General features: G+C 38.4%; 5 protein-coding genes across 23 annotated transcripts in view; 1 reads left to right on the forward strand and 4 right to left on the reverse strand.

The window, feature by feature from the left end:
- The window catches only part of nup188 (nucleoporin 188), a 26090-nt gene extending 2835 nt beyond the window's left edge, over positions 1 to 23255 (forward strand). Inside the window, exons 8-44 of the mRNA XM_089123830.1 lie at positions 7 to 126; positions 217 to 428; positions 513 to 627; positions 1207 to 1407; positions 1914 to 2003; positions 2087 to 2152; positions 2879 to 2998; positions 3476 to 3602; positions 3702 to 3875; positions 3977 to 4103; positions 4186 to 4273; positions 4360 to 4436; positions 4542 to 4656; positions 5940 to 6060; positions 6149 to 6215; positions 6304 to 6429; positions 6512 to 6645; positions 6793 to 6899; positions 7214 to 7420; positions 7521 to 7690; positions 8156 to 8225; positions 8556 to 8623; positions 8845 to 9040; positions 9142 to 9219; positions 9581 to 9666; positions 11577 to 11722; positions 12310 to 12479; positions 13973 to 14173; positions 16590 to 16682; positions 16798 to 16950; positions 18883 to 19020; positions 20304 to 20378; positions 21187 to 21393; positions 21479 to 21610; positions 21693 to 21745; positions 21834 to 21963; positions 22685 to 23255. Of these exons, the coding sequence (XP_088979956.1) occupies positions 7 to 126; positions 217 to 428; positions 513 to 627; positions 1207 to 1407; positions 1914 to 2003; positions 2087 to 2152; positions 2879 to 2998; positions 3476 to 3602; positions 3702 to 3875; positions 3977 to 4103; positions 4186 to 4273; positions 4360 to 4436; positions 4542 to 4656; positions 5940 to 6060; positions 6149 to 6215; positions 6304 to 6429; positions 6512 to 6645; positions 6793 to 6899; positions 7214 to 7420; positions 7521 to 7690; positions 8156 to 8225; positions 8556 to 8623; positions 8845 to 9040; positions 9142 to 9219; positions 9581 to 9666; positions 11577 to 11722; positions 12310 to 12479; positions 13973 to 14173; positions 16590 to 16682; positions 16798 to 16950; positions 18883 to 19020; positions 20304 to 20378; positions 21187 to 21393; positions 21479 to 21610; positions 21693 to 21745; positions 21834 to 21963; positions 22685 to 22864 (4740 nt within the window). The 3' untranslated portion in view covers positions 22865 to 23255. The remainder of the gene's footprint in view (positions 1 to 6; positions 127 to 216; positions 429 to 512; positions 628 to 1206; positions 1408 to 1913; positions 2004 to 2086; positions 2153 to 2878; positions 2999 to 3475; positions 3603 to 3701; positions 3876 to 3976; positions 4104 to 4185; positions 4274 to 4359; positions 4437 to 4541; positions 4657 to 5939; positions 6061 to 6148; positions 6216 to 6303; positions 6430 to 6511; positions 6646 to 6792; positions 6900 to 7213; positions 7421 to 7520; positions 7691 to 8155; positions 8226 to 8555; positions 8624 to 8844; positions 9041 to 9141; positions 9220 to 9580; positions 9667 to 11576; positions 11723 to 12309; positions 12480 to 13972; positions 14174 to 16589; positions 16683 to 16797; positions 16951 to 18882; positions 19021 to 20303; positions 20379 to 21186; positions 21394 to 21478; positions 21611 to 21692; positions 21746 to 21833; positions 21964 to 22684) is intronic.
- Positions 23256 to 121339: 98084 nt separating this feature from the next.
- cdk5rap2 (CDK5 regulatory subunit associated protein 2) lies at positions 121340 to 166121 on the reverse strand. 8 transcript variants are annotated; one of them, XM_089124048.1, is made up of 50 exons: positions 165808 to 166121; positions 158624 to 158682; positions 157943 to 157992; positions 156475 to 156585; positions 155528 to 155604; positions 154450 to 154567; positions 154179 to 154360; positions 153943 to 154084; positions 153768 to 153821; positions 149950 to 150084; positions 149628 to 149747; positions 149377 to 149469; positions 148833 to 149051; positions 148360 to 148530; positions 148163 to 148273; positions 147846 to 147983; positions 147534 to 147713; positions 147238 to 147432; positions 146933 to 147124; positions 146658 to 146790; positions 146380 to 146519; positions 146180 to 146296; positions 145824 to 145970; positions 145609 to 145721; positions 145385 to 145524; positions 143082 to 143213; positions 142841 to 142950; positions 142632 to 142763; positions 142074 to 142139; positions 141753 to 141925; positions 141216 to 141654; positions 139193 to 140783; positions 137861 to 137965; positions 136572 to 136968; positions 135481 to 135701; positions 135026 to 135086; positions 133482 to 133672; positions 131287 to 131577; positions 130380 to 130505; positions 130171 to 130287; positions 129502 to 129628; positions 128847 to 128968; positions 128566 to 128766; positions 128296 to 128355; positions 126945 to 127135; positions 126720 to 126851; positions 125480 to 125618; positions 125345 to 125391; positions 122112 to 122157; positions 121340 to 121818 (listed from the first exon to the last, which is right to left on the reverse strand). In XM_089124048.1, exons 1-50 carry the CDS (start codon positions 165858 to 165860, stop codon positions 121703 to 121705), a joined length of 8523 nt encoding a protein of 2840 aa, XP_088980174.1. In that variant the 5' UTR covers positions 165861 to 166121; the 3' UTR covers positions 121340 to 121702. The 8 variants fall into 8 exon arrangements, with proteins under 8 accessions (XP_088980174.1, XP_088980173.1, XP_039535146.2 ...); XM_089124047.1 differs by having other exon boundaries at positions 130171 to 130284; positions 141753 to 141928; XM_039679212.2 differs by having other exon boundaries at positions 141753 to 141928.
- Positions 166122 to 169886: 3765 nt separating this feature from the next.
- camsap1a (calmodulin regulated spectrin associated protein 1a) lies at positions 169887 to 203604 on the reverse strand. 6 transcript variants are annotated; one of them, XM_089123520.1, is made up of 19 exons: positions 203259 to 203604; positions 201684 to 201841; positions 190027 to 190289; positions 186827 to 186988; positions 186538 to 186618; positions 186261 to 186293; positions 183949 to 184090; positions 183294 to 183433; positions 182721 to 182817; positions 182436 to 182511; positions 178544 to 178626; positions 178299 to 178383; positions 175681 to 177631; positions 174315 to 174451; positions 174049 to 174236; positions 173870 to 173969; positions 173213 to 173328; positions 172984 to 173102; positions 169887 to 171128 (listed from the first exon to the last, which is right to left on the reverse strand). In XM_089123520.1, the coding sequence occupies exons 2-19, from the start codon at positions 201838 to 201840 to the stop codon at positions 170838 to 170840; spliced, it is 4221 nt and encodes a 1406-aa protein (XP_088979646.1). In that variant the 5' UTR covers position 201841; positions 203259 to 203604; the 3' UTR covers positions 169887 to 170837. The 6 variants fall into 6 exon arrangements, with proteins under 6 accessions (XP_088979646.1, XP_088979645.1, XP_039535153.2 ...); XM_089123519.1 differs by having other exon boundaries at positions 178544 to 178629; XM_039679219.2 differs by having other exon boundaries at positions 182436 to 182601.
- A 2323-nt stretch (positions 203605 to 205927) lies between these two features.
- notch1a (notch receptor 1a) lies at positions 205928 to 240310 on the reverse strand. Its single transcript, XM_039679214.2, has 33 exons — positions 239811 to 240310; positions 237189 to 237261; positions 229964 to 230226; positions 229543 to 229881; positions 228162 to 228284; positions 227831 to 228064; positions 226438 to 226593; positions 226165 to 226350; positions 225976 to 226089; positions 225757 to 225870; positions 223504 to 223737; positions 223305 to 223415; positions 220873 to 221211; positions 219870 to 219983; positions 218980 to 219099; positions 218742 to 218894; positions 218002 to 218230; positions 217619 to 217820; positions 217311 to 217464; positions 216154 to 216338; positions 215792 to 215924; positions 215437 to 215694; positions 214879 to 214991; positions 214173 to 214744; positions 213153 to 213566; positions 212838 to 212986; positions 212155 to 212365; positions 211589 to 211670; positions 211328 to 211490; positions 209502 to 209800; positions 208757 to 208904; positions 208541 to 208638; positions 205928 to 208088 (listed from the first exon to the last, which is right to left on the reverse strand). The coding sequence occupies exons 1-33, from the start codon at positions 239872 to 239874 to the stop codon at positions 206904 to 206906; spliced, it is 7332 nt and encodes a 2443-aa protein (XP_039535148.2). The 5' UTR covers positions 239875 to 240310; the 3' UTR covers positions 205928 to 206903.
- Positions 240311 to 251030: 10720 nt separating this feature from the next.
- The window catches only part of kcnt1a (potassium sodium-activated channel subfamily T member 1a), a 32475-nt gene continuing 22165 nt past the window's right edge, over positions 251031 to 261340 (reverse strand). For 5 of the 7 annotated variants that reach the window (XM_039679251.2, XM_039679252.2, XM_039679250.2 and 2 more), the window contains 4 exons: positions 257760 to 258051; positions 256623 to 256685; positions 256211 to 256295; positions 251031 to 254952 (listed from right to left, as the gene is read on the reverse strand). In XM_039679251.2, the coding sequence (XP_039535185.1) occupies positions 254847 to 254952; positions 256211 to 256295; positions 256623 to 256685; positions 257760 to 258051 (546 nt within the window). In that variant the 3' untranslated portion in view covers positions 251031 to 254846. The remainder of the gene's footprint in view (positions 254953 to 256210; positions 256296 to 256622; positions 256686 to 257759; positions 258052 to 261340) is intronic. The other 2 variants (XM_089123975.1, XM_089123976.1) reach the window with 1 other exon arrangement.

The raw sequence follows: 261340 nt of genomic DNA on the forward strand, positions 1-261340 counted from the left end.
CTTTAGGCAGAGTACTCCAACTGTGTTAGTCAGCTGGAGAAAGATCTGGTGTCCAATTACAGGAAGCAGTTTGAGTTGCTGTCCAAATTAGAAGCTCCAACATGGGAGACGCATGGAAACCTGATGGTGAGAAGAAGATGGGTACTCTGATTATATTTAGAGCAGCATCACAATTAATTACTCGTATAGAATTTGACTCATCTCTTCTCTGTGTAGACGGAGAGGCAGGTGTCCCGCTGGTTTGTGCAGTGTCTAAAGGAGCAGGCCCTTCTGTTGGAGATCTTGTTCCTGTATTATGCATACTTCGAGATGCCGCCCAATGACCTTTCCACATTCACACGGCTGTTTAAGGAGCAAGGCTTTGGACTGCGGCAGACTAATCGACACCTTGTGGACAAGAGCATGGATGCACTGGTTGAACGCATTGGGTCAGTCACCTGCTCCTTTTCCTCTCATACACTCGCAAACAGAGTTTTATAATATATTGACTCACTGTGTCATCCTCCCAACAGGTATTTTAGTTCTTTGATTCTTGTGGAGGGGATGGATATCGACTTCCTGCATAAATGTGCTCTGGAGGACCGAACTGAGCAGCATCAGTTTTATGACCAACAGGATGTTTGCAAGGTAATCCTGACCAGGGACAGTTCAGATACAGCAACTAATTGTGGTTGTTTTTTGATCCAAAGTTTGAGGTCCATTTTCTTTTTAAAGATGTAAAAAAAAGGTTTAATGCTTCTGAAATGTCTCTTATGCTCAGCAAGGCTGCATTTATTTTGTATTAAAAATACAGTAAAAACAGCCATTACACCAAGTCAGTTATGTCACATGATCCTTCAGAAGTCATTCTAATATGCTGAAATGTTTATGTTGAAGTATTTCTTATCACTATCAATTTTAAAAAAAATAATTTTTTCAGGATTCTTTGATGAACACAGTTCAAAAGAACAGCATTTATTTGAAATAGAAATATTTTGTAACATTGTAAATGTATCTCTTTGATCAGTTTAATGTCCTTGCTGAAGAAAAGTAATTAAAGAATCGTACTTACCCCAAACTTTTCAATGTTTATTTATATTAAGAAATTACCTTTTAAAAGTGGATAGTTGTTGCTCTGAAATCTTATTAAATCCACAACCTTGTTTTATCCCAAATCTAGAGATTTGCTTAAAAAATTAGTGATTACTGGCTGTTATGTGTGTGCAGGAGATGGATCAGATGCTGTTGACTTTTGGTGACATCTCTCACCACGGGCCGGTTCTGTTGGCGTGGGTTCTGCTGCAACACACACTGCATCCAGAGGAAGTCAGCTCTGTGATCAGACGTCTAGGTCACACTACGCTTCAGCTAGGAGTCTTCCAGTACCTCACCAACACGCTGCAGGCGCTCGGCAATGCTGGAAATAATGTAAGGACAGCTTTCTATCACTGTTGCAGGAACCCTTGAATAACATTAGACCAGTGGTTCTCAACTTTTGACTTGAAGGTCCTGTGTTTTCCAGTACAATACTGAAAGCCCCCATATAGGCTGAGATATTTCTGGTAATTCTGTAATAATTATGAGAAAGCTGATACTTTTCAAACTTTTATTAACAGAATAAAAAAACTTTTATTAACTTTGGGTGTTGGTATTAAATGATGATATTAAATAATGATTAAATTAACCCGATATTTTTTTTTTTTTTTTTCAGAAGTTTCAAGAACTTCAATAATAACAATAGTTATAGTTAAATTTGGTTGTTTTGTGTTAGCTTGATTTACCATTTTAAGTAGATTAGATTCATTTACATTTAAATGCTAGGAAGCTGTAGAACAACAACTTGAGTAATGGGAGCAAATTGCTTAGCTAAAAAAAACTTTTCTCAGATGGTGACATGGACTTAAACATGCTGCCCACTGTCTCTTTCTTTCTAGTGTACGGCGAGCACTGCACGGATGTGTATTTATGGTCTCCTGTCTTTTGTCATCACCTCGTTTGAAGAAGACACACTCGGCAGCCAACAGGTGCAAAAATACACATTTACAGAGTATTAGTTATTAAATTATATGTTCAACTCATTAATTAATTGTGATTATACTGTCTGTAGCACCTGATCAATGCAGCATGTGAAGTTCTTGTTGCACCGAGTCTGGCTGAGCTTTTCTGGGAGTCGGTGAGCAAAACATTTGATGCACATTAAATACATTTCCACTATTTGTATATTCTCTTTCTTTACTGATGGTGCGTCTAAAATCTATTACTACTTTTGAATTTGAATTGACTTCACGATCATTAAAAGAGGCATGAGGACTGCAGATGTGGCCAATAAACTGCAATAAGCAATAAACTGCAATGTCCATTTGGTAAGACGCCTAGACAGACATAGAGACTGTGCCAAACCACCATGTCCCCCAAGACGTGTATTGACGCATTGACAAATGCTGGAAATAAAGCCAGTTGAAAGTGAAAGTGAATACGCCTTATTCACGGCAGCGCCATCTTTGATTTTTAATGAGAATGAAAGCGAGGCTGTGAGGGATAGACTTGCATCTCTTCAATGGGCTCTATTGTTATTTAATGTGTTTTCGGATTGTTCTGCTCTTGAAACACTGGAAAAATATCTTTCCAAGAAATGTCAGTTGACAAAACGTAAGCTGTGGAAAATTGTAAGTAATCTAGGAGCTTTATTCAGCTTTTTACAGCGGATGCCATTGAAAACACGGTAAGTCTATACCTCACAGCCTCACTTTCATACCTGTCATGGTGCTGCTCTGAATAAGGTCTATTTGTATAGAACGAATACATAGTATTGTAGTATGAATGAAAATCAGATGTACTACACCCACCTTGTTTTTTCTGTCACATGGCCTGAACTTTGACCTCTGGTTGTGCCCTACAGAAGCCGAACATGGGCTTGGGTGTGATTCTGGACAGTGCAGTGGGCGTGTTTCCATATAAGACTGGACCTTTACTACAGCTGCTCACTGCACTGCTGTCTGACAAATCTACAGCTAAGAAGGTACCAACTATTTGTAGAAATTCAAAAAATTCCCTAATTCATCTTTGTATGTATATATAATCTGGCCACTTTCATTTTGTATCACACTGATATAAAAATACAAAGAGAAAAAGTATATTTCTTTCTTTATTATCAACAACATGAAGTGCATTTAACATTACAACTGGGGTTTGTGAAGACACTCCTGATCCCAAAGCTAACAATCATAGAAAAAATAAATAACAATAAATCATTTAAAAATAAAAACCCACTTTCTTTTATTACCTGCATAATCATGTGAGAAAAAAGTAACTAATCTGATTATGAGCATTTTAAAATGGAATATATTTTAATTACAACTGCTTAATATTCAGAATATGATTATGTAATTAAGATTACATATATAATCAGTTACTACTCTCACTTTGTGTGTGTTTATAGATGTACACACATATACATGCTTTAATTTTCTTGGGCGTTTCATGGTCTGTCTCTCAGGTGTACACCTTCTTAGATAAGATGTCATTCTACACTGAAGCCTATAAGGACAAACCCAACGACGTGATCTCCAGAGAGGATGGCACTCTGTGGAGGAGACAGACTCACAAACTCCTGTACCCTCTGGGTCAGTGCTGAGCACAAGAAGTCATGCACAATCTGTCCGTTTCTGATTTCTTTTTACTTGATTGATAGATATGTTTTTTTGTATTATCTTTATGTTCAGGGGTTGGGCAGACCAACCTGCGGATGCCTCAGGGATGTTTCGGACAGGTGTGTGAAGTAAAACCGCTGTCAGTGGGTGAACAGAGCGTCCTTGTGCGCTGGGAATATTCCTACAGCTCATGGACTCTCTTCACATGTGAGATTGAGATGCTGCTGCATGTTGTCTCTACTGCAGGTACACGCCCTCAAATCTTATATTATTTTTTTAACTATATTGTTTTGTTGAAAGTATTGACCTGTTTTCACCTGCTATTGACATCTGTCTGGGGTGAATAGATGTGCTGGCACACTGTGAGAGAGTAAAGCCTATCTTGGATCTGGTTCATAAGATCATCAGCACTGATTGGACGGTTTCTGACTGTCTGCTGCCGCTCACATCACGGATCTACATGCTTCTGCAGAGGTGAAATGCACACATAAACATGAAGACCAAACCAAACAGTACATTAACAATGAAAATAACAGGATGTGTTTGATTCTGACAGGTTGACCTCGGTTATTAACCCTCCAGTAGATGTGATTACTTCTTGCGTCAACTGCCTTATTGCTCTGGCTGCTCGGCAGCCCGGGAAGGTAAAAGTTTACCATTGTATGAAAACTAAGTCTGTGTTATGTAGAGCAAGGAACTGCAGACCAAACAACCACTCTTTCTGATGCAGGTTTGGTCCAGTCTGCATCACACCGGCTTTCTTCCGTTCGCCTCCACTCCTCTGACTAACATGGCACAGACCATGAGGTGATACACAGACGCATGCAGAGCCGCTGAACATGGACAGCATCATATTCACTTGTTGAAGTCAGAGAAACCTGAAGAATAACATGTTTGGGGTTTGTGTTTCAGTGCAGAGGGCATGAAAGCGGGTAATTATGGCAACCTGCTGGTGTTGATAGAACAGCCCAGAGGAGAGTACAGTGTAACCATTGCCTTTTTAAGACTGGTGACCACACTCGTCAAGGTAATGCATTTATCAACAATGTGAAAAAAAAATTAACAAGTATCGGTACACTGTATTGTAGATGCGTCACTGAGTTCATTTACACACAAGCAGCTCATAATCTGGTGTTTTCACCGTCTCGGAGCTGTTTGGTTCACAGTAACTTCATTCACATCTTCTCTGAGTCTGGGTCAGATAATGTAATGTGCATTTATAAACACAACATGCACCACCCATCTTCCCAAATTTGATGCTTATAAACTGGCTTTTGTTAACAAAAGAGAACCTTTAAGGGCTACCTGCGTTTTCCAACTAAATTAAAACTTGATGGTTCAACATTAAAAAATTGACAAATTAAGACAGCCAAAGTTTTTTTTTATATATATATATATATAATAATAATAATAATAATAATAAGCATAATAAAAAAATTGAGTCACTGGTATATAACAAGTTTTGACCTGAAGCATTTTTCCAAATTTTAAAATAGAGCTTGACCGATTTATCGGCAGGCCGATTTTATCGGACGATATTAGGCATTTTTCAAACTATCGGTATCGGCAGTTATAATGGCCGATAAATTAATATTTCAAAAATAAATTAAAAACGGACGAAACATGCTTCAACCATGTCTTGAGTGTTGGAGTTGTATAGTTTGTCCACCAGAGGGCACTCTACAATGTTGGCAACACTCGTGTATAATGCGCAACACATTTCTTTTACACGTGTGTGAAATCCAACGACGCCAAGTGTGCGTTGCAGACTGTCATTCTGTAATGGATTTAGAATCGCTAAATAGTAGGTTTTAGAAGGCAATCAGCAACTGATGATTGAAAATGGTTTGTAGCTTGATGGAAAGAATTTAAAATGGATAAGCAAGCTGACATTGTAATTATAAGGTAGCTTATAAGGCAATGTAGGGACTAATTATTATTTTATTTATCACAACTTTAATATATTTTGATGTTCCCCTGTTCTGTTGTTACAATAGAAACAAGTCTCTTTTTAAAATGCATTATCATATTATTTTAGTTAAAACTCATAAATAACTACAAATAACTAATGTTAGGGAAATCTGTTAATATAAAAAAAAATAATAAAATATCGGCCGATATATCGGAATGTCGGATTTTAAAACCAACAAATATTTGAATCGGTATCAGCCTTCAGAATCCTTTATCGGTCGGGCTCTATTTTAAAACACAATCACGTTTAACAGAAAAATTGCAAAAATATTTTTTTCCCTCAAATAGTGAAGCTCCACTTCCGTGGTGGATGTTAACTTGTGATTTTTGTATTTTCAGGGTCAGTTGGGCAGTACTCAGAGCAGAGGACTCATCCCATGTGTGCTACTGGTTCTGAAGGAAATGCTGCCTACTTATCATAAATGGCGGTACAACACGTACGGCGTGCGAGAGACGATCGGTGAGTAACTCGCACAACATTATTGTTTAAAAATTCTACGTTTATTGGTATTTGCTTTACGGTCTGTCTCTTCACTGTCCTGTCTCAGGATGTTTGATTCTAGAGCTGGTTCATGCTATTCTAAATCTGAGTCAGGAGGGGGCGTCCGAGGGCAGGTAAGAGGATAAGAATGATGTCATTATCAGTTATTTCATTTGGTGGTATTATATGTTCTCACATGTCACATGTTTTCTCACATGTCAGTGCCCCCAGTCTGCAGTCGTTGTGTATCTTTAGTCTGGCCAACACAGAGGCAGGACAGGCTGTGGTCAACATCATGGGTGTGGGAGTGGACACAATCAACATGGTGCTAGCAGCACAGCCCAGCAGGTACACACTGATTCAGCCCTTAGTACAAGCTCAGTCTCTACATCCTCTTTACATGAATCAATGAGTTTGTGTCTGTCTGCAGTGGTGGTTCAGAGGGACCTGGTCAAGTTCTGATCCAGACAGTGAAGTTGGCGTTCTCAGTCACCAACAATGTGATCAGACTCAAACCGCAGTCTGATACGGCCTCACCTTTGGAGCAAGCTCTGACACATCACGGTTAGCACACACACTTCAGTGCATGGTTGATATGAAACATCAGACTCTTGTCAGGGTTTGCTCACAATAATAAATATTTCACCTTATTCCAATATTGCTTTGTTATCAACACCAGATTTTCATGCAACCGCTATGTCTTTCTTATAGGTGGTCATGGCAATAACCTGATTGCGGTGTTGGCAAAGTATATTTACCACAAGCATGACCCAGCACTGCCACGACTTGCTATACAGCTGCTGAAGAGACTTGCCACGGTAATGCTCCTGACTCCTCATTGTGGTCCTCATGCGGAAAACGGCTTCATAAAGGGACTAAATAATGTAACTTTAGGGTTAGAGTTACCTAAAACTTTGAAATAAATCTAAAATAACTTTGTAAATATTAAATGAGAAACGTAATTTACAAAATTGAAACTTCCTAAATGTTGCCTTGGCAACTATATGAAATATGTTTAATCTCATATTTATAGTAATTTAAATTGCTATTTTAATTGTATTATAGTGATCTTAATTTAATAACAATAGAAGTCAGTCACCATGTGTTTGTGCTTTGCGTGTGTTGTGTACAGGTGGCTCCCATGTCTGTGTACGCTTGCCTGGGCAGTGACGCCGCTGCCATCCGGGATGCGTTTTTGACCCGACTGCAGAGCAGAACTGAAGACATGCGTATTAAAGTCACCATACTTGAGTTCCTCACCGTAGCTGTGGAAACGCAACCCGGACTCATTGAGCTCTTCCTCAACCTGGAGGCCAAAGATGGCAGCGATGGGGCAAAGGTCTCATAGGGGATACAATTACTCATAGATTTAGTGTGAGATGCTGAATGAGTCTGAGCAGCGTGTGACTGTCTGGTTTTGTCTCTCTCCGTGTGTGTAGGAGTTTTCTCTGGGAGCGTGGAGTTGTTTGTCGGTGGTGCTGGAGTTGTTGGACTCTAAGCAGCAGGGGAAGTACTGGTGTCCTCCTCTCCTGCAGAGGGCGGCACTGGCCTTCCTCCATGCGCTCTGGCAGGACAGACGGGACAGCGCTCTCTCCGTGCTCAGGACCAAGTGAGTGTCTTGCACATAACACAGTTGGGCAACCTTTTTGACTCTAAGATCTCTTGTTGTACAACTCAATTTTTGAAGTCATCTTCCATAATTATGACAAAGCTGCTTTTTATTTTTTTTATTTTTTTTTATAGAAACTAGGAGTAATGGTATATTTAATTAACCACTATTCATTTTGTGATTTGACAAGTTTCAAAAAACTGTATTTTCTTCAATTAAAAGCAACAGTTACTGAGGGGGGAGGGGGATAGTTTTAATGATTTTCATATTTTTTTTTATTTTTAATGTTTTAATGATTTTTGATTCAGCATTTTTATTTTGAGTTAATTTTTTTCAGTTCATTTTATTTCAACATCATTTTAAGCATGTATGTCCACTTGCATTGGTCAAGGATAGCCAGCATCATTTGGTTTAGTTGGTAAAAATGTCAAATTAAACCAAGCATGTTATCATTTGTTGTTGCAGAGAAAAATTCTGGGAAAACCTCACAACTCCTTTATTTGGAAACTTACCTCCCCCATCCGAGACCACCGAGGTACGTGTTTGCATAAATAGTTAATGGTAATAGCTTGAAGACATTTGACACTCTCATGAGTTTTTTTTTCTTCCTGTGTTAACATTAGTAGTTACAATAAAATACTTCTAAAGCATTTACTAATTAACTAAGAATAACAAAGATGAATAAAATATGATAACAAATTAATTGCTCCTTGTTAGTTATTCATTAACTTACAGTAATTACCCAGTTTTCGTTCAAGCCGATAGTAGTAATAGTTTTATATGAAAACAGTATGGTGTGTCCACATGAATAGTTGAGTTCTTGATAACGAAGTATTTTTTTTTCATTGTGTTTGTTTTTGTGTAGCCATGTGTTCTGGAGTCTTGTGCCTTTGTGATGAAGATAATCGCCCTTGAGATCTACTATGTTGTCAGGTATGATATACAAGCTCATCCAAACAGAATGATCTGTTTCATTCAAAAACAGCCAGCCAAAAAGCTGCTTTAAAATAATAAATAAAACAAGCCTTTAGACTGAACACATCCTGTGTACACTCCTCTGTTTTTTATTTGTATCATGTTTATGTTTGCAAACCTCAATACAGTTGCACACTTTAATGCTTCACATCAGCTGTCCATCTGTCTGTCTCTCTCAGTGGCGTGTTGGATCCATCGCTGAAAGCGGCTCTAGAGAGTTTCAGCAGTAAGCGCCGCTATGAGTTCTGGTCAGACTATGTGCGTGATCTGGTGTTTGTGGCGTGTGATGGAGAAGAGGAGGGTCTGCGCTCTCTGTCTGAGTCTCAGATGCTCATCTCTGCCTGGAGAACGTTTTTAATACTCTCCACCAGTCATGTGAGCAGCTACACTCAACTTCACATGCTTCACTATCTGAGTGCAGTTATACTGCTGGTACTGTGTTTATCATAACCAATCTTGTATGTGTGTGTTTGTAGTCTGAGGTGATGCATCTGAAGGATGACACTGTCAGGCAAAAGCTTTTCATGGACGTTTTGGAAGGTACCAAAGCAGCAGTAAGTTCCCTTATAAATACAAGCTCCCACCTATCTAATTAGGGACTTTAATGTTCTTAAATTAAGACGCTTATAATTATTAAAGATTTAGTCCTGACCTTACTGCTAACTAAGAAAACGTAAGACCTTTTTTTAAATGTATAGCTATGTCACAACTCAGTCCTGGAGGTACGCTGTCCAGCAGTGTTTAGCTTTAACTTGCCTCCACACACCTGCCTTGAAGTTTCTAGTATACCTAGTAAGACCTTAATTGGCTTGTTCAGGTGTTTCATTGGGGTTGGAGTTGAACACTGGAGGTCAGTGGCCCTCCAGCAGCAGGATTGGTCACTCCTGGCATAGTGTGATCATCTCTCTCTTTCAGCTGCTGATGTCTCAGTCTGTGTTCTGTCTGCGTCTGGGCTCCATGATGGTCACACTGCTCCTCATCCTACTCAAACAGTGGAAAAGGTGTGTGTTTTTCTTCATGATTTATGTAGTGTAAATGATTTGCTCAAAGCCTCATGTTTAAATTGAATAGCAACAATTCTGCCAAGTTACTGAATCTTAAATAGATGTTGACGTGTAAATCAGGGCTACTATAGTTAACTAAAACCATTAAAAAAAATTTGTTACTTGAAATAAAATAACATTTAAAAAAAACTTTTATTTCAGCTAGTTGTCAAAGCAACATTTCTTATTTTACTTAACTTAAAACTGAAATAATTATGAATAAAAACTATATAGACATTTAAACAAACAGAACAATGAAAAATATAAATGACAAAAAAAATAGGAGTTTTAACTAATTTGCGGGCATCAGCAAGCCGCTATCAATATGCGGGAGACTCCCAGAACTTCTGGGAGACTTGGGTTGTTTGTATTTTGTCTTGAGCATCAGGTTGTCTTCAGCTTTACGTTCACACGGTTGTTTTTAGTCTTTCTATATTTATTTTATCAATTCATCCTTATAATTCAATTAATTTTAAATAAAATTAAAATGAATTATATATTTGAGATGTTTTTAGTTTATATCTTCACATCTGAACTACATGTTTGTGTAAATTTCTTTTAACACAATTGTTAAAACATAATATGTTGGATATCATTATTTTTTTTTTCTACATTAATCATGGTTGTCAACTTTCCATCAGCAATTATCATTAAAAACAATTGATATTAGTAAAACTCTGTGTGGCCTTTGCACTTTTTATAGTACACTTTTACACATAAATACCCTTGTGGCGAGCAGGACGAGGCCGAGGGAGGTGAGAGAGCGGCGTGAGGCCGGTGGTGTGAGTGATAATGAACGACACCTGTGAGACGCACCGGTCTCGCATCTCTCAGGTCCCTCGGCCTCGTCCTGCTCGCCACAACCCCGATTTAGGGTTTTATTTAGTTATAATAAACAAAAGATCTAATTGGATATATCTGATTAATCGATTAACCGAAAAAATAATCGTCCGATTAATCGATTATCAAAAAATTTGTTAGTTGCAGCCCTAATATCAATGATACTAAAATATCTACCAGACTTGGAGTTTGGAGATATTTACGTAAGTTATATCTTATAGAGAATCCTTCACCTTACACCGCACAAAAAATGAAAGCCTACAAAAGTACAGATAGCTATCTTTTTTTGAAGAGTGGATGGGTTAACAACGCTGTCGTATGGGAGCTGAAAAACAGGAATATCTTCATAGTCAAAGCAAAGGTCCGTTTACTAATGTTTGCAGCAATAAGTTACACAGTGACATGATCGTGTGATGTAGTCTTCATCTGAATATGTACACCCTGCCTGCCGGTGAATGACAGCTTGATAAGTAGTACAAAATAAATACGTATGCCAACTGTATCATATAAGGCTTGTAGGATGTCAAACATTGTAGCCTACCTGCTTATCCACTCCACATAGCATCAGACAAGATCAACGATGTGTATAATCCTGTTAGCAATCTGTTCGGCTGTAATGTAGTATAGTAATAAGTGTACAATAGTTGTGCATGCAAGGTAACTGTGAGTAAGTAATAAGTAGACGCAGTACAACAGTAACGTGTCATTCATTCTCCGTGTATTCATCTTCTCATATCATATATCAAGTCACGTACAGATGAACGCGTTCTCGCCACCTACTGGCGAACTATCTGGCATGTCGCTTACACCTCAAAACACCAAGTTTTGTTTATTAATACTGGCAACGTCCTGGCAAGATCCTAGATTGGTTTACTGGGTTTCGTTGCTAGAGAACGACGTTCTTGCCCGCCAGCCCGTACTTGTGACGTCACGTGCAAAGTATGAATATTATATTTAAAACCTTTTTATTTCAAAGGGCAGTAAAGTCCTGTTTTCCATGATAACTCATGATGTTGTTTTTTTGTCAGTGTGTTGGTGTCTGCTCCAGCTCTACTGACGCCCTTGTCTTTGATGATGGAGAGCGTTCTGCACGCTGAACAACAGCTCATGGACCGAACCAAAGCCAAACTCCTGTCAGCTCTCATCTTAGCTCTACATATACAAGGACTCAACGGTCAGTCTGTATGTTGGTTTGGAAAAACCAAGCTCTGTTCCAAAAACCAAGTCAGATTTTTTATCATATCCACTTCCTTCCACTATAGAAAAAAATGAAGGCAAAATATCCCAGAAACAGTTGTTCCCGATGAGAGAGTCTGCCCATTAGTGGTCCTGAGGTGGAGCCGCAGTATTAAGGTCCTGCCCATAGTCCTGCAAATTCAATCGCAATCACAGCTGTCAACCATGACATTACACCCTGGTTTTATAGCATCAATTAAGTAACTAAAACCAAACTTCTTGGAAAAAATGAACATTTGAACATACATCATTATTATTAGAATTACCTATAATGAGACAAATTATCTTCAGGAAAAAATATTTGAAGAGTAATTGGATTTTTTTTTAGTTTGGATCACGTCCCCTTCAATAAAAATAAATAAATAAAAACTATAATAGTATCTCAATGATGCTAAAATAACACTGAACCAATGCAGTCTAAAAATATAGTGTAGGTAGGCGGCTCACTGGCGTTTGGAACAGTTGCCATCGACTGTGTGCATATTGTTTGTTTTGTTAAAAATTGTTTAACAATAATTGGTTCAGGAGGAGAGATTACCCAGCTTCCCCAGCTGCTGTTGTGCATGTGTGAGATGGTTCAGGACGAAGCCCTGGCGTTGATTGACAGCACACGTCACATGATCCAGAGGGGTGACGTTCAGGAGGACAGCATGGAGACAGACAGCCCGCATTTCCAGAAAGACCAGCGAGACTCAGTGAGTGTGTTAAGAAGTGTTGTGTTTCTATTTATAACCTGCACAAATATGCTGTTGACACTCTATCCCTCAATGCACTTCACTTGACCTGATATCAGCAACAGTTTTAACATTTTTTCTGAGACAAGAAATCCGATTAAAAACACAAAGTAGCAGATACCTGAATGCTTCCTGCTAAATTTAAATTAATTTAAATACTATCATTTTAATTAATTATATTTGCTTTATTTTATTTCATTATGGTAAAATTATGTGACAATAATGTAGTATACTACTCAAGTGATTTGAATATAATGTGCTGTTCACATAGTGTTTTATAGGCAGTGTATATAATATTGTGCAGTATGATAGTATACACTAGTGTTGTCAAAAAACTCGGTACTTCGGTACCAAGTCGGTACTAAAAAAAAAAATGTTACGGTACCAGCTTTTCTAGGTACCGAATACCAGGTTAATCCAGTTCTGTTCTAGACGCGATGTCTGAAACGTGCACAGTTGCGTCCTCTTTATAACGCTGATATGGCTCTCTCTCTGAATCCACTTGTTGAAACGAAAGGAGGAAAGAGCCACATATGGAAATATTTTGGATTAGGCTAACGTCACGTTGCCATAAGATGCCGATTACATGCAAATTTGCAATTTCAAATATAGGCGTGATTCAAGCGCGCTCATAATAAAAACTCGTTGGCGTTGCGTAGCAACGACAGACGCCGCGTGAGAGCAAGAGCTTTGGAAAGAATAAGCACGCGCAAAAATATCATTAAAAAACACGTGCGACATGTGAACGGCCTCTAAAGTGCTTTCGGGGTAGTTTTACGAGTACATGAGCACAGTAGTATCCACCCGACACCAGAGTACTACTGGTATTAGTATCGATGCATCCCTATTTATGTCATTTAATGTCAGTGCCAGTTCTAGGCGTATTCTTGCCTTTATAACTCAGCAGGTTTAAAAAGCCTTTTTAAAATTAAATATGAATGCAGTTTTAGATTAAATAAAAGGACAGTCAAGTCAAATAAAACATGTTTTATGGTAATGCTACAAAGATACCATTCATCAACATTACTTAGTTATCAACACATTGAGTGAACAATATATTTTTACAACATTAATTAATGTTTGAAAATGTTATTTATTACAAACACCTGATTGTTCATGTTTGTTCACTTAATTCATTGTGCATTAAATAAATAATGGATTAAAACTTTACAAACAAAAATGTGTTGGTGTATACTATTGTTTATTTTAGGTCATTTTATCTAATCTTTTTCTAAAGTGTTTATAATACAAATGTACAGTTTCCATACTTATAACCGTGATAAACACTTAAATATATGTAAATTTAAACTAAGCTTTGGTACCGAAATTGGTACCGAGAACCGTGAATTTTAACTGGTATTGGTACCGAATACTGAAATTTTGGTACCGTGACAACACTACACCGTATGCAGGTATTCTATTCAGAGCATAACCGGTGTCTCTCTCTGTCTCAGGTGTGTGTGTTAGCTCTTCATCTCTCTAAAGAGTTGTGTCGTGCCGATGAGGATGGTGAGCAGTGGCTGCAGGTGGTCCGGAAGCTGCCAGTTCTGCCGTCGGTTCTGAGCGCTCTAGAACTGAGTCTGCGCTCCAAACAGAACCTTTACTTCACCGAGGCAGCGCTTCATCTGCTGCTCACACTCGCGAGAACACCGCAGGTACAAATCTGACAGTTCAGCCGCTTTACAAACCACAGACCGATGCTTTTATCCTTCATTAATCAGGGATGTGATTTTTCCGGATTAATCCGGAATTCCGGATTTTCCGACCTGAAAATGTGACCTACGTGAATCATGCAGATCTGTAAAAAAAAAAAAAGGGGGGGGGGGGGGGGGTGTAGGGTGTCGGCAGCCGGCAGCCGGAGTGAAAAGGAGAGAATATGAGGACATAACCCATAACTGGCTGACGTGCGTACAGAAAGTTCCTTTCAAAGTATCAACAAGGACGTATTTGCGTTCAGCCAGAGAATGTCTTGGTTCAGCTTCTTGGTTCAGCTTCTTCACCTGCTCAATTTCGTATCTCAGTCGCTCTCGCGCTGGTATCTTTGTCAGTTGACAAGAACATCACAGTTAGGTCACCAGGGCTGGGCGATATATCGATATATTTCAAATTTGCGCTATGATCCTTGCTCCAAGCAAGCTGCAGACTGCAGCTATATCGTGCATTCTGTCAGTTGCAGTCCTCCTGACACCTCCGTCTCAACAGCATTAGTGTACAACGCGACAAATACTCGCAGAGGAACGGCTACATCAGTTCAGCGAGTTCACAAAAGTTAATTTGCATCTGCTTTAAAGCCTTGCCGGTTAAACATGTCATTCACTGCTAATGCGCTGTTCTGAGCGCGAACACCCGACGTGCTCATGCACTAAAAGCTTGTCTAACAGCGCCTGGTTGCTGGACTAAGTTATCTTTCGAGTAGTATTATTTCGCTAATACTCTCAAATATACACAAGGTTTACATAAGAACATTTGGTTATGTCCAGGGGTTAAAGTGGTCCGGAACTGCGTTCCGGCACCTCAGATAAATTAATAAATAAATAGATTAATTAATCTCAACGAATCTTGCTTCTCCCGATATGGACCAACTTCCCTTCCTCCCCGCTGAACACGAGCGATAAACACAAAGTATAAACTATATAAAGTATAAACTGTATAAAGTATAACAGCATAAAGTAAACTATATAAAGTAGCTATAAACGCCTCGTCCGTTTGGAGAGGTGCGCGCGGAGCCCCGCGCTCGTGCGGACGCGTCTAGTTATACACAAGGCTTTACAAATGCTTGAAATGCACTTGCGGTGGTTGAGCGCGGTAAAGTTAGTTTTAGGTCCGAAATATTTCGCCTGACATTTGTTTTCCCTATAGCCGCTGTTTGGGTCTTACAAAGAGATCAATAGCAGGATTAGTTTTAACAAACCATTGTATATCGACATTAATATTCGTTCATTAATATTCAAAAATCACCTGCGTGCATTTAATGCTGCATAGAATCCTGAGAATGCATGAAATTCATGAAACATATAATTATCAATTATTTACTTCACTGACAGATGAAAATGAAAGACTATCAGTCAAAGTTCAGGGGGTTTAGGAGTTTAGGAGGGGAAGAAATAGGGCAGGATAAGGAGACTGAGAAAAATAAAGATGTAGATGAGAAGAGAGCAGGCTATTGACAAAATAATCGAATGCCCACTGACATGGTTTTAAAGCTATTTATTATCCTTTTTTTGGCCTTCAAAAGTCTTAAATGGCACATAATTTGGTCAGAGAAATCAAAATTTTCTCGGGGGAGGCCAACTGAAAGCAAACCGAGAAAATTGAGAGAAATCTGCTTGTCAAATGCTCCGTGTATATTAGACGTGTCGCGTACAGGTCTTAAAGTGACAGTAGCCCTAATAATAAAAATGAAGCCGCTTGTTCTTAAAGGGATAGTTGACCCCAAAATAAAAATTCTGTCATTATTTATTCACTGTAATGTTGTTGTTCCAAACCTGTATTAATTTATTTCTTGTGCTGAACAAAAAAGAAGATGTGGGTAACCAGACAGTTGCTGGTCCCCATTGACTTCCATAGGGAAAAATTTAGTATGGAAATCACTGGGGTACATCAACTGTTTTTTTACCCACATTCTTCCAAATAACTTAAACAGAAGAAAGAAACTTATTCAGGTTTAAAACAACTTGAGTAGTTGGCTCGGTATATTTTCCTGCTTTTTTGTCCTTAGCCAATCACATGCCTGATTAATGAGTGATGCCTGACTCACTGATGAAGCTTGCTTTTGAATCAGTGGTTCTCAACCAGGGAGTCTTCAAAATAAGCATTAAAATAAACTAAAACTAAATAAGATCTTTCTTATTTTAATTCATTACATTTTATTACATGAAACTTTGGGAAGGTTATAACTGTGAGATGGGTGACATCAATTTGAGATCATAAACAAATTAAATGTGTATTTTACTCTAAAATGACACAATAGGACTTTTGGGAACCTGATATACCTGATTAGCTAAAATGATTCTGACTTCTCAGTGCTGTTGTGCATGAAGTGTTTGTGATGATGTTCCTCCTGATCTGTAGGGGGCGGCAGCAGTGGCAGGTGCCGGAGTGATCCAGAGCATCTGTCTTCCTCTCCTCAGTGTGTATGAGGGTCCAGCTAATGGAGCCTCTCAGGTACTGACTTAAACTAAGACTTCAGCTTGATTGTTCTAAAGAGGGTTAGAGGTTGTCTTAAAGCCCTGCTCTCGTTTTCTCTCTCTCTCTCTCTCTCTCTCTCTCTCTCTCTCAGGCGTTTGTGCGTAAGTCTCAGGACGCTCCCAGCTGGCCTGGTGTGTACAGATTGTGTTTGTCTCTGATGGAAAGTCTGCTGAAAACTCTCCGTTACAACTTCATTAATGAGGCGCTCGACTTTGTGGGTGTGCACCAAGAGCGCATCCTTCAGGTTTGTGAGACATCTATCTATCTATCGTTTCATCTATTGCTCTCTGTTGTACTATCATCTATCATTCTATCTATTTTACATTATATATATATATATATATATATATATACACTCACCGGCCACTTTATTAGGTACACCTGTCCAACTGCTCGTTAACACTTAATTTCTAAGCAGCCAATCACATGGCGGCAACTCAGTGCATTTAGGCATGTAGACATGGTCAAGACAATCTCCTGCAGTTCAAACCGAGCATCAGTATGGGGAAGAAAGGTGATTTGAGTAACTTTGAACGTGGCATGATTGTTGGTGGCAGAAGGGCTGGTCTGAGTATTTCAGAAACTGCTAATCTACTGGGATTTTCACGCACAACCATCTCTAGGGTTTACAGAGAATGGTCCGAAAAAGAAAAAAACATCCAGTGAGCGGCAGTTCCGTGGGCGGAAATGCCTTGTTGATGCCAGAGGTCAGAGGAGAATGGCCAGACTGGTTCGAGCTGATAGAAGGTCAACAGTGACTCAAATAACCACCCGTTACAACCAAGGTGGGCAGAAGAGCATCTCTGAACGCACAGTACGTCGAACTTTGAGGCAGATGGGCTACAGCAGCAGAAGACCACACCGGGTGCCACTCCTTTCAGCTAAGAACAGGAAACTGAGGCTACAATTTGCACAAGCTCATCGAAATTGGACAATAGAAGATTGGAAAAACGTTGCCTGGTCTGATGAGTCTCGATTTCTGCTGCGACATTCGGATGGTAGGGTCAGAATTTGGCGTCTACAACATGAAAGCATGGATCCATCCTGCCTTGTATCAACGGTTCAGGCTGGTGGTGGTGGTGTCATGGTGTGGGGAATATTTTCTTGGCACTCTTTGGGCCCCTTGGTACCAATTGAGCATCGTTGCAACGCCACAGCCTACCTGAGTATTGTTGCTGACCATGTCCATCCCTTTATGACCACAATGTACCCAACTTCTGATGGCTACTTTCAGCAGGATAATGCGCCATGTCATAAAGCTGGAATCATCTCAGACTGGTTTCTTGAACATGACAATGAGTTCGCTGTACTCAAATGGCCTCCACAGTCACCAGATCTCAATCCAATAGAGCATCTTTGGGATGTGGTGGAACGGGAGATTCGCATCATGGATGTGCAGCCGACAAATCTGTGGCAACTGTGTGATGCCATCATGTCAATATGGACCAAACTCCCTGAGGAATGCTTCCAGCACCTTGTTGAATCTATGCCACGAAGAATTGAGGCAGTTCTGAAGGCAAAAGGGGGTCCAACCCGTTACTAGCATGGGGTACCTAATAAAGTGGCCGGTGAGTGTATATATATATTACTTGTTCAAACTCCCATTCTGTCAATGCTTCTTAATATCTCTTTATCCATTCTATATCTATTGCTCTGTATCTTTCTATAGATCTATATGTCTATCGTTCTATAAATTTCTCTATCATTCTATCTACCGTTCTTTTGGTCATTCTTTCTATCCATCTTATCGTTTTTGTTTTATTTATTTTTAAATCATTTTTTATCTATTTATATCAGTTTTTTTAATCTATTTTTTATCTATTGAATCTATTGTTCTATAAGTTGTTGTGAAGTCTATTTTCATCTATTGTTCTATTACTCAATCTACAAATGTAATAATAATTAAAAAATAACATTTTATTTCCCATCTACAGGATAGGTACTGTACTGTCTTACAAATATGATAATTAGTATTGTCTAGACCCCCCCACCCCCCCATTATTTTCTTACCGATTATGATTTAGTAATACAACAATGCAACCGTGATGTGTAAAATATTTTTTCAATTCAAATAAAAAAAATGTTCTGCCCTATTCTGTCGTGACAACATGACTGCTCATTGAAAGTGTTGATTAATAAGAATGATGTGATTTGAGTTGTTCTCCTGTTGTTGTAGTGTCTGAATGCGGTGAGGACGGTTCAGTCTCTGGCGTGTCTGGATGAGGCCGATCACACGGTGGGCTTCTTGCTCCAGCTCTCCAACTTCTGCAAGGAGTGGCAGTTCCACCTGCCGCAGCTGCTGAGAGACGTGCAGGTACACAGTCCATCACTACTCTTTCACTACAGCTGGGGGTGTGTGAGTCCATGAAAACATATTTATTCATTCAGTCCAGTGTAACATTAAAATAAACATGGTGCTACACAATCAAAATAAAACTGAAATCGAGATGTTATCAAATCACAATTATCAAATCAAAGGCTTCAATTTTAATTTAAGTATAGAGTCTGTTGCCCTGCATGTGCCAGAGTGAAGAGTGAAGGGGGTCACACAACGCATGAGAAGCACCACGCAGCATCATGTCTTTAAAATTCGAACACATTATGCTCTATGTGTGTACACACTGGTGGCGTCTGTCCACGGCGCCCAGCTACGGCTCAGGACCTTGTTCAAAACCCTGCCGCGCCACAGAGCACCATTTGCATAGTTTTATATTAAATTTACATTTATTTGTCTCAAATCGTCATTAATGTACATGGCTTCACCCTGTGCTGTTTTCACTCGGGCTAGCTAAACGTTAGCTAAATAAATACTATTGTATTATGTGACATAGTTGCCTAGACAAGGGATAACATTACAACAAAATAACAGACTTAACATAATAGACACTTTTACTTGATTAACGTTCAAACATCAGCTATTATTCAATCAGCATTAAAAAAAAAGTTAAAACTCGCACATCGTGCAGCTCTCTACCAGGAGTTGATTCAAAATTGAGCTCGCGTGATTAGAATGTGTGCGCCCGGTGTGCGACACGCGCTTCTCGTCCGGTGTGCGACCCCCTTGACACTATTCATTTACACGCTTTCAATGTAAAATAGTGTTTAACATGCATTTAGGCATTTTATTTACATTTGCATAATTTCTAACGTTTTTGTGGACAAAAAGTTTACAGCTCGAAGATTTCATGTTACAAGTTCAAGAATTCACTTTTTTAAGTGAATGAATTTAATAATAATATGAACTGTAACTTGTCATGTTATTTAGTTCCTATGAAAGTGTGAACACCCTAAAAAGTAACTACTAAGAACAAAGACTACACTGCCACTGGAAATCGCTAAAAACACTATATTTTTTGGCCAGCCCATACAGCCCCATACTGTACATATAATAGAAAAAAACAATCAATTGAACACTGATTTTGTCGGTTTATTTGTAAACATTAGACATCAGAGAATTGTACAATTGTGTTTTTAAATTATTGAAATATTAACTGAAATAAATACTTAACTACCCCCCTGAGGTTTTATGTCCCAGGGCCTTGTTTGTGATCCCCTGGTCTACATGACAATAATGATTCATGTGTGCGTGTGTTTCAGGTGAATCTGTGCTATCTGTGTCAGACGTGTACGTACCTCCTTCACAGCAAGAAGATGCTGCACCATTACCTGCAGGTATGAGACAGGAAGAAGCGAAACACGGATGATCTTTTAGGCTATGTCTGCATTAATAATCCGGATAGATTTGAAGGTTTAGTTGTCGTTTCAAAATGCTCTCCATCGACATTAGCTTTTTGCTAATGCTAAATTCACCTTACTGCGCATGCATAACCCTCATAAAAGCTCACTGAGGTGATACAGACGGAACAAGATTTTATCAAGTCATCACGCAATTTTCCTGGCAGGATCATTTTATTTAGCAAACTATCTCCCCATCCACTGAGCGTCCCTTTCGTGAGTACATTTTCAGTCATCTTTGGAGGACTGTGACCTGAAGAGTGTACAAAGGACATATTTTAGCAACGGTGCGAAAGTGAATTGCACATAACTGGCACAATACAGTATAAACATGAATTTCAATAGGTTCAACATGCGTCCCATGACTAAACTGGTCATCGTTTTCAAATAATTCCAGTTTCACAGTTCAAACTACAATGCGAAAACAGAGGTTTCTAATGCATCTACTTTGGAGCGCGTTTTCAAAAAGCTTAGCTCGTCTCGGTGTGAACGGAAGGCTTAAACTGAGAGAAAAGTATGTGTTTTTAAACAAACACATATCAGACAAGTGTAGACAAGGCCTTAGTGTCTGTGCTGGACAATAACTTTGTTTTGTTTCTAGAATATTCTCTGTTACTCTCTGTCCTATTATCACTGTGAAGCTGCTTTGAAACGATCTATATTGTTAAAAGCGCTATATAAATCAAGGTGACTTGACTCTGTCTGCGCTGAATGTGATCGCTTTAATATGTGTGTGTTTGGCCAGGTTAAGAATGGGGAGGGGCTTCCTCAGGGGCCACACCCCCAGCGTGCCGCTCAGCCCGCCTCTAAAGAGCAGGTGGAGGGCGAGAGAGAAGAGGCGGAGTCTAAAGCCCTGCAGGCGGTGCAGTGCAGCCTGTTAAAAATCCTCAGTAAAACACTGGCCACGTTACAGCACTTCACGCCCGACTGCTGTCAGATATTACTGGACCAGGTACACACACACACACACACACACACATTCATAATCATGCAGAAATATTCATTCATATTCATGTTTTATTGTGTGTGTGTTTTAGTCTATGGACCTTGCGGAGTACAGGACTCTGTTTGTGTTGAGTTTCACCACTCCTGCGTTTGACTCCGATGTGGCGCCGTCGTTTGGCACTCTGATGGCCACTATTAATGTGGCGCTGAGCATGCTGGGAGAGGTAGTGCTGCACTTTTCCCCTTTTCGTCTCTTGTAGATCGTCATGGTATTTAAATTGGTGATTTGAATTGTTTTCTGTTTAGATTGAGAAGAAGAAAGAGCCGGTTGTCTCCTCTGAGGACACGCAAGCACTAAAGTGAGCAGGAAACGCCTGTGATGCTGTCTGTGTGCGTATGGTTCTTCAGTCGGACCGTATCTCATCATCTCTCGGCCTCTGCTTCCAGGTCTTTGCTGATGTTCTCCATGGAGAACTGCTTCTACGTGTTGATCTCTCAGGCTGTCCGTTGTCTGAAGGATCCTTCAGTTTTGCCCCGAGACAAACAGAGACTTAAACAGGAGCTCAGCTCAGAGCTGGTGAGTTATTCACCACAATTACTTAATAAAAAAATATTACATTTTCGTTTTGTGACATTTTCAATTAATTATCTTTTTTTCCCTACATATACCCTTTTATTTATTTGTTATTTAAATAAAAGTAAAATTAATTTGACATCAAAATCTAATTTTCTAACAATAAAGATTTTTTTTGTTTTGTGACATTTCCAATGAATCAACCCCCCCATGCCTTTATTTATCTGCTTTATTATGTATTTATTTAAATTTGTGGGTTATTGTTATTACTGTAAAACCATAATTATCCTGTTTGTATTGTTTTCCCCTTATTTTCCATCAAGTTATGATCAGCATTAATTAAAGGCCAATACATTTTCACTAAAAGTGTCACAGTGTAAAATAGTCCTCAAAAATACAGTAGGTCTTCAGTCTTTACTTGAAAAAACAAAAAGCAAAATGTTCTTTTTATTTATTTATTTTTTTTTTTTTACAATCTACTAATCACTTGCTGTGAAAAATAATCTTAAATTAACACAGTATTTTCCCCAAAATATATACATTAGATTTTTATATATACCGGTTTTTATATATATATATATATATATATAGCCTATTAAAAAAGAATAAATGAATCCTGGCTGAATGTGAACAATGCTTTTCTACAGTGTTTTTGACCTATTTGCTGAAGATATTTGACCTCTCTGTTCAGTCCATTCCATCTGGTCTCTTCTGTTTCTTTCAGAGTACACTATTGTCCACATTATTCCGGTTTTTCCGCCGAGGTTCCCCTTCCTCCCCAGCGAGCGGGCTGCTTCCCTCACCACAAACCAAACCACCCGCACCAGGATCCAAGGGCACGCCGGAGGGCCAGGAGCCCTTCATCCAGCTGGTCCAAGCCTTCGTCCGGCACGTCCAGCGCTGATGCGCGTGGCGCCGCAAACCTTCTGCTCTGAGAAGAGGGCAGTACTTGAAAAAGCTGATTCAGAGATCTGAATCACAGTGTAAGGGAAACTCGACAACAATGAATCAGTTTCAGGGTTTCAGGCTTCATCGTCCTTCTGGTGCCAAAGTTCATTGCGTGACCTGGACTGCACACACAGGGCCTTTTCTGTTTAAAACTGTTACCGTTTCTTGGGCTTCACACTTGGGCTTGACGGCAACTTTGAAAACTCTCAAAATACATTTAAATGTTTTTGGTAGTTACATGTACAGTATATCATTTTGTCATAGCCATTTGTATTAAATCTTTTTATTTCCCAGTTGTCATATACTTGTCTTATAACCATAATAAACTATAATAAAGTAAAGATGAATATGTTCTGGCTTTTTGAATGGGCACTAAATTCTTGTGCTGGATAATAAGGGAATATTGGTATATATATATATATATATATATATATATATATATATATATATAGTAAGGCTATCTAGCTATCTATCTAATCACAACGTCTGTCTGTGTCTGTTCGAATCGAATATCTCTCGAACCGTTAGTCCGATGTCCTGCTGCATTTTATTCTGGTGCGCTTAATGTAATCGTTTTCTCAGAGTTTAGGCTCCTGTGTAATAGTAGCCTAGGCTATTCAGAAACTCAAACATACCAGACCAACAAAAACTGATTTTGTACAAGCATTGCGCTAGTAATATGTAGTAAAATTTTATGCATTAAAAAAATGCACGAGTATATTATAGATTATAACTTCTGATATCTAATAGTGTGGGTTGATTTTCAAATCAAATCATTTTATTCAAATCATTATATTTTTTCTAATGTATATTATTTAGGATAATCCTGAGTGTCACTTTAAGGTTCTTAGCAAATATGCAGTTTTTTTCGAATGAGGAAATTGTTACCAGTGGTGGAGGAAGTACTGAATCTCAGTACTTAAGTAAAAATACAAATAACCAGATAAATATTTACTTTAGTAAAAGTAGAAGTAACACAATAACAACCATACTTAAGTAAAAAGTACCTGATTTTAAATGTACTTTAAGCATTAAAAGTAAAAGTACTTGCGTAATTTATTTTCTTAATGTCTATTTTCTAATGATTAATAAAACATTTAATTCTAACTCATTCAACCTAATACTCCTATAATGATGTTCAATAATGATGGAAAAAAAAAATTCACCATTTCTGAAACAAGCTTGCAATTAGACAATATACACATCATGCTTATCCTTACTATATGTTAATAACTATGGCAGTAAACGCGATTAATTTATGGTGTAATTCTGAACCTCTTGGCTTGCCATAATCCTAACCAAACGTATATTACACACGGTGCATTTCCTATGCATGTAAAAACTAATTTTCGTGTATAAATTGCACTATAAACGCACTGACTCAGGTCTAAGGCCCATGCCCCTCTATCAGAATCCAGAGTTTCAAGAAGATTGGAGAAACTCAAAATTTCGACCCAAAAAAAAAGACAACACTGTTACCACTGTCATTTTTTTTTTCATTTTTGGGCGAAAAATTAAGTTTCTCCAATCTTCTCAAAACTCTGGATTCTAAAAGAGGGCTGTGAGACTTTGACCTGAGTGCAAAAATGGAGGCTCTAGACCCTTCCAGAGCTGAGATATCGAAACTCAAAATTTCGACCCGAAAAAAAAAACGACAGTGTTACCCCTTTCGTTTTTTTTTTTTTTTTTCATTTTTGGGCGAAAAATTAAGTGTCTCCAATCTTCTTAAAACTCTGGATTATGATAGAGGGCTCTGAGACTTTGACCTGAGTGCAAAAATGGATGATCTAGACCCTTCCAGAGCTGAGATATCAAACTTCAAAATTTCGACCCGAAAAAAAAACGACAGTGTTACTCCTTTCGTTTTTTTTTTTTCATTTTTGGGCGAAAAATTAAGTTTCTCCAATCTTCTCTCAACTCTGGATTATGATAGAGGGCTGTGAGACTTTGACCTGAGTGCAAAAATGGAGGCTCTAGACCCATCCAGAGCTGAGATATCGAAACTCAAAATTTCGACCCGAAAAAAAAAACGACAGTGTTACCCCTTTCGTTTTTTTTCATTTTTGGGTGAAAAATTAAGTTTCTCCAATCTTCTCAAAACTCTGGATTCTGAGGGCTGTGAGACTTTGACCCGAGTGCAAAAATGGAGGCTCTAGACCCTTCCAGAGCTGAGATATCGAAACTCAAAATTTCGACCCGAAAAAAAAAACGACAGTGTTACCCCTTTCGTTTTGTTTTTTTTTTCATTTTTGGGCGAAAAATTAAGTGTCTCCAATCTTCTCAAAACTCTGGATTATGATAGAGGGCTCTGAGACTTTGACCTGAGTGCAAAAATGGATGATCTAGACCCTTCCAGAGCTGAGATATCAAACTTCAAAATTTCAAACCGAAAAAAAAACGACAGTGTTACCCCTTTCGTTTTTTTTTTCATTTTTGGGCGAAAAATTAAGTTTCTCCAATCTTCTCAAAACTCTGGATTATGATAGAGGGCTCTGAGACTTTGACCTGAGTGCAAAAATGGAGGCTCTAGACCCTTCCAGAGCTGAGATATCGAAACTCAAAATTTCGACCCGAAAAAAAAAACGACAGTGTTACCCCTTTCGTTTTTTTTCATTTTTGGGTGAAAAATTAAGTTTCTCCAATCTTCTCAAAACTCTGGATTATGATACAGGGCTGTGAGAGTTTGACCTGAGTGCAAAAATGGAGGCTCTAGACCCATCCAGAGCTGAGATATCGAAACTCAAAATTTCGACCCGAAAAAAAAAACTACAGTGTTACCCCTTTCGTTTTTTTTTTCATTTTTGGGGGAAAAATTAAGTGTCTCCAATCTTCTCAAAACTCTGGATTATGATAGAGGGCTCTGAGACTTTGACCTGAGTGCAAAAATGGATGATCTAGACCCTTCCAGAGCTGAGATATCAAACTTCAAAATTTCAAACCGAAAAAAAAACGACAGTGTTACCCCTTTCGTTTTTTTTTCATTTTTGGGCGAAAAATTAAGTTTCTCCAATCTTCTCAAAACTCTGGATTATGATAGAGGGCTGTGAGACTTTGACCTGAGTGCAAAAATGGAGGCTCTAGACCCATCCAGAGCTGAGATATCGAAACTCAAAATTTCGACCCGAAAAAAAAAACGACAGTGTTACCCCTTTCGTTTTTTTTCATTTTTGGGTGAAAAATTAAGTTTCTCCAATCTTCTCAAAACTCTGGATTATGATACAGGGCTGTGAGAGTTTGACCTGAGTGCAAAAATGGAGGCTCTAGACCCATCCAGAGCTGAGATATCGAAACTCAAAATTTCGACCCGAAAAAAAAAACGACAGTGTTACCCCTTTCGTTTTTTTTTCATTTTTGGGCGAAAAATTAAGTTTCTCCAATCTTCTCAAAACTCTGGATTATGATAGAGGGCTGTGAGACTTTGACCTGAGTGCAAAAATGGAGGCTCTAGACCCATCCAGAGCTGAGATATCGAAACTCAAAATTTCGACCCGAAAAAAAAACGACAGTGTTACCCCTTTCGTTTTTTTTTTCATTTTCAGCCGAAAAAAAAAGTTTCTCCAATCTTCTCAAAACTCTGATAGAGGGCTCTGAGAATTTGACCTGAGTGCAAAATTGGATGATCTAGACCCTTCCAGAGCTAAGATATCGAAATTCAAAATTTCGACCCAAAAAAAAAAAACGACAGTGGTACCCCTTTCGTTTTTTTTCATTTTTGGGTGAAAAATTAAGTTTCTCCAATCTTCTCAAAACTCTGGATTATGATAGAGGGCTCTGAGACTTTGACCTGAGTGCAAAATTGGATGATCTAGACCCTTCCAGAGCTAAGATATCGAAATTAAAAATTTCGACCCAAAAAAAAAACGACAGTGGTACCCCTTTCGTTTTTTTTCATTTTTGGGCGAAAAATTAAGTGTCTCCAGTCTTCTCAAAACTCTGGATTATGATAGAGGGCTGTGAGACTTTGACCTGAGTGCAAAAATGGAGGCTCTAGACCCTTCCAGAGCTGAGATATCGAAACTCAAAATTTCGACCCGAAAAAAAAAAACGACAGTGTTACCCCTTTTGTTTTTTTTCATTTTTGGGAGAAAAATTAAGTTTCTCCAATCTTCTCAAAACTCTGGATTCTGATAAAGGGCCACAAGACTTTGACCTGAGTGCAAAAATGGAGAATCTAGACCCTTCCAGAGCTGAGATATCGAAATTCAAAATTTCGACCCAAAAAAAAAAACACAGTGGTACCCCTTTCGTTTTTTTTCATTTTTGGGTGAAAAATTAAGTTTCTCCAATCTTCTCAAAACTCTGGATTATGATAGAGGGCTCTGAGACTTTGACCTGAGTGCAAAATTGGATGATCTAGACCCTTCCAGAGCTAAGATATCGAAATTCAAAATTTCGACCCAAAAAAAAAAAACGACAGTGGTACCCCTTTCGTTTTTTTTCATTTTTGGGCGAAAAATTAAGTGTCTCCAATCTTCTCAAAACTCTGGATTATGATAGAGGGCTGTGAGACTTTGACCTGAGTGCAAAAATGGAGGCTCTAGACCCTTCCAGAGCTGAGATATCGAAACTCAAAATTTCGACCCGAAAAAAAAAACGACAGTGTTACCCCTTTTGTTTTTTTTCATTTTTGGGCGAAAAATTAAGTTTCTCCAATCTTCTCAAAACTCTGGATTATGATAGAGGGCTCTGAGACTTTGACCTGAGTGCAAAAATGGAGGCTCTAGACCCTTCCAGAGCTGAGATATCGAAACTCAAAATTTCGACCCCAAAAAAAAACGACAGTGTTACCCCTTTCGTTTTTTTTTTTCATTTTTGGGCGAAAAATTAAGTTTTTCCAATCTTCTGAAAACTCTGAATTCTGATAGAGGGCCACGAGACTTTGACCTGAGTGCAAAAATGGAGAATCTAGACCCTTCCAGAGCTGAGATATCGAAATTCAAAATTTCGACCCCAAAAAAAACCGACAGTGTTACCCCTTTTGTTTTTTTTCATTTTTGGGCGAAAAATTAAGTGTCTCCAATCTTCTCAAAACTCTGGATTCTGATAGAGGGCTGTGAGACTTTGACCTGAGTGCAAAAATGGAGGCTCTAGACCCTTCCAGAGCTGAGATATCGAAACTCAAAATTTCGACCCGAAAAAAAACGACAGTGTTACCCCTTTCGTTTTTTTTCATTTTTGGGCGAAAAATTAAGTTTTTCCAATCTTCTCAAAACTCTGGATTATGATAGAGGGCTCTGAGACTTTGACCTGAGTGCAAAAATGGAGAATCTAGACCCTTCCAGAGCTGAGATATCGAAATTCAAAATTTCTACCCAAAAAAAAAAAACGACAGTGTTACCCCTTTCGGTTTTTTTTCATTTTTGGGAGAAAAATTAAGTTTCTCCAATCTTCTCAAAACTCTGGATTATGATAGAGGGCTGTGAGACTTTGACCTGAGTGCAAAAATGGAGGCTCTAGACCCTTCCAGAGCTGAGATATCGAAACTCAAAATTTCGACCCGAAAAAAAAAAACGACAGTGTTACCCCTTTCGTATTTTTCATTTTTGGGCGAAAAATTAAGTGTCTCCAATCTTCTCAAAACTCTGGATTATGATATAGGGCTCTGAGACTTTGACCTGAGTGCAAAAATGGAGGCTCTAGACCCTTCCAGAGCTGAGATATCGAAACTCAAAATTTCGACCCGAAAAAAAAAACGACAGTGTTACCCCTTTCGTTTTTTTTCTCATTTTTGGGCGAAAAAATAAGTTTCTCCAATCTTCTCAAAACTCTGGATTCTGATAGAGGGCCACGAGACTTTGACCTGAGTGCAAAAATGGAGAATCTAGACCCTTCCAGAGCTGAGATATCAAAATTCAAAATTTCGACCCCAAAAAAAAAACGACAGTGGTACCCCTTTCGTTTTTTTTCATTTTTGGGCGAAAAATTAAGTGTCTCCAATCTTCTCAAAACTCTGGATTATGATAGAGGGCTCTGAGACTTTGACCTGAGTGCAAAAATGGAGGCTCTAGACCCTTCCAGAGCTGAGATATCGAAACTCAAAATTTCGACCCGAAAAAAAAAACGACAGTGTTACCCCTTTCGTTTTTTTTCATTTTTGGGCGAAAAATTAAGTTTCTCCAATCTTCTCAAAACTCTGGATTCTGATAGAGGGCTCTGAGACTTTGACCTGAGTGCAAAAATGGATGATCTAGACCCTTCCAGAGCTAAGATATCGAAATTCAAAATTTCGACCCAAAAAAAAAATGACAGTGGTACCCCTTTCGTTTTTTTTCATTTTTGGGCGAAAAATTAAGTGTCTCCAATCTTCTCAAAACTCTGGATTATGATAGAGGGCTGTGAGACTTTGACCTGAGTGCAAAAATGGAGGCTCTAGACCCTTCCAGAGCTGAGATATCGAAACTCAAAATTTCGACCCGAAAAAAAAAAACCACAGTGTTACCCCTTTTGTTTTTTTTCATTTTTGGGCGAAAAATTAAGTTTCTCCAAACTTCTCAAAACTCTGGATTATGATAGAGGGCTCTGAGACTTTGACCTGAGTGCAAAAATGGAGGCTCTATACCCTTCCAGAGCTGAGATATCGAAACTCAAAATTTCGACCCGAAAAAAAAAAGACAGTGTTACCCCTTTTGTTTTTTTTCATTTTTGGGCGAAAAATTAAGTTTCTCCAATCTTCTCAAAACTCTGGATTCTGATAGAGGGCCACAAGACTTTGACCTGAGTGCAAAAATGGAGAATCTAGACCCTTCAAGAGCTGAGATATCGAAATTCAAAATTTCGACCCAAAAAAAAAACCGACAGTGGTACCCCTTTCGTTTTTTTTCATTTTTGGGTGAAAAATTAAGTGTCTCCAATCTTCTCAAAACTCTGGATTATGATAGAGGGCTGTGAGACTTTGACCTGAGTGCAAAAATGGAGGCTCTAGACCCTTCCAGAGCTGAGATATCGAAACTCAAAATTTCGACCCGAAAAAAAAAACGACAGTGTTACCCCTTTTGTTTTTTTTCATTTTTGGGCGAAAAATTAAGTTTCTCCAATCTTCTCAAAACTCTGGATTATGATAGAGGGCTGTGAGACTTTGACCTGAGTGCAAAAATGGAGGCTCTAGACCCTTCCAGAGCTGAGATATCGAAACTCAAAATTTCGACCCGAAAAAAAAAACGACAGTGTTACCCCTTTCGTTTTTTTTCATTTTTGGGCGAAAAATTAAGTTTCTCCAATCTTCTCAAAACTCTGGATTCTGATAAAGGGCCACAAGACTTTGACCTGAGTGCAAAAATGGAGAATCTAGACCCTTCCAGAGCTGAGATATCGAAATTCAAAATTTCGACCCAAAAAAAACCCCACAGTGGTACCCCTTTCGTTTTTTTTCATTTTTGGGTGAAAAATTAAGTTTCTCCAATCTTCTCAAAACTCTGGATTATGATAGAGGGCTCTGAGACATTGACCTGAGTGCAAAATTGGATGATCTAGACCCTTCCAGAGCTAAGATATCGAAATTCAAAATTTCGACCCAAAAAAAAAAACGACAGTGGTACGTACCCCTTTCGTTTTTTTCCATTTTTGGGCGAAAAATTAAGTGTCTCCAATCTTCTCAAAACTCTGGATTATGATAGAGGGCTGTGAGACTTTGACCTGAGTGCAAAAATGGAGGCTCTAGACCCTTCCAGAGCTGAGATATCGAAACTCAAAATTTCGACCCGAAAAAAAAACGACAGTGTTACCCCTTTTGTTTTTTTTTTCATTTTTGGGCGAAAAATTAAGTTTCTCCAATCTTCTCAAAACTCTGGATTCTGATAAAGGGCCACAAGACTTTGACCTGAGTGCAAAAATGGAGAATCTAGACCCTTCCAGAGCTGAGATATCGAAATTCAAAATTTCGACCCAAAAAAAACCCCACAGTGGTACCCCTTTCGTTTTTTTTTCATTTTTGGGTGAAAAATTAAGTTTCTCCAATCTTCTCAAAACTCTGGATTATGATAGAGGGCTCTGAGACTTTGACCTGAGTGCAAAATTGGATGATCTAGACCCTTCCAGAGCTAAGATATCGAAATTCAAAATTTCGACCCAAAAAAAAAAAACGACAGTGGTACCCCTTTCGTTTTTTTTCATTTTTGGGCGAAAAATTAAGTGTCTCCAATCTTCTCAAAACTCTGGATTATGATAGAGGGCTGTGAGACTTTGACCTGAGTGCAAAAATGGAGGCTCTAGACCCTTCCAGAGCTGAGATATCGAAACTCAAAATTTCGACCCGAAAAAAAAAACGACAGTGTTACCCCTTTTGTTTTTTTTCATTTTTGGGCGAAAAATTAAGTTTCTCCAATCTTCTCAAAACTCTGGATTATGATAGAGGGCTCTGAGACTTTGACCTGAGTGCAAAAATGGAGGCTCTAGACCCTTCCAGAGCTGAGATATCGAAACTCAAAATTTCGACCCCAAAAAAAAACGACAGTGTTACCCCTTTCGTTTTTTTTTTTCATTTTTGGGCGAAAAATTAAGTTTCTCCAATCTTCTGAAAACTCTGAATTCTGATAGAGGGCCACGAGACTTTGACCTGAGTGCAAAAATGGAGAATCTAGACCCTTCCAGAGCTGAGATATCGAAATTCAAAATTTCGACCCGAAAAAAAAAACGACAGTGTTACCCCTTTCGTTTTTTTTCATTTTTGGGTGAAAAATTAAGTTTCTCCAATCTTCTCAAAACTCTGGATTATGATACAGGGCTGTGAGAGTTTGACCTGAGTGCAAAAATGGAGGCTCTAGACCCATCCAGAGCTGAGATATCGAAACTCAAAATTTCGACCCGAAAAAAAAAACGACAGTGTTACCCCTTTCGTTTTTTTTTCATTTTTGGGCGAAAAATTAAGTTTCTCCAATCTTCTCAAAACTCTGGATTATGATAGAGGGCTGTGAGACTTTGACCTGAGTGCAAAAATGGAGGCTCTAGACCCATCCAGAGCTGAGATATCGAAACTCAAAATTTCGACCCGAAAAAAAAACGACAGTGTTACCCCTTTCGTTTTTTTTTTCATTTTCAGCCGAAAAAAAAAGTTTCTCCAATCTTCTCAAAACTCTGATAGAGGGCTCTGAGAATTTGACCTGAGTGCAAAATTGGATGATCTAGACCCTTCCAGAGCTAAGATATCGAAATTCAAAATTTCGACCCAAAAAAAAAAAACGACAGTGGTACCCCTTTCGTTTTTTTTCATTTTTGGGTGAAAAATTAAGTTTCTCCAATCTTCTCAAAACTCTGGATTATGATAGAGGGCTCTGAGACTTTGACCTGAGTGCAAAATTGGATGATCTAGACCCTTCCAGAGCTAAGATATCGAAATTAAAAATTTCGACCCAAAAAAAAAACGACAGTGGTACCCCTTTCGTTTTTTTTCATTTTTGGGCGAAAAATTAAGTGTCTCCAGTCTTCTCAAAACTCTGGATTATGATAGAGGGCTGTGAGACTTTGACCTGAGTGCAAAAATGGAGGCTCTAGACCCTTCCAGAGCTGAGATATCGAAACTCAAAATTTCGACCCGAAAAAAAAAAACGACAGTGTTACCCCTTTTGTTTTTTTTCATTTTTGGGAGAAAAATTAAGTTTCTCCAATCTTCTCAAAACTCTGGATTCTGATAAAGGGCCACAAGACTTTGACCTGAGTGCAAAAATGGAGAATCTAGACCCTTCCAGAGCTGAGATATCGAAATTCAAAATTTCGACCCAAAAAAAAAAACACAGTGGTACCCCTTTCGTTTTTTTTCATTTTTGGGTGAAAAATTAAGTTTCTCCAATCTTCTCAAAACTCTGGATTATGATAGAGGGCTCTGAGACTTTGACCTGAGTGCAAAATTGGATGATCTAGACCCTTCCAGAGCTAAGATATCGAAATTCAAAATTTCGACCCAAAAAAAAAAAACGACAGTGGTACCCCTTTCGTTTTTTTTCATTTTTGGGCGAAAAATTAAGTGTCTCCAATCTTCTCAAAACTCTGGATTATGATGGAGGGCTGTGAGACTTTGACCTGAGTGCAAAAATGGAGGCTCTAGACCCTTCCAGAGCTGAGATATCGAAACTCAAAATTTCGACCCGAAAAAAAAAACGACAGTGTTACCCCTTTTGTTTTTTTTCATTTTTGGGCGAAAAATTAAGTTTCTCCAATCTTCTCAAAACTCTGGATTATGATAGAGGGCTCTGAGACTTTGACCTGAGTGCAAAAATGGAGGCTCTAGACCCTTCCAGAGCTGAGATATCGAAACTCAAAATTTCGACCCCAAAAAAAAACGACAGTGTTACCCCTTTCGTTTTTTTTTTCATTTTTGGGCGAAAAATTAAGTTTTTCCAATCTTCTGAAAACTCTGAATTCTGATAGAGGGCCACGAGACTTTGACCTGAGTGCAAAAATGGAGAATCTAGACCCTTCCAGAGCTGAGATATCGAAATTCAAAATTTCGACCCCAAAAAAAACCGACAGTGTTACCCCTTTTGTTTTTTTTCATTTTTGGGCGAAAAATTAAGTGTCTCCAATCTTCTCAAAACTCTGGATTCTGATAGAGGGCTGTGAGACTTTGACCTGAGTGCAAAAATGGAGGCTCTAGACCCTTCCAGAGCTGAGATATCGAAACTCAAAATTTCGACCCGAAAAAAAACGACAGTGTTACCCCTTTCGTTTTTTTTCATTTTTGGGCGAAAAATTAAGTTTTTCCAATCTTCTCAAAACTCTGGATTATGATAGAGGGCTCTGAGACTTTGACCTGAGTGCAAAAATGGAGAATCTAGACCCTTCCAGAGCTGAGATATCGAAATTCAAAATTTCTACCCAAAAAAAAAAACGACAGTGTTACCCCTTTCGGTTTTTTTTCATTTTTGGGAGAAAAATTAAGTTTCTCCAATCTTCTCAAAACTCTGGATTATGATAGAGGGCTGTGAGACTTTGACCTGAGTGCAAAAATGGAGGCTCTAGACCCTTCCAGAGCTGAGATATCGAAACTCAAAATTTCGACCCGAAAAAAAAAAACGACAGTGTTACCCCTTTCGTATTTTTCATTTTTGGGCGAAAAATTAAGTGTCTCCAATCTTCTCAAAACTCTGGATTATGATAGAGGGCTCTGAGACTTTGACCTGAGTGCAAAAATGGAGGCTCTAGACCCTTCCAGAGCTGAGATATCGAAACTCAAAATTTCGACCCGAAAAAAAAAACGACAGTGTTACCCCTTTCGTTTTTTTTCTCATTTTTGGGCGAAAAAATAAGTTTCTCCAATCTTCTCAAAACTCTGGATTCTGATAGAGGGCCACGAGACTTTGACCTGAGTGCAAAAATGGAGAATCTAGACCCTTCCAGAGCTGAGATATCAAAATTCAAAATTTCGACCCCAAAAAAAAAACGACAGTGGTACCCCTTTCGTTTTTTTTCATTTTTGGGCGAAAAATTAAGTGTCTCCAATCTTCTCAAAACTCTGGATTATGATAGAGGGCTCTGAGACTTTGACCTGAGTGCAAAAATGGAGGCTCTAGACCCTTCCAGAGCTGAGATATCGAAACTCAAAATTTCGACCCGAAAAAAAAAACGACAGTGTTACCCCTTTCGTTTTTTTTCATTTTTGGGCGAAAAATTAAGTTTCTCCAATCTTCTCAAAACTCTGGATTCTGATAGAGGGCTCTGAGACTTTGACCTGAGTGCAAAAATGGATGATCTAGACCCTTCCAGAGCTAAGATATCGAAATTCAAAATTTCGACCCAAAAAAAAAATGACAGTGGTACCCCTTTCGTTTTTTTTCATTTTTGGGCGAAAAATTAAGTGTCTCCAATCTTCTCAAAACTCTGGATTATGATAGAGGGCTGTGAGACTTTGACCTGAGTGCAAAAATGGAGGCTCTAGACCCTTCCAGAGCTGAGATATCGAAACTCAAAATTTCGACCCGAAAAAAAAAACCCACAGTGTTACCCCTTTTGTTTTTTTTCATTTTTGGGCGAAAAATTAAGTTTCTCCAAACTTCTCAAAACTCTGGATTATGATAGAGAACTCTGAGACTTTGACCTGAGTGCAAAAATGGAGGCTCTATACCCTTCCAGAGCTGAGATATCGAAACTCAAAATTTCGACCCGAAAAAAAAAAGACAGTGTTACCCCTTTTGTTTTTTTTTCATTTTTGGGCGAAAAATTAAGTTTCTCCAATCTTCTCAAAACTCTGGATTCTGATAGAGGGCCACAAGACTTTGACCTGAGTGCAAAAATGGAGAATCTAGACCCTTCAAGAGCTGAGATATCGAAATTCAAAATTTCGACCCAAAAAAAAAAACCGACAGTGGTACCCCTTTCGTTTTTTTTCATTTTTGGGTGAAAAATTAAGTGTCTCCAATCTTCTCAAAACTCTGGATTATGATAGAGGGCTGTGAGACTTTGACCTGAGTGCAAAAATGGAGGCTCTAGACCCTTCCAGAGCTGAGATATCGAAACTCAAAATTTCGACCCGAAAAAAAAAACGACAGTGTTACCCCTTTTGTTTTTTTTCATTTTTGGGCGAAAAATTAAGTTTCTCCAATCTTCTCAAAACTCTGGATTATGATAGAGGGCTGTGAGACTTTGACCTGAGTGCAAAAATGGAGGCTCTAGACCCTTCCAGAGCTGAGATATCGAAACTCAAAATTTCGACCCGAAAAAAAAAACGACAGTGTTACCCCTTTCGTTTTTTTTCATTTTTGGGCGAAAAATTAAGTTTCTCCAATCTTCTCAAAACTCTGGATTCTGATAAAGGGCCACAAGACTTTGACCTGAGTGCAAAAATGGAGAATCTAGACCCTTCCAGAGCTGAGATATCGAAATTCAAAATTTCGACCCAAAAAAAACCCCACAGTGGTACCCCTTTCGTTTTTTTTCATTTTTGGGTGAAAAATTAAGTTTCTCCAATCTTCTCAAAACTCTGGATTATGATAGAGGGCTCTGAGACATTGACCTGAGTGCAAAATTGGATGATCTAGACCCTTCCAGAGCTAAGATATCGAAATTCAAAATTTCGACCCAAAAAAAAAAACGACAGTGGTACGTACCCCTTTCGTTTTTTTTCATTTTTGGGCGAAAAATTAAGTGTCTCCAATCTTCTCAAAACTCTGGATTATGATAGAGGGCTGTGAGACTTTGACCTGAGTGCAAAAATGGAGGCTCTAGACCCTTCCAGAGCTGAGATATCGAAACTCAAAATTTCGACCCGAAAAAAAAACGACAGTGTTACCCCTTTTGTTTTTTTTCATTTTTGGGCGAAAAATTAAGTTTCTCCAATCTTCTCAAAACTCTGGATTCTGATAAAGGGCCACAAGACTTTGACCTGAGTGCAAAAATGGAGAATCTAGACCCTTCCAGAGCTGAGATATCGAAATTCAAAATTTCGACCCAAAAAAAAAACCACAGTGGTACCCCTTTCGTTTTTTTTTCATTTTTGGGTGAAAAATTACGTTTCTCCAATCTTCTCAAAACTCTGGATTATGATAGAGGGCTCTGAGACTTTGACCTGAGTGCAAAATTGGATGATCTAGACCCTTCCAGAGCTAAGATATCGAAATTCAAAATTTCGACCCAAAAAAAAAAACGACAGTGGTACCCCTTTCGTTTTTTTTCATTTTTGGGCGAAAAATTAAGTGTCTCCAATCTTCTCAAAACTCTGGATTATGATAGAGGGCTGTGAGACTTTGACCTGTGTGCAAAAATGGAGGCTCTAGACCCTTCCAGAGCTGAGATATCGAAACTCAAAATTTCGACCCGAAAAAAAAAACGACAGTGTTACCCCTTTTGTTTTTTTTCATTTTTGGGCGAAAAATTAAGTTTCTCCAATCTTCTCAAAACTCTGGATTATGATAGAGGGCTCTGAGACTTTGACCTGAGTGCAAAAATGGAGGCTCTAGACCCTTCCAGAGCTGAGATATCGAAACTCAAAATTTCGACCCCAAAAAAAAACGACAGTGTTACCCCTTTCGTTTTTTTTTTTTCATTTTTGGGCGAAAAATTAAGTTTCTCCAATCTTCTGAAAACTCTGAATTCTGATAGAGGGCCACGAGACTTTGACCTGAGTGCAAAAATGGAGAATCTAGACCCTTCCAGAGCTGAGATATCGAAATTCAAAATTTCGACCCCAAAAAAAAACGACAGTGTTACCCCTTTTGTTTTTTTTCATTTTTGGGCGAAAAATTAAGTGTCTCCAATCTTCTCAAAACTCTGGATTCTGATAGAGGGCTGTGAGACTTTGACCTGAGTGCAAAAATGGAGGCTCTAGACCCTTCCAGAGCTGAGATATCGAAACTCAAAATTTCGACCCGAAAAAAAACGACAGTGTTACCCCTTTTGTTTTTTTTCGTTTTTGGGCGAAAAATTAAGTTTTTCCAATCTTCTCAAAACTCTGGATTATGATAGAGGGCTGTGAGACTTTGACCTGAGTGCAAAAATGGAGGCTCTAGACCCTTCCAGAGCTGAGATATCGAAACTCAAAATTTCGACCCGAAAAAAAAAAACGACAGTGTTACCCCTTTCGTATTTTTCATTTTTGGGCGAAAAATTAAGTGTCTCCAATCTTCTCAAAACGCTGGATTATGATAGAGGGCTCTGAGACTTTGACCTGAGTGCAAAAATGGAGGCTCTAGACCCTTCCAGAGCTGAGATATCGAAACTCAAAATTTCGACCCGAAAGAAAAACGACAGTGTTACCCCTTTCGTTTTTTTTCTCATTTTTGGGCGAAAAAATAAGTTTCTCCAATCTTCTCAAAACTCTGGATTCTGATAGAGGGCCACGAGACTTTGACCTGAGTGCAAAAATGGAGAATCTAGACCCTTCCAGAGCTGAGATATCGAAATTCAAAATTTCGACCCCAAAAAAAAACGACAGTGGTACCCCTTTCGTTTTTTTTCATTTTTGGGCGAAAAATTAAGTGTCTCCAATCTTCTCAAAACTCTGGATTATGATAGAGGGCTCTGAGACTTTGACCTGAGTGCAAAAATGGAGGCTCTAGACCCTTCCAGAGCTGAGATATCGAAATTCAAAATTTCGACCCAAAAAAAAAACGACAGTGGTACCCCTTTCGTTTTTTTTCATTTTTGGGCGAAAAATTAAGTGTCTCCAGTCTTCTCAAAACTCTGGATTATGATAGACGGCTGTGAGACTTTGACCTGAGTGCAAAAATGGAGGCTCTAGACCCTTCCAGAGCTGAGATATCGAAACTCAAAATTTCGACCCGAAAAAAAAAACGACAGTGTTACCCCTTTTGTTTTTTTTCATTTTTGGGCGAAAAATTAAGTTTCTCCAATCTTCTCAAAACTCTGGATTATGATAGAGGGCTCTGAGACTTTGACCTGAGTGCAAAATTGGAGGCTCTAGACCCTTCCAGAGCTGAGATATCGAAACTCAAAATTTCGACCCGAAAAAAAAACGACAGTGTTACCCCTTTTGTTTTTTTTTCATTTTTGGGTGAAAAATTAAGTTTCTCCAATCTTCTCAAAACTCTGGATTATGATAGAGGGCTCTGAGACTTTGACCTGAGTGCAAAATTGGATGATCTAGACCCTTCCAGAGCTAAGATATCGAAATTCAAAATTTCGACCCAAAAAAAAAAACGACAGTGGTACGTACCCCTTTCGTTTTTTTTCATTTTTGGGCGAAAAATTAAGTGTCTCCAGTCTTCTCAAAACTCTGGATTATGATAGACGGCTGTGAGACTTTGACCTGAGTGCAAAAATGGAGGCTCTAGACCCTTCCAGAGCTGAGATATCGAAACTCAAAATTTCGACCCGAAAAAAAAAAAACGACAGTGTTACCCCTTTTGTTTTTTTTTCATTTTTGGGCGAAAAATTAAGTTTCTCCAATCTTCTCAAAACTCTGGATTATGATAGAGGGCTCTGAGACTTTGACCTGAGTGCAAAAATGGAGGCTCTAGACCCTTCCAGAGCTGAGATATATAAACTCAAAATTTCGACCCGAAAAAAAAAACGACAGTGTTACCCCTTTTGTTTTTTTTCATTTTTGGGCGAAAAATTAAGTTTCTCCAATCTTCTCAAAACTCTGGATTATGATAGAGGGCTCTGAGACTTTGACCTGAGTGCAAAAATGGAGGCTCTAGACCCTTCCAGAGCTGAGATATCGAAACTCAAAATTTCGACCCGAAAAAAAAACGACAGTGTTACCCCTTTTGTTTTTTTTTCATTTTTGGGTGAAAAATTAAGTTTCTCCAATCTTCTCAAAACTCTGGATTATGATAGAGGGCTCTGAGACTTTGACCTGAGTGCAAAATTGGATGATCTAGACCCTTCCAGAGCTAAGATATCGAAATTCAAAATTTCGACCCAAAAAAAAAACGACAGTGGTACCCCTTTCGGTTTTTTTTCATTTTTGGGCAAAAATTAAGTGTCTCCAGTCTTCTCAAAACTCTGGATTATGATAGAGGGCTGTGAGACTTTGACCTGAGTGCAAAAATGGAGGCTCTAGACCCTTCCAGAGCTGAGATATCGAAACTCAAAATTTTGACCCGAAAAAAAAACGACAGTGGTTACCCCTTTTGTTTTTTTTCATTTTTGGGCGAAAAATTAAGTTTCTCCAATCTTCTCAAAACTCTGGATTATGATAGAGGGCTCTGAGACTTTGACCTGAGTGCAAAAATGGAGGCTCTAGACCCTTCCAGAGCTGAGATATCGAAACTCAAAATTTCGACCCGAAAAAAAAAAACGACAGTGTTACCCCTTTTGTTTTTTTTCATTTTTGGGGCGAAAAAATAAGTTTCTCCAATCTTCTCAAAACTCTGGATTCTGATAGAGGGCCACGAGACTTTGACCTGAGTGCAAAAATGGAGAATCTAGACCCTTCCAGAGCTGAGATATCGAAACTCAAAATTTCGACCCGAAAAAAAAAAGACAGTGTTACCCCTTTTGTTTTTTTTTCATTTTTGGGCGAAAAATTAAGTTTCTCCAATCTTCTCAAAACTCTGGATTCTGATAGAGGGCCACAAGACTTTGACCTGAGTGCAAAAATGGAGAATCTAGACCCTTCCAGAGCTGAGATATCGAAACTCAAAATTTCGACCCGAAAAAAAAAACGACAGTGTTACCCCTTTTGTTTTTTTTCATTTTTGGGCGAAAAATTAAGTTTCTCCAATCTTCTCAAAACTCTGGATTATGATAGAGGGCTCTGAGACTTTGACCTGAGTGCAAAAATGGAGGCTCTAGACCCTTCCAGAGCTGAGATATCGAAACTCAAAATTTCGACCCCAAAAAAAAACGACAGTGTTACCCCTTTCGTTTTTTTTTTTTCATTTTTGGGCGAAAAATTAAGTTTCTCCAATCTTCTGAAAACTCTGAATTCTGATAGAGGGCCACGAGACTTTGACCTGAGTGCAAAAATGGAGGCTCTAGACCCTTCCAGAGCTGAGATATCGAAACTCAAAATTTCGACCCGAAAAAAAAAACGACAGTGTTACCCCTTTCGTATTTTTCATTTTTGGGCGAAAAATTAAGTGTCTCCAATCTTCTCAAAACTCTGGATTATGATAGAGGGCTCTGAGACTTTGACCTGAGTGCAAAAATGGAGGCTCTAGACCCTTCCAGAGCTGAGATATCGAAACTCAAAATTTCGACCCGAAAGAAAAACGACAGTGTTACCCCTTTCATTTTTTTTCTCATTTTTGGGCGAAAAAATAAGTTTCTCCAATCTTCTCAAAACTCTGGATTCTGATAGAGGGCCACGAGACTTTGACCTGAGTGCAAAAATGGAGAATCTAGACCCTTCCAGAGCTGAGATATCGAAATTCAAAATTTCGACCCCAAAAAAAAACGACAGTGGTACCCCTTTCGTTTTTTTTCATTTTTGGGCGAAAAATTAAGTGTCTCCAATCTTCTCAAAACTCTGGATTATGATAGAGGGCTCTGAGACTTTGACCTGAGTGCAAAAATGGAGGCTCTAGACCCTTCCAGAGCTGAGATATCGAAATTCAAAATTTCGACCCAAAAAAAAAACGACAGTGGTACCCCTTTCGTTTTTTTTCATTTTTGGGCGAAAAATTAAGTGTCTCCAGTCTTCTCAAAACTCTGGATTATGATAGACGGCTGTGAGACTTTGACCTGAGTGCAAAAATGGAGGCTCTAGACCCTTCCAGAGCTGAGATATCGAAACTCAAAATTTCGACCCGAAAAAAAAAAACGACAGTGTTACCCCTTTTGTTTTTTTTCATTTTTGGGCGAAAAATTAAGTTTCTCCAATCTTCTCAAAACTCTGGATTATGATAGAGGGCTCTGAGACTTTGACCTGAGTGCAAAAATGGAGGCTCTAGACCCTTCCAGAGCTGAGATATCGAAACTCAAAATTTCGACCCGAAAAAAAAACGACAGTGTTACCCCTTTTGTTTTTTTTTCATTTTTGGGTGAAAAATTAAGTTTCTCCAATCTTCTCAAAACTCTGGATTATGATAGAGGGCTCTGAGACTTTGACCTGAGTGCAAAATTGGATGATCTAGACCCTTCCAGAGCTAAGATATCGAAATTCAAAATTTCGACCCAAAAAAAAAACGACAGTGGTACGTACCCCTTTCGTTTTTTTTCATTTTTGGGCGAAAAATTAAGTGTCTCCAGTCTTCTCAAAACTCTGGAGTATGATAGACGGCTGTGAGACTTTGACCTGAGTGCAAAAATGGAGGCTCTAGACCCTTCCAGAGCTGAGATATCGAAACTCAAAATTTCGACCCGAAAAAAAAAAAACGACAGTGTTACCCCTTTTGTTTTTTTTTTCATTTTTGGGCGAAAAATTAAGTTTCTCCAATCTTCTCAAAACTCTGGATTATGATAGAGGGCTCTGAGACTTTGACCTGAGTGCAAAAATGGAGGCTCTAGACCCTTCCAGAGCTGAGATATCGAAACTCAAAATTTCGACCCGAAAAAAAAACGACAGTGTTACCCCTTTTGTTTTTTTTTCATTTTTGGGTGAAAAATTAAGTTTCTCCAATCTTCTCAAAACTCTGGATTATGATAGAGGGCTCTGAGACTTTGACCTGAGTGCAAAATTGGATGATCTAGACCCTTCCAGAGCTAAGATATCGAAATTCAAAATTTCGACCCAAAAAAAAAAAACGACAGTGGTACCCCTTTCGTTTTTTTTCATTTTTGGGCGAAAAATTAAGTGTCTCCAATCTTCTCAAAACTCTGGATTATGATAGAGGGCTGTGAGACTTTGACCTGTGTGCAAAAATGGAGGCTCTAGACCCTTCCAGAGCTGAGATATCGAAACTCAAAATTTCGACCCGAAAAAAAAAACGACAGTGTTACCCCTTTTGTTTTTTTTCATTTTTGGGCGAAAAATTAAGTTTCTCCAATCTTCTCAAAACTCTGGATTATGATAGAGGGCTCTGAGACTTTGACCTGAGTGCAAAAATGGAGGCTCTAGACCCTTCCAGAGCTGAGATATCGAAACTCAAAATTTCGACCCCAAAAAAAAACGACAGTGTTACCCCTTTCGTTTTTTTTTTTTCATTTTTGGGCGAAAAATTAAGTTTCTCCAATCTTCTGAAAACTCTGAATTCTGATAGAGGGCCACGAGACTTTGACCTGAGTGCAAAAATGGAGAATCTAGACCCTTCCAGAGCTGAGATATCGAAATTCAAAATTTCGACCCCAAAAAAAAACGACAGTGTTACCCCTTTTGTTTTTTTTCATTTTTGGGCGAAAAATTAAGTGTCTCCAATCTTCTCAAAACTCTGGATTCTGATAGAGGGCTGTGAGACTTTGACCTGAGTGCAAAAATGGAGGCTCTAGACCCTTCCAGAGCTGAGATATCGAAACTCAAAATTTCGACCCGAAAAAAAACGACAGTGTTACCCCTTTTGTTTTTTTTCGTTTTTGGGCGAAAAATTAAGTTTTTCCAATCTTCTCAAAACTCTGGATTATGATAGAGGGCTGTGAGACTTTGACCTGAGTGCAAAAATGGAGGCTCTAGACCCTTCCAGAGCTGAGATATCGAAACTCAAAATTTCGACCCGAAAAAAAAAAACGACAGTGTTACCCCTTTCGTATTTTTCATTTTTGGGCGAAAAATTAAGTGTCTCCAATCTTCTCAAAACGCTGGATTATGATAGAGGGCTCTGAGACTTTGACCTGAGTGCAAAAATGGAGGCTCTAGACCCTTCCAGAGCTGAGATATCGAAACTCAAAATTTCGACCCGAAAGAAAAACGACAGTGTTACCCCTTTCGTTTTTTTTCTCATTTTTGGGCGAAAAAATAAGTTTCTCCAATCTTCTCAAAACTCTGGATTCTGATAGAGGGCCACGAGACTTTGACCTGAGTGCAAAAATGGAGAATCTAGACCCTTCCAGAGCTGAGATATCGAAATTCAAAATTTCGACCCCAAAAAAAAACGACAGTGGTACCCCTTTCGTTTTTTTTCATTTTTGGGCGAAAAATTAAGTGTCTCCAATCTTCTCAAAACTCTGGATTATGATAGAGGGCTCTGAGACTTTGACCTGAGTGCAAAAATGGAGGCTCTAGACCCTTCCAGAGCTGAGATATCGAAATTCAAAATTTCGACCCAAAAAAAAAACGACAGTGGTACCCCTTTCGTTTTTTTTCATTTTTGGGCGAAAAATTAAGTGTCTCCAGTCTTCTCAAAACTCTGGATTATGATAGACGGCTGTGAGACTTTGACCTGAGTGCAAAAATGGAGGCTCTAGACCCTTCCAGAGCTGAGATATCGAAACTCAAAATTTCGACCCGAAAAAAAAAACGACAGTGTTACCCCTTTTGTTTTTTTTCATTTTTGGGCGAAAAATTAAGTTTCTCCAATCTTCTCAAAACTCTGGATTATGATAGAGGGCTCTGAGACTTTGACCTGAGTGCAAAATTGGAGGCTCTAGACCCTTCCAGAGCTGAGATATCGAAACTCAAAATTTCGACCCGAAAAAAAAACGACAGTGTTACCCCTTTTGTTTTTTTTTCATTTTTGGGTGAAAAATTAAGTTTCTCCAATCTTCTCAAAACTCTGGATTATGATAGAGGGCTCTGAGACTTTGACCTGAGTGCAAAATTGGATGATCTAGACCCTTCCAGAGCTAAGATATCGAAATTCAAAATTTCGACCCAAAAAAAAAAACGACAGTGGTACGTACCCCTTTCGTTTTTTTTCATTTTTGGGCGAAAAATTAAGTGTCTCCAGTCTTCTCAAAACTCTGGATTATGATAGACGGCTGTGAGACTTTGACCTGAGTGCAAAAATGGAGGCTCTAGACCCTTCCAGAGCTGAGATATCGAAACTCAAAATTTCGACCCGAAAAAAAAAAAACGACAGTGTTACCCCTTTTGTTTTTTTTTCATTTTTGGGCGAAAAATTAAGTTTCTCCAATCTTCTCAAAACTCTGGATTATGATAGAGGGCTCTGAGACTTTGACCTGAGTGCAAAAATGGAGGCTCTAGACCCTTCCAGAGCTGAGATATATAAACTCAAAATTTCGACCCGAAAAAAAAAACGACAGTGTTACCCCTTTTGTTTTTTTTCATTTTTGGGCGAAAAATTAAGTTTCTCCAATCTTCTCAAAACTCTGGATTATGATAGAGGGCTCTGAGACTTTGACCTGAGTGCAAAAATGGAGGCTCTAGACCCTTCCAGAGCTGAGATATCGAAACTCAAAATTTCGACCCGAAAAAAAAACGACAGTGTTACCCCTTTTGTTTTTTTTTCATTTTTGGGTGAAAAATTAAGTTTCTCCAATCTTCTCAAAACTCTGGATTATGATAGAGGGCTCTGAGACTTTGACCTGAGTGCAAAATTGGATGATCTAGACCCTTCCAGAGCTAAGATATCGAAATTCAAAATTTCGACCCAAAAAAAAAACGACAGTGGTACCCCTTTCGGTTTTTTTTCATTTTTGGGCAAAAATTAAGTGTCTCCAGTCTTCTCAAAACTCTGGATTATGATAGAGGGCTGTGAGACTTTGACCTGAGTGCAAAAATGGAGGCTCTAGACCCTTCCAGAGCTGAGATATCGAAACTCAAAATTTTGACCCGAAAAAAAAACGACAGTGGTTACCCCTTTTGTTTTTTTTCATTTTTGGGCGAAAAATTAAGTTTCTCCAATCTTCTCAAAACTCTGGATTATGATAGAGGGCTCTGAGACTTTGACCTGAGTGCAAAAATGGAGGCTCTAGACCCTTCCAGAGCTGAGATATCGAAACTCAAAATTTCGACCCGAAAAAAAAAAACGACAGTGTTACCCCTTTTGTTTTTTTTCATTTTTGGGGCGAAAAAATAAGTTTCTCCAATCTTCTCAAAACTCTGGATTCTGATAGAGGGCCACGAGACTTTGACCTGAGTGCAAAAATGGAGAATCTAGACCCTTCCAGAGCTGAGATATCGAAACTCAAAATTTCGACCCGAAAAAAAAAGACAGTGTTACCCCTTTTGTTTTTTTTTCATTTTTGGGCGAAAAATTAAGTTTCTCCAATCTTCTCAAAACTCTGGATTCTGATAGAGGGCCACAAGACTTTGACCTGAGTGCAAAAATGGAGAATCTAGACCCTTCCAGAGCTGAGATATCGAAACTCAAAATTTCGACCCGAAAAAAAAAACGACAGTGTTACCCCTTTTGTTTTTTTTCATTTTTGGGCGAAAAATTAAGTTTCTCCAATCTTCTCAAAACTCTGGATTATGATAGAGGGCTCTGAGACTTTGACCTGAGTGCAAAAATGGAGGCTCTAGACCCTTCCAGAGCTGAGATATCGAAACTCAAAATTTCGACCCCAAAAAAAAACGACAGTGTTACCCCTTTCGTTTTTTTTTTTTCATTTTTGGGCGAAAAATTAAGTTTCTCCAATCTTCTGAAAACTCTGAATTCTGATAGAGGGCCACGAGACTTTGACCTGAGTGCAAAAATGGAGGCTCTAGACCCTTCCAGAGCTGAGATATCGAAACTCAAAATTTCGACCCGAAAAAAAAAACGACAGTGTTACCCCTTTCGTATTTTTCATTTTTGGGCGAAAAATTAAGTGTCTCCAATCTTCTCAAAACTCTGGATTATGATAGAGGGCTCTGAGACTTTGACCTGAGTGCAAAAATGGAGGCTCTAGACCCTTCCAGAGCTGAGATATCGAAACTCAAAATTTCGACCCGAAAGAAAAACGACAGTGTTACCCCTTTCATTTTTTTTCTCATTTTTGGGCGAAAAAATAAGTTTCTCCAATCTTCTCAAAACTCTGGATTCTGATAGAGGGCCACGAGACTTTGACCTGAGTGCAAAAATGGAGAATCTAGACCCTTCCAGAGCTGAGATATCGAAATTCAAAATTTCGACCCCAAAAAAAAACGACAGTGGTACCCCTTTCGTTTTTTTTCATTTTTGGGCGAAAAATTAAGTGTCTCCAATCTTCTCAAAACTCTGGATTATGATAGAGGGCTCTGAGACTTTGACCTGAGTGCAAAAATGGAGGCTCTAGACCCTTCCAGAGCTGAGATATCGAAATTCAAAATTTCGACCCAAAAAAAAAACGACAGTGGTACCCCTTTCGTTTTTTTTCATTTTTGGGCGAAAAATTAAGTGTCTCCAGTCTTCTCAAAACTCTGGATTATGATAGACGGCTGTGAGACTTTGACCTGAGTGCAAAAATGGAGGCTCTAGACCCTTCCAGAGCTGAGATATCGAAACTCAAAATTTCGACCCGAAAAAAAAAAACGACAGTGTTACCCCTTTTGTTTTTTTTCATTTTTGGGCGAAAAATTAAGTTTCTCCAATCTTCTCAAAACTCTGGATTATGATAGAGGGCTCTGAGACTTTGACCTGAGTGCAAAAATGGAGGCTCTAGACCCTTCCAGAGCTGAGATATCGAAACTCAAAATTTCGACCCGAAAAAAAAACGACAGTGTTACCCCTTTTGTTTTTTTTTCATTTTTGGGTGAAAAATTAAGTTTCTCCAATCTTCTCAAAACTCTGGATTATGATAGAGGGCTCTGAGACTTTGACCTGAGTGCAAAATTGGATGATCTAGACCCTTCCAGAGCTAAGATATCGAAATTCAAAATTTCGACCCAAAAAAAAAACGACAGTGGTACGTACCCCTTTCGTTTTTTTTCATTTTTGGGCGAAAAATTAAGTGTCTCCAGTCTTCTCAAAACTCTGGAGTATGATAGACGGCTGTGAGACTTTGACCTGAGTGCAAAAATGGAGGCTCTAGACCCTTCCAGAGCTGAGATATCGAAACTCAAAATTTCGACCCGAAAAAAAAAAAACGACAGTGTTACCCCTTTTGTTTTTTTTTTCATTTTTGGGCGAAAAATTAAGTTTCTCCAATCTTCTCAAAACTCTGGATTATGATAGAGGGCTCTGAGACTTTGACCTGAGTGCAAAAATGGAGGCTCTAGACCCTTCCAGAGCTGAGATATCGAAACTCAAAATTTCGACCCGAAAAAAAAACGACAGTGTTACCCCTTTTGTTTTTTTTTCATTTTTGGGTGAAAAATTAAGTTTCTCCAATCTTCTCAAAACTCTGGATTATGATAGAGGGCTCTGAGACTTTGACCTGAGTGCAAAATTGGATGATCTAGACCCTTCCAGAGCTAAGATATCGAAATTCAAAATTTCGACCCAAAAAAAAAACGACAGTGGTACCCCTTTCGTTTTTTTTCATTTTTGGGCAAAAATTAAGTGTCTCCAGTCTTCTCAAAACTCTGGATTATGATAGACGGCTGTGAGACTTTGACCTGAGTGCAAAAATGGAGGCTCTAGACCCTTCCAGAGCTGAGATATCAAAACTCAAAATTTCGACCCGAAAAAAAAAAACGACAGTGTTACCCCTTTTGTTTTTTTTCATTTTTGGGCGAAAAATTAAGTTTCTCCAATCTTCTCAAAACTCTGGATTATGATAGAGGGCTGTGAGACTTTGACCTGAGTGCAAAAATGGAGGCTCTAGACCCTTCCAGAGCTGAGATATCGAAACTCAAAATTTTGACCCGAAAAAAAAACGACAGTGGTTACCCCTTTTGTTTTTTTTCATTTTTGGGCGAAAAATTAAGTTTCTCCAATCTTCTCAAAACTCTGGATTATGATAGAGGGCTCTGAGACTTTGACCTGAGTGCAAAAATGGAGGCTCTAGACCCTTCCAGAGCTGAGATATCGAAACTCAAAATTTCGACCCCAAAAAAAAACGACAGTGTTACCCCTTTCGTTTTTTTTTTTCATTTTTGGGCGAAAAATTAAGTGTCTCCAATCTTCTCAAAACTCTGGATTCTGATAGAGGGCTGTGAGACTTTGACCTGAGTGCAAAAATGGAGGCTCTAGACCCTTCCAGAGCTGAGATATCGAAACTCAAAATTTCGACCCGAAAAAAAAACGACAGTGTTACCCCTTTCAATTTTTTTCATTTTTGGGCGAAAAATTAAGTTTTTCCAATCTTCTCAAAACTCTGGATTCTGATAGAAGGCTACTACACTTTGACCTGAGTGCAAAAATGGAGAATCTAGACCCTTCCAGAGCTGAGATATCGAAATTCAAAATTTCGACCCCAAAAAAAAAACGACAGTGTTACCCCTTTCGGTTTTTTTTCATTTTTGGGAGAAAAATTAAGTTTCTCCAATATTCTCAAAACTCTGGATTATGATTGAGGGCTGTGAGACTTTGACCTGAGTGCAAAAATGGAGGCTCTAGACCCTTCCAGAGCTGAGATATCGAAACTCAAAATTTCGACCCGAAAAAAAAAAACGACAGTGTTACCCCTTTTGTATTTTTCATTTTTGGGCGAAAAATTAAGTGTCTCCAATCTTCTCAAAACTCTGGATTATGATAGAGGGCTCTGAGACTTTGACCTGAGTGCAAAAATGGAGGCTCTAGACCCTTCCAGAGCTGAGATATCGAAACTCAAAATTTCGACCTGAAAAAAAAACGACAGTGTTACCCCTTTCGTTTTTTTTCATTTTTGGGCGAAAAAATAAGTTTCTCCAATCTTCTCAAAACTCTGGATTCTGATAGAGGGCCACGAGACTTTGACCTGAGTGCAAAAATGGAGAATCTAGACCCTTCCAGAGCTGAGATATCGAAATTCAAAATTTCGACCCCAAAAAAAAAACGACAGTGGTACCCCTTTCGTTTTTTTTCATTTTTGGGCGAAAAATTAAGTGTCTCCAATCTTCTCAAAACTCTGGATTATGATAGAGGGCTGTGAGACTTTGACCTGAGTGCAAAAATGGAGGCTCTAGACCCTTCCAGAGCTGAGATATCGAAATTCAAAATTTCGACCCCCCAAAAAAAACGACAGTGTTACCCCTTTCGGTTTTTTTTCATTTTTGGGAGAAAAATTAAGTTTCTCCAATATTCTCAAAACTCTGGATTATGATTGAGGGCTGTGAGACTTTGACCTGAGTGCAAAAATGGAGGCTCTAGACCCTTCCAGAGCTGAGATATCGAAACTCAAAATTTCGACCCGAAAAAAAAAAACGACAGTGTTACCCCTTTCGTATTTTTCATTTTTGGGCGAAAAATTAAGTGTCTCCAATCTTCTCAAAACTCTGGATTATGATAGAGGGCTCTGAGACTTTGACCTGAGTGCAAAAATGGAGGCTCTAGACCCTTCCAGAGCTGAGATATCGAAACTCAAAATTTCGACCTGAAAAAAAAAACGACAGTGTTACCCCTTTCGTTTTTTTTCATTTTTGGGCGAAAAAATAAGTTTCTCCAATCTTCTCAAAACTCTGGATTCTGATAGAGGGCCACGAGACTTTGACCTGAGTGCAAAAATGGAGAATCTAGACCCTTCCAGAGCTGAGATATCGAAATTCAAAATTTCGACCCCAAAAAAAAAACGACAGTGGTACCCCTTTCGTTTTTTTTCATTTTTGGGCGAAAAATTAAGTGTCTCCAATCTTCTCAAAACTCTGGATTATGATAGAGGGCTGTGAGACTTTGACCTGAGTGCAAAAATGGAGGCTCTAGACCCTTCCAGAGCTGAGATATCGAAACTCAAAATTTCGACCCGAAGAAAAAAACGACAGTGTTACCCCTTTTGTTTTTTTTCATTTTTGGGCGAAAAATTAAGTTTCTCCAATCTTCTCAAAACTCTGGATTATGATAGAGGGCTCTGAGACTTTGACCTGAGTGCAAAAATGGAGGCTCTATACCCTTCCAGAGCTGAGATATCGAAACTCAAAATTTCGACCCGAAAAAAAAACGACAGTGTTACCCCTTTCGTTTTTTTTCATTTTTGGGCGAAAAATTAAGTTTCTCCAATCTTCTCAAAACTCTGGATTCTGATAGAGGGCCACAAGACTTTGACCTGAGTGCAAAAATGGAGAATCTAGACCCTTCCAGAGCTGAGATATCGAAATTCAAAATTTCGACCCAAAAAAAAAAACCGACAGTGGTACCCCTTTCGGTTTTTTTTCATTTTTGGGCGAAAAATTAAGTGTCTCCAATCTTCTCAAAACTCTGGATTATGATAGAGGGCTGTGAGACTTTGACTTGAGTGCAAAAATGGAGGCTCTAGACCCTTCCAGAGCTGAGATATCGAAACTCAAAATTTCGACCCGAAAAAAAAACGACAGTGTTACCCCTTTTGTTTTTTTTTCATTTTTGGGTGAAAAATTAAGTTTCTCCAATCTTCTCAAAACTCTGGATTATGATAGAGGGCTCTGAGACTTTGACCTGAGTGCAAAATTGGATGATCTAGACCCTTCCAGAGCTAAGATATCGAAATTCAAAATTTCGACCCAAAAAAAAAACGACAGTGGTACCCCTTTCGTTTTTTTTCATTTTTGGGCGAAAAATTAAGTGTCTCCAGTCTTCTCAAAACTCTGGATTATGATAGACGGCTGTGAGACTTTGACCTGAGTGCAAAAATGGAGGCTCTAGACCCTTCCAGAGCTGAGATATCGAAACTCAAAATTTCGACCCGAAAAAAAAAAACGACAGTGTTACCCCTTTTGTTTTTTTTCGTTTTTGGGCGAAAAATTAAGTTTCTCCAATCTTCTCAAAACTCTGGATTATGATAGAGGGCTCTGAGACTTTGACCTGAGTGCAAAAATGGAGGCTCTAGACCCTTCCGGAGCTGAGATATCGAAACTCAAAATTTCGACCCGAAAAAAAAAAACGACAGTGTTACCCCTTTTGTTTTTTTTCATTTTTGGGCGAAAAATTAAGTTTCTCCAATCTTCTCAAAACTCTGGATTATGATAGAGGGCTCTGAGACTTTGACCTGAGTGCAAAAATGGAGGCTCTAGACCCTTCCAGAGCTGAGATATCGAAACTCAAAATTTCGACCCGAAAAAAAAACGACAGTGTTACCCCTTTTGTTTTTTTTTCATTTTTGGGCGAAAAATTAAGTTTTTCCAATCTTCTCAAAACTCTGGATTCTGATAGAAGGCCACGACACTTTGACCTGAGTGCAAAAATGGAGAATCTAGACCCTTCCAGAGCTGAGATATCGAAATTCAAAATTTCGACCCAAAAAAAAAAAACGACAGTGTTACCCCTTTCGGTTTTTTTTCATTTTTGGGAGAAAAATTAAGTTTCTCCAATCTTCTCAAAACTCTGGATTATGATAGAGGGCTGTGAGACTTTGACCTGAGTGCAAAAATGGAGGCTCTAGACCCTTCCAGAGCTGAGATATCGAAACTCAAAATTTCGACCCGAAAAAAAAAAACGACAGTGTTACCCCTTTCGTATTTTTCATTTTTGGGCGAAAAATTAAGTGTCTCCAATCTTCTCAAAACTCTGGATTATGATAGAGGGCTCTGAGACTTTGACCTGAGTGCAAAATTGGATGATCTAGACCCTTCCAGAGCTAAGATATCGAAATTCAAAATTTCGACCCAAAAAAAAAACGACAGTGGTACCCCTTTCGTTTTTTTTCATTTTTGGGCAAAAATTAAGTGTCTCCAGTCTTCTCAAAACTCTGGATTATGATAGACGGCTGTGAGACTTTGACCTGAGTGCAAAAATGGAGGCTCTAGACCCTTCCAGAGCTGAGATATCAAAACTCAAAATTTCGACCCGAAAAAAAAAAACGACAGTGTTACCCCTTTTGTTTTTTTTCATTTTTGGGCGAAAAATTAAGTTTTTCCAATCTTCTCAAAACTCTGGATTATGATAGAGGGCTGTGAGACTTTGACCTGAGTGCAAAAATGGAGGCTCTAGACCCTTCCAGAGCTGAGATATCGAAACTCAAAATTTTGACCCGAAAAAAAAACGACAGTGGTTACCCCTTTTGTTTTTTTTCATTTTTGGGCGAAAAATTAAGTTTCTCCAATCTTCTCAAAACTCTGGATTATGATAGAGGGCTCTGAGACTTTGACCTGAGTGCAAAAATGGAGGCTCTAGACCCTTCCAGAGCTGAGATATCGAAACTCAAAATTTCGACCCCAAAAAAAAACGACAGTGTTACCCCTTTCAATTTTTTTCATTTTTGGGCGAAAAATTAAGTTTTTCCAATCTTCTCAAAACTCTGGATTCTGATAGAAGGCTACTACACTTTGACCTGAGTGCAAAAATGGAGAATCTAGACCCTTCCAGAGCTGAGATATCGAAATTCAAAATTTCGACCCCAAAAAAAAAACGACAGTGTTACCCCTTTCGGTTTTTTTTCATTTTTGGGAGAAAAATTAAGTTTCTCCAATATTCTCAAAACTCTGGATTATGATTGAGGGCTGTGAGACTTTGACCTGAGTGCAAAAATGGAGGCTCTAGACCCTTCCAGAGCTGAGATATCGAAACTCAAAATTTCGACCCGAAAAAAAAAAAACGACAGTGTTACCCCTTTCGTATTTTTCATTTTTGGGCGAAAAATTAAGTGTCTCCAATCTTCTCAAAACTCTGGATTATGATAGAGGGCTCTGAGACTTTGACCTGAGTGCAAAAATGGAGGCTCTAGACCCTTCCAGAGCTGAGATATCGAAACTCAAAATTTCGACCTGAAAAAAAAACGACAGTGTTACCCCTTTCGTTTTTTTTCATTTTTGGGCGAAAAAATAAGTTTCTCCAATCTTCTCAAAACTCTGGATTCTGATAGAGGGCCACGAGACTTTGACCTGAGTGCAAAAATGGAGAATCTAGACCCTTCCAGAGCTGAGATATCGAAATTCAAAATTTCGACCCCAAAAAAAAAACGACAGTGGTACCCCTTTCGGTTTTTTTCATTTTTGGGCGAAAAATTAAGTGTCTCCAATCTTCTCAAAACTCTGGATTATGATAGAGGGCTGTGAGACTTTGACCTGAGTGCAAAAATGGAGGCTCTAGACCCTTCCAGAGCTGAGATATCGAAACTCAAAATTTCGACCCGAAGAAAAAAACGACAGTGTTACCCCTTTTGTTTTTTTTCATTTTTGGGCGAAAAATTAAGTTTCTCCAATCTTCTCAAAACTCTGGATTATGATAGAGGGCTCTGAGACTTTGACCTGAGTGCAAAAATGGAGGCTCTATACCCTTCCAGAGCTGAGATATCGAAACTCAAAATTTCGACCCGAAAAAAAAACGACAGTGTTACCCCTTTCGTTTTTTTTCATTTTTGGGCGAAAAATTAAGTTTCTCCAATCTTCTCAAAACTCTGGATTATGATAGAGGGCTCTGAGACTTTGACCTGAGTGCAAAAATGGATGATCTAGACCCTTCCAGAGCTAAGATATCGAAATTCAAAATTTCGACCCAAAAAAAAAACGACAGTGGTACCCCTTTCGTTTTTTTTCATTTTTGGGCGAAAAATTAAGTGTCTCCAATCTTCTCAAAACTCTGGATTATGATAGAGGGCTGTGAGACTTTGACCTGAGTGCAAAAATGGAGGCTCTAGACCCTTCCAGAGCTGAGATATCGAAACTCAAAATTTCGACCCGAAGAAAAAAACGACAGTGTTACCCCTTTTGTTTTTTTTTCATTTTTGGGCGAAAAATTAAGTTTCTCCAATCTTCTCAAAACTCTGGATTATGATAGAGGGCTCTGAGACTTTGACCTGAGTGCAAAAATGGAGGCTCTATACCCTTCCAGAGCTGAGATATCGAAACTCAAAATTTCGACCCGAAAAAAAAAAGACAGTGTTACCCCTTTTGTTTTTTTTCATTTTTGGGCGAAAAATTAAGTTTCTCCAATCTTCTCAAAACTCTGGATTCTGATAGAGGGCCACAAGACTTTGACCTGAGTGCAAAAATGGAGAATCTAGACCCTTCCAGAGCTGAGATATCGAAATTCAAAATTTCGACCCAAAAAAAAAAACCGACAGTGGTACCCCTTTCGTTTTTTTTCATTTTTGGGTGAAAAATTAAGTGTCTCCAATCTTCTCAAAACTCTGGATTATGATAGAGGGCTGTGAGACTTTGACCTGAGTGCAAAAATGGAGGCTCTAGACCCTTCCAGAGCTGAGATATCGAAACTCAAAATTTCGACCCGAAAAAAAAACGACAGTGTTACCCCTTTTGTTTTTTTTCATTTTTGGGCGAAAAATTAAATTTCTCCAATCTTCTCAAAACTCTGGATTATGATAGAGGGCCACAAGACTTTGACCTGAGTGCAAAAATGGAGAATCTAGACCCTTCCAGAGCTGAGATATCGAAATTCAAAATTTCGACCCAAAAAAAAAACGACAGTGGTACCCCTTTCGTTTTTTTTTCATTTTTGGGCGAAAAATTAAGTGTCTCCAATCTTCTCAAAACTCTGGATTATGATAGAGGGCTGTGAGACTTTGACTTGAGTGCAAAAATGGAGGCTCTAGACCCTTCCAGAGCTGAGATATCGAAACTCAAAATTTCGACCCGAAAAAAAAAAACGACAGTGTTACCCCTTTTGTTTTTTTTCATTTTTGGGCGAAAAATTAAGTTTCTCCAATCTTCTCAAAACTCTGGATTATGATAGAGGGCTCTGAGACTTTGACCTGAGTGCAAAAATGGAGGCTCTAGACCCTTCCAGAGCTGAGATATCGAAACTCAAAATTTTCGACCCGAAAAAAAAACGACAGTGTTACCCCTTTTGTTTTTTTTTCATTTTTGGGTGAACAATTAAGTTTCTCCAATCTTCTCAAAACTCTGGATTATGATAGAGGGCTCTGAGACTTTGACCTGAGTGCAAAATTGGATGATCTAGACCCTTCCAGAGCTAAGATATCGAAATTCAAAATTTCGACCCAAAAAAAAAACGACAGTGGTACCCCTTTCGTTTTTTTTCATTTTTGGGCGAAAAATTAAGTTTTTCCAATCTTCTCAAAACTCTGGATTCTGATAGAAGGCCACGACACTTTGACCTGAGTGCAAAAATGGAGAATCTAGACCCTTCCAGAGCTGAGATATCGAAATTCAAAATTTCGACCCAAAAAAAAAAAACGACAGTGTTACCCCTTTCGGTTTTTTTTCATTTTTGGGAGAAAAATTAAGTTTCTCCAATCTTCTCAAAACTCTGGATTATGATAGAGGGCTGTGAGACTTTGACCTGAGTGCAAAAATGGAGGCTCTAGACCCTTCCAGAGCTGAGATATCGAAACTCAAAATTTCGACCCGAAAAAAAAAAACGACAGTGTTACCCCTTTCGTATTTTTCATTTTTGGGCGAAAAATTAAGTGTCTCCAATCTTCTCAAAACTCTGGATTATGATAGAGGGCTCTGAGACTTTGACCTGAGTGCAAAAATGGAGGCTCTAGACCCTTCCAGAGCTGAGATATCGAAACTCAAAATTTCGACCCGAAAAAAAAACGACAGTGTTACCCCTTTCGTTTTTTTTTCATTTTTGGGCGAAAAAATAAGTTTCTCCAATCTTCTCAAAACTCTGGATTCTGATAGAGGGCCACGAGACTTTGACCTGAGTGCAAAAATGGAGAATCTAGACCCTTCCAGAGCTGAGATATCGAAATTCAAAATTTCGACCCCAAAAAAAAAACGACAGTGTTACCCCTTTTGTTTTTTTTCATTTTTGGGCGAAAAATTAAGTGTCTCCAGTCTTCTCAAAACTCTGGATTATGATAGACGGCTGTGAGACTTTGACCTGAGTGCAAAAATGGAGGCTCTAGACCCTTCCAGAGCTGAGATATCGAAACTCAAAATTTCGACCCGAAAAAAAAAAACGACAGTGTTACCCCTTTTGTTTTTTTTCGTTTTTGGGCGAAAAATTAAGTTTCTCCAATCTTCTCAAAACTCTGGATTATGATAGAGGGCTCTGAGACTTTGACCTGAGTGCAAAAATGGAGGCTCTAGACCCTTCCAGAGCTGAGATATCGAAACTCAAAATTTCGACCCGAAAAAAAAAAACGACAGTGTTACCCCTTTTGTTTTTTTTCATTTTTGGGCGAAAAATTAAGTTTCTCCAATCTTCTCAAAACTCTGGATTATGATAGAGGGCTCTGAGACTTTGACCTGAGTGCAAAAATGGAGGCTCTAGACCCTTCCAGAGCTGAGATATCGAAACTCAAAATTTCGACCCGAAAAAAAAACGACAGTGTTACCCCTTTTGTTTTTTTTTCATTTTTGGGTGAACAATTAAGTTTCTCCAATCTTCTCAAAACTCTGGATTATGATAGAGGGCTCTGAGACTTTGACCTGAGTGCAAAATTGGATGATCTAGACCCTTCCAGAGCTAAGATATCGAAATTCAAAATTTCGACCCAAAAAAAAAACGACAGTGGTACCCCTTTCGTTTTTTTTCATTTTTGGGCGAAAAATTAAGTTTTTCCAATCTTCTCAAAACTCTGGATTCTGATAGAAGGCCACGACACTTTGACCTGAGTGCAAAAATGGAGAATCTAGACCCTTCCAGAGCTGAGATATCGAAATTCAAAATTTCGACCCAAAAAAAAAAAACGACAGTGTTACCCCTTTCGGTTTTTTTTCATTTTTGGGAGAAAAATTAAGTTTCTCCAATCTTCTCAAAACTCTGGATTATGATAGAGGGCTGTGAGACTTTGACCTGAGTGCAAAAATGGAGGCTCTAGACCCTTCCAGAGCTGAGATATCGAAACTCAAAATTTCGACCCGAAAAAAAAAAACGACAGTGTTACCCCTTTCGTATTTTTCATTTTTGGGCGAAAAATTAAGTGTCTCCAATCTTCTCAAAACTCTGGATTATGATAGAGGGCTCTGAGACTTTGACCTGAGTGCAAAAATGGAGGCTCTAGACCCTTCCAGAGCTGAGATATCGAAACTCAAAATTTCGACCCGAAAAAAAAACGACAGTGTTACCCCTTTCGTTTTTTTTTTCATTTTTGGGCGAAAAAATAAGTTTCTCCAATCTTCTCAAAACTCTGGATTCTGATAGAGGGCCACGAGACTTTGACCTGAGTGCAAAAATGGAGAATCTAGACCCTTCCAGAGCTGAGATATCGAAACTCAAAATTTCGACCCGAAAAAAAAAACGACAGTGTTACCCCTTTCGTTTTTTTTCATTTTTGGGCGAAAAATTAAGTTTTTCCAATCTTCTCAAAACTCTGGATTCTGATAGAAGGCCACGACACTTTGACCTGAGTGCAAAAATGGAGAATCTAGACCCTTCCAGAGCTGAGATATCGAAATTCAAAATTTCGACCCAAAAAAAAAAACGACAGTGTTACCCCTTTCGGTTTTTTTTCATTTTTGGGAGAAAAATTAAGTTTCTCCAATCTTCTCAAAACTCTGGATTATGATAGAGGGCTGTGAGACTTTGACCTGAGTGCAAAAATGGAGGCTCTAGACCCTTCCAGAGCTGAGATATCGAAACTCAAAATTTCGACCCGAAAAAAAAAACGACAGTGTTACCCCTTTCGTATTTTTCATTTTTGGGGCGAAAAAATAAGTTTCTCCAATCTTCTCAAAACTCTGGATTCTGATAGAGGGCCACGAGACTTTGACCTGAGTGCAAAAATGGAGAATCTAGACCCTTCCAGAGCTGAGATATCGAAACTCAAAATTTCGACCCGAGAAAAAAACGACAGTGTTACCCCTTTCGTTTTTTTTCATTTTTGGGCGAAAAATTAAGTTTCTCCAATCTTCTCAAAACTCTGGATTATGATAGAGGGCTCTGAGACTTTGACATGAGTGCAAAAATGGATGATCTAGACCCTTCCAGAGCTAAGATATCGAAATTCAAAATTTCGACCCAAAAAAAAACGACAGTGTTACCCCTTTCGTTTTTTTTCATTTTTGGGCGAAAAATTAAGTTTCTCCAATCTTCTCAAAACTCTGGATTATGATAGAGGGCCACAAGACTTTGACCTGAGTGCAAAAATGGAGAATCTAGACCCTTCCAGAGCTGAGATATCGAAATTCAAAATTTCGACCCAAAAAAAAAACGACAGTGGTACCCCTTTCGTTTTTTTTTCATTTTTGGGCGAAAAATTAAGTGTCTCCAATCTTCTCAAAACTCTGGATTATGATAGAGGGCTGTGAGACTTTGACCTGAGTGCAAAAATGGAGGCTCTAGACCCTTCCAGAGCTGAGATATCGAAACTCAAAATTTCGACCCGAAAAAAAAAACGACAGTGTTACCCCTTTTGTTTTTTTTCATTTTTGGGCGAAAAATTAAGTTTCTCCAATCTTCTCAAAACTCTGGATTATGATAGAGGGCTCTGAGACTTTGACCTGAGTGCAAAAATGGAGGCTCTAGACCCTTCCAGAGCTGAGATATCGAAACTCAAAAGTTCGACCCGAAAAAAAAACGACAGTGTTACCCCTTTTGTTTTTTTTTTCATTTATTGGGCGAAAAATTAAGTGTCTCCAATCTTCTCAAAACTCTGGATTATGATAGAGGGCTCTGAGACTTTGACCTGAGTGCAAAAATGGAGGCTCTAGACCCTTCCAGAGCTGAGATATCGAAACTCAAAATTTCGACCCGAAAAAAAAAAAACGACAGTGTTACCCCTTTTGTTTTTTTTCATTTTTGGGCGAAAAATTAAGTTTCTCCAATCTTCTCAAGACTCTGGATTATGATAGAGGGCTCTGAGACTTTGACCTGAGTGCAAAAATGGAGGCTCTAGACCCTTCCAGAGCTGAGATATCGAAACTCAAAATTTCGACCCGAAAAAAAAACGACAGTGTTACCCCTTTTGTTTTTTTTCATTTTTGGGCGAAAAATTAAGTTTCTCCAATCTTCTCAAAACTCTGGATTATGATAGAGGGCTCTGAGACTTTGACCTGAGTGCAAAAATGGAGGCTCTAGACCCTTCCAGAGCTGAGATATCGAAAACTCAAAATTTCGACCCGAAAAAAAAAAACGACAGTGTTACCCCTTTTGTTTTTTTTTCATTTTTGGGTGAAAAATTAATTTTCTCCAATCTTTTCAAAACTCTGGATTCTGATAGAGGGCCACAAGACTTTTATCTGAGTGCAAAAATGGAGAATCTAGACCATTCCAGAGCTGAGATATCGAAATTCAAAATTTCGACCCAAAAAAAAAACCACAGTGGTACCCCTTTCGGTTTTTTTTCATTTTTGGGCGAAAAATTAAGTGTCTCCAATCTTCTCAAAACTCTGGATTATGATAGAGGGCTGTGAGACTTTGACCTGAGTGCAAAAATGGAGGCTCTAGACCCTTCCAGAGCTGAGATATCGAAACTCAAAATTTCGACCCGAAAAAAAAACGACAGTGTTACCCCTTTCGTTTTTTTTTTTCATTTTTGGGCGAAAAATTAAGTTTCTCCAATCTTCTCAAAACTCTGGATTATGATAGAGGGCTCTGAGACTTTGACCTGAGTGCAAAAATGGAGGCTCTAGACCCTTCCAGAGCTGAGATATCGAAACTCAAAATTTCGACCCGAAAAAAAAACGACAGTGTTACCCCTTTTGTTTTTTTTCATTTTTGGGCGAAAAATTAAGTTTCTCCAATCTTCTCAAAACTCTGGATTATGATAGAGGGCTCTGAGACTTTGACCTGAGTGCAAAAATGGAGGCTCTAGACCCTTCCAGAGCTGAGATATCGAAACTCAAAATTTCGACCCGAAAAAAAAACGACAGTGTTACCCCTTTCGTTTTTTTTCATTTTTGGGCGAAAAAAATAAGTTTCTCCAATCTTCTCAAAACTCTGGATTCTGATAGAGGGCCACGAGACTTCGACCTGAGTGCAAAAATGGAGAATCTAGACCCTTCCAGAGCTGAGATGTCGAAATTCAAAATTTCGACCCCAAAAAAAAACGACAGTGGTACCCCTTTCGTTTTTTTTCATTTTTGGGCGAAAAATTAAGTGTCTCCAATCTTCTCAAAACTCTGGATTATGATAGAGGGCTCTGAGACTTTGACCTGAGTGCAAAAATGGAGGCTCTAGACCCTTCCAGAGCTGAGATATCGAAACTCAAAATTTCGACCCGAAAAAAAAAACGACAGTGTTACCCCTTTTGTTTTTTTTTCATTTTTGGGGCGAAAAAATAAGTTTCTCCAATCTTCTCAAAACTCTGGATTCTGATAGAGGGCCACGAGACTTTGACCTGAGTGCAAAATGGAGAATCTAGACCCTTCCAGAGCTGAGATATCGAAACTCAAAATTTCGACCCGAAAAAAAAACGACAGTGTTACCCCTTTCGTTTTTTTTCATTTTTGGGCGAAAAATTAAGTGTTTCCAATCTTCTCAAAACTATGGATTATGATAGAGGGCTCTGAGACTTTGACCTGAGTGCAAAAATGGAGGCTCTAGACCCTTCCAGAGCTGAGATATCGAAACTCAAAATTTCGACCCGAAAAAAAAAACGACAGTGTTACCCCTTTTGTTTTTTTTTCATTTTTGGGGCGAAAAAATACGTTTCTCCAATCTTCTCAAAACTCTGGATTCTGATAGAGGGCCATGAGACTTTGACCTGAGTGCAAAAATTGAGAATCTAGACCCTTCCAGAGCTGAGATATCGAAACTCAAAATTTCGACCCGAAAAAAAAACGACAGTGTTACCCCTTTCGTTTTTTTTTCATTTTTGGGCGAAAAAATAAGTTTCTCCAATCTTCTCAAAACTCTGGATTCTGATAGAGGGCCACTAGACTTTGACCTGAGTGCAAAAATGGAGAATCTAGACCCTTCCAGAGCTGAGATATCGAAATTCTAAATTTCGACCCAAAAAAAAACCCCACAGTGTTACCCCTTTCGTTTTTTTTTTTCATTTTTGGGCGAAAAATTAAGTTTCTCCAATCTTCTCAAAACTCTGGATTATGATAGAGGGCTCTGAGACTTTGACCTGAGTGCAAAAATGGAGGCTCTAGACCCTTCCAGAGCTGAGATATCGAAACTCAAAATTTCGACCCGAAAAAAAAAACGACAGTGTTACCCCTTTTGTTTTTTTTTTCATTTTTGGGCGAAAAATTAAGTTTCTCCAATCTTCTCAAAACTCTGGATTATGATAGAGGGCTCTGAGACTTTGACCTGAGTGCAAAAATGGAGGCTCTAGACCCTTCCAGAGCTGAAATATCGAAACTCAAAATTTCGACCCGAAAAAAAAACGACAGTGTTACCCCTTTCGGTTTTTTTTTCATTTTTGGGCGAAAAATTAAGTTTCTCCAATCTTCTCAAAACTCTGGATTATGATAGAGGGCTCTGAGACTTTGACCTGAGTGCAAAAATGGAGGCTCTAGACCCTTCCAGAGCTGAGATATCGAAACTCAAAATTTCGACCCGAAAAAAAAACGACAGTGTTACCCCTTTCGTTTTTTTTTTCATTTTTGGGTGAACAATTAAGTTTCTCCAATCTTCTCAAAACTCTGGATTATGATAGAGGGCTCTGAGACTTTGACCTGAGTGCAAAATTGGATGATCTAGACCCTTCCTGAGCTGAGATATCGAAACTCAAAATTTCGACCCAAAAAAAAAACGACAGTGGTACCCCTTTCGTTTTTTTTCATTTTTGGGCGAAAAAATAAGTTTCTCCAATCTTCTCAAAACTCTGGATTCTGATAGAGGGCTGTGAGACTTTGACCTGAGTGCAAAAATGGAGGCTCTAGACCCTTCCAGAGCTGAGATATCGAAACTCAAAATTTCGACCCGAAAAAAAAAACGACAGTGTTACCCCTTTCGTTTTTTTTCATTTTTGGGCGAAAAATTAAGTTTCTCCAATCTTCTCAAAACTCTGGATTCTGATAGAAGGCCACGACACTTTGACCTGAGTGCAAAAATGGAGAATCTAGACCCTTCCAGAGCTGAGATATCGAAATTCAAAATTTCGACCCAAAAAAAAAAAACGACAGTGTTACCCCTTTCGGTTTTTTTTTCATTTTTGGGAGAAAAATTAAGTTTCTCCAATCTTCTCAAAACTCTGGATTATGATAGAGGGCTGTGAGACTTTGACCTGAGTGCAAAAATGGAGGCTCTAGACCCTTCCAGAGCTGAGATATCGAAACTCAAAATTTCGACCCGAAAAAAAAAACGACAGTGTTACCCCTTTCGTATTTTTCATTTTTGGGGCGAAAAAATAAGTTTCTCCAATCTTCTCAAAACTCTGGATTCTGATAGAGGGCCACGAGACTTTGACCTGAGTGCAAAAATGGAGAATCTAGACCCTTCCAGAGCTGAGATATCGAAACTCAAAATTTCGACCCGAGAAAAAAACGACAGTGTTACCCCTTTCGTTTTTTTTCATTTTTGGGCGAAAAATTAAGTTTCTCCAATCTTCTCAAAACTCTGGATTATGATAGAGGGCTCTGAGACTTTGACCTGAGTGCAAAAATGGATGATCTAGACCCTTCCAGAGCTAAGATATCGAAATTCAAAATTTCGACCCAAAAAAAAAACGACAGTGTTACCCCTTTCGTTTTTTTTCATTTTTGGGCGAAAAATTAAGTTTCTCCAATCTTCTCAAAACTCTGGATTATGATAGAGGGCCACAAGACTTTGACCTGAGTGCAAAAATGGAGAATCTAGACCCTTCCAGAGCTGAGATATCGAAATTCAAAATTTCGACCCAAAAAAAAAACGACAGTGGTACCCCTTTCGTTTTTTTTTCATTTTTGGGCGAAAAATTAAGTGTCTCCAATCTTCTCAAAACTCTGGATTATGATAGAGGGCTGTGAGACTTTGACCTGAGTGCAAAAATGGAGGCTCTAGACCCTTCCAGAGCTGAGATATCGAAACTCAAAATTTCGACCCGAAAAAAAAAACGACAGTGTTACCCCTTTTGTTTTTTTTCATTTTTGGGCGAAAAATTAAGTTTCTCCAATCTTCTCAAAACTCTGGATTATGATAGAGGGCTCTGAGACTTTGACCTGAGTGCAAAAATGGAGGCTCTAGACCCTTCCAGAGCTGAGATATCGAAACTCAAAATTTCGACCCGAAAAAAAAAACGACAGTGTTACCCCTTTTGTTTTTTTTCATTTTTGGGCGAAAAATTAATTTTCTCCAATCTTCTCAAAACTCTGGATTATGATAGAGGGCTCTGAGACTTTGACCTGAGTGCAAAAATGGAGGCTCTAGACCCTTCCAGAGCTGAGATATCGAAACTCAAAATTTCGACCCGAAAAAAAAACGACAGTGTTACCCCTTTCGGTTTTTTTTTCATTTTTGGGCGAAAAATTAAGTTTCTCCAATCTTCTGAAAACTCTGGATTCTGATAGAGGGCTGTGAGACTTTGACCTGAGTGCAAAAATGGAGGCTCTAGACCCTTCCAGAGCTGAGATATCGAAACTCAAAATTTCGACCCGAAAAAAAAACGACAGTGTTACCCCTTTTGTTTTTTTTCATTTTTGGGCGAAAAATTAAGTTTCTCCAATCTTCTCAAAACTCTGGATTATGATAGAGGGCTCTGAGACTTTGACCTGAGTGCAAAAATGGAGGCTCTAGACCCTTCCAGAGCTGAGATATCGAAACTCAAAATTTCGACCCCAAAAAAAAACGACAGTGTTACCCCTTTCGTTTTTTTTTTTTTCATTTTTGGGCGAAAAATTAAGTTTCTCCAATCTTCTGAAAACTCTGGATTCTGATAGAGGGCCACGAGACTTTGACCTGAGTGCAAAAATGGAGAATCTAGACCCTTCCAGAGCTGAGATATCGAAATTCAAAATTTCGACCCCAAAAAAAAACGACAGTGTTACCCCTTTTGTTTTTTTTTCATTTTTGGGCGAAAAATTAAGTGTCTCCAATCTTCTCAAAACTCTGGATTATGATAGAGGGCTCTGAGACTTTGACCTGAGTGCAAAAATGGAGGCTCTAGACCCTTCCAGAGCTGAGATATCGAAACTCAAAATTTCGACCCGAAAAAAAAACGACAGTGTTACCCCTTTCGTTTTTTTTTCATTTTTGGGTGAACAATTAAGTTTCTCCAATCTTCTCAAAACTCTGGATTATGATAGAGGGCTCTGAGACTTTGACCTGAGTGCAAAATTGGATGATCTAGACCCTTCCTGAGCTGAGATATCGAAACTCAAAATTTCGACCCCAAAAAAAAAACGACAGTGGTACCCCTTTCGTTTTTTTTCATTTTTGGGCGAAAAAATAAGTTTCTCCAATCTTCTCAAAACTCTGGATTCTGATAGAGGGCTGTGAGACTTTGACCTGAGTGCAAAAATGGAGGCTCTAGACCCTTCCAGAGCTGAGATATCGAAACTCAAAATTTCGACCCGAAAAAAAAAACGACAGTGTTACCCCTTTCGTTTTTTTTCATTTTTGGGCGAAAAATTAAGTTTCTCCAATCTTCTCAAAACTCTGGATTCTGATAGAAGGCCACGACACTTTGACCTGAGTGCAAAAATGGAGAATCTAGACCCTTCCAGAGCTGAGATATCGAAATTCAAAATTTCGACCCAAAAAAAAAAACGACAGTGTTACCCCTTTCGGTTTTTTTTTTTATTTTTGGGAGAAAAATTAAGTTTCTCCAATCTTCTCAAAACTCTGGATTATGATAGAGGGCTGTGAGACTTTGACCTGAGTGCAAAATTGGAGGCTCTAGACCCTTCCAGAGCTGAGATATCGAAACTCAAAATTTCGACCCGAAAAAAAAAACGACAGTGTTACCCCTTTCGTATTTTTCATTTTTGGGGCGAAAAAATAAGTTTCTCCAATCTTCTCAAAACTCTGGATTCTGATAGAGGGCCACGAGACTTTGACCTGAGTGCAAAAATGGAGAATCTAGACCCTTCCAGAGCTGAGATATCGAAACTCAAAATTTCGACCCGAGAAAAAAACGACAGTGTTACCCCTTTCGTTTTTTTTCATTTTTGGGAGAAAAATTAAGTTTCTCCAATCTTCTCAAAACTCTGGATTATGATAGAGGGCTGTGAGACTTTGACCTGAGTGCAAAAATGGAGGCTCTAGACCCTTCCAGAGCTGAGATATCGAAACTCAAAATTTCGACCCGAAAAAAAAAACGACAGTGTTACCCCTTTCGTATTTTTCATTTTTGGGCGAAAAATTAAGTGTCTCCAATCTTCTCAAAACTCTGGATTATGATAGAGGGCTCTGAGACTTTGACCTGAGTGCAAAAATGGAGGCTCTAGACCCTTCCAGAGCTGAGATATCGAAACTCAAAATTTCGACCCGAAAAAAAAAACGACAGTGTTACCCCTTTCGTTTTTTTTCTCATTTTTGGGCGAAAAAATAAGTTTCTCCAATCTTCTCAAAACTCTGGATTCTGATAGAGGGCCACGAGACTTTGACCTGAGTGCAAAAATGGAGAATCTAGACCCTTCCAGAGCTGAGATATCAAAATTCAAAATTTCGACCCCAAAAAAAAAAACGACAGTGGTACCCCTTTCGTTTTTTTTCATTTTTGGGCGAAAAATTAAGTGTCTCCAATCTTCTCAAAACTCTGGATTATGATAGAGGGCTCTGAGACTTTGACCTGAGTGCAAAAATGGAGGCTCTAGACCCTTCCAGAGCTGAGATATCGAAACTCAAAATTTCGACCCGAAAAAAAAAACGACAGTGTTACCCCTTTCGTTTTTTTTCATTTTTGGGCGAAAAATTAAGTTTCTCCAATCTTCTCAAAACTCTGGATTATGATAGAGGGCCACAAGACTTTGACCTGAGTGCAAAAATGGAGAATCTAGACCCTTCCAGAGCTGAGATATCGAAATTCAAAATTTCGACCCAAAAAAAAAACGACAGTGGTACCCCTTTCGTTTTTTTTCATTTTTGGGCGAAAAAATAAGTTTCTCCAATCTTCTCAAAACTCTGGATTATGATAGAGGGCTCTGAGACTTTGACCTGAGTGCAAAAATGGAGGCTCTAGACCCTTCCAGAGCTGAGATATCGAAACTCAAAAGTTCGACCCGAAAAAAAAACGACAGTGTTACCCCTTTTGTTTTTTTTCATTTTTGGGCGAAAAATTAAGTTTCTCCAATCTTCTCAAAACTCTGGATTATGATAGAGGGCCACAAGACTTTGACCTGAGTGCAAAAATGGAGAATCTAGACCCTTCCAGAGCTGAGATATCGAAATTCAAAATTTCGACCCAAAAAAAAAACGACAGTGGTACCCCTTTCGTTTTTTTTCATTTTTGGGCGAAAAAATAAGTTTCTCCAATCTTCTCAAAACTCTGGATTATGATAGAGGGCTCTGAGACTTTGACCTGAGTGCAAAAATGGAGGCTCTAGACCCTTCCAGAGCTGAGATATCGAAACTCAAAAGTTCGACCCGAAAAAAAAACGACAGTGTTACCCCTTTTGTTTTTTTTTTCATTTTTGGGCGAAAAATTAAGTGTCTCCAATCTTCTCAAAACTCTGGATTATGATAGAGGGCTCTGAGACTTTGACCTGAGTGCAAAAATGGAGGCTCTAGACCCTTCCAGAGCTGAGATATCGAAACTCAAAATTTCGACCCGAAAAAAAAAAACGACAGTGTTACCCCTTTTGTTTTTTTTCATTTTTGGGCGAAAAATTAAGTTTCTCCAATCTTCTCAAGACTCTGGATTATGATAGAGGGCTCTGAGACTTTGACCTGAGTGCAAAAATGGAGGCTCTAGACCCTTCCAGAGCTGAGATATCGAAACTCAAAATTTCGACCCGAAAAAAAAACGACAGTGTTACCCCTTTTGTTTTTTTTCATTTTTGGGCGAAAAATTAAGTTTCTCCAATCTTCTCAAAACTCTGGATTATGATAGAGGGCTCTGAGACTTTGACCTGAGTGCAAAAATGGAGGCTCTAGACCCTTCCAGAGCTGAGATATCGAAAACTCAAAATTTCGACCCGAAAAAAAAAAACGACAGTGTTACCCCTTTTGTTTTTTTTTCATTTTTGGGTGAAAAATTAATTTTCTCCAATCTTTTCAAAACTCTGGATTCTGATAGAGGGCCACAAGACTTTTATCTGAGTGCAAAAATGGAGAATCTAGACCATTCCAGAGCTGAGATATCGAAATTCAAAATTTCGACCCAAAAAAAAACCACAGTGGTACCCCTTTCGTTTTTTTTTCATTTTTGGGCGAAAAATTAAGTGTCTCCAATCTTCTCAAAACTCTGGATTATGATAGAGGGCTGTGAGACTTTGACCTGAGTGCAAAAATGGAGGCTCTAGACCCTTCCAGAGCTGAGATATCGAAACTCAAAATTTCGACCCGAAAAAAAAACGACAGTGTTACCCCTTTCGTTTTTTTTTTTCATTTTTGGGCGAAAAATTAAGTTTCTCCAATCTTCTCAAAACTCTGGATTATGATAGAGGGCTCTGAGACTTTGACCTGAGTGCAAAAATGGAGGCTCTAGACCCTTCCAGAGCTGAGATATCGAAACTCAAAATTTCGACCCGAAAAAAAAACGACAGTGTTACCCCTTTTGTTTTTTTTCATTTTTGGGCGAAAAATTAAGTTTCTCCAATCTTCTCAAAACTCTGGATTATGATAGAGGGCTCTGAGACTTTGACCTGAGTGCAAAAATGGAGGCTCTAGACCCTTCCAGAGCTGAGATATCGAAACTCAAAATTTCGACCCGAAAAAAAAAACGACAGTGTTACCCCTTTTGTTTTTTTTTCATTTTTGGGGCGAAAAAATAAGTTTCTCCAATCTTCTCAAAACTCTGGATTCTGATAGAGGGCCACGAGACTTTGACCTGAGTGCAAAATGGAGAATCTAGACCCTTCCAGAGCTGAGATATCGAAACTCAAAATTTCGACCCGAAAAAAAAACGACAGTGTTACCCCTTTCGTTTTTTTTCATTTTTGGGCGAAAAATTAAGTGTTTCCAATCTTCTCAAAACTATGGATTATGATAGAGGGCTCTGAGACTTTGACCTGAGTGCAAAAATGGAGGCTCTAGACCCTTCCAGAGCTGAGATATCGAAACTCAAAATTTCGACCCGAAAAAAAAAACGACAGTGTTACCCCTTTTGTTTTTTTTTCATTTTTGGGGCGAAAAAATACGTTTCTCCAATCTTCTCAAAACTCTGGATTCTGATAGAGGGCCATGAGACTTTGACCTGAGTGCAAAAATTGAGAATCTAGACCCTTCCAGAGCTGAGATATCGAAACTCAAAATTTCGACCCGAAAAAAAAACGACAGTGTTACCCCTTTCGTTTTTTTTTCATTTTTGGGCGAAAAAATAAGTTTCTCCAATCTTCTCAAAACTCTGGATTCTGATAGAGGGCCACTAGACTTTGACCTGAGTGCAAAAATGGAGAATCTAGACCCTTCCAGAGCTGAGATATCGAAATTCTAAATTTCGACCCAAAAAAAAACCCCACAGTGTTACCCCTTTCGTTTTTTTTTTTCATTTTTGGGCGAAAAATTAAGTTTCTCCAATCTTCTCAAAACTCTGGATTATGATAGAGGGCTCTGAGACTTTGACCTGAGTGCAAAAATGGAGGCTCTAGACCCTTCCAGAGCTGAGATATCGAAACTCAAAATTTCGACCCGAAAAAAAAAACGACAGTGTTACCCCTTTTGTTTTTTTTTCATTTTTGGGCGAAAAATTAAGTTTCTCCAATCTTCTCAAAACTCTGGATTATGATAGAGGGCTCTGAGACTTTGACCTGAGTGCAAAAATGGAGGCTCTAGACCCTTCCAGAGCTGAGATATCGAAACTCAAAATTTCGACCCGAAAAAAAAACGACAGTGTTACCCCTTTCGGTTTTTTTTTCATTTTTGGGCGAAAAATTAAGTTTCTCCAATCTTCTGAAAACTCTGGATTCTGATAGAGGGCTGTGAGACTTTGACCTGAGTGCAAAAATGGAGGCTCTAGACCCTTCCAGAGCTGAGATATCGAAACTCAAAATTTCGACCCGAAAAAAAAACGACAGTGTTACCCCTTTTGTTTTTTTTCATTTTTGGGCGAAAAATTAAGTTTCTCCAATCTTCTCAAAACTCTGGATTATGATAGAGGGCTCTGAGACTTTGACCTGAGTGCAAAAATGGAGGCTCTAGACCCTTCCAGAGCTGAGATATCGAAACTCAAAATTTCGACCCGAAAAAAAAACGACAGTGTTACCCCTTTCGTTTTTTTTTTCATTTTTGGGTGAACAATTAAGTTTCTCCAATCTTCTCAAAACTCTGGATTATGATAGAGGGCTCTGAGACTTTGACCTGAGTGCAAAATTGGATGATCTAGACCCTTCCTGAGCTGAGATATCGAAACTCAAAATTTCGACCCAAAAAAAAAACGACAGTGGTACCCCTTTCGTTTTTTTTCATTTTTGGGCGAAAAAATAAGTTTCTCCAATCTTCTCAAAACTCTGGATTCTGATAGAGGGCTGTGAGACTTTGACCTGAGTGCAAAAATGGAGGCTCTAGACCCTTCCAGAGCTGAGATATCGAAACTCAAAATTTCGACCCGAAAAAAAAAACGACAGTGTTACCCCTTTCGTTTTTTTTCATTTTTGGGCGAAAAATTAAGTTTCTCCAATCTTCTCAAAACTCTGGATTCTGATAGAAGGCCACGACACTTTGACCTGAGTGCAAAAATGGAGAATCTAGACCCTTCCAGAGCTGAGATATCGAAATTCAAAATTTCGACCCAAAAAAAAAAAACGACAGTGTTACCCCTTTCGGTTTTTTTTTCATTTTTGGGAGAAAAATTAAGTTTCTCCAATCTTCTCAAAACTCTGGATTATGATAGAGGGCTGTGAGACTTTGACCTGAGTGCAAAAATGGAGGCTCTAGACCCTTCCAGAGCTGAGATATCGAAACTCAAAATTTCGACCCGAAAAAAAAAACGACAGTGTTACCCCTTTCGTATTTTTCATTTTTGGGGCGAAAAAATAAGTTTCTCCAATCTTCTCAAAACTCTGGATTCTGATAGAGGGCCACGAGACTTTGACCTGAGTGCAAAAATGGAGAATCTAGACCCTTCCAGAGCTGAGATATCGAAACTCAAAATTTCGACCCGAGAAAAAAACGACAGTGTTACCCCTTTCGTTTTTTTTCATTTTTGGGCGAAAAATTAAGTTTCTCCAATCTTCTCAAAACTCTGGATTATGATAGAGGGCTCTGAGACTTTGACCTGAGTGCAAAAATGGATGATCTAGACCCTTCCAGAGCTAAGATATCGAAATTCAAAATTTCGACCCAAAAAAAAAACGACAGTGTTACCCCTTTCGTTTTTTTTCATTTTTGGGCGAAAAATTAAGTTTCTCCAATCTTCTCAAAACTCTGGATTATGATAGAGGGCCACAAGACTTTGACCTGAGTGCAAAAATGGAGAATCTAGACCCTTCCAGAGCTGAGATATCGAAATTCAAAATTTCGACCCAAAAAAAAAACGACAGTGGTACCCCTTTCGTTTTTTTTTCATTTTTGGGCGAAAAATTAAGTGTCTCCAATCTTCTCAAAACTCTGGATTATGATAGAGGGCTGTGAGACTTTGACCTGAGTGCAAAAATGGAGGCTCTAGACCCTTCCAGAGCTGAGATATCGAAACTCAAAATTTCGACCCGAAAAAAAAAACGACAGTGTTACCCCTTTTGTTTTTTTTCATTTTTGGGCGAAAAATTAAGTTTCTCCAATCTTCTCAAAACTCTGGATTATGATAGAGGGCTCTGAGACTTTGACCTGAGTGCAAAAATGGAGGCTCTAGACCCTTCCAGAGCTGAGATATCGAAACTCAAAATTTCGACCCGAAAAAAAAAACGACAGTGTTACCCCTTTTGTTTTTTTTCATTTTTGGGCGAAAAATTAATTTTCTCCAATCTTCTCAAAACTCTGGATTATGATAGAGGGCTCTGAGACTTTGACCTGAGTGCAAAAATGGAGGCTCTAGACCCTTCCAGAGCTGAGATATCGAAACTCAAAATTTCGACCCGAAAAAAAAACGACAGTGTTACCCCTTTCGGTTTTTTTTTCATTTTTGGGCGAAAAATTAAGTTTCTCCAATCTTCTGAAAACTCTGGATTCTGATAGAGGGCTGTGAGACTTTGACCTGAGTGCAAAAATGGAGGCTCTAGACCCTTCCAGAGCTGAGATATCGAAACTCAAAATTTCGACCCGAAAAAAAAACGACAGTGTTACCCCTTTTGTTTTTTTTCATTTTTGGGCGAAAAATTAAGTTTCTCCAATCTTCTCAAAACTCTGGATTATGATAGAGGGCTCTGAGACTTTGACCTGAGTGCAAAAATGGAGGCTCTAGACCCTTCCAGAGCTGAGATATCGAAACTCAAAATTTCGACCCCAAAAAAAAACGACAGTGTTACCCCTTTCGTTTTTTTTTTTTTCATTTTTGGGCGAAAAATTAAGTTTCTCCAATCTTCTGAAAACTCTGGATTCTGATAGAGGGCCACGAGACTTTGACCTGAGTGCAAAAATGGAGAATCTAGACCCTTCCAGAGCTGAGATATCGAAATTCAAAATTTCGACCCCAAAAAAAAACGACAGTGTTACCCCTTTTGTTTTTTTTTCATTTTTGGGCGAACAATTAAGTGTCTCCAATCTTCTCAAAACTCTGGATTATGATAGAGGGCTCTGAGACTTTGACCTGAGTGCAAAAATGGAGGCTCTAGACCCTTCCAGAGCTGAGATATCGAAACTCAAAATTTCGACCCGAAAAAAAAACGACAGTGTTACCTCTTTCGTTTTTTTTTCATTTTTGGGTGAACAATTAAGTTTCTCCAATCTTCTCAAAACTCTGGATTATGATAGAGGGCTCTGAGACTTTGACCTGAGTGCAAAATTGGATGATCTAGACCCTTCCTGAGCTGAGATATCGAAACTCAAAATTTCGACCCCAAAAAAAAAACGACAGTGGTACCCCTTTCGTTTTTTTTCATTTTTGGGCGAAAAAATAAGTTTCTCCAATCTTCTCAAAACTCTGGATTCTGATAGAGGGCTGTGAGACTTTGACCTGAGTGCAAAAATGGAGGCTCTAGACCCTTCCAGAGCTGAGATATCGAAACTCAAAATTTCGACCCGAAAAAAAAAACGACAGTGTTACCCCTTTCGTTTTTTTTCATTTTTGGGCGAAAAATTAAGTTTCTCCAATCTTCTCAAAACTCTGGATTCTGATAGAAGGCCACGACACTTTGACCTGAGTGCAAAAATGGAGAATCTAGACCCTTCCAGAGCTGAGATATCGAAATTCAAAATTTCGACCCAAAAAAAAAAACGACAGTGTTACCCCTTTCGGTTTTTTTTTTTATTTTTGGGAGAAAAATTAAGTTTCTCCAATCTTCTCAAAACTCTGGATTATGATAGAGGGCTGTGAGACTTTGACCTGAGTGCAAAATTGGAGGCTCTAGACCCTTCCAGAGCTGAGATATCGAAACTCAAAATTTCGACCCGAAAAAAAAAACGACAGTGTTACCCCTTTCGTATTTTTCATTTTTGGGGCGAAAAAATAAGTTTCTCCAATCTTCTCAAAACTCTGGATTCTGATAGAGGGCCACGAGACTTTGACCTGAGTGCAAAAATGGAGAATCTAGACCCTTCCAGAGCTGAGATATCGAAACTCAAAATTTCGACCCGAGAAAAAAACGACAGTGTTACCCCTTTCGTTTTTTTTCATTTTTGGGCGAAAAATTAAGTTTCTCCAATCTTCTCAAAACTCTGGATTATGATAGAGGGCTCTGAGACTTTGACCTGAGTGCAAAAATGGATGATCTAGACCCTTCCAGAGCTAAGATATCGAAATTCAAAATTTCGACCCAAAAAAAAACGACAGTGTTACCCCTTTCGTTTTTTTTCATTTTTGGGCGAAAAATTAAGTTTCTCCAATCTTCTCAAAACTCTGGATTATGATAGAGGGCCACAAGACTTTGACCTGAGTGCAAAAATGGAGAATCTAGACCCTTCCAGAGCTGAGATATCGAAATTCAAAATTTCGACCCAAAAAAAAAACGACAGTGGTACCCCTTTCGTTTTTTTTTCATTTTTGGGCGAAAAATTAAGTGTCTCCAATCTTCTCAAAACTCTGGATTATGATAGAGGGCTGTGAGACTTTGACCTGAGTGCAAAAATGGAGGCTCTAGACCCTTCCAGAGCTGAGATATCGAAACTCAAAATTTCGACCCGAAAAAAAAAACGACAGTGTTACCCCTTTTGTTTTTTTTCATTTTTGGGCGAAAAATTAAGTTTCTCCAATCTTCTCAAAACTCTGGATTATGATAGAGGGCTCTGAGACTTTGACCTGAGTGCAAAAATGGAGGCTCTAGACCCTTCCAGAGCTGAGATATCGAAACTCAAAATTTCGACCCGAAAAAAAAACGACAGTGTTACCCCTTTTGTTTTTTTTCATTTTTGGGCGAAAAATTAAGTTTCTCCAATCTTCTCAAAACTCTGGATTATGATAGAGGGCTCTGAGACTTTGACCTGAGTGCAAAAATGGAGGCTCTAGACCCTTCCAGAGCTGAGATATCGAAACTCAAAATTTCGACCCGAAAAAAAAAACGACAGTGTTACCCCTTTTGTTTTTTTTCATTTTTGGGCGAAAAATTAAGTTTCTCCAATCTTCTCAAAACTCTGGATTATGATAGAGGGCTCTGAGACTTTGACCTGAGTGCAAAAATGGAGGCTCTAGACCCTTCCAGAGCTGAGATATCGAAACTCAAAATTTCGACCCGAAAAAAAAACGACAGTGTTACCCCTTTCGGTTTTTTATTCATTTTTGGGCGAAAAATTAAGTTTCTCCAATCTTCTGAAAACTCTGGATTATGATAGAGGGCTCTGAGACTTTGACCTGAGTGCAAAAATGGAGGCTCTAGACCCTTCCAGAGCTGAGATATCGAAAACTCAAAATTTCGACCCGAAAAAAAAAAACGACAGTGTTACCCCTTTTGTTTTTTTTTCATTTTTGGGTGAAAAATTAATTTTCTCCAATCTTTTCAAAACTCTGGATTCTGATAGAGGGCCACAAGACTTTTATCTGAGTGCAAAAATGGAGAATCTAGACCATTCCAGAGCTGAGATATCGAAATTCAAAATTTCGACCCAAAAAAAAAACCACAGTGGTACCCCTTTCGTTTTTTTTTCATTTTTGGGCGAAAAATTAAGTGTCTCCAATCTTCTCAAAACTCTGGATTATGATAGAGGGCTGTGAGACTTTGACCTGAGTGCAAAAATGGAGGCTCTAGACCCTTCCAGAGCTGAGATATCGAAACTCAAAATTTCGACCCGAAAAAAAAACGACAGTGTTACCCCTTTCGTTTTTTTTTTTCATTTTTGGGCGAAAAATTACGTTTCTCCAATCTTCTCAAAACTCTGGATTATGATAGAGGGCTCTGAGACTTTGACCTGAGTGCAAAAATGGAGGCTCTAGACCCTTCCAGAGCTGAGATATCGAAACTCAAAATTTCGACCCGAAAAAAAAAACGACAGTGTTACCCCTTTTGTTTTTTTTCATTTTTGGGCGAAAAATTAAGTTTCTCCAATCTTCTCAAAACTCTGGATTATGATAGAGGGCTCTGAGACTTTGACCTGAGTGCAAAAATGGAGGCTCTAGACCCTTCCAGAGCTGAGATATCGAAACTCAAAATTTCGACCCGAAAAAAAAACGACAGTGTTACCCCTTTCGTTTTTTTTCATTTTTGGGCGAAAAAAATAAGTTTCTCCAATCTTCTCAAAACTCTGGATTCTGATAGAGGGCCACGAGACTTCGACCTGAGTGCAAAAATGGAGAATCTAGACCCTTCCAGAGCTGAGATGTCGAAATTCAAAATTTCGACCCCAAAAAAAAACGACAGTGGTACCCCTTTCGTTTTTTTTCATTTTTGGGCGAAAAATTAAGTGTCTCCAATCTTCTCAAAACTCTGGATTATGATAGAGGGCTCTGAGACTTTGACCTGAGTGCAAAAATGGAGGCTCTAGACCCTTCCAGAGCTGAGATATCGAAACTCAAAATTTCGACCCGAAAAAAAAAACGACAGTGTTACCCCTTTTGTTTTTTTTCATTTTTGGGGCGAAAAAATAAGTTTCTCCAATCTTCTCAAAACTCTGGATTCTGATAGAGGGCCACGAGACTTTGACCTGAGTGCAAAATGGAGAATCTAGACCCTTCCAGAGCTGAGATATCGAAACTCAAAATTTCGACCCGAAAAAAAAACGACAGTGTTACCCCTTTCGTTTTTTTTCATTTTTGGGCGAAAAATTAAGTGTCTCCAATCTTCTCAAAACTATGGATTATGATAGAGGGCTCTGAGACTTTGACCTGAGTGCAAAAATGGAGGCTCTAGACCCTTCCAGAGCTGAGATATCGAAACTCAAAATTTCGACCCGAAAAAAAAAACGACAGTGTTACCCCTTTTGTTTTTTTTTCATTTTTGGGGCGAAAAAATACGTTTCTCCAATCTTCTCAAAACTCTGGATTCTGATAGAGGGCCACGAGACTTTGACCTGAGTGCAAAAATTGAGAATCTAGACCCTTCCAGAGCTGAGATATCGAAACTCAAAATTTCGACCCGAAAAAAAAACGACAGTGTTACCCCTTTCGTTTTTTTTTCATTTTTGGGCGAAAAAATAAGTTTCTCCAATCTTCTCAAAACTCTGGATTCTGATAGAGGGCCACTAGACTTTGACCTGAGTGCAAAAATGGAGAATCTAGACCCTTCCAGAGCTGAGATATCGAAATTCTAAATTTCGACCCAAAAAAAAACCCCACAGTGTTACCCCTTTCGTTTTTTTTTTTCATTTTTGGGCGAAAAATTAAGTTTCTCCAATCTTCTCAAAACTCTGGATTATGATAGAGGGCTCTGAGACTTTGACCTGAGTGCAAAAATGGAGGCTCTAGACCCTTCCAGAGCTGAGATATCGAAACTCAAAATTTCGACCCGAAAAAAAAAACGACAGTGTTACCCCTTTTGTTTTTTTTCATTTTTGGGCGAAAAATTAAGTTTCTCCAATCTTCTCAAAACTCTGGATTATGATAGAGGGCTCTGAGACTTTGACCTGAGTGCAAAAATGGAGGCTCTAGACCCTTCCAGAGCTGAGATATCGAAACTCAAAATTTCGACCCGAAAAAAAAACGACAGTGTTACCCCTTTCGGTTTTTTTTTCATTTTTGGGCGAAAAATTAAGTTTCTCCAATCTTCTGAAAACTCTGGATTCTGATAGAGGGCTGTGAGACTTTGACCTGAGTGCAAAAATGGAGGCTCTAGACCCTTCCAGAGCTGAGATATCGAAACTCAAAATTTCGACCCGAAAAAAAAAACGACAGTGTTACCCCTTTCGTTTTTTTTTTTTTCATTTTTGGGCGAAAAATTAAGTTTCTCCAATCTTCTGAAAACTCTGGATTCTGATAGAGGGCCACGAGACTTTGACCTGAGTGCAAAAATGGAGAATCTAGACCCTTCCAGAGCTGAGATATCGAAATTCAAAATTTCGACCCCAAAAAAAAAACGACAGTGTTACCCCTTTTGTTTTTTTTTCATTTTTGGGCGAAAAATTAAGTGTCTCCAATCTTCTCAAAACTCTGGATTCTGATAGAGGGCTGTGAGACTTTGACCTGAGTGCAAAAATGGAGGCTCTAGACCCTTCCAGAGCTGAGATATCGAAACTCAAAATTTCGACCCGAAAAAAAACGACAGTGTTACCCCTTTCGGTTTTTTTTTCATTTTTGGGCGAAAAATTAAGTTTCTCCAATCTTCTCAAAACTCTGGATTATGATAGAGGGCTCTGAGACTTTGACCTGAGTGCAAAAATGGAGGCTCTAGACCCTTCCAGAGCTGAGATATCGAAACTCAAAATTTCGACCCCAAAAAAAAACGACAGTGTTACCCCTTTCGTTTTTTTTTTTTTCATTTTTGGGCGAAAAATTAAGTTTCTCCAATCTTCTGAAAACTCTGGATTCTGATAGAGGGCCACGAGACTTTGACCTGAGTGCAAAAATGGAGAATCTAGACCCTTCCAGAGCTGAGATATCGAAATTCAAAATTTCGACCCCAAAAAAAAACGACAGTGTTACCCCTTTTGTTTTTTTTTCATTTTTGGGCGAAAAATTAAGTGTCTCCAATCTTCTCAAAACTCTGGATTCTGATAGAGGGCTGTGAGACTTTGACCTGAGTGCAAAAATGGAGGCTCTAGACCCTTCCAGAGCTGAGATATCGAAACTCAAAATTTCGACCCGAAAAAAAACGACAGTGTTACCCCTTTCGTTTTTTTTCATTTTTGGGCGAAAAATTAAGTTTTTCCAATCTTCTCAAAACTCTGGATTCTGATAGAAGGCCACGACACTTTGACCTGAGTGCACAAATGGAGAATCTAGACCCTTCCAGAGCTGAGATATCGAAATTCAAAATTTCGACCCAAAAAAAAAAAACGACAGTGTTACCCCTTTCGTTTTTTTTTTCATTTTTGGGAGAAAAATTAAGTTTCTCCAATCTTCTCAAAACTCTGGATTATGATAGAGGGCTCTGAGACTTTGACCTGAGTGCAAAAATGGAGAATCTAGACCCTTCCAGAGCTGAGATATCGAAACTCAAAATTTCGACCCGAAAAAAAAAACGACAGTGTTACCCCTTTCGTATTTTTCATTTTTGGGCGAAAAATTAAGTGTCTCCAATCTTCTCAAAACTCTGGATTATGATAGAGGGCTCTGAGACTTTGACCTGAGTGCAAAAATGGAGGCTCTAGACCCTTCCAGAGCTGAGATATCGAAACTCAAAATTTCGACCCGAAAAAAAAAAACGACAGTGTTACCCCTTTTGTTTTTTTTCATTTTTGGGGCGAAAAAATAAGTTTCTCCAATCTTCTCAAAACTCTGGATTCTGATAGAGGGCCACGAGACTTTGACCTGAGTGCAAAAATGGAGAATCTAGACCCTTCCAGAGCTGAGATATCGAAACTCAAAATTTCGACCCGAAAAAAAAAACGACAGTGTTACCCCTTTCGTTTTTTTTTCATTTTTGGGCGAAAAAATAAGTTTCTCCAATCTTCTCAAAACTCTGGATTCTGATAGAGGGCCACTAGACTTTGACCTGAGTGCAAAAATGGAGAATCTAGACCCTTCCAGAGCTGAGATATCGAAATTCAAAATTTCGACCCAAAAAAAACCCCACAGTGTTACCCCTTTCGTTTTTTTTTTTCATTTTTGGGCGAAAAATTAAGTTTCTCCAATCTTCTCAAAAATCTGGATTATGATAGAGGGCTGTGAGACTTTGACCTGAGTGCAAAAATGGAGGCTCTAGACCCTTCCAGAGCTGAGATATCGAAACTCAAATTTTCGACCCAAAAAAAAAAAACGACAGTGTTACCCCTTTCGTTTTTTTTTCATTTTTGGGCGAAAAATTAAGTTTCTCCAATCTTCTCAAAACTCTGGATTATGATAGAGAACTCTGAGACTTTGACCTGAGTGCAAAAATGGATGATCTAGACCCTTCCAGAGCTGAGATATCAAACTTCAAAATTTCAACTCAAAAAAAAAAAAACGACAGTGTTACCCCTTTCGTTTTTTTTTCATTTTTGGGCGAAAAATTAAGTGTCTCCAATCTTCTCTAAACTCTGGATTCTGATAGAGGGCTCTGAGACTTTGACCTGAGTGCAAAAATTGATGATCTAGACCCTTCCAGAGCTGAGATATCAAAATTCAAAATTTCGACCCGAAAAAAAAACGACAGTGTTACCCTTTTCGTTTTTTTTTCATTTTTGGGCGAAAAATTAAGTTTCTCCAATCTTCTCAAAACTCTGGATTCTGATAGAGGGCCACGAGACTTTGACCTGAGTGCAAAAATGGAGGCTCTAGACCCTTCCAGAGCTGAGATATCGAAACTAAAAATTTCGACCCGAAAAAAAAAACGACAGTGTTACCCCTTTCGTTTTTTTTTTTTTTTCATTTTGTGGGCGAAAAATTAAGTTTCTCCAATCTTCTCAAAACTCTGGATTCTGATAGAGGGCTGTGAGACTTTGACCTGAGTGCAAAAATGGATGATCTAGACCCTTCCAGAGCTGAGATATCAAACTTCAAAATTTCGACCCGAAAAAAAAAAAACGACAGTGTTACCCCTTTCGTTTTTTTTTTTTCGTTTTCGGGCGAAAAATTAAGTTTCTCCAATCTTCTCAAAACTCTGGATTATGATAGAGGGCTTTGGGACTTTGACCTGAGTGCAAAAATGGAGGCTCTAGACCCTTCCAGAGCTGAGATATCGAAACTCAAAATTTCGACCAGAAAAAAAAAACGACAGTGTTACCCCTTTCGGTTTTTTTTTTCATTTTTGGGAGAAAAATTAAGTTTCTCCAATCTTCTCAAAACTCTGGATTATGATAGAGGGCTGTGAGACTTTGACCTGAGTGCAAAAATGGAGGCTCTAGACCCTTCCAGAGCTGAGATATCGAAACTCAAAATTTCGACCCGAAAAAAAAAACGACAGTGTTACCCCTTTCGTATTTTTCATTTTTGGGGCGAAAAAATAAGTTTCTCCAATCTTCTCAAAACTCTGGATTCTGATAGAGGGCCACGAGACTTTGACCTGAGTGCAAAAATGGAGAATCTAGACCCTTCCAGAGCTGAGATATCGAAACTCAAAATTTCGACCCGAGAAAAAAACGACAGTGTTACCCCTTTCGTTTTTTTTCATTTTTGGGCGAAAAATTAAGTTTCTCCAATCTTCTCAAAACTCTGGATTATGATAGAGGGCTCTGAGACTTTGACCTGAGTGCAAAAATGGATGATCTAGACCCTTCCAGAGCTAAGATATCGAAATTCAAAATTTCGACCCAAAAAAAAAACGACAGTGTTACCCCTTTCGTTTTTTTTCATTTTTGGGCGAAAAATTAAGTTTCTCCAATCTTCTCAAAACTCTGGATTATGATAGAGGGCCACAAGACTTTGACCTGAGTGCAAAAATGGAGAATCTAGACCCTTCCAGAGCTGAGATATCGAAATTCAAAATTTCGACCCAAAAAAAAAACGACAGTGGTACCCCTTTCGTTTTTTTTTCATTTTTGGGCGAAAAATTAAGTGTCTCCAATCTTCTCAAAACTCTGGATTATGATAGAGGGCTGTGAGACTTTGACCTGAGTGCAAAAATGGAGGCTCTAGACCCTTCCAGAGCTGAGATATCGAAACTCAAAATTTCGACCCGAAAAAAAAAACGACAGTGTTACCCCTTTTGTTTTTTTTCATTTTTGGGCGAAAAATTAAGTTTCTCCAATCTTCTCAAAACTCTGGATTATGATAGAGGGCTCTGAGACTTTGACCTGAGTGCAAAAATGGAGGCTCTAGACCCTTCCAGAGCTGAGATATCGAAACTCAAAATTTCGACCCGAAAAAAAAACGACAGTGTTACCCCTTTTGTTTTTTTTCATTTTTGGGCGAAAAATTAAGTTTCTCCAATCTTCTCAAAACTCTGGATTATGATAGAGGGCTCTGAGACTTTGACCTGAGTGCAAAAATGGAGGCTCTAGACCCTTCCAGAGCTGAGATATCGAAACTCAAAATTTCGACCCGAAAAAAAAAACGACAGTGTTACCCCTTTTGTTTTTTTTCATTTTTGGGTGAAAAATTAAGTTTCTCCAATCTTCTCAAAACTCTGGATTATGATAGAGGGCTCTGAGACTTTGACCTGAGTGCAAAAATGGAGGCTCTAGACCCTTCCAGAGCTGAGATATCGAAACTCAAAATTTCGACCCGAAAAAAAAACGACAGTGTTACCCCTTTTGTTTTTTTTTCATTTTTGGGCGAAAAATTAAGTGTCTCCAATCTTCTCAAAACTCTGGATTATGATAGAGGGCTCTGAGACTTTGACCTGAGTGCAAAAATGGAGGCTCTAGACCCTTCCAGAGCTGAGATATCGAAACTCAAAATTTCGACCCGAAAAAAAAACGACAGTGTTACCCCTTTTGTTTTTTTTCATTTTTGGGCGAAAAATTAAGTTTCTCCAATCTTCTCAAAACTCTGGATTATGATAGAGGGCTCTGAGACTTTGACCTGAGTGCAAAAATGGAGGCTCTAGACCCTTCCAGAGCTGAGATATCGAAACTCAAAATTTCGACCCGAAAAAAAAACGACAGTGTTACCCCTTTTGTTTTTTTTCATTTTTGGGCGAAAAATTAAGTTTCTCCAATCTTCTCAAAACTCTGGATTATGATAGAGGGCTCTGAGACTTTGACCTGAGTGCAAAAATGGAGGCTCTAGACCCTTCCAGAGCTGAGATATCGAAACTCAAAATTTCGACCCGAAAAAAAAAACGACAGTGTTACCCCTTTTGTTTTTTTTCATTTTTGGGGCGAAAAAATAAGTTTCTCCAATCTTCTCAAAACTCTGGATTCTGATAGAGGGCCACGAGACTTTGACCTGAGTGCAAAATGGAGAATCTAGACCCTTCCAGAGCTGAGATATCGAAACTCAAAATTTCGACCCGAAAAAAAAACGACAGTGTTACCCCTTTCGTTTTTTTTCATTTTTGGGCGAAAAATTAAGTGTCTCCAATCTTCTCAAAACTATGGATTATGATAGAGGGCTCTGAGACTTTGACCTGAGTGCAAAAATGGAGGCTCTAGACCCTTCCAGAGCTGAGATATCGAAACTCAAAATTTCGACCCGAAAAAAAAAACGACAGTGTTACCCCTTTTGTTTTTTTTTCATTTTTGGGGCGAAAAAATACGTTTCTCCAATCTTCTCAAAACTCTGGATTCTGATAGAGGGCCACGAGACTTTGACCTGAGTGCAAAAATTGAGAATCTAGACCCTTCCAGAGCTGAGATATCGAAACTCAAAATTTCGACCCGAAAAAAAAACGACAGTGTTACCCCTTTCGTTTTTTTTTCATTTTTGGGCGAAAAAATAAGTTTCTCCAATCTTCTCAAAACTCTGGATTCTGATAGAGGGCCACTAGACTTTGACCTGAGTGCAAAAATGGAGAATCTAGACCCTTCCAGAGCTGAGATATCGAAATTCTAAATTTCGACCCAAAAAAAAACCCCACAGTGTTACCCCTTTCGTTTTTTTTTTCATTTTTGGGCGAAAAATTAAGTTTCTCCAATCTTCTCAAAACTCTGGATTATGATAGAGGGCTCTGAGACTTTGACCTGAGTGCAAAAATGGAGGCTCTAGACCCTTCCAGAGCTGAGATATCGAAACTCAAAATTTCGACCCGAAAAAAAAAACGACAGTGTTACCCCTTTTGTTTTTTTTCATTTTTGGGCGAAAAATTAAGTTTCTCCAATCTTCTCAAAACTCTGGATTATGATAGAGGGCTCTGAGACTTTGACCTGAGTGCAAAAATGGAGGCTCTAGACCCTTCCAGAGCTGAGATATCGAAACTCAAAATTTCGACCCGAAAAAAAAACGACAGTGTTACCCCTTTCGGTTTTTTTTTCATTTTTGGGCGAAAAATTAAGTTTCTCCAATCTTCTGAAAACTCTGGATTCTGATAGAGGGCTGTGAGACTTTGACCTGAGTGCAAAAATGGAGGCTCTAGACCCTTCCAGAGCTGAGATATCGAAACTCAAAATTTCGACCCGAAAAAAAAAACGACAGTGTTACCCCTTTCGTTTTTTTTTTTTCATTTTTGGGCGAAAAATTAAGTTTCTCCAATCTTCTGAAAACTCTGGATTCTGATAGAGGGCCACGAGACTTTGACCTGAGTGCAAAAATGGAGAATCTAGACCCTTCCAGAGCTGAGATATCGAAATTCAAAATTTCGACCCCAAAAAAAAAACGACAGTGTTACCCCTTTTGTTTTTTTTTCATTTTTGGGCGAAAAATTAAGTGTCTCCAATCTTCTCAAAACTCTGGATTCTGATAGAGGGCTGTGAGACTTTGACCTGAGTGCAAAAATGGAGGCTCTAGACCCTTCCAGAGCTGAGATATCGAAACTCAAAATTTCGACCCGAAAAAAAACGACAGTGTTACCCCTTTCGGTTTTTTTTTCATTTTTGGGCGAAAAATTAAGTTTCTCCAATCTTCTCAAAACTCTGGATTATGATAGAGGGCTCTGAGACTTTGACCTGAGTGCAAAAATGGAGGCTCTAGACCCTTCCAGAGCTGAGATATCGAAACTCAAAATTTCGACCCCAAAAAAAAACGACAGTGTTACCCCTTTCGTTTTTTTTTTTTTCATTTTTGGGCGAAAAATTAAGTTTCTCCAATCTTCTGAAAACTCTGGATTCTGATAGAGGGCCACGAGACTTTGACCTGAGTGCAAAAATGGAGAATCTAGACCCTTCCAGAGCTGAGATATCGAAATTCAAAATTTCGACCCCAAAAAAAAACGACAGTGTTACCCCTTTTGTTTTTTTTTCATTTTTGGGCGAAAAATTAAGTGTCTCCAATCTTCTCAAAACTCTGGATTCTGATAGAGGGCTGTGAGACTTTGACCTGAGTGCAAAAATGGAGGCTCTAGACCCTTCCAGAGCTGAGATATCGAAACTCAAAATTTCGACCCGAAAAAAAACGACAGTGTTACCCCTTTCGTTTTTTTTCATTTTTGGGCGAAAAATTAAGTTTTTCCAATCTTCTCAAAACTCTGGATTCTGATAGAAGGCCACGACACTTTGACCTGAGTGCACAAATGGAGAATCTAGACCCTTCCAGAGCTGAGATATCGAAATTCAAAATTTCGACCCAAAAAAAAAAAACGACAGTGTTACCCCTTTCGTTTTTTTTTTCATTTTTGGGAGAAAAATTAAGTTTCTCCAATCTTCTCAAAACTCTGGATTATGATAGAGGGCTCTGAGACTTTGACCTGAGTGCAAAAATGGAGAATCTAGACCCTTCCAGAGCTGAGATATCGAAACTCAAAATTTCGACCCGAAAAAAAAAACGACAGTGTTACCCCTTTCGTATTTTTCATTTTTGGGCGAAAAATTAAGTGTCTCCAATCTTCTCAAAACTCTGGATTATGATAGAGGGCTCTGAGACTTTGACCTGAGTGCAAAAATGGAGGCTCTAGACCCTTCCAGAGCTGAGATATCGAAACTCAAAATTTCGACCCGAAAAAAAAAAACGACAGTGTTACCCCTTTTGTTTTTTTTCATTTTTGGGGCGAAAAAATAAGTTTCTCCAATCTTCTCAAAACTCTGGATTCTGATAGAGGGCCACGAGACTTTGACCTGAGTGCAAAAATGGAGAATCTAGACCCTTCCAGAGCTGAGATATCGAAACTCAAAATTTCGACCCGAAAAAAAAAACGACAGTGTTACCCCTTTCGTTTTTTTTTCATTTTTGGGCGAAAAAATAAGTTTCTCCAATCTTCTCAAAACTCTGGATTCTGATAGAGGGCCACTAGACTTTGACCTGAGTGCAAAAATGGAGAATCTAGACCCTTCCAGAGCTGAGATATCGAAATTCAAAATTTCGACCCAAAAAAAACCCCACAGTGTTACCCCTTTCGTTTTTTTTTTTCATTTTTGGGCGAAAAATTAAGTTTCTCCAATCTTCTCAAAAATCTGGATTATGATAGAGGGCTGTGAGACTTTGACCTGAGTGCAAAAATGGAGGCTCTAGACCCTTCCAGAGCTGAGATATCGAAACTCAAATTTTCGACCCAAAAAAAAAAAACGACAGTGTTACCCCTTTCGTTTTTTTTTTCATTTTTGGGCGAAAAATTAAGTTTCTCCAATCTTCTCAAAACTCTGGATTATGATAGAGAACTCTGAGACTTTGACCTGAGTGCAAAAATGGATGATCTAGACCCTTCCAGAGCTGAGATATCAAACTTCAAAATTTCAACTCAAAAAAAAAAAACGACAGTGTTACCCCTTTCGTTTTTTTTTCATTTTTGGGCGAAAAATTAAGTGTCTCCAATCTTCTCTAAACTCTGGATTCTGATAGAGGGCTCTGAGACTTTGACCTGAGTGCAAAAATTGATGATCTAGACCCTTCCAGAGCTGAGATATCAAAATTCAAAATTTCGACCCGAAAAAAAAACGACAGTGTTACCCTTTTCGTTTTTTTTTCATTTTTGGGCGAAAAATTAAGTTTCTCCAATCTTCTCAAAACTCTGGATTCTGATAGAGGGCCACGAGACTTTGACCTGAGTGCAAAAATGGAGGCTCTAGACCCTTCCAGAGCTGAGATATCGAAACTAAAAATTTCGACCCGAAAAAAAAAACGACAGTGTTACCCCTTTCGTTTTTTTTTTTTTTTCATTTTGTGGGCGAAAAATTAAGTTTCTCCAATCTTCTCAAAACTCTGGATTCTGATAGAGGGCTGTGAGACTTTGACCTGAGTGCAAAAATGGATGATCTAGACCCTTCCAGAGCTGAGATATCAAACTTCAAAATTTCGACCCGAAAAAAAAAAAACGACAGTGTTACCCCTTTCGTTTTTTTTTTTCGTTTTCGGGCGAAAAATTAAGTTTCTCCAATCTTCTCAAAACTCTGGATTATGATAGAGGGCTTTGGGACTTTGACCTGAGTGCAAAAATGGAGGCTCTAGACCCTTCCAGAGCTGAGATATCGAAACTCAAAATTTCGACCAGAAAAAAAAAACGACAGTGTTACCCCTTTCGGTTTTTTTTTTCATTTTTGGGAGAAAAATTAAGTTTCTCCAATCTTCTCAAAACTCTGGATTATGATAGAGGGCTGTGAGACTTTGACCTGAGTGCAAAAATGGAGGCTCTAGACCCTTCCAGAGCTGAGATATCGAAACTCAAAATTTCGACCCGAAAAAAAAAACGACAGTGTTACCCCTTTCGTATTTTTCATTTTTGGGGCGAAAAAATAAGTTTCTCCAATCTTCTCAAAACTCTGGATTCTGATAGAGGGCCACGAGACTTTGACCTGAGTGCAAAAATGGAGAATCTAGACCCTTCCAGAGCTGAGATATCGAAACTCAAAATTTCGACCCGAGAAAAAAACGACAGTGTTACCCCTTTCGTTTTTTTTCATTTTTGGGCGAAAAATTAAGTTTCTCCAATCTTCTCAAAACTCTGGATTATGATAGAGGGCTCTGAGACTTTGACCTGAGTGCAAAAATGGATGATCTAGACCCTTCCAGAGCTAAGATATCGAAATTCAAAATTTCGACCCAAAAAAAAAACGACAGTGTTACCCCTTTCGTTTTTTTTCATTTTTGGGCGAAAAATTAAGTTTCTCCAATCTTCTCAAAACTCTGGATTATGATAGAGGGCCACAAGACTTTGACCTGAGTGCAAAAATGGAGAATCTAGACCCTTCCAGAGCTGAGATATCGAAATTCAAAATTTCGACCCAAAAAAAAAACGACAGTGGTACCCCTTTCGTTTTTTTTTCATTTTTGGGCGAAAAATTAAGTGTCTCCAATCTTCTCAAAACTCTGGATTATGATAGAGGGCTGTGAGACTTTGACCTGAGTGCAAAAATGGAGGCTCTAGACCCTTCCAGAGCTGAGATATCGAAACTCAAAATTTCGACCCGAAAAAAAAAACGACAGTGTTACCCCTTTTGTTTTTTTTCATTTTTGGGCGAAAAATTAAGTTTCTCCAATCTTCTCAAAACTCTGGATTATGATAGAGGGCTCTGAGACTTTGACCTGAGTGCAAAAATGGAGGCTCTAGACCCTTCCAGAGCTGAGATATCGAAACTCAAAATTTCGACCCGAAAAAAAAACGACAGTGTTACCCCTTTTGTTTTTTTTCATTTTTGGGCGAAAAATTAAGTTTCTCCAATCTTCTCAAAACTCTGGATTATGATAGAGGGCTCTGAGACTTTGACCTGAGTGCAAAAATGGAGGCTCTAGACCCTTCCAGAGCTGAGATATCGAAACTCAAAATTTCGACCCGAAAAAAAAAACGACAGTGTTACCCCTTTTGTTTTTTTTCATTTTTGGGTGAAAAATTAAGTTTCTCCAATCTTCTCAAAACTCTGGATTATGATAGAGGGCTCTGAGACTTTGACCTGAGTGCAAAAATGGAGGCTCTAGACCCTTCCAGAGCTGAGATATCGAAACTCAAAATTTCGACCCGAAAAAAAAACGACAGTGTTACCCCTTTTGTTTTTTTTTCATTTTTGGGCGAAAAATTAAGTGTCTCCAATCTTCTCAAAACTCTGGATTATGATAGAGGGCTCTGAGACTTTGACCTGAGTGCAAAAATGGAGGCTCTAGACCCTTCCAGAGCTGAGATATCGAAACTCAAAATTTCGACCCGAAAAAAAAACGACAGTGTTACCCCTTTTGTTTTTTTTCATTTTTGGGCGAAAAATTAAGTTTCTCCAATCTTCTCAAAACTCTGGATTATGATAGAGGGCTCTGAGACTTTGACCTGAGTGCAAAAATGGAGGCTCTAGACCCTTCCAGAGCTGAGATATCGAAACTCAAAATTTCGACCCGAAAAAAAAACGACAGTGTTACCCCTTTTGTTTTTTTTCATTTTTGGGCGAAAAATTAAGTTTCTCCAATCTTCTCAAAACTCTGGATTATGATAGAGGGCTCTGAGACTTTGACCTGAGTGCAAAAATGGAGGCTCTAGACCCTTCCAGAGCTGAGATATCGAAACTCAAAATTTCGACCCGAAAAAAAAAACGACAGTGTTACCCCTTTTGTTTTTTTTCATTTTTGGGCGAAAAATTAAGTTTCTCCAATCTTCTCAAAACTCTGGATTATGATAGAGGGCTCTGAGACTTTGACCTGAGTGCAAAAATGGAGGCTCTAGACCCTTCCAGAGCTGAGATATCGAAACTCAAAATTTCGACCCGAAAAAAAAACGACAGTGTTACCCCTTTCGGTTTTTTTTTCATTTTTGGGCGAAAAATTAAGTTTCTCCAATCTTCTGAAAACTCTGGATTCTGATAGAGGGCCACGAGACTTTGACCTGAGTGCAAAATTGGATGATCTAGACCCTTCCTGAGCTGAGATATCGAAACTCAAAATTTCGACCCCCAAAAAAAAACGACAGTGGTACCCCTTTCGTTTTTTTTCATTTTTGGGCGAAAAAATAAGTTTCTCCAATCTTCTCAAAACTCTGGATTCTGATAGAGGGCTGTGAGACTTTGACCTGAGTGCAAAAATGGAGGCTCTAGACCCTTCCAGAGCTGAGATATCGAAACTCAAAATTTCGACCCGAAAAAAAAAAACGACAGTGTTACCCCTTTCGTTTTTTTTTCATTTTTGGGCGAAAAATTAAGTTTCTCCAATCTTCTCAAAACTCTGGATTCTGATAGAAGGCCACGACACTTTGACCTGAGTGCAAAAATGGAGAATCTAGACCCTTCCAGAGCTGAGATATCGAAATTCAAAATTTCGACCCAAAAAAAAAAACGACAGTGTTACCCCTTTCGGTTTTTTTTTTTATTTTTGGGAGAAAAATTAAGTTTCTCCAATCTTCTCAAAACTCTGGATTATGATAGAGGGCTGTGAGACTTTGACCTGAGTGCAAAATTGGAGGCTCTAGACCCTTCCAGAGCTGAGATATCGAAACTCAAAATTTCGACCCGAAAAAAAAAACGACAGTGTTACCCCTTTCGTATTTTTCATTTTTGGGGCGAAAAAATAAGTTTCTCCAATCTTCTCAAAACTCTGGATTCTGATAGAGGGCCACGAGACTTTGACCTGAGTGCAAAAATGGAGAATCTAGACCCTTCCAGAGCTGAGATATCGAAATTCAAAATTTCGACCCCAAAAAAAAACGACAGTGTTACCCCTTTTGTTTTTTTTTCATTTTTGGGCGAAAAATTAAGTGTCTCCAATCTTCTCAAAACTCTGGATTATGATAGAGGGCTCTGAGACTTTGACCTGAGTGCAAAAATGGAGGCTCTAGACCCTTCCAGAGCTGAGATATCGAAACTCAAAATTTCGACCCGAAAAAAAAACGACAGTGTTACCCCTTTCGTTTTTTTTTCATTTTTGGGTGAACAATTAAGTTTCTCCAATCTTCTCAAAACTCTGGATTATGATAGAGGGCTCTGAGACTTTGACCTGAGTGCAAAATTGGATGATCTAGACCCTTCCTGAGCTGAGATATCGAAACTCAAAATTTCGACCCAAAAAAAAAACGACAGTGGTACCCCTTTCGTTTTTTTTCATTTTTGGGCGAAAAAATAAGTTTCTCCAATCTTCTCAAAACTCTGGATTCTGATAGAGGGCTGTGAGACTTTGACCTGAGTGCAAAAATGGAGGCTCTAGACCCTTCCAGAGCTGAGATATCGAAACTCAAAATTTCGACCCGAAAAAAAAAACGACAGTGTTACCCCTTTCGTTTTTTTTCATTTTTGGGCGAAAAATTAAGTTTCTCCAATCTTCTCAAAACTCTGGATTCTGATAGAAGGCCACGACACTTTGACCTGAGTGCAAAAATGGAGAATCTAGACCCTTCCAGAGCTGAGATATCGAAATTCAAAATTTCGACCCAAAAAAAAAAACGACAGTGTTACCCCTTTCGGTTTTTTTTTCATTTTTGGGAGAAAAATTAAGTTTCTCCAATCTTCTCAAAACTCTGGATTATGATAGAGGGCTGTGAGACTTTGACCTGAGTGCAAAAATGGAGGCTCTAGACCCTTCCAGAGCTGAGATATCGAAACTCAAAATTTCGACCCGAAAAAAAAAACGACAGTGTTACCCCTTTCGTATTTTTCATTTTTGGGGCGAAAAAATAAGTTTCTCCAATCTTCTCAAAACTCTGGATTCTGATAGAGGGCCACGAGACTTTGACCTGAGTGCAAAAATGGAGAATCTAGACCCTTCCAGAGCTGAGATATCGAAACTCAAAATTTCGACCCGAGAAAAAAACGACAGTGTTACCCCTTTCGTTTTTTTTCATTTTTGGGCGAAAAATTAAGTTTCTCCAATCTTCTCAAAACTCTGGATTATGATAGAGGGCTCTGAGACTTTGACCTGAGTGCAAAAATGGATGATCTAGACCCTTCCAGAGCTAAGATATCGAAATTCAAAATTTCGACCCAAAAAAAAAACGACAGTGTTACCCCTTTCGTTTTTTTTCATTTTTGGGCGAAAAATTAAGTTTCTCCAATCTTCTCAAAACTCTGGATTATGATAGAGGGCCACAAGACTTTGACCTGAGTGCAAAAATGGAGAATCTAGACCCTTCCAGAGCTGAGATATCGAAATTCAAAATTTCGACCCAAAAAAAAAACGACAGTGGTACCCCTTTCGTTTTTTTTTCATTTTTGGGCGAAAAATTAAGTGTCTCCAATCTTCTCAAAACTCTGGATTATGATAGAGGGCTGTGAGACTTTGACCTGAGTGCAAAAATGGAGGCTCTAGACCCTTCCAGAGCTGAGATATCGAAACTCAAAATTTCGACCCGAAAAAAAAAACGACAGTGTTACCCCTTTTGTTTTTTTTCATTTTTGGGCGAAAAATTAAGTTTCTCCAATCTTCTCAAAACTCTGGATTATGATAGAGGGCTCTGAGACTTTGACCTGAGTGCAAAAATGGAGGCTCTAGACCCTTCCAGAGCTGAGATATCGAAACTCAAAATTTCGACCCGAAAAAAAAACGACAGTGTTACCCCTTTTGTTTTTTTTCATTTTTGGGCGAAAAATTAAGTTTCTCCAATCTTCTCAAAACTCTGGATTATGATAGAGGGCTCTGAGACTTTGACCTGAGTGCAAAAATGGAGGCTCTAGACCCTTCCAGAGCTGAGATATCGAAACTCAAAATTTCGACCCGAAAAAAAAAACGACAGTGTTACCCCTTTTGTTTTTTTTCATTTTTGGGCGAAAAATTAAGTTTCTCCAATCTTCTCAAAACTCTGGATTATGATAGAGGGCTCTGAGACTTTGACCTGAGTGCAAAAATGGAGGCTCTAGACCCTTCCAGAGCTGAGATATCGAAACTCAAAATTTCGACCCGAAAAAAAAACGACAGTGTTACCCCTTTCGGTTTTTTATTCATTTTTGGGCGAAAAATTAAGTTTCTCCAATCTTCTGAAAACTCTGGATTATGATAGAGGGCTCTGAGACTTTGACCTGAGTGCAAAAATGGAGGCTCTAGACCCTTCCAGAGCTGAGATATCGAAACTCAAAATTTCGACCCGAAAAAAAAAAACGACAGTGTTACCCCTTTTGTTTTTTTTCATTTTTGGGGCGAAAAAATAAGTTTCTCCAATCTTCTCAAAACTCTGGATTCTGATAGAGGGCCACGAGACTTTGACCTGAGTGCAAAAATGGAGAATCTAGACCCTTCCAGAGCTGAGATATCGAAAACTCAAAATTTCGACCCGAAAAAAAAAACGACAGTGTTACCCCTTTTGTTTTTTTTTCATTTTTGGGTGAAAAATTAATTTTCTCCAATCTTTTCAAAACTCTGGATTCTGATAGAGGGCCACAAGACTTTTATCTGAGTGCAAAAATGGAGAATCTAGACCATTCCAGAGCTGAGATATCGAAATTCAAAATTTCGACCCAAAAAAAAACCCACAGTGGTACCCCTTTCGTTTTTTTTTCATTTTTGGGCGAAAAATTAAGTTTCTCCAATCTTCTGAAAACTCTGGATTATGATAGAGGGCTCTGAGACTTTGACCTGAGTGCAAAAATGGAGGCTCTAGACCCTTCCAGAGCTGAGATATCGAAACTCAAAATTTCGACCCGAAAAAAAAAAACGACAGTGTTACCCCTTTTGTTTTTTTTCATTTTTGGGGCGAAAAAATAAGTTTCTCCAATCTTCTCAAAACTCTGGATTCTGATAGAGGGCCACGAGACTTTGACCTGAGTGCAAAAATGGAGAATCTAGACCCTTCCAGAGCTGAGATATCGAAAACTCAAAATTTCGACCCGAAAAAAAAAACGACAGTGTTACCCCTTTTGTTTTTTTTTCATTTTTGGGTGAAAAATTAATTTTCTCCAATCTTTTCAAAACTCTGGATTCTGATAGAGGGCCACAAGACTTTTATCTGAGTGCAAAAATGGAGAATCTAGACCATTCCAGAGCTGAGATATCGAAATTCAAAATTTCGACCCAAAAAAAAAACCACAGTGGTACCCCTTTCGTTTTTTTTTCATTTTTGGGCGAAAAATTAAGTGTCTCCAATCTTCTCAAAACTCTGGATTATGATAGAGGGCTGTGAGACTTTGACCTGAGTGCAAAAATGGAGGCTCTAGACCCTTCCAGAGCTGAGATATCGAAACTCAAAATTTCGACCCGAAAAAAAAACGACAGTGTTACCCCTTTCGGTTTTTTTTTCATTTTTGGGCGAAAAATTAAGTTTCTCCAATCTTCTGAAAACTCTGGATTCTGATAGAGGGCTGTGAGACTTTGACCTGAGTGCAAAAATGGAGGCTCTAGACCCTTCCAGAGCTGAGATATCGAAACTCAAAATTTCGACCCGAAAAAAAAACGACAGTGTTACCCCTTTTGTTTTTTTTCATTTTTGGGCGAAAAATTAAGTTTCTCCAATCTTCTCAAAACTCTGGATTATGATAGAGGGCTCTGAGACTTTGACCTGAGTGCAAAAATGGAGGCTCTAGACCCTTCCAGAGCTGAGATATCGAAACTCAAAATTTCGACCCCAAAAAAAAACGACAGTGTTACCCCTTTCGTTTTTTTTTTTTTCATTTTTGGGCGAAAAATTAAGTTTCTCCAATCTTCTGAAAACTCTGGATTCTGATAGAGGGCCACGAGACTTTGACCTGAGTGCAAAAATGGAGAATCTAGACCCTTCCAGAGCTGAGATATCGAAATTCAAAATTTCGACCCCAAAAAAAAACGACAGTGTTACCCCTTTTGTTTTTTTTTCATTTTTGGGCGAAAAATTAAGTGTCTCCAATCTTCTCAAAACTCTGGATTCTGATAGAGGGCTGTGAGACTTTGACCTGAGTGCAAAAATGGAGGCTCTAGACCCTTCCAGAGCTGAGATATCGAAACTCAAAATTTCGACCCGAAAAAAAACGACAGTGTTACCCCTTTCGTTTTTTTTCATTTTTGGGCGAAAAATTAAGTTTTTCCAATCTTCTCAAAACTCTGGATTCTGATAGAAGGCCACGACACTTTGACCTGAGTGCACAAATGGAGAATCTAGACCCTTCCAGAGCTGAGATATCGAAATTCAAAATTTCGACCCAAAAAAAAAAAACGACAGTGTTACCCCTTTCGTTTTTTTTTTCATTTTTGGGAGAAAAATTAAGTTTCTCCAATCTTCTCAAAACTCTGGATTATGATAGAGGGCTCTGAGACTTTGACCTGAGTGCAAAAATGGAGAATCTAGACCCTTCCAGAGCTGAGATATCGAAACTCAAAATTTCGACCCGAAAAAAAAAACGACAGTGTTACCCCTTTCGTATTTTTCATTTTTGGGCGAAAAATTAAGTGTCTCCAATCTTCTCAAAACTCTGGATTATGATAGAGGGCTCTGAGACTTTGACCTGAGTGCAAAAATGGAGGCTCTAGACCCTTCCAGAGCTGAGATATCGAAACTCAAAATTTCGACCCGAAAAAAAAAAACGACAGTGTTACCCCTTTTGTTTTTTTTCATTTTTGGGGCGAAAAAATAAGTTTCTCCAATCTTCTCAAAACTCTGGATTCTGATAGAGGGCCACGAGACTTTGACCTGAGTGCAAAAATGGAGAATCTAGACCCTTCCAGAGCTGAGATATCGAAACTCAAAATTTCGACCCGAAAAAAAAAACGACAGTGTTACCCCTTTCGTTTTTTTTTCATTTTTGGGCGAAAAAATAAGTTTCTCCAATCTTCTCAAAACTCTGGATTCTGATAGAGGGCCACTAGACTTTGACCTGAGTGCAAAAATGGAGAATCTAGACCCTTCCAGAGCTGAGATATCGAAATTCAAAATTTCGACCCAAAAAAAACCCCACAGTGTTACCCCTTTCGTTTTTTTTTTTCATTTTTGGGCGAAAAATTAAGTTTCTCCAATCTTCTCAAAAATCTGGATTATGATAGAGGGCTGTGAGACTTTGACCTGAGTGCAAAAATGGAGGCTCTAGACCCTTCCAGAGCTGAGATATCGAAACTCAAATTTTCGACCCAAAAAAAAAAAACGACAGTGTTACCCCTTTCGTTTTTTTTTCATTTTTGGGCGAAAAATTAAGTTTCTCCAATCTTCTCAAAACTCTGGATTATGATAGAGAACTCTGAGACTTTGACCTGAGTGCAAAAATGGATGATCTAGACCCTTCCAGAGCTGAGATATCAAACTTCAAAATTTCAACTCAAAAAAAAAAAACGACAGTGTTACCCCTTTCGTTTTTTTTTCATTTTTGGGCGAAAAATTAAGTGTCTCCAATCTTCTCTAAACTCTGGATTCTGATAGAGGGCTCTGAGACTTTGACCTGAGTGCAAAAATTGATGATCTAGACCCTTCCAGAGCTGAGATATCAAAATTCAAAATTTCGACCCGAAAAAAAAACGACAGTGTTACCCTTTTCGTTTTTTTTTCATTTTTGGGCGAAAAATTAAGTTTCTCCAATCTTCTCAAAACTCTGGATTCTGATAGAGGGCCACGAGACTTTGACCTGAGTGCAAAAATGGAGGCTCTAGACCCTTCCAGAGCTGAGATATCGAAACTAAAAATTTCGACCCGAAAAAAAAAACGACAGTGTTACCCCTTTCGTTTTTTTTTTTTTTCATTTTGTGGGCGAAAAATTAAGTTTCTCCAATCTTCTCAAAACTCTGGATTCTGATAGAGGGCTGTGAGACTTTGACCTGAGTGCAAAAATGGATGATCTAGACCCTTCCAGAGCTGAGATATCAAACTTCAAAATTTCGACCCGAAAAAAAAAAAACGACAGTGTTACCCCTTTCGTTTTTTTTTTTTCGTTTTCGGGCGAAAAATTAAGTTTCTCCAATCTTCTCAAAACTCTGGATTATGATAGAGGGCTTTGGGACTTTGACCTGAGTGCAAAAATGGAGGCTCTAGACCCTTCCAGAGCTGAGATATCGAAACTCAAAATTTCGACCAGAAAAAAAAAACGACAGTGTTACCCCTTTCGGTTTTTTTTTTCATTTTTGGGAGAAAAATTAAGTTTCTCCAATCTTCTCAAAACTCTGGATTATGATAGAGGGCTGTGAGACTTTGACCTGAGTGCAAAAATGGAGGCTCTAGACCCTTCCAGAGCTGAGATATCGAAACTCAAAATTTCGACCCGAAAAAAAAAACGACAGTGTTACCCCTTTCGTATTTTTCATTTTTGGGGCGAAAAAATAAGTTTCTCCAATCTTCTCAAAACTCTGGATTCTGATAGAGGGCCACGAGACTTTGACCTGAGTGCAAAAATGGAGAATCTAGACCCTTCCAGAGCTGAGATATCGAAACTCAAAATTTCGACCCGAGAAAAAAACGACAGTGTTACCCCTTTCGTTTTTTTTCATTTTTGGGCGAAAAATTAAGTTTCTCCAATCTTCTCAAAACTCTGGATTATGATAGAGGGCTCTGAGACTTTGACCTGAGTGCAAAAATGGATGATCTAGACCCTTCCAGAGCTAAGATATCGAAATTCAAAATTTCGACCCAAAAAAAAAACGACAGTGTTACCCCTTTCGTTTTTTTTCATTTTTGGGCGAAAAATTAAGTTTCTCCAATCTTCTCAAAACTCTGGATTATGATAGAGGGCCACAAGACTTTGACCTGAGTGCAAAAATGGAGAATCTAGACCCTTCCAGAGCTGAGATATCGAAATTCAAAATTTCGACCCAAAAAAAAAACGACAGTGGTACCCCTTTCGTTTTTTTTTCATTTTTGGGCGAAAAATTAAGTGTCTCCAATCTTCTCAAAACTCTGGATTATGATAGAGGGCTGTGAGACTTTGACCTGAGTGCAAAAATGGAGGCTCTAGACCCTTCCAGAGCTGAGATATCGAAACTCAAAATTTCGACCCGAAAAAAAAAACGACAGTGTTACCCCTTTTGTTTTTTTTCATTTTTGGGCGAAAAATTAAGTTTCTCCAATCTTCTCAAAACTCTGGATTATGATAGAGGGCTCTGAGACTTTGACCTGAGTGCAAAAATGGAGGCTCTAGACCCTTCCAGAGCTGAGATATCGAAACTCAAAATTTCGACCCGAAAAAAAAACGACAGTGTTACCCCTTTTGTTTTTTTTCATTTTTGGGCGAAAAATTAAGTTTCTCCAATCTTCTCAAAACTCTGGATTATGATAGAGGGCTCTGAGACTTTGACCTGAGTGCAAAAATGGAGGCTCTAGACCCTTCCAGAGCTGAGATATCGAAACTCAAAATTTCGACCCGAAAAAAAAAACGACAGTGTTACCCCTTTTGTTTTTTTTCATTTTTGGGTGAAAAATTAAGTTTCTCCAATCTTCTCAAAACTCTGGATTATGATAGAGGGCTCTGAGACTTTGACCTGAGTGCAAAAATGGAGGCTCTAGACCCTTCCAGAGCTGAGATATCGAAACTCAAAATTTCGACCCGAAAAAAAAAACGACAGTGTTACCCCTTTTGTTTTTTTTTTCATTTTTGGGCGAAAAATTAAGTGTCTCCAATCTTCTCAAAACTCTGGATTATGATAGAGGGCTCTGAGACTTTGACCTGAGTGCAAAAATGGAGGCTCTAGACCCTTCCAGAGCTGAGATATCGAAACTCAAAATTTCGACCCGAAAAAAAAACGACAGTGTTACCCCTTTTGTTTTTTTTCATTTTTGGGCGAAAAATTAAGTTTCTCCAATCTTCTCAAAACTCTGGATTATGATAGAGGGCTCTGAGACTTTGACCTGAGTGCAAAAATGGAGGCTCTAGACCCTTCCAGAGCTGAGATATCGAAACTCAAAATTTCGACCCGAAAAAAAAACGACAGTGTTACCCCTTTTGTTTTTTTTCATTTTTGGGCGAAAAATTAAGTTTCTCCAATCTTCTCAAAACTCTGGATTATGATAGAGGGCTCTGAGACTTTGACCTGAGTGCAAAAATGGAGGCTCTAGACCCTTCCAGAGCTGAGATATCGAAACTCAAAATTTCGACCCGAAAAAAAAAACGACAGTGTTACCCCTTTTGTTTTTTTTCATTTTTGGGCGAAAAATTAAGTTTCTCCAATCTTCTCAAAACTCTGGATTATGATAGAGGGCTCTGAGACTTTGACCTGAGTGCAAAAATGGAGGCTCTAGACCCTTCCAGAGCTGAGATATCGAAACTCAAAATTTCGACCCGAAAAAAAAACGACAGTGTTACCCCTTTCGGTTTTTTTTTCATTTTTGGGCGAAAAATTAAGTTTCTCCAATCTTCTGAAAACTCTGGATTCTGATAGAGGGCCACGAGACTTTGACCTGAGTGCAAAAATGGAGAATCTAGACCCTTCCAGAGCTGAGATATCGAAATTCAAAATTTCGACCCCAAAAAAAAACGACAGTGTTACCCCTTTTGTTTTTTTTTCATTTTTGGGCGAAAAATTAAGTGTCTCCAATCTTCTCAAAACTCTGGATTATGATAGGGGGCTCTGAGACTTTGACCTGAGTGCAAAAATGGAGGCTCTAGACCCTTCCAGAGCTGAGATATCGAAACTCAAAATTTCGACCCGAAAAAAAAACGACAGTGTTACCCCTTTCGTTTTTTTTTCATTTTTGGGTGAACAATTAAGTTTCTCCAATCTTCTCAAAACTCTGGATTATGATAGAGGGCTCTGAGACTTTGACCTGAGTGCAAAATTGGATGATCTAGACCCTTCCTGAGCTGAGATATCGAAACTCAAAATTTCGACCCCAAAAAAAAAACGACAGTGGTACCCCTTTCGTTTTTTTTCATTTTTGGGCGAAAAAATAAGTTTCTCCAATCTTCTCAAAACTCTGGATTCTGATAGAGGGCTGTGAGACTTTGACCTGAGTGCAAAAATGGAGGCTCTAGACCCTTCCAGAGCTGAGATATCGAAACTCAAAATTTCGACCCGAAAAAAAAAACGACAGTGTTACCCCTTTCGTTTTTTTTCATTTTTGGGCGAAAAATTAAGTTTCTCCAATCTTCTCAAAACTCTGGATTCTGATAGAAGGCCACGACACTTTGACCTGAGTGCAAAAATGGAGAATCTAGACCCTTCCAGAGCTGAGATATCGAAATTCAAAATTTCGACCCAAAAAAAAAAACGACAGTGTTACCCCTTTCGGTTTTTTTTTTTATTTTTGGGAGAAAAATTAAGTTTCTCCAATCTTCTCAAAACTCTGGATTATGATAGAGGGCTGTGAGACTTTGACCTGAGTGCAAAATTGGAGGCTCTAGACCCTTCCAGAGCTGAGATATCGAAACTCAAAATTTCGACCCGAAAAAAAAAACGACAGTGTTACCCCTTTCGTATTTTTCATTTTTGGGGCGAAAAAATAAGTTTCTCCAATCTTCTCAAAACTCTGGATTCTGATAGAGGGCCACGAGACTTTGACCTGAGTGCAAAAATGGAGAATCTAGACCCTTCCAGAGCTGAGATATCGAAATTCAAAATTTCGACCCCAAAAAAAAACGACAGTGTTACCCCTTTTGTTTTTTTTTCATTTTTGGGCGAAAAATTAAGTGTCTCCAATCTTCTCAAAACTCTGGATTATGATAGAGGGCTCTGAGACTTTGACCTGAGTGCAAAAATGGAGGCTCTAGACCCTTCCAGAGCTGAGATATCGAAACTCAAAATTTCGACCCGAAAAAAAAACGACAGTGTTACCCCTTTCGTTTTTTTTTCATTTTTGGGTGAACAATTAAGTTTCTCCAATCTTCTCAAAACTCTGGATTATGATAGAGGGCTCTGAGACTTTGACCTGAGTGCAAAATTGGATGATCTAGACCCTTCCTGAGCTGAGATATCGAAACTCAAAATTTCGACCCAAAAAAAAAACGACAGTGGTACCCCTTTCGTTTTTTTTCATTTTTGGGCGAAAAAATAAGTTTCTCCAATCTTCTCAAAACTCTGGATTCTGATAGAGGGCTGTGAGACTTTGACCTGAGTGCAAAAATGGAGGCTCTAGACCCTTCCAGAGCTGAGATATCGAAACTCAAAATTTCGACCCGAAAAAAAAAACGACAGTGTTACCCCTTTCGTTTTTTTTCATTTTTGGGCGAAAAATTAAGTTTCTCCAATCTTCTCAAAACTCTGGATTCTGATAGAAGGCCACGACACTTTGACCTGAGTGCAAAAATGGAGAATCTAGACCCTTCCAGAGCTGAGATATCGAAATTCAAAATTTCGACCCAAAAAAAAAAACGACAGTGTTACCCCTTTCGGTTTTTTTTTCATTTTTGGGAGAAAAATTAAGTTTCTCCAATCTTCTCAAAACTCTGGATTATGATAGAGGGCTGTGAGACTTTGACCTGAGTGCAAAAATGGAGGCTCTAGACCCTTCCAGAGCTGAGATATCGAAACTCAAAATTTCGACCCGAAAAAAAAAACGACAGTGTTACCCCTTTCGTATTTTTCATTTTTGGGGCGAAAAAATAAGTTTCTCCAATCTTCTCAAAACTCTGGATTCTGATAGAGGGCCACGAGACTTTGACCTGAGTGCAAAAATGGAGAATCTAGACCCTTCCAGAGCTGAGATATCGAAACTCAAAATTTCGACCCGAGAAAAAAACGACAGTGTTACCCCTTTCGTTTTTTTTCATTTTTGGGCGAAAAATTAAGTTTCTCCAATCTTCTCAAAACTCTGGATTATGATAGAGGGCTCTGAGACTTTGACCTGAGTGCAAAAATGGATGATCTAGACCCTTCCAGAGCTAAGATATCGAAATTCAAAATTTCGACCCAAAAAAAAAACGACAGTGTTACCCCTTTCGTTTTTTTTCATTTTTGGGCGAAAAATTAAGTTTCTCCAATCTTCTCAAAACTCTGGATTATGATAGAGGGCTCTGAGACTTTGACCTGAGTGCAAAATTGGATGATCTAGACCCTTCCTGAGCTGAGATATCGAAACTCAAAATTTCGACCCAAAAAAAAAACGACAGTGGTACCCCTTTCGTTTTTTTTCATTTTTGGGCGAAAAAATAAGTTTCTCCAATCTTCTCAAAACTCTGGATTCTGATAGAGGGCTGTGAGACTTTGACCTGAGTGCAAAAATGGAGGCTCTAGACCCTTCCAGAGCTGAGATATCGAAACTCAAAATTTCGACCCGAAAAAAAAAACGACAGTGTTACCCCTTTCGTTTTTTTTCATTTTTGGGCGAAAAATTAAGTTTCTCCAATCTTCTCAAAACTCTGGATTCTGATAGAAGGCCACGACACTTTGACCTGAGTGCAAAAATGGAGAATCTAGACCCTTCCAGAGCTGAGATATCGAAATTCAAAATTTCGACCCAAAAAAAAAAACGACAGTGTTACCCCTTTCGGTTTTTTTTTCATTTTTGGGAGAAAAATTAAGTTTCTCCAATCTTCTCAAAACTCTGGATTATGATAGAGGGCTGTGAGACTTTGACCTGAGTGCAAAAATGGAGGCTCTAGACCCTTCCAGAGCTGAGATATCGAAACTCAAAATTTCGACCCGAAAAAAAAAACGACAGTGTTACCCCTTTCGTATTTTTCATTTTTGGGGCGAAAAAATAAGTTTCTCCAATCTTCTCAAAACTCTGGATTCTGATAGAGGGCCACGAGACTTTGACCTGAGTGCAAAAATGGAGAATCTAGACCCTTCCAGAGCTGAGATATCGAAACTCAAAATTTCGACCCGAGAAAAAAACGACAGTGTTACCCCTTTCGTTTTTTTTCATTTTTGGGCGAAAAATTAAGTTTCTCCAATCTTCTCAAAACTCTGGATTATGATAGAGGGCTCTGAGACTTTGACCTGAGTGCAAAAATGGATGATCTAGACCCTTCCAGAGCTAAGATATCGAAATTCAAAATTTCGACCCAAAAAAAAAAACGACAGTGTTACCCCTTTCGTTTTTTTTCATTTTTGGGCGAAAAATTAAGTTTCTCCAATCTTCTCAAAACTCTGGATTATGATAGAGGGCCACAAGACTTTGACCTGAGTGCAAAAATGGAGAATCTAGACCCTTCCAGAGCTGAGATATCGAAATTCAAAATTTCGACCCAAAAAAAAAACGACAGTGGTACCCCTTTCGTTTTTTTTTCATTTTTGGGCGAAAAATTAAGTGTCTCCAATCTTCTCAAAACTCTGGATTATGATAGAGGGCTGTGAGACTTTGACCTGAGTGCAAAAATGGAGGCTCTAGACCCTTCCAGAGCTGAGATATCGAAACTCAAAATTTCGACCCGAAAAAAAAAACGACAGTGTTACCCCTTTTGTTTTTTTTCATTTTTGGGCGAAAAATTAAGTTTCTCCAATCTTCTCAAAACTCTGGATTATGATAGAGGGCTCTGAGACTTTGACCTGAGTGCAAAAATGGAGGCTCTAGACCCTTCCAGAGCTGAGATATCGAAACTCAAAATTTCGACCCGAAAAAAAAACGACAGTGTTACCCCTTTTGTTTTTTTTCATTTTTGGGCGAAAAATTAAGTGTCTCCAATCTTCTCAAAACTCTGGATTATGATAGAGGGCTCTGAGACTTTGACCTGAGTGCAAAAATGGAGGCTCTAGACCCTTCCAGAGCTGAGATATCGAAACTCAAAATTTCGACCCGAAAAAAAAAACGACAGTGTTACCCCTTTTGTTTTTTTTCATTTTTGGGCGAAAAATTAAGTTTCTCCAATCTTCTCAAAACTCTGGATTATGATAGAGGGCTCTGAGACTTTGACCTGAGTGCAAAAATGGAGGCTCTAGACCCTTCCAGAGCTGAGATATCGAAACTCAAAATTTCGACCCGAAAAAAAAACGACAGTGTTACCCCTTTCGGTTTTTTATTCATTTTTGGGCGAAAAATTAAGTTTCTCCAATCTTCTGAAAACTCTGGATTATGATAGAGGGCTCTGAGACTTTGACCTGAGTGCAAAAATGGAGGCTCTAGACCCTTCCAGAGCTGAGATATCGAAAACTCAAAATTTCGACCCGAAAAAAAAAACGACAGTGTTACCCCTTTTGTTTTTTTTTCATTTTTGGGTGAAAAATTAATTTTCTCCAATCTTTTCAAAACTCTGGATTCTGATAGAGGGCCACAAGACTTTTATCTGAGTGCAAAAATGGAGAATCTAGACCATTCCAGAGCTGAGATATCGAAATTCAAAATTTCGACCCAAAAAAAAAACCACAGTGGTACCCCTTTCGTTTTTTTTTCATTTTTGGGCGAAAAATTAAGTGTCTCCAATCTTCTCAAAACTCTGGATTATGATAGAGGGCTGTGAGACTTTGACCTGAGTGCAAAAATGGAGGCTCTAGACCCTTCCAGAGCTGAGATATCGAAACTCAAAATTTCGACCCGAAAAAAAAACGACAGTGTTACCCCTTTCGTTTTTTTTTTTCATTTTTGGGCGAAAAATTAAGTTTCTCCAATCTTCTCAAAACTCTGGATTATGATAGAGGGCTCTGAGACTTTGACCTGAGTGCAAAAATGGAGGCTCTAGACCCTTCCAGAGCTGAGATATCGAAACTCAAAATTTCGACCCCAAAAAAAAACGACAGTGTTACCCCTTTTGTTTTTTTTTCATTTTTGGGCGAAAAATTAAGTGTCTCCAATCTTCTCAAAACTCTGGATTCTGATAGAGGGCTGTGAGACTTTGACCTGAGTGCAAAAATGGAGGCTCTAGACCCTTCCAGAGCTGAGATATCGAAACTCAAAATTTCGACCCGAAAAAAAACGACAGTGTTACCCCTTTCGTTTTTTTTCATTTTTGGGCGAAAAATTAAGTTTTTCCAATCTTCTCAAAACTCTGGATTCTGATAGAAGGCCACGACACTTTGACCTGAGTGCACAAATGGAGAATCTAGACCCTTCCAGAGCTGAGATATCGAAATTCAAAATTTCGACCCAAAAAAAAAAACGACAGTGTTACCCCTTTCGTTTTTTTTTTCATTTTTGGGAGAAAAATTAAGTTTCTCCAATCTTCTCAAAACTCTGGATTATGATAGAGGGCTCTGAGACTTTGACCTGAGTGCAAAAATGGAGAATCTAGACCCTTCCAGAGCTGAGATATCGAAACTCAAAATTTCGACCCGAAAAAAAAAACGACAGTGTTACCCCTTTCGTATTTTTCATTTTTGGGCGAAAAATTAAGTGTCTCCAATCTTCTCAAAACTCTGGATTATGATAGAGGGCTCTGAGACTTTGACCTGAGTGCAAAAATGGAGGCTCTAGACCCTTCCAGAGCTGAGATATCGAAACTCAAAATTTCGACCCGAAAAAAAAACGACAGTGTTACCCCTTTCGTTTTTTTTCATTTTTGGGCGAAAAAATAAGTTTCTCCAATCTTCTCAAAACTCTGGATTCTGATAGAGGGCCACGAGACTTTGACCTGAGTGCAAAAATGGAGAATCTAGACCCTTCCAGAGCTGAGATATCAGAATTCAAAATTTCGACCCCAAAAAAAAACGACAGTGGTACCCCTTTCGTTTTTTTTCATTTTTGGGCGAAAAATTAAGTGTCTCCAATCTTCTCAAAACTCTGGATTATGATAGAGGGCTCTGAGACTTTGACCTGAGTGCAAAAATGGAGGCTCTAGACCCTTCCAGAGCTGAGATATCGAAACTCAAAATTTCGACCCGAAAAAAAAAACGACAGTGTTACCCCTTTTGTTTTTTTTCATTTTTGGGGCGAAAAAATAAGTTTCTCCAATCTTCTCAAAACTCTGGATTCTGATAGAGGGCCACGAGACTTTGACCTGAGTGCAAAAATGGAGAATCTAGACCCTTCCAGAGCTGAGATATCGAAACTCAAAATTTCGACCCGAAAAAAAAACGACAGTGTTACCCCTTTCGTTTTTTTTCATTTTTGGGCGAAAAATTAAGTGTCTCCGATCTTCTCAAAACTCTGGATTATGATAGAGGGCTCTGAGACTTTGACCTGAGTGCAAAAATGGAGGCTCTAGACCCTTCCAGAGCTGAGATATCGAAACTCAAAATTTCGACCCGAAAAAAAAAAACGACAGTGTTACCCCTTTTGTTTTTTTTCATTTTTGGGGCGAAAAAATAAGTTTCTCCAATCTTCTCAAAACTCTGGATTCTGATAGAGGGCCACGAGACTTTGACCTGAGTGCAAAAATGGAGAATCTAGACCCTTCCAGAGCTGAGATATCGAAACTCAAAATTTCGACCCGAAAAAAAAAACGACAGTGTTACCCCTTTCGTTTTTTTTTCATTTTTGGGCGAAAAAATAAGTTTCTCCAATCTTCTCAAAACTCTGGATTCTGATAGAGGGCCACTAGACTTTGACCTGAGTGCAAAAATGGAGAATCTAGACCCTTCCAGAGCTGAGATATCGAAATTCAAAATTTCGACCCAAAAAAAACCCCACAGTGTTACCCCTTTCGTTTTTTTTTTTCATTTTTGGGCGAAAAATTAAGTTTCTCCAATCTTCTCAAAAATCTGGATTATGATAGAGGGCTGTGAGACTTTGACCTGAGTGCAAAAATGGAGGCTCTAGACCCTTCCAGAGCTGAGATATCGAAACTCAAATTTTCGACCCAAAAAAAAAAAAACGACAGTGTTACCCCTTTCGTTTTTTTTTCATTTTTGGGCGAAAAATTAAGTTTCTCCAATCTTCTCAAAACTCTGGATTATGATAGAGAACTCTGAGACTTTGACCTGAGTGCAAAAATGGATGATCTAGACCCTTCCAGAGCTGAGATATCAAACTTCAAAATTTCAACTCAAAAAAAAAAAACGACAGTGTTACCCCTTTCGTTTTTTTTTCATTTTTGGGCGAAAAATTAAGTGTCTCCAATCTTCTCTAAACTCTGGATTCTGATAGAGGGCTCTGAGACTTTGACCTGAGTGCAAAAATTGATGATCTAGACCCTTCCAGAGCTGAGATATCAAAATTCAAAATTTCGACCCGAAAAAAAAACGACAGTGTTACCCTTTTCGTTTTTTTTTCATTTTTGGGCGAAAAATTAAGTTTCTCCAATCTTCTCAAAACTCTGGATTCTGATAGAGGGCCACGAGACTTTGACCTGAGTGCAAAAATGGAGGCTCTAGACCCTTCCAGAGCTGAGATATCGAAACTAAAAATTTCGACCCGAAAAAAAAAACGACAGTGTTACCCCTTTCGTTTTTTTTTTTTTTTCATTTTGTGGGCGAAAAATTAAGTTTCTCCAATCTTCTCAAAACTCTGGATTCTGATAGAGGGCTGTGAGACTTTGACCTGAGTGCAAAAATGGATGATCTAGACCCTTCCAGAGCTGAGATATCAAACTTCAAAATTTCGACCCGAAAAAAAAAAAACGACAGTGTTACCCCTTTCGTTTTTTTTTTTTCGTTTTCGGGCGAAAAATTAAGTTTCTCCAATCTTCTCAAAACTCTGGATTATGATAGAGGGCTTTGGGACTTTGACCTGAGTGCAAAAATGGAGGCTCTAGACCCTTCCAGAGCTGAGATATCGAAACTCAAAATTTCGACCAGAAAAAAAAAACGACAGTGTTACCCCTTTCGGTTTTTTTTTCATTTTTGGGAGAAAAATTAAGTTTCTCCAATCTTCTCAAAACTCTGGATTATGATAGAGGGCTGTGAGACTTTGACCTGAGTGCAAAAATGGAGGCTCTAGACCCTTCCAGAGCTGAGATATCGAAACTCAAAATTTCGACCCGAAAAAAAAAACGACAGTGTTACCCCTTTCGTATTTTTCATTTTTGGGGCGAAAAAATAAGTTTCTCCAATCTTCTCAAAACTCTGGATTCTGATAGAGGGCCACGAGACTTTGACCTGAGTGCAAAAATGGAGAATCTAGACCCTTCCAGAGCTGAGATATCGAAACTCAAAATTTCGACCCGAGAAAAAAACGACAGTGTTACCCCTTTCGTTTTTTTTCATTTTTGGGCGAAAAATTAAGTTTCTCCAATCTTCTCAAAACTCTGGATTATGATAGAGGGCTCTGAGACTTTGACCTGAGTGCAAAAATGGATGATCTAGACCCTTCCAGAGCTAAGATATCGAAATTCAAAATTTCGACCCAAAAAAAAAACGACAGTGTTACCCCTTTCGTTTTTTTTCATTTTTGGGCGAAAAATTAAGTTTCTCCAATCTTCTCAAAACTCTGGATTATGATAGAGGGCCACAAGACTTTGACCTGAGTGCAAAAATGGAGAATCTAGACCCTTCCAGAGCTGAGATATCGAAATTCAAAATTTCGACCCAAAAAAAAAACGACAGTGGTACCCCTTTCGTTTTTTTTTCATTTTTGGGCGAAAAATTAAGTGTCTCCAATCTTCTCAAAACTCTGGATTATGATAGAGGGCTGTGAGACTTTGACCTGAGTGCAAAAATGGAGGCTCTAGACCCTTCCAGAGCTGAGATATCGAAACTCAAAATTTCGACCCGAAAAAAAAAAACGACAGTGTTACCCCTTTTGTTTTTTTTCATTTTTGGGCGAAAAATTAAGTTTCTCCAATCTTCTCAAAACTCTGGATTATGATAGAGGGCTCTGAGACTTTGACCTGAGTGCAAAAATGGAGGCTCTAGACCCTTCCAGAGCTGAGATATCGAAACTCAAAATTTCGACCCGAAAAAAAAACGACAGTGTTACCCCTTTTGTTTTTTTTCATTTTTGGGCGAAAAATTAAGTTTCTCCAATCTTCTCAAAACTCTGGATTATGATAGAGGGCTCTGAGACTTTGACCTGAGTGCAAAAATGGAGGCTCTAGACCCTTCCAGAGCTGAGATATCGAAACTCAAAATTTCGACCCGAAAAAAAAAACGACAGTGTTACCCCTTTTGTTTTTTTTCATTTTTGGGCGAAAAATTAAGTTTCTCCAATCTTCTCAAAACTCTGGATTATGATAGAGGGCTCTGAGACTTTGACCTGAGTGCAAAAATGGAGGCTCTAGACCCTTCCAGAGCTGAGATATCGAAACTCAAAATTTCGACCCGAAAAAAAAACGACAGTGTTACCCCTTTCGGTTTTTTATTCATTTTTGGGCGAAAAATTAAGTTTCTCCAATCTTCTGAAAACTCTGGATTATGATAGAGGGCTCTGAGACTTTGACCTGAGTGCAAAAATGGAGGCTCTAGACCCTTCCAGAGCTGAGATATCGAAAACTCAAAATTTCGACCCGAAAAAAAAAAACGACAGTGTTACCCCTTTTGTTTTTTTTTCATTTTTGGGTGAAAAATTAATTTTCTCCAATCTTTTCAAAACTCTGGATTCTGATAGAGGGCCACAAGACATTTATCTGAGTGCAAAAATGGAGAATCTAGACCATTGGAGAGCTGAGATATCGAAATTCAAAATTTCGACCCAAAAAAAAAACCACAGTGGTACCCCTTTCGTTTTTTTTTCATTTTTGGGCGAAAAATTAAGTGTCTCCAATCTTCTCAAAACTCTGGATTATGATAGAGGGCTGTGAGACTTTGACCTGAGTGCAAAAATGGAGGCTCTAGACCCTTCCAGAGCTGAGATATCGAAACTCAAAATTTCGACCCGAAAAAAAAACGACAGTGTTACCCCTTTCGGTTTTTTTTTTCATTTTTGGGCGAAAAATTAAGTTTCTCCAATCTTCTCAAAACTCTGGATTATGATAGAGGGCTCTGAGACTTTGACCTGAGTGCAAAAATGGAGGCTCTAGACCCTTCCAGAGCTGAGATATCGAAACTCAAAATTTCGACCCGAAAAAAAAACGACAGTGTTACCCCTTTTGTTTTTTTTCATTTTTGGGCGAAAAATTAAGTTTCTCCAATCTTCTCAAAACTCTGGATTATGATAGAGGGCTCTGAGACTTTGACCTGAGTGCAAAAATGGAGGCTCTAGACCCTTCCAGAGCTGAGATATCGAAACTCAAAATTTCGACCCGAAAAAAAACCGACAGTGTTACCCCTTTCGTTTTTTTTCATTTTTGGGCGAAAAAAATAAGTTTCTCCAATCTTCTCAAAACTCTGGATTCTGATAGAGGGCCACGAGACTTCGACCTGAGTGCAAAAATGGAGAATCTAGACCCTTCCAGAGCTGAGATGTCGAAATTCAAAATTTCGACCCCAAAAAAAAAACGACAGTGGTACCCCTTTCGTTTTTTTTCATTTTTGGGCGAAAAATTAAGTGTCTCCAATCTTCTCAAAACTCTGGATTATGATAGAGGGCTCTGAGACTTTGACCTGAGTGCAAAAATGGAGGCTCTAGACCCTTCCAGAGCTGAGATATCGAAACTCAAAATTTCGACCCGAAAAAAAAAACGACAGTGTTACCCCTTTTGTTTTTTTTCATTTTTGGGGCGAAAAAATAAGTTTCTCCAATCTTCTCAAAACTCTGGATTCTGATAGAGGGCCACGAGACTTTGACCTGAGTGCAAAATGGAGAATCTAGACCCTTCCAGAGCTGAGATATCGAAACTCAAAATTTCGACCCGAAAAAAAAAACGACAGTGTTACCCCTTTCGTTTTTTTTCATTTTTGGGCGAAAAATTAAGTGTCTCCAATCTTCTCAAAACTATGGATTATGATAGAGGGCTCTGAGACTTTGACCTGAGTGCAAAAATGGAGGCTCTAGACCCTTCCAGAGCTGAGATATCGAAACTCAAAATTTCGACCCGAAAAAAAAAACGACAGTGTTACCCCTTTTGTTTTTTTTTCATTTTTGGGGCGAAAAAATACGTTTCTCCAATCTTCTCAAAACTCTGGATTCTGATAGAGGGCCACGAGACTTTGACCTGAGTGCAAAAATTGAGAATCTAGACCCTTCCAGAGCTGAGATACCGAAACTCAAAATTTCGACCCGAAAAAAAAACGACAGTGTTACCCCTTTCGTTTTTTTTTCATTTTTGGGCGAAAAAATAAGTTTCTCCAATCTTCTCAAAACTCTGGATTCTGATAGAGGGCCACTAGACTTTGACCTGAGTGCAAAAATGGAGAATCTAGACCCTTCCAGAGCTGAGATATCGAAATTCTAAATTTCGACCCAAAAAAAACCCCCACAGTGTTACCCCTTTCGTTTTTTTTTTTTCATTTTTGGGCGAAAAATTAAGTTTCTCCAATCTTCTCAAAACTCTGGATTATGATAGAGGGCTCTGAGACTTTGACCTGAGTGCAAAAATGGAGGCTCTAGACCCTTCCAGAGCTGAGATATCGAAACTCAAAATTTCGACCCGAAAAAAAAAACGACAGTGTTACCCCTTTTGTTTTTTTTCATTTTTGGGCGAAAAATTAAGTTTCTCCAATCTTCTCAAAACTCTGGATTATGATAGAGGGCTCTGAGACTTTGACCTGAGTGCAAAAATGGAGGCTCTAGACCCTTCCAGAGCTGAGATATCGAAACTCAAAATTTCGACCCGAAAAAAAAACGACAGTGTTACCCCTTTCGGTTTTTTTTTCATTTTTGGGCGAAAAATTAAGTTTCTCCAATCTTCTGAAAACTCTGGATTCTGATAGAGGGCTGTGAGACTTTGACCTGAGTGCAAAAATGGAGGCTCTAGACCCTTCCAGAGCTGAGATATCGAAACTCAAAATTTCGACCCGAAAAAAAAACGACAGTGTTACCCCTTTTGTTTTTTTTCATTTTTGGGCGAAAAATTAAGTTTCTCCAATCTTCTCAAAACTCTGGATTATGATAGAGGGCTCTGAGACTTTGACCTGAGTGCAAAAATGGAGGCTCTAGACCCTTCCAGAGCTGAGATATCGAAACTCAAAATTTCGACCCCAAAAAAAAACGACAGTGTTACCCCTTTCGTTTTTTTTTTTTCATTTTTGGGCGAAAAATTAAGTTTCTCCAATCTTCTGAAAACTCTGGATTCTGATAGAGGGCCACGAGACTTTGACCTGAGTGCAAAAATGGAGAATCTAGACCCTTCCAGAGCTGAGATATCGAAATTCAAAATTTCGACGCCAAAAAAAAACGACAGTGTTACCCCTTTTGTTTTTTTTTCATTTTTGGGCGAAAAATTAAGTGTCTCCAATCTTCTCAAAACTCTGGATTCTGATAGAGGGCTGTGAGACTTTGACCTGAGTGCAAAAATGGAGGCTCTAGACCCTTCCAGAGCTGAGATATCGAAACTCAAAATTTCGACCCGAAAAAAAACGACAGTGTTACCCCTTTCGTTTTTTTTCATTTTTGGGCGAAAAATTAAGTTTTTCCAATCTTCTCAAAACTCTGGATTCTGATAGAAGGCCACGACACTTTGACCTGAGTGCACAAATGGAGAATCTAGACCCTTCCAGAGCTGAGATATCGAAATTCAAAATTTCGACCCAAAAAAAAAAAACGACAGTGTTACCCCTTTCGTTTTTTTTTTCATTTTTGGGAGAAAAATTAAGTTTCTCCAATCTTCTCAAAACTCTGGATTATGATAGAGGGCTCTGAGACTTTGACCTGAGTGCAAAAATGGAGAATCTAGACCCTTCCAGAGCTGAGATATCGAAACTCAAAATTTCGACCCGAAAAAAAAAACGACAGTGTTACCCCTTTCGTATTTTTCATTTTTGGGCGAAAAATTAAGTGTCTCCAATCTTCTCAAAACTCTGGATTATGATAGAGGGCTCTGAGACTTTGACCTGAGTGCAAAAATGGAGGCTCTAGACCCTTCCAGAGCTGAGATATCGAAACTCAAAATTTCGACCCGAAAAAAAAACGACAGTGTTACCCCTTTAGTTTTTTTTTCATTTTTGGGCGAAAAAATAAGTTTCTCCAATCTTCTCAAAACTCTGGATTCTGATAGAGGGCCACGAGACTTTGACCTGAGTGCAAAAATGGAGAATCTAGACCCTTCCAGAGCTGAGATATCAGAATTCAAAATTTCGACCCCAAAAAAAAACGACAGTGGTACCCCTTTCGTTTTTTTTCATTTTTGGGCGAAAAATTAAGTGTCTCCAATCTTCTCAAAACTCTGGATTATGATAGAGGGCTCTGAGACTTTGACCTGAGTGCAAAAATGGAGGCTCTAGACCCTTCCAGAGCTGAGATATCGAAACTCAAAATTTCGACCCGAAAAAAAAAACGACAGTGTTACCCCTTTTGTTTTTTTTCATTTTTGGGGCGAAAAAATAAGTTTCTCCAATCTTCTCAAAACTCTGGATTCTGATAGAGGGCCACGAGACTTTGACCTGAGTGCAAAAATGGAGAATCTAGACCCTTCCAGAGCTGAGATATCGAAACTCAAAATTTCGACCCGAAAAAAAAACGACAGTGTTACCCCTTTCGTTTTTTTTCATTTTTGGGCGAAAAATTAAGTGTCTCCGATCTTCTCAAAACTCTGGATTATGATAGAGGGCTCTGAGACTTTGACCTGAGTGCAAAAATGGAGGCTCTAGACCCTTCCAGAGCTGAGATATCGAAACTCAAAATTTCGACCCGAAAAAAAAAACGACAGTGTTACCCCTTTTGTTTTTTTTCATTTTTGGGGCGAAAAAATAAGTTTCTCCAATCTTCTCAAAACTCTGGATTCTGATAGAGGGCCACGAGACTTTGACCTGAGTGCAAAAATGGAGAATCTAGACCCTTCCAGAGCTGAGATATCGAAACTCAAAATTTCGACCCGAAAAAAAAAACGACAGTGTTACCCCTTTCGTTTTTTTTTCATTTTTGGGCGAAAAAATAAGTTTCTCCAATCTTCTCAAAACTCTGGATTCTGATAGAGGGCCACTAGACTTTGACCTGAGTGCAAAAATGGAGAATCTAGACCCTTCCAGAGCTGAGATATCGAAATTCAAAATTTCGACCCAAAAAAAACCCCACAGTGTTACCCCTTTCGTTTTTTTTTTTCATTTTTGGGCGAAAAATTAAGTTTCTCCAATCTTCTCAAAAATCTGGATTATGATAGAGGGCTGTGAGACTTTGACCTGAGTGCAAAAATGGAGGCTCTAGACCCTTCCAGAGCTGAGATATCGAAACTCAAATTTTCGACCCAAAAAAAAAAAACGACAGTGTTACCCCTTTCGTTTTTTTTTCATTTTTGGGCGAAAAATTAAGTTTCTCCAATCTTCTCAAAACTCTGGATTATGATAGAGAACTCTGAGACTTTGACCTGAGTGCAAAAATGGATGATCTAGACCCTTCCAGAGCTGAGATATCAAACTTCAAAATTTCAACTCAAAAAAAAAAAACGACAGTGTTACCCCTTTCGTTTTTTTTTCATTTTTGGGCGAAAAATTAAGTGTCTCCAATCTTCTCTAAACTCTGGATTCTGATAGAGGGCTCTGAGACTTTGACCTGAGTGCAAAAATTGATGATCTAGACCCTTCCAGAGCTGAGATATCAAAATTCAAAATTTCGACCCGAAAAAAAAACGACAGTGTTACCCTTTTCGTTTTTTTTTCATTTTTGGGCGAAAAATTAAGTTTCTCCAATCTTCTCAAAACTCTGGATTCTGATAGAGGGCCACGAGACTTTGACCTGAGTGCAAAAATGGAGGCTCTAGACCCTTCCAGAGCTGAGATATCGAAACTAAAAATTTCGACCCGAAAAAAAAAACGACAGTGTTACCCCTTTCGTTTTTTTTTTTTTTTCATTTTGTGGGCGAAAAATTAAGTTTCTCCAATCTTCTCAAAACTCTGGATTCTGATAGAGGGCTGTGAGACTTTGACCTGAGTGCAAAAATGGATGATCTAGACCCTTCCAGAGCTGAGATATCAAACTTCAAAATTTCGACCCGAAAAAAAAAAAACGACAGTGTTACCCCTTTCGTTTTTTTTTTTTCGTTTTCGGGCGAAAAATTAAGTTTCTCCAATCTTCTCAAAACTCTGGATTATGATAGAGGGCTTTGGGACTTTGACCTGAGTGCAAAAATGGAGGCTCTAGACCCTTCCAGAGCTGAGATATCGAAACTCAAAATTTCGACCAGAAAAAAAAAACGACAGTGTTACCCCTTTCGGTTTTTTTTTCATTTTTGGGAGAAAAATTAAGTTTCTCCAATCTTCTCAAAACTCTGGATTATGATAGAGGGCTGTGAGACTTTGACCTGAGTGCAAAAATGGAGGCTCTAGACCCTTCCAGAGCTGAGATATCGAAACTCAAAATTTCGACCCGAAAAAAAAAACGACAGTGTTACCCCTTTCGTATTTTTCATTTTTGGGGCGAAAAAATAAGTTTCTCCAATCTTCTCAAAACTCTGGATTCTGATAGAGGGCCACGAGACTTTGACCTGAGTGCAAAAATGGAGAATCTAGACCCTTCCAGAGCTGAGATATCGAAACTCAAAATTTCGACCCGAGAAAAAAACGACAGTGTTACCCCTTTCGTTTTTTTTCATTTTTGGGCGAAAAATTAAGTTTCTCCAATCTTCTCAAAACTCTGGATTATGATAGAGGGCTCTGAGACTTTGACCTGAGTGCAAAAATGGATGATCTAGACCCTTCCAGAGCTAAGATATCGAAATTCAAAATTTCGACCCAAAAAAAAAACGACAGTGTTACCCCTTTCGTTTTTTTTCATTTTTGGGCGAAAAATTAAGTTTCTCCAATCTTCTCAAAACTCTGGATTATGATAGAGGGCCACAAGACTTTGACCTGAGTGCAAAAATGGAGAATCTAGACCCTTCCAGAGCTGAGATATCGAAATTCAAAATTTCGACCCAAAAAAAAAACGACAGTGGTACCCCTTTCGTTTTTTTTTCATTTTTGGGCGAAAAATTAAGTGTCTCCAATCTTCTCAAAACTCTGGATTATGATAGAGGGCTGTGAGACTTTGACCTGAGTGCAAAAATGGAGGCTCTAGACCCTTCCAGAGCTGAGATATCGAAACTCAAAATTTCGACCCGAAAAAAAAAAACGACAGTGTTACCCCTTTTGTTTTTTTTCATTTTTGGGCGAAAAATTAAGTTTCTCCAATCTTCTCAAAACTCTGGATTATGATAGAGGGCTCTGAGACTTTGACCTGAGTGCAAAAATGGAGGCTCTAGACCCTTCCAGAGCTGAGATATCGAAACTCAAAATTTCGACCCGAAAAAAAAACGACAGTGTTACCCCTTTTGTTTTTTTTCATTTTTGGGCGAAAAATTAAGTTTCTCCAATCTTCTCAAAACTCTGGATTATGATAGAGGGCTCTGAGACTTTGACCTGAGTGCAAAAATGGAGGCTCTAGACCCTTCCAGAGCTGAGATATCGAAACTCAAAATTTCGACCCGAAAAAAAAAACGACAGTGTTACCCCTTTTGTTTTTTTTCATTTTTGGGCGAAAAATTAAGTTTCTCCAATCTTCTCAAAACTCTGGATTATGATAGAGGGCTCTGAGACTTTGACCTGAGTGCAAAAATGGAGGCTCTAGACCCTTCCAGAGCTGAGATATCGAAACTCAAAATTTCGACCCGAAAAAAAAACGACAGTGTTACCCCTTTCGGTTTTTTATTCATTTTTGGGCGAAAAATTAAGTTTCTCCAATCTTCTGAAAACTCTGGATTATGATAGAGGGCTCTGAGACTTTGACCTGAGTGCAAAAATGGAGGCTCTAGACCCTTCCAGAGCTGAGATATCGAAAACTCAAAATTTCGACCCGAAAAAAAAAAACGACAGTGTTACCCCTTTTGTTTTTTTTTCATTTTTGGGTGAAAAATTAATTTTCTCCAATCTTTTCAAAACTCTGGATTCTGATAGAGGGCCACAAGACATTTATCTGAGTGCAAAAATGGAGAATCTAGACCATTGGAGAGCTGAGATATCGAAATTCAAAATTTCGACCCAAAAAAAAAACCACAGTGGTACCCCTTTCGTTTTTTTTTCATTTTTGGGCGAAAAATTAAGTGTCTCCAATCTTCTCAAAACTCTGGATTATGATAGAGGGCTGTGAGACTTTGACCTGAGTGCAAAAATGGAGGCTCTAGACCCTTCCAGAGCTGAGATATCGAAACTCAAAATTTCGACCCGAAAAAAAAACGACAGTGTTACCCCTTTCGGTTTTTTTTTTCATTTTTGGGCGAAAAATTAAGTTTCTCCAATCTTCTCAAAACTCTGGATTATGATAGAGGGCTCTGAGACTTTGACCTGAGTGCAAAAATGGAGGCTCTAGACCCTTCCAGAGCTGAGATATCGAAACTCAAAATTTCGACCCGAAAAAAAAACGACAGTGTTACCCCTTTTGTTTTTTTTCATTTTTGGGCGAAAAATTAAGTTTCTCCAATCTTCTCAAAACTCTGGATTATGATAGAGGGCTCTGAGACTTTGACCTGAGTGCAAAAATGGAGGCTCTAGACCCTTCCAGAGCTGAGATATCGAAACTCAAAATTTCGACCCGAAAAAAAAACGACAGTGTTACCCCTTTCGTTTTTTTTCATTTTTGGGCGAAAAAAATAAGTTTCTCCAATCTTCTCAAAACTCTGGATTCTGATAGAGGGCCACGAGACTTCGACCTGAGTGCAAAAATGGAGAATCTAGACCCTTCCAGAGCTGAGATGTCGAAATTCAAAATTTCGACCCCAAAAAAAAAACGACAGTGGTACCCCTTTCGTTTTTTTTCATTTTTGGGCGAAAAATTAAGTGTCTCCAATCTTCTCAAAACTCTGGATTATGATAGAGGGCTCTGAGACTTTGACCTGAGTGCAAAAATGGAGGCTCTAGACCCTTCCAGAGCTGAGATATCGAAACTCAAAATTTCGACCCGAAAAAAAAAACGACAGTGTTACCCCTTTTGTTTTTTTTCATTTTTGGGGCGAAAAAATAAGTTTCTCCAATCTTCTCAAAACTCTGGATTCTGATAGAGGGCCACGAGACTTTGACCTGAGTGCAAAATGGAGAATCTAGACCCTTCCAGAGCTGAGATATCGAAACTCAAAATTTCGACCCGAAAAAAAAACGACAGTGTTACCCCTTTCGTTTTTTTTCATTTTTGGGCGAAAAATTAAGTGTCTCCAATCTTCTCAAAACTATGGATTATGATAGAGGGCTCTGAGACTTTGACCTGAGTGCAAAAATGGAGGCTCTAGACCCTTCCAGAGCTGAGATATCGAAACTCAAAATTTCGACCCGAAAAAAAAAACGACAGTGTTACCCCTTTTGTTTTTTTTTCATTTTTGGGGCGAAAAAATACGTTTCTCCAATCTTCTCAAAACTCTGGATTCTGATAGAGGGCCACGAGACTTTGACCTGAGTGCAAAAATTGAGAATCTAGACCCTTCCAGAGCTGAGATACCGAAACTCAAAATTTCGACCCGAAAAAAAAACGACAGTGTTACCCCTTTCGTTTTTTTTTCATTTTTGGGCGAAAAAATAAGTTTCTCCAATCTTCTCAAAACTCTGGATTCTGATAGAGGGCCACTAGACTTTGACCTGAGTGCAAAAATGGAGAATCTAGACCCTTCCAGAGCTGAGATATCGAAATTCTAAATTTCGACCCAAAAAAAACCCCCACAGTGTTACCCCTTTCGTTTTTTTTTTTTCATTTTTGGGCGAAAAATTAAGTTTCTCCAATCTTCTCAAAACTCTGGATTATGATAGAGGGCTCTGAGACTTTGACCTGAGTGCAAAAATGGAGGCTCTAGACCCTTCCAGAGCTGAGATATCGAAACTCAAAATTTCGACCCGAAAAAAAAAACGACAGTGTTACCCCTTTTGTTTTTTTTCATTTTTGGGCGAAAAATTAAGTTTCTCCAATCTTCTCAAAACTCTGGATTATGATAGAGGGCTCTGAGACTTTGACCTGAGTGCAAAAATGGAGGCTCTAGACCCTTCCAGAGCTGAGATATCGAAACTCAAAATTTCGACCCGAAAAAAAAACGACAGTGTTACCCCTTTCGGTTTTTTTTTCATTTTTGGGCGAAAAATTAAGTTTCTCCAATCTTCTGAAAACTCTGGATTCTGATAGAGGGCTGTGAGACTTTGACCTGAGTGCAAAAATGGAGGCTCTAGACCCTTCCAGAGCTGAGATATCGAAACTCAAAATTTCGACCCGAAAAAAAAACGACAGTGTTACCCCTTTTGTTTTTTTTCATTTTTGGGCGAAAAATTAAGTTTCTCCAATCTTCTCAAAACTCTGGATTATGATAGAGGGCTCTGAGACTTTGACCTGAGTGCAAAAATGGAGGCTCTAGACCCTTCCAGAGCTGAGATATCGAAACTCAAAATTTCGACCCCAAAAAAAAACGACAGTGTTACCCCTTTCGTTTTTTTTTTTTCATTTTTGGGCGAAAAATTAAGTTTCTCCAATCTTCTGAAAACTCTGGATTCTGATAGAGGGCCACGAGACTTTGACCTGAGTGCAAAAATGGAGAATCTAGACCCTTCCAGAGCTGAGATATCGAAATTCAAAATTTCGACGCCAAAAAAAAACGACAGTGTTACCCCTTTTGTTTTTTTTTCATTTTTGGGCGAAAAATTAAGTGTCTCCAATCTTCTCAAAACTCTGGATTCTGATAGAGGGCTGTGAGACTTTGACCTGAGTGCAAAAATGGAGGCTCTAGACCCTTCCAGAGCTGAGATATCGAAACTCAAAATTTCGACCCGAAAAAAAACGACAGTGTTACCCCTTTCGTTTTTTTTCATTTTTGGGCGAAAAATTAAGTTTTTCCAATCTTCTCAAAACTCTGGATTCTGATAGAAGGCCACGACACTTTGACCTGAGTGCACAAATGGAGAATCTAGACCCTTCCAGAGCTGAGATATCGAAATTCAAAATTTCGACCCAAAAAAAAAAACGACAGTGTTACCCCTTTCGTTTTTTTTTTCATTTTTGGGAGAAAAATTAAGTTTCTCCAATCTTCTCAAAACTCTGGATTATGATAGAGGGCTCTGAGACTTTGACCTGAGTGCAAAAATGGAGAATCTAGACCCTTCCAGAGCTGAGATATCGAAACTCAAAATTTCGACCCGAAAAAAAAAACGACAGTGTTACCCCTTTCGTATTTTTCATTTTTGGGCGAAAAATTAAGTGTCTCCAATCTTCTCAAAACTCTGGATTATGATAGAGGGCTCTGAGACTTTGACCTGAGTGCAAAAATGGAGGCTCTAGACCCTTCCAGAGCTGAGATATCGAAACTCAAAATTTCGACCCGAAAAAAAAACGACAGTGTTACCCCTTTAGTTTTTTTTTCATTTTTGGGCGAAAAAATAAGTTTCTCCAATCTTCTCAAAACTCTGGATTCTGATAGAGGGCCACGAGACTTTGACCTGAGTGCAAAAATGGAGAATCTAGACCCTTCCAGAGCTGAGATATCAGAATTCAAAATTTCGACCCCAAAAAAAAACGACAGTGGTACCCCTTTCGTTTTTTTTCATTTTTGGGCGAAAAATTAAGTGTCTCCAATCTTCTCAAAACTCTGGATTATGATAGAGGGCTCTGAGACTTTGACCTGAGTGCAAAAATGGAGGCTCTAGACCCTTCCAGAGCTGAGATATCGAAACTCAAAATTTCGACCCGAAAAAAAAAACGACAGTGTTACCCCTTTTGTTTTTTTTCATTTTTGGGGCGAAAAAATAAGTTTCTCCAATCTTCTCAAAACTCTGGATTCTGATAGAGGGCCACGAGACTTTGACCTGAGTGCAAAAATGGAGAATCTAGACCCTTCCAGAGCTGAGATATCGAAACTCAAAATTTCGACCCGAAAAAAAAACGACAGTGTTACCCCTTTCGTTTTTTTTCATTTTTGGGCGAAAAATTAAGTGTCTCCGATCTTCTCAAAACTCTGGATTATGATAGAGGGCTCTGAGACTTTGACCTGAGTGCAAAAATGGAGGCTCTAGACCCTTCCAGAGCTGAGATATCGAAACTCAAAATTTCGACCCGAAAAAAAAAACGACAGTGTTACCCCTTTTGTTTTTTTTCATTTTTGGGGCGAAAAAATAAGTTTCTCCAATCTTCTCAAAACTCTGGATTCTGATAGAGGGCCACGAGACTTTGACCTGAGTGCAAAAATGGAGAATCTAGACCCTTCCAGAGCTGAGATATCGAAACTCAAAATTTCGACCCGAAAAAAAAAACGACAGTGTTACCCCTTTCGTTTTTTTTTCATTTTTGGGCGAAAAAATAAGTTTCTCCAATCTTCTCAAAACTCTGGATTCTGATAGAGGGCCACTAGACTTTGACCTGAGTGCAAAAATGGAGAATCTAGACCCTTCCAGAGCTGAGATATCGAAATTCAAAATTTCGACCCAAAAAAAACCCCACAGTGTTACCCCTTTCGGTTTTTTTTTTCATTTTTGGGCGAAAAATTAAGTTTCTCCAATCTTCTCAAAAATCTGGATTATGATAGAGGGCTGTGAGACTTTGACCTGAGTGCAAAAATGGAGGCTCTAGACCCTTCCAGAGCTGAGATATCGAAACTCAAATTTTCGACCCAAAAAAAAAAACGACAGTGTTACCCCTTTCGTTTTTTTTTCATTTTTGGGCGAAAAATTAAGTTTCTCCAATCTTCTCAAAACTCTGGATTATGATAGAGAACTCTGAGACTTTGACCTGAGTGCAAAAATGGATGATCTAGACCCTTCCAGAGCTGAGATATCAAACTTCAAAATTTCAACTCAAAAAAAAAAAACGACAGTGTTACCCCTTTCGTTTTTTTTTTCATTTTTGGGCGAAAAATTAAGTGTCTCCAATCTTCTCTAAACTCTGGATTCTGATAGAGGGCTCTGAGACTTTGACCTGAGTGCAAAAATTGATGATCTAGACCCTTCCAGAGCTGAGATATCAAAATTCAAAATTTCGACCCGAAAAAAAAACGACAGTGTTACCCTTTTCGTTTTTTTTTCATTTTTGGGCGAAAAATTAAGTTTCTCCAATCTTCTCAAAACTCTGGATTCTGATAGAGGGCCACGAGACTTTGACCTGAGTGCAAAAATGGAGGCTCTAGACCCTTCCAGAGCTGAGATATCGAAACTAAAAATTTCGACCCGAAAAAAAAAACGACAGTGTTACCCCTTTCTTTTTTTTTTTTTTTCATTTTGTGGGCGAAAAATTAAGTTTCTCCAATCTTCTCAAAACTCTGGATTCTGATAGAGGGCTGTGAGACTTTGACCTGAGTGCAAAAATGGATGATCTAGACCCTTCCAGAGCTGAGATATCAAACTTCAAAATTTCGACCCGAAAAAAAAAAACGACAGTGTTACCCCTTTCGTTTTTTTTTTTTCGTTTTCGGGCGAAAAATTAAGTTTCTCCAATCTTCTCAAAACTCTGGATTATGATAGAGGGCTTTGGGACTTTGACCTGAGTGCAAAAATGGAGGCTCTAGACCCTTCCAGAGCTGAGATATCGAAACTCAAAATTTCGACCCGAAAAAAAAACCGACAGAAACGACCCCTTTCGTTTTTTTTTCATTTTTGGGCGAAAAATTAAGTGTCTCCAATCTTCTCAAAACTCTGGATTCTGATAGAGGGCCTCGAGACTTTGACCTTAGTGCAAAAATGGAGGCTCTAGACCCTCCCAGAGCTGAGATATCGAAACTCAAAATTTCGACCCCAAAAAAAAAACGACAGTGTTACCCCTTTTGTTTTTTTTCATTTTTGGGCGAAAAATTAAGTGTCTCCAATCTTATCAAAACTCTGGATTCTGATAGAGGGCCACGAAACTTTGACCTGAGTGCAAAAATGGAGGCTCTAGACCCTTTCAGAGCTGAGATATCGAAACTCAAAATTTTGACCTGAAAAAAAAAAAACGAAAGGGTTTTTTTTCGGGTCGAAATTTTGATTTTCGATATCTCAGCTCTGGAAGGGTCTAGAGCCTCCATTTTTGCACTCAGGTCTAAGTCTCATGGCCCTCTATCAGAATCCAGAGTTTCAAGAAGATCAGAGCAACTAAAAATTTCGACCCAAAAAAAACCTGACAGTGGTACCCCTTTTGTTTTTTTTCGGGTCGAAATTTTGACTTTCTCTGATCTTCTTGAAACTCTGGATTCTGATAGAGGGCGATGAGACTTAGACCTGAGTGCAAAAATGGAGGCTCTAGACCCTTCCAGAGCTGAGATAGCGAAACTCAAAATTTCGACCCGAAAAAAAACCCCGAAAGGGGTACCACTGTCGTTTTTTTTTTCGGGTCAAAATTTTGAGTTTCTTTGATCCTCTTGAAACTCTGGATTCTGATAGAGGGCCATGGGACTTAGACCTGAGTGCAAAAATGGAGGCTCTATGGCGACCAAACGTCACTGGTGACACAAACGTGCAACGGACGGATGGTCAGATTACGTTTTGGCAGGGGAAAAACTGATCAGAAAATGTAATGAAAATGTAACCGAAGTTGTAGAAATGTAGTGGAGTAGAAAGTATAATAATTGCTGCAACATTTTGTTACATTTAACGAAGTAAAAGTAAAAAGTATGCACTATTTATTCTACTTAAGTAAAGTAAAGATACGTGAAAAATGTACTTAAGTAAAGTAACAAAGTATTTGTACTTCGTTACATTCCACCACTGATTGTTACAAAGTATGCTATTTATAGTTTCTGCACTGTTTTGTAAGTGTGAATATGTAGCAAATGTAAAATGAAATCTAACTAAAAGTTTTGTATTTAAATGAAAACACTGTTACAATATGAAAAGACTTGATTAAAAGCAAATCTAATGTTAAAATCAAACCAGTTTACTATAAAAGCACAGAGTCGTCTGAGGGTTTTATACATTTATTTGCATCACAGTCTGCTGCATTAATGTACATGTACCACTCTTTTACATCAAAAGATTACATCTTCACTAGAGTGAAGCAGGATGATACAGGATAGAGGCAGTGAACACGAGACTGCTTAAAACCATTCAAGGGAAACAGTATAAAACTAAAGTTCAAAATATTTACAGGAGAAAATCTCTTCCGATATTAAAAAAACATTCCCTTTACATGAGTTAAATGCTTGCTGTATATGTGCAAATACTTTCCCAAACTTCATCAGCGTACCTCAAAGAGAAAAATAAATTAAAAAGACAAATGAAGAGCGTGAGGACATCGCTATAATGACATCAGTTGTGGGCGTGTCTAACAGCTGCAGTGGGAGGAGTTTTCACTGCATGCTGAGCCTCTGCCTGAACGCTGCGCTGGACTGGCCACACCCCTCAATTTCTGATTGGTCACTGGCCATTCAATGGGACGTCCTGCAGAAACACAAAGGTAAAAAGACTCAAGAGAAGTGTTGAGATGCCAAACAAACAATAAAGTCCATGCAGAGCATCACATGCCTGAAATAAAAAAAAATCTCCCCAGCAGCATATGAACGCCAGAACAGCAAACCATGGCATGAAAACCTTTTCATATGGGCTTTGGGGATTTTAAACAACTGCAAGCTGCCACAAACACGGAAAGGGAATCAGAAAGAGCAGTGAGCGTGCAGAGATCATGCAAAGAAACAAAAGGCCTTCACAAACGCACAACCCTTCATTAAACTGACCTTCCGCCTGCAGACCCTTCAGCCCAAAAACATTCAGATAGTTGGACTGAAATACAGGTCAAATAAAGCACAGCAGACAGAGCATTAATATCAGAATGAAAACAGAGGGAAGAGAAGAAAAAAAACATTAATGTATAAATAAATCCAGGCAAATGTTCTTTAAAAAAAGACATTGAAAGTAACAGAACAATTCAATTTTATTTTAGTGGTTCTTTTAATGTGAAAGTAAAGGTTTTTATGGGAAAGTAAAAATGAAGGAAAAAAATAAGAAAAAGAGCCACAAATTGCTCATTTTTTAAATATGTAACAATAAGTTCAATATATATATATATATTTGAAAAGTTTTTTTTTTTAGGCTAGTTTCTTTTAATTGTTTACTGTATATACCAATAAATTAATTCTGGCATTCAAGAACAAAATCAACAAAATCATGTTTTGTGTCCAAAAATGCGTTATCAATCATTTTATTGTTTAATGTTACACACATATATGTGTGGATGCATTATGTATATTTTTTTTTCGGGACGGTAAGAAGAAGTGTCTTCTGCTGACCAAGACTGCATTTATTTGATCAAAAATAGAGAACAAAAAAAAATGAATTATTATTTCAATTTAAAAAAAAGTTTCCTAAGTGAATATGTTTTAGAATGTAGATTCAGGCATGAAAACAGGTCAGGGGTGAAAAAGGTGAGAAGGATATTATCCCTCTAGGGGGGTCCGGGGGCATGCTCCCTGTAAGAAAATTTGAAATATTCCATATTTTAAAGTATCAATCTGATGCAGTTTGAGATATATTTTTTGCCAACCTGGGGAGAGCTGGAGAAACTTAACTTCAGCCATGAGTCAAAAATATCATGGACTCCGTATTTTTCCAACAGAGCTGGTGGAAAAATACGGCTAAGCTAGGTCAACTGAGCTCCTGAGTAACTTAGATATATAGCCTACCAAAAAAAGTATCGACTGATACTGATCTGATACCAACGCAGTTTAAAAAAAAAATCAAGTAGAATTTCTATAACTGTGTGTTGAACTGATAATCACTCTTTTTGTGTGTTAAACACAATCTACTTAAAGGTGCAATGTGTAACAAAGTTGATTATCTATTAACAGAAATGCAATATGACATCCATAACTATGTTTTCAGTGGTGTATAAAGAACTTACTTAATTAGCCGTAATGTTTTTATTACCTTAGAATGAGACATTAATAGCTCCATAACCGAGGGAATCCCCTTCTATGAAGGTCGCCATGTTGTGACGTCATATTCCTACCGTAGCCGAACGCGAACAAACAGTGCTACAGAACGCGTTTCATCACTACCTTGAAAGAGAAGTAGCGGAAAGCTGGAAGCTAGCCTTACACTCCGTGAGTAGTGACTTTTCCTTTGTGAGTGGTGTAAAATATGTAGTTGGGATTGTTTCATGTAACTTTGTTCTCCCTCGCTGTGTTATGGGTTTGTTATGTTGGGGATAGATGTGCTGTTACGTTCGTGAGACAGCTGATGATTAGTATTTATGTCATTGACCGTAAAACAGTACGTTACAGGAATCACTAACCCGTCGATAGAGACTTTTACTAAAGTCTTTTATCACTAAAGTCGATCGCGAAGAATTTTAAAAATCAGAGAAAAAAAGCCTATTGTGTGTAGTAAATAGTATCTATGGGATGCGGAGATGACATGATTGTAACAGCGCGCGCACTTCCGACCTTTGGACTCATGCAGACGCGTCCCAGCTCAGCCACAGTAACAGCTCATATTAGCCAGCTAAACTATTACTACCCTGTTAGAAAAAATATATAGCTGCTCCCTCGCTGTATTATGGGTTTGCTACAGTAGGCCTATGTGGGGAGAAATGTGCTGCTGGTTACGTTTGTGAGACAATCAGCTGATTATTATTTTATTAAATTATATATTAAAACCCTTGATCCTCACCTGACTATGGCTTTGTAAACAGACAGTATTCATGATGTGGTTTATAATGGACTGTGGTACAGAAACAGTGACAATGTTACACACTCTTGGCTTACTCTGGCTATTCTCTGCTGTCTCAGCCGACGAGATGTTTGTCCCGTTTTAGCAACCGTAGCTTCTTCGAAAGGGAGGGGTGAGCAGTGGGCTGAGCCCTTAGTGCAAACCTGGTGCAAACTCGCAACCGAACCACTAGATGTCGCTAAGTCACACATTGCTCCTTTAATACAGACAACTTCCTGAACGTTCCTTACAGATGAACTTTAATGTGAATGCGTTAATTCTGGTGTCTGTGAACGCACGCTCTCTCAGTTTAACTTCGTACAATAGGGTGCCAGTTTTCTATAGAGCCTTCCAGGCGAAAACCCGGCTAAAACACACGTCAACAGGCCTTAATATGTAGCGAAAAAAACACCCAATCTGGCAACACCAGCCACCGGTGTGCGAGGAGTATGCTCATTTAAACGGATTTTATGACGAGGTCGGTCAGGATGGGAAAAATCGTACATTTCTGTGCAAACTGCCCGTCGATAAAATAATTGTTGTCTGTGGTTGTGTATGGGCTGTGGCAATACTAATAATAAAAAAGCTCGCAACATATGGAAAAAAGAACTATGAATGAACTAGATAATTTTTTGAAGTATGAACTATGAACTGAACTAGTTCATTTTAAAATGTGTGAACTGAACTTTGAACTAGTTCCTGTAGAAAGTGAACTTTCCCAACACTGATTATATGATTATGACTTTTTAGGATTATGAAAAACTCTGCACACAGTGCTTATGTGCATCCCGAACGCTGAATGATGCGCTTGAGGCAACATGAGTCACAGCGCGCAGCTCTTTTTAGACTAAGTTACGCATTGAAAAGTTCAAAGTTCAAAGGAAATACATATTGATGCATAGTGTATTATACAGTATCTATATATGCAATAGTTTATTGAGCCTTTTCTTTTAACAGTTTGAGATTTCAGTTACTGTGCGCGTGAAGAACAACAATAGTGCTCTCCAGTGTTGTGATCTAGACATGCGGTAAAGGAACACGATTGAACATACTACAGCAAGAGAGTCAATTTATGCAAAACCATAGAGCTTTATCTACAGATTAAGTATAATATTAACATTTAATCATCTTGGAGAGAGTTTCATCGTTGCCGATATTATACTATATTATACTATATTATACTATATACTATAGTATGACTTCATATATATTATATAGTGAATATTGGTTTAGTTTTTGGGTCTTGGAAACACAAACGCACCTCCAGGTTTCCTCTGGCTCTCTTCAGCACGCCGTGAGTCAGAGACACTGCAGGAAACACAGGACACAAACATCAGCATGTTATTCCTCTAGATGAGCGAGTGTGTGTGTGTGTGTGTGTGTGCCCGTGTCTTACGCTGGTCGATGACGATGCGCTCCATGCCCTCTTTGAGCTGGTTGGTGGTTCTCAGGCGTCTCACGGCTCCGGTCAGCATCCGCTCCTGCTGGGACAGGCGACTCTTCAGACGACTGATCTCACTCTTCAACAGATCGTCCTGATGGACACACACAGAGAGAGAGAGGTATAGGACTGCTGGGAAAACAATGAAATGTTTGAAATGTTTCAGCTTTAAACTTCAGATGATGACTGCATCATAACCTGCTGTGAGGCCTGATGACTGAGGGTGGCTTTATCAGCTTCATTTCATTGCACTTTTATTTACAATGCATTTCATTATTTCAATCTAATTTTATCTACTTTTTGCATCATATTTTATTTCAAATAAATAAATACCATACATATTCAGAAATACATAACATACATTTTAATGAATCAAATTTTCACTAATAGACTGTATTTATGAAAAAAAAAGAACGGATATCCACACAGGGAACTATTTAAAAAAAAACATACATTATTTAATAAATTTATAAATTTAAACATGTCTATTATATTTTATTACAAGCTGTATTTTATTTCAATGAATAAATAAATAAATAGTCATTTTAATTAAATAAAAAAACAATAAAATGTGACCCATAAACAAGGTGTGAAATTAAATATAATGAATACTGAATACACTTCACAATACATTTAGTTTATTAAATATATATAAATGTGCTTACTAATTTACATTACAATGTGCATTATATTTCACATAACTAGATAAATAAATAAGTAAAAGTAATTTGAATTCCATTTTAATTATATTTATTTAATTTCACACTATATTTGTGGCCACATTTTATTTTATATAGGGATAAAAACACTTCACAAGGGATTTCATTATTTTATCCAAATAAATAAATAAAAAATAAACTTTATACAAAGCTTTTTTTTTAAACTTTAAAAAACTTTATAATGTTTATACAAAGTTAACATGGTTTTGTGATTTATTGTGGACAGGAAGATTGTATATTTCATTAATTTTTTGGTTCAGTCACTTATTAACTTTTTCATAGTAGAGAATACTATTTTATTACACGCATAATCAAATAATAAATTAATTCCATATTTTTATTTGATGATTTATTTAATGATTGGATGTCAATATATATTCAATTTAGTCAGTTATCTTCCTTCATTACTCTGTAGCCATTATATTTAAGCTTCATATGACAACAACAGGCATCACTTAGACGAGTGTGTGTGTTACCTGATGAGTGTGTGTGCCGTCTCCTGAGGGCAGTGAGACTCTCCAGAGCAGTTTGAGAAGCCGGGCGGCCTCCTCCAGAACCTGCTGCATGGTATTGACACCGCCAGAGAAGCTCTTCAGCTGATCCACAGCCTGACACACACAGCAGAAAACACATTCAGTGCTGAAACATGAGCCTAACACACCAGACTGAGTGTGTGTGTGTGTGTGTGTGTGTGTTCTCACCCTGCCACAGTCATGTATCCGTGTGTCCAGATCTGCAGTGAGTCTCTTGGCTTCACTGATCTGTTTGCGCAGGGCATTATAGTCCTCCATCAGACCCAGAACGTGACGGCCTCTTCTGTCCGCCCACAGCCGGTGTCCCGGGACCAGCCGGGACGGAGCATGGGAACCAGAGTCCGCTGAACTACCGCTGTCTAAACACAGACAACTTTATGACCAAAATGACAAACATTTTCAGGGTTCTTGAGCAAATTTCACACAAAATAAAATCTTGTGGTCACATTAAAAAAAATCCTAATTTATTTCTGAGACTATAAAGAACTTTTTGCATTTTGTTACATTATTTATTATAACATTTAAGCATTCTGAATGTTTTGATGATTTAATTAGATTCTCTTTGCTCTAATATAGTATATTTACTTAATTAAAATAACCTTTAAAATAACCATCTATATAACCCTATATATATATATGAAGAGTTCAGATGCAAAAGCCTCGAAATGCCATTTGAAATTTTCTTCTTTAATGATGATTTTTATCAAACTTGTATATTTAAGTTCAGTAATTTCACTTAAATAACAATTAATAGGTGATTATCATTGCCATTTAAGTGAAATTACTGAACTTAAATATACAAGTTTTATAAAAATCATCATTAAAGAAGAAAATTTCAAATGGCATTTAGAGGCTTTTGCATCTGAACTCTTCATATATATATATATATATATATATATATATATATCCACCTGATTAAAGGTGTAAATTAAAGGTGTAGAACACCGCCACCTGGTGGAAAAAATACTAAGGCCATAACAAAACAAAAAAATAAAAATAATAATAATAATAATATATATATATATGAAGAGTTCAGATGCAAAAGCCTCTAAATGCCATTTGAAATTTTCTTCTTTAATGATGATTTTTATCAAACTTGTATATTTAAGTTCAGTGATTTCACTAAAATGGCTATGATAATTACCTATTAATTGTTATTTAAGTGAAATTCCTTAACTTAAATATACACGTTTGATAAAAATCATCATTAAAGAAGAAAATTTCAAATGGCATTTAGAGGCTTTTGCATCTGAACTCTTCATATATATATAAAATACACACACACACACACACATATATATCTCCACACACACATAACTAATTATTTTATTCATAATCAGGAAAATGGTAACTAAAAAACAAATTCTACCACAAAGCTAAACAGTCTTTATTTTCTTGAACAAAATAAGAAATTATATTTTGCTTTATTTTATTTTAGATGCTCTTTTGATTCATCATTGCAATTTAAATCTGATTAGCATCTTATTAAACATACAAATATGAGAAAAAAGATATGTACCATGTGCAGCACTAGGCACGTCTGTCTGTGAGTGAAGAACATCTGACTTACCAGCTTCATCTGAAAGAAAGACATTTCACAATGGTTTTCATGAATTTGCCTGTACCCTTGTACAGCTACTGCTATTTTGACGTGTTACAGTGGCTTAAACAAACCATCACATGGTAAAACCCCTCTAAGCCTCATCAGCTTTATAAATAACACATTTCCCATTAAGACAGAGCTTACACAACGTGCGACTGAGTCTGATAATGGAGTTGGTGTGTGCACCTGTTTTATGCAGCAGGTAGTTGATGTTGATGGTTGATTTGTGGTCAGTCCGGGTCAATAGTTGTTGTTCTAGTCTCTCTCTCAATGTGCTGTTGGTCTGGATGCTTCTCTCCAGCTGAACACGCAGTTGTCTGATCTCACCCAGCAGCTCGCTAAGATCCACTGCTGAACCGCCCTCGTAATCAGACCCACGGCCCTCTCCTGCACACACACACACACACACACACAGTTATGAGCTGTGTCTCAAACCTAGGGAGCATGTTCAGTGCATGTGAATGTACCTTTGTGAGTCTGTGTGGAGTTCTTCATGTGTTCATGTACTTGTAGCTCCACACGCACAGTCTGCAAGAGCTGCTGCGTGTCACACAGCTGCTGCCTCTGATGACTGTTGTCACACTGCAGCCTGAAACACACACACACACGCTCATATCAACGCATGCACAAAAATACGATGTCATACATATATATATATTGGCCGATAACAATGTGGTGGCTGCTATATTGTCCATCCTTATTAACAACTGAATCACTCACTAAAAATCTATCTGGACTCAAAGGTGGCTTTAGGTTAGCAGCTGTAAAAGGCTTGGAAGATTTAAAATCATTTAAATATGATTTTAACTCGCTGTTCGTAATTAAAGATACTCGTTTATAAAGTAAATTACATGTACATTCGGAAACACTGATGTGCAACAAATAAAACATTCAGGGATGACATAATGAGTGTGTGTAATATGAAACTCTCATTAGCCAATTAACACATTTACCTCCTGGATTACAAATAATTGCAATAATTAAAACAAGTCATTACACAGGCCCTCTGAGAATGACACATGATACACATTACATGATACTGGACCTCTGTTTTCTGCGGCTGATCTCTTTTGTAGGAAACACACCTAGACATATATATTTTCATGTGTGTGTATGTGTTACCTGTACAGGTTGTCCTGTAGTTGAGTTCTCTCCTGTTTCAGTGTTTCACACTCGTTTCTGCTCATTTCCAGTTTAGCAGTTCGTCGGGCCAAAGTTTCCCTCAGGCGATCGTTCTCCTTCTGTTTATCTGTTTAACACACACAAACACACCTGTGACAACAGCTAAAAGATTACATCCAGTGGTAGTTTTAACAGATGAGACAGGGTGTCTGCAGAGTTTTAAAAATTTAATTTACGACACTTACGACCTGCACAAATAAAATTATTTCTGTATGTCCATATCATGCATCTCAGATTCTTTAACTTAAACCGATACATGTGTGCCTGTTTAAGTATCTGCTAGTGTATCAATACATATGAATTAGAGGATGATTGATTTTGGATTCTGCTGAAACTATATTAGGCACTAAAAAGACACTGAGATTGAATTAAACACCAGAAATAGTTTTTTACAAAAATACTGATAAACAGAATAAAATATTTTATGCATAATGCAGGACTTTTAATGAAATTTACCAGGACTCTTATTTTGAAATGCATAAACTTTACTACTTCAAGTTATACCACACTAATTTTGTTATACCATTTACAATTTGTAAGACTTTTATGGCCTTAGATTTGATGAAACTTCATTTAAGGCTTTTTCAGGACCCCATTAGAGTTTCTTACCTCGTGCTCCCTGGTTGAGCTGCTCTTTGAGTGTGTGGTTTTGGGTCAGGAGGAAGTGAAGTTCATTGCTGATGTGACCCTGATCCTCAGAACCAGCGATGAAGATGTTAGTGGCTGCTGATCACACATATACATATATGGAGTGATTTGAGGATATGAGGAGCGTTGCGAGCATCTTTAAACATGCAATTCATTTGTGCAAGTTTCACCTGAGTCTTTCTCAGCTTCCTGTAACTTTCTTTCTAACTGTTCTCGGAGTCTTTCGTTGGTTCTGATGGTCTCTTCAAGACGCTGACGCAAAGCTCGGATCTCCTGCAGGTGTTCGGCTAACAGATCTACAAGAGAGAGAAAACACTGCAATCGAGGCCTATTCTGGATCCACTTATGTATTATAATGTAAAATATTTCTGACCCTCAAAAACATAAGCACATTGTAAGCACTCAAAAACATTGTCCTAACCAAGAACATAACCCTGCAAAGAAATATGGACAAATTTTTTTTATTAATTTAAACAATACTAAAAAACAATGAATTAATAATCAAAAGAGTTCGTTGGATGAACTGATTAATTGATTGTAATTTTAATTTAGACATGTCAAGTTAACCCAATTAACTGACCCAAATATTCATAATTAATCATAACAAGTTATTATTGATTATTCAAATTTCCTATAACTAAGTTCCTTACAATGATGAAAGCTAATCGGGGCCAAAACATATAATGCAATGCAATAGAATGATGATTGAAAGATGAACCAATAAACATTCCTCAAAAGCCTGATGATCATATTTGATATTCACATTTTAACATGATTTTTCTAATAAAATGATAAAGTAAACCTAAGTTGCAAAATGTATAATATATAAATCAGATGACATAAGGCATGCAACAGATTGTGTACAAGGTGTTTCAGCTGTTTTGATCATGTTAGAGGGCTTAGAAATTAGCACATCAAATACGATGCAGTTAAACATAAATAATATGTTATACTAACTTATAATGTTTAGTTGGACAGTTATGTCGATTTTCGACCAATGAGAGCTCATTCTGGGCAGAGCTGAGTTATCCAGTGTGACCAACCAAAAGTCACAAGCAAACACTGTGTGAGCTCTACCTGAGTTGATAGTCTTGCCCGCCGGTGTGTTCTGCTGCTGCTGCTCCGGCTGTTCGTCTTCCGTCTGGTTCTGTGGGTCGTGCTCCAGAATGGAGCGTGTGAGGTCCAATTCACTACGAAGTGTAGCGTTCAGCTCCTCGCTGCCTCTCAGCTGCTCCTGCAGACGCCCATTCTCCCACTGTAGCATTCGGACACTCTCCTCCCCACCATCAGCCACGCCCCCTTCATCAGCCAAGCCTTCTGATACCGGCCCCATATCTGTAAAAGCATTGCCATTGGTTGCCTTCAGGCCTGCAAGAGACAACAAAGTCATTTACAAATGACACAAGAACAAACATGATGAACCATAAATTAATTAATTTTAATCAAAAATAAATGTATTTTTTAAAATGTAATTTACTCCTGTGATCAAAGCTGTATTTTCAGCATCATCACTCCAGTGATCAGTGATATACTCTTCATTCATATATGATGATTTACTCAATAAACATTTTGATTATTAATTTATTGTCTTTTTATAATTATTGTTATTGTTGAAAACAGTTGCGCTGCACTATGATAAAGAATTTCATAATTTTAAAGTTCAAATGTTTTTACTGTCACTTTCCTACATTTAATTGCTGAATAAAACTATACATTTTGGTAAAAAAAAACTAACTCACCCAAACTTTTAATGAAACAAGTTTTACAAAATTACTAAAATAATAACAATTTAAATCTAAATAGAAATATTTAAGAACACAAACATGACAAAAGTGAATGCAAAAAATAATTAGAAAATAAAACTGAAAAAATTCAAACATTAAAGTAAACTACAGTATACTAGTATATGAATAATACTAAAATAACACTATTTTAAACATCAAATTCTGTTACTTATCAACAAGACTTCACCACCACTTAAAGGAAGAACAGGACAGTCACGAAGAGAGAGTAACGCTTGGTTTTACCTTCCTCTTTGGTGGCTTTTAGCACCTTCCTCCATCTGCTACGAGAGATGGCACTATGGGCCATAATTTGTTCACTCATGTTCAATGCTGAGCTACTGTTAATCTAGACCTGGTTTATATTGACCACTATAACACCAGATCTCAGTATAGTCGTAATCCAGTAGCAAGTTTAGCACAGCACTACCACAAATTAGGCTTTCACGAATATGCATACGGTCTGAATGACAATTCAGCATCACTCAACTCGTCTCTAATAACATCAGTACTAAACAAACTGCAAAGCCGGTGTAGTCCATCACACGTTCACGGAGTACATGTCCAATCTCTCAATCTATTGTGTCCCAGGTGCTGAGAAACCTGAACCAGGCTGTTCTGAAGAGAGATCACGAGTAGCAAACTCCTGTTTGTTAGTGTCATGCTATAAAAGTTAGTCCATCATCTTGTGCTGATGCCTTTACTAAAGAGCAAAATCTATCCGTTTGCATGATACTAAACAGTCAGCAAATCAGCAACACACATTACCAGCTCTCAGGAGGGCAGAGGAGAAAACAGTGCTTACTGAATAATATATCTGTAAGGGCCTGTAACGGGACACCATCCTCAGCTTCTGCCGTTTCACTACATGACTCGAAATACTTAAGCTGACAGGATCGCAGATTGGGGCTGGGTGGTATATCGAATTTGTACAATATATTCATATATATTTTATATACAATAGGATGAGCCTATATCGATATACAATAGTTTGATATAGCGGAGGACACAGAGTGAGCTGCTGCACAGAAGGTGTATAATACAATTTGTCTTAAACAGGAAGTCTTTTATATAACTATATATATATTTATATATATAGTTAACGTGTATAGTTTATCGTTTTGTCCTGTTCAGCATTACTTTCATTTATTCATTTACTTATTATTGCCTGCCTGGTGGATACAAGTTATTTCTGAGTTCAGATTTCAATTGTGAGCAGTGGGTTGGAAAAATAAACGTGATAGCTCAATAAAAGTTAAATCGATAGCCAAATAAATCATGGAATTGAAAAAGAAAAGGCCAGCATGAACACGAGGCATAATGAAGCAAGTGGAGTTTTCTAATGGAGCTCACATCTAAAGGATGGATTTCTGTGTGTTTCTCTAAAATGCAAGTACGTGCTGAAATGCCAACTCTGATGTTGGTTGAGATGCAATCAGGTGCATTTGCAAACAAATGAAATGCCTTTATACCTGATCTGGTGAGTGTTACCTGTGTGAAGTCTGTTGGGGGTCTGCCTGCGCTGAGCAGGGGGGCTGTCCTGGAAGGATGTGCTGCCATCATTGGACAGCCTGTCGCTCATGTCGGAGTCTGAGCACTGATGCATTCTCTGAACTTGCATTCGCAGTTGATGTTGCAGAGCTTGAATGAGCTGGTCTTTCTCCTGTAGTTTTGCAGAGAGCCTGTAAGACACAAATAATTAGAGACAGAACAAAACGGTCTATTAAAAAAAAAGAAAAGAAAAAAAAGAGGGACACGGCAAAACTAACCACTAATCAACACAACAAGACCACACAAGAGGTAATAAAGCTGTAAAAGAGTGAGGCTTAATCTCAAATTCAATAATTTTACTTACTACATGCATTGACTTTGTGGGATATTGTACATGAGCGAAAATTACCTTAAAATTGATTTCGGTTTTCGGTTCATTTAAAACCTGCTGTTGCAGCAACCAGTCCAAAAAACATACTTCAAATTGTAAAAAATAAACACTACCCTTCAAAAGTTTAGGGTTTCATGTTTTTGAAAAAAGTCTCTTATGCTCACCAAGCTGCATTTATTTGATCAAAAAGACAGTAAAAACTGAAATATTATTACAATTTATAATAACGGTTTTCTATGTGAATATATTTTAAAATGTAATTTCTTTTAGTGATCAAAGCTGAATTTTCAGCATCATTACTCCAGTCTTCAGAACTCATTCTAAACATTTCCAATTATTATCAATGTTGAAAACAGTTGTGCTGCTTCATATTTTTGTGGATACCGTTTTTTATTCAGGAATCTTTTGATGAATAGAAAGTTTAAAAGAACAGCATTTATTTGAAATAGAAATTACTTTATAAAGGTCTCAGTTATTTTGATCAAATTGAATGCATCCTTGCTGAGTAAAAGCATTAGTTTTAAAAGGTAGTGTAATTTGGGACAGATTAATCATAAACTTGTAAACTATACAGTATTATATGAATATTGAACAATATTATATGAATTGGGATGAAGCCTAAATCTGGATAAGAAGACCGCCACCCAAAGAGAAAATACAGAAAAAAATCTCCAATTACTCCAAGAAAGGTTTCACTCCAGAGATCACACACACTGCACTGCACACGGGCCACAGCAGGCAGCACTCACAAGTTAATGTAATGTTGTGTGCTAATGGCAAGATTCTGGTTCTGTCTGCACAAATAAACCATCTGTAGCTGCTGCTGTTCTCTGTCGCCCTCTAGCTGAGAGCGCAGGTACTGCAGCTCCTCCCACACACACTCACAATCACTGTCAGGAGGAAGCCAAAGACTACGGCATCAAACACAAGCTGGATTATTGGGTAATAGTAGCTACAGACTCGAGTGAAAACTACAGCGCAAGCATATGCATACTAATACGGTTTTCATTTAATTATCATCTATTACATAACCCTTGTATGTTTGCACACACTTGGCAAATAAAGCTCATTGTGATTCCTCCTTGAGATTTTAGTATTTGTTAGATCACAGGGCATCGTTCGTAGCATATATAAAGCTGAAAGCGGTTCTCACCTGAGCTTCATTTCTGACTCCGCTTCCTCCTCATTATCCATACCAGGACCTCCTGTAGAAACTAAAGGAAAACAGAAAACACAAATAAAAGTATTTCAGTTTTAGTTATTTTAGTAAAGTTAAATAGAATGAAAATCAGAAATCCTGCTTTATATTTTAATTGTCTTTTATTTCAGTTATGTATACATGTAGCAAAACTGTTTTTTTTTTTTGTTGTTGTTTTATTAAAAAAAAAATCCCACACTACACCTGTTTGGAAAACCTTTTGTTGCCATTACTTTTAAAAACTTTTAAAAATTGTTTTTATTATCAGTAAATAGTTATTTTAAAAAATAACTTTACATTTTTTGAATTTTCATTAAATTATATAATTTTCTTTAAATTAAAAGTCAAGATTTGGAATCGGATCATGAGGTGCCCTAGTTTCTCTGTGTGTTTGTGTATACTGTACTTACCCTGCTCCAGTTTCTCCAGCAGGCCCAGACTGCGGTCCAGCTGCTCTCGGAGCTGGAGACCCTGATCAGAGTGCATCTCACTGGGTTGGAGTAACTCCTCTAGAGCCCCCCTGAGCTCCAGCAGCTGTTTACGCTGTTCTACACCCAAACCACGAGACACACGGATCTGTTCCCGCAGCTCACACAACTCCCGGGCCTGAGACTGGACCAGAGACTCAATTCTGCAGAGAGAGAGAGACAAATAGGTAACACTTTATAATAAGGTTTCATTTGTTAACAATAGTTAACTATACGAGTTAACATGACTTGAGAATGAAAAATAATTCTTAAGGATTTATTAATCTCAGTAACTTGATACATTTATTAATATATTATTACAATCAAAAGTTGTACCTGTTCATATTAATTAATTATGGAACTGAGCTAACATTATTTAATAAAAATAAAATTATGAATTATTAGTTCATGTTAATAAAGATTAAAAAACACAGTAACACTGTTTGTAGGCATTGTTCGCCAAAAATATTAATTCTGTCATCATTTACTCAGTCTCATGTCGTTTTAAAGGGATACTCCACTTTTTTTTGGAAATACGCTCATTTTACAACTCCCCCAGAGTTAAACTGTTGAGTTTTACCGTTTTTTGAATCCATTCAGCCGATCTCCGCTTCTGGCGGTACCACTAAGTCAGACGGAAAATGTAAAGTTGCGATTTTCTAGACTGATATGACTAGGAACTATACTCCCATTCCTGCGTAATAATCAGGAAACTTCACTGTCGTACCATGAGTACACGGAATACATCCGTGCCGCGAGATGTATAAAAGTGCTGGGACAACATCGACCCTGGCAAAAAGTGGTGCGGAAATGCGCAAATAATAATTATAATAATAAAAAGGTGTTTCTTTTTTTTTGCGTCAAAATATTTCTTAAACGGCAGTGCCCCCCCGCTGATGACCCAATGCCCCTCCAGCAGATCTCCTCTGACGCCGACTCTGAATGTAAGTTAATGCATTAACTAATGTTAACAAATTGTAAAGTGTTACCAATATATAAACCACAAGATGAAAAATAAATAAGTAAAAGGCTACCTGGACGGAGAGCCTGGTTGACTGGCTCTGTTCAGGGTTTTTTCTTTCTCCAGCTCAGTGTTCAGTTGGGTGATTTGAGCCTTCATAATCTTCGGATCCTCATCTTCTTCACCTACTGTGGGGTCAGAGGTCACACTCAGGAGCTCCGATGACAAAGACTTCTTACGCAGCTGTCTCTGGAGGTTCTGGATGACTTTGTGTTGTCCTTCGATCTGTGACCTGAGCTGCTGAATGTGCACGGTGGGGTCGGCATGATAGTCGGAGGGTCGAGGTGAGCTCAGGCCAGGAGAACTGGGGTACGAGGGGCTGGACGCAGTAATGTCAGGAGAAAATCGGTCTCGAGTGCCCGTGAGGACAGGAGATAGAGAAGGAACCAACCGCAAAACACCGTCCACATCTGATAGTGACATCAAACACGCAGACGGCACACACACAAAGAAAAATAGACTTACATTAATAACAGCAATCTGAACTATGCTGGAAGGAGGTTGCAGTTCTCAGAGAAAGAAGCCATATTAGTTATATTATTAAAACAGGGATAAGTGACATGGTTTGGTCATGCGGAGGAAGTGATGCAAACCTTCTGCAAACCATGTTAAAGAACACACATACATGCTGACAAACATATAACCAAGGTTTAAAGAAAAGTGCACCCAAAAATATTTATTCTGTCATTGTTTACTCACCCTCGTGACATTTACCCATAGAAAAAAAAAACAGCACTCATTTCTGATAAAGGCTTATGTTACGGAGTAAAGAAAGTCATGGTTTTGAACGATATTAGAACTAAGTGAGTAAATAATGGGAAAACTTTACAATAAGGTCCAATTATTTAATGCATCATCTAACATTAACAATGAGCAATAAATCTGTTGCAGTTTTTATTAATCTTTGTTACCTTTAGTAAAAATACAACTTTGTAATTTCATGTTTTCTCAGGTCCATTAAATGATATTTACAGATATATCTTTTGATTTTAATAATGTGTTAGTAAATGAAAATGCTTTAGAAGTGTTTTTTATTGTTAGTTCATGTTAACTAATGCAGTTGACAAACAGAACCTTATTTTAAAGTGTTAGCCAACAATGATATTATTTTCAGTTTTGGGTGGACTACCTCTTTACATTATCTGGAAAAGTGATCACCTTTGTTTATTATGAGCATGCAGTCAGTAACAGTTTGCAAACTATGTTTTAGATATAAGATTTTGTTTAATACTGATATTGCCTTTCCATGCAGAATCCCTGACATGCAGTCTTATTAAAACAAAGTGTTTTCCCCCTGTCTACCTGTGCTACTGCCCTCCACCTCCGTCTCACTCCTTCCACTTGTTTCGTACCCAAGGTCCTGTGCCTCCACCTGCACCCCTTTATCATCCCGTTCACCAGGGGGCGCTAGAGCACACAGGCAGGGTTGAGAACAGCAGTCCTCAAACAGACAACATGCAACATTTTCCTGTAGCACACATTAACCCTATAGACCTTATGCAGCAGAGAAACGTGGGCGCGCTCATCTTTAGAATTTTGTCTTTGAACTTCCGTTTTCGCAGTCGCTCTGTATATCTCTATGGCATCGCTGTCGAGGAGTAATTAGCTGGTGAAGTACTTATTGTAGAGTTAACAAAAGTTATCATGAGCATTGTAATGTTTATCATAAGCATTGTAAAGCAGATGTCTTAACAGATGTCGACCAGGAATTTTTTTATGAGCAGTTCATTCATACCTATGTAAGATCGCTATGAAAATACAGACCGGAAGTCAAAAGACAACGAGCGCAGATCTGAAAAGGGGCGGGGCTACATAAGGTCTATAATGTCTGCCATATCATATTTGATATGCTAAGGCCTCAGCATTATCAAAACTTTGCTTAACTGTTGTACACAATGTTCTGTCTTCTGATTGATAGTTTATAGTTTTTATCAAGTAAAAGGCCTTTTAGTATAATTGTAAAAACCTTCAGGTCGTGGTCTTTTTGTGGTGAAATCTTTCACAATTTTTATGAAGTAAATGTAAGAATAACTTTCATATTGTTAGTAATATTTCAAGAACACTTGCTGGACTGAAGCATCTAATTTTTTATTTTAGACCAATCATGTTAAAATGTAAGTATCAAATATGAGCTATCAGGCTTTTGAGGTACATTTATTTATTATCTCTCAATCATCATTGTATTGCATTGGATTAGATGTTTTGCCCTATACAATTAAAATCTCAGAGCTTTCATCATAAAAATATCATCTTACTAAGACATTATTTGGAGATATAGTTACAACTGATATTTGCGTACATTTTAAGTAGTCTGTTATACTATTAATAAATATCTCATTTATTTACATCACAAGATATCAGAATTTCATTACCTTCAATTAATTACATTTCTGTCCATATAAATATCAGCAACTAGACAAACTGCATATTTTGCTCAGTTTGTAAATGCCTAATTAAAATGTAGGTGTTCTTTTTCCTCAGAGAATGAGCTCCATATTCTCACAATACATTATATATAAGCCATAAAAGCCTGATGTATCAAATTTGATATTCAACAAAAAAGCACATATGCAAAAAATGTTTAAACAAGCTAGTTTCAGCATATTTAATGTTAAACTGACTGTGTTTTCTCACCTTTGTGCTGATCAGATTGTTTGTCCTTGTTAGAGCTGTGCAAAGCGATTATCGACTGAGCAATCGCCAGTTTCTCCTCTAATTTCCGGCATGCCCTCTGCCTCTCCTTTAGGGCCTTCTGCAAACCTTCGACATGGCCGTTCCTCTCCAGACTTTCATCTCCAGGTGCATCTCCGCCTCCTAAACTTTTGCCACGCTCACTAAGCTCTTTCCCGAGTTTGGTCGATTTCTGAGCATGCTCAGTATGAATCTGAAGCAGCATCAAGAGGTTCTTATGAAGATTTTGGTGTGAAGAGACGGTTCCCTGAACACTCTGTTGCTGTAATGATTTGGAGCTCTCCAGGTTCTGAATGGGCGTGCTTGTCATTTGTTGGCGTTTCGCAGTGCAGACTGGGTCACTCAGAGACTCTCTCTCCAGCAGAGCACGCTGAAGCCTCTCCAGCCATTGCTGCAACATTGAATCGGACAAGTTCTCCAAATTAGACTGGTTTGGTTTCGAACAAACGTCTGCAAGAGACTGGACCGCGCCTTCAGCAGCTCTAATGCATTCAGATAGACAGTCAGTCAACTGTTGGCTTTTCCATGAGGGAACCTTCCCTTCCTGCGATTCGGGAGTGTATTTCCCCTCCAGACCTGCAGGTGTGCTGTTGTGCATGGCAGCGATAGTTGCACTCAACTTTTTAACAGCTGCTTCTGAAGTCCAGAGCTTCTCCTGCAGCTCTGCATTCGCCTTGCACTGCTGCAACAGTGACTCCTGCATTGTGTCCACCTGTCGTCGTAGGTCAGAGTCACGTCCGGGTGTCGGACCAACCTCTGAGATTTGAGAGACACTTGATCTGTCGTCACTATGCTGAGAAGTTCTGACCTGTCGAATCAAGTCCTCCAGCCTCTCACAGAGAATCTTTGGGTCTCCTTGCCCAGGGATTTGGTCTATTTGGCTGCTTGTTGTTTCTACATTTCGGAGTGATGCGATGGCAGACTCCGCTGTGTTTAGGCAGTCCAAGAGCTGAGCATTGAGTCGGTCTTTCTCCTCAACAGCCTTCTGAAGGTCTGCACAGTGACGCTGCAAAGATACATCTCCTGTTTGACCGATTCCACACTCAGAGTCCAGGCTGCAAGCAGTCAGGTACGCAATAGTGGACTCTGCTGCCTGCAGGGCTTCCAGGTACTCTCGGTTGAGCTTGTCCTTCTCCTGTAGCTCCGCCTGAAGCTCGTCCCATTCCTGGACTTGTTGCCTCAGGCGGGAGATTAGCTCCTCTTTCTCCTGGCATTCTTGATTCAGCAACTCTAACTGCGCCACAAGCTCAGATTCCAGATTCTGGTCTGTGTTCTGTCTCATGTGAGTTTTCTGTTTTGTTCCAGTGGTTGGACTCAGCCTAGCATCGTCAATATGGTCTAATTCGAGGTGTCCGTGCTGAGCTGAGCTTGAAGACATCTTGCTGTCAGTGCTGTAATCAGACTCCTCTGCACCAGTCAGGTCTTTGCTCCTTGGGCGAACGTGGTCTGAAATCACCTCATTCAGATCCTCAGAACTCTGCCCAGAGCTCCTACTGGGATTCACAGGTACTGGTAGCCGAGATTTTACTTTCGTCTGAAACAAAGAACATTATTTTACTGATAAGATACTTTGGAAAAGACAAAGCAGTGAAATCAGGTTTGGATGCATCTCCACCCTAGAAGCAATAAAAATTGTGAAGAAGGTGCGTACTTTATGTAGTAAACCACACTTAATCTAGTGTGCCATACTCGATAAAGCTTAGGGCTGGTAATTGGAAGGTTGCTTGTTCCATCCCTGCAAGCAATGAGCCATCAATATTTTTTCTTTGACTTCAAGTTGCTCCAATTGGCTTGTCCATTTTCTGAACACTCTCAGTATTGATTCGAAGCATCATAAATAGATTCTTATGAAGATTCAGGCAGAATTGCTTCTTATCGGGTTTGAACCTACAACCTTTTTGGTTACCACCACACATCCCCCTTTTATTCCAGCAGCATTAGTGCAAGTTATTTGATAGATACTCACTGAATGTCTGGCCCCGTGCTGCTTCTGATTCTTGTTGGGTTTGGTGCTTTGGCCCTGCCTTCTTTTTTCATCTTTCTCCTCCATTTCTTTGCTTTCTCTTTGTTTATTCTCTTTCTCCAGTGTGTTGACACGTCTCTCAGAATCTTTACGGTCTGTTTGCTTGCTTTCCATGTTACTGGCCATGCTGACCATAATCTCAGGGTAGAATTGACTTCCAGCATCAGAGGCAGAGTTTCGCTGCAGTTGCTCTTTTAGCATTCGAATGATTTTTCGATGACCTCTGGCTTCGGAGCGAAGTACTTTCACAGTTTGATGCAAGTCCCCATGGCTATCGCTTTCTCCAGAACTCTCTGCGCTTTCTTTGGACTCAGTGGCGTTTTCCTCCTTCAAAAGTCCACGGAGTTCAGAAGCTTCTGAGCGGAGTTTGGCCACTTGCTCCCTACAGATTCAGTAGTTAAGAGTTTGATCGGTTTTTAAAGTTTTAATTTGATACAAAACCAAAGCTACTGTGTGAATACCTAGTTAGCATGAACATACCTGAGTTGAGAGACTGACTCCGCCTCACAGTCTGTGAAAAGCGTTTGTAATTGTGCCGTTTCAGATTCGTCCCTGAGGAATCTGGACATGGGTGGTACTGCACCTTGCTCTCTCTGGGATTGCTGATTACTTTCACTGGAATCTTCTGGAGAACGATCTCCCTCATCACATCTCTCCTTAGAGATCAATAACACACGGGACAACATTAAATACAAAAACAAGACCACTGTGAGGTTTCCAGATGAGTGCTAAAGTAAAATTCAGAGCTGAAGATCACGATAACAGTAGATTAATACAAAACTGACTGATTCTGTCTCTTACCTTCATGTTAGGAGGCATCAGTGTTGCATCATCTTTAGTGGTAGGTGGCTGCTCTCTCTGTGGTTGCTACAGTAATGGGATGTTTGGTGACACATGACTTAACAACACAAAATGCCATAATGGAACAGAATATAAAGAAATCACACAGTAACGGTAGGATGGGTGGCTGCAGGTGATCATGTGTAAGAAAATAAGCCAGAAAGACAGAGAGAGGAGATAACAGGGGTTAGCGGGGACGGAAGAGAGAGACAAAAGAGACAGAGAGAAGAGGAAAAAGAGAGAACTAGAGGGAGAACAGACACATGCATAAACACTCATTCAGCAGACAAACACGTTACAGACACAAACTTCTATAGAAAGCCTAACCTACGGCTTACTAATGTTAGCTAGAAACTCTTCAACAGACATGAGGTCAATCATAAACGAAACACGAATGCACAAAATCAGAAGATTCCTGCTTTCACAATGGCATCAAAACAAATTTCAGCTTCGCACAAACATATTCCAAATAACATTATGAAACAATTACCAAAAAATGCATTTCTAAGATTTTAATACCTTGGTAGGTGTATAGAGGTTGATAAGGTCTGGATCTTTCTGAGAGTCTCTTGGATCATTACCCTTAATGTCATTCTCCATCAGTACCATCCTCTTCTGTAGTTCGGCATTCACTGCCTGGAGCTCTAAGACCTGAAAGTGAGAGTAAAATGTCAAATAACCATCAAACTTTGTTTGGCAAAAATAGTACTTAGTGGTTAGGCACGCACCTTTATTCTGAGTTGTTCTACAGTCAAGTGCTGGAGCTCCTCCTCTGGCCCCTCCCCCACACATATACTCATATAGGACGTCTGCTCGCCAATCAAACTCAGCGTGTCCACTAAAATCATCAGATTAATTAGCATATACAGTCAAATAATGATGAGTTCTGAGGCATAATAATCAGTAATGAACTAATATAACTACTTGAATCAAGTAATGGGGTAATTATATAAATGGGTATGTACGTACTAGAATCGTTGGCCTGTCCAACCCCTCCTCCTCGGTTCTGGATCTGCCCTAGTCGTGCTTGAAGAGAAGTGTTCCAGCGCTGAGCTTCCTCCAGTGCATTACGCATGCTCTCTAACTCTGAAGGGTTCGAACCTGCACACACGTACATACACGTTCAGTTAGTGGCATTGCAAACACTATATATTTCATGAATGTATGTGCATCGCCCTAATATTTACAATATCAAAAAACAAAAACATGAACATTGTTCTTTGCATTTTTTTGGCCTTTGTATTATTTAAAGGACAGCTGAGAAAACAAAACACAAGATATTATAAGGAGATAATCAGGATATGACAAACCGAATTTGTGCCATAGCATATTATCTGCACTAATCATGGCTATGATATTCTCTGCATATTTATTTTAGTTTAGTTTTCAGGTCCAGAAATAAAAGAAATCAAATTTAAAATCTATTCTTCATTGTATAAACTAAATTTACATTAATCCTTACTAAAGTTATAAAAAAAACTTTAGTCAATAGTGAGTGAATGTTTGTCTTTTGTTATTTGATTACCATTGAAACAGACAGCAGCGAAGCAGGAATATTAGACTGTTGTCATTTTAAGTTGCATGGATACTGTTACACAATTAACGGTTTGCGTTAATTCAAGACATAACAGACTATGTTCACAAGGACACTCTCCAAGACGGGAATTTTAATATAATTTTGTTTAAATTAGAAGTGAAAAAACATTCACAATGGCACCGGGCAGTCCTTTTTGTCGAGCCCTGCTGTATTTTGTATGCGTTTCATTTTGTTGTAGCATTTATTTAATGATTTAACCCAGACTTGATTATGCAACAGATATTATACAACTCAGTGCCTTCAAGCAGTTAATTAATAAACCACTGGTTTGTTGTATCAGCCATTTTTCATGCTAATTTGCAGATAAATCGGTGCATCTACTTCCAAGCATACAAACTACATTATGAGTAGTGTGCCAGAGACACCTGGGTTGGGAGGAAATTAATCGGGTGAATTTGTTTCAGTTTTTTGAGTGTGCGATGACTGGCAAGTAGAATAAAACAAGTTGAATTTGGAACAAATTCAAAATTATGTAGTGGAATGAACGAGTTAATGGGATAGTTCACCCAAAAATTAAAATTCATTTACTCACCCTCATGTTCCAAACCTGTATGAATTTATTTCTGCTGAACACAAAAGAAGATATTTTGAAAAATGTCATTAACTAAAAAGTTGATGGGCCCCATTGACTTCCATTAGTTTTTTTTCAACTGTTTGGTTACTGACATTTTTCAAAATATCTTCTTTTGTGCGGGTGAACTTTGTTTTGTTTTTTTGTGTAAACTATCCCTTTAAATTATCAAATAAAGATTTTTCCTGATACACTCACATAAAAAATCTAATACTGTAGGTGTATACATTTTTTAATCCCCTGATGGTTAGAGAAGGCATCGCAATGGCAACTATCCCACAAGGCAGATGGACACAAGAGGATTATGGGTAAACAGAGCAGAAACAGACCGGGGCATTCAGCATTCAGTGCCATTCAACACTATCTGATCTGTTTCTCTTGTGCATTTATACGAAAATGCATGAACTTACAAGAATAAAGTGAGCATATGAGGAAGTTATGATAGTTTTAAAGGTTAATCGATAGGAAAGTTTCTCATTAGCATTGGTATATATCTTGTATATGTTTACACAGATATATATATATGTATATAAATAAATAAAGAGTCTGAATAAGTGAAGGCATATATGTGTGCAGAGGAAGGGTGGGGTGAATTTAGTAGTGTTTTAGTGTTGATGAGACACACAGACAGTTACAACACTTTTATTAGAAATAATTTTTTCTATAAATAAATAACATCACAAATGAATGAATTAACATGCAACAAACAGACAGAAAAAAAACAGAAAACAGATGGCAAGAAAAAAGCAGATGGCAAGAAAAAAAAGTTCAAAAACAGAACAAACATACAAGCATATCAGAGGAAAGAGAAATGCAAGCTTGATATGAATAAAAAAGGACAGTTATGTGGAGATGGTATGATGTAGAATTTGGATGTGATATTATTGTGTGTGTTCAGCATTGCACCAGAGTTATCTAAAAGTCATCCAGAAATTCAAAAACCTGATGGGCAAAATAAAAAGCATAGCCTTTGACTGGCTTTAGCCCTGCATCATTGCTGCCTGGACAAACTAAAAGGTTCTGACTCTTTGTTTGGTATTTTGGGTGATTAGATTTAAAGCATGAGATCTGATTGGTTGTCAGCACTCTCTGGCTGTACTGCACCTTCTCTCTGTTTGGCTCTCTGGATCTCTTTCTGTAGCTGATCTCTCAACTCCGTGTTCATCTGGACGCCACTTTCTAGCTGCTGTCTGAGGAGTGAAACAGCTGTGAGCTCCAACTGCAGTGCCTGCAGCCTCTCAACACTGAAACAAGACAACATAAAACATTATTAAAATGCAGGTTTCATCGCATTACTACATATACAACCTTTTTGGTGTCACACACACCTGTCGCGCTCTTTGACGGCTCTGATGAGGTCGGAGTAGAGATGTTGCTCAGCTCTCAGAGCTCGATTTAACTTCACCTGCTCAGTCTGCAAATCAGATAGAGATGCAACATCCTACAAAATCAGAAGAAAACCAAAATTAGAGATGCAAACGCATGTCAGCTTAAGTAGTTGAATACCTGTTCACGCATGAAAAGTGTTTGTGTCCTTTTGTACCTGTTGTTGGTTATCTCCTCCAATGATGGTTCTTTCTCTCTGAGGGAGGGAGGACATGCTGCATTCAGTCTCACCCAGTTGGGAGGCTTGATCCCGGGTCAGATGCAGTCGACTGTCCCCTCTCTGAGACAAACTCTGGTGCAGCTCCTGCAGAGAACCACTCCACAAAATCAGATGGAAAATGCACTCTAATATAACCTCATAGCTCATGGTTGGTAGGACACAATATGGAACTCTATGGAAAAAATGAATGAGATTTTTTCTTCAGGAAACCTATTTTATTTTAGGATATTCAATAGTTCCGATCTGTATCTTTAAGGCAGTGAGGGTATATTTTGTGTGTAATTTACACTTACAGTAATGATTTCTTCTTTAGTTTTGAGTGTCGATGTTAGGGACTCGATATTGGCTGTCTGTCCCTCTAATCTTGCCTTCAGTTCTGAGACTATAGACTGAAGCTCTGCTAGAGAAATCTGTCACAAACACACACAGTTACTCTAAAAGTTTCATACGTTGAAACACACAAATCCACACATTTATTAGACAAAAAAAAGACCTTGAGCTGGTTCTCTCTCTTCAGTGCTGCGTTAAGAGCTTCTGTTTTCTCTGTGAGCTCTTTCTTCAAAACTACCACTGATTTCTTACTGACTGTAGTAATGTTCAGCGTTTCCTCACTGTTTCGCCTGCTCAGCTCGGCTACAAACAAACAAACACAAAGAATAGGTCTAGATATAATTTAAGTTGGGATGAATGATCCATTGCTGCCAGATTTTCCACATCAGTGCACCCTTACTCTAAAACTGTTGTATTCTTACAGTACAAACATGCTCTCACCTTCTCTTTCCTCAAGTTTCTCCTGTAACACCTCAATGGTCTGTCTGAGCTCCAGCACCTGAGGTGGTGGCGCTTCACCCATCTTCATTTCCAACAGGATCCGATCTTTGTCCTGTCCACGTTCTAGCAACTTCTATAAAACCAACAGCACATCACTTGCCATTTTACATACATTTACTGCCACAACATGACTATCTAATGACAGCGTTTGAACACTAAGCAATCAATCTAAGTAAGCAGCCTTGCAATCAAAAGATTGCAGGTCAAAGTCTCACATTGATGAGCGAGTCCTTCTCCGCCAACATTGAACGGAGTTCAGCACTCTCTAGGTGTCCCTCCTGTGTCGCTGTGGCATTCAGTCTCTGTGCGTTTCTGAGCTGCATCTGTGCGTCTGCCAACTGCTTGCGCAGATCCTGCAATTCAGCTGCACTCCCATTCAGAGCCTGTATGTGACGCTCCACACTCTCCTGCAAAGACAAAAACAAACAGCACATTTATTCCTCCCTACATGTAGAGTGACAGGAAATTGTGCTCATAAATGCATGTATCAAGCATTAGTGGAAGTGTACGTATGCAGTACCCTCATAAGCTGGTCTTTGCTGCTGATGGTGGCCAGCAGGTTTTCCACAGCGGTCTGGTTCTCAGTGACTAGCCTCTCTCTGTCCTTCACCGCCTCTGACAGCATTGCCTCTGTGAGTTTTAACCTTTGACTCATCTGCTCTGCAAGGTCACGACCCTGAGACTCTGACTGGCTCAGAACTCTATTGGCCATGTCCTGCAAAGTGAATTTGAAAAAACAAACACAAAAAGCAATTTCACACCAACCAAACACTGACTTGGGCCAGCATAAAAACTCTAGTGTGAAAGTGTGTGTACCTCCATGTCTCTCGTTTTGTTGTCCAGTGCTTGTTTTAAGTGTTGTATAATGGCGTCCTTCTCTCTAAGAGCTCTCTGAAGATTTTCTTCAGTCTCATCTTTACACCTCTGAAGATTCTTCAGTGAGTTCAACAACTGCTGCAGTTCGAGATCTCTCTCCTTTATGAGAGCATCAAAACTCTACACGCATACACACACAAAGAAAGAAACCATTAGCATCTGATTCCACATTAGCCCAACATCCAATCAGAAGTTAAGGAAAGTTAGGAAACTATGACAATATGCTAAATTTATAGATGTAAACACACTTACGTTAATGGTCTCCTCATTGTGTGAGAGCAGGTTGTTGAGACGTTCCACATCTCTCTCTTTCTCTCTCAAACTCAGCTGCAGCAAATGGATCTCATTTTCATTCTCCTCCATGGCTGCAAACTTATCATCCAATGCTTTCTGCACACAAATTAAAAGATCTCATGTTGAGTGTGATCAGTATTATGGAGGATCTGGATTGACACTGGCAAAACACCACATTTCTGACATCAGAAACTGAAATCACTAACATACTGTACTTTTAAGTACTTCTGTATTTCTATATGAATACAAAAAATAATAAATGAACAGATGCAAACCTCAAGTGCTTTCTCTTTCTCCTTTAGTCGTGCTCTCAGTTTAGCGACTAGGGGATCACCTTCTTCCTGGGTTCTGTTCTTTTCCAAATCTCTAACCATGTTCATATAGTCCTGTTAACACAGTCTGGAGTGAATGAAGGCAGAGAGGTGTTGTGTGCAAGCTCTGTGTGTGTGTGTGTGTGTGTGTGTGTGTGTACCTGCAGCTGCTGGTCTTTATGATTCAGGCTGGCTGTAAGTCGTTCTATAGTGGTCTGTAGTTTTTGTTCAGAAGCACGGTTCTGTTCTTGCTGTTCTAGACGCTGCTGTTCTAGAGCGTTCTCTCTGTCAGCCAGAGCGCAGTTTAGCTTCTTTACCTGGTTCTGAAGATCCTGTAGTTAAAAAAAGAACGCATTTAAAAAAAAAATTATTATTGTTATTATTAAAAGATTTTATTTTAGCATTCAAATTTCTAAATCATTTTAGAAAAATGTTTTTTTCAGATAGTTTTTCTCCCTACGTGATAAACCATGCAAATCTTCTTTGTATTGTAAGAAATCTTTAGTTAAATATTGCCTTTTATTGCTATTTATAAAACTGGGAAATACAGCAATAAGAAAAGTAATATTTCCAACCGTTTTCTTATAGTGTATTAAAAATGTTTCCTGTTTCTGCACGTGTTTGTGTTACTCACGTTAGTATCCTTGTCTCCCTTCTTCTTCTGTTGCTGTAGTTGCTCCAGCTCTTGTTCCAGCTGCAGTCTGGCCTGCTGAAGGAGGGAGAGTTCTGAATCTCTGCTGCCGAGCACACGCTGCAGTCTCTGGGCTTCCAGCAGCGACGAGTGAGCCTCCGCCTGGAGCCTTGACAACTCAGCCTGCTGCTCCAGGAGAAGAGACTGCTGGTCTTCAGCCCCCTGGAACACAAAGAAGAATGTAATACACACACTACACAAACCCTTCACCCACTCCTATACGAGTGATGAGGAGTAAACAAGTAGCATGAAAGCTCCAGCTGTCAATCAACTGCACTCAAAAAAATGTGGGGTAGTTTTAACTCAATTTTGGGTCAAATATGGACAAAACCAAACGTTGTATTAAAAATGCAATTTAAAAATGTAACCCAACGGCTGGGTTTGTCCATATTTGACCCAAAATTGGGTTAAACCAACCCAGCATTTTTTAGAGTGTGTTGATTCAGAGATTAGAGTCTTTACTCAAAAGTGCACATGAGCTACATGCCTGATATTTCTGTAATTTGGCTTTATGAAGGGCCTCTCGAGCCTTAGCCAGAGCCTGATCCTTCTCTTCAAGATCACCGGACAAATCTTCGATCTAAAATAGAGACAGAAAGAAAGAGAAATAGATATAAAATAGCATTTTATGATAGTTTTTATTGTGAAATTTGATCAAATTTTAAGGGAAAATTATGTTATTTGAGATTGTTTTCAAATACAATATGGAATCAATGTCAATGTTTGACTGAGTCGTACTTCTTTTTCCTTCTCTTTGAGAACTAGACTGAGGCCCTGGATTGTTTTGTCTCGTTTTAAAGAGTTCTTCTTCTCTGCAGTTAGCTCGATCTCTTTCTCCTGAAGCTCATCAGAAAGAGCCTGAAACACAGTAGGAAAGCCAGTCAGACTAACACATATGTATCCTTTGCTGTTTAATGACCTCTAAAATGAAAACGGTCATTAAACTATTTCTGAAATGCCAGAAAATCATTTGTCATACCATTACCGGCCATGTTAAAATGGCTAATGTCAATTTTTGATGCCAGTAGTTTGCATGTATGCAGAGAGGATTTGTTTTTACCTTCTTTTCGCTCTCCATTTCTTCTAGCGTGTGTTTAAGTGTCTGGCTGCTGCTCTTGGCCATGTTCAGTTCTTCAGTCAGCTGTCTGGTCTTCTGCTCCAATCTGCTCAGCTCATTCTGCCTTTCAACTAATACCTGTGACACACATAAAAGCACTTTTAATTTGAGACAAACAAAAACGAAGCTGTTCAGTATAGTAATAGAATTCATTGCCCTTAATGTTCTTAATATTTTTTTGTCGTACTCTACTGTTTGAGTAAGCAGAGGGTCATCAAAATGTCACAGGCAGTGTATGAGGGGTGTACCTCCTGTTTGAGAGGAGTGTAATCATCATTAAATTCCTCCTCCATCTCTCTCAGGCTTGTCTCCATCCTCGATTTCCATGACGCATCCCTGTGGGCATTTCCACGTGTGTACTGTGGATGTTTCAGTACTGGAATTTTGCTCCCATTGTAGTGTGGGACGGGCCGCACTCCTTGCACACTCTTCAAGAGCTGAAGTATATCAAACAGCACCGTGGTCGTTTCTAAGGTTCCGGGGGTTGAGTTTTTCAATGGCTGTGTCCGTCTGAAGGGTGATGCACTGATGAGGGCGTGGTCATGCTGCCCCAGGGCCACTGATTGGAGGGAAGCCGACCGTGATATCAGAGTGCTCTTCTTATGCACGACGTCCAGGTAGTCTCGACTAAGAGAACGAGGTCGGGCTCCCGGCCCACCAGCTGTTCTAGAACGCATGTCGCTGCTCTGATGTGAACATGAATATGATTTTGAACGGTGTGAGTGATCTGTTCCTATTCTACTAAGAGGCTCAAGGCTCACACACCTCCTTAATCGACCTTTGAACTTCTGCTGATGGCCATCACCGACAATACCCACAGCAAAAGGCCCTTGACTTCTTCCTGAAGTATCCTGTATGTTATCAGTCCACGCTTGCCGCTGCTTTGGTTGAGGTCGCTGGATGCATTGCAGCCGTTTTGGACTACGTAAACTTGCTCCAGTCTGAACTTCCTGTTTGAGAGGTTTCTGTGATGCGTTTCCACCTAGTTTGGTTGGGTTATGTTGTTTGTATTTGTTCGTGATTTGCGTTTTCAGTCCATCTCTCTCCTTCTGTAGCCGCTGCAGCTGAGAAGCATGTGTTTCTTGCAGTTGTTCAATGGCGACATCACATTGGACGACACGCTCGAGCAAGAACACGCATTTCCCGCAGAGAAACTCACTGTGACCGTCCCGTTGCAACTCTACACCCAACACATGAGAGAGGACCACTGCCAGCCTCAGACGGCCACATGCACTGAACAACCAACGACACTGACCGCCCTGCACGCATATGCCGCACACACGGCATGGGTCACGCATGTTCACCAGACGAACACTAAAACTCTGATACCACTGACAAATAAACACACTTCAAAAACATGGCATCGCAAAGCTCTCTGATCTTTACACGTGATATCGTTCCATCCATCTTCCTCTGAGTCTTCCTGTCCATCTCCCTCTGCACTGAACTAACTGTGCTCTGCCCACACAGATTTAAACCCTCTAATCCACAAACACACACAGGAAATCCATTGGGTGATGTGCACAATGTCTGCTAACACACACACGTCACACACACACACAGAGAGTAATCCTCTCAGCGGGTGCCTGATGAGAAGAGTTGTATTTGGGCCACTGATGCTCATGCTACAGGTCACGCTGGAACATGTTAGTAGGGGTGGTTTCACTCGACCAGTATTTCAATGTCTTTCCTTCCAAATGCTCTACAAAGACATAATTCATATCGTTTGGAATGCAGGGTTTCCCATACATTCGTTAATTTGTGGCGGCCCGCCACAATATCAACGCTGACCGCCACGCATTGATTTTCAGGATCATCCGTTGGAGGACGGATTGTTGCCGGTGCTTATTCCACCAGAATCAATCCGGAGTTGAATGGTCAGTATAATGAACACTATAACTCTAAAAAGTTAGTCTGTTAAATGCTGTCGCGTTTCCTCCACAGATTCGCGCAATTTACTAAAACGTAATTTTTTTCCTCTCACGATCAGTCATTCCAAAAATCATGGCAACGGACATTGGTAGGTTTAAATATATCACAGAGCCACCACACTAGACATTATTATATTATTACTGATAATGAGACGTAGGCCTAAGCGTGTTATCCGAGCATTAATGGCAAGGAAAGACTCCTATACTGTGAGCGGCACATGTGAGGTGTTTTCTTACTTATTTCTGCTCCGAGGTCTTGATTATGGCATTTCTTTGAGGTTTAGAAGCCAGTATTCCAGTATTTGGTCTTTTATGAATTCTCATAATCTGTCCAAATACACATTTTGGGTATCTAACGTATACTTTACTGGAGTAATTATTTATATATATATAATTAATAATATATAGTAATTTTTCAGCCGACTTTTTACTTCTACTCCTTACATAGGCTATTCACGCAATTATCTGTAGGCTACTTTCTACTCCATACATTTTAATACAAAGCCTACTGTTATGGCATTTCGGCTTGTTTTCATTTCTGTTTGACATTGTAAAAAAAAAAAACCTATCCAGATAAATCGCGCCATCCAGATAGAGTGCATTTGATTGTGGTTGGATGAGAAGTAGGCCTATAAACATATACCATTCCGGTTTGTACACGGTGCATAACACCTGCAAGAAGTGTCACGCATTGATTGTCACAGAGTCACTCGTTTCGGTCTTTTGTATTTATCTCATGTAAAAACTGTTTATAATATATTTAATATGCCGCAGCACCCAAAATGTCTCTGGCCGCGCTGCTCTTACTATGCAACGGAACCGGCAGGAAACAAGCGCGTCTCCCCTGGAGTTCTGCAGTCGAGCCTGCCACTTATCAGCCAATCAAAAAAATAAGAAAAATGCTATACAATAGCCAATCAGAAAATAGTATTATTGTATCTGGGTAAGATTTAATGCAACAACCAAAAAATATATATATATATATCCTGAAATTGTTCACTTGATTCTCTCACTCCTGCTGCCTTTCTTCAAAACTTAAACTCAAAACTTATTTTTAATAATCTGAACAACAAACCCTAATTCAACTACGGTGAATGTCATGAATGACATCTTAAAATTGTGTGGTTTGAGGAGAGGTTACTTTTCACCAATCAGACTTGCAATGTGTGCCTGGCAGGCAATAGGGAAGATGAAAAAAATCTCAAAGACTTGCATTGAAGGAAGTACCTGAGCCATATCTAGAGATCAGAAGATCACAAGGACTTGAGATTGTAGTCTTCAGACTTGGGCCAGAACACTTAACAACCATCAATGACTAAAGTGGCTAAAAATCACTAATAAACCTCAAACAAATTTACAGCAACACTTTGGTGACCATCTACAACACCCTAACATCAAAACACAGAGTGAATGGTTTTTAATGCTTGGGTTTTCATTTGCAACAGACACAGACTGCTGCCAACCTGCTAATCCAGCTTAGCACACTGCCCTTCTAAGGGCTCCCACACTCTTTGACCTTTCCAGTCATTTTTAATTACAAGATCGGATATATTTCTCAGGGTGGATCAGGGACCAATCTTTTAAAGAGGTAGATTCAAACTATTATGCTTATGAGTCCACAAATGTCTATAATAAATCCTGAAACATGAATGGATGATTCAGCTTTCAAAGGCCACTTTCTCCATTTTTTTATGTTAAGTAAGAAATAACTAGTAACATGCCACCCAATAATCAACACAGGCCAATATAACCATGCTGGCTTGCTTACAAGCGAGTTTTACTCTATACACACACTCATGAAGAGGAGCATTCTGGTAGTTCTCTGCTTACCTGTTTGTCTCTTTCTGCATTTTCTCTCCCATGGTCTAGTTCTTCTCTAAGGATCTGTAAAAACAAAAAATACACAAAACACCATCACTCAAGTGTTTGTGCAAGTGCCTTTGAGATAGAATAAACATTGGTGTAAGAAAGCCACTGTTGTGCTTTACAAAACTGAGAGACTAACCTGTAGCTGACTGTCTTTTTGGCCAATCAGGGAGTTCAGCTGAGTCATCTGCTCTCCTGTAGGCTGGTGTGGGTCATTCCTCTGAAGCTCTCCAATCATGGCATCTTGATCTTTGAGTGTCACCTGCAGTTGCTCAATAACACTGTGGAAAACATATCAGGGATTTTCAGAACTAAAAGTTATACTTTGTTAATCAATTAATTGTCTTTTAGTACTTTCATTTCTTTCTTGATTACCTCTCCTTCTCCTGAAGGGCTTGCTGGAGCTCTTTGAGCCGTTCAGGGATGGATCCTGAATCAGCCGAGGACCCCGGATGGTTGGCGGCCTGTTGCTTTTTCTCCAATTCAATATTTTTCAGCTTCTCCTGTTCAGCAATGGTGGCCATGCTTTCCAATTCCTCTTGGGCAGCTTGCAGAGACTGAAGAAAAAGAGAAAGCAAGGGCAATAACTAAAGATGAAGAACATGTTCTCAACCATTTGCAAAAAACATTGTGGGGTTTGTTTTACCTCCTCCAGCTCTTGAATCCGAGTGTTGAATGCTTCTCTGAGCGACTCCATTTCTCTGTGCATCTTCTCTCTGCCATCATCAACAACACCTCGACTGGCCAAACTCTCCAGTGCTTTCCTAGACACACAAACACATACCATTATGATCCTTGTCTTACATCCAATGGCGTCTACATGTTCTCAAATGCAAATATTCAACCTGAAAGCCCAAATTAGACATAACCAAGCGTTTCCAGTGTAATGTTCATTTCATAAATGACAAAAATGTTGTTTATACATTTTTCAAATGTCAGGAAATTTGGGACGGGTCTTAGTTTGACATGTTTTAATCAGTTTGCACATTTTTTTTCACATTTTTTTTATATCAAAAACCATTTCAGTAAAAAAAAACTGAAATGTATAGGACAACGTAAAGCAAAATATTACCACTTAGTAATGAAATTACAGCCAATCAGAACAATTTGATGTTTAATAGCTATGTGGAATGACTCACACTTGTGAGCTACATTTCACAATCCAGTGTTTACCGCAGGATTTTTGTGAAACCGTGGTGGGTGGACGTCAGTCCCTCTACAGTGGTACGTGCGGGGGCATTTTTTTTTAGACAGAAACTGCAGTCAAGCTTTTATTTTGGCGGAAACTTAAAAAGAGGCTCATCACAAATCTATGCAAATGTGAAAATAATGCATAACTGCGTTCCCAAATGCTCAGCACATGCTCAGATGGAGTTCACATACATCCATTCACTGTGAACAGATGCGGAGCTGATCACGTGAGCACTTCTCTGTGTGCAGTCTTTTGATAAGGACACAAAGCCTTATCACGCTTTCGATATTAGTTTGTTTGATAGCAATGGCGCAAAACATGACATTAAAGTATGAAAATATGACATTAGATAAATCATTGCACGATATCTATCAAAAACTAAAACCAAGATACAGAATGTCTATCACATATCATAATTGGTTAGGACAGACAGCCAACAAGAAGAACAAAGAAACAGGTTTTATTGCTTGTCGCATCAAGTTAGGATGGTTAATTAGGAAAAATAGGAAGTGAACATATAAACAAGACTTACGATGCAGACACAAGCAGTTCCTGTTTCTCAGCCAGATCTCGTTTCATTGACTCCACCTCCACTTTCAGCTCAATGTTCTACACACACAGATATAAAAGTTACTTACAATCAATAAAATAAGGTCACTGTGCATAGAACTACTTGCATCAAAAGCCCCTTTCTCACTGGGTAGTTCTAGGAACTAGCCATTAGGATGGTTCCCCAAGAACTACATTTTCCCAAAGGGCAATTTTCCTGGTTGCATTCGAACCACCAGTAGGAACTCTTAAGTAACGTAAAGTAAGTAGCTTTGCTTGTTGTTTTGGATTTTATTTTCACAGACCGGCGGACATTTATCATGAAAACGCCAGAGCCTGAACACACAGCACTCCCATTCATCGGTTTAACAGTCCTGTTGAATAGATTATTAGATAGAACTGTTTACAAAGAAAGTAGACCGTATATGAAACAGTATTAGCGTTTGCCATGTGGTTGATGCCCAATGTCGCTAGCTGAGCAGAAGTTCATAATCATGTTTCGCTTGATCCCCTCAAAGTTGCGTTGGATTTTCTCTTTGGTTTACTGTGCGTACCCCACCTCCGGCAAGAACGACAAAATTCGATATTACCACCCTACCAACAAAGCCGTAGAAAGATTCATGGACGCTCTGACGTAGATTGAATGCTTGGTCTTTTTTAAAGCTTTATTTAAAAGGGGCCGTTTTTCATGTTTTTCATATTCGTACAGTTAGTTCGAGGTGAAAATATAGAGCATAGGCTATAATCTCTGTGTGTGTACACGTCTTTTTTTTTTTTAAATGGCAGGTGCTGGTGTTTAGTGTGGGTTCGGCCAATTAGCTTACAGTTACGTCACTGGAAGTTCCTATTATGCTGGGTTAGACCCCACAAGTTCTAGGAACGATGTCATATTTGTGCACATGTGTGTTTGTGACGGTGTGCGTCAGTAACCGTTTTGTAAATGTCCTCTGTGGAGTCGTCACATTTCTGCTGCACACGTTCTTCCAGAAAATAGATCCTGAGCTTCAAGTTAAAGTTTTCCTTTTTCAGAACAGTGATTTGCTGCAAGGGAAATCAGAAGACAGAAATTACTCAAGAATATTCCTGAATACATACACAGACAATGCAAACAATGCAAAATCTTCTTATTTAAGCTGTAGTTCTGGAAAATTTCAAGTAATAGACTGGAATTTACACTATATTAACATACACCACAGCTCTCTTGGGACATTCATTAGAGGTTATAGTAGTGATTCTAGCTAGATTCATATTTTCATATTTTAAATGGTCCCGGTCACAAAACCAGATTGAACAACAATGAACTAGAGAAAATCTCCATCAGAATTTTTATTCTGCCTGAACTATCCCTACACACTGAACATTTAGGAATATTCAGTGATTTCTCATTACAATACTCAGACTCATTCATGAAAAAACATAAGCAGAGCTGTTCTTCAAATAACTGAATTGCAGAAAAAGAGCGAGAAAGGGGAATGTGGAGGGAGGGGACGAGAGCTAAAAGAGAGTAATGAGTGTGTCAGTAATAAGGGTTGGCATGAGTGTGTGTGTGTGTAAGAGAGGCTGCCAGGGCAGTGAACTGTGCGTCATTGTACTCCGAGCGTTTTTCACTTCAACATCTGGGGCAGAAAGAGGGGGAAGGGAAAGAAAGAAATACAAATAGTCTGAAATAACAACAAACACCACAGTGATGGGCAGTGGTACCTTCTTCTGAAAGGTCTCTGTGTTTCTACAGCACACACTTTCTCTCTCTCTAAATCATACACACAGCCACAGGAATGCACAACGATCTTTATCTCAGTACAAAGAAATAAACCCCTTTCCTTAAATGGACAGGCAGATATTCTATACCAGAATATCATGATTGCCAAAGAAACCAAAATAGTTGCATGCTGACGCTGACCCATTAAAATGAAGTTTAAAATCATCAATAAGTAAGAAAGGCATTTAAACTGATAACAATGAGAATGTTTACACAAAATTATTTTTCATTCAAAGTTTCAAACTCATTTTAAGGGTTTAGATCCAGATCCAGAAGTAAACAAGTCTAAATATTCTGATTTTAATACATCAAAACATAAACAGGCGTGCACACTGAGTAAGCTGAAAGAACACTAAACAACATGATAAACAGAGATAAAGAAAATGCACACAATTCTAAAGGTGTGGATTTGGTTTTGCTTAAACTATACAGTTCCAGATGAAGAGAAAAATAGCTGCTTATAACAAATAATCATGTAAGGATAATGAATATATAAGCACACTTAATGGCTGTTTCAAAACCTTGTGAGCTGCCTATTAAGACATCATTTGTGTCATCACAGGCACAGTTTCCTAAGAAAACAAACAAAAGCAAACATTCTGATTCAATTCAAGAAATGTTCAGGTTTGTTGTACTTACGTTCTCGTAATCTTTCATGGTCAGAGCTTTGGTTGGAGACATCCTCTGTCCTGGAAACAGAGGCGTTGCAGATGAGAAGACAACAGACAGACGAATGAACAAACACACTTCTGTTCACTCCAGAAATTATCTTATTTCAAACAAGTGTCTTATTTGTTATTTTCAGAATATTTCAACCTTTGAGGCTTTGATGAAAATCTAACTATGACCATGTGGTTTGGTACGCAAGGACAGACTTCAGAGAGAAATACAACAAGCGTGTGAGGCCGTGTGTGTCTTCATAACAGATTTAAAAGTAAAAGTCTAGAGGCAGGAACAGGATCTGCTGCCTTTCATCTCATTCTTTTACACAACACTAACAGTCTCTATAACTCAGAGTATATAGTCCTAAATTTGCTTAAAAATTAAAATCTCTTAAAAAGCATAAATTCCTCATTTGTGTTGAACTTTAAGCATGCGTATATTGCATATGAATGCATTCATATTTTTATTTATTTGTTTATTCATTATTTTCTGCAAGCTCCAAGACTGTTGCGGTCACTGTCACTTCTTGAAGGAACAATAGAGAATGAATCCCATTCAATATCGTGATGTATTGAATTGTGATTTCAATCGTGAGGTAAATTGCGATACCCGGTCCAAGTAATGAGATTATATTAAAAGATATGAGGGAATGTCTACCTGTTATGTTTTCCATGCTGAAAGTGCTGCTGCTCAGAGACTCCGGCAGTCTGGAAATACTGCAACAAACACACACACAACACAAAGAGACAAACATAAGTTACACATACACAGAGTCACCCTCCAATGACAAAAATAAAACAGCAAGAAAAATACACAAAAATCACAACAAATCCCAAACCTGAAACAGGTGCAAATATCCAGAGGTTACACTGAATACTAGCGTCTAGCCTATTCTATTTTACGATCCAGCTCATGGCAACACGCACAAACAGTGAAAGAATGGACAGTGCATATATATGTGTGGAATGGATGCTATTCATAATCCAACCTCAAGGCCGGGAACAGGAGCAGAAATAATATGTGTGTGTGCTATCATAACTTTAAAGTGCAGTGCTGGCTACAAGCGAGAGCATGATGTAAGCAGGCTGTCTGAAACTAATGCGCATGCACAGATCACAGCATCTTTTGGCTCGTTTCCACTGAGCGGTACGGTACGCTTCGAGTCGCTAAACCAGGATCCAGCTAGCGTTTCCACCGTCAACAGTACCCTTACTTGAAAGGCGTGGTGTTTGCCGGAAAGAAGCGATCAACGTCATTTTCACGCGAAGAAAACGACATAGTAAACAACAATGGTTGATATACAGCAGATCTTGTTCTTGCTTCTCAGCATGTTTGTCACAAGAAACAATCGCCGGCATTAGGCGTTTCTCAACACCGAGTAGCCAACGCAAAGTCCGACTCAGCCAGAATGACTCCAGAGGACGCGAGTTCAGTAATTCTGCTAATGGAACAGCGCGTTCTTGAATGCAACACTCACCTCGCTCTGCTACTCTGGTTATCTCTGTATGTACATTTTAGGCAACAATAAAATGAAATGTTATAAAACACCACTCTGCTTCTTTTCGATTTCATAAATACATTTATTCCTACATTTCATTTTAAATAGTGTGTAATGTTGCTGTTGGTGCATGAACAGTATCTGCAAAGTTGCAGCGCTGAAAATTCAGTGTAAGCAGAGATTTCGTCTTTTAAAAATCAGGAAGTTTAATGCCTAAAAACGACTCGAATAGGACTAAAACAGGTTTTATACGTCACTAATACATACAGTTACATCAACCCTCCCTCTGGATTATGCAAAAAGGTCATGGCCATATTTCTGTGGCTCATCGAGTGTGTTATGTTCACCTAGCTGTCGGGTCTTCTGTGTTCGAGCTTCCCACGGACGCTGTACTTCGTCAACAATGGATACAATTTATGTTTGATTATGTTCCTGAAAATGACGATCGTAATCTAGCTCTCTGTGCTGCGCATTTTATGGAAGACAGCTTCCAGAATCTCCACGAATTCAACACCGGATTCAACAAGAAACATGAAGCAGTTCCAACTTTAAAACCAGAGGCAGCAGTTGTTGGGCCACAACCTGTAGGCTTAGACCTAATAACTTTAAATGTATTTGCATGTATAATTTCAGACGTGATCATTATGTTTTAGATTTATCAAATGCCAGCACTGGCTTTATAGCCACTAGGCTACTAGTTATGCTATTTCGTGTCTACGACAAACGCATACAAATATTTTGGACCTGAATTTTGTATATGTACTAATGTTATGTATTTTTCATATCTACTCTGACGTTATTTTCAATTTGATCAAGAACGTAAACCAGTGCCAACGCTGTTTCTGTATATACTAGCCAGTCAGTTCGATGCTATTTTGTGTAAAACAAACGTGTATAAATTTAAAAACAATATAGGCAATTCAGGCATTCAACAATATAGGAATTACCATTCAGAAACGTTTTGTAAGAGCCGTGTTTGGTGAGGTTCTGCTTGACTCTTTTTATCGCCGCTTTCTGGGACTGATTCTGGCTCACACTGATACTGCAGTATCGACACCATTATGCACATTTGACAGGAACACATATGCAACTTTCTCCCTTAAAGGTAATGGGCGTGAATTTTCTGGACAATGTGCACTACAGTTTAGCCAATCACAACACACCGGCCCAAACTAACCAATCTGAGCCCACTGCCTGTTTCTGAGGGAGTGGTTTCATAGACTCAGGAAGTCGACCCGTTGTTCGAGGACAGAGGAGAGCGCGGTTGACAATAAGGCCACCCTTAAAAATATTCTTGTTTGCCGTAACCCGACCGACCCTGTCAATTTAGGGCCGACCCAATTTTTTTTTTTTTTTCCTTTTAGTCCGACCGACTTGCCGGTTGTAACCTGCGTTCAGACCGACCGATTTTTTTTTTTTTACTCTTCAAACGACTAATTCAAAATCAATAAAATAATATTAATTATATTTTAGTTAGTATTGTAAAAGTTGCTTGTGTCTAGCCAACAAACGTAGGCTACGTTCTTTCTTAAATAAAAACCCGTGGCGTCATAGTCATCCGATTATGTTTACACCATTGGTTTAACGTTAAGCGTGTCACTATATGGCTTGTACGTTCGCTCGTTTCAGTGTTCCCGCTTGGTACCCGGTATTAAAAGGGCAACGGTGCTGAATATCAACCATTTCTATAATAAAAATATTAAACAATTTGTCTGTGATGCAATTTTGCTATTCGCAGTCCAGAAGAGAGAGCGATCTCTCACCCGGAGCCACAGCGAGCACAGCACGACAGCCCTGCTTAATGAGTGACAATGAGGACAAAACGTGGTTACACTTTAGATCTGGGATATTATTCTAATTGTATTTTAGATTTCCGCTTTCAAAGATTATAAAAAGAAGATATTTGAGATGAAACCATTACAGAAGCATTGTGTCTAGCGCAACTTCCTTCCCTTCACAGCGTTGCGCTGTCATTTCTTCCTAAAACCCAAACCGTCAGAATCAGCACGATCGGTGATTGTTGTAAAATGCAGTCTGTACTGTTGCTAAACTGCGGACGCGTTCAATCATTAAAAGAGCTATTAAAAGCACAAAAGTCTGCGCAAGAGAAGTTGTTCACGACGCGCGACACGCGCTCCGAAATGCACTAAAACGAGACAAGAAAAGTAGGCTATCGCCTCATTTTGGGCTTCATGTGCGCATCTAAACCATCAAATATACATAAAATATAAAATGACCTGCTCTGAGATTCATTTAAACACAGTTTATGTCTTAATTGGATGTAAATTGGGAGAAAATGATGGTGCATCATTCATCTATTACAGTAGAGTTCTGCATTTGGTCTTAAAGGGGCAGTAGTCTAATAAACGTGACGATTGAGCCAATGCGAATCAAACAACAAAAGGCAGATAAAAATCACTCACAGCTCTTGAATGAATAACTTAAACTTTAATAAGCATTAATCTAACTATGATAAACTATGTAGTGTCATTTTACATTTGATTACTAGCTAAATTAAATTTCTTTTCAGAGAGAGCGACAGACTTGACTGAAAAGCTAATTTTAGACCTTCCTGAAATTAAAGCACTGTGTATATAGGCTAATTTGTATCTTTGTTTAATTGTATTCTTTGTTTGACCATGTGTTTGTGCTTGTTTTTGCTGATCTCATGTATATATGCATAACAAATAGATATTTTATACATTTTGTGACATTTTGAGCCTAAAATGTAACTGGTCGTATTTTGCATTAACACCTAGCGGTGGATGCACAGTTTGAAGACCCAGTCAGTGACGTCACAATATGCATTTTTTTTTTTAAATTCACGATCACCATCTCCAAAATTGTACCTTTTTTTTTTACACTGAATCTTGGAAAAAAAAAATATAGACCTACCTACCGACCCTTTTTTTAAAAAAAATTGCTGTTACTGCAAACCAAAATATTTTTAAGGATGGCCTAAAAGTGAAATTTATGAAAAATAAGAAAAGAAAAAGCACGAATACATGTTATATCGCACCCCATAAACACATGCAAAGAAAAAAAGCAGTAAACCACCCCTTTAACCACTACAGAGACATCAGAGTCAGCGGCGAACATCAGAACGACTAGCCGAGGTAAGGCTGTTTCAGGCGGGGTACATGAGCACCGAGCGCCCGCTGATAGCTTGGAATGGATCTCAGTCAAATTATCATAAATCTATAAAAAAAATAAAACAAAAGATTTGATCTTTAAAAAACGACTTTCTCGCTTGAAAACTCTTAAAACTACATTTCGTGACACAATAACAGTAATATTATATTTCAACTGTATATTAAAAAAATGGCACTTCTAATGCCCTTGTAGCACGCTCAAGTGGTGATACTCTGTCAACCAATCACCGTTCTGCAGTGAGTCTAGCTCCACCTTTTAGTACCCTTTCACTGTGCTGCTAGGTACCCCAGCGGAAGGGTACCCAAAAAGTAGTACAGTAATGGATCAGCTTTTTGGTACCATTCACAACTTTTGACAGTGGAAAAGCAAATAATTGCGTATCGTACAGTGGAAACGCGCCATTTATGTTGTGTGTGTATGTGTGTGTGCGTATATTTGCTCAGACAGTCATTCAGACCTATGGCAAGCCCATTAGGACACTCGGCACACTGAACTTACATAAGACTGAGCAGCTGTCAAACAGAAGAGCCTCATAAGTCAAATCTGATGCATTCTTGAATTTCTTATGAAACATCTAATATTTCAACCAGACCAATTTACAGGCCTTTATTGGGGAGTATAAAGATGAATTAATGATAAAGCATAATTTAGTGAATTTTGTGTAAAAATAACATTCTGTAAAAATAATCATGTCTTATTTCCTATTATTAAATTGGATTATATCATATAAATAAGTCTATTTTATATAAATAATATGTTAGTAGACGTATGCAGAAATTAAACTGTCATGCATAAAGTTCATTTTATCTTCAGACCCATGCATGTTGGTATTATTTAAATTCTCTTTTAACTACTAATAAAGTGTATGAAAAATTCCCATCTTTAAAAAAATTTAGATTAATCAAAATGTAGGCTATATTTTGATGTTTTTCTGTTGTTGGTGCCAGATAGCCGACAAACAATTTTTTCTTCTTTAAAAAAAACAAAACAATAATAAATAGCCTAATTGTTATACTAAAACAACAAATATCAATAGTTCATAATTATGGTTTTACAATGACTATAATAATAGGCTTTCAAATCAGATAAGAATCTTTTATCAGTCCATCTCTAGTTCAAAACCATTTAGCTGAATTTTCTCTCGAATCAGCGAGAAAATGTGTAAAAAGTACATATCAGCATCAGCCACTGACAAAACCCCAACACAACCCTCAAAACCATTACATCCTATTTGTGTGTACTAAACAGTAACAAAAATGTAGCCTAAAAATATAACAACTTCCATAATATCCATCCATATAGCAATCAATCACACATTCATGTGAAAATTTGCTCAACAGTGCAAAATCAAGTGTCTATTTAGACTATGACAGGGGTCTCCGGTCCAGGAGTTGACTTTGAGCTCCTCCGACCCCAAAGAAACACACCTGGTCTTGGTCTATGACATTGTCTATTATTTATTGTAAGAGTATTATTAGAGAATCGAGCCAAACACACCACCTTCAGCCACTCCACAACACAACACAGCCAAAAAACTTCCTCTTCTCACGGTTTCCTGCACTTTTAGCATTGAGCTAGCCACAAGAAAACACACAAACTATCATATAACTGTTTTTATAGGTTTACATACGAGTCAGAGTTTCAGAAATATATCTGAATTGGTTAAAAGCTGCTATCAGATGTCAGGGAATAAAGCAGCAGACCGATATCAGCTTTCATCTTGTGTTTCCCCCACACGCTCCCCAGCTGGTTTATAAAAGTGACACAACAAGGACACAACCATCTGGACAGCAATAGATTGATCTCCAACTTGACAATCAAACCCAAGAGTCCTTCAACTCCTACCCATTAAAGACCTCCTGAACTTGGCAAAGTCTGATCTCTGAATTTAAGCATCAGTAATCTAATACAAATCTACACATCTACAGCTCTAACTCTATATACAAGCAGGACAGGTGTAACAGTGGAATAACCTACCTACATCAGTCCTTCATGGTCACATCATGGTCACAGAAAAGTAAAAGACAGAGATCAGTGCGTCAGATAATAAACAGGAGCGCTTTTCCGCTATATGTGATGTGTGTATATATATTCCAGGAAGGAAGCAGTGTGTTTTCTTCTTTGACAGCGCATGATCAACACATAACTGCAGCCCGTGTGTGTCTCTCTACTTCTCTTTCTCTCTCTCTCATCATTCTCAACAACACAACTTATGCCACTTCAGAGACAGAAACTATATGCAATGCATTAATTGCATTCTGTGCACCAGTAAACTAAATCATAATGAAATCTTCTCGTCTGGTCTGGTGGCGCATTGAATTCAATGCATACGACTTTATTTACTACATGCACTTCTACTTAATGTATACTATAGTATATTTAATGCATTACACAATGCCGTTACTCCATTTTTAATGATCTAATGATCCCTCTTGGTAAGGTTTGTTGATCATGGATTGTGGCCGTACACACTGTCCACGGTATTTTTAACATGTATTTGACACCTGAACACAGTAAACAATGTCAAAAAACAGCCTCGTGTGCCCAGATGCTTTAGAGATCAAGTCCCTGCTATATTTAACTAAGAGGATCATGTGTTTTGTTTTTTTTAAAACAGGGGTTATGAGTCTCAAACACCAGCCAAACTAAGACATACAATATTGTAATATAAGTTACCCCAAAAGCTGGGTTCAGACTTATCAGACAACTCAATTTAAACACAAAATGTCAATGCAAAATAATAAACATTGACAAGTACACATATTATTACCATGATGTACGACCAGAATTAGCAGCTGTCAAGAATGCACATCAACTGTCAGAATGATAACAAAAGCATCAAGGCAACAATTTCGGAGAAAATACAGAATAAAAATCGTATTCACCAACTATATCAGCGGTTACATTAAGAACAGATAAAAGAAATGTATGTTAATAAGATTCTTATGTCATCGGAGACCAGTTTAGTGTGCAGTTATAGGAACATAAGTTATTCATAACAAGCTCACAGTGGTTAACATTAGCTCATATCTTTGTCGAGGTGATTACCTGTAAACATTTTGAAATTCTAATGTTGAATAAACAGAATAAGAAAACTATCGTTGTACTTAATTTAAATGTTTCCCTTCAAGCTAACATGCTAACGCTACCTGACAGACTCTGACAGAAATAAAAAAAGAAACCGCTTCACCTCAAATTGATGTCAAACGGGAGCGTTTGATCCTCTCCGACCACAGAATCCATTCTGGATCAAAATAACAGTGTCTTGTTTTATTTGTGAACAGTATTTCTCTCAAAACATGACGTCCCTTGCGTTAATTTTGAAATATGAGCGGTAGATTATGGATGTAATTTCAAAGCAGACGTTGGAACCGCCATTTTAAAATACGTGACATCACCATGCGCGCTTTACGACATTACGCTGACGCTCGGCCACGGAAAGAGTTCATTAATATTAATTAGATTATCTCCTCAGATGATTGGACAGATTCGGTTGATTAGACCTCCTCTCCTTCACTGTAAGGCTCTGTAACAGTACACAGTAACAGTAATTTTAAACTTGTGTAGGAGTGAGTTTATTATTGATCATATTATTCTAATGAAGATTGGAAAAATTATGTAAATATTAGCCTACACCTTTATTCTATTTTTAAATCAAAAGCAATATCAGACAGTACAGAGAACATTAGGGGTATTTAAAATGTAATGCGTTTAATCTTATTTTGTAAATATTTTAATTAATGATGTTTCCAAGCTAGCAAGTGCTAAATGCAAACGTAAAAGAGTTTCTTAGTAAATAGACTATCTGCTGCCATCTACCGGTAGCAGACACTAAATACAGAATCAGACGAGAAAGTTCAAGACAAGTGTTCAAGCATTTCAAAAGCTTCACGAATGAATCTTCACCTCTTAATTTTAATTTTAAATAAAGTATATTTTATCCAAAGCGACTTACAAATGAGGAATACATTCATTAATATATTCATTCATTCATCTTAAGGAGGCAATAACAAGAGATGTATAAAACAGTTTCTGGACGATGTTTGAAATTGATTGTTGACCTAATAATTATTCAATGTATTCAAATATGTAATTTTAATTATTTCAATACAAAAACTCTTAAAAATAATGGTTCCCAAAAAAGGTTTGTGCAGCGATCCCATAGAGGGACCATTGGTTCAACCAAAAAAATAACTTTTTTCTACAAAAGAAATGTACCATGAATCTTACTTTATTCTTGTAATTAAATAAACATAGCAGATTCTACAAAAACAATACATACTGTAAACAAACTAGTAAATATTTGCCATTTATATAGCTACAAAAGTAAGAAGGTGTCTTAGATTGTTCTTGTGAACTGCTCAATAGAATTATAAAAAAAAAAGTACAAAAGGAAGCATAGGCTGTGCTATAACACAAAGACATTGCTGAAAAATGAATGATTATCTGTACATTGACCACGTGCCTGTGTTTTAGTTGTTATAGGTTTCTGGCATATCCCTCGGTGCTGGGATTTCCTTGTTGTGATTCCAGCCTGTGTGGTGATGAGGGTTCGCCATGAGTTTCCAGATGATCAGGGCAGATAAGCTGGTTTCTGATTGAATCTGGACGCCATGGTGGAGATGACCTCCTCATCAAGCCGCTCATACTCCGCACAAATGTCTGGTGGTATGGGTATCTTACCTCATCCATGTGGAGCAGGGTCCACAAAAACATGCTCAAATATTAGGTCCTGCAGGTCATCTAGGTATTCTGTGCAATAAAACAAAATTTATTTGTAGATATTCACGAAATTAAGGTATTTGATGAAAACATTCCAGGATTTTTATCCCTATTATGCACTTTACTGGGAACCAAACGGTTCAAGGTTCAAAAGACAGTTTCAGTGCAAACTGTTCCAAGGGCTTTACATTTTTCACAGACGATGAATAAGGGTCTTATCAAGCGACATCCTCGCTCATTTAAAAAAATAAATAACAAAGTTTACGTTTTATTAGCTCGAATGCTCGCCTTGCTCTCTTCTGTGATGCACGTTTGTGACTCTCCTGTTCGAACTGTTATTTTATTTTTTAAAATAAGCTATCGTTTCACTTGATAAGACCCTTATTCATCGTCTGGAATCGTTTAAAGCCTTTGAACAGTTTGTAGTTTGCACTGAAACTAGGGCTGTGAAACGATTAATCGCATCCAAAATAAAAGTCTGTTTACATAATATGTGTTTGTAGTGTGTATAATTATTTTGTATATATATATATATATATACACACACATATGCATGTATATATTTACAAAAAATGTGTTATTTAATATATCAAATATTTATGTATAATATTAATTTAATAAATATATATATACATGCAAATATTTCTTAAATATATACATGCATGTGTGTGTATTTATATGTACAAAATAATTATACACACTACACATATTATGTAAACACAAACTTTTATTTTGGATGCAATTAATCGTTTCACAGCCCACTGAAACTTTGGAGGTCTTTTGGACCTTGAACTTTTGGTTACCAGTAAAGTGCATTATATGGAGAGAAATCCTAGAATATTTTGATCAAAAACCTTAATTTCTTTTCGACTGAAGAAAGAAAGACATGGACATCTTGGATGACATGGGTTGTGAGTAAATTATCAGCAAATGTTTTTTTTTTTGTTTGTTTTTTTAAAGTGAACTAATCCTTTTTAAGGCTCAGTAAAAAACTTCAAGTATGCCTATTGACCCTCTTGAAACTAAATTTAACACCCCTGGTACTTTTAGTACTTTTAGTATGTCAGCAACACTTGAGTTTGTGCAAAATGTGATAAACCATGCATATTGTTTCTTTTTTTGCAGAATTCTTAAACATTCACATTCATTGTACTGTATTTTCGTGCTTAAATGGACTATGTGTAGGAATTTATCCCATCTAGTTGTGAAAATGTTTCAAATGCTCGTTGAATCTACGGTAACTAACTATTATGTATCAAAAAGCTATGAAAGGATTAGCACTTTAGTACATTAGTACACAACCAAACAATGAAAAAAAAGCTTGTAACCTGTCGAGAAGAAAGCAGGACTTCAGCGTCTCTTCTGAACTCTTTCTCCTGCATTAGCTCTATCCACCTGGAAAAAGCTATCACGACATTAACACGTGTATTTAGTAATCTCTGGTCACGTGTTGAGAACTTTGTAAATGTACAAACCGTTTAATAAGAAGATACTTTTTAAAGACAGTTCACTTCGTGTATAGAGAGACAGAAGCCATTTTAGATAATAGTCTCGATAAGTCGATCCCCGAACGCCGTTCATACAGTTCAGAAGTTCGCAGACGCATGGTCCTCACTGCGGAACATGAAATCCATGGGGAGGAGTCGAATCCAGATACAACTCCTCCTACCTTACATACACCTAAACCTAACCAACTCCGCCCCCTGATCCCTAAACCCACCCCTAATCCCTAAACCCAACCCTAATCCTACCCATCTCCACCCCTTGGATCGTGATCCGACTCCTCCCCGTGGATCTCATGTTCTGCATTGAGGTGCTACTGGAACTTCTTGGAACTTCATACAGTTCAGCTCACTCAGCACGTCGTTCATGGTTTGACTTGTCGTGACTGTTTTCCAAGATGGCTCCTGTCTGTATACACGAAGTGAACTGTCTTTATAAAGTATCTTCTTATTAAACGGTCTGTACACTTACAAAGTTCTAAATGCTTCGTTTTGCATGTTTTGCAAGGCTATTTTGACCCTTGTTAGGTGGTATAAACTAACGATTTCTTTTTACTTATTATATGCCCCCATTACTAACGTTACACACTAAACCATTTTTAGAGATAAAACTCTTTACATTTGATTATCATAAAAACAAATCTCAGAGAACGATTGACTAGGTACCAACATGTAATCAGACCAAAGGTTCATTTTGCGGCAGGGTTCTCCTTTAAATCATGACCTAAATCGATATGCAAATGATTCCAGAGATTAGACACAAGAACAAACGCAAATGTGCTCATTTTAGTAACCATCAAAGTAGATTAGCCTCTCTAGCTATTCGTCGGTCACCGACGTGACGTCGAGAGTGACTGACTGAAAAAAAGCTGCACATTTAAAACCAGTCTATTAAAAGTAATATCCACACAAAAAGACAAAAATGTTGTTTTAAAAAAAAAAAAACTATTACAGTGAATATTTTACAGGAAAAAAAATATTAGGATATTTCTTATTTATATTTTGGTCAGATTAAATGGTCTAAAATTACACCACAGCCGAGATGTCATTTTGGTTGTATAATTTATTAAATTTCAGTGTTCTCTTTAAAATAAATATATGGTAAATAATAATAAATAAAAAAAATAAAGCAAAGTTTTGTACAATCCAAACATAAACAACAGAAAGCCCTGCTCACAGGAGACCCTGGAGTGCATACATTCATTACTGAACACACACAGATACACACACACACACACACACACACACACACACACACACACAATCAGTGGCAATGTGTTTCTATGACAATCTGGTTCCTCAGTGAATAATTATGAAAGTACATTAATACTGTCAGCAGTTAGCATGAATATATGTCAGAAAAGAACAAAAGATGAATACAGAACCATTTAATGATAAAACACTTTAAAACCATGAAAAGCTGAAGGTCAAGGTCTCCACACAGTCACACACACACAGATCCCTTGTCACATGTTCATTGCATTGCACTGCTAAAGTGTCACGTATGAACAGCAGCATATGGAGAGGTATGAGAAACGCAAAACACCAGATGCGTTCGTACGCACATTCGTGTAGTACATAATTCATAATTCAAGTAGTGAGAGTGTTGTCTGTCGTTCCTGTGTAAATTAATACTACGGTAAAATCAAACAGAAAAGTGCCACATGCAGATTTCTGCCTAAAAAAACAGCAACACTGAACGATGACAATTCTAAAACACATTCATTAACTCTGTCAATCAAACATCAAGCTCCACCCACTCCACTTGTTCCTCAGCTCTGTTCATATGATGTCACAGCGCAGTGGCCAATAGGAGTGCAGCAGTTGGTGAGCCAATAGGAAAGCAGGAGTCTAGTCTGGAATTTGAGAAGCTCGTGAACCAATAGGATATTAGGAGGCCTGCTCATTTGCAAAACAGCAGTTTAAGAGATGGAATATGGCCCAGTAGCCAATCAGAAAGCAGCGGATCAATCCGATGAGCCAATGGAAAGGAGGATCATTTTTTCTTGGAGGTGCTCGGCCGTTTGACCTGCCACAAGTGACCATGGATGGTGAGAGCGTCTACGCTGACCGAGACGGACTTGGCGGGAATGACGTTAAACTGCTTGCGGTCAGAGCTGTATTTGTAGAGTCTGTCGATCATTTTGCGGCTGATGGCTCGCGGCCCGGTGCCTTTGAGCTTGACGATCTCCTCTGTTTCAGGGGAATACACGTACAGCGCCCGGAACTGACATCCACCATCACGGAACAGGATTATCAGGTGGTTGGACTCGCATCGCTCGATTTCCTGTGGATTAATGGCAATGCATCGTTACATATTCAAACATATACGGCTGGATATATAAAGATGCATATAGCAACTATATAAATCAAATTAGCTGTTGTAAATGTTTATCATGCAATACTGTCTTGATCCATCCATCTATCCATCTATTCATCCATCCATCCATCTATCTATTCATCCATCCATCAATCCATCCACCCATCCATCTATCCATCCATCCATCCATCTATTTATCCATCAATCCACCCATCCATCCATCTATTCATCCACCCATCAATCTATCAATCCATCCATTATTTATCCATCTATCCAACATCTATCCACCCATCCATCTATCTATTCATCCATCCACCCATCCATTCATCCACCAATCCATCTATTCATCCATCCATCAATCAATCCACCCATCCATCTATCTATTCATCCAGCCACCCATCCATCCATCAATCCATCTATCCACCCATCCATCTATTCATCCATCCATCCAGCCATCAATCCACCCATCCATCTATCTATTCATTCACCCATCCATCTATCAATCCATCCATCTATTTAATAAATAAATAATAATAATTCGTTACATTTATATAGCGCTTTTCTGGACACTCAAAGCGCTTCACATAGAAGGGGGGATCTCCTCAACCACCACCAATGTGCAGCATCCACCTGGATGATGCGACGGCAGCCATATTGCGCCAGAACGCTCACCACACACCAGCTTACTGGTGGAGAGGAGACAGTGATGAAGCCAATTGGTGTATATGGGGATGATTAGGAGGCCATGATGGACAGAGGCTACTGGGCAAATTTGGCCAGGATGCCGGGGTTACACCCCTACTCTTTCGAAAGACATCCTGGACCACAGAGAGTCAAGACCTCAGTTTAACGTCTCATCCGAAGGACGGTGCTCTTTTTGACAGCATAGTGTCCCCATCACTTTACTGGGGCGTTAGGACCCACACAGACCACAGGGTGAGCACCCCCTGCTGGCCTCACTAACACCTCTACCAGCAGCAACCTGGCTTTCTCAGAAGGTCTCCCATCCAGGTACTAACCAGGCTCAGCCCTGCTTAGCTTTAATGGGCAACCAGTCTTGGGCTACATACTGGAATACTGGATATTTATCCATCAATCCATCGATCCACCCATCCTTCCATCAATTATATATCCATCGATCATCTATCCACCCATCCATCTATCTATTCAGCCATCCACCCATCCATCTATCTATTCATTCACCCATCCATTCATCTATTCATCCATCCACTAATCCACCTATCAATCCAACTATCAACCCATCCATCTATCTATTCATCCATCCACCCATCCATCAATCCACCCATCCATCTATCTATTCATCCATTCATCCATCTATCTATTCATCCATCCATCCATTTATCCATCAATCCATCTATCCACCCATCCATCTATTCATCCATTCATCCATCCATCCATTTATCCATCAATCCATCTATCCACCCATCCATCTATTCATCCATTATTTATCCATCTATCCAACATCTATTCATCTATCCACCCATCCATTTATCTATTCATCTATCCATCCATGTATTCATCCATTCATCCACCCATCCATTTGTCCATTCATCCATCCATCCATGTATTCATCCATTCATCCACCCATCCATCTATCTAAGTTTACACTGCATACTTTTTTTTTTAAGTATGTGAAACAGTACATAAAATGTAGTAGTTCATAAGCATGCAGAAAATGTGTATACTGTGCACAGTATTCCAACTATGAACTGCATAAATAACAAAAGTAACATGTAATAGTAAGAATAGCACTGTAGCAATGTGATTTTGAACAGCCTGCTGTCATGGTAACTGTACTCACCTCCAGAATGGCATTCTTCTGTGCTTCATTGACTTTTCCCGCAAGACAGCAGTGAGCGATGGCATTCTGGATGATCGGTTTGTTGGACTTTGCACTAGGCTCCTTAAATAACCTGGGCCCTAAAGACAGAAATGGGAAAAACACAAAGTGAACTAACAATGCTGAAATATGCTGTTACCTTGGGTGAACAAAATACATTCAAGAAGAGCGGTTAATGTGTGCATCTCACCATTGTATTCTGCCACAGACGTGATGGACGAGGCAGTTGAGCCGTTTTCCCAGTCTCGTTCCATGTTCCTGCTCGCATTTCGGCTCAATATGGGAAAGGATTCCACAGACTCCCCCCTACAACACACATCCGGGAATTATAATATTATGTCTAATGACTGGACTGAAATCAAGTAAAAAGCTGTTCTATCAATAATCACATGCAATAAAACCAATGATGCAATTAAATATCAAATAAAATAATAAAAAACATCTTCCAAATTTTAAATGAAATATTATAAATTACAATAGATTCAATTAAAAAACACATTAAATAAATATAAAATATATTTACTATATTTTATATATAAAATATATAAAATGTGTGCTATATATAAAATATAATTTATAATATATATATATATAGTTTTATTAAATATTGCATTTAATGTATTGCCATTTATAATATTATACACACACACACACAGACTATATAGATTAAAAATATATAAATTAATTAAGAATAAATAAATAAATAAATAATATTTTGGTTAAAGTACCTCTGAATCTAGTCAAAAACAGAGTATCAGTCTGCTCAAAGTGTAATGTGAAGAAACGCAACATTTTTGCATAAAGCTATCCCTTCCAGAGAAGTGGGCCGCACATCTGTGATGCTCACCTGTGTGAACTGGCCCCTCCTGACGCCACACTGTCCCCTTCAGTAGCGGCAGAAGCCAATGAGAGAGAAGATCCCGAGGGAGCAGAACAGAGACTCACCGCTGGAGAGAGAAAGAGTGGCGTTACCGGCTCAGAATCAAATGCATTACGCATAGATACATTAAAAGTTCAGTGTCTTACGAGCAGAACAGGAAGACTCAGCTCGATGCAGTGATTTAGGGCGTGGCCTCCTGCTACGTGGGCGTGGTTTGGTGACGCCCTGCTCCTCCAGAAGCTCTTCCTGCTTCCTGCGCAGGTACTCCTGTTTGATCAGCTCCCTACGAGACTTTTCTTCCTCTTTACGAACGCGGTCTTCCTCAGCTTTTCGTCTGACACAAACAGACATAAATGACATCAAATAGAGAAAAGCTCTTTTATTTACTCACTAGATCCAGCGTGACTGATACCTGGCTTCATCTCGTTTGAGCTCTGACTCCACCTCCAGTTGCTGCTTGCGTATCCGTGCCTCTTCGGCCTTACGCTGCTGTTTAAGAAGGAACGCCGCCCTCTTCTTAGCCAGCTCATCCTCTGCTTTCTGATCATCCTACATACACAAAGTGAAAGCAGAGGCAATGGTTTTCATACAAACAAAAATACTAACAAGGCAACAGCTGGAGGCAAGTTTCATCTTCTTTTACAAGTTTCAAAATTTGTGAACAAAATTGTATATTGCAATATTTTTCTTTAGAACTTTTAGTAACAATTTATTTTAAGGTGACAGTAACACATCACTACATGTACTTACTATAGTAATAATTTATGTAAAGTAAATTATGCAAACCCTAAACCAAAATTTTATAACTATAAACTACTATAGTTAGTAAAACTAAATATAACCCCTAATTTTATAACTATAATTTTATAATAAGTACATATAGTTAATTAACTAGAGTAATTAATATTACTCGGTACGAGTAAGTACAATTTCACCATGTCACCTTAAAATAAACTTTTTTATTATTATTGATGATTGATGGCATTTATCACGTTACTGTTGCTTTTAATAAGGCTGTCAAACGATTAATCGCAATTAATCGCATCCAAAATAAAAGTTTGTTTACATAAAATATGTGGGCGCACTGTGTATAATTATTTTATATATATATATATATATATATATATATATATATATATATATATATATATAAATACACACACATGCTTGTATATATGTAAGAAATGTTTTCATGTATATTCTGTATATAGGTTGATATATAATTTATATTATATATAAATATTTTTTTTTCTTAAATATACATGTACAGTACAGTATGTGTGTGTATTTATATATATATATATATATATATATATATATATATACACAAAATAATTATACACAGTGCGCTCACATATTTTATGTAAACACACAGCCCTAGCTTTTAATAGACTCCTATGGTTTATTGACTTTATAATATGTTTACAATAGCAATACATCAATGTTCAATAAATAAATACATTTTATTTTTTAATATAAAAATGAAAATCTAACTTATTAAATAATTAAAATCACATTAAAGCACTCTTTAGCCAACTATCTATTTTATAATGCAATAAAATTGAAATAAATGTTAATATGCAATCTAACAACATTAGATAAATCATATTATAAAAACTAGAAATAATCATAATAATAATAATCATTAAAAATCCAAAGCATAGACAATGGTTCAAATGTCTTTTGTCGTGCCGCACTGCTCGTTTCCAGTGTAGACACGATGTATTGGTAATAATAATGACAATAATAATAAACCATTTATGTGAATGCTCTGGTACCTTGAAGAAGAAGCCCAGGCCGGACTTCTGTTCACCATCCGGTTCTGTGCCACCTTCTGACGGCTCAGCCAGTTCAGATAGGTCCACTTCAATCAGCTGTTTCGTTCTGTTCTCCTCAGATGGAACCGGTACGTTCTCTTCTCCAGAGGCACTGGACTTGCTCCGCTCCTGGGTTGAATCGTCAGGCGGTGGTTCTGCGGAGGGGAGTTCGATTTGGGGAGAGTCAAGGATGTCCGAGCGTCTGTATGCAGATTCCTTCAGTTTAAATGTTGTATTCCGAATAATCCCTTTCAAGCCGTGCCCGCCGTCTTTAACCCCACCCTCTTCCTCATTCTCAGCCCGGGGGGTCCTGCCACCCGGCGTCGGAGTGCTCGCTTTCAGTGCTGGACGACTGTTGGTATCTTTGCTCAGTTTGAGGTCGCTAGGTTTGGCCCGAGGCGTACGACTCGAGCTGAGTCTGGGAGGACGCTTGGTCGCGTTGGAAAACGATTCTGTGAAGTGCACTGAAAAGCGCGACTTGGTCTCGTGCTGCTCCGGCGGTTGTTCGTTTAAGGTCGGCACTGCGCTTGGTTTGGTTTGCGGTTGTTCCTGCGGGGACTGGATGGTCTGTTTCATGAGCAAGTCTTGCTGGAGAGACATTTGCATCATTTGCTGCTGTATCGCTCCGATCGCTTCGTTCAGGAGCTCGATTGAACGGCTACATTCGCTGAGATCTAGCTCTCCGCCCATGTCGTCTGAAGGTCCGTCTCCTCCCATGACACTCAAACGATTGTCCTTATCCTCTAATGGAGTTACTGATGTTTCTTTATGCTCAGGGCCTTTTCCTCGAGCTTTCAGAACCTCGACGCATGCATCGTCCTTCGCAAGCGGTTTCTCAAACATGATTCCCGTTTTGAGTGGGTGTGGCAGTGTGTCGCTCCTCCCTTTTTTAACGACATGCAAGAATGCCGCCTTTCCCAGCTGTTGCCGCTGGCGTGCCGACAAGTTCTCCATCTTCCTTTTTTGCGTCTCGATGGCACGCCGTTTTTCCTCCAATTGCATGCGAAGGTGTACAAGTTCGGAAGCGAGACCAGGGCGGCCACCTGGTGTTCCCGGACTCTTGTCCGAAGGGAAGTGCATGCTTTCGGATCCATCGGGAGTGGTTGTCTGCGAGCTTCCTGTGCTGGGACAACCATCAGGAAATCCAACCCTATGCCTGCGACGTTCTGCGAAACTGGTCATGCGGCCGGTCGATGTGCTGCTGGCCTGCGACAACACGCTGGGGCAGGGACTTGCCCGCCCGCTAGTACCTTCCTTATCGTCCCGTTCGTGCACACAAACGTCCTCGCGCAATTTCACCGACTCCTCTTCCTCTCCGAAGCCCATGCATTTCCTCCCAGCTTGCATCAGAAGCGCTTTGGAAAGCTCATGTTCTGGAACGTCTACATCTTCATCTTCCTCAAACTCAGAGTCTGAGACGACGTCCTCCCAGGCTCCGAGCGGACTGTCCCGCACACACTCCGCGTCATCGTGCAGGAAGAAGCTTCCCGGGGATTGCGCTCGAGAGCCTTCTTGCTCCAGGCTATTGATTGGAGTAAACGTCCGGTTGAGTATGCATTCTGTGGGCGTATGCGCCCCCCGGCGTCCCTGACCCCGTCCTTCGCCACTCTCCTCCCGTTTACTAATCCCCATTTTCTCCTTATTTGGTCGTAGAACAGCAGGTTGCAACGGTTCCAAGAAGAAACTATTTCTGGATGCAGCAGCGCCCTCAGGGCTAATGACAGCCAAAAGCTCCTCCTCTTCCTCCTGGTTGTCATGGTTACGTGTCTGGGGGAGGGGCTGGCCATTGATGCGGTGTCGTGGAGTAATGGAGATGACGTTGGAGGCTAAACTGTCCTTGCTAATGGAACGAGCCAGGCTGATATTATCGCCACATATGCGTTCCCAATCCGTCTCCATTTGAGAGATGGGTCTGAGAAAAGAGATACAGATGTAATTATTTGAACGAGTAAGTCATTTATTCCAGGACTGGGCTGTATAAATTGTGCAATGGTAGAAATGTGTCAACCTGTAGAGATTCTGAAAGTTCCAAATAAAAGGAAAAAATATTAAAATGAGATAAAGTAACTGTCATTTGTAAAGTATTTGATTTACTGGATAAAAAAAAAAATGTTTTCATAAATTTTCATAGAATTTACAGAAAAAATTACACAGTGATATGTTATGACCATTACCATGTCACAAAATTACTCTTGCCATGATATATTTTTGGTCAGATTGTCCACGCCTGATTAATTTTACATAAATGCCATTTAATGTGAGATCAGTGTTATTTATTTTTATGTGTACAATACATTTTAATTTGATTGAAATTTTCAAGTTTTATTTTATTATATGATTTTGCCATTTTATTTATATATTTATTTTTCAGCTTATTTTTATGACAGTTTTAGCTTCAGTTATTTTATTGACTGCAAGGCAACATTTCATTATTTATTTATCATTATTTACATTTTATTTTAGCTTTATTTCAATTAAAGAAAACAATTACATGAAATGTAATTTCATTGTTTCATTGTTCAATTATATGAAAACAATAACAATCCCAATTACTGTGTGACATTAGACTTAACCCTAACCTTTGTCTCCGTTCTGTCCAGGCAAGCTGTGATCCAAGCATTAGTCCATCCATACGGGACAAAGAGTTTGACCTGTTCCTGAGCTCTGCTCACAGAATGACACAGAGAGAGAGAGAGAGAGAGAGAGAGAGAGAGAGAGAGAGAGAGAGAAAGAGAGAGAGAGAATAGATCAATTAGAGAATTGAGAATCAATATCAATCTAAATGCAATATTATGTTAAAAGTTTAATTTGAAGATGTAGTTACCTGAACTCTCCTCCCCCTGAGAGGTCTTCTGCGGTCTCCGTCGTAACGGGAGGAGCGAGTGGGAGGGGGGCGGGCTTCTATTTCTTCTGAAACAAAATCAGCTCCATTACAAGAAAAGTCAAACGGCTAGTTGCAAAAAGCCATATATGCATGTGTGTGTGTGTGTGTGTGAATATATGTCTGTCTAACTATCTATATATGCTATTTAATTGTGATAATAGAACAAAATCAGTTAAAGGGATACTCCACTTTTTTTTGGAAATAAGCTCATTTTACCACTCCCCCATAGTTAAACACTTGAGTTTCACCGTTTTTGAATCCATTTAGCCGATTTTCTGATATTTAGAAGAATATCAGTAACCAAACAGTTCTCGGGATTCAAAAACAGTAAAACAGGAGAGTGGTAAAATGAGCCTATTTCCAAAAAAAGTGGAGCATCCCTTTAAATATCATGTAATTCTACACAATATTTACTCAAAATTCCTAGAGAGAGCTAGGGCTAAGTTCACACTTTCAGTCCAAATACAATTATTTGTGCATCAAATTGGAATCTGATCTAAAATTATTGACTGTCCTCGTTGTATATCGCAACTGTTCAGATCCGACTTGTGTGTCCCATCATGCCGCTCTTTCGTTTTATAGAATATCTATAAAATAAAATGCCTAATATTAAAGATGAATGAGAAACAGCGAGAGCTCTTTGTCATCGCGGCTTTGTACCAGCAGAAAAAGGGCAAATGCCGGTCTATCGGAGCTCACAAAACCATTCAGGCTCAGAGTCAGCACGGCGAGTACCACCGTATGTACACAGAGACATAATCATAAATTACAGGACAGTTGCTGACTGCTAAGATAAAGCTTCTCCATCTTGCATCGACACTGAAGAGCAACGGATCACATGCTACTTCAGACTTCACTTCTATAGGTTGTCTCTCCCAAAAATCACTTTTCATTTGCATAAAGTTGAACATATAGTTTAATATTCCCTATAACAACATCTGACAATTAAGTTTTATTTGGCATGAGAAATTCACATAAACCACAATCAGGGGTGCGTTTCCCATACAATGCATCGTTGAAGAAATCAACTTGCTAGTCTCGACCATAGACGGTAAAAGAAATGGACAGAGCGACCCCATTGGTTTCAACGGAGAAGACTGAAGCCCGATTATTGCACTTCCTGTCTTATGTCTGAGCGACTGCGCAGGCTCAAACTCAGCGTGACGACAGTCTGACAGTTGAAAATCTTCTAGTAGCTGTGCCAAGACTAGGGTTGGGTATCGAGAATCGAGTATCGATTGGAACCGAGACTAACTTTTCGTTTTTCCCGGAATCGTTCAAAAGTTAAAATTTCGATTCCTAGTTTCGATATTCACAGTCCGCCGAGCGGAAGAAGAAACCGCTGAACAACACCAACGAAGAAGCGTCTACCGGAAGTGTTGGCATAACCACGCGAGTCGAACATGAGTAGCTTACGTCGGCGATCCAAAGTGTGGCTTCACTTTTCTAAAAATAATGAAATCTCGGCAAAATGCAAAATTTGTGACAAAAGGAGTATTTTTACAGAAGGAGTATTTCCTTCAGAAAGGATTATTTCCTTCAGAAAGGCCGTTGGTTAGCAAGGTTAGCTAAACTTTTTTGACCCTGCCTCTTAAAAGAATCGGAATCGAGAATCGTTAGGAACCGGAATCGAAACAAGGAATCGCAATCGGAATCGGAATCAGAATCAGAATCGTTCAAATTCAAACGATACCCAACCCTAGCCAAGACAAATCTGAATCACCCAATTCCTCAAAAACGTTGAAATATTTTGTCCCGTTGCTTTTATGGACTCTCTATTTATGGGCTTCTAACTTGGCTTTATGCCTCCATGTCCCCCCGATTGCCTCATAGACAGTAAAAGATTGCCTGCAAGCTTCATTACCTGTCAATACGGTAATGTCTCTATTGTGCCAAAGAAAGTCCCGTCGTTATGATGCAATCTTTAGCCTATTTTTACAAAAACGTCTTCTAGGGGGCCGTAACGCACGATACAAGTAATGGAGCAGTTTATACATTCTCATGTTTTTTTAGAAATAAATAATGGACAAATTAAGTCTTTGGACGCCTCAGATGTAAAGTTATTTGCTGTCAAAGTGGCGCAAAAATGAATGGGAGTCACTGGGACGCTAAGAGCAGGTGAAGTTCTGCTACAATGGCGCCTCCCGCGAGGCTTCAACTTCCAGCTGATGGATTACCCCCTTGGTCTCGACTGTTTCCCGAAACCATATTGTCGCAAAGTGGTCGTTCAACCCAAGCATGCCGCACAAGCCCTCAAAAGTGAAGCCAAAATGGATCGATCACCCCCCAGTGACCAGTCCTAGGATAGGTCATAAACCCCAGCCCCCCATGTTATTCAAAGGGACGCGAGACCAACGAAACAATTAAAATACACTTCACATATCTTTTTTCCAAAGATAGTTTCTGTCATTTACAGTAGCTCATATCAAGTTGGTGTAATTTCAAGTGTTTGTTTTTAAAATAAGATTGTTTTTAGTTAGTTATGTGATGCTGTAAAAACGGTGCTGTGACATCAGCTGTGATTGACAGGTTCTCTGGAAAGATTCCGGAAAATTCACAGATAATGTGACACGGATTGTTTAATTTCGGTTTATTCACACTGCCAGTGATTTGCCGGGATCTGTGAGTGCGTTCGCACACAACCCGTAAAGACACGGATGAGACGTGTAACGGACACGTCGAAAACATGTACACGCGCATACCGTTCCACAAAGCTGGTGAACGATCTCAGCTTCCCCGCGGATAGTGAGGAGCTCGTGGTCTCTGCTTCGTCCCAGTTTGCAGACATTTGTTCGTTGATGACGAACACAAACTTTCTTCTAAGAGCAACAGAGTCGCGCGATGGCACGAGCGTTCTGGCAATTTCCCGGGATCAATGCGCTGTGTGAAAGGGCTGAAGCACCAATGGACTTTTTTTCATAATGTTGACTATGTGGTTAGTAGTTGTATTTACCTTATTTTAACGAGGTACTGCAATCAGCAGACATCGTTGGAGAGAAACAGAGCAGACAGAGGCCAGCCATACCGGGACACTGGCGGCTTCAGTTCTCTTCAATGGAAAAGAGCGAAGGGGCGTCGTCCATCTTTTTTTACAGTCTATGGTTCAACTACGCTGGTTTATGACATCGCGCACATGGTCGAGTAATCACTTCTTTTAATGAAAATGTTTGAGATCGAATTAATGCCAGATTTGTTAATATAAATTACAGACATGGCATCTGAGGAATATTTCAAATTGTTCTCAGTTATTTCGCTTTATTTCCAGATTCAATAATAGGCTCGTTCTTATAGTAGAGAACGTTCGCTCATACACGCTCTTCAAAAACGGTGCTTAAAAAACTCAAAGATATAAATGACATTTGTATGTATTCTAAACAAAAGACTCGGGTTGTACTGAATGTCCGCTTGCTTATTAAGTCCAGATCATGCAAACCTGCTTCTAACCACAGGTCGAGAGCTATCGTTCCTACAACACAACTTTGCGATGCTGTTTGCGAATGTTCGTTGGAACGATGGTTTCGGGAAACACCGACTTTTTTTTTTTTTGAATTTGAATTTGTTGAACTATGCTGATAACGACGGAATTGGCGACCATTGGCTAATGATGCTTTCAGGAAAAACACACCAGAGCAGATCCGATCAGAGCAGTCAGACTGAAACGGATTTTCAGAAATGTGATTTGTACAGAATTTCAATCGGATATGCACAAAAATCAGATCTGGACTTTTAATCACAACCCAATTACAATACAACCCATAGTTATCATTTAATGCAATGGTAAAATAAGTACTGCAATGAGTAACATATCATTAGATACTTCAAACAGACTTACACAGACAAGGACTCCTCAGGGTGCAAGTAATACCGCATACAACCGTCAGGATTGGCAGCTGTCGCCAGCGAGTCGGCTGAAGGAGACGGGGTTAAAAAGCTACGCTTAGTGGCATTGGATATGGGCACATGGGGACGGGAACTCTTTGGCTGAAGAGACGCTCTCACTGTCAAAATTTGCCAATCACAACACAGCATGATAATAAAGAGTAAATTAGATGGACGTCTTCAGATAGAAACTAAGTGTGCATCTGAAAGTGTCAAGCTTTTAAGACTAGGTTCTTACCATCTTTAATCTCTTGTAGGTCTCGTGGCTTTACGAAGTCCGGCTTCACTACTTCAAACCACCAAAAGAGCTCAGCAATGAAAACCATCACGTTATGCTGGAGGAACAAGAGCAAGTCAAAGTCACGCAGGGAATCTGTTAGCGGTCACTTAGCACACTTAAAGGGTTAGTTCACCCAAAATTCTGTCATTAACGACTAATCTAAACTAAATCTAAAATAACTTAAACTGTGTTCTGAAGATGAACGGAGGTCTTATGGGCTTGGGATGACATGAGGGTGAGTCATTAATGACATCATTTTCATTTTTAGGTGAACGAACCCTTTAAGCTCTGGTCTATACCTAGTGAGCTGTCTACTAAGTAAAGTAAATTAGTTCAAATTTAATTAGATTTAAAAAAAAACAATTAATCACGTTAGTTTAGTAGCATTAAGTATTTGTATGCACTGTATTCTGGGACTGTCTTAACTGTGAAGGACGCATATGATGCTGTCTTAATTTGGCCTTAGGTTTCTTAAAAGGAAACCCTAGGTTACAATACTTTTAGTGCAGAATGATATATTCAGGCACGGACCTTTAGCACCGGTGGGCCGTAGAGCAGGTCTTCAGTGTGCAGGTAAAAACACCTGTTCAGGTATTCGTTAGAAAACTCCCGCAGCAGATGGATGTTATACACACTATCCGACAGAGACGTCACTTCCTTCAGACAAATGTCTGATGGAGAAAACAACATTAAACTTACAAGAGCCTTACAACTTCTTTAAAAAACAAATCTGCATGCATAATTTCTAAATCATTCTTGCATTCACTGTCGAGTTCAATAATTGAACACGGTTGGCTTTGTATATTACAAATATTGTTGACTCTTTGACAAATTGCTTTGGTTACCTTTTTTGCAAGTTGCTTTGGATAAAAGTCTGCTACATATATACACGTAAACTATTTACCCCAGAGATTTGCGGTTAGTATGAATATTACAAAATATATCTATTTCAAAAAAATGCAGTTCTTTTGCCATTAAATCAAAGAATCCTTGAAAAAGTAGGATTAAGTACCAATTTTAACTTCAAAACTACTTTAAAAATCTGTATAAATAATTTCTTTATCTGTATAAATGATTTCTATAAAATCATTGTTGTGTAAATTTTTGAGATACAACTGAAACAGTTGACCTTAAGTGGCCCAGTGTGTGTGTGTGTGTGTGTGTGTGTGTGAGTATATATATATACCATCTAGCCTCATGTATTCGGGGCAGTAGAAGTGGACGACCGCTAGCAGTGCTGCTCCGTCACAAACGTCTTTCATCAGGTCCTCCATCACAGACAGGTGAGGGAAAGAACGACTGGACAGGTGTTCTCTGCGGTAACGTACCTGAGAGAAAGCAGGCAGGGGCTTATAAAGCATCTAACACAGATCAGATACATGCACAGTCTCACATAATAAATGACACGCTCACTTTGAACATGACAGTTCACTCGAAAATGAAAATCCTGTCAGTTAACAAACTCATGTCACTTAAAAAGGTGTTTTTGTGCTAAGTTAGAAATAAACTCAAGTATCTTTTCCATAAAATAAATGTGTATAATTCTGTGTGCTGAGCTCCAAAAAAGACGCAATTCAAAAGTTTAAGTATATTCCTTAAAGGGATAGTTCACTTTGAAATAAATTTTTGGTATGTTTTAGCTTACCTCAAGGGCATCCAAATCTAGATGTCTTTTCAATTTTGATCAGGTCCAATTTTGATTAGGTCAAACTGTACTTGCCTGTCAGTCATATAATGGAGGTCTATGGGGTCCACCTCAAAGAGCATGCACAGCGAAGTCGAGATTAAACATGATTTAATGACTCGTAAATGTAAGTACACATTGATGGCGTAAGACACGAAATGAGCGGTTTGTGTGAGAAAACGAACAGTATTTATATCGTTTTTACCTCTTGTAATCACAGCCACAAAGCGCCCACGCCTTCAGATCACTGTGGTAACAAGAGGTAAAAACTAAATAAATACTGTTCGTTTTCTCACACAAACCGCTCGTTTCGTGTCTTACGCCATCAAAATGTACTTACATTTACGAGTCATTAAATCATGTTTAATTTGGACTTCTCTGTGCATGCTCTTTGAGGTGGACCCCATATACCTCCATTTATGACTGACAGACAAGAACGGTTTGACCTAAAAATATCAAAATTGAAAATACTGTGGAAACAAAGACACCTACATCTTGGATGCCCTTGAGGTAAGATAAAACATATCAAAAATTAATTTCAAAGTGAACTATCCCTTTAATATTAAAGCATCACGTTCAAAGTTTTTGGATTCCAAGATGTATGAGGAACACACTGAAAAGTATTTTTTGTGATTTAGTGAAAATCTCGCCTTCTGTCTTAGCTCTGATTTTCTAATGCTTACAATACACACATGACAGCATTTTCATTATGAGTGGAACAAACTTTGAAAAAAAAAAAAATGACATGCATTTTTTAAAAAACCTTCCAAATGTGGAATGTGTTATGTGGCAAAGTGGCTTCTTCTGTGTCAAATAATTTAATACACAGTATATATAGACCTATTTCAATCAATCTAAAAATCCTGTTTTTTTTATTATTATTATTATTATTAAAATAATTATGTATGAAAACTTCATTTAAATAATACACAAGACATCTATAGATATTTTTACATTTTTTGTGCAAGATAGAGGGACAGGTTCAGATTGGACCTGGAGCCAGGATCATAAAAGCAGTTTCTCCAAATTCAGTTTAAAAGTAATTTTGCCTTATTATTTCACTTTATCTTCTATATTGAGGGTTTTTGCCTCTACTTTAACAGTAAAGGTCCAGAAGAGAAAGTCAAACACCTTCAGCAAAAACAAAATAAACCACTGAATGACATTTTGAATGATTGCATGCGTGTATGCATGAAAAGACAGATGGATGAATGGAAGAGTGAAGTATTGTGTGCATGTTTAAAAGTTTGCTACTCAAGGCCTGATAAATTATTGTCCAAAAGTTTGGGATCATTAAGACTTTATGTTTTTAAAAGAAAACTCTTCTGCTCACCAAGACTGCATTATTTAATCAAAAATACAGTGAAAACAGTAATATTTTGAAATATTATTACAATTTAAAATAATTGTTTTGTATTTGCCTTTATTTTTTATTTATTCCTGTGATCAAATCTGTATTTTCAGCATCATTACTCCAGTCTTCAGTGTCCTTCAGAAATCACTCTAACATGCTGATTTGCTGCTCAAGAAACATTTCTGATTATTCTCAATGTTGAAAACAGTTGAGTATGAGTACTGTACCACACGAGAGAATTCCACTGGCTCCAGCATGCAATGGGCCAAAGCGTTCATGAGATCAGGCTGAGATAGACAACAAACAACAGAGAAAGAGAGAGAGGTGGACAGAGAGATGAATGCATGAGATGCACAATGACACACACACACACACGTTCCTCCTGCCAAACATACACACACTGTCTAGTCATTTGCCCGGAGCATGACGTTGCAGACACAGGGGGCGCTGTGGCACTTACAGGCACGAGCTTCCAGTACCATTTTGAGGGAGACTATCCGACAGGAAGGGGCGGGACAAGAGAGACAAACAGGAAGAGCATAAAGGTTAAAGGTCGAGCAGAGAAAGAGGTGTAGGGAGAAGAGAACGATCAGATTTAAAAGCAATCGAATCTGATCACAGAACAGGGTTAAACCGTTTAGTAAAATGCACAGTGAGTGATTGAGCCAATCAACGAGGAGGCCTGCATGCTAACGGTCTACTATTGGATGGGTTACGAGACTCGTGATTGGTCAGACCTTCTGATGGCACGGCGAATCCATCAGCGGCTGTTTCATCTTGAGTTCCTTCTCAGAGAGCTCTCTCGTCTTCAAGATCACCTGCCACACAAACACAAACAGTTGAGCGTACTTGACTCCATTGCACATCTTAATAAAGAGTCTGATATACTATAAACACTATCAGACATCTTAAAGCTACAGTAGCAAAAATAGCCTGTCGAAGGGTGAGGGAACATGTTTTGGTTCAAGAAACCTTGACTAGCCTTATATGTGAACTTCAATGGCCAAAGAAAAAACAAACACTGACCTTGTTGATCCAGAACAGCATGGCGTCCTCCATGTCGAAGGGAAGCTCTTTAGAGGCGCAGAAGGAGGAGAAGCGTTTGACGCTTGCCACGACTCTCTCTACAGCCATCATCTCCACAGTGTACGCCATCATCAGAGCGTCTATCAGCGGAATATGAGAACTCTACACGCATACACAAAACAAATGTAAACGGACAGATGATTCTCTGCATAAATTGCATGAGAAAACAACTATATTCAACATACCACACTACACAGCACATACTGTGTACACTGCCTAATATTAAAAAGTAGCATGGGAAACAGAAGGCCGAATGCAACAAATTCAAACAGTAGCATGCTGACCAGTAAAAATTACAAAACACACAATGACATGACAAAAGCTGAAAAAAATGTAAATATATAAAAATATAAGCTAATTAAAAATATGCATAAATACCATAATTGTATAGGAATAATACTAAAATAACAATGCAGAGATTTGAACGGCTGATTTGTGTTTTGATCAGAATAAATGTACATAAAGTAGTAAATAAAAAAGTAAATAAAAAGAGTATTTATAATAAGTGAATACATCAATACTGATTTATAGATTTATAGTAATGAATTAATATAAATATAAATATTTTTTAACAAAGAAACAATACTATATATATATATATATATATATATATATTAAAATTTAAATATTTATATATATATATATATATATATATTAGAATATTTGAATATATATATATAATATTTTTATATATATATATATATATATATATATATATATATATATATATATATAATATATATATATTTTTTTTATATTTAACAATATATAGTTGTTCTTTCTTTTTACATTGACATCATATATACTAAGTTGGTTGAATTTTAAATCAGTGTTTTTATCTCACAAAATAATATGGTTATTTTGCATTGAATAAAATTCTATAAAAATTTTGTAACTTTTGTCATTCTGAACAAAAATCATCTTATATCGATCAATACTGTTATAAACAAACAACAAATAAATTATTCAAGAAAAAAAGTCTGATTAGTGATATGTTGACGATATACTGAGCATCCCTGGATTATATTGCATTAATAAATTGCATTTATAATGATCTATACAAGGAGTTAAAAATAGAATAAAATTTCATGCATACAGAAATCTGTGCACAGTATACATACAGCATAGCGATAGAAAAGTAGTGAGAGTAGTTTGCCATCCCAAACACACCGTAAGAAAGAGAGAGAGAGCTGTTTACATAACCTTTCAACAAGATGGAAGACTCAAGAAATTCAGCCGTACAAGGAGAACAACAGTCCTGCTTCACACACACACACACACACACACGCCTGACAGAACACAGTCACGGCACAAGTGTTTGTCAGGAAACTGGCTTCTGTGCAGAAAGTCCACGGCCTCGGTTTAATGATGCGAGTGTCTGAGTGTCTATGGTGGAGGGAGTTCATTCAGAAACACACTCTACACACACAAACATCAGAAAGGTTTTTGACTCCATTTTCCAATTTGAATGTGTTATTACTCTGATAGCTGCTACAAACATGTCAACAAGCTCAGCAGAATTATCTTCAAACTGACCGTACAAGAAGAACGTCTGTGCTAATGTCCGCTACTCTTTAGGAAGACTGCACAAGTAATCATTGTAAATACTTTAATCATGTTGTGACACCCTTCAGAAGCAATGACACGCAAAATCGTTTAGGATTTGTGTTTACAGACTTGTGCTTGAGAATTGCTGAGTCCCTTCCAATTTTCCTGGGAAGCAGCTTCAGTTTGTTAACTAAAACTAAAACTTTTTCAGTAATTGAAATGAGGCTAAAAAAAAAGAAAAGAAAATTAAAATTAAAAAATGTTGCCTTGGCAATAGACTGAAATAAATATATTTAAGCTGAAGTATTACTAACATTACTAAAACTATACAAATGTCTTTTTTACTATACAAATTTCATGTTTTCTTTTTTTACAACTTTAAAAAAGAAAACATGAAATAAATATTAAATATGAAATAAGTTCAAATATTTAAAAAAATGACAATAAATAAAAACTTACTAAACCTAATCTATATTCAAATGAAAAATTAAATATACAAATAACATTAATAAATACTAAAATAGTACAGTATATAAATAATATGACCTCCATTCTAGTGGTTTTGATCAAAATAAATAAGTAAACAATTTCTATCTTTCTTTTAGTGCTTGTTTAACAAATCGAAAAGCAAATGATGTGCTGCCATGTGCTAATGTCCATCTCGTAAATATAATCTTCTGTAAGTTAGAGATGGAAACTAAATGAAAGAGACTTTGTGTTTGGGTGAATGTTTGTCCATTAGAGAAAAACTATGGATGTTTCCATTGACCTACAAACAACACACACACACACACACACACACACACACAAGTCTGGCCACTACCATCACCCCAGCAGGTTGAGCAGATGGTCATACTGTGCCTGAGTTCTGTCCTCAAATACACCTCTCCAAATCACTATCTCTCTCACACACACACGGTTTCTATGTTTTATGAGGACATAGGAGTAATTATTTTTATAATGTACAAACTGTATAATCACTACTACACTATAACATTTTCTCTATTGTAATTTCAAACTGTTCTGCATTAAAGAGATCCAAGCCATGAACCAAACCAAGTCAGTTGGAGATGAATCACAACATTAAACTCTAATAAACAAGTTTTAATGACACTGCAAATAAAGTAATCTTACTGTTTTATAGTCATTGATCATAATAGTATATAAATACTGATATAATCAATGACCATAATTTTAGAAGTTTGCTTAATATAAAGATATTAATAAAAACTATAATGGTATATATAGTAATTAATTCATATGCATTATGTGAATGCGATAGAAGTCCCAGTGAGCAGAATAAATTAAGTAAATAAAGCACACACACATATATATAAAAAATTATTTTAAAAAAATATAATTTTTTTTACATTATTATATTATAAAATATTTTGTAAACAAATATATAATTTTTATATTGTTTATAATAAACTATATATATATATATATATATATATATATTCAACTTTTCAATGGGTAAAACTAATGGGATTTGTACTTCTGGGATTTGTGCCTCTTTAGAGACAGACTTTAACACAAGCCCTTAACACTGTTATGTTCAGGTAAGAAAAAGTCAAAGGTAAAAATCCCACCATCTTAATCGGGGTGGACGAGAGGTCGTCGTGGGAAACCGGCGTGTCATCTGGTTCTCTGACATAAATCCCCCGCCGTGCGAGAGTTTGGATGACGGCCTGATGGGAAGTGAGTGCAGACGCTTGTTCTCCTTTCAGGAGGAGTCCACAAACCCTACAGTAGAGCTCTGAGGACAGCAGCAGCGATAACACCGGAGGCTTTATGTGCTCAACGCAGTACTGATCCGTGTAGAACGGGTCTCGCAGGTCCGTCGGGATGTGCTCTGACAGAGAAACACACAGAGGAACAGCTCGATTTATACCGAATTATAACAACCTGTACACATGTACCAAATCGATATAAACCAGCATAACATGAATGACCTGAAACAACAATATATTTTAATATTATGTAATAATTATAAAAACAACAATTAACATTTTCAGTACTTGAAATAAAATACACATTATATGGAAAAAAGGTGTATTTGTTTTGTACTTTAGGCAACATTTCTCATTTTCTTTAAAGTACTAAAATAAAAGCTATATAGTTATAAAACAAAACTAATAAAAAAAGACAAAAACATACAACAAAATTACTAAAAATATATATACACAAAATATTAACAAGAACTATAGCAGTACAATACTAAAATGACACTGATTGATGATAGATTAGATAGATGATAGATGGATAGATAGTGTGATACATACTCCTATAAAATATCTAAAATATAATACACATTTGGGTAAAATATGGCCTTGGCATCTCTTTTCTAATTATCAATAAATTATAAGAGGAGACGTGACAAATCAGATTATAAGAACTGTAGAAAGACTGCAAGAAAGAGATGTGAAGATGTCATGTCACACAAAAAACTCAAGTGACCGACGGGAGATTTTGAGATTAGCCATTCGGCACGTCAAGGGTAACATCCAGCAAACCGAATCAGACACAAGCAAAATCAGAAAGAGACGACATCAGGTGTGTCTCAATGTGATCATACATTCACGCTTCAGTGCTAGGCTAATTACAACTAACTGCTAGGTTAATGTGGCAAAGCGTCAACACAATGTTTATTTCATTTGTTCATGTGTTTGACCTTGTTTGCTTGATTTAGCCGTGAGAGGAGCGCATGGTCAAGATGATAAGCAGCTTTAGTTAATGACGACAATCCTGCTGGTGGAAAACGGTCACCTTTGATTACCAAAACGTCCCAATGCCACTTTTCCCTTTACATTTTCTCTTTCTCTCTTATAGATTTGTTTTTGTATTTTTTTCCCTCCACCAAGGGTCATTCTGAGGTTTTGTTAAAGTAGGAGGTCAAAGGTCAACCAGTCAGATTAAAGCCTGAGGAAGATTAACAACGGGGACCCATCAAATAACCCCTGATGAGATGTGTATGTCTGTGTCTGTGTGTGTGTTTTACAAATCCTACATAGAAACACCCAAGGCCTGTTCACAACAAGAATGATAACTTTGATGATAACAATAAATTATAAAATCATTATAAATATAAAACAATAGCACAATCCACACCACAGATTAATGATATAGGTGAAATCACTTTCAGAACTTTTTTTTACAGCAGCTGATGAACAATAAAAACATTGACAGCCAATCATAATCCATCCCGCTTTAAAGAGCTTGAGCATTTAAACAGAGCGATATAATCCTCTGAGGTGGACGGACGCTAATATAGTAATTGTTCTTGGTGTGAACCGGTCTTAAGACTGCATCCTAATAAAGCTCTGGTAGGGTGTTTGAAGAGAAAAAGAGACTGTTTGAAATCAAGCTGGAAAATTGGACTCGCCACTTGAAATTGAAGTCCAGTCAGATTTATTTGCATAGTGCTTTTCACAATATGCATCCTTTCAAAGCAGCTTTTTGGGATGGGCGATATATAACAATATATAATCATATATACAAGTGATCCTCTGAGTTTTAGATTAGCTATATTGTATTGTGTAGCACATATATTAGTGCAGCATTGATTTAGGCACACGTCTGAGTGTTGTGACGGTGCATGTGTTTCTTAAGGCAATTAAGAGATTTAAATATTGGTAGATTTTGTCTTACAGCAAAAGTAAGCGATTAATGTATTACATATAATATTTAAATATATTCATGTAAATAAGATTGGACACCACAGGAGTCTAATGCTCAGGTGCATGCTGGGAGAAAGTAATTAAGAAATTTAGATTTTAAATGAGTTTTTTGCAAGCAAGAGTCAAAAATTCTCAGAGAGCATTGATCGGTTGTCTTAAATGAAATCTAGTTGGTTATCAGATTTTCCAAATGTAATTAAAAGTAATTTAAAAGTCAAGCGACAGTGTTGAGAAATATAAGGCATGGCCTTAAAGAGATAGTTCACCCTAAAATGAAAATTAAGGCATCATTTACTCACGCTGGTGTTGTTCTAATGCCGTATGCCCTACTTTCTATTTTGAAAGAAAATTTGAAAATAAAAAAACCCCACAAAGTTTTTTTTTTTTAATAAAATGTCCCGCTAGCACACCACCATATAATGGCAGTGAATAATGACCAGTTTTTTTTAAAACACACAAAAGTATCACAGAAAAATCTCATGCAACATGTGCCATATATTCTGTTCTGAGGGTATACGAGAGAATTGGTGAAAAGCAAATTTGATGTAGGGCTGTCAAACGATTAATCTCGATTAATCGCATCCAAAATAAAAGTTTGTGTATACATAATATATGTGGGTGCAATAGACCATTTTGCAAGATGTAAACAACACTGGTCCAGAAACACTTCCTGTTTCAGTTTGTAACTGTTTTCTTTATTTCACATGTAAAGAAAAAATTTTAAAGATGTTTGTTTAACACTTTTTGATTCAGTTTTATAATCCCAGCTTTTATGTAGTGTTAAAAAACTGAAATAGGAAGTGCTTCTGGACCAGATTTGTTTACATCTTGCAAAATGGTCTATAATTATTTTGTGTGTATATATATATATATATATATATATATATATATATATATATATAAATAAATACATCCACATGCGTTTATATTTAAGAAAAAAATATTATTTATATATAAAATATTTATATATAATATAAATTATATATAAATCTATACACAGTGTATACATGAAAATATTTCTTATACAAGCATGTGTGTATATTTATATATATAAAATAATTATACACAGTGCACCCACAGAAAAAGCAAGCAGGTTGCGAGAAATCAAGATGAATAAAAAAGTATCCATGTGCTTTCTTCACCATAGTTAAATTTCCGGACAAGAACACTGTTTGCGTGATGACCGAATGACAGTTAACGGATGTATACGCCATAACTTTTTGCAAGTGGGATAAAAGTAGGGCATACAGCATTAGAACAACACCAGGGTGAGTAAATGATGACTTGATTTTCATTTTAGGGTAAACTATCCCTTTAAATTAAGACATAATTAATAGAATAATGTAATGGCATTCCTTACTTTAATTGAACATTTAGTATATTGTGAAAAACATGTTGTCATATCATTGTCGAAGTTTGGGTGCTTGACAAAGTGTCACTTTCTTTGTGACTTTCCCTGTGAATTTTTACACTTAGCAATGCACCATTCCTGCAGAATTAAGTGAATCCGTACTGTTTGCATAGAGTAAACTCTCCTAAATGTCTCACAAGACCTTTCAGATTACCATGGTCCTACTTTCTTTTAAGATACACACTCAACCATAAACATTTCAGCTCCTAAACTGGCTGTTTGCAATGTAGAGAACCCCTGATATCCAAGAATATATTTTTAAAATATATAATAAATACCATTCAATTTTTTATTTAAATAATAGTAATAATAATAATAATAATGTGTTACATTAAAAATATATAAAAATTAAAATACATTTTTTTAGATAATCCATCATTTTAAAACATTTCTATATTATGATCCATATAAACTACATAAATTACCATAGATATAATATATTATGGCAAAAATATTTTTATTTTAAAATATTAACATAATATTTAAAACAATTCTATACACATTACAGACCGCATCCCATATGTGTGTGTGTGTGTGTGTGTGTGTGTCAGACTCTCAGTAAAGGCGTGTGCACTACTTCTCATTAATAAATAAAGGCTGACAGTCAGAACAGAAGTGGGTCACACACTCGGAGGGTTTCCCTCACGGTGACATCTGACCGCACCTTCCACGCTGGACAAAAAGCTTACGAGTAAAACTTCACATGAATCCACAATATCACTTCAAATTGTCTTTATCTCTGTTTTAGCTGAAGAGGCAGGTTCAGGTCTCAGACCCTGAAAGTCTCTGACAAAGGACAATCAGTCAAATACTATAACTCAACCTTATTCTGAATGCATGCAGCAACTGAACATTTAGATTCAGATTTGTTTATTTAAAAAATAAATCTGCAATGCATAATGTAAAAGCTTAGTTTTTTGTGACAGTATGCACAGGATTTTAAAACAGAGGCAATAGAACTCATTAGGGAAATGAGGATCCGGGAAATCTTACAGATCAATATGGATCTATAAGCAATAATGACAAAGCTTATTTCAAAAAGACAATTCCAAAATGGTCTATTTAATTCTACAAGTAGATAATATCCATTTAATTTATATACAAAATTATTACAAAACATTACATTTTCCAAAATGTTATTATATTATTTCACAAACTGCTGATCTACTAAGATTTTCACCTACAAAGATCTCTACAATTTATAGAGAATGGTATGAAAAAGAGGAAATATCCAGGAAGCGGCAGTTCTGTGGGAGAAAATGCCTTGTTTACGCCAGAGGTCAGAGGAGAATGACCAGACTGGCTTGAGCTGATTGAAAGGCCACAGTGACTCAAATAAACAAAAGCAAGGTCTGAAGAAAGACAATCTCTAAATAGAGATTTCTATTTAATGATCTACAATAAGAATGTTTTTTGTTCTGAAGAAATCACCAGATTTACAGTACAAGACCTCCAGTTACTAACAAACAGAAATCTTTTAGCATCAATCAGGGTTATCAACACGCCTTACGCACGTGACGTTCACACACCGGTGCTCTCCCACAATCACAGCTATTTCAGTCTGTAGGCTTTGTGATGTAACACTGATGCCTTTATTTCTGTCCCATGGTTAATCTCAAGACACACTGCTAGAAGACCTCACCTTCATCCATGCCTATGAAATCCATTGTGTTTCATTATGCACAGATGTTCATTAGGGCCCTATGATTTCCAAAATGTGGAAAACTTAAGTTAAAAATATAAATGGAAACATAAAAATGGAATTTAAATTATAACATGGAATGTCGTTGACTGTACAATTAATCAAATGACCATGTGGACTAGTGTCTGTGAATATTAAAGCACAAAAAATTGCGGTTAACAACGAAGTCTGCATGTTGTGAATGAGCGCAGCAGTTTGATATACTACACACATACACACATACTGAAGCAGGCGTGACGCTCGTGGTGTTCAGCGGCCACCGTCTCACTCTCTATATGAGGGCATGAACAACTTTATCTAGCTGATCACGTCAGACTGAAAGCAGAAGGTCTGGACTCCATCACAGTTTTCATTGGCCAAGGACCACCCAAGAGGACATTTGATGCAACCAATCACAGTTTGTTTTGTTTCGCATCATGTTGTCGATGTCCCTTCATTAACAGACCGGCGTGCATCTAATGAAGTATCACTCAAGAACAATCTTCACATACTTTTGAACAGCTGATTAGCGATCATTGGCACAGTTGTCTACAGTCGACTACAGCATCCGCTCCCTAACTATACTTCAGCGAGTCTACAGTCGACTACAGCATCCGCTCCCTAACTATACTTCAGCGAGTCTACAGTCTACAACATCATCCGCTCCCTAACTATACTTCAGCGAGTCTACAGTCGACTACAGCATCCGCTCCCTAACTATCCTCCAGCGAGTCTACAGTCGACTACAGCATCAGCTCCCTAACTATACTTCAGCGAGTCTACAGTCTACAACATCATCCGCTCCCTAACTATACTTCAGCGAGTCTACAGTCGACTACAGCATCCGCTCCCTAACTATCCTCCAGCGAGTCTACAGTCGACTACAGCATCAGCTCCCTAACTATACTTCAGCGAGTCTACAGTCGACTACAGCATCCGCTCCCTAACTATACTCCAGCGAGTCTACAGTCGACTACAGCATCCGCTCCCTAACTATCCTCCAGCGAGTCTACAGTCGACTACAGCATCTGCTCCCTAACTATACTTCAGCGAGTCTACAGTCGACTACAGCATCCGCTCCCTAACTATACTCCAGCGAGTCTACAGTCGACTACAGCATCCGCTCCCTAACTATACTTCAGCGAGTCTACAGTCGACTACAGCATCAGCTCCCTAACTATACTTCAGCGAGTCTACAGTCGACTACAGCATCCGCTCCCTAACTATACTTCAGCGAGTCTACAGTCGACTACAGCATCCGCTCCCTAACTATACTCCAGCGAGTCTACAGTCGACTACAGCATTCGCTCCCTAACTATACTTCAGCGAGTCTACAGTCGACTACAGCATCCGCTCCCTAACTATACTTCAGCGAGTCTACAGTCGACTACAGCATCCGCTCCCTAACTATACTCCAGCGAGTCTACAGTCGACTACAGCATCCGCTCCCTAACTATACTCCAGCGAGTCTACAGTCGACTACAGCATCCGCTCCCTAACTATACTCCAGCGAGTCTACAGTCGACTACAGCATCCGCTCCCTAACTATACTCCAGTGAGTCTGCAGTCGACTACAGCATCCGCTCCCTAACTATACTTCAGCGAGTCTACAGTCGACTACAGCATCCGCTCCCTAACTATACTCCAGCGAGTCTACAGTCGACTACAGCATCCGCTCCCTAACTATACTTCAGCGAGTCTACAGTCGACTACAGCATCCGCTCCCTAACTATACTCCAGCGAGTCTACAGTCGACTACAGCATCCGCTCCCTAACTATACTTCAGCGAGTCTACAGTCGACTACAGCATCAGCTCCCTAACTATACTTCAGCGAGTCTACAGTCTACAACATCATCCGCTCCCTAACTATACTTCAGCGAGTCTACAGTCGACTACAGCATCCGCTCCCTAACTATACTTCAGCGAGTCTACAGTCGACTACAGCATCCGCTCCCTAACTATACTTCAGCGAGTCTACAGTCGACTACAGCATCCGCTCCCTAACTATAATCCAGCGAGTCTACAGTCGACTACAGCATCCGCTTCCTAACTATACTTCTTACCCTATCTCACGACCAATTCGTACGAATTCGTACGAGTGATTAAAAAGTGGCTAATTCGTACTAATTCGTACGACCTCACTCGTGCGAATTCATACGATTTGTCTAAACCCACGTGACGGTTATGTTTAGGGGCGGGGTCAGGGGTAGGTCATTCGTACGAATTCATACGAATTGGCCAATTCGTAAAATATGTACGATTTAGCAAAAATCGTACTAATTTGTACGACTGAGGTCGTATGAATTGTTACGAATTAGCCACCTCGTAAAATTCATACGAATTCCCGAGAGATCGGGTTGATACTTCAGCGAGTCTACAGTCGACTACAGCATCCGCTCCCTAACTATACTTCAGCGAGTCTACAGTCGACTACAGCATCAGCTCCCTAACTATACTTCAGCGAGTCTACAGTCGACTACAGCATCCGCTCCCTAACTATACTTCAGCGAGTCTACAGTCGACTACAGCATCCGCTCCCTAACTATACTTCAGCGAGTCTACAGTCGACTACAGCATCCGCTCCCTAACTATAATCCAGCGAGTCTACAGTCGACTACAGCATCCGCTTCCTAACTATACTCCAGCGAGTCTACAGTCGACTACAGCATCCGCTCCCTAACTATACTTCAGCGAGTCTACAGTCGACTACAGCATCAGCTCCCTAACTATACTTCAGCGAGTCTACAGTCTACAACATCATCCGCTCCCTAACTATACTTCAGCGAGTCTACAGTCGACTACAGCATCTGCTCCCTAACTATACTTCAGCGAGTCTACAGTCGACTACAGCATCCGCTCCCTAACTATACTCCAGCGAGTCTACAGTCGACTACAGCATCCGCTCCCTAACTATAATCCAGCGAGTCTACAGTCGACTACAGCATCCGCTTCCTAACTATACTTCAGCGAGTCTACAGTCGACTACAGCATCCGCTTCCTAACTATAATCCAGCGAGTCTACAGTCGACTACAGCATCCGCTCCCTAACTATAATCCAGCGAGTCTACAGTCGACTACAGCATCCGCTTCCTAACTATAATCCAGCGAGTCTACAGTCGACTACAGCATCCGCTCCCTAACTATAATCCAGCAAGTCTACAGTCGACTACAGCATCCGCTCCTCACTATAATCCAGTGAGTCTACAGTCGACTACAGCATCCGCTTCCTAACTATACTTCAGCGAGTCTACAGTCGACTACAGTATCCGCTCCCTAACTATACTTCAGCGAGTCTACAGTCGACTACAGTATCCGCTCCCTAACTATACTCCAGCGAGTCTACAGTCGACTACAGCATCCGCTCCCTAACTATACTCCAGCGAGTCTACAGTCGACTACAGCATCCGCTCCCTAACTATACTCCAGCGAGTCTGCAGTCGACTACAGCATCCGCTCCCTAACTATACTCCAGCGAGTCTACAGTCGACTACAGCATCCGCTCCCTAACTATACTTCAGCGAGTCTACAGTCGACTACAGCATCCGCTCCCTAACTATAATCCAGCGAGTCTACAGTCGACTACAGCATCCGCTCCCTAACTATACTTCAGCGAGTCTACAGTCGACTACAGCATCCGCTCCCTAACTATAATCCAGCGAGTCTACAGTCGACTACAGCATCCGCTTCCTAACTATAATCCAGCGAGTCTACAGTCGACTACAGCATCCGCTCCCTAACTATAATCCAGCAAGTCTACAGTCGACTACAGCATCCGCTCCTCACTATAATCCAGTGAGTCTACAGTCGACTACAGCATCCGCTTCCTAACTATACTTCAGCGAGTCTACAGTCGACTACAGTATCCGCTCCCTAACTATACTTCAGCGAGTCTACAGTCGACTACAGTATCCGCTCCCTAACTATACTCCAGCGAGTCTACAGTCGACTACAGCATCCGCTCCCTAACTATACTCCAGCGAGTCTACAGTCGACTACAGCATCCGCTCCCTAACTATACTCCAGCGAGTCTGCAGTCGACTACAGCATCCGCTCCCTAACTATACTCCAGCGAGTCTACAGTCGACTACAGCATCCGCTCCCTAACTATACTTCAGCGAGTCTACAGTCGACTACAGCATCCGCTCCCTAACTATAATCCAGCGAGTCTACAGTCGACTACAGCATCCGCTTCCTAACTATAATCCAGCGAGTCTACAGTCGACTACAGCATCCGCTCCCTAACTATAATCCAGCGAGTCTACAGTCGACTACAGCATCCGCTCCTCACTATAATCCAGCGAGTCTACAGTCGACTACAGCATCCGCTCCTCACTATAATCCAGTGAGTCTACAGTCGACTACAGTATCCGCTCCCTAACTATACTTCAGCGAGTCTACAGTCGACTACAGTATCCGCTCCCTAACTATACTCCAGCGAGTCTACAGTCGACTACAGCATCCGCTCCCTAACTATACTCCAGCGAGTCTACAGTCGACTACAGCATCCGCTCCCTAACTATACTCCAGCGAGTCTGCAGTCGACTACAGCATCCGCTCCCTAACTATACTCCAGCGAGTCTGCAGTCGACTACAGCATCCGCTCCCTAACTATACTCCAGCGAGTCTACAGTCGACTACAGCATCCGCTCCCTAACTATACTCCAGCGAGTCTACAGTCGACTACAGCATCCGCTCCCTAACTATACTTCAGCGAGTCTACAGTCGACTACAGCATCAGCTCCCTAACTATACTTCAGCGAGTCTACAGTCGACTACAGCATCCGCTCCCTAACTATACTTCAGCGAGTCTACAGTCTACTACAGCATCCGCTCCCTAACTATACTTCAGCGAGTCTACAGTCTACAACATCATCCGCTCCCTAACTATACTTCAGCGAGTCTACAGTCGACTACAGCATCCGCTCCCTAACTATACTTCAGCGAGTCTACAGTCGACTACAGCATCCGCTCCCTAACTATACTTCAGCGAGTCTACAGTCTACTACAGCATCCGCTCCCTAACTATACTTCAGCGAGTCTACAGTCTACAACATCATCCGCTCCCTAACTATACTTCAGCGAGTCTACAGTCGACTACAGCATCCGCTCCCTAACTATACTTCAGCGAGTCTACAGTCGACTACAGCATCCGCTCCCTAACTATACTCCAGCGAGTCTACAGTCGACTACAGCATCCGCTCCCTAACTATACTCCAGCGAGTCTACAGTCGACTACAGCATCCGCTCCCTAACTATACTCCAGCGAGTCTGCAGTCGACTACAGCATCCACTTCCTAACTATAATCCAGCGTGTCTACAGTCGACTACAGCATCCGCTCCCTAACTATAATCCAGCGAGTCTACAGTCGACTACAGCATCCGCTCCCTAACTATACTCCAGCGAGTCTACAGTCGACTACAGCATCCGCTCCCTAACTATACTCCAGCGAGTCTGCAGTCGACTACAGCATCCGCTTCCTAACTATAATCCAGCGAGTCTACAGTCGACTACAGCATCCGCTCCCTAACTATAATCCAGCGAGTCTACAGTCGACTACAGCATCTGCTCCCTAACTATACTCCAGCGAGTCTGCAGTCGACTACAGCATCCGCTCCCTAACTATACTCCAGCGAGTCTACAGTCGACTACAGCATCTGCTCCCTAACTATACTCCAGCGAGTCTGCAGTCGACTACAGCATTCGCTCCCAAACTATCATCATATCATATAGACACAGAAACTCAAAAGGTCTTCATGACAACCCATCAATACAAAAGTTTGAAGAAACTGTGACAAAAAAATATATTACTACTTCTAAAAAATATATAATAATATTATTATAAAAAAATATATTCTTCTACCATTTTAACAGGAAATCATGAATACAGATAAATTAAAACAGACAGAAAAAAAACTAGCAGGGCACTATTACTGTAAAAAAAGAGACCGGTCCTTTCCCAACCTCTGTTGTGGTCACTGTGGACTCTAAGGACTGCTGACTAAGAATCTACACACACACTTCTGCCTCATCAGAACTATTTTCGCCATCCCAGTCACTATATATCTCTGCCTGCATCCAAAGCAAGCAGTTCAATAGAAGTCACAGGCCAAACAAAAGAGTGTTGTGCCAAGAATACAGTGTCCAGCACAAAGAACTGTATTTCTATGGTTTTGGGAACCTATAAATATCAGAATACTGTCACCTTTTTGGAGATGGTCCTCACTGCAGAACACAAAATCCAGGGGGTGGAGTTGGAATCAGATCCCACTCCACCCACCTTATATATATATATATATATATATATACACCTAAACCTACCAATCTCCACCCCCTGATCCCAAACCCCACCCCTAATCCTACCCATCCTATCTCCACCCCTTAGACCTGGATCCAACTCCACCCCCTGGATATGGTGTACTGCAATGGAGCCACTGCCTTTTTGTAAGGTGTGATTGCAGAAGAGCGATGCACCTACCTTCACCATAGGCTTTGGCGAACAACCAGCGCAGGTTAGCTTCAATCTTTGCTCGGGCCGAGTCGTACATTTCCAGCGGCACGATTTCAAGTCCTCCCTCAACCGAATCCGCTCTTCTCGGGCCGCCATCCCCACCTGCGAGCGCACCTACATCCATCCTAAACACACAAGAGGCACTGAAAACATCATAAATGTACAGCTCATACTAAAAAATGACGATTCATTCAAAGGAGTTATCCGCTGCTCTATTACGAAGCATGGATGCACAAAATGCTTTAAGAGCTGTCCAGATCCAATATACTGTTACACATGCATCTTAAAACTGTTTATGTTAACTTAAGATTTAACACACTACACACAGAGAGAATAAATGTGTAAAAATGTTACTTTAGGGGTACAACAGCTTAAAATTTCATCTTTGTACCTTTTTTACTCCTAAAAGGTGCATATTAGTACCTTTGAGTGCAAATATTTACCTTAAGTTGGGTACTACTATGAACCTTTTTGTGGTGAATATTTTTGTAGAGATGTATCCTGGCTTTAAGGTACCATTTACACCTTTTTTCTCTGTACTGGGATACCAGCAGAGCCCACCATTTTTAATAATCGCAATTTTGTGTGAATATGTAAAAGACAGCTCAATTCAACATTCGCACGGCATCTGAGAGGTGTCTTTCTGTGTGTGCGGTGCATATATCACATAGTATAAGTAAGTATATACGAAGAGTTCAGATGCAAAAGCCTCTAAATGCCATTTGAAATTTTTGAAATTTGAAATGCCAAGTTTGTAAATTTAAGTTCAGTAATTTCACTTAAATGACAATTAATATGTAATCTTTATTGCCATTTAAGTGAAATTACTGAACTTAAATATACAAGCTTGATAAAAATGATCATTTTAGAAGAAAATTTCAAATGGCACTTAGAGGCTTTTGCATCTGAACTCTTCATACATTTTTTATTTATTTAACAGTAAATAATATTTCAATATCTAGCTTGAACAAAACATTTTGTTGTCAACAAGTACTGCTGCACATTTGACATTAAATTTTGACTGTGATGTACCATGGTAAATAAATACCATCACTTTACTACAGTTCTACCACAGTAACTTACTCTAAGCCCAGCCTTTCATGAATGAAGACAGTTTGCAGCCACTGGAAAACCAGTACACATTGTAATACTGTGAGTGTTTAACACCAAAAGAGCAAAGGCCCAGACAGACAAACCAGCATCCTGATCCTGATCCAGACTGTGTTTCAGACCAAACAATGAAAGAGTTACAGACTAGAGGAACAATCACCTAACGTTACCAATAACCCAAGATGAGACAGCAGCATTGAGGAATAACCACTCACAACACGAGTGATATAATGAATGTTTGTGAAACAATACGATTAATTATGATGTAAATACAATCCTCAATGCGTGCTCAGCAAACGAGAGATTATGAATGAATGGAGCTGCTTTACTATCACTCTCACAGAAATATAATCTAACTGCACCTGTCAGCGGCCACCACCAGTGACATCAGAGACGCTCGAGCGACCCGAACACCATCAGGGCGAAATTTACCTCGATCCCCGTGTGGAGTCCACAATCCAGCTTTGAAGATGCGCCTATATTCCCGACGCTTTTCCCGAAGGCTCTTCCAGGCGTCTGTTCGTTCCCCTCTCCGCCCAGCAGCGCGAGCGAGCGCGGCCTCCGCTACATGGCGCGCCGCGAGATATTCAGCAAGTATGACGTAAACGGACAGAACAACACGTTTTCAAAAATGTCCCAATTCAAAAATACATATTTGCTCGTGTCTCTTCTGCCACCCAGGCGCTCGTTCATTGTCTGGCTGCCGTTGTCATGGGAGACGCCGCGGACAGTCGCTGTTATTGTCACTACATATATATATGCACGCTCATGGAAGGACAGTGCGCATGCGTGCGTGCGTACAGGCGCGTCCTCAAATGATACAAGCCACACAATCAATGATGCCTGGTTAATACGTTTGACAAAAATGGCTGTACATAGACAGATTAAGAGACTCTCTGCAAAGTATTCATGTAATATTATACGTGATTTTATTCTTATTATTTTTATATTATTATCCCCTGGCCATTTTTTGTAGTAGTAGTAATAGTAGTTATCATTATATACACGTTTTTGTTTATTTATTTATTTTACTATAAAATAATAATATTGTATTGCTATAATTTATTTTTTTAGGTAATAATAATTTGTATAAGTTGCTGTATGGTGTTTTTATTTATTAAACTTGCCACGATAATTTATATTTTTTTATATAAAAGGATTGTATACTTTGCTGTATTTTTTTTAAATTGATACCTCGACTAATGATTTAATCTAATGAGATGCATTTTTCCAATTCCAATTTTTTTTTTACAAATAGCAACTTTCATTTGAAAGTTTTTTGTTTCATTTGAAAAAAAAAAAAAACTCGGGCTGAGGTAAAACAATTGTAGTCCTTTTGTTAAGAACATTTCATAATAAAAATATCTGAGATTGCTCATTTCTATCTAAAAAAAGATGTTAAATCAAGATGTGCATCTTAAATGGCACCTATTATGCAAAATTCACTTTTACATGGTGTTTGAACATGTGTCGGCAGTGTGTGTACACAACTAATGGCAAAAAAAAATTCACGCAGTCCTCTTATTTTAATCCCCATAATTCATAAGCAGTCTCTCAGAACAAGCTGTTTGAGTGTGGCGTCACACTGCACAAGCCACGCCCACAACTGCTGACGGAATCTGCCCTATTAGCATAGACCCGCCCTCCGTGAGCTGAACACAGTCCTCCATGCTTACCTCCTAAATATCTAAACATAGTTAAATATACGGTAAATCGCAATGGAAGGCCATTTCGATACATCTAAATATGTTTAGTGAAAGGTAAAACTTCCGAAATCTCCGTGTAAACAATGAGTGTTGTAGCCGCGCGAGAGATCACTTCCGGCGTAACGTTGGACACGGTTCAGTTCAGCTCAGTTGGACATCTGATTCAGATCAGTTCGACGGCTGTTAACAAGAGGTAAAAACTATATAAATACTGTTTGTTATCTCACACAAACCGCTCGTTTCACGTCTTAGGTCATCAGTGTGTACTTACATTTACGAGTCATTAAATCATGTTTAATTTTGACTTATCTGTGCATGCTTTTTGAGGTGGACCCCCATACCTGCATTATATGACTGACAGACAACACCGGCTTGACCAAAAAATGTCAAAATTGAAAATACTGTGGAAACAAAGACACCTACATCTTGGATGCCCTTGAGGTAGCTAAAACATATCAAAAATGAATTTCAAAGTGAACTATCCTTTTAACATGACCACCACGACGCATGCGTGTTGTGTTGACACAAGAGCGGACGTTGTTACGTGAACGCCCATAGGAGATTTCTGTCCCTGTGTGACTTGTTTAATCGATTAAACTTGTGCAGTTTAATTGATTAGATAAGCGACACAGGGACAGAGTCTCTATTGGTAATAGAACAAACCAAAAGTTATTGTAATGAATGAGCCATTCTCACTAATATGTGCAGACCAGCCTGGCAAACCAAAGAACCATGCACATGAATCTGATATTATTTCATATTTAATAGTGCAGGTTTAATTTTAGATCCATCATCATGTTGTAGTGCACTTTCCCAGGCTGTAAATGGAGAGTTGCAGGTGAATCAGGTGACTCGTTCAGCCTCTAAATAGCCGACAGAGGTGAAGTAGTGAAAAATTAATTCAGTGAATGTCACTGGTTCCACTTGAATCTGGGAAAGGCATTTACACTCATCCATCCAAAGATACTCTGAAAATATTAACCACATAAAATACAGCCAGTGAGTGAGAACTTTAAACCTACTTCAACTATTTGAAATATTAATATTATATTTATGTATATTGTTGAGGTGAATTGTTTTGGAATTTGGAAAATTGTATATTCAAAAAATAAATTCAGCTTTGCCATCACAAGAATAAATTACATTTTAAATATTTTAAATTCATTACAATAGAAAAAATATATTAATAATTCTAATACTAATTCTCAATATTACTTATTTTTACATGTGTTTTCATCAAATTTAGCCTTGGAGAGCAGAAGTGACTTTTCAAAAACATTAAAGAAAATCTTTATTCTAAACTTTTGAACAGTAGTGTATAAGAAACAGTAATAGTGATGATTTTCTGCTTTTCACATGAATATTTTGAAGGCAAGACTGATGAGAGAAACATAGTAAAAGTAATGTCACCAAATGGTGTCCTTTATTGTGTCAAGAAAGGGTACTTTACAAAAGACATTGAACAAAATAGTTTTTTTCTCCACAAACTACAAGTCTGTCTTTTTACATTTTATCATTAGAACATTTGATCTCCATTTATAAAACATAAAAAGTCTGGAAAGCAACAATCACACACCTCATGAGCATCAATGATGTCATCACACTGCGACACACACTCTTTTCCCACACTCTACTCTCTCTCTCTCTCTCTCTCTCTCTCTCTCTATCTCTCTCTCACACACACACACAAACTCATCTACATGTGTTAGAATATGTCCTAAATGTCTACAGCAGGCAATAAATAACAGTGATTGCTACGCTACATATGAAAAAGCTCCCCAAAACACCTGAAGCAAGGTACCATGGGAAACATTTTTGGGTTCTAAATGAACTCAGAACAGTATCTACAGACAATACTCGGTAAAATAGAATAAATCAGTCATAAACCACTCTCTTTTCTGTAAAAACACAAACAAACATGTGTAGATTGCGCAGTGTCCATTTGAATACATCCAAGATACAATAGTCACAATTTTAAGACTCTTTTCTATTTTTTTTGTTCACAGAAAACTAAATTGTTTGGTAAAAGGACCATATAAAATCAAATTAATACTGAAATTTTAATTAAAAACAAAATAACCAAAGCAAAAAAAGAAGAAAAAAAAAACATTTCTGGCAGCATCACAATATTAAAAATTATTTTTTTTAGAACAGTAAATGTTCGAAATAAAAATACAGTATAAATTAAAAAAAAAAAAATCTTTTAAATCTGTAGTCCAAAACGCATATAAATAAATACAAAAAATAATAAACATTTCTTAGCAGGTTCTTAGCATACAAAATCGGTAAAAACAATTCTTATCATTAATATAAAATCATTTAAAGAGTCTATTCGGTAACTCAGTCTAGCTTCTTGATGGTAAAGCCCCGCCTACTTGAAGGCATCTGGTATATGGTTCATTTGCATATTGGTGGGTGGGCTTGAGATGCCCTCTGACCAATCAGACAAGTTGGAATGTGGAGACGAGCTTGACCATTGGTCGGGAGAGCCAGGAGAGGGCGTGAGGAACGGGTGGTCAGGAACCTGCGGCTGGTGACTGGGCGTGTTGTCCATGGGGTTGGAATAACTATGTTGAGAAGGCGGAGTCAGAAACTGGGTGCTAGAAATGGGAGGAGCCATGCGCTGGCTCTCCTGTGGTAGGATGGTCTGAATGGGCGCGTGTCCTGAGCCAGACTGAAGATCCAGCCCACTCAGGTCACCTAGGAAGTGATGAGAGTGGATGTGGCCAGAGGAGGCGCTGTTTTGATGCTGCATGGGCGCCATATTCTGGTGGGCGTGGTTGGGAATCATGTGTGACGATGCGCCGAGGTGGCTAGTTTGCATCGTTGGATAGCCCATATGTGACATAGTGGTGGAAGGGAGCATTGAGGGTATCAGCTGTGTGAAACCTGCCTGCTGTTGTTGCTGTTGCACCCTTTGCAGCCAATCGCACGCCCCTGTTTGAGCTCCATTGTTAACCACCGGCAGATGGGATAAGCGTGGAGGGGCGGAGTCAAACGGTTTCCCTAAACTCTGATGGGCTCCGCCCATGTGAGAATCAGCCAATCCTTGGAGTTGATTCAAAGTGATGGGTGGGGACTGTTGAAAGGGTGACGTCATCATAGGTGGGGAGGAGACGTCCGACAGGTAACCGTGGGGTGACTCCAGTGAATCGACAGGCGAGAGGACGCCCACTTCCATAATCCCTCCGTTTTTGCCCTCTCCATTTTTTTTCTTTTTCATTCTCATGTCTTTTCCGCTGTCCTTCCCTCCTCCCACGCCTTTACCCGCCGGTTTCCTCGCCTTCTTGGCCGTGTTGTTGTTGCCCGGGCTGGGTTTGATGCCCAGGTAGGTGTTGGGCGAGCAGAGAGGGGGCGATAAGGGCAGCGGGGGACTCCGGACCAGGTTGTATTCTTCTAATAGACGGACGATGTCGTGGTGCATGCGCTCCTGTGCGATGTCTCGTGGAAGCTGGTCTAGGTGATCTGCAATATCACGGTTGGCCAAGTGATCAAGCAGGACTTTAGCGGTCTCGTAACTGCCCTCACGAGCGGCCAGGAAAAGTGGCGTCTCCTCCTGCAAAGCAAGGTTATTGTCATTAACTTTTTTTGTTAAATTAAATAAAGCTGAAATAAAACAAATATTTGAGGAAAAACTTGAAGTAAAATTAAAATTACTAACTGAAAAAAAATAATGAAAAAATAAAATAAATTACACCTAAATAAAAAAAGCTAATAAAAATTGACAAAGACCTATTAAAATGCACAAACAAATATATAAAAGAATAAATGTGTAAGTTTTTGTCATTTTAAAATAAAACTTTACATGAAAATAAAAGCCAAAAAAATAAAATAAATTCCAAATATTAATAACTATAAATGGCATATACTGTATATATACAAATATATAAATGTAATTAAATGCTAAATACAAATAACACCGCTACAAAAACACTCAAATCACTTCTAATCTGGAATAAACATTTTAATTTTGACCTCTTTAATAAACTCAAAACTTCAAAAACCCACCTTGTTATTCTGAAGGTCTTTATTCGCTCCATTCTTCAAAAGAACGACAGCAGCGTCCACGTTATTAACCGCAGCCGCCCAGTGAAGAGCCGACTTACCTACAGAAGAAACATAAAAAGAGTTATTGGGGACATCCATGCATCTTCAAAATACGTTTTTATTTTTAATTTTTTAGAGAGATTTGGTTGAGATTATAATGTTTGTTTGTGATCATACCAGAATCATCAACAGCATTTGGATCAGCATGGCAATTAATGAGCTCCTCCACCATTCCTTCGACAGCCAATCGAGTGGCCAGGATCAGAGGAGTCGTTCCGTCATGCATGCGGGCGTCCAGATCCGTCGCTCGGTTCCGAATGAGAATCTATTTCCAAACACAAAGCCATGTTTTAACATTATTCAGCAACCAAGAGCATCTAGAGACCACAAGCTATAAATACAAAATGTGCACAAAAATAAATATTAAATATTGAATATTATATATATATTATTTTATACATTAAATATACATTTAATATATTAAATAAATTGTATTATAAATGTTAACTATGAAAAGACATTCGTTAGCAGAAAACTAGAATATATTAGTAGATATTCATATATTAGTTTATTAGCTTTAACATATATTTTAGTTTGAATAATTTTAGAACTTAAACATATTTCAGTGAGTAGCAAAGGCAACATGTTTAAATTTATTTCAGTTTAAAGTTTTCCATCTTATTTTACTTTATTTCAGTTTTATTTCAATTACCAAAAATATTTATATTAAGTAAATTTCAATTTTAATATTAAAACAAAATAACCAAACTATTTTTTTAAAATACATTTATTATTATCATTATACTGAATTACTATGTTAACATTCATGTCTTTAATCATATAGCTGTTATCGCTTTCACACAAATGAATTTAGTTTAAACCCTCCTGAATCATAATAAGTTGACTACAGTTTGTTCTTTACCTGGAAGACACCCTGCGCGTCAGCAGCGACAGCAGCATGGAGAGGCGTGCGGCCCATGTTATCCTGGACATTAGCATCGGCGCAGGACTCCAGCAGGCGTTTGGCCGCGTCCGAGCGGGCGTAGCGGGCCGCCAGGTGCAGCGCGGTCTCGCCGGTCCGGTCCGTCTGATTGTGCAGGTTGGCACCGTGGTAGATGAAGTCTGTGATGACATCAGTGGACGGATCGTCTTCTCCCTCGCCGTTTTCATTCTCAACACCGCCGCCACTGCACGACGCAATCATCAGTGGAGTGAAACCATCTATGAGAGAGACCAAGGAGAGTTTACATCAGTAACATCATCAGTGTGTTCGTTCTTGTAAGCTTGCAGCAAGGATGACAAAATGTTGTTTTCAAACAAACAGTATTATAGCCAGATATGTTTAAATGATATAAAAACTATAGCCAATAATTTTGAAAATAGAATAAACAAAAACATCAGTAGGCCCTTTGTAATTTATAAACTTAAGCCTAGGAGTAGCCTAAAAAAAGTAGAATATAGGCTATTACTAAATGACTGCTGTCTGGGGCCTCAATACCTGCATGTTATTTTTGAGGTCTATCAATGTGAGGCTTTATTTTTTAAGCTTTTGGCACTATAGAGAGTGATAATAAACTTGCATTAATTAACAGAATAATGCGTCTTTCGGAAGAACATTGTAGCTTGAACTATTTGACGAGTCACGCAGGTACTAGGCTACTCCTCAGTGGCAGCGATCCAAACCAGTGTAAAATAGTTCCAATGTAAACACTTATTATAGGTGTACCATAGTGGTTCAGGATAAGACAAAAACACGGATTGGAAAATGGATAGTTTTGGGGTGTCTACAAGTCATTTTGGGGTGTCTACAAGTAGTTTTGGGGTGTCTAGTAGTTGTGGGGAGTCTACTGGTAGTTTTGGTGTGTCTACTAGTCGTTTTAGGGTGTCTACTAGTAGTTTGGGGGGGTCTAATGGGGGGTATACTAGTAGTTTTGGGTGTCTACTAGTAGTTTTGGAGGGTCTAATGGGGGGGTCTACAAGTAGTTGTAGGGGGTCTAGTAGTTTTGGGTGTCTACTACTAGTTTTGGAGGGTCTAGTAGTTTTCGGTGTCTAATGGGGGGTCTACTAGTAGTTTTGGGGGGGGGTCTAGTAGTTTTGGGTGTCTACTAGTAGTTTGGAGGGTCTAGTAGTTTTGGGCGTCTACTAGTAGTTTTGGGAGGTCTAATGGGGTTCTACTAGTAGTTTTGGGGGATCTAATGGGGGGTCTACTAGTAGTTTTGGGGTGTCTACTAGTAGTTTTGGGTGTCTAGTAGTTTTGGAGGGTCCGGTAATTTTGGGTGTCTACTATTAGTTTGGGGGGATCTACTAGTATTTTTGGGGAGTCTACTAGTAGTTTTGGGGGATCTAATGGGGGGTCTACTAGTAGTTTTGGGGTGCCTACAAGTAGTTTTGGGGGGTCTAATGGGGGGGGGGGTCTAGTAGTTTTGGGTTTCTAGTAGTTTTGGGTGTCTACTAGTAGTTTTGGGGGATATACTAGTAGTTTTGGGGGATCTACTAGTAGTTTTGGGGGATCTACTAGTAGTTTTGGGGAGTCTACCAGAAGTTTTGGGGCATCTAATAGTAGTTTTGGGTGTCTACTAGTAGTTTTGGGGGATCTACTAGTCGTTTTGGGTGTCTACTAGTAGTTTTGGGGGATCTACTAGTCGTTTTGGGGAGTCTACTAGTAGTTTTGGGGGCTCTACCCCCCACTCGCCCTCTGAAAAAAATCCTAAGAGAAACACTGATCATGGTAAAGGTCTAAGCGCTCACCAGGCCCACGGGCATTGACGTCCATGCAGTCGTTCTCGATCTCGCCCTGCGGTGGCGTCGGAGCCATCGAGTTCAGACGCAGGTCAGCGGCGTCCAGGTGCTGCTGTGTCCACTGACGGTGATCCAGCTGACCAGTCATGTCCAGAATCGACTGCTCCTCAAACTACACACAAACACACACAGTTACGCATTCATGCGGGAAGACATTGGACATCACTTTACACAGAGAGCAGACAGTCTTTGAACGGCGAGCACACTCACCCGGAATCGTTTAGCAGTGTCGTCTTCTGCCCACTCGTTCAGTTGTTCATCCATCAGAGAGCTGTCAGAGTTTTTCAGAGGCCTGATGGGACACAGAGTTGTATGTTATCAATAAAAGTGGAAAACTTTACATTTTTATGGACTTAAAATATATGACACTGTCCCTTTAATTGTTATATATATTATATTATTATAAATTAAATATACATTTTTATATATTATTAAAATATTTTAATATTAAAACTTCTTTAATGAAAACTATGATAAAAAATATTCGTTGACAACCTTTCTTCCATTGCTAAGACTAGACGATGAGATATCAATGTCATTAATAACTATATACTGTAGTCAATAACGGACTATAATCGATAACGGAAAAAAGATAATGCTAAAATCTAGTTAAAAAATAAATAAACTTTACCAAAATCTTTACTAAAAATTCGACTTAATATTTCGACTTAAACGATTTCAGTCAGTGGCCAAGGCAACATTTAAAATTTGCTAATCTAATATTAAAATATCTAATATTTAAATAAGACGCTTTGATTAAAGTGGGGCACACTCACTTGAGTCCGACAGAATCTTCTCCGACCGGTTCCCTTCGTTTCTTTTTGGGTTCAGAGACTTTAAATCCCTCTGGGAACCAAAGCTGCCCATGTTCCCTCTTCCTCTTCCTGGAGACCACGACGCCCACCGCCGCCAGGGCTAAGACCGCCAGAGCAAGAAGCACCAGGAACATGGGGTACATCTCGGCTGTCTTTGAAGGCTCGTCCTCACCTGCGCGCAGTTAATGATGTAATGGGTGTTTGAGTTGCACACAGTATGTTTAAATGTTGTTACCTAAAATATTTAATAAAGCTGAAAAAAAATTACATGAAAAAGTTGCTAAGCAATATCTCTAATTATCTCAAATAAAAATGACAAATTCACATAAAGATAAAAATTAAAATGTAACTAAAAATAAAATAAAAAGCTAAAGTAAAATATTGGATGATATTTAAAAAAAAAAAAAAAAAAAAATTTTTCCTTGGCAAAAAAATAAAAATAAAAAATGGAATAAAAAAAGGAACAAAATAAATGAAACCTAAATGGAAATATATAAACAAAAAAAGTAAAGAAATAAAAATGACAAAACCACATAAAATTACTGAATCGTAAAAGTAAAAAATGTAATTAATTTTGATAATACCATAATAGTATACAAATAATAGTAAAATAACAGTGTTTTTGGCCTAAATGTGGCACTCACTTGTGACAGCCTCGATGATGTAAGGTACATTGAGATTCCCGCTAGAGGCCAGCGCTCCGAGGAATGCCGCCACATCTGTCGCACTCTGGAAACACTCGTCAGACTGCTGATAACACTGACGGTTGTCAATTTCCAGATAGACAATAGACCTACAACACACAAACATGTAAACATTTTAATCACAAAGTTTAAAAGCACATAAAAAATGGTGCACAAATAATATAATAGAACATAATATATAAAATGTTAGTTGGATTTGTTGCATTTTATTATTTTGATTCAAGAGTTAAAATTTCATAAACTCAATCCACTCACCCTTTGATCTCCATTGGATCCAGTTCTCGTCGTAAGCGGGGCTTAATAAATGACGTCAGGCTCCTCTTGGCTCGCTGCATCAGCTGGGCCGGGTCGGTCCAATCAGAGCGTTTGTGTTTGCTCAGCTCGTGCTCGTTGCCGTAGTACGGGAAAATGAGCGGCTCTCCGTTAGCGTCCCGGCGGAACACCACGTTCGTATGCAGCAGTCCGCTCAGCTCTCGGAGGAAAGACGAGGAACGGTTGCGAAGGTCATCGGGTGCGATGTGGACCACTAGTACCAGACTTCCCACGGCGAGTTTCTGAGGAACATCATCGGCACAGTCGAGGCCGTCCCATTCGCACTCCGCGTTATTACATCCCTGATCGCAGTGACCATCCGCATAGTGATCCCTACAGTACTGATCGTACAGTGGACTGGAGGGAGAGATTAAAGAGGAGGTTGGGGGAGAAGTTACAAATTAATGACAAAATTTTCCACAGATCTCCTCTGTATGCAGTTTTACTTTAGCATTTTTTAAAATTATTATTATCATTACATTTATTAGGATTTTTCCATTCGGATGCACTGTTTTCCACAGTACAATATAAGATTGTACAATTCATAATAAAATTGGTCCTTAACGATAAAGCAATAAAAAAATTAAATAAAACAGCCAAAATAAAATAAAAATTTTAAATAAAATAAATAATTTTAAAGTAAATAAAAATAAAATTAATTTCAGTTACTTGCTTGATTTCTCTCTATGCATTTTTGATTTTAGATTTTTTATATTATTATTTTCATTACATTTATCAGGAGTTTTCCATTAGAATGCACAGTTTTCCACAGGTAATAAAAGATTGTACAATTTATATTAAAATGTGTCCTTAACAATAAATAAATAAATAAATAAATATACAAAATAAAATAAAGAATTCAAGATTAAACAAATAACAGTGAAAAATAAAACTAATTAAAAAAAAATCATATAAAAATCAAATCAAATAAATAAAAACTTTAAAAAAATCATTTTCACTTACTTGCATTGCCCCTCCAGGCTTTGGCAGTCGAATCCATCATACAGGCAGCCAGCATTGGCGCACTGCTCATCGCATTTTCCGTCGTTGAAATACCTCCAACACTGCAGGGCAGCGCTACAGTTCTGCCACGGGTCGTCGAAATTCAGAGAGCAGTCGCCGCCGTCCCATCCACACGCGTGGTTGTTACACTGCGTGTCGCAGATGGCATTTCCACCCCTGCCTTCACACTGAGCGACTTCACATCTAATCTCCACCTCCGGGGGCGGGGCGATGTCCCGGCCCTGCCCTCCATTGAAGGAGTAGTCAAGGATGTGGCAAAGGAGTCCGTTGAAGTTGGCGGGGCAGGAACAGCGGTAGAACGGAGCATCGTTGATCGGTTGGCAAGTGCCCCCGTTGTAGCAGGGGTTGGTGAGGCACGGAGAGTCCATCCGTGTTTGGCACTCGTGCCCACTGAAGCCCGGCGGACAGAGACAGCGAGGACTCAGGTGGCCGGAGACGCAGGTGGCACCATTACGACAGCGCAGGGAGCCGCAGGAATGAGCGTCATATTCGCAGGAGGAGCCAGAGTAACCCTGAGAGAGAACCACTGGTTAGAACGTGTGTTGTGTTTGTCCTATTCATCTCTCCAAACAGCTCTCAAGCACTAAGGGTGTTTATGTGGTGTTAGGAAAGTTTGAATAACAGCATCATCCTTCTTTGTACTCACCGGCTGGCACTTGCAGATGTATCCGTGTTTGGTGTTGCTGGCTACAGCACATGTCCCTCCATTTTTGCATGGCGTGTCCTTGCATCCGTTGAACACAGTTTCACAGCGCTTTCCTGTGAATTAAAAAAAACAAAACAAAGTTCACAAAATGCTCTGGGTCATATTTCACCTTCGAAATGCAATAAACAACTAAATATTTGTGGAGTACAATTTAATTTATGCTAAGAAACAAATAAAATGTTCACATTTTAAATTGCGCCTATAGTATAATTAGAAGTATACTCAGTATATATTAATAAATGTGTCTAGATTGTGTTTTCTTTCCATTAATGTTTTACAATGAGAAAATGATTGCATTAATAAGTAATATACATTTGAGAAATTGTCATTTAGACAAAACGGTATGATCATTTCTTGTTTGAGACACACCAACACTAGATTATCTAATGTTTACTGTACTCATATTGGTCATTTTCAATGATATATGCTTATTTTCACGACAAATGTTTTCATTTGTGAACATTCATGCCCTGGTGTGTGTCAGATGTCTGTTCGCACCGGTGTATCCTGTACGGCACTCGCAGCGGAAGTCATTGGTGAGTTGTACGCAGTTGTAGGATCCGTTGGGGTCACAGGGGTCAGACAAGCACTCATTGACGTCTCCTTCGCACCGCTCGCCAACAAAACCGGCCGGACACGCGCAGCCGTAACCGCCTGTGCGATCCACGCACCGGCCACCGTTAAAACACCGCGACTCGCCGGTTAACGGATCCACGGCTGGGGAACAGTCATCGATGTCAATCTCACAGTGAACGCCTGCAAACACGGGCAGAGAAAACAAATCGAAACAATTCACTAACTGAAATATTAAGTGATGGATCCAGCGTCAGTGAGCGTGTGAATGTGCGCATACCTTGCGTTCCCCGTGGGCAGGAACATTTGTACGTGTTTATGAGGTCGATGCAGGTTCCTCCGTTCTGGCAGGGTTGAGACAGACACTCGTTTATCTCCTTGCTGCAGTTGACCCCGTGATATCCAGGAACGCACTGAAATAGAGAAACAGACATTAGACTTGTATAAATGATGAGCAGTTTTTTTAACCCAACATACACTCCAGAGAAAAAGACAGTTAGTTTAACATGCACATTATACAACGTATTTGAATTTCTGTCAATAAATATCCATTCATCCATCTGTCGGTCTATCCATCTCATATAAATGAAGTGCATGTCAGTGTACATGTGCGATCGCACAGGCGTGTGCATGTTTTCGTACCTCACAGCTGTATCCTCCCAGGTAGTCGGTGCAGGTGGCTCCGTTCTGGCAGGGGTTCGGCTTGCACTCATCCACCTGGTCCTGACAGTAGCTGCCCGTGTATCCGGCTTGACATCTGCACAGGTGTGTGTTACCGACGTCAACACACTGACCCGCATTACGACACAGAACGACCACAGACACTCCTGAGAAAGAGAGAGACCGCTAGTTTAATATGTGCAACTTTTAATGAGGTAAACAAGGGTTTTTTGGACCGTAATCGGCTGCTTGTTTAAATTGCTAGGGGGAAAGAAAATGCACTAACCAGTTCAGAAAATACAAAATGTAATAATTTTGGTTTAGAAATATTCAAATTTACCATCTAAAATTGTAAATAATTTAAAACGGGGATTCCCTAACCTTACTGTCAGCAGAACTCTTAAAATATTTTACTTGAAGTACCCCTGAAGTTTATATTTCAACAATTGCAATAATTTATCAACACATTTGCATGTTTATGGTTCTCTGATGTTGGTGGATAGTCACATGACATGCAGGGTAACCATTACAATTGTTCAACTTTTTTTAATGATTTTTTTTTTTCAGGGTCAGAAATGACTAATTTTGGTAAAGTGTAACATTACTATTTTATGCATTACATTAACTCTAAAATTTAAATTTTAATATATTTTATATAATTTAATTTTATATAATATATAATTTATAATTTTATATATTTCTTTCTTTTTTTTCATAAAATATTTTTTTTTTATTTTGTGCCTATTAAGTTGGTAACACTTTCCAATAAGGTTCATTAGTTAACATTAGTAAATGCATTAACTAACATGAACAAACGACGAGCAATGCATTAGTTACAGTGTTTGTTAATCTTTGTTAATGTTAGTTAATATAAATACAGCTGTTTATTGTGTGTTCATGTTAGTTCACAGTGCATTAACTAATGTTAACTAATACAACCTTTGATTTTAATAACGTATAAGTAAATGTTGGATTTAATATTAACTAAGATTAATAAATGCTGAAGAAGTATTGTTCATTCTTAGTACATGTTAACTAATGTAGTTAACTAATGTTAACTAATGAACCTTATTTTAATGTGTTACCATTAAGTTTGAAATGTTTAGTAGAGAAGTAGTCTATTTAGCCATGATTGTTACCTTGCTGCTTGGCAGCAACCTCACAGCTGACACTGGGGACGTCGCAGTAGATGCCCGTCCAGCCACTGGCACACTGGCAGGTAAAAGACGCCCCCTGCTGCCAACATGAGCCACCGTTCTTACAGGGAGACGAGTCACACCAGCGCACCAGACTCTAAAACACACATTAGTAGATAAAACATGTGAAATATCTATATCATGAAAATATGCCATTATATATATATATATATATATATATATATATATATATATATATATATATATGTGGGTGGGTGTGTGTGTATATGTATACAAGCGTGTTTGTGTACCTGGCAGTTGAGTCCGGTGTATCCTTGTGGGCAGGTGCATTTGTAGGTGCCGTATCCGTCCTGACAGGTGCCTCCATTTTGGCACGGCCGCGAATCGCACTCGTTAACGTCATGCTGGCAGTAATTCCCGGTGAATCCGGGCAAACACACGCATGAGAACGAGTTTATGCCATCCACACATGTTCCACCATTAAAACATGAGCTGTAGAGAAGAAACAACACAAATTTAAATCACATTGCATTTTAATTTAAAAAATAAAATGAAATTAATTTAAAATGCATTTAAATGCAGCAAGTGATGTCCACTCTGAATCATCTGTTATGTGATTTTTATGTAAAAACGTCACAACTTTTGGCAGTATGCTGAAATAAGGAGCGTCTACCTCTCGGTGCAGTCCGGTGTGTTGATCTCACAGTTGATGCCGCTGAATCCTACAGGGCAGCTGCAGGTGTAGCTGTTGACACAGTCGGTGCAGTTCCCTCCGTTGCGACAGGGGGCGCTCACACACTCGTCTATGTCCTCTGCACAGCGCTCCCCACGGAAACCAGCCAAACACACACACATAAAGCCGTTCACACGGTCCTGACACACACCGCCGTTACTGCACGGATCTGAGAGAGGAAATAAATTACAATTACTGACGCATTCAGGCTTATCATAACATTTACTCTTGTTTATCAAGTAGTTACCACAAATTATTCAAAGTTTTGGAAATAAAACATCATGAAGACTGATTTCAAAACCACATAGCAGTTTTGCATGTAATTATAGTGGTGCTTAAAGTTCAGAAGAGTTCAGAAGCCTAGCAAGCTGCATACACATTATTATAGGGCATCACTAATGTTTATCGAGCATCACCGTCTAATGTTTTATGATGCCCATAAATATAATGTACAAATTGTTCAGTTTTTGTCATGCACATTAAACTGAGATGCAATGACAGAGCATAAAACATAATAAGGTGTCAAAACCACATATAATATTGAATGTCATTGTAGTGTGGTTGAAGTTTCAAACAATGGCCATTTGAAAACCTAGCAGGTTGTCTATATAGGCAGGATTAAAGGGCACCGTAAACTATGATGTGACCAAAAATGCTGTCTGTGTTTGTCCATTTCTTACTTGGTGCACAGTCGTCAATGTCGTTCTCGCACAGATCTCCGGTGAATCCGGGGTTGCAGCGGCACTGGTATCCACCGCGCAGGTTCTCACACACACCTCCGTTAGTGCAAGGATTCCTCACACACTCGTTAATGTCCACCTCACAAGTCTGACCTGTGTAGCGAGAGTGTTGTGATGATGATGATGAGGCTCATATAGAGAGCATGAAACTCAAACAAATTCGCACACACACACTTACCTTGCCATCCAGCAGGACAAGCACAGGAGAAACTAAGAAAATCCTCAGATTCGCGACACGTGCCTCCGTTCTTACAAGGACGCTGCGCACAGGGAGCCAAAATGTTCTCACACACCTCGCCTGAAACACACATCGAGAAATTGTCAAAATGGATGCAAAAGATACATATAGGTCAGGGGTATTATGGTTAAAAAAAAATGTCAACTAATTCATTTCAGTGGCCAAGGCAAATCAATTTTGTTTAATTTAAGCTGAAGTATTAAAATAAAATAAAATTAATAAATAACAAATAAAAACTTCTAAATATTAGAAAAAAACTATAATAGCATAAATAATATTAAAATATGGTAATGATACAGTAAAAGGCACATTGATTATCCTTGAAATTCTCAATTATTAAATATTTAAGATAATTTGAATATGTGTCCTTCTGCAAATAAAAGTGTAGTAAACATTTGACCATGTTTAGACTAATCTTGCAGGTTTTCCCCTCAGAAACAAGTGCAGAACATAAGAAAATAACCTGTAGATTCAGCACAGAATTTAATCTTTCTTTGTTTTTCCAGTCTTGCTCTTCTATTGCCTCATTTTTCCAGCTCAGTTCCTGCAGGCACTTCCTTATCTGTTTCCACTGTGACCAGCCATAGCAGGAAGTCACTTGGAGTTTCCTTCTATTGTCAATTCTTTGCCTCAACAGGAAACAGGAAGAGGCCAAACAGGAAATAGACCTATTTGAGTAGCCACCCTCGACACAGTGGTGTTATTTCACATCCCCAGATATTTAAATGCACACCTCTGCAAAGTTTGCCGTTTCATAAAAGAAAACGGCTGCACAATGGGTGTTGGGGGGCAAATAGTTCAGCAGAGCACAAGTTTGTGTGTGTTTGTACCTGTGTAAGGCAACATGCAGTTGCACTTGAATCCGGCCACATCGTCGATACAGGAGCCCTGGTTCAGGCAGGGGTTGGATGCACACTCGTTAATGTTAGTCTGGCAGTTGGGACCTAAACGCAAGAAATCACCCCGGTAAATCATTATACACTCGAAATTCAGAAATAAAAGTACAAAAGTCAGAAAATATGCTTTTAAGTGTGTAGTGTTCCAATATTATTTCTTGTAAATTCTAGGTTATACAATTGTGTAATATAATTTGTTTAAATTCCTTATTTTTTTAATAACCGCTTTTTCGGATTTGCATTTAATATAGTAAAACTGCATTTTTAGTAGAAAAATTTTCACTCTTAAAGAGCAGAAAAGATTGTAGACAGTCTGAACGACAGAAAGATAGATAGCAGAAAACGTATACAAGTGTGTGGCTTATTTTCTTTAAATTCCATTTTAATAATATATTAAAATGATTTAAAATAATATTACTTTTAATTTAATTGTATTATTTATAACATTTTAGACTACAAAGATATGGTGACAAAATCGAAGCATACAATATTATAAACTTTTTAGCATATAATGCTAGTATATGGGGCATATAATAAGTAAAAAGAAATCGCTAGTTTAGAAATAATATACTAGCATTATACGCTAAATAGTTTTTAGAGATAAAACTCTTTACATTCGATTATCAAGAAAACAAATCTCAGAGAACGGTTGACTAGGTACCGATGTTTAGTTCTCCTTTAATCATCTAAAGATTTCTTACTAAACTTTGAGGTTCAAACGTCTACAAACTGCTGTTTTGACTTTGCATTCAATACCATTGTTAGTAGAAAAGGCTGAACTGTCACATCTCTAACTCTAACTTAATGCAAAGCATTGTGTGCAATATTAGCCCCAAAAAAGCATGCACACTTCGATGTCATGCTAGAGTAGTTCTAATGCATTTGTATACTATTTAGGAAGTATAGCATGTGAATTGGTACTCTTCAGTGGTCTTACCGCTGAAGCCAGCTCTGCAGGTGCACACGTAGCCGCTGGTCATGTCCTTACAGGTGCCTCCATTCACACACGGGTTGGACAAACACTCGTTGATGTTGATGTCGCAGTTGCGTCCCGTCCAGCCAGCCTCGCACATGCATCTGTAGCTGTTGATCTGGTCCAGGCAGTTGCCGTGAATACAGGGGTTGCTGGAGCACTCGTTGTGCTGAGAGAGGCAGGTGGCGTCTCGAAAACCCTCCGGACAGAGGCAGGTGAAGGTGTTGACCCCGTCGATGCAGGTGCCACCGTTATGACACGGGTTTATCGCACAGTCGTCAATGTTGATGTTACACATTGAGCCTGTGAGGAAAAACAATATGTATTAAAATAACTTAAATAAATAGCGAAACTGAACTTTCAGTGTGAATTAGTACAAAATGGACTTGATTTGGTCGTAAAAAGTGGATTATTACCATTTAAAATAACTTTTCTATTATAAAATATATTCAGTTGATCAAAGCTGAATTTTCAGCATCATTACTCCAGTCTTTAGAGTCACATGATCCTTCAGAAATCCTTCTAATATGCTGATTTGCTGCTCAAGAAATATTTCTCATTATTATTATCAATTTTGAAAACAGGCTGAATCATATTTTTTTAAAATCTTTTGTAACACTAGAAATTTTTCTTACCTAAATATTGCAAAATACACAAGTGATCAGCAGAACTGAAACTGAGAAATTAAGGAAACTTGAAAGACAACCACTTGTGACCTAATTTAAGACTGTAAATGAGATTAAATTGATATCAAGTAGTTTCTAAGGTGAATACCACACTATCTTCATGATATGAATGAATAAACAACTTAAATGCCATTCATATGATATCAGATGTATGTCATATGAATCCTATGAATATGTATATCAGATGATGCCCTCCAAAGACTCTTACAGTGATCTATCCAAAAGTTTGAACCTTAAAACTATCAATAAGTTAAAATGCATGTAAAAACAAAACCACACTCAGTAGTAAAGGAATTTTGCTTGGGACTCATATGCATGTTGACCTCTTGTTTTTTGTCTGCCTTTGTGTGTGTGTGTGGGCCCCATCCCAAATCTCCAGCCCTGCTGCAAATGCACAAAGGATTTCCTCCACCCTCTTGTGCTCTTTCATTCCTCCTTTCTTTCCATCTTTCAGACCCGCTCACACACCCCTCACACACTCGCTGGGGGGAGGGCTGGTCCTACAGAGGACTGTTCGCAGATACAAAAGGACAGACCCTATTTCACACACGGCCGAACAACAATTACCCCGTCAACACACACACACACACACACACACACACACACACACACACACACACACACACACACACACACACAACCCTCCTCTGTAGGGTAATGGGTAACTGTTTGATTCTCTAACAACAATGGGACTTTATTGCAGTTTCTCTCTCACAAACACACTATACTGAGTGTAACACTTGGTATAATACATATAGCACTGCTCAAACTGTTCACTGATGCTAAAGGACATCTGTTCACCTAGGTACCGTGCAACACACACAGACTGCTAAACATTAACCTTGGTTTACATTTCAGGGATGGTTTTAATTCATTTTTATTATGTAGAAAGCAATAAGGCCTTTGAGGCCATGCTTAATATTTTATATACACAAAAAGCAGCATGAAATGGGAGATCATGCTTTTTTAGCTTTGCATTCAAAGCTGTTTTAGTAGGAAAAAGTAGAACATTTGAGGTTGAAAAGTGAACCGTCCTCTCCTTGTATGGAACAAACGATTGTAGGCAATATCAGCATCAGCCCTTAATAAATTAAAGTTGCAATGGCAGTTTGTGTCCTTAATGTTCTTTTGTTTGACAGTATTTGACAATCTACAACATTTAAAAAATGTGTTTTTGTTTCCTCCACATACTATTTGCATGTAAGTATTAGCATCTAGCTAAATTAAGTATTTTTTAACTTTTACATTCATGGATATAAAAACTGTTATTACTATTATTATTATACTATTATAGAAGAAAAAGTTGTTAAATTGAGGTCGGAAAACTTTTTACGAGGAAAAAAAAAACATTGTGGGCAACATCAGCCCTAAATAAAATAAATGAGATTGGCAAAGTCTCATTTCCTAAAGTTAGAGATAGGGTAAAAATGTGATTGTGTCCTTAATGTTTGTATGTTGGCCGCCCTTTAGCCATGACTATATTCACGGTTTAGCAAAGGCTATTGTACCTTTCTCCTTAAACACAACATAAAAAGGGTCACTCTTGTGATGATCAGTCAGGCCGAAGCATTAATGTAAAGTACACCTGTGTGTTTCCCAGTTGGGAAAGTCAGTCTCTGTCCTAAGGCATATCGGTTATCTGATACACAAGCTCTGCACTTCGCTAGCCACCTGTTCTCACACACATACACAGATGCTGCCCTGTCTCACCTGTGTATCCGGGTTCGCACACACACTCGTAGCCGTTGATCTTGTCGATGCACTTTCCATAGTCACATGGTTTACTCTTGCAGTCGTCAATGTTTATCTCGCAATTCACACCTGCGGTCATAATCACAACATGATAAATGGGTCATCATGTACTCATCATCATACTTCACAAGGGTTTTTATGTGTGTGCATGTGTTACCTGTGGTTCCTTTAGGGCAGGTACAGGTGTACGAGTTCTCTCTATCCTGACAGGTGCCTCCGTTTCGGCACGGTTGGCTTAAGCACTCGTTTATGTTGGTCTCACACAGGCGGCCGGTATATCCAGGGCGACAATCACAGGTGAAAGAGGCCACGCCATCCCTACACACGCCGTAATGACAAGGGCTCGACACACACTCGTTGATATCCAACTCGCAGTGAGCACCAGAAAAACCTGCAGAACACACACATTCTGCATTTAGATCTTTGCCAGTGACCCTCATTTCCTATTCTAAGAGGACAGCCAATCATAACACAGGTCATTTGCATATGGAATTTTGTCTGAAATCGTATAATATATATATTGGGTATTACATTTAGTTTGAAACTTTGTGACCAATAAAAGAGTATGTTCTATAGTATACATGTGTAGTATGAATGAAATTTGGATGCACTACATCCGCCATTACATCCCTGTCATGTGACATACGCCTTCAGTTGCGTTGCTTCACTGCCATTCACAATCACAACTCCTCTCCCAATATGGAGGCGGAAAAGTCTCAATTATAATTCACACAAAAAAGATGATTCACACATGCGTAGACAATCTCACATGCATGAATCCTAATTCACGTACACAAAAAGAATTCACGTACGTAATAAATAAATATATATATATATATATATATATATATATATAAAATTCACAAAAAGCAGTTCACATGCGCAAAATAAAAATTATATATTCATAAAATACATTTCACAAATGCAAAACACAATTCATAGATATACAACTGTGCACAAAAACGAGTTTATCCTTGAATGTGCAAATCGTCATTCAAGTGTCAATCAATCACCTTGGATTTGTGTGTGTGTGTGTGTTTTTGAGACTTTCCTGGCAGCGTTCTCCTCCTACACAGATCAGTCGTACCCTTTAGCCAATCAGATTTAAGCTTATCAATCGATCAATCAGTATCACGTGAGGGCGGGCGTACCTGCATGTTACGTCATCAGCTTTCGACCACAGTTCATGGCTGAGCAGAGGTGCAGTTGATTGATTCATTTCTTTTATAATTTTGCCTCCATGTCGGGAGAGGAGTTGTGAACGGCAGCGAAGCAACGCAACTGAAGCCACACGTCACGTCACTGACAATTATAAATTGAGACTATTCTGCCTCCATATCCCGAGGCCTCATGGGACAATAAAATGTCTATCAAATGCGTCCTTCAGAATCTCAGTAGAAGCCGTACTGTTGACGTAGTTTTTTGCATACTATATAGTAGGGAAGTATTCGATTTCGGACGCAGCAACAGTTATAAAAAAAAAGACTGCCTAAAGGCCCTTGCACACTGAGTCCGAACTTTTCGGATGCATTTTTTTCGTATTTGTGATTCGGTGGCTCTGAATTGTCAAAACACCATTCAAACTGCTTGTTACGGATGCGAAAAATGCAGAAAATCGAACCCGATTCGATTTTTTTTATGATGGACGAAAGTTTCAGAGGCAGTGTGCAAGAGTGATTGACATAACGTAAGGTCGTATTTATTTTTTAAAGGGATACTCCACTTTTTTTGGAAATAGGCTCATTTTACCACTCCCCCAGAGTTAAACAGTTGGGTTTTACCGTTTTCGAATGTATTGAGCCGATTTTTTGATATTTAGAAGAATATCCGTAACTACAGAGTTTCTGGTCTCATTGACTTCCATAGTATATATTTTTTTCCTACTATGGAAATCAATGAGACCAGAAACTGTCTGGTTACTGATATTCTTCTAAATATCAAAAAATCGGCTGAATACATTCGAAAACGGTAAAACCCAACTGTTTAACTCTGGGGGAGAGGTAAAATGAGCCTATTTCCAAAAAAAAAATTTTGGTAAAATGAGCCTATTTCCTTTAACGTGCAAAAATTTCGGACGTGCATTTTGGACTGAGTGTGCAAGGGCCTTAATTCTAAGGGTCAGAAAGATGTTGCATGAAAACATCACAACCATCGTTCCATATTTATATGTTGGCAGTGACTCATTTCCTATTCGAAAGAAGTTATCCAATCATAATACAGGTAATTTACATACACTGTTCAAATCATAAAATACAATTGCAAAAAACAGACTTTAATTCTAAAGGATCAGAAATGAGTGAAATATTTTAATATAAAACAGATGTAAAAGGCTTTTGGTGAAAATATCATATCTCACATTATAAATGGGACCGCTACAATATATACAGAATAAGACCTGGAAAAGGCATACCTGGAGTGCATTCGCAGGTGTATTTGTTTGGTCCGTCTGTGCACTTAGCGCCGTTTTTACACGGTGTGCTGGCGCACTCATCCACATCCACCTGACATAAATTCCCAGAGAACCCTGCAGAGAAATAAATACATGCCTTGTTTGTTTTGATTGATCGACTACAATGCACATCATGATGGCTAATTCTTATGATCAGATCTCGAAAAATTGTGAAGTTACCTTTGGGGCAGTCGCAGTGGAACGAGTTGATCTTGTCGATGCATTTTCCGTTATTGAGGCAAGGCTGTGATGCACAGTCGTCGGCGTTTATTTGACAAAACACTCCCTCGTAACCTATACATCAAAACAATCAGTCAGACAACAGCGGTGATGTGCTTTTGATGCAGGTACATGTTAAAAGACGCATACCTGGCATGCAGATACAATGGAATCCACCAATTTGGTCGAGGCATGTGGCGTCGTTCTGGCAGGGGTTTGACTTGCACTCATTAACGTCCATTTCACAGCGCGGGCCTTCATAGCCTTGGAGACACTTGCACTGGAAGGAGCCTTTAGTGTTGAGACACCGTCCGCCATGCTCGCATGGGTTTGCACCTAAAATGCATCAATCAAACATTATTGTGATGCGAAAAATCGTACAGCATTTCAAATTCTTTCTACACAATCATGTGTGATTCTTACCGAGCGAGCACTCATCAATGTCTTGGTTGCAGGCTGATCCCGTGTATCCGGGCGGACAGGTGCAGATGGCTTTTCCACTCACCGGGTTGGTGTCGCAGTTTGAGCCCTTCTGACATGGGTTACTGATGCAGGCATCATCCAGGTGACACAGAAGACCTGTGGGTAACAGTGTTGTCATTGTTAGCTAAAACTATTGAAGACCAATTTGGGCCACGGAAATAAAATAAAATGAAATCTTAAATCTGAAAACTTAATATAATAAATACCAGTAAATATAACAGTACATAAATAGTCAAATTTAAACAAATAAAAGCTAATTCAAGATAATAATAAACTATAAGTAGAGCGGCACGATTCTAGATAAATTGAGAATCAAAATTTCCTTGTTTCAAAATGACTCTGAACAGACAACTAGTGTAAATAAAATAACATGTAAATTACTAGAGGTTCTTACATAATAACTGCTGCAGTCTATTTAAAAAAATGTTTAATTATAATTTGAATGAATATTGAAAAAAAATGGTTAGGATGAATGATTCAATGACTCACTCCTAAATACTCCACTTGTTTCATAACTAAATGAATCAGGGTTTTTGAACGAATCTCTTGATTGAATGATTCAATGACTGACTCCTAAATACTTCAGTTGTTTCATTACTGAATGAATCAGTGTTTTTGAACAAATTTCTTGAATCTTGAATGAATGATTCAATAAATACATTTTTCACAGTCAGATAATGTAATCAACACAATTGTTATTTGAAGCGGCATGTTAAATTCAAATGGTGATTAGCTCTATTTTGATCGCTACCATCAGTGTTAACATGTGATTCTGTGATAAGTATATTTGTAATACAGAAATAATGATACTGTATCATTGAAAAGACTGTTTGTGAAGCCGTTTCATAAGAAAACGGCTCAGCGGAAGTGTGAACTGTGAACACAGATTACCGTATTTTCCGGACTATAAGTCGCACTTTTTTACATTGTTTGGCTGGTCCTGCGATTTATATATAGGTGCCAGTTAAATATCAAAATTAATTCAGACTGAGATGAACCAAGAGAAAACATTACAGCCACGAGACGGCGGAGTTGTTCAGAAGCGACACCGAGGATGAAGAATTCAATGGATTCAGTGATATGGTGAACTTGCTTACAGGTAACTTGCTTGTTGGACTCGCTGGTTTATGTTAAAATAGCCTATTCAGCCTCCAGGTATATGTTCTTTATGCTATCGTGTAGCTGAATAAACTGTTAAAGTGTTACGTTAACATACCATACACCAATAGACCATTTCGCTATATAAATATAAATAACACTAAAATAACATGTTAGGTAAAATTAAGATGGCAAAGGAATTAAAAAAAAATGGAAGTTGCACAAACAAACGTACCTGTGCGGCCATGTGGACACTCGCAGAAGAAAGATGCGACTCGATCGTGGCATGTGGCGCCTTGGGAACACGCTGCGCTGGCGCAGTCGTCGATGTTCTCGCTGCAGTCGTCGCCCGTCCAGCCGTTCACACACACACAGTGGAACCCTCCGATGGTGTTGTGACACGTTCCTCCGTTCTGACAAGCGTTAGGCGAGAGTTCACACTCGTCTACGTCATCCCTGCAGTACTGACCTGAAGAAAGAAGGGTTCAGGGGTCAAATGCGACGTGAGGCAAAATATTTCTTTCATTGCATTTTTATTGTTATTGTAAAGTATAACAAAGTTGTACCGGTCCAGTGTTTGTCGCAATGGCAGTTGTACGTATTGACGCCGTCTATACACCTGCCTCCGTTCTCACAGGCATGCTGGGTGCAGTCGTCAACGTTATGCTCGCACGTTTGACCCATGAACCCTGCGAGAGACAAATGATTCACAATTAGTACACATCAAAGAGTCTGAGACCGAATACAGATTGTGTTTATGTGCTTGAGTGATTAACTCAGTCATCTTGGTCACTCATTGGGATTAAATATAAACTACAACAAAAAAGCACCGCACTCAATGCAAGATTGACATGCTGGTAATGAGTAACTGAGCACATGAAGGGTTATCAGCCTCTGCTAACAAGACAAAAGCTATTGGTTTCAAAAATATTATTATCGTGTATATTGTTTTATAACTATTAAACTTTTGTAGGCTGAAATGAAATGCAACTGAAGTATAAATAATGTCTATAAAATGTATAGAAAATATTATTTCATTTATACTTATTCATATTTTTTTAATTTATATTCTTTAAAAATTTATTTGTGCATGTATTCAGACATATACACACATACACACATATATATATATATATACACACATATATATATACACTCATATATATGTACATACATGCATATATATATACACATATATACACACATACATATATATATATATACACACATACACATATATATATATATATACACACATACATATATACATATATATATATATATATATATATATATATACACACATACATATATACATATATATATATATATATATATATATATACACACATACACACACACACACACACACACACATATATATATATATACATACAACCACCATTCAAAAGTTTTATATGGGTAAAAAAATGTGTTTTAAAGAAATTAACTAAATTAATACTTTTATTCAGCAAGGACGCATTAAATTGATCATAGGTGACAGTAAAGGCATTTATACTGTTACAAAAGCTTTCGGTTTCAGATTAATGCTGTTCTTTTGAACTTTCTATTCATCAAAAATCCTGAAATTCTTTTTCAACATTGATAATAATCAGAAATGTTTCATGAGCATTAAATCATATTATAATGATTTCTGAAGCATCATGTGACAATGGAATAATGATGCTAAAACTTCAGCTTTGATAACAGGAATAAAATATATTCAAATAGAGAACAGTTCTTATTTCACAATATTTCTGTTTTTGTTGCATTTGGAACAAATAAATACAGCCTTAAGCATAAGAGACTTATTTTAAAAGCATTTAACAATCTAAAACTTTTGAAGGGTAGTGTATATTCTTTTATATATTCATTCATAAAATATTCTTTGTTAACCCCCACCCCCAAAAAAGATGGCAAACTTGACACACAAATAGGCACACTTACCTGACAGACAAGTGCAGGTGTAAGAGGTGTCGCTGGTCTGTAAGCATGTGCCTCCGTTCCTGCAGGGCGAGGGGTGGCACGGGTGGTACAGGCGCTCGCAGTGTGTGCCAGCGTACTCCGGTGGGCACCGGCAGAGGTACGAGCCCACCTCGTTTATACAGGTGCCTCCGTTACGACAGGGGGAGGAAGAGAGAGCGCACTCGTTCACGTCTTGCCGACACGTCTGGCCGTGGAAGTTAGGAGGGCAGGTGCAGATGTAGTGCGAGTCGAACGCTGAACATTGACCCCCGTTGGCACAGGGGTTCGACGCACACGGGTCGGCCTGTTGGCATGTTTTACCTATGCACATAAAAGAAAAAGCAGAGGTTAACTTATCTTCCAACTCACAAGGAAGAGCATCTAGTCTGGGTGCTGGTCATACCTGACCATCCAGGTGGGCAGCGGCAGGTAAAGGTGTCGAGCGTGAGAAGAGAGCAGGTGCCGCCGTTACGGCACGGGGAGCTCATACAGGCATGATTGACAGGTGTCAGACAGAGTGGATCGCTGTATCCTAAGACGCAGTCGCAGGTCACCTCCACGTCATTCCCCTGCGTCCGTGCACGGCAAACACCTCCGTTACGGCACGGCGACGGGCTGCACGGGTTCGGGAACTGACATTTGGGCCCGACGAAATCTGCAGGACACCTAATGAATCACAGAAAGCACACAGATTATATTATTATTATACTTAATACTTTGATAATAACAGTGAGCTAAATATGACAAAGCTTCCAAGTAAAAAGTTATTATTATAAAAAAAGCTTTTATATATATATATATATATATATATATATATATAAATAATTCAATATTTAAAAATGCATTTACATTCATTAATTTTTTCATATTTATATGCATTATTTAAATTTCTTTATATTTCTTTATAAATAAAAAAAAATCTAAAATTGCTAATATTTTCTTTTAAGTAAAGGATATTTATATGCATTTAATTCATACATTTATTTATTTATTTATTAATACATTTATATTTACATATTTAAACATTTATTCATATTTATATGCATTTATTTTTTTTTGTTTTTATTTATTTATACCAACAAATGTTTTCTTTTAGGCTTCAGGTCAGGGTTATTTATACAAAAACAGCAGAAATCTATGAGATGGCCGAGTAAACGTAGATGTGTGTGTGTGTGTGTGTGTGTGTGTATAAACGGTGTGTGAAAGAAAGACACTGTTCGGACTCATCTAAATTCCTCAGGGCGATCAGGAACCACAAGAACACACACACATACACACACAGAGTCACATGCTCTCCCTCTCATATGGACACATTCAAATGACACTTCTGAACACTTTCTTCAACAGCCTCTAAAGAAAATTTCAAAATGTGAAGTAAAAGATATAGTACAGTGTCATTTATTCATGCAAGTGTGTGTGTGTGTGTGTGTGCTGCAGCAGGTGTGTGCATAAATAAGGGCAGCTGTGCTGCAGGCCCCTCCCACTGCACTCTGCCCCTCCCCCAAAGCCTGTTGCCATGGCGAGTGGCATAAGGTCACTAAGGCAGCTCCCAAGAGAAGAGAAAACTCCGCCCCTCCCAAACTATTGGTAATCTCACTTTTATCTGCACAGAATCTCGATAGACATGATTTGTTTTCATCCATATTTATCATTTTCATTCATTCGTTTTGTCTTTATTAAACACATCACTGTAGATATATTAGCGCTGAATGTTTCTTAAATTTAAAATTTACACTGAAAAAAAAAAAAAACATTTGCTGAAATTTGGCCAAAAATATATAACATTTATTTTCAAAATGTAGCGCACTGCATTTTAATGAATTAATTGCTCTTAAAAGAAAAGAAATGTATATATTGTTATATACCTACATATATGTATTAATAATATATTAATTAACTTTTTAAAATATCAATATTGTATGTAGTGCACTAAAGTGTAATTTTAACAAAAAGATTAAATGAATAGAAATACATTTATGTGCTGTCTAATCGATTAATCACATCTAACATAAAAGTTTGTAAATATATAATCAATTTGACAGCAAAAAAAATAAAATATATATATATATATATGTGTGTGTGTGTGTGTGTGCATGTGTATATGTATATATTAAACCCACACACACATAAGCATATACATTATATAAATCTAAAAATATATAATTTTTTAAATAAATAAATGTAAAAAATGAATGACAACAAATCGAGTATGTTAATTGGTAGCGATAATCACAATACAACTGCCAATCACATGCAGTAGTTTAATAATAGAGACATCCCAACGCAAACACTTGCAGGCGCAGATGAGTGTGTGAGTTTACTTGAGGCATTAACGCAGTCTGTCTCTTTGTCCCCAGAGGCAGCAGCAGAAGTCATCTGCAGCCCGCCGCGGCAACAGGTCCGAGAGCAGGAGTGTGTGTGAGACTCGACTCTGAACAGATGCTGCGGTGACCTGTGACCCCGGAGCACATTTGTGACTGCAGGCAACAGACCCCCCCATTCCAGTGGGCTGGTCTACCATCTGCTGCTGCCGTGGCCTTCTGTGCAAGTGTGTGTGTGTGTGTGTGTGTGTGTGCGTTTTCACACCACAGACTTCCTGCCCCTCAGTGAGAATCAAAACAGCAAACTTTCGTTTTTATTCGTCTGGCCCTCAGACTGAGCTGTGTTCACACCTTTGCAAACATGAGATATTTCTATCAAACAGATCAATTTGAGTCAGTTTGTGTTTTGGTGGCCACTACAGGCAGTGACTTATCAAATCTGATATATCAGTAACAATTTACAATACGGTTTCATTTGCTAACATTAGTAAACATGAACGAACTATGAAAAACAGAGCAGTTGTTAATCTTAATGCTCATTTCCACATTTACCAATACATTTTTAAAATCAAAAGAAGCATCTGTTAACATTAGGTAATGCAATGATAACTAGTATGAGCAAACAATGAAGAATTGGATTTTTAATAACAGATTAATCAATTCTGTCAAAGATATATTGCTCATTAGTTCATGTTAGCTTACTAATGTTAACTAACTAGATTTAAGTCGCTCACTTCACTTAAAATCAACAAAACCATTCCATCGTAGTTCTCAGAGCTTTAGCGAGTTGATTTTTAAACAAACCTAAATCTTTTAGGTTTACATTAAGTTCAGAGAAGAGGATCGCAGAAAAGCATTTCGCTAAACCAAACTAGACACATGACATGGAAGTGTGAGTTTAAGTGAAATATTAAAAATGCAGAAGTTACTCAACAAAAGGTAGAAAGCTGAAGTCACACAAGCTGTTTCACACGAATTTGGTGCGAGGTCAAATTTAGAAACGTATGTTCATCACAACAGTCTGTCTCTTGCTCACACACAGAGCTTTATTCTACAAATAACTCTGGTTATTCACAACACCACACACGTCTAGTGATGATGCAATTAAACACACCACACTTAGATTGGCCATCACTATAATACCCAGCCAAAAGCGGTCACCAATCCAACCACAACCAGTAATGCAAGGTCATACAGCATTCCAGGATTCAGATGACAACTCTGGAATTCTGATTCCACGCTTCCAATTAGCTTCCCACCCTCCAGCATTCCAACAGTTCCAGAACTGATGTCAGGTGTTGTGGAATGTTCAGGAGTCAAAGAACCTTTTATGATGTTCATATACCGAAAAACTAACAAAACACACAGGAATTGAATTATGAATTGCGTTATGACATTTTGCAACTGCATTCATATCCAGAAAAACGAAGCCCAAAAACGTGGAAAAGCATGGAATAGGTTGGAGCTCTTGACATTATCCAATCATCAGGATACAATCAGGAACATTTGACTTCTAGAAAGACAAAGTGCACTTATGATTTGAGAAAGTAGAAGAATTAAAGGAGTAGTTCACTTTTTAAAAAAAAAACTTTTGGTGATAATTTACTCCCCCCCATGTCATCCAAGATGTTCAAGTCTTTCTTTCTTCAGTTGAAAAGAAATTAAGGTTTTTGATGAAAACATTCCAGGATTTTCTCCATATAATGGACTTCAATGGGAACCAAATGGTTCAAGGTCCAAATGAGAGTTTCAGTGCAGCTTTAAAGGGCTTTAAACTATTTCAGACGATGAATAAGGATCTTATCTAGCGGTCATTTAAAAAATAAATTAAATGTTAAAGTTTTATAAGCACAAATACTCGCTTTTCTCTGTTCTGTGATGAGCATTTGTGACTCAAAATGAACAAGTCTTTTTTTTAATTATGACTCGAAGGGTCCTACATAAGACCCTTATTCATCGTCTGGAATCGTTTAAAGCCCTTTTAACAGTTTGCACTGAAACTCTCATTTGGACCTTGAACCGTTTGGTTCCCAATGAAGTCCATTATTTGGAGAAAAATCCTGGAGTGTTTTCATCTTAATTTCTTTTCGACATCTTGGATGACATGGGGGTGACTAAATTATCAGCAAAAGTTTTTTTTAAAAGTGAACTACTCCTCCTTTAACACACGACATAGTTAAAAATAGTATTTAATTCAATAAAATGTTTTCGCTAATCAGTACATCTGAATGACCAAAGACATGGTGAATGGATGTTTTAGAAGACTACAGAGTGTTATTTTAGTATTATTATTATAGTTTGGTATTCATATTTTGAATTAGCTATTACTTTTAATTTTGCTATTTTAATTTTAGTTTAGGGTTTTAGTAATTGTCATCTGCTTGACTTTTTTTACTTCAGTTTTAGTTATTTTAGCACTTAAACCGATTTTATTTCAGTTAATTACAAAGGCAACATTTTTACATTTTTGCTTTTCAGTTTTTCGAGCTGAATTTCTTCATCTAATATTTGTTTCATTTCAGTTAACAAAAGTGATTTTTAATTGTATTAGATAATAACAATACTGCTGCGCATACATACAGTAACACGCCTTAGCTTACTATACATAACACCTCCATAACTCTGACCACAACTACAAATACTTGAAATAAGTGGTTTTAATATGGAATCACCCAAATAGGTCAAGTTTCCTAGTATAGAATGAGTATGTAATCTAGTATGACTATAGACTTTCAGAGTTTCACCACTTCGCATGAAGATTATTTGCTTTATAAATGAGCCTGTGTCATCAAAGATCATTACAGGAACACTCAACTCGACGAAAAGTAGGACATCATCTCACTAAATGTCAGAAGTTCATGTGAACGTTAACAAGTGGGCCGACCTCAATTCAGATGCAACAAGCCAGAGAAATCCCCACACGCTTACGAACTCACACACACTGGTGATTTACAAACAATTTCCGAGACGGAGATTCGGACCACACAGGAAAGGCGTCAAAGTTCAAATGAGATATTCTGGGATAAAAAAAAAATAAAAATCTTCCTGTTTATTGACGGGGTCATCACAACAGGATGTTCAGAATTTGGTTCCCACTGAACGTGTGCTCAAGCAACTCAACAGAAAAATCTCTCTCTTCCTTTCTTCTTTGCTAAACTGATTAATACATTAATTAGAGGCACTAAAGGCAATTATCAATGTTATTATTGCTCATAGTCCAGGTTATAAACTTGAAAGGAAACATCAAACCAGTAAGCAACTTCACAATCTTAAAAAAAAAAAGTGATGCCAGAGAAGAACCATCATTGAACCATTTTCTTAGTGTGCAGAACATTGAAAAATACTAAATAACTTATTTTTTTCACCTTTAAGAACCTTTTGTGGAATGGAAAGATTCCATGGATGTTGAAGGTTCTTCATGGAACCATAGATTCCCATAAATATAACCTTTATTTTAATTCAACATAATGGCAGCAACTCATGCACAGACAAAAACGCATGTTTTCATCAAAAAGGCGAAAAATCATAGCAATAGCAACCATCTATAATAAACCAGCAAACAACCAGAACTTAAAGGAGAACTCCGGCGCAATATGAACCTTTGGTCTAATAAAACATCGGTACCTAGTCAACCGTTCTCTGAGATTTGTTTTCATGATAATCGAATGTAAAGAGTTTTATCTCTAAAAACTGTTTAGCGTATAAAGCTAGTATATGGGGCATATAATAAGTAAAAAGAAATCGCTAGTTTATACCACTAACAAGGCTCAAAATAGCCCCACACTAACACAGTAACATAATGAGAGTCCATACATGCAAAACGAAGCATTGAGAACTTTGTACGTGTACAGACCGTTTAATGAGAAGATACTTTATAAAGACAGTTCACTTCGTGCATACAGACAGGAGCCATCTTTGGAAATAGTCTCGATAAGTCGATCCCCGAACGCCGTTCATACAGTTCAGCTCACTCAGCACGAGGTTCGTGTTTTGACTTGTCGTGACTGTTTTCCAAGATGGCTCCTGTCTGTATACACGAAGTGAACTGTCTTCATAAAGTATCTTCTTATTAAACGGTCTGCACACTTACAAAGTTCTCAATGCTTCGTTTTGCATGTATGGACGCTCATTATGTTACTGTGTTAGTGTGGGGCTATTTTGAGGCTTGTTAGTGGTATAAACTAGCGATTTCTTTTACTTATTCTATGCGCCACCATATACTAGCGTTATACGCTAAACATTTTTTAGAGATAAAACTCTTTACATTCGATTATCATGAAAACAAATCTCAGAGAAGGGTTGACTACAATGTTTTATTAGACCAAAGGTTCATTTTTGCGTCTGAGTTCTCCTTTAACTTGAAAGTGTAAAATTGACAAAGGATATGGCAATCTTTTCCTAATTACATTTTCGCAAAAGAATTAAATGGAGAAGGAGAAATGCGGCTAACAGTCTCACACACTTGTTTGCATTTGAATTTCCCCACTTTAGAGTCTCACACACACACACTGAGGCCATTCTCATGAGCTCCTGCAATCTTATTACCCCCTCCACCATCTGCCCTCCAAAAAAGGCACCATTCACACACACACACACACAGAGAGAAAGAGAGCCTCCGGAGAGTGTAGGATAACAGATAAAAGCAAAAAAGACTGAAATAAACAACAAAATCTGATTTTGATGGAAAAATCATAGCAAATCTTAGTGTATGCATCCTATAAGAATAGATGCAAGTTTTATTCCATGCTTGCTAAGTGTGTGTGTGTGTGTGAGAGACAATAGGAGGTGAGGGCCAGCTGTTGGGTTGAATGGCATGAATAGACATTGACAGAAGCAGCGTCCCACTGCAGCAGGGCACCAACGGACTACTGGGGGGTTGGTAGGGGGGTCTTTTATCCAAGTTTGAAACCAAATTACTATGGCCGCGTGCACGTTCACACATGCGCACACACTCGAAAGATGCTGAGAGCTTTGTCTGGTTGCTAAGAAGGGTTTGGTCCTACAGATGGAATCTCAGCTTAAAAACAAATACACAGGTATACACACACACTTCTTTAAAAACATGGTATTTAACTACCATTTTGGTTCATTGGAAAATTTTGGAAAAGTTTTTCAGATCCGTGTTTTGGATTCTAGCACCAAAAAATAAATGGTTTTCCACAAAACTAGAGAATAAAAACTTCAGTGGAACTTAAAAAACTCCTAAACTCTTCCAACAGTTCCAACAACGCCATAGAAGAAACCATTTTGGGTTCTCCAAAGAACCTTGAACAATTCAGAGGACAGCTTAATGTTTTTGTAACATACCTGCATGATGCTTCCCCGCTTGGCTTGAGCTCGCATATTCCTCCATTCTGACAGTATTCTGAGCATCTTTGCCCTGAACAAACACAAACATATGTTAGTGCATCCCAGCAATCAACTACACCACACAGATCACCTGCAGAAAACCAGGGCAAACCTGCATTCACCCACCCACCTGTACAACCCATAGCACACCTGTCAATGCAAACACACATGCTAACTTCTTACAAAAGAACCTTGCCACCTACAGACATCAATAAAGGGCCCAAAGCCCTTTGTTTTGTAGCCCCGATGGAGAGCCACTGGCCTTTTGTTGAATTGTGAATAACTGACTTTGATGGGAGGGGGGTTCTTGATGAATGGTTCTTGACTATTCATCTAAAAAGATCCCGAAAAATCCAGTTATCTAACACTGAGCCTGGAAATAGCTCCACATTCTCTACAATTCCCTCTCCATGTGGCAGTCCGCCTTTAACAAGGGTTTACACTTAAAATACACTCCTTCCGGTTTCAGTATTAATATATCAGCTTCACACTAGTTTAAGTTTAGCTGACAGTGTTAGGAATAGGATGTGCACATTTGACTTTGAGGGAGCATTCAATATGGTTTAATAAGCCAGATGTGTCCAATGATGGAGGGAAGTGTATTTTTTAGCAGGAGCGTGCAATGTCACACTTTAGGGATTAACAGCACATCGAAGCCAGTCACCATAGACCGCAGTTGTGCACTTGTTGAATGAAACCAGCTGCCTGCAGGCCGTCTTTAATTGGTGACGACTGTCTAGAGACAAAGCTCCAAGTCAAAACTCTCAGACTGGTCCTCGTTATAGATTACACCACTAGTGATTCTCCTTTTAAAGTTTTTCTACGAGTTATTAAATATCAAAATAATAGTATTTAATCACATTAAATAATGAAATGTAATGGAAGTTAAAGGGATAGTTCACCCAAAAATATTATCTGTCATCATTTACTCACCCTCAAGTTGTTCCAAACCTGTATGAGTTTCTTCAGTTGAACACAAAAGATAATATTTTCAAGAATGTCGGTAACCAACCAGTTGACGGACCCGTTGACTTCCATAGTGTGGAGGAAAAAAACACACTATGGAAGTCAATGGGGTCCATCAACTGGTTGGTTACCAACATTCTTGAAAATATCTTCTTTTGTGTTCAGAAGAAGAGATAAAATTCTGCATGTTTAAAACAACTTGGGAGTGAGTAGATGACAAATTTAATTTGGGGGAGAACCATCCCTTTAAGTAATACAAAATAATAAATTATAGGCTATTTTCCAGAAATTCTAATGTAAAAATCCTAATCCTTTCATTTTCAATGGCCATGGGTCATCTGAAGTATCATTGTGAGTGAATATACATATGGGCTGCAGAATTGGTACAATAAATACCATTATTGTACCATGGTACCCCCACAAACTCCTTGTTAGCATCATTTCTCTCTTTTCTTCACTAGTTTACCTCAGGCTTGAAATGTGAAGAATTTAAACGTATTAAGCGTCTGTTTCGTTTCCTGTCTCTTCTGTCTACTTGTGTCATTTCCCTGTCTGTCTTCTCTCGGTTCCTCTACGGGAGCGTGTGTGGAGGAAGAGGAGGAAGAAGAAGAAAAAAAAAAGAGAGAGAGAGAGAGAGAGAGAGAGAGAGAGAGAGAGAGAGAGGGGGGGGGGGTCTAGGGGCGCGCGCGACAGCTGCAGAGCCCACGCCGCGCGGACAAAAGGAATCAGAGTCCAGCACGAGCCTATAAAACACTGTCTCGAGCCATTGTTTACCAGCGCACGAGAACAACAGCACAACCCCTCCTCCTCCTCCTCCATTCATTCACTCACAGATCGCTTTCCTCCAGACTCCACACACAATGCAACTCAATCAACATCAGGGACGCCAGACCAAAAATCCTGAACACTAAAAAACAGCCACAATAACTTCAGAAATCAAGCACTTACAGTCATAAAGTTCTGAAGTTACTCAACCTTAATGTGTAGATATGCATATGCGATCTTTACATAATAACAAGGAACTAGGCTACTCGCCAAAGTTACATTAGTGAATGAACAAATTAAAAAGAGATTTTAGACACATTGAGGCGGCTGTCAAAAAGTGGTCCAATTTACCCCAAATAGACTTAAACTTTCACTCAATTACACTTTGAAATCAACAGAATCAACAATGAATATAAATATAGGCTACCTGTGCACCCCATATTAGAAAGAAAGAGCGACCGAGTTGTAATACATATTAATAACTTTCTGAAAGTCTGTTATTGTATTCTATGTTGGATTTTAAAGGCTACACAACTGATATCTTGCTGATTTTGTAGTTTGTGTCATCAATGACATGGATGCGTTGGTGCTTAACAACAAAAGCCAATAAATTACATAAAAATAATGGAAACGAAAGAAAGAGTTGTGGAAGTTGTGTGCTTATCGATATCAATGGCAATATCAGAATATTCTGTGCAACAAGTTCTGCAGAAATATCCCCGAGCAAATCAAATCAGAACAGTTTGGAAATATCAAATGAATCAAAACAGAGTTAAATGACTAAATGCATATGATTTAAAAAAAAAAGTTATTCGATTTGCAATTTTGCATTGATCTCTGATAGCCTACCTTGTGCCACCGCCGCGAGCGATGCTGCCGTCAGTAGCGTTAATTTCACCAAGAAACGGTTCATAACTCCGCCTCGGCGTTACAACTTCTGTAAAATCCTTTCTGAAGTTCTCATAGATCCCCTGAAGTCTTCTTTAAATCTCCCAAAAAGTGCAAAAGAGTTTGAATAAATATACGTGTTAATTAATAAATAAATCCCAGTGTCTCTCGAGAGCGTCTCTTGTCGCTGCTGCTCGTGGGAACTCTGCTTGATTCTCAGCTCGTAGCGCGCGTGAGCGTGCGCGTGCGCTGATGTCACTGTCGCGTGGGACTCTGAACGTCGCGAGCTCTACTGAATCTAAACGACTTCTCACGCTCGAGCGTTATCCATCCGCGCAGGTACTGAGAGAGAGAGAGAGAGATTTCCTTCATCTGGAAAAAAAAAAGTGAACATGGGAGTGCACTCCCTGTACAGTTTAGTTTCACCGCGAGGGAAGAAAAAAAAACTTTCTCACACTTTCTTCCCAGGATAAATGTGGGATATGCAGGTTTATTCCTGTCCCATCCCGTCTAGAGGATTGAGGAGGGACTAGGGCGGATCACTGCTTTCTGTTGGCGCCAGTTCAGACCCATAGAAGAGGGGGGTGGCCCCATTAACAAATCAAGACCCAAAGCTGAAAGTGTGTGTCCTTTGTCGCCCATTTCTAAAGGAGGAAAATGTTTTCGTATCACCAGCTAAGAGTTTTTTGCACATGGTATGGTAATGCCATGGATGTGTGATTGTGCAATATATTGTGTTTTCCTTACATGGTACCATCATTAACTCATGGTTATACCATGTTTGTTTTGAATGGTTAATAACACATTTTCTGTGTTTTTGAACAGATTAAAAGTACATGTAGTATCTTGTATGTGAACATTTTAAAGTGAAATAAAGTTTTTTTTTTTTGGCTTATAAATATGTTAGCCTGTAATCACTGTCTATGATACTTTTGCTGTTATCTATAGACCATTTCACAAGATGTAAACAACACTGGTCCAGAAGCACTTCCTGTTTCAGTTTTTTAACACTAGGCCTATATAAAAGCTGGGATAAAATACAACCAACAGAACATTTGAAACTGAATCAAAAAGTTAAACAAACATCTTTACGATGTTTTCTTTACATGTGAAATAAAGAAAACAGTTAGCCTACAAACTGAAACAGGAAGTGCTTCTGGACCAGTATTGTTTACATCTTGTGAAATGGTCTATAATGAGCACCAAATCAATGTCAAAATTCGCATTTAGAAGTTAAATCCATTAAAAATTCACAGTCTCTCGCTTTAGCATCTCATCAGATTTTCTATCCAATCAAATGCTCTCTAGAATCTAAAGCCCCGTCCCCTTCATTATAAATAAAGCTACAGCTTAAATCGGTAACTTGTTCACACATATACTGTTTTCCACATGTTTTCTACAGCACATACTGCAATATGTTGGGGATAGAGAACAATTCAGACAGCGTAAATATGCTTTCCATTGGGGGCGAATGAAGTCTGGTTTCACGTTAATGTCACGTGGACCGCCGCAACTCCCTTGATCGAGTCGACGCAGACCACATAACATATCGGTCCCATTTGACCCACAGAATTTTGAATTTTATATTTTGAAGTGATACGGAGGAGATTAGGACGAGAAACGGTTAGAGATTATGAGGAAACCGCAGCTTTCCCGAGGGCTCTGGCCGAGCTGTGATGTAAACTAAACTCGATTGGCTATTTTTAAAAAGGGGAGGGGCTGTTTGATATGTCCCGCCCTGACTTCCTGTTTCAGTCTACACACTGAATAATGCTGCATGTTTCAAGATCATAGACCTTCAAACAAGTAGTTGGCTTAGTATGTTATCATACGTACATACTGTATACAAATATCATAGTTTTTCTCAGATACAGTCACTTTACCGTGGTACCACAGCAGTACTTTTTGGTAAATGTGGGCACACTGTTTCTTAGTCATAATAATTTTTTCTCTCAGCACTCCAGTAGTCATCTCTAAAATTATCAATTGGTAAAGATCAATCATGTCAGAAGAATTCCCCTTTCTATGACCTCTAATTGACCTATACGCTGTACTTATGATCTTATAGGTGCAATAATTTCTCTTTTAATGTTTCTATTTACAATCCATATAAATGCACTAATGCAATTTCTGTCATATTATTTTTGTTCATATACAAGTTTGTTTGCCCCCCCCCCCCCACCCCCTTTTTTGGCATGAAACTGCTTGTGTAGTTTCATTGCCTGAGGAATCATAGTAATGACACATAATGTTTGACAGCACCCACGATATGTGTGCGTGTCTGTGTGTGTCGACCCGTGGGAACCGTTTTATTGTGGAATCTGCAACTGCAGGGCATTAAAAAAAAGTTGAATGAGAGGGCGAAAGAAAGAGAGCGTGCCAAAACTGTAACTGATGAACGTTAGATAACTGTTGACAAGCTAAGCAGACAAAAAAACTCTTGTCGTGCCCACTGAAGTTTCATTTTGATTCCTAAATGCAAATCTCAAAAGAGTTCGAGGAAAGTTTAAGGTCAAAAAAGTCACCAAAATTCACTTAGCCTACTTTGATTAGAGAACAGCGGTACTTCCTTTTTCCTCTGTTCCTAAAACTCCCTTCCTTCCCATTTGAACACACATTTCACATGCAGGGAGAGAGGGTTTGAGGTTTGCATGGGTAATGTTTACATGTTTTACTGGTGAACATGACATTTTTGTCTTGTTCACCATTAAAAATGTGTAGACAACCTTAAAAATAAATCAATTTACTTAAAAGTTTTTGGTTTGTTTATTTTTTCTTGTTTTTACAAACGTCACTGTAAACCCTAATGCTCAAAATAATTAATTGGTTTGAGTTGGGTTAACTCAAATTAAACATATTATATCAACTTTTATGAGTTTGGAATTTTCTTTTTCTTTTTGAGTTCACAACTGACACAATATGAGTAATCTGAATTGTGGTTTGAGTTTTATGAACTTGTTTCTTTTAATTTAGACAAATTTAAATATAACTAAAACTGCTGGTATTTCTTCCCAGCATACTTTGCCACACTCGAAGTGGAGTAAATGCTAAAATTGTAAAGTTTTTTTTGTCCAAGATTAATGTTAAATGTAATATTTGATGTTTTGCTATGCTAGAAGAGTTATTTGCCGTTTTTGGCGGGTGACAAAAACATAGCTAATTTGCTAACATATAAGCTAGACTGTCATACTCATTCAGCAATTGCTATGCCATGTTACCAATTAGCAAGTAAGCATTTACGTAAAAAAATATTTTCATGATTTGTCATCACATTTTTTCTTTTGTCAAATCAACTTAAATAATTTATGTAGTTCCGATAACATAATATGTTGAGTTCCTGATGATTAAATCAATCTCCTTCATTGTATTAACTCAATTTTTCCTTTTCAGTGAACTTAAAATTTTAAGGTAACCAGGTTACTTACTTTTTTAAGTTAAAACAACAACATTTTTTTTACAGTGCAGGTTACTTAATTTTTTAAGTTAAACCAACAAGCCGGCCAAGTTTCCACTACTAAAAATATTTAAGTTGAGATTTTACTTCATTTTAAATGAAATGTATGAATACACTGTAAAAATGAATACGCTATATCTATAATCAAAAAAATTGTGACAACGGATTACAAGCAATATTATTAATTAAATTTAACAAATTAGAACTGAGTAATAATTAATCGAACTCATTCCTTAAAAGTTAACCATTTACAATTAGTCAAATTTACACACACAAAAAATAAACAAAAATATCTGAATAAGATAGAATTGAATTAGAATATGAAGAACTCTCTATTTCATATTGCCAATATTGAAGACATCTGATGCTAACAAGCCAAATAGCTGAAGGAGAAAATCATAATTGTAAGTCACGTGATCAATGTTTGTTTTAGTTGAGCTCCTGACCCTTAAGTCATTCACTTTAAGGTTTGTCTGAGTCATAACAGTCAGATGAACAAATAGAAAAGATTATCTGATGATGTTGGTTATGTTTAAACATAATAATTTTTTCACAATCATTTGACTGGTTAACTTTTACTCATTACTGGTTAACTTTTACTCAATTCTAATTTGTTAAATTTAATTTAATATTTAATATTGCTTGTAATCTGTTGCCACAATTTTATTGCTTAGATATAGCATATTCATTTTTACAGTGTAAGCTTACACAAATATTTCAAGTTAAGAGTAATTAAAATGCATGAGTACAAAAAAAAAATACTAAAACTTTAAATTTCTAAACTTTAAATGTTTTATGTAACTGATTACAGTGCAGTTTAAAAGGTAACTAGTTGGAGACAGAGATGGTGAGTTAACCAGATCAAGTTATTTGAACAAAACAACATGGTCATAGTTGACCAGAGTGGTTAACCAGCACAGGGTCCAGTCATGATCAAAGAGCAGCGGACAGTGAGTGTGACTGAGTTTAAACACCGTCTGTCACCTACTAGATCCTGAACAAGTGAAGTACAGTAATCACCTGACAAATTTCACACTACACACTGTGAACGAGTCCTCGCATGCCGTCCTGATGCATCTGTGCCATCCCTCCCCCTCCCAGAGTTTGAATAATAAAGCTTTATTTGCATTTCTAAAGCTGATGAAAGACACAACCCCCATTGGAGAAATCTCAAATCTGAGCTGAGCATGCCTGTACTCTTTACCCTACAGCACGTGTGTGTGTGTGTGTGTGTGTAAACACATATAGGGACAGTAGGATTTAAGAGAGATCTGGCTGCAGTCTTACACACACACACACACACACACAGTTATGTGCTGGTGAGAAAGACACTTCACGCTTCATGGCAGGAAACAGGCCCAATTCACACAGAACAGGGATCTGAACCCACAAATGAGTGACTGTAAAATCTGCCGCTTCCTAAGTATTTATAGTCTCTCACTGTATTCATGATGCATAATAACTTCAATCATCATTAACACCTTAAAAAGAACTCGACTGCTTTGGAACACATTTTGGTCACATTTTCAGTAAAGACAAACCTGAAAAAACAGAGACAATAAGTTGTTATTTTAAGTGCACTCCAAAGCTGAAATCATCTGATAATCTTCTCTGTGTATTCATGTGTGTGTTTGTTTGTGTGTGTGTGAGTATGAATATAAAGGTCTCGTATTTCAGTAGCTTTAGTGCCACCAACAACATCTCAACATCTCACAGATCCGTTTCTCATTTCAGCGTTAAAAGATTCACATCTTTTCGAGTCTGGTCTGGTCTTGTCTTGTCTCTGAATTAACTTTTATATGGTTTCAAAAAACACAACATTTAGTTTGGGGATGGTAAGATTTTAAAAATGTTTTTGAAAGAAGACTCTTTTGCTCATGGAGTCTGCATTATGATTCTAAAATACAGTAAAAAACTGTAAATATTATTACAATTGCATGTTATTGCAAGTATTGTAACGGGTAATTCATGTTCAAAGCTAAATCTTCAGTGTCAGAAATGCTGATTTGCTGCTCAAGAAACATTTCTGATTATTATCAGTTTTGAAAACAGTTTTGCTGCTTAATATTTTTGTGGAAATTATACTGTTTTTTTTCTTTCTTGTGTTCTTGTGCATTTCTTGTGTATACTGTATATAAACGTCTCACTGTCTTGCCTTTTCTGTTTCTCGCCTTTTCTATTCTCATCTCTTCTCATCAATTTTTTATTTAAATAATTCTTACTTGGATTTTTGTGTGCATCTTTTCCCTTCTCATTTGGTATGTTTGTCTCTTGCTGATGTGTGTGTGTGTGTGTGTGAGGGTTTTGTTTCTCAGCTGTTCGCTGTATCATTTTCTCTAAGTCTCCGACAACTGGTGTCCAGACCTCGCCCTGGGGTTGGTCCTCTCGCTTTCCAAAAACAGACTCCTTAAACACTCCCGGGGCTTTGGTTGACTTGTCAAGCGCGTGTTATGTGTTCTTGCCAGCGTCTTGTGGAGGTTGCACAGCATTTGGCATGAGCCGTCTCTGTCTGTGCTCTTGTTGAAGGTTTTATGCGGCTCACCGTTTAGACAGTGTCCTTGAGACAAACTCAACTCCTGTGCTCAGCATCCTCCAAAATATCTCACAGCATTCTGCTCATAGCATTCGCTGTCTCCTTGACCTCGCTCTCACTCGATCCTCTACAATCTCGCTTTACTCTCTCTTTCTCACAGAGCGGATGTGTGTCTCTGCCAGGAGTGTGTCGATCATATAACATTTCACTTTGAGCCCATCAATGAGAAGAAGATTTTACTCTCACTCACTCAGAAGCACAGCAGGGGTTGTGTGTTCATACATCATTTTCTAAGTAGATGCATCAGGCAAGTGTGTGTGTGTGTATATTTATGTGTCGATCTGTCTGGTCAAATAAGTCTCTGATGTCCCAAGAGTGTGTGTGTGAAGTTTTAGCACAAAATACCCCAGAGATATTTTTATATTGCATGTTAAAGTTGTCACAAAATGCACCGTTTTGTGCATGGCCCTTTAAATGTAAATGAGCTGCTGCAGAGGGCGGGGTTTCAAGAGCTCGCATGTGTTAGCAGCTGCTATCAACTCACGCAGACACACTAAAATGACAGACACTGTTAAAAGTGACAACATGTAGAATGCAACAGACGCGTCTGAATGGTTAGTTGATGAATTTATGTTGCTGGTGTGGAGTTAACTAACTTCAATTTCGGATATTCTGTCATGGTAATCTATAAATTGTGAGATGCACACAGAGTGGCTTTCTATTGCATGTGAAAAAATTGATGCTAAAGTGTGAGCTGACTCACAAATGTACTCTAAAGGCCTGTTCACACCGGGACGAATTTCACGCGCGTTATTCGCCGACGTTTTACGCCTCGTGACTAAACTAAATGCGCCAATGTGAGTGTGCACACTGACGCGTAAAACGCCACGCATAAAAGCATCATTTTTAAAAAACCGCCTCGGGTCCGTTTTTTTAGTTTGACACGCTGGGTAAAAAATATCCGACCAATGAGATTGGCGCTTTTGCTCACGTGTTTGGAGCTTCTGAAGTTACAGTAAAACACAACTTGGGGGCCCTCAAACACAAAACGGTCTTGCCGAGCACACATATACAATGGAGAAGAAGATCTACGCCAAGTAGCGTCACCGTCTACACAGCCAGGAAGAAATAAGACGCGGAAGATGCAAGGCAGATGAATGTAGAGCTGCTGTTCTCGTTAGTGCTTGAACATAAAGAACTATATGACAAACGCGACAGGGACTACAAACATCTTGAGAAAAGAGAACTGTTATGGAGTGGTATTGCAGAGCAAATTGGCGCCATCTAATGTTAGGGAATGAATTTGTATGTTCACTCGGCTCATCGTCAGCAAAAATCGCTTGGGTGTGAACATAAAAAAACGCATTGAAAAATGTTGACGAATAACGTGTGCTGATATTCGTCCTGGTGTGTACGGGCCTTTACACCATGTCCTAACTACACGCGACACGATAAAATTCCAGCGACAGCAAGTGTGTCTGTCCACACTAGATGCGACGCGATTGTGAGACGCCACACGTCAATCAAAAATCACAGCCATTCAGAACAGCGTGAAAGCGCACCGCTGGCCCGCACTCGCATTGGAAATGGGTAAGGACATAATCAAATCAAGAAATAACATTATTAAAAATCAAAACATTAACAAAATATACTCATTGACTAATTTTGTTATGAAGTACAGTTGTATGTTTGCATAGAATTCATTTTGAACGCTATATTACATGCTTTCAAAATCGGAGGTAAATTATCTGTTATCACTTGTGGCACAGTGACCTATTTTTTAACTAAAAATAAATAATGTGTACTCATAACCAGTGTAATTTCTTCATTCTGTCAGCCGCGACGTCCCAGAAATAGGAGTCGTTTCTAAATTAGAAACTTCGCGTGTCACTGTCGCGTCTGGTTAGGACAAAAAATCTAACATGGAAAAGATACCTTTTATTGCATGTCGCGTCGCGTGTAGTTAGGACACGGTGTTATACAACAACTCTTCCTCTTCTCAATATGGACTGCTTGTTCCCGGGGGCGGAGTTTATGTAAATTTTAGGGTTAGTGATGTCACTAACCCAGGAGGAATGTTAGGGGGGTTTTTTTCGTCCAGTTTTAGTAAGTTTTATTTTTTTTTATGTATATCTAATTAATAATTGTAGTATTTAAGTCTACTGCCAAGGCAACATTTACATTTTTTTGTTTAGTTTGTTTTGGAACTAATAACTTAAAATCAAGATTCAACACAAAGTGTGCACATCTAACGGACAAAAAAAGGTTAATGAGGGTGTTCAACCACAAACATTTTTTTTTTAAAGAAAGGAAGGTTTGCACACCACAGGCTAAAAAATAGAAAAATATTTACCTCATGTTTTTACCACAGGTAAAGTTTCGAGCCCATGGCTCTTTATCAGTTTTTCATCTTTTAATTTTATTTTTTACAGCTTTTTTCAGTTAAAATAAATGTTTTTAATACTCTTAGTATTAACCCTGTAATATATATATATATATATATATATATATATAAAGAAATAAATGCTAAATTGATCAAAAGTGACAGGAAAGACATTTATAATGTTATAAAATGTATACTTATCATGGTTTCGACAAAAATATTAATCAACTCAACTGTTTTCAATGTTGATAATAATCAGAAATGTTTGTTGAGCAGCAAATCAGCATATTACAATGATTTCTGAAGGATCATGTGACACTGAAGACTGGAGTAATGATGCTGAAATATTTCGCAATATTACTGTTTTTACTGTATTCATGATTAAATAAGCCTCGAGTTATTACAAAAACATTTTTAAAAATATTATTTATTCCAAACTTTTGACTGGTAGCCTATATACATTTTGTCTAAAAAAAAAAATCTCAAATAAAAGAGAAATAAACATAGCTCAGATTAATATAGAATCGTTGTTATCTGACTTTCCTATGGGGAAATGTGAGTATAAATAGTGTATGTGACGAGTGAATGTGTGCTGCAGTCCTTCTGGATCAATTTAATCCCGCATGTGTGTGTGAGTTGTTTACGTGTGTATTTACATTTCACGAGTGAGTGAAAGAGAGCAAGCCTGCTTTAGGACCACTCAGACAGCTGTTGTAGTGAAATGCTAACCACGCTAAATGCTAATGTGTTTAATGGTTAAAGGCCGTGCGAGCGGACCGTCCTCTGAACCTGACACTACAACCCCTCGACACGCACGCACACACACACACACACACACACACACACACACACACACACACACACACACACACACACACACACACACACACACACACACACACACACACACACACTGGAATCCTGAGGTTAAAAGACGGGAAACATGAGTGCGCCCGGTTCAGATGCAGGAAACTAAACAACATCATAATGAGGATTTTTAGCTAAACCACATTAAACATGATTTGACGTTAAAATGTAATTTATTTCTGTGATTATCGAATCTGTATTTTCAGCATAATTACTCCAGTCTTCAGTGTCACATGATCCTTCAGAAATCATTCAATGCTGATTTCAAATTTGCTGCTCAACAAACATTTCTGATTATGATCAATGTTGAAAACCGCTGTGCTGCTTCATATTTTTTTTTTGTGGAAACCATGATATTTTTTTTTTCAGAATAGCATTTATTTGAAACAGAAATAACATTATGAATTATAAATTGCTTTTCTGTCATTTTTGATCAATTTAATGCGTCCTTGCTGAATAAAAGTATTAATTTCTTTCAAAACAAAAAATCTTTTGCCTGGGTCAGTTTAGAAGTCACTAAAAATGTTTGGCCGCAAAATTCAGGCAGTGACACTGACCTTTTGCTCTTTGGAGGAGGAGTGCATGTGTGTGTTTGTTGGGGAGAAGCTGGTTCTCATGGTCTGAAGTCTCATGGGACACTGTGACAGATGTGACGTTTGCCCACCCTCTCGCTCTCTCTCTCTCACACACACACACACACTGCAATCCTACACTGCCTATGTTCATGTGCACATCCTTCTCATGCACATCCATTTGTTTGTCATGATGTGTGTGCACACATGTCTGCGGACAGGCGGTGTGTAACGGCACAGTTAAATGCTCTGGGTGTGTTCGTGGGTGTGAACGGTGATGCTAAAGAGCGCAGCCTAAGGTGATCTCTTAGGATGGGTGCAGGTTTGGGCCTGAGGCCGTCACACTCGAGGTAATGACACGGTACGATCAGAAAACACCTCCACAGGATGAAGAGATTAACATCGGAGAGCTGGAGGAAGAACAATAAAACATGACATGAAGTGCACTCATCTGACACCATGTTTTGTTCATTATTAATCACTGTTTGTTTGGTGTTTAATTAAGGAATTAAGGGTTTATGGAATTGCTCATAGCTTGAGGGGATCTTTTTCTGCGCCGTTTGCAAGCAGGGTGAAAAAACTGAGGTTAAAAAACTCTTAAGAAAAACCTCCTTAAAAAGAGTGTTTATATTGAATGCACCTTGATTTGCCTCTGTGACTTCAACAATGACAATTCTGTAAGCTTTGTTACAATATTGTTCACACGTCCCGCTATCATGGAGTTTGGTTTAACAATTTTGGTTGTACTGAACATTTATTTTCAAATAGAATATACATTTTTTCTATATTGCATTTACTTGCAATATATAAAAAAAAAAATTACATTTACAAAATAAAAGTAACTGTAGAAGAGAAGTAGAAATTAAGGCAAATCTGTAACACACAGATTAACTAAACAAAATAATAAATTCTACTCTATTATAGTCTGTCCTTTAAAACTAAAATGTATTTCTTTTTTAAACTCAAACTAAAGGCAAACTGAGCTCCTCTACCTGAAGAATCCCCTCCCCTACATATACAGAGAGAGAGAGGCAGGGAGAGAGAGAGAGAAAGAGAGAGAGATTATTGGACTGATAATAAAATTTTCCCACTCAATTCCAATAATTCATCACTCTTAAACAAACAAGCACACACACTTTTCCCCAAATTTTTCCTCACACACACCTTGCTGTTCACACGCCTCCCAGTCTCGCCCTCTTGCTCAGACCTGTCGACCGAAACTGCCTCACTTTGCAGTGTGTGTGTGTGTGTGTGCTGCTGGCATTTGCTCTTATTCCCACTCTCTTATGATCATGTGTTGTTTTTCCAAATAGACACACCTCACATTATTGTTCTTATGCTATTAACACACGCACACACACACACACATGGCTAACATAACATATGCATTAAATACTTTAATTTCAAAATGCACCAAAATCACAAAAATATCTGACGTACAAATTACGTTCTATGTAACTACAATGTACATTATAATTACAATATCAACACATTGCACATTTCATTATTACTGGTAGACTAAAACTAACCAAATGTGCACAGCAATAATAATGGAGGTAATAGCCGATACAGTGACCCCGAAAGATGGACACTTAAGTCTAACAGGGAACATTCTCTGAACTTCAGCAAGGTTCTCTCAACATTATGAACAAACATTCTCCCAGTATAATTAATATAACTTTCATTCAAAGTTATATTTATTATTGGGAAAGTTCAGAGAACATTCAAAAGTAACATTCCCATAATGTTTGCAAAAGGATCAAATGGAATATTTCCTTAAAGTTTGAAAAACCAAGAAAAAAAACAAGAAAACTTCATGGAAATGTTCTCTCGAAGTTCTTCTAACATATTTTTGTAAGAAGAGATGCTGCACTTCTCTTCATCATTTTGAATCAACTGATGATTTTAAGTGCATCCCAGCAAACAAATTTAGGTTCTGGGAACGTTAGTTTTTGGTTCTCAGAACGTTACGGTTAAGTGAACGTTCCCGGAACATTCTCCTTACGTTATAAAAATGGAACCTAAAAATAACCTACATGGAATGTTCCTATAATGTTCTTGTTTGGTTCCCAAAAAAAAACCCAAAAAAAAAACAACTCATGGGACCATTTGGGAACGTTAGGGGAACATTCTGTGTTTGCTGGGAGGGATATGCTCCTCAAGTTCAAACAGCTGCATCTTTCTTTAACCCCTTAACTGCCACCGTCCCGGTACCGGGACACCTAACTTTACTTCACTATATTTCTATTAAATCCTAATCTATTTATGCCAAATTATATATTGTTGGAAAGGTCTAAGACTAAATAAATATTCTACCCTGTTTTGTGTTACAAATTATGTAGGAAGAGTAATTGATGAATTTATGACAAGAGTGCACCTCAAAAAATCTGCATCATAACAGGAGGTCTGACCTTTGTCACAAAAAGTCGATGCACCCACTTTTAATCATTGAAACTTCTGTTTTTATGCTAAAAGTTCATAATAAAACATATAATCTAGTATTTTTCAATAAACAATTATAGTATATTATCCTCTAAAAATGATAATATATATATATTATCCTCTAAAATAGAATATTATTTTTTATTGTCTTTTTTATTATATCATATTTTAGTAGTTATCATAAATTAGGTATCATTTCAAAGCTTATAAACTCAGAATTCATCGTGTGAAAACCGTTTTATAATTGAACAACGCATTACCATAGAAACAGTACTTATTTTATCAGGCTCCTCCCCTTTTGGGCATCATTATATTTCATAATTTATGATCAAAACCTTTTCTAATCTTGACAAAACACATATTGTCAGAAAGGTCTGAGTCTCAAGGTTCCAAATGTTGTGACAAAATTGATATTTGGACAGAAATGTATAAAGTTGTTAAGGCAGAATTTATACAACAAAATTCAATGGAATTCAATGGCACCCGGAGGCTATTTTTGGTACTACGCCTAAACAAAACCTCATGGGACCTTCAATTTTTGTGATGTCAACTTCAAATTTGGAACATAACTTTGTTAGATTTATGGCTTTGATTTTATAGTAATTTTAGAGTAAAACATATTTTGTAAAATATATATTTTATATAAAATAAAAAAATATATAGTACAGTATATTTGATTTACTGTGAATTTAAACTTCCATAACTTTTCATACTTTCATTTTTTGAAGTGTTTTCACTTCAGCAATAATATGCTTTCTTAAAAGTGTTTTCTTTATAACAAGACCAAACTTGGGTATATATTCCAAAGCATTCTTGAATTACAAGTACAACCATTTAAGTGTGAATAGTGCATTTTAACTCCCATTCTCAAAAAGGGGGGTGACAGGTAAAGGGTTAAAATAAATAAATAAATATTTATTATCTAATGCAATGACATTCAGACATACATTTTTGCAGCCACTGTCCAGAATCAAGAAGTCTATCTGTGATCTTCTGAATGCAAAACACTTCCAGGCAATAGAACAAACATGAAACAAAAGCGCAAACAAAATGCATGTCTCTGTATTACAAAACAGCAAAAAGCTGATTTCAAAATAACATGTAGGATTGACGTGCATCAGTCATCACCGCCCTCTACTGTCTGATTTACAACAGGATGCTATTTCATCCATATGATCTCTGTGTTTCCCCTACTGGTCACATGTGGTACTGCAAACATTAGGACAACAATCCCGAATGAATGACACTCTTCTTTCAAGGAACATTAAGTTTTACTTCACCACAAAATATTTCACAATTGACTACACTCACTCTTCTTTTGTATAATAAAGAAAGAGGTCGTATGAGCCTTTATAGGAAACTAAAGTTTCACTTTATTTGGATGGTCCCTTTAACACATTCAGTTGACCATAAGTAACATTGCACCTCCATCTTTACTCTCACTAGACTAGAGTGTTAGTAGTGTATTAGTGGACTGGTAGGGTTAGGGATAGAATAAGTTGACATGTAGTCGCAAAGTTAATTATAGTCAGCAGCAGATTGTCTGTTGGCAGATATTAAGCAGACAGTCTACTAATACTCTAATGAGAGTTAGTTGACATGTAGTTGCAAAGTTACTTATAGTCAACAGGATGTTCAAAACGGACCATCAAAATAAAGTGTTACCAACTATATAATATAGGAAGGAAAGTCTTTATAGTCAGTCCCTCCAGAAAAACGCGATTATGCGATCGCTGAATTCAATGCAAAATCAGCCAAAGTCCGCATATTTATGCGGGGGCCGCATTTTTTCAAATACGCCGCACTTTCGCCGCATAAATTGCCGATTTCCGTGCAAAATATGCGGGGTTTGCATAATTTCATAATCCTCGCATTTTCGTTGCAAAAAAAAGTCACATGTATCTTAGCAGAAAGTTGAAAAATGTTGCGTTTGCTTCACATAAGAGCAGCCATTTCCCCCTGTTTCCATGGGAACGTTATGAAGTGACGCAATTACGCGACGCCAGACAGACTCGCGGAGGCGATTGACATCACAAATCGAACTCGTATAACTGTCTGTCACACGTTCTACTGTCACATCGTTACTTAATAAACAACATAAGATAAAAGTAGTAGCATCAAACAGAAATTACCCGCACACATGGGGCGTTTGAGGCGCACATATAACACTGCAGAGAGTTCAACAGGGAGCGCGCAGCTCTTAAAGGGGCCACACCTTATTTACACTCTTACAGTCTGAAATAAAACAAGATGAGAAATTAAATATTCCCAGCACTTTCTATGATGTAGTATGCTTGTTTATCAAAGGAAGTAATAAGAAATGACTCTTATATTAACAGGATGTTGGGGGAATCACTTTTTTCTCTTTTTCATCAAACCGCAATTTTTGCAAGTTCCCTCAATTTTTGCAAATTCCAGCAATTTCATCGCATAAAATTGCATAAATATCCCACATATTCCATGGCATTTTTAAAGAAAACTGGCCGCATAATCGATCAATTTTTGCCCGCAACAATCACAAAAAAAACTCCGCGTTTTTCTGGAAGGACTGAATACTATTATGGCAAATGTTAAATATAAATCGCAAATTTTTTCACAAATTTTTGGAAATTACCACCATAAAATCAGTCATTTTGATCGCAAAAATCACAAAAAAAAAATCGTGAAATCCTGGAGGGACTGTATAGTCTAGTTATATCAAGGCTTTGTATATCTAGATCTAGTTCTGGTGCTGAGCTCTGACCGGTTAAACCTTGTTGAGTTCTGGTGTGTTAGTTGTGGACCGGCATCGTCGGTTCTGTACGGGCGGTGCTTCGGGTACATGAGCCAGTGGATCCGGACGGATCAGGAACCTGCAGAACACAAGGAGCGCTTTGAGTGATTCATGTTTGGGGTTTTACTATGAAAATGTGACTCTTGGGCACTGACATGTTTGATAATGTGACTCTTGGGCACAGACATGTTTGTGTGTATGCATATGTATAAGAACAAGCTTGTGTGTGCATCAGGATTTGCTGCCTTTATGAAGGCCAAATGTTGCTTAAACCTGACCCACACACACAAACACACAATAAATATGACCAAATGTCCCCATAAAAATAGTAAAACCTGGAACACCCGACGTTTTAGGGACTTTTGGGTGGTCTCCTCTAAAAACAAAAGGGACCAAATAATGTCTTAACCCTGTAAAGCCTGACATAAAAAATCTTTTTTTTTTTTAACGGATCAGTTTATTGACCCTTTAGAAAAACTATTTAAAAAATAAAAATAAAAGTTTGCATATGCGTTTTTTTGTTGAGTATCATTTTTGATACATCAGGCTTTTATGGCTCTCATATTGTCTGATTTAGTGAGAATGTGAAGTTCAAACTCAAGGAGGAAAAAACAGCAAATAATGCAGATATTTAAATAAGATTAAATTCTTATAGCTTGTAATGTAAATCATTGAGATCTTTATAACCTTATAACTGACTACTTACATAAAATGCACATAAATATAAGTTGTAACTCTATATCTGCCAATAATGTCTTAAGATGATAATGCGTAGTTTTATGATCAATGCTCTGTTTGAATATAATATGATAAATGAGCGATAAAGAAATAAACCTTCCTTGAAATCCTGATGGATCATATTTGAGGCTCAAATTTTAAAATGATTTTTGAAATAAAAAATTGCTTCAGTCCAGTAAATGTTCATCTTGCAATATTACTAACAAAATGAAATGTATGCTTATGTTTGTTTTATTAAAACATTTAAAAAAGGACCTTTTACTTGGTAAAAAAAAAAAAAAGTACAAACAATCAATCAGAAGACAGAAGGCATGTAGTGGATTGTGTGCAACAGTGTTACAATGTTGAGCCCTTAGAAATTCACATATCAAATATGAGACAGGCCTTATTGGGTTAAATAATCTGAATAATTAAATAAATCTGATAAAAATCTAAAAAAAGTGAGGTGTATATTAAATACAGTTTGCTGTGAGCAAAGTATGAACAATTTTATATCACAGTAGTTCCAAAAAAAGTACCTGAACATTTCAGAATTTTGTCCTTTGAACCATATATGATTTATTCAGTGAATGAAAGGTGTGTGTGCATGTGCTACATACACAACATCATTGAGCTGCAGCAGCGTGTCGGGGGCGGGGTTTATCAGCACATATGAGATGGAGTTCTGCTGGTCGTTCAACTCATCTACAACAGAGATTGGTGGATACAACTGTCACTCAAACCATATGGGCGTGGGAGAGATGAAATACAACTAGATAAAACACTTTATGCCACAAAGTAAGGAGCAACAATTTGTTACGTGCTATGTAGCATGTATATACAATTCACATAAAAAGAGTGATGGGAATACTGTTCATTATCTCATGCATTAACTCTAATTAACTGTCTTTAACTCACATTAATTCTCTAACTAATCTGGGTTTCTTTTTTTTCCACAAAAATGTCATCTTATCTTCTGTAAAACTCAATAAAAAGTGAATAAAATGGCAAGAAAATGTGGAAGTTGTTTACCTTGTAAATACCCCAAATTAACTCTATTCATCACATCACTGGCTGTTAGATTTGTGACATCTTCTATATGAGACGAAAGACACAATGAAAAAGAGGAAGAGAGAAATGAAGGGGATATTTAAGATAAAAAATATTATCTAGAAATGTAATTTATGACAAAACATTGAAAAAGGTTGTAACCACATATCCAGGAGTCAACAGTGTTCACAACCCACAACAGTGTTTTTTTTCATAATCTGACATTCATTTTCAAGTGAAACATGATATGAGAGAAATTTAGGACATGGCTTGATTTTATCCATTAGGAATTTTTGAAAAGAGAGTCCTTATGGTGATTACAGTCTCTTTACCATATCAAAATAAATATGATTTGGATAGATCTCCCAGTTATGTTCTATAAATTTAATTCAATTTCTGTACTTAAAGTTAATTACTGACCTTGAAGTCAAAAACATTTTTTTTATTGAATAGTGCATTTTCTATGTATAAATGATGTATCAGTGCATGCCATTATTTATTTTTAAATTCATGTGCCCTTGTAATCTTGAATCAACATAACGTCCTCTCCCTTTTTAAGTGACATCTCTCAACCTGTCACTCATATAAGATTGACCAATAGCAAACCACAACCATCCAATCAATTCCCAATGGACAAAATCAAGTCCCACCCATCAAAAAACTATTCCAAGAAAAAAACGATCACAACTTCAGTTTCAAGCCAACTTTAAGGCTATGTTTAGACGGAATCCGAAATCATGAAATCCGCGTGAATATGGTGACGCAAAAGAAATTCAATGTAGTATGCACTCCAGGCGGCTAGGTGGCAATGCGAAGCACTGCCACACAACAACACCAAGTCTGCACGCCTGCGTACAACCTTCACTGTCAAGCAGACTTTTGCGTTTTTACCCTTTACACGGGAACGAGGCAGTGGAGCGTTTTAAAGATTTCCACTCTGTAGGGTGGTTTCACTTTTTTGCGTTTTTAAGCCCCAAAAATGCTGTCACCGTGTAAACGAAAGGCACATCCGATAAAATATTTTTACGTTTTCACGCGAGTATTCTCATGTAAATAAGGTCTAAGAATAAACATATTATACATATTTATGTGATTAATGAGGTAAGGGGCGTGGTTTACTGTATCCAGCCGTGTGAAGGCCCAAGTGCTGCATGCGGTTCCTGACCAGTTCCGAAAGCTCCTCCCTTTCTGAGCGTCGCAACACGCCCAGACGCTGCTGGAGGGAACTGAGGGAGGAGTCGCTCCTCTTCACGCTCCGCCTACTGAGACGCCTCGTCCAGTGCATGCTCTTCTTTCTCAGGAGCGGGTGCTCTGATTGGTCACTGCTGGAGGAGCTCCTGGTGAGGATCTTTGACTCCTCCCCCTTCTCCCTGGTGTCGTTTAACCCCTCTATGCTGACGGAACCTTGAAACTGTAGATAGATAGATAGATAGATAGATAGATAGATAGATAGATAGATAGATAGATAGATAGATAGATAGATAGATAGATAGATAGATAGACAGACAGATAGACAGACAGACAGACAGACAGATAGACAGAGATAGATAGACTAGATAGTTTCAGTCTGGCAGTGAATGCTCTTAAAGATAAAGCTCGCAGAGCTCTATACGCCATTAAGAAGAAATTCCAAAACTCTGAATTACCGATTCCAATCTGGTGTAAAATCTTTGATAGTGTGATTCAGCCCATTGCGCTGTATGGAAGTGAGGTGTGGGGTCCACTCAGTGATCAGAGCTACACTAGATGGGACAGACATCCAACAGAAGCCCTACACACAGAATTCTGCAAAATGATACTAAAACTACAAAGGAAAACACCCAATAACGCGTGTAGGGCAGAATTAGGCCGATTCCCATTGATTATTAATATGCAAAAAAGATCCCTCAAATTCTGGATGCATCTAAAATCAAGTCCCACAGAATCGCTACATTTTAAAGCATTACAGACCCAAGAACTGAACCCCGAAAAGAGTCTTCTCAGTCAGCTGGTCCTGAGACTCACTAACCCGACTAACCGTACTAACACTCACCAGTCTCAGACCAGCACTGCTCATCACACACACATCAGAATAAACCAAATTACTAAACAGTCTAAAAATACATATCTGGAACATTGGGATCAGGAAACCAAAACACAAAGTAAACTACAATTCTATCGAAATCTGAAATCAAATTATGAAATGGAGGAATATCTCCAGAGTGTGAGAGACACAAAGCAGAGACAGATCCTGAGCAAGTACAGGCTGAGTGAACACAGTCTAGCCATCGAGACCGGCCGACACAGAAAGAGCTGGCTACCCCGAGAGCAAAGGGTGTGTGTTCAGTGTAGCACAGGAGAGATCGAAACAGAGACACACTTCCTCCTCCACTGCCACAAATACAGCTCGATTAGAGACCTCTACTTCAATAAACTTAATAACTTAATACACAACTTTACAGCCATGACTGAAGTAGAGCAGATAAAGATAATACTAGGAGAGGGACAGACCGCAGCACTGGCTGCCAGATACGTGTGTGCGTGCCACAGCCTGAGAGACAGTAGGTGAATGTGTGTGAATGTGTGACCTCAGTGTGTCTCCCTAATGTCCACCACAGTGACCCTCAGTAATGTGTGTATGTGTGTATATATATGTTAAAACACTGTGGTATCAAACGTTCATAGAATTTATAATCTGTTACACTGTTATTTTTTGCAATTAATTTAATTTGTACATTTCAATTTAAGTTGTTATAATACTTTGTTTTTATTGATGTCTTCACTATGCTATGTGTTACAAGCTTTGGCAATATTGTAATATGTACAGTCATGCCAATAAAGCAATTTGAATTGAATTGATAGACAGACAGACAGATAGAGATAGATAGACAGACAGACAGACAGATAGAGATAGACAGACAGAAAGACAGACAGACAGAAAGATAGACAGACAGAGACAGACAGACAGATAGATAGATAGACAGACAGATAGATAGACAGACAGACAGACAGACAGATAGACAGACAGACAGACAGAGATAGACAGACAGACAGATAGAGATAGATAGACAGACAGACAGATAGAGATAGATAGACAGACAGACAGACAGACAGACAGACAGACAGATAGAGATAGATAGGTCTTGGAGCTAGTGTAGTTGACTACGCCATCACTGACATGGACCCATCCTCCTTCAATGCATTCACTGTCAAACAGCAAACTCCGCTTTCTGACCATAACCAAACTAACATTTATATCAAAACGAGTCACACACCAGAACAAAACAGACTGGAAACCTGCCGAATGTATCAGGTCCAGCAGAGATACAAATGGGCTCCGGACAGCACAGAAAAGTTTGTCCAAGCCCTCAGTTCTGAAGAACTAAAAAATCAAATAAATACATTTATTACTAAGAAATTCGAAACAACTAAAGATGGTGTTAATTCGGCTACAAATGAAATCAATAACATATTTAATAAAGCAGCACAGAAAAGTGAATTGAAAAAGAAAGGCAAAAAATACACAAAAAATACTCCAAAAGATGAAAAATGGTTTGACTCAGACTGCAAAACATTGAGAAAACAACTTAGAAAATTATCAAATCTGAAACATAAAGAACCAAACAACACTGACTTAAGAACTGAATACTTTTCAAAACTAAAAATATATAAAGACACAATTAGAGTGAAGAAGCAACACCATCTGACCAAAAGTATAGAAGAATTAGAACACTCAATAAATCAGAATCAGTTCTGGGATATGTGGAATAATCTGAGCACCGCTAAACCACAAGACCTACCAATACAAGATGGAGAAATTTGGACAAATCATTTTGAAAACTTATACAGAGAAATCCCATCAAAACAACTCAATGACAATTATAATCGGATCAAACTAAATCTACAAACTTATGAAGAGACAATTAAAAATAATCAAAATCCACTTGACTTCCCAATTACACAGGAAGAATTGGCAAACAAACTCAAAAGCCTAAAAGGAAATAAATCTTGTGGTCCTGACAGCATTCTAGGTGAGATGCTGAATCACAGCACACCGGAGCTGCAGGCGGCGCTGCTCAAACTGTTCAACATCGTACTCCGTTCAGGCTGTTTTCCTGACATCTGGAGCCAAGGACTTATTACCCCAATTCACAAGAGTGGAAATAAATTAGACCCTAATAATTTCAGAGGCATTTGTGTGAGCAGTAATCTGGGGAAGTTATTTAGCAGTATTTTAAACAATAGAATTGTAAGCTTCCTTAACGAACACAATGTCCTGAGCCCGAGTCAGATTGGCTTCATTCCAAAACACAGAACTACTGACCACATTTACACCCTACACACCCTAATCAATAAACACGTAAAACAGACCAAAAACGGAAAAATATTTGCATGCTTTGTCGATTTCAAAAAAGCATTTGATTCTATTTGGCACAACGGATTATATTACAAACTTTTACAAAGCGGTGTAGGGGGTAAAGTCTATGACATTATAAAATCAATGTATTCGAACAACAAATGTGCAATTCGAATTGGCAACAAACATACAAAATTCTTTACCCAAAAGAGAGGAGTGCGGCAGGGCTGTAGCCTGAGTCCAACGCTGTTCAACATCTACATTAATGAACTAGCGGTGCAGTTGGAGCAGTCTACAGGCCCTGGACTCACCCTACAGGACAGGAGCATCAAGCTCTTGCTGTACGCAGACGACCTGGTGCTGC

The sequence above is a fragment of the Pimephales promelas genome, chromosome 19 (assembly GCF_988280905.1).
Source record: "Pimephales promelas chromosome 19, fPimPro1.hap1.1, whole genome shotgun sequence".
Lineage (NCBI taxonomy): Eukaryota > Metazoa > Chordata > Actinopteri > Cypriniformes > Leuciscidae > Pimephales > Pimephales promelas.

Bases quoted from the DNA above. Each gene is read 5' to 3' on its own strand.
- cdk5rap2 (XM_039679208.2), bottom strand. From the start codon at position 151,304: ATGCGTGACCCATGCCGTGTGTGCGGCATATGCGTGCAGGGCGGTCAG. The intron at 149,748-149,949 runs GTAAAAACAAAT...ACTGTGTTTCAG, and splicing joins AAATGGAGAGCGAAAAGAAG to GCTCTTTCTGATGAGCTTCA. The intron at 131,578-133,481 runs GTAACACTCACC...TGTCTCTTGCAG, and splicing joins CCCCAACAGACTTCACACAG to GCCTGAAGGCAACCAATGGC.
- camsap1a (XM_039679218.2), bottom strand. From the start codon at position 201,840: ATGGATGTAGGTGCGCTCGCAGGTGGGGATGGCGGCCCGAGAAGAGCG. The intron at 190,290-201,683 runs GTAGGTGCATCG...TTTCTCTGTCAG, and splicing joins CGCCAAAGCCTATGGTGAAG to AGCACATCCCGACGGACCTG. The intron at 184,091-186,260 runs GTAAGTGCCACA...GCTTTCTCTCAG, and splicing joins GGTACTGGAAGCTCGTGCCT to GTACGTTACCGCAGAGAACA.
- notch1a (XM_039679214.2), bottom strand. From the start codon at position 239,874: ATGAACCGTTTCTTGGTGAAATTAACGCTACTGACGGCAGCATCGCTC. The intron at 217,821-218,001 runs GTAGACGCTCCT...TCTTCTCTACAG, and splicing joins ACACCGGACTGCACCGAGAG to CTCATGTTTTAATGGTGGAA. The intron at 208,639-208,756 runs GTATGATCACAA...TTTCTTCTGTAG, and splicing joins AAATGCTGTTGATGATTCTG to GTAAGTCGGCTCTTCACTGG.